At 39.5% G+C, this 288,358-nt stretch overlaps 6 protein-coding genes and 1 long non-coding RNA gene across 13 annotated transcripts; 4 read left to right on the top strand and 3 right to left on the bottom strand.

The window, feature by feature from the left end:
- The first annotated feature begins 49,618 nt into the window (after nt 1–49,618).
- eny2 (ENY2 transcription and export complex 2 subunit) lies at nt 49,619–54,805 on the top strand. 2 transcript variants are annotated; one of them, XM_059339349.1, is made up of 5 exons: nt 49,619–49,900; nt 50,134–50,211; nt 53,105–53,175; nt 53,459–53,533; nt 54,394–54,805. In XM_059339349.1, exons 2-5 carry the CDS (start codon nt 50,144–50,146, stop codon nt 54,465–54,467), a joined length of 288 nt encoding a protein of 95 aa, XP_059195332.1. In that variant the 5' UTR covers nt 49,619–49,900; nt 50,134–50,143; the 3' UTR covers nt 54,468–54,805. The 2 variants fall into 2 exon arrangements, with proteins under 2 accessions (XP_059195332.1, XP_059195331.1); XM_059339348.1 differs by having other exon boundaries at nt 49,619–50,043.
- A 106,026-nt stretch (nt 54,806–160,831) lies between these two features.
- gdf6a (growth differentiation factor 6a) lies at nt 160,832–168,033 on the bottom strand. Of its 2 annotated transcripts, none has more exons than XM_059339503.1 (2): nt 167,392–168,033; nt 160,832–163,189 (listed from the first exon to the last, which is right to left on the bottom strand). In XM_059339503.1, the coding sequence occupies exons 1-2, from the start codon at nt 167,750–167,752 to the stop codon at nt 162,267–162,269; spliced, it is 1,284 nt and encodes a 427-aa protein (XP_059195486.1). In that variant the 5' UTR covers nt 167,753–168,033; the 3' UTR covers nt 160,832–162,266. The 2 variants fall into 2 exon arrangements, with proteins under 2 accessions (XP_059195486.1, XP_059195485.1); XM_059339502.1 differs by having other exon boundaries at nt 160,832–163,252; nt 167,392–168,032.
- A 1,079-nt stretch (nt 168,034–169,112) lies between these two features.
- On the bottom strand, nt 169,113–172,621 carry LOC131976472 (uncharacterized). 2 transcript variants are annotated; one of them, XR_009394801.1, is made up of 4 exons: nt 172,503–172,621; nt 171,222–171,283; nt 170,991–171,079; nt 169,113–170,868 (listed from the first exon to the last, which is right to left on the bottom strand). It is a non-coding gene; the product is annotated as an uncharacterized LOC131976472 (long non-coding RNA). The 2 variants fall into 2 exon arrangements; XR_009394802.1 differs by having other exon boundaries at nt 172,461–172,568.
- Nucleotides 172,622–182,168: 9,547 nt separating this feature from the next.
- On the top strand, nt 182,169–190,480 carry sybu (syntabulin (syntaxin-interacting)). Of its 3 annotated transcripts, none has more exons than XM_059338987.1 (7): nt 182,169–182,275; nt 182,480–182,666; nt 183,503–183,649; nt 185,179–185,278; nt 186,228–186,380; nt 187,721–187,876; nt 188,630–190,480. In XM_059338987.1, the coding sequence occupies exons 1-7, from the start codon at nt 182,252–182,254 to the stop codon at nt 189,822–189,824; spliced, it is 1,962 nt and encodes a 653-aa protein (XP_059194970.1). In that variant the 5' UTR covers nt 182,169–182,251; the 3' UTR covers nt 189,825–190,480. The 3 variants fall into 3 exon arrangements, with proteins under 3 accessions (XP_059194970.1, XP_059194969.1, XP_059194971.1); XM_059338986.1 differs by having other exon boundaries at nt 183,449–183,649; XM_059338988.1 differs by lacking the exons at nt 182,169–182,275; nt 182,480–182,666; nt 183,503–183,649 and adding an exon at nt 183,719–184,338.
- A 3,535-nt stretch (nt 190,481–194,015) lies between these two features.
- ebag9 (estrogen receptor binding site associated antigen 9) lies at nt 194,016–202,926 on the bottom strand. The gene is made up of 7 exons (XM_059338990.1): nt 202,607–202,926; nt 201,993–202,087; nt 201,032–201,113; nt 200,723–200,882; nt 198,756–198,862; nt 195,202–195,293; nt 194,016–194,570 (listed from the first exon to the last, which is right to left on the bottom strand). Exons 2-7 carry the CDS (start codon nt 202,073–202,075, stop codon nt 194,453–194,455), a joined length of 642 nt encoding a protein of 213 aa, XP_059194973.1. The 5' UTR covers nt 202,076–202,087; nt 202,607–202,926; the 3' UTR covers nt 194,016–194,452.
- Nucleotides 202,927–205,383: 2,457 nt separating this feature from the next.
- Nucleotides 205,384–214,301, top strand: ttk (ttk protein kinase). Of its 2 annotated transcripts, none has more exons than XM_059339364.1 (25): nt 205,384–205,480; nt 206,130–206,217; nt 206,317–206,539; nt 206,706–206,812; nt 206,903–207,043; nt 207,200–207,314; nt 207,403–207,484; nt 207,620–207,729; nt 207,966–208,044; nt 208,194–208,287; nt 208,393–208,615; nt 208,942–209,048; nt 209,282–209,425; nt 209,525–209,697; nt 209,960–210,105; nt 210,252–210,378; nt 210,726–210,818; nt 210,928–211,085; nt 211,793–211,944; nt 212,070–212,194; nt 212,520–212,594; nt 212,677–212,853; nt 213,653–213,749; nt 213,840–213,925; nt 214,008–214,301. In XM_059339364.1, exons 1-25 carry the CDS (start codon nt 205,478–205,480, stop codon nt 214,074–214,076), a joined length of 2,994 nt encoding a protein of 997 aa, XP_059195347.1. In that variant the 5' UTR covers nt 205,384–205,477; the 3' UTR covers nt 214,077–214,301. The 2 variants fall into 2 exon arrangements, with proteins under 2 accessions (XP_059195347.1, XP_059195348.1); XM_059339365.1 differs by lacking the exon at nt 205,384–205,480 and adding an exon at nt 205,552–205,664.
- Nucleotides 214,302–216,542: 2,241 nt separating this feature from the next.
- Nucleotides 216,543–270,891, top strand: bckdhb (branched chain keto acid dehydrogenase E1 subunit beta). The gene is made up of 11 exons (XM_059340167.1): nt 216,543–216,754; nt 217,579–217,656; nt 218,325–218,393; nt 222,841–222,974; nt 225,478–225,633; nt 228,437–228,545; nt 233,552–233,649; nt 236,052–236,162; nt 259,805–259,891; nt 268,698–268,848; nt 270,411–270,891. Exons 1-10 carry the CDS (start codon nt 216,565–216,567, stop codon nt 268,836–268,838), a joined length of 1,173 nt encoding a protein of 390 aa, XP_059196150.1. The 5' UTR covers nt 216,543–216,564; the 3' UTR covers nt 268,839–268,848; nt 270,411–270,891.
- Nucleotides 270,892–288,358: the final 17,467 nt, after the last annotated feature.

The raw sequence follows: 288,358 nt of genomic DNA, 5'->3' as shown, positions 1-288,358 counted from the left end.
TATTGACAAACGGTCCATTCTGTTGTTTAGGTTGGAGATCTTGTTGATGAAAATATATAATTATTATTATTATTATTATTTTTTAATTGACAACTCAAGTCATTTGTAAACATATTTATTTTCTCACAGCTTTACCTTTTTCTTCTTGACATAAAATCCTGAGTCCACTTGCGTATAGCTGAGTTGTATGAACAGTGTACCAGTACAATAAATAATGTATCGAGGTACAAAGAAACAAGTCGTGAAGTTCAGTAATAAGTGGCCGACGGTCTGGGAACTTAAATAAAAATAATGTATACTTTGGGTTTATTTCAAACTAATAACTACCTTTTCTTTTATGGTAAGATATTAGTACCAAATGTACACAGTACATTGGGAAGAACTCATTGAAATGAGTTTAGCAGGGCTGGGGAACACCTTTTGTTATTGTAAATTGCTAACTTTTACCAAGCAGCCTGAGCTAGCGGTAAGAGGTGGTGTAAGGTGACCTTTAAACTAGCTGGGCAGATACCCATGATGTTGTTGGTCCGTCAGGTAGAACAGTGAGGGCAGTGCCTGATGAAAGACTTTAATGAGACATGGACTGGTTGGGGTCAGATGTGCAGTCTGCCATGTCTCTGAGCCCAGTGATGGCAGCAATTAAATGCTGTATGATCTCGTGATCTGACACAGTGACTCTTATCTACATCATACACATCTAAAGAAAGATAGTATCCACTAAAAGGTCAGAAACCTTTTTCCATATTTATAGAGTTCAAAGGTGATAAACATTTACATTTTACCGCTGAGTTATGTTGATTCAAATGTCTTTCACACTGTAATTGGTATTACCATCCAAGCACAGCAGATCAAGAGATTTATCCTGAACCTCTTGTGTATGACCTTTAACGATCCATCAGACATGTTTTGTATTGCACTCTGCGTTGAAACATAATTGATCCATCAGAGGAACAGCTGAGCAAGACTTTCCAGTGGGTAGAAATATTATGTGCAAAACTGACACTTATACTTTATTGTGTTTAGTTCAAGGTTGCTGAACTAAGGAAGCAAGAACATTATCATTTGATAAATGGCATGCGGCTATATAAATGTACCAGTTCAGCCATATTCTTTAAATATTAAAGGTGCAATGTATAAAACCTGACCACATGCTCCAAGTATTGTGTGTATTGAATCATGGGATGTTCGGTGTGATCTTTGTTTGTGTCCTGTGTTAAACCATTATTGTTATTTGGAGTCGACTGCATCCAGAAGTTAAAATGTAAGTAGTTTGTAAGCCCAACTCAGTTCTTTTACCCTAATGTTACCCTAATGTTAGTCAAGTGGTGTTAACCTTTCCAGTAAACATGGGAGTTTATTTTGAAAAGGTACTTACTATTGAAACTGACACACTATCCCTGACACGTCCTAAACTAATGATTTAGCCTTTGCAGTCACCAGCTCTAACCCAGAGGTTTTGAACCGACACCACCATCATCAAAAACGAGTCTTTTGGAGAATGGTGTTCCAACAGAGTTCATGTGACTTGTAATAGTAATGTCATGGCAAATTGAAATCTTATAAAGACACTATATGTTGGCTTTTCCCTTTAATTTGCCCGCCATCTTGGTTATCCGCCCACTAGATTTTAACAAATCTGTCTAGTTATACTGTAAAAGGCAGCGGTGCCAATAATGAGTTACCAGCCAAAGAGAGCCACACTCGGGGCTGAAGTGGCCGAGAGGATGAGACATCAGAATAAAGGCCTCAGCAGTGGGCAGCTGCACCAATGAAACAGCCCTGACTCTATGAACCTATTTTATTTGCCTGCCTCTGCCCTCCAGATATGTTACTTGTGAAGTGGGGAAATAATGCTCCTGCCAAAACATTTGCATGAAAAAAGAATACCGCTGTGATGATGAACATTTTCCTCTGGTACCCACCATTTGATCCTTTAGTGAATCATGGCTCTTATCCCTTCTCTATAGCCCATTTGCATGCTTGTCGATTTATTTTGCCATTCTCCTTTCAGTTAATCTAGGATTGAGAAGATAGCATATCAGATGAAGGAGTTTTCATTCTGCAAATATGCAGAAAGCTACGCTGCTGACAAACTGTAGCCTTGAAATTTACAGTAAATCCAACAAGCCTGTTCTCTTCCCATGTAAACCTTGCTGAATGTCAACCAGGTCAGACATTGTATGCATACATATGAGGAGAGCTGAGAAGGCTCAGATCTGATATTTCCTTGAACTTCAGTCTGTCAATATTGCTTTTTTACCAGCAAATCCAAGCCAACTAAGGAAGAAATGGTGCCTTTAAATCATTGTTTTAATATAGCTGCTGAGGCCACCAAGCTCTGTGAGAAACATTCTGCACTTTCACAAACTCCCTTGTTGAGAAAAAGCATTTACGCTTGAATTCACCAAGTCTTGCACCAGCACACAATCATTACTTTAGGATGAGCTATTGAGCCCCTGTATGCAGGTGTAAAAACAAAGGAAACAACATGTTCCCTGTTCATCATCTCACCTTCCATCCTGCGCTCTGTCCCGTAAGGCATGCTTCGTTCTTAGTACACTATGGTTCAGTCACAAGGAACCAGCCTTGCTACATTTGTTATTGTGCTGAGCAGCCTTAACTCAATAAGACAACAAGTGTTCAAGTACAGGAGACTCAATATTGACAATGTAGGGTGAAATATACCAGCCCACTGTTTTATGCTCAATCTTTTTTTTATCTATAACTTATAGAAAGCATGGTATCTGAGGTGGTTGCTTTTTGCTGTCGATATTGCTGAAAAGCAAAACTACTACCCCTAAGAGTCATGGAAAGTCATTATAATGATCCAAAGATATAATTACATTTCTGTACTCACATAATTATTGAGCTGTTTTCTCAGAAACATAAACAAAATCAATTCTAATAACCATAGTGTTTAAATAGTAAATTTTTTTTTTTTAACACACATTGGACATTTTAAAAGACTAGACATATTCTTATTTGTAATATGTAAATTACTTTTCAGCCTCGGAACATGACCTAACTTACCAATTTGCCACGTTGTTCACTCTGTATGTATAAAGATGTGAATTTTAAAAAATCAACAACAACTAAAACTTAATATACCCTAGCAGTGCTAGAATATGCACACCATTTGCTATCTTAACAACATAAACACAGCTATGAAATTCAGTTTATTTGTTTTTACAGGGAAACTATGAACTGTTCATTAGAGCAGCCTGTCTTGAATGTACTGTACCAAGTATTGGTTTATGGCCTCGAAAAGAGATAAAAATGCAGATTCATATTACATGATACATGTGCAGTACTGTATGTGTGCAGACATTAGTTCGATCTACAACAGCTATAACTTACACAGTAGGCAATCACAGAGAGGTAAAGGCTGTGGAACAAATGCTGGTGTTCTCTCCCAAACCAATACACCAGTGTCACCAACCATTAACCTGCTGATTGAATGCAAGGAGCTCATGGGAATATGGGTTGACCCTTTGTCTAACACTTAGTACTTGCTTCACTGTGAGACTGACAGTCATTTGAGTTTTTGCAGTAAACTGCAGCTTAGCTACAGCTAGGTTCCGTCACTGCAATGCATTAATACATTTTCTCTTTCACATTTTGTCCATTTAAACATACAAAATAACTAAAAAGATGATAAGCTTTCATAATGTCCTGTTCAGGCTGCATCAATGACCCATCAACTTCATCAGTGACTCAAACCGTTGAAAAAAAAAAGAAAAGAAAAAAATATATATCATATTCATTTAATTTGTTACTTCTCCTTTTTTTTTTTTAATCTGTTTCGTGTGTGTTTGAGTGTTTTCAAGGCCAATCATATAATAAATCCATCTTATAAAATAAAGTTTCAAACTTTAAAACATTTTTATAACTTCTAAAAATGATCATACTTTTGAAATCATAATGAATACTGGATTTCCACCAAGCATCTTCAGTAAAGTGTGCCTTTACTGGACTGTTTCTGAACATCTTTATGGACACTTTGTTTTAAGTGCAGTTAGATTAAACTTGTGTTTGCAGTTTTCTGATATGAGGCAAGATAGCTATAATGGTGTACGCTCGAAGTAGAGGACACAAGCTTTTAGTCTGAAACATAATACAGCAATAAAATAAAATAAAAAAAGAGACTAGTCTCCTGTGTATGTGTCTGTGCAGTAACAGTTAAGCTCCTGTAGTCCAGTCCTTGTTTGTGGTTAAAAGGCACATCAATCTTGTGCGATCGTCAATGAAGTCAATCTGCAAAACAGCTCGAAGACAAAAGCTAAAAACACAGACGGAGCACCAAGTGAGGCATGAAAAATCCTGAGTGAAGAGGGGAAAATAAAACCATGCAGACTAATGTTTCCATCACTTCAGCCAATCAGACTGCAGTGGAGAGAGAAAGCCCGTGGCATGAAAGAAGCCATGTAATCACAGCTCGTTTCTCATCCGCCCCAGGAAAATTCTCACAGGAGTGTAACCTTTATGAAACATGTCAGTGGTCGATACAGCCGAAGGACATGAGGCTGAAAACAATTTGTGTCAGATGAGCTAGTCACTTATGAGGTAGGCATTGTAGAGGGAAAACTGCAAGAGTTTGATTTATGCAACACTGTTGCAAATTAACAGAGACATACCTACTTTTCCCAACCATTAAGTGCATGATGTGACTATAGTGCACCTGTATCACTTCTCTCTGTAGCTGAAGTCAGCTGTGGAAAATTACAGGCCTACTTCATTTATAGTACTGAGTTCTTAGAAAACTAATGTGAGACTACTTAGAATTGTTGGAGAAGTTTCAACAATAGCATAACCGTAAAGCACTTTGGCTCCTGTCACTTCAGAACAAAACCTTTAACCAATAGCCTCTGCAGATACTTATGGACCCACTTTAGAAGCTTTTACAATACATTCAAACCAGCCAACTATTGAAGGCTGTATAGCTTACAAATGGCATGCGCTTCAACTGGGTATCCAGTGTATTCCTACAATGTATTTTTCAAAACAAATATTTTGTTAAAACCTACTAGGATTAAATGTTAACATAATAAAGAATAGAAGTAAGATAATCTCTATGGTCACTTCCTATCTTTTCATTTAGTTTTGTTTTGAAACAAAATTTTGAACTGAGCCATGTTGGTTTTGAAAAAGCTGACTCTTCAGAATGAAACAGATCATTTGTTTCAAAATTTTGTTTCAAAACAAAACTTCTGGAAAGTGGTTCTTTTAGAGCATCTACACTAAATCAGAGGGTTAACAAGACTTTTTTTTCCTTCAACATATGATCAAGTTTTACCAAAATCAGTGAAATACCTGATCATGTTTTAGTGCTGTAAAGCCTTGTGCACCACTCACAGGAGACAGTACATAGATAGAGTGGGAATGACAGAGGCATTTTACATTCTCTTTATTACTAAAAGTGTAATGATTTTGTAATGAAAATGATTTTGAAGCTTTTATTTTAAGGTAAAATAGTTGCATAATGTTGCTTTAAATATAATGGTCATAGTTTGCAAAACATCACACTAGTGGTTGTGCATGAGGTTGTGCATGAGTTTTTGTAAGATATGCAAAGTCCTCATAATAATATGTTGACTGAGGATGTTTCATTCTGGTCTAGAGTGATGGACTGACCATTTGATAGGACAGCATTTCCATCCAGAGCCGACCAGTAGTGTGCCATAAATATTCAGCAGGTCCCTTCATGTTAGTGAAACAGTAAAATAACTGGGCATCCAGTTTTCAAAAGCTTAAATCATCCACTACCAAGATATTTCAGAGTGCTATAAAAACAACATTAATTAAGACAACTTAAGTTAAAGAGCAGAAACAGCAGACACCTGAATCTGAGTCAGCTGAACTGTTTTGTAACAGTTTTTCTGCAGTGTTTCTTCAGCTGGTGCTCTCGATTCTGTTCCTCACATGTGAAAAGTGTCATATGGATGTGTATTGAGCTTCAGGTCATTTAGCTCCTGTCTGCGAGGATGCTCTTAGGTTTAACATTTCAAACACTACTGACCTGATCCTTATATACAATGATTTGGAGATATTTACTTGTGACTCTGGCTTGCAGTGTGTTTGTTGACACAGTCAGTGATTTGGATAAAACTTTTCCAACCTCTGGTAGGTATAAGGTACGGAAACAACGGCTGATAATGGATGATACAAGCTTTTTATGCAAGCAATACATATTAATGTCATTTGACATTATTACAGGAACTATTATACATGAAGTAGTAGCATAATTACACAGGCACAAGACCATCATTGAGACATTACCATATAATTCAAATATTTGCATATTTGCTGAATAAGTATCTTGCTTCCAAGCAAAACGTAGATAAGAAACACAAACAATAAAACAGCTTGAACAGAAGAGAGCTGTGTACATTTCCTATCGACTTGATGGGAGCAGTGTCAGGTGTGTGTGCACAGCGCAACACATTTCATTTTCAGCTCACATTCCCGTCACTTTGCTGATGGGGTAAGCGGTTAGGTGCCTTGCTGACCTTGGCCCTGCGTTTCTCCTCTTAACAGAAGAAGAAAATGTTGCTGAGCAACAATAAGCTGTTCCTTTCAGTCAGAACATCTAGTTTGTTGAACTTTTTAATTATATCCCTGGGTCTATATTTATGACAGCATTTTTTATTATGGCTTATAACTTTTGATGGATTGAATGCTTTCGTGACCACTTTTTTGCTAATCAATGAAAAGTACCTCCAGTCCATTTTTTAAATGAACTTTCCAATTATTCTAAAGGTTAATCAATCTAATTTTCAAAGCTGTTTCCAGTATTTAGCAGTTAACAGTAAATGACAGATGACCCCTCAGCCCTTTCACAGAAAATGAACAAAGCCAGTCTTGTGTTCTACGAGGTAAAATTTCTGTTTTTGTCAATGGAATCTTGTGGCTTTGGAGAAAACATGGATAACGTCTTCAGTTCTCCGTAGTAAAGGGCTGTCTGACGGCAAGGTATGAGGCTGCTGCCCTTTTCTTTTTCGCCCCATTCCTGAGGCTCAAAGTCACAGAGGAGCAGGCTTCACACAGAGCGCGTAGCTGATGGGGAAAAAAACAACAAAAAACAGGAGAAGGTGACCAGTGGAGAGGCTCTTTCATTTAGTTGGCCAATAATAGCGTTTTGAACATCACCTTGGTCAGACCTCTACACAGTCTCTCTCCATTAGATTCAAGGCCATATTCCAGCTTCACTAAGCCCTTGTGCATGCTGACATAACAATACCCAAGGACTCAAAGAAGAAGCTTGTAATTTGCTGACTCCTGGGCATTATCGAAATGATGAATATACAATAACTTACTTCAGCAAATAAAAACTTTAGGCTTTCAAAGCTTTTGCTTTTTAAAGAAAATAGAAAACATGTCAAACTGCTACTGTACATGCATCAGTGTTTAATTTGAATAAAAGTTTTGCCCAAATGAAAAATGTAGAAGATTCCTGACTGAGATAAGGAAATGGCTTACCAAAGAATAAGAAAATATTCCTCTGGATCTGACAAAGCACTCACTTATTGGCACTTCTTTCATACTTGATACTATAGACATAATACCAACCTATTTCTTCAGCAGTTTAGCCTTGGTGTGAAGTAGGCTTTATATCAGCATTTCAGCAACTATAAACTAAACAATACACCTTAAGAAAAGCAGTTAAACAGTTAATCTAGCATTATATTAAATGTGAAAAATCTGAATAAAGGGGCTTGGAGAATGGGCTGGTAGCCTATTGTTGGTGAGTCATGACCTTAGTATTTCTAAAATCCTGGCTATGGCTCTGCAATTGTAATCTGTGATATATTCCCTGGCATCTTTTTTCCAGGAAGTGTGCCACTTATAATGTGTACAATAGGAAGGTGACTGTGGTGGATGGTGGCCTTAGCATAGGACTTTTACCACAGACCCTTAAGGTTCATATCCAGCATGTGCTTAAATTTAGGCTACAAGAAGGTGTTTACTTTTTAAAATAATATTAAACCAAGACCAGTTCAGTTTCTGTAAGTATGGCCCCCTAACAGTGAACACCCCCTACCACAGGCTGTATACAAGAAGTGAACATAGCCACCATGAAGTCACCCATCAGTTTGTAGACTACGGTTTTGAAGTCTCAAGCTCACTACGTTGATTTTTTGGAGCCAGAGGAATCATATTTGGACAAGAGGCTGTAGCTGAGGAGGAATGCGTCAAGTTATCAGCTCGCGCTAACTCTAAGTAAGCTAGCTTGGTTAGCAACGTGCACTTGTTATTTATGTTACCTGTGATATGAGGATGCTAATTTGGCTAGAAAAAAAAACAGGCTCAAACACAAGGCAATGGAAACACATGACTACACCTCCATCCTGTTTGAGCAACTTGCCAGTCACAAGGTAGCCTCACCCTAAAGCATATCCTGCTTTATCAACTATTTAACTATGAATGGGACCATGATTTACAAAACATCATTCTATGCTGAAGAAGGCTAAAAACTGTCGACTACAACCATAAAATTTATTAGGAAAAGTTTTTACTGAGGTAATAAATATGAGTCATTTTCTCATAGTATGACAATCTGACTTTTTTTTTTTGCAACCAGTGGAATCACCCCGTGCTGACAATTAGAAAGAATGTGGTTTCAAGGCACTTTGAAATCTGCTTAACTTTTCAGGTCCGGATGCCACGACCACTTCCTTCCTACAGTCAGTGATGGTTAATGTTAGGAAATACTATGACCAGCACTGGCATTTAAAATACTAATAATAGCATGGATAACTGTGTGCTCAAACATAAAGCAAAAATAAATTCACTGATTTTCTATCTAAACAGTCAATAAATTACCTTTTCAGTTTTCAAAAGTGTTTATTTTGACCTTTAAGTCCTGTCGAGCTGACCTCCATTTGCTACAAATAGGAATGATTTGTTATATTACAGTATTTTTTCACAAGGCTGTAACATCATCATACCCGTGTACATGACCACAATACCAACACTAATCTGTCAAAATAGCTTTTTCTGCACAAAACAAGACATGTTATCTCAGGTATTTTCTTCGGCCTGCAGGTTAATTTTTTCTCCATAAAGGTCAGAGAGTGGAGCCAGGTTCAGGTCTACACACGCTGAAACCCATCCATCAAAGACTAAACCTGAGAGAATTCCTTGGGATACAATGAATTGGCAGATAATTGGAAAGATGTGTTGGAGGCAGGCGAGTGACATCTCATCCGCAGTAAAACAAATAGTATTGACAGACTTGTTTGTCTGTTTCACCTGAGGGAACTGCTGTACGGCTCTCATAGGTCAGCACTGTTAGTCCATGTTCCTGCACTGTTTGCCAGTGTACTATGTGAAGTATATATGATTACATAAGCCTGACCTAGTTATGTTTTATCACAGTAGTTCTCCCTGTAGGTCACCTGAAGAGAGATAAAGCAGCAGGTAAATACAAGTTAATGTAAAGAAAACACACTCTGAGCTTTGAGTAAGACCAAACTTATTAAACACTTACATGAGATTTCCTTTGACCCTTACTGTAACTAAGGGGTATTCCAGGCCAGGATTTTCAACATACCTGTTGACTCACAATATTTAAATCCTTTATTGCAGTCTGTTCAGAAAATGCCATTTCAGACTTTTTGCCAAAAATCGATAACCTTATAAAACAGAAGATTTGGCACCCTGTAGAGGGATTCCCTATTTTCATGGACTATAATCTTGTCTTCTTGGACTGCAGTGATAGTAAAAGTAAAATGAAATGGTGGATGATTTGTAATCCTGGCTACAGATAACCCATATGCATTGGACAGCAGATTCTGTAATTGCTATGGATAGCAATTTCAGCTTAGTGAAGCACTGGCCTGTCTAACTGGCTTTGGTCATAGATCACAAAGTGTATAGCTTGCTGTTACTGTATAATGTCTGCCTAGGAGCATCAACATAAAGAGTTTAGCTGCTTCTACCCACAATTATTAAGTTTGGATTTGACAGTGTCAAACTACAACGTGCTGTTTAAAGCTGCACTAATCAACTCAAACTCAACTCAACTCAAAAAGATATCACCCTCAGGAACATTTTAGTGTTTTTCATTTCCATGTTTTGGTTTTGGTTGTTAAAAGTTTTAATATAGTTGAGTTATAAACAAAGTGCACAAGTAACAGAAACAGTAGAACCACATTGGCCTAAAGTAAAAATGCCAAGCCTTAACAGTGCTGTAATTGTTATTTATTGATGGGTTGATTTCATTTATCATTTTTTAAAAAAGGCTTATAATACAGGGGAAGTGGCCTATCTATTTACCATATTTGTATCTTTATTTAAAAGCCTGAATGTCCAAAAGCCATACAGTATTATATTCCATTATATCTTTATATCTTGAAAAGTCACCTGGTGCATGAGCTTTGTCTTTTCCTTTACATAAATAAAGACATTTTCATCATAAATTTATGCAGAAATGGCTGTATCTCCCAACACTCCCATCTCCTATTTTTGGAAAAATAGGGTTTGAAGTAATATCTCAATTAGTGTGGAAGGGGATGTGCTCTTCTCCATTGATGATAAAATGTAATAAAATCTTGCATAAAGCAGCTACTTATCAGAAGTAGATTTAAAAGCAACACACATAACATCTAACACAGTTATAGCTATTATGCTGAATCTCATGAAAGAGGCTTTACTGATCATTTGCTTAATAATATCAAAGCATGTTATGTAATTTTTCTTCTTGACATTAAAATAATTGCAGCCAATTCTTTGAATGGCATTCATGTATTCAGGATGGGCTGAATACAGAAGCATGTTTTGCTTTGGCTTATTAAAATGACTGAATATGGCCCTGCCATTTCATTTTCTCGAAATGACCTTTTTTCAATTACATTGCAATAATAATTAGCCAAGGAGGAGCGTGAAGAAAGGGAGGAAAGTTACATGAGTGTGAGACTGGACTTTTTCCTCATCACAATGGTTTTCTGTGAGTTGGCACAAGCAACTTGTGTGTTCACCTTTTCATCATTTTGCTAATTCAAAAGATAATTTATTTAAGGACACTCATCACCACGGCAATGCCTGAGAACAACAGTTAGTCCATCACCACTGAGTATGTTATTGTGAAAAAGACATGTATCAAATCAACTAATCTCTATATATTGTATGTTTGAGTTTCAACCATGATAAAACTCTGCTCATTAAAATCAGTGACCCCTTTTTTGTTATAAGACTGTTCAAAGTATTTTCTCATCTGTGACATTAAAGTTCAATGAAGCTGAATCCCTGTTCCTGTGTCACCCTCTGACTGGACGTCTTAGATGAAAAGACTGGCCTAAGTTTGCTAAAAAGACGAATATACCACCCTTATATCTTCAGTAGTTGAGGTAAATTAATGCTCATCAATCCCATATTTATCAAGACATTTTACAAACCACACATTTCAACCTCATGGTGGCCTTACAGAAAGTCACAGGATCATAAGAATTCTAATATATATGATATATAGAATATATTGTAGGGTTGTCACGATACTACATTACATTACATGTCATTTAGCAGACGCTTTTGTCCAAAGCGACTTACAATAAGTGACTAAAAGTTCAACTCGATACCGATACTAAAATATTCGATACTCGATACCATTTTCGATACCACAAGGATAAAAACAAAGACCCCAAAATTTAACAGAAATATTTTTATGAATAAGAAAAATGCAACATGTAAAAATTAACAGAACCACTGGTTAAATATTTATAATAAAAAAAAATGTTGTGCAAAAAGAAACGATATCAAGATGATAAGATGATAAATATGATAACAAGCTTCAGATACTCGATGCCTTTGAAAATGAGTATTGTATCCGGATACAACATTTTAGTATGGATACTTTGTTGAGTATCGATACTTTTGACAACCCTAATATATTGTCAGGGAACCCATGAATATCTGTAGCAAACTTTGGACAAATGTCCAAATGACCAAAGTGGTGGGCCAACAGACCCAAATTGCCATCTCCTGAGTTATGGGACATGGCTAGAAATTTCTTGTGTTTTTTCAGCTCTTTGACTTAATCTGATATATTCTTTCTTCAGTGTATTTACATTAGTTTTTTCAATCCTGCGTTATCCTGTGCTATGGCAACTATTTCACACTACTTGATTTTGTTTCCCATTTCTCATTTGATGCTGTATAAATGAAGACCCTTCCTCAATGATCCCTGAGGTGAATTAAAGGGTAAGGATGATTAAATCACTTCATGTCCTCATCTTGTCATCTTCCTCAGTTTGTGATTTACCATCTGAGATTTTTATGTTAATATCTTGCCGCAAGACATCGACAGGGGAAAGTTCTCTGTTTGATAAATGAAGCATTCAAGCCTTTTTACCAAACTCCATCGAAAATGATTAAGAGCTTTTCAGACTAGCAAAACGCAATCCTTTCAATTTAAGGATTCAGCCACTGCATCGCTGCTCCTCTCCCTGTTCCAGCTTCCCAGCGGAGTTGCCTGTCAACTCCGCTGCACTGGCACTTTTTAAGCATCAGGGGGGAGTCCTGGGAGGCAACATTGCCTAATTGGCTTTTATGACAAAAAAGTTACTTGATGCCATAGTAATCAGTAAAAAGGGTAAAACCACAGAGCCAAACTGAAGCTGCAATGAATAAGTCTTGGTTTGCTTATTGCTTTATCATCAACTTCACTTGAGGGCACCAGCAACAGAAATGTCTGTTTGCCCTCTGCTGCTTTCTTTAATGGTGTAGTTTCAAGAAGTCAAATTATTTTTCTTTTATGGTATTAGGGACCGAGCACCGAGGTGCGAGGACCCTATTGAAATTGGTCCGTTTATTATTATTCTTTGTCTTCTGGAATTGGAATCGCCTTTTTGGGGTCTTTATCATATTCAAAAACTCCTCATTTTTGGTATATACATAAATCTCCGCTGAAATTTACATATACTAGTGGTCCCAGGAATGTCGTAGAGACACGAAATTTGGTACATACATGTATCATGGGAAGACGCACCAAAAAGTCTCAAGAACCCATACCCTAAAACGTACAGGATGTCGGCCATGTTTTACACCTACCCCGAGCACAGGAGACACGCCATTTGGTACGACGTGGCCTCCCCCGACGGCTCCACTCGGCTCGGTCCCGTTCAGTCCTGTTTATTTTCCTCTTATATTTGTTATTGCAAAAAGCAGCCAAAACACCAACATAAGATAATCCTATGTGAGATTCAAGAAATGTGCCTTGACAGCAAAGTCTGTTCTTACACACCTGAGTATGTTGATGAATCACATTTGATTTTATATTAAGGGCAGCAGGTGTAAGAGCCATGAAAACCACAAACACACAAGCCACTGACATTTTGCAAGTAAATAATCAAAAATGAACACCCTCAAAGAAATAAGAGGCTTTGAAAAAGAAGAAATAAATCACATTCCGTTCCATTTTTTCTGTCTGGAGTAATCATTCATGAATCACCATTCTTCATTCATACACCTGAAGTGTTGTAAAAGTTGCTGTCAGGTTTCAACCCCAAAAAACATCAGCTGTCTTCAGGTGGTGTCAAGTGTGGAGGAGGCACTGTGTGGTGCATTGCAATATTGTGCAAAACACAATAAAAGTGTATAAAACTTTGCCACCTGTCATTGACTTTTCTGTACACTATATCACTCCACCACGGAGCCAGTGCACATCAGTTTTTGGTTCACCTAAATTAAAACTTGGATTCGTTAACTTCATGAGACTGATTTACTATGATTTGCTATCTTCAGTAAAGAGGTGGTGCCCCGACAGTAACTTTAATTTATTTAAAGTATGAATATTAATTTAGTCAATTTCTGATAGCAAAATTGATCTAAATAAGCAGACACCCATTACATCCAGGGTGCCCCCTGCTGGAGGCAATTATCTGCAACCAGATACCCCTACACTGCCACTAGGACCCGTGTGTGTGGGCATATTGGTGTTCTTTCAGCTTCCACTTCATTATCCTGTGTGAACTTTTGAAATTATTAAATTAATTTAAAAAAATGCTGAGCTTTTTTCTTGTGTTCTTTTAAAGTTAATTGCTTTTCCATCATTATTAATAATATTTTACAGCACAAAATGTGTCTGTTTTGGCATATCGGCTTAAATATGGTCCAGCGTATTGATGGATACAACTAAAGTTCTTAAATTACTCACACCCACAGTTTAAGAAAGCTGTGCATACACACTATTCATGCATGAGGCTCAATAAAACAATTTTTGGTATGTAACACATAAAATGTAAGACACCACAACCTAAAACAACAGTTTCACAAGCATCACAGGTAACCTGATTTTGATTTTCACTAATGCATAATTGAATGTAAAATTAAAAAACCCATTTATAAATAAAAAAGGTATGTATTGACAAGTAGTCTTTTGAGTGAACTGTACAATATGTTTTATATATAGTATTTCATGGAAATAAAAGCGGTGCTGTGGTCCTCATAACTGATAGAGTGCTCTTGTACCCGTGCTTTATATGTGCACAAAACAAACGAGTACAAGCTGAGATTCTTTTTATGTTTGTCCCCCGCTACACACTCACGCCTGCTCTTGACATACATTAGTATAATGCACACATGTGCATACACAAACATACATGTGTGTCTAAAAAAGCAATAGAGCTGGGTGTTGAACATTTCACTGAACACAGCACATGTGCTTTAAGAATGAATCGAAACAAATGTACACTCAGTTTAATATTCAGTTTAATGAAACAAATTGATTTAGATGAATTGTTCTTTAATGCTTATCTACAGTATGTATTAATGTGTTAATATCTGGAACATCATCTGAGTCAACATGTCACTTTTTTTTTGGCACACAGGTTTTTCATTTTTCATGCAGATACATCAGATATGAAGGAGACATAACAGTGGTTGGTAGTCAGTGCAGGTAGTGCAGCTTAGCAGCAGGTGGAGATGATTGACAGCTTGGATTTCTTCAGCTGTCTTTTTACTGAAGTTTCATTTTCCATGGTTAGATTGTTATATTGTTTTGTTTTTTGCTTATTAGGCAGGCAGTCCAAACTGATATTGTTCAAATGATAACCATCACTGCAGCAGTGAAAGAGCCTTGATACTACAGGTTGGATAGCCAGAAAATCTATTTTTGAACCTTTGTGCAAAATTTGAGGGTTGATGTCCATTCATAGACACGAGTTATAGCTGCATGGATGGAGGCTGTTGGCTTGTAGATCTGCTATCGTCATACAATGCATCAGCATGAGAGCTTTCAAAAAACACTCACCTAAAAGCTACCTGCGGCTTAATACAGAAACCTCTTAGATTCAACATTTCCTGTTGCGATTGCAGACGTTGTCTTCTCTTGAGAGCCCTGAACAGCTCTGCATTAGAATCAGCAGATAAGTGCAAACTTTGTACTCTAAAAGCACAACAAAGTAGGCTTGGGTCATATACCTTACGGTGTACCAGGGTATAAAAATCCCAGTGGTATGATTATTAACACTTTCAAGAATACAGACGCTGCTCTTTCCATTAAACTGATATGAAGATGCTGTATTAAGGGGGTGTAACTGTTCCAGTGGTGGAACAGTCAGCTGGGCTGAGAAAGATGGCAATGGCAAGAGGTGAAGGTAAGGTTACGGTGTCATGCCGTTGTTTCTTCGTCCCATTGGTCTGACGGCTCAACAATAAATCTTTCTCTAACCAAGTCATAATTGTGGCTAAACCTAACCATTCCTTAAGCAAAGCGACATATAATTGTTTAAAGTCCCAGGGAAAGTAAAATCAGAGATTTGTTTGAAAATATATTTGTTTGCAAAGACTTATCTATGACTGAATTTTGGAGTTAGAGTTTTTTCCCCATTTCTGATTTTTTGGGAGTGTCTAAAATCATGGCTCGATGATGCACTGGAGCTTATAACTTCTCCCCCAACACTATATAAGTGTCTTTACCACCAGTGCATTGCTGATAACTTGGGTCTGCGGTCATAGCGACATAAGATTACAATGTGTGAAGTAATATCCTACATACGCACCAATTCTACAGCATTTTATGAGCATTAAAATAAACTGCTACTGTCTACCGGTGGTTGCGAGGACCAGCGGTTCCAACAGTGGCGCACAGGGACCAGACATAAGGGCAGATCTCACTACACTCATTCACTACTCACTGCAGAACACCAAAAGAGAAACACAAGATAAATTCTCTGTCATTTGTTTGGCATGAACATTTTGAGAGGGACAGAGAGCAAGTGTGACAGCAGCAGAAAGTTGGATGTCAGACATCAGGTGTCAGCGCCTTCATCGGACATGGCACCAATATTTCAGAGCAGAGAGCAATTTTTTCACGATTTTAAAACTATTTTCTGATTAAAATTTTCCCAGGTGATTAATATATTTTTCTGTGGTATGAAAACTCAGATCACAACAAATAAGAAGCAGTCGCTCGGCTCCAGCATTTCATTTTGGACTATTGGACCAAAAAAATCTATCGGATCAATTAGATGTCGGTACAATGAGCAGTACCTTACTGTTACAGAAATAGTAAAGAAGTAAAACGCCTCTGTCTGTATTTGGGATTTTGTCCTGATTATAAAAGTAATCCAAACGACACAAAATAAGCTGTTTTAGGGCATTTTTTTGTCAAATATTTTCCAACTTTAATGAGTGCCCCTGAGGAATGACAGAGAGCCGATGCAGCAGCAGCATGTAGATCCAGCATGTTTTCACATCTCACCTGGTGAATTAGGGATTTATTTTGACCAAACAGAGATGGTGGTTGTAAGAACAGTGGAAAGACTAACCAATACGTATTTGGTGAGTTTTATTTTGTATCTTTCAGATTTAAATGATGCGTTTTCATTGAGTTTTATTTCAGTGAAAGAGAGAAACTTGAATTCAGAATGTGTACAGTTGTAAAAATTAGATTCCGCCTAAGACAACTTCAAACTTAATGCTATATCGCTCTGTGGTTTAGATTGTAAGGTAGCAAGGGTTCTAATGTTGTCAGAATGTGTTAAGTTGTTTCTATGATCTGATGATCTTCTTCTCAGTAGCCAAATTAACAAGAAAATGCAAAATGAATGCTTGTGTTGGTTCATCAACAAAAACATTACACCATTAGAGAGAAAGATGTCGCAACAAGATGATGAAGCACTCCACATGCTTCATGTTATCATTTATCTTCTAAATGTGTTTCACTTTCTTTGCTTTTATTGATAATATCAAGTCTTCCACCTCAGCGGGACTGAAAAAGACTTTTCCCGAAATGTCAGCATTTTTAATGGACAAATTGAAAATGCATGTAACAAGAGGTGGATGTAACACACTTAAAGAGGAAAAAGGAGAGGAAAAAATAAACTCAGGCGGCAATGCCACTCTGTTTTAATCCAGAGACCAGCAAATAAAGGTGTGATCTGGTTTGACAGCCAGGATGGCGGGAAAAAAACCTCTCAGGTTTACTCTCCGCACTCCACCTGAGTCTTAATGCCCAGAGCAGCTCACACTTACCTCACCCATCCATTCCCCTCAGTGGCTCTAGTGGTGCCTGAAGGGTGAGGTGAGTTATTTTGGGTTCATGTGTGCTTCTTTGGGAGAGCTGAGACTGTCTGCTTGCATTGTTCCAAAGGAGGATGTCAAACCTTTCCCATCCTGCAGCCCATAGGCACCTCATAAACCGTATTCCACACTTCATCAGTTCATTGATTACATGTGACACATTATAGATTGTCAATTTGATGAGCCTGTCACTTGTGATTAGTGAAGAGACAAGCCCAAGGTTAAGATCATACTGTTCCATTCTACAGACAGTATGAGCAATCGAGCCAGGAGCCCAGAGAAGGGCTGCATTTATGTTTGTAGATCTGACGAAAATGGACAGCAAAGCTCCGTGTCAAAACCTCTGTCCTTTAAGGCTCATTAAACCCTGCTGGTGCATGGCCACCTACAGGCAGACTGGCCGACAGGAGGGGAGCCAGACATCCAGGCGGGGAGGCTAGCAGGTAGAAAGACGAGTAAGCACGCAAGCAAGCATGAGCGCCATACAGCAGGCTCCTGACAGAGAATATTAACATACCCTTGTTCTTCATGCTGCCTACACGCCTGATTAATGAGGACAGGCCCGCTGGATGGCTGAGTGAGGTGGTGAGCACAGACAGAAGGGGGATAAGTAGCCAAAGAGAGACAGAATAAAAGAGACAGATATTAGGGACAGAGGTAGAGAGAGCGAGAGGACTTTAGAGATAGCAGACAGAAAATCAATTACCAGGCTTAGACAGAGTGATCCGACTTTCAAAGCTCTTCACTTCAGAAGTTTGAATAGGCTCAGCTTTATTCTAGGCAAGTTTCTGTCCGTAATATCACAGATTCATTATAGATTCAGCCTGATGATTCACATGTGGAAAAAAAGCTCCTTCCTTTTCATAATGTTTTCAGCCCCGGCGATGGTGAAACAGAACAGTTCTGTTTTGTATACATGCCAGTCACAGTGATTAGGGGTCCACATAATTACATGTCACCTCGTTACATGATTTAATTATTCACAAAATAATGACTTATTAAAATAAATTACCTACATGTAATTGTATTAAGTTGAAAAAAATAATAAGCCTGCTGAAAAAATCAATGCATTGCCACCCAGGCATCTGTAGAGAGAAGAGACTACATTCATTGCTCTCTATAATTTACATTCTTGATCTCCCTCGAAACAGATTTTAAAGTATGTAAATGTACTCTGCTCTGATTAATATTTAGTTTAACATGGTTTGTTCTGCAAAAGTAAAAAAATAAAATGAATAATTAGTTCCAAGTAAGCAAGCAAATGTATAGCCTGGTAAGATCCTTCCTACCATGTGAGCTCCACATTTCTGTTTTCTCTATGTGATAGTCTGGTTTTCCCACCATTCCAGACGCTTTCATTAGACGAGAGCTGGGCGGGAGTACTTGCCATAACAGACAAACTCCTTCAGCCAATCAGTGCACCAAAACATGTGACGTGATCACTTTGCACTGTTCAGTGGATATATGGGAGTTTTATTCCTAGGTGGCAAAGGCAAAGATGGAGGAGGGTGGCTCATACCTTCACCCACATAGCAATAAAAAATATCACTACACAGGATAAACACCATGGATAAACGTGAGCATTGTAGGACAAACTATGCCAAATCCAGCTGGTAGAACTGTGAAAACATCTCTGCCTCTGACAAACTCTCTGAGTGCAAACTCTCACAGTTTATGACAATTGTTATTGCATCTATTTCAGCAATAACTGCAGTTATGGCTGCTTTTTCTGTACTAACACTTCCATTAGTGCTGGTTACGTTGGGAGTCACCATCGTCTACAACATGGTCCCTGATTGGTCGTTTACTTGTCAACTATGGCGCAGTCTCTGATTGGCCTGGGTACATCTTAATTTCTTGAAATGAGGTTGAATGGGTAAAAGTCCAGACTATCACATTGAGCAAACGCAAATGTGGAGCGCATGACCCCTGGATTCCACTGGATGCGTAACGGCAATGTGTGAGATTCCACCGACTGCAGATCTGCTGTGTAATGAGTTTGACGACGCATGGCCATCCGACAGCCCTCGCAACATTTGCGCAGAGCTTCTATTTTTGTCAAGAGGCTCTTGTTAACAAGCCGGCCGACCTCGTTAGCGCCCGTTAAGACGGAGTCGCTGGATTTGTCTCCGGTCATTAACGAGGAGATGTTGATTATCTTCCAGTTATATCAATTGATTAGGCGTGAATTCGCGAGATCTCGTGCGTCCTCGGGACAACGCTGTCCGCAACAGCTCCGACACTGACGGATCCGGTGGGTGTTGACGGACTGCGGAGATACGCTGCCGTTGCGGACGGACCCCTTTCGGAGTTGTTACGCATCCAGTGGAATCCCGGGGTAAGATAGGATGGTCTTACCAGGCTAACAATTAAATTGAAAATACTTAGATTGTTTTGCAAAATTTTGCCAATTCTAAAAGCTAGTACTACCCTGGCAGCAACCTTCCAGTCTGAGCAGTGAAGCAAACCCAGAGTGCCTTAAGCCTGCATTCTTTTAAAAATCCAACAGGGGTCGCTAAATGCGGTTGCAAAAGAACTCCGGTCCTATCTATCTCAATACAAAATGAGCAGACTTCTCACTTGATTTATTACCTCCGAAAAAATTCTGAGAGAGTACATAATATGCTCTTAATCGCTAGTTTCAAGTCTTCTCGAATACAATATGATGTAAATAATGGTCCCATTTAGAAGAAAATAGAGGATAAAGAAGTTCATGATTTGGCTATGGCTACCTTTCATTTGACAGCAACACAACAAGCTGTCAATCAGGATAGGAGTAAAGTAAAACAAGGCATATCCTCTGCAATGTGTACATCTAAAGAGCTGTGAACCTGTTTGTTGATGTCTGTGTTTTTGTCTCAGATCTTTGACCCTTAAACCATGTGTTTTGAGTTCATGAAAGTTTATTTGAAAATTTTGTTCATTCCAAAATGTCTTGTTCAGATGTACTAAAAGACACTCCAAGGAGGTGGCTGTTCAATTTAGAAGTAACGGACATTTTGTTTTAGCGTTAACATTCTATTTTTAGATATACTCGGCCTTGTGCTTCCCCAGTCCAAGTATGGTCTCTCCCGGTATAAAAAAACAAACATGGGAACAGAAATAAAGCAAGATGTCGACAGCCGTAACGCTGAACTTGATGCTTCAAACGGGCAGTCAACAAACCAATGGGTGATGTCGCGGTGACTACGTCCAATGTACAGTGTATTGTATGACCAAACCTTCTAGAACATAGAAGTGAACACTTTTAAGCATTTTTCCTGCTGTGTGAAACTGTGACTAAGGCTGAATTAAAAAAAAAAAATAAGTAATTCTATAAAGGTTGAAAAGGAAACTAAATAACAGCCCAGTGCAGTGTGTGAAGACTAAACATAGCAGGACATACTTTCACAGCAGTTATTTAATCCGCTATAAAGATGTAACACAGTGCCAGCCCTGCAAGTGAGACTCTCCAGCTGTGGACTATGGTAAGATTCAGTAGGGGGGCGGCTGTCTGTTCAGTCTCAGTTAGGGCCAAACTGGATGGCATGACAAGAAAAAATGTCAGCCACTGCTAAGACCCAGGGAGCTTGGTGTCTTGCTGGTTCCGACAGAAAAATATAGACCTCAACATGCTGGGATGTGGACAGCAGACAATGGTCAAGTGTTCCTGTCCCCAAAGCTCAGAGTAACTTTAAAGTCTCTGGTCAATATGTGAACAGCCATAAAGAAAAGATTTTTTCATAGAAATATCAATATAATAGCTCACTTCAACCACCACGTACAGGGTACTCCAAAGCACAGCCCAGTATGTGAAAGAAGTTTCAAAAGCCTTTCACTGCTATCTGCCATTACTGTAGCATCCATTACGTAGAAAGCCTCCACATCTTCAGGAAATGCTTTCAAAAGAAATTTGACATTTACATTTCACATGACAGGCAGCCCATACGCAGCTACACATAGTTCACCTGTTTGCTCTCTCAGTTTCGCTAATGCGTACACATTAACAGGCGTTTGCCATTTTTGCTGGAAATGAGCTGTCAGCCTCTTTCACCCGAGCGTGAGAAGACGTGGGCTTATCACAATAGTGCATGACAGAATAAAATGTTAATGGAGGGCAGGCCACGCACAGGGAGGCTGCTGTAGCTCTGATCAGCCTCTTGACGCTCCCCTCATCAGCAGGAGCTGTCACCGTTAAGGCAACAGTGTCGACAGAAATGTGCTCGGCGCTGACCTTATCGCTTTTCTGATGGCTTTCGTTAGGATTATAAAAATAAAGAGCTCTGTAATAATAACAACAACATTTCATTGTTTATGTACAAATGGGTGAACCTCAGAGAGTTGTATAGCAGTAGCTGAATGCCAGCAATTTATAGTATGTTGTTCATAGTAGATGAGGTTGGTGTTTAACAGGTAATTCTAATAGGATATTGTGGTTTTATCACTGTGCATAGACTCATTCAAATAATCGTTTTTGAAACTTTTTGTAACCAGCCACACCTTCATAAGGATTTTTAAAAAGACTCCTCTTCATGCCCAATCATATTCATTCACTTTTCGTAAGTAGTAGTAATAATGGCCAGTTTAGGGCGGGCATGAGGGGTGGTGGATGAGCCGACAAACCCCAGACTTTGACTTTGACATCAATGTTTGTGTCCCAAAAAAAATCAATATTGTTATTTTAAGTTAACATGCAAGTTAACTTCTGTGTGCATATGTTCTACATCACAGATGTAACTGCGTCCAGTAGTTATGCACAGCCTAGAAGTAGTCATTCTAACACAAACCATGATCTATACCCTAACCTTAAACAAGTAGTTTTGGTGCCTAAACCAGCAGAATAGTTCAATTTCCCAATGCTAACATTTTTAAAATAACGACACATTCTTAACTTGTTCTGTATGAATAAATCAACTGCGATTTAAAGGTAAGTCCCATAGTTTATGTGCTCACACTGTATGCTCCAATCATCAGCAACAACCTGAGTGTCCTCACTGTGCGTCCGATCGGCCTCTGCAGACTACTAGTGCTACTGACATTTGCAAATAAATTTGAATTTCAACACAAAACTTTATCGACAATTGCCAAGCAACAACGTAAAGAGGTTGGTAGTAAAAGTTTGTTTTCCAGCAGAAGTCACGCTTAAAATGCAGAAAAATGATGTTTTAGAATTAAGATTAATTACTTTATCGTTAATCCCACAATGGGGAAATTCAACCTCTGCATTTAACCCATCTTTTTTTACACACAAGTGAACACACCATGCAAGGAGCAGTGGGCAGCACATTTCGGCGCCCGGGTTATCTATTAGTTATCTGTGCCATTCTGTGTTATAAAACGTCTACAAAGAAACTATATCACAAATCACAAATAGAATGTATCGTATGTTCAAGCCATCAGAAAATGCAGTGGGATTTGAGTGAAGCCACTGAAGGTTTTGGAATGAGTAAACACAAGCAGATGTGTCAAGAATTAATCCAGCATGCTGCTGCTTGAATTTGATACAGGCTGGCAACTGCACTCCTGTATGGAAAGTATGGCATTGTGATTGCCTTGACGAGTCAAGTGCGGTTCAAGAATTGGAAGATACACCTGCTAAAAGGCCCTCATGCATACACCACTGCAATCCACCATCAGTGACAGTAAGGCTACTGACATTTACTTCCCTTTTTTTAAAATCACGGCTGGGAATGTAGAATGAGAGCAGCAGAGGAGGATCAAGAGAGTGTGTTATCAGCAGCAGAGGGAAATGAGTAACAAGAGAGGCGAACGGGGGCGGATCAGCTCAAGTGGTGAAAAGCAGCTGGCCGTGGCGGGCTCCATCCTCCTCTTAGCGTAAACAAGCTGGTTACATCCCAATCCGTGTGACACATGCAACAACCGACAAATCCCACCAGGCGACTTTTGAAAATGTTGGTTTGTGAGTGAAGTTGTAGCGGGCAACTGAACTACGTATGAGAAAGGGATCGTTCTCTCAGCCTGTGTACTCAAGACTGCCAAAGCTTGTATGTGGCTTAAGATCTACATCACGGTTTTGTTTGTGGATGATAATCTTGGCACATGCATGTTATCTTGTAGAATTAACAGAGATATTATTTAATTCCCCTCTCACAAAAGGCATTAGACATGGACAGACAAATGTAAAACCTGTCTGGATCAGGCAGGACCAAGATTGAAAAATCCATGAGGAATGTCACACTGATACATTTTTAAACCTGAGCTTCAAATCTCCAGCAGCTTTAACCTATTAGACTTCATTTCGTTCCACTCCTGGAGTTTAACAGTAGCAGTGACAAATGAGAAACACCAGAGTGCCAAAATACACCTTTTCCATCTACAATTGCTGTGTTGTAAGAGAAGACTTTAACATTAGACAAAAAGAAAGTGAGTGCATATTGCATAGGAGTTTATCTTTATGACAACCATAGGTGGTGTTTCATAAATGGTGTGCCCCATTGTCTCCTAATGCATTATTCATCAGTAAATCAACTATAATACCCCATCATGTGCTGTATGTGTCACCATAAATATGCCTACAGACTAACATTGGATGGCATAATCAAGAATGGGAATCATGTTTTAATGTGCAGGTACCTTGCTGCTCAGACTCAGTTAGCATCATAAATTGATTTGCCACAACTTTGTTGACAGGTTTCCAAATTAATGTGCAAGAAGCAGAGATCGATAGGAGGAGACCTTGGCATTTATTATATTATAATGGGGGATTTGAAATGATTTTGCACAGTACCTACTGGGTTGCATGCATGTCTGCACACACACACACACACACACACACACACACACACACACACACACACACACACACACACAGTGGGTGGAATACTGAACATCTAAACTGAAGTAAAAGTCTGTAAAGCCTGTAAGAAAAAAGTCAAAAATAGTCATCTGACAAACCTACTTACTTACGAAGTATTAAAGTACTTGGTCAGGAATATACTCAAAGTACAAGTCACAAGGTTGTTTTAATATTGTTTACTGTGCGCGAGCCAGAGAGCTTCACAAGTCATTTTATATGAATCCAATTCAAGTCTTGGATCCATAATCTGGGTCTAAAGTCTTTAACAGTCCAAGCCGGCGGTGACAGAATCCAGTGGTCATCTGACTTGAGATTTAACCAGTGTGTAGCCTTCATTCGTTCTGCAGACTAATTATGTTTTTTAATATTTAATTAATGGAAAATGAGAATATTTATGAAATGGCAATGAATGTTGATTTCCAACATGGCCACCAGTGGCAGAGTGCAGTTACTGGATTTGGCTAATCTAACCATTAAATTGAAATGCATCTGACCAGCTCACTAATAGCTGACATGTCTTTTTGTACCACAACAGTCACTGGTTAAAGCTTTCCTGCATAACCGCACTCACACAGCTCTGATGACAGCCCATTTTGGTTAATGTAGCAAAATGCATTATTATAGGCAAATGTACCAAAGTTAAAAGTATATTACTGGCACAAAAATACTCAAGTAAAGAGTAAACGGCAACTTTAAAAAAAATGGATGTGAACCAGTTCCTAAAAAACACTGCTTTTACACTCATTTGTGTTACATTGTAATGTGGTTCTTCCCACATCTGCGTACACATACACAATCTGATGAAGCAGCATCCATCTTGCCAGAACACAGATGCGCCTCGGGCCTCAACACAGACTGCTCCCTTCAACAATTTACCTGATTTACAGCCCCTTATAGCAGCTGCGATTCAGTCTGAATAAACAAGGAGCAGATGGTCACTTGGAGGCACAAGTGTCAATCAGCTGGGAGAGAGCCAACAAGAGATATTGTAGAGCCTCAAAAGGGCTGTTTGAGAACATGCATATGTATGCATGTACATACATGTACACACAAACATTGTCAAGCACACACTAAGGGACAGGGCAACATATCAGGTTTGTATCAGCCTTTTGACTGAAATTGGATATTAGCTATTCAGTTAACTTTGATGTGATGAAGGCTCCTCTCTCTCTATCTGTTGCCCAGTTTAAACTAAAACCACTGTATTCAATAGTAAATTATAGATCTGATCAAGTACATCAAGTTTTCTTGAAAAGAAACCAAAACACATTGGCCCTAATCTACGAAATGAACGTTATTTCTATGCAAGGCTTGGCATTTATCAGTTTGGACGTGAGCAGAGGTTACAATCAAGTCTTTCGTCGTGTCTCAGCTCGTGTCTGTAAGCTTGAGTTGCGGAACAAGTCCACATGTCTGAGTTGGAGAATTGTTATTTGACTATTGCATTGGTATCCATAAGCGATGCCTTTTTAAATAGTGATAAACCAAAAGCATCATACCATCATTTAAACTATCATTTAAACATAAAAAAGAAACCCTGCAACCGTTAAATTAGAGGCTACAAGCTACTAGCCTAGGCTATAATATGCTTTACAATTTCTGTCTCGGACATCAGTGGTGCATCAGTGTCTCCTCTACCACTGGCTATGCCTGAAATGGAAGCATTTCTAAAAAGCGCTGACATACGCTCCTCTGTCTGGGGCAGTGGACAACTTAAGTGTTGCTGTATCCTAAGGGCTGCAACCAGGTGGCCAGTTTTAAGTCTGACCATTGTGTCTTCACCTTGTGTAAAACATTGTGATGTAAGTTATTTATATGTACTAATATTAATATCTCTCCATTATAATGATATTAATAGCATATTATATAGGCTTTTTGGCTATACATATCACAAATGTATACATTAAATATTATAACCTCACTGGGGTTTGATTGTCCACTTCTACACTGCTGTTCCACACTGAATTTTTTAGACTCACTTTAATGCCACTTCTCAGGCTGCCAAACAAAACCAGTTGGTTCTGTTGCACCTGGGATGTCAGCATTTCACTTTCTACCTCTGAGAAATTCCTCTTTTCAGCCTTATTGCGTTTTTCAATGTCATAAACTCTAGGGGCGAGGCCTCTAAACAGTGTATACATTAGGGTGTAATATTTAAATAATGATCGTTTTCAGCCGTCACATTTATCGATGTGTTTGGCGAGATAAGATAGTGAACTGACCTTCCACCATGAATTGACCTCGCGATTGGTCAGGTGGGCACATGGGCAGGACTTCGGTACCACAGCTTACCTGGGTCTGGGTAATGGGGACAGCAGGTTCAGCAAGGTATGCCAGAAGTCCCTCTTCTCAGCAATGTTTTCCAGCTCCTCTAGGGGGACCCCGAGGTGCTCCCAGGCCAGATATAGAAAATATCTATAATCTGTCCAGCATGTTCTGGGTCTACCTTGGGGACTCTTACTGGTTGGACGTGCCCTGAAAACCTCTAATGGGAGGCATCCGGCAGGCGTCCTGATCAGGATCAAGGAGCAGCGACTTTACTCTGAGCTCCCTCTGAATGCTCCTCACCCTCTGCTGAGCCACTCCACTCTATCAAGGTATCTCATTTCAGCCACTTGTATCATTGATCTCATTCTTTCGGTCACTAACCAAAGGTCATGACCATACAGAAGGGTCAGAAAGTAGGTGGACTGGTAAATCGAGAGCTTTGCCGGAAGGCGAAGCTCCCTCTCCACCACATGGTCCGCTCCAATGCCTGCATCATTGCTGATGCCACAGCAAACTGTATATCCACTCCAATATCACTGGATGTAATCAGTTGTGCAGGGCTGTGATTGGTATTCCCAGCACCTTACCCTCGTTGTATGGCTCTCACTGCCCATTTCACTGCATTCTGTTATGGGTGGAGACAGGAAAGTAAACTGATCGTGAAGCCTTGGAATTTGATTAGCATTTTTGAGTTTGTATGTACACTCCATGTACAGGAGAGAAAAGCTGCTTTGATGCTTTTCATGTCCTCCTGCACACATTTAAATGGCTTGCCACGGCCCAGGCTATTCCAAAATTCACAAAGGCCACACAGCTAACTGAATTATTCAAGGAAAACAAGCAATTCATACATCATTGAGATGCATTTGTTGTACTCATTGGTTATTCCTTTTATTAAATATTTTCGCTCTCACTCACAATGCCTTAAAGTACTGGAGGAGACACAAATGAAACAAAATGAATTGTGTACAGAGGGACTGCAGACACTGAAATATAAACTATAAAAATAAGGACAGTCAATTTGATGACAAGTGTTGCTTCCAGCTGCCTGCGGTTCTCCTGTTAAGTCACACATCGGGGAAGACCAAGTGGGTCACTGGGTGGGACTGCTGATGGCAGATCTTCACACAGAAATTTGGTTGTTAATTATGGGCGCAAAAAATAAATTAGAACCCGATTAACCTTCTGAACTGTGAGCCACACAAAGTCACCCTTATTAATTTACAATAACTTTTTCCACATTTTCTCCATAATCAGTCATTAATATTCATGTCTCGCGATGGGAGTTTTTGCTAATTTACTGAGAGTTTTCTTGCTTGAATAAATTATCTCACTGATTGTGAAAAGCCTCAGGGCTTTTATGCAAGTGTCCAGTGACCAACAGTGTAACAAATAAAATCTATTGTAGGTTATCACATTCTCTTGTTAATATCTACGTAATTGCCATCCTCTCGACCGCCTCTGTTACATGAATTAGTCAAATTTTGTGCAGGCATGCATGTTTTCCAGAATCAGAAACGTTTTTATGGCCAAGTTTTCACATACAAGGAATGATTTGGGGCCATCAGCAGGTTGAGTATGAGTTGTACTGGATTCAAATCCCTTTAGCCAAGCAAACAAAACTTTAAACAGCATCAAACCAGTATTCGGCATGTGTACACATTGTTAGAAGGCCATTTTTACAGCTTAGATTCAATTGGGTAACTTCTAATTGTTCTTTCATGTCAGCTCATCTTGACAAGCAGAGCAGAAACAGCTGATCAGTCATGAGTTAAATGTTTGCTACGTCAGAACTTATTCAGAATCCCGTTTAGCACATTGTGCAATATTTTTAGAAAAAAAGACCAAAACCACCTCAAGCATGTGTAAAAACTTGTATGCACATTTTGTAAAGTTTTTTATTTTGGTGTTTTCATCAAGCTAAAATTGTCGATGAAAACACACCTACTGTGACAACATGCTCAGTACCACAATGCTGAAGCTGAAGCAGCTCAGTGGAATTTAGCCATTATGAATTTTATCATTTAAAGGTATTGCAGATGCATTCCAAACAATTGCATTCTTAAACAACTATTTACTGTGTATACTCTGCACTGATAACACCTTCATGAGCCACAGCGCTGTTATCGAAGCATAACAACAACTCTTTGGTTCTGTTTTCAGGACTGTTCGACAGGTCCACAGCTGGGGAATCCTAAGAAAACCTCAGTGAAAGAAAAGAAGAATTCCTGACACAAAGGCAAAACTCATAAGGCCCAGGGGAAACCCATAATCAAGTTTTTCCTTCCATCTGTAAATTTGTCGAGCAGAAAATTAATTGCTATTATTACTGCGTACTGGACTGCTCCCAACACACTCAACACAGATCTACCTTGGTAGAAAGAAAGCCCCACAATATTATAATATTAAATATTATACTTTGTAATGCAATGGAACTGATTTATAGGAAATTCATGCAAATTATTTTTGCAGATTTTCCTTTTAATAGTTTTCATGTATTTTTGGTTGGACAGTCAGATACTGATGCTTTATCATGGCATTCAGTCTGGGTCAGGCTAACCCATAGTGAGCTAAGTTCTCCTTAAAAACACCCTCTAAAACCTAAGCAGTGTTTCAAAACAACTTTCCAAAACCTGAGGCTTTTCTGAAAAACTAAAAAGCTTAAACCCTTAGCTTTAACTGTCGAGAATTGCATTTGTCTAAAAGGAAATCTATATAAACATCATAAAAAATCAGAAAGTAAGGAAATAAGAAGAATTGTCAAATTTCTCAGTCTCTGTTGCACATAAAATATGAAATAAAACCATCTGGACTCTTAAACCCTTGACTTTAACTGTAAATCATCGCATTTGCCCTAAAGTGCATTTTTTCAAAACAACGAAGAAATTATGAAAAATAAATGACATTGTGTGGCACCTGGAGGGCCAGTTGCTGCTTTTGGTTCTGGCCTCTACTCTAGAAACCTGCCCAGCATGGTTGAACCTGCTGGGGGTATAAAACCCTACTGGTATAGCCTTTAGAGTCAAAGAGGCACACAAGCAACCCCACCACGGCAAGGTAGCAGCACAGCGGAGGCATCAACTATATGCACTGTAAAAAAACGAAAAAAAATGATAACAATAAAAAGATCAGACACAGCCATGTTGTTGCGATGCTTTGAGACACAGAGCAGCCAGACTGGAGAGCAAAGCAGGGACTGATGACCAATAAATGTCTTCCTAAAAAGAAAGAAAAGCTGATATTGTTCCACCAATTCCATTTGGTTGGGGTTAATGCCAGGACAATATTTTCCCTTCCGACTTTGAACTGGAAAAGTAAACAGAAGAAGAAATGTTAAAGCACTGATGTGGATTCATAACAGCATAAAACTGGGCCTTTTCACATTTGTTTTAAAATGTTTGTTTGATCTTGTTTGCTCCACAGATATCCGCTGCAGTTAACATTATGCTGATGAGGGAATGCATAACTTCACTATGAGTTACCACATTTTTCATCCAATACAAACAAAAACATGTTTTTTTAATAGAAAGCATCCATAAAGTGCAGTAGCAGCCCATGGTATTGTTTTAGTTTTTAAAGACCTTTTTGTTGTGTGAAAATGGAAATGCTGAAGTAATGACTTTACTTCATCACTTCACTGGTTCTAACTTGCCTTTTACTGTTTGGTTTGTCATTTCTTTTCACATTGTTTTAAATGCTGCACTCAAGGGAAAATGTTAAAAGCAGGTCCATTAGAGTAAAAGAACAATACAGCAGAGCAATAATGATGGGATGTGTTCTGTGTTCTTGAACTGAAGTAGCCTCCCTCCCCTAACATTTCTATTAACTTTGTCTGCATTGTGGCCCAGTTTAGTATTTCATTATTCAGTTTAGAGTCTAATGAAAAATCAAGAAGTATTTTTTGTCAGAAGAACATATTATAAAAATAAATGTCCTTGTATATAGACAGAATAAATGAGAAAGGAGAAATATGTCATATTTAATTGAGATTATCAGGAAATCGGAGCAGCCATTGACAACTGTCTGTGACATTAAAACTCCTTCTTCAAATCTCATGGCTTAATAGGTCACTAAATGAAGATAAAAAGCATGCTGGAGAAAGCAGACGCTTGGGGAGGAGAATTAACAAGGTAGTGCATTAACCTTTTCAGGGATACTAATGACAGATACTCACTGACCCCTTTTCAGGGAGAATACAATGTGTTGTACTATACAACATCCGCCAATGCTCCATTGATGGTTATGCCACCCACTCTGTAGTTACTGTGGCAACCGGACAGAGTGAAGGGTGGTTTCATAATTTTAGAATGAGCCAGTGTTGTTGTAGACGGAGACTAGGGAGGTTCACAGCTAGAAGCGGACGTTCTTGCTGGGTGTTTGTGCGTTATTGAGGGACTCAGATATTAAGCTGTGAGACAAGCAGGAGGAGTGAATTTCGAAAATGCACTGTTGATAACGGCTGCCAGAGTCCCTGCTGTGGTTAAATGTCATTTTTCATGCAGTTAAAAAGCAGTAAGCTCTATTTTTCTTTGTGTTCTGTCAGAGGGGGACTCATTAAGGACATACACACAGGTACATTTTTATCCACTATTGGGAAAAACAAACAAGAAAGGAAGGGGAACTCACTTTAATTTGACAAATGCAATGTCAACAAAGGACCCTGAAACTGAAAAAGCTCAATATAATTCAGCCATTTATAATTTTGTCATTTACAGCTTTGATTTTCGTTGAAATGTCTTCCATTAAAAAAGCCTATAGCAGAGCCCTGAACCTTAAGAAAAGACAGCCAGGATGCTAAGAGAACCTGGCTGCACTTACACTAAGCTATGTAATTATGCAACAGTGGCAACAAGTCCCAAACCTTGCAACCACATACATTGTTCCTCAAATACGACCCACAGGATCGCTTCCAAAATTAGCACGCTTACTGAAGTAACAACCTCAAGTGACTTGAGTTGTGTTGAGTTAAATAACTTCAAAAACCTTTGTTTACTTTTGTTTTTGGACACAAACGCTGATCTACTGGGCAAAAGTCCTCTGTTTGTTTGACCCATCAACACCTGAAGAAAGAAAGCACTGAAGCACATTTTCTTAACATTTCGGGAATTTGACCAGCTCTTAGCTGTCACTTATATACTTCCAGTTCATTTCAATCACTAAGCAAAAAAACAGTTTGACCACAGCAATGGTTTCCTTTTGCTGCAGAAAAAACCACATGAAAACGTTTTTTTTTTTTTTTTTTGCGATTTTATGTAACGTCTTCCACAAGATAGAGAAGCAAGAAACATTTTCTACTGTGAAGCAGTGTTGTCTTGATACCGTAGCAAAATATATCAAATCTTTTTCTAAGGTATTCAAACTTGATGCAAACCTAACATTTAATTTTAGTCTTAAAAATAGGAACCACATCATTTTGGGGCACGACATTTTTTTTTTAATGCAAGTTGTCTTTGTGGGGATTTGCCTTGGGATTTGGCACAGATATCCAGGGCGGCCAGAAGATGTGAACTTACTTTAATCAGACAAATGCTATGTCAACACACCGTGTACACACCGTCGCCACTGTGTACTATATGGGTTGGTTGTATCCAGTCCTTGGTGTCTTTTTGTGACTCTGTTTTGTTAAGGGGGTGTGTTACCCAAGATTAACTTAATTACAGTAAGCGGACACAAAGCCCTGTTCAAACCAATGTCTTCTAAGAGGATTTTACCAACATGGTTACCACCCTTTCAAAAGTATTGAATAATTACAACATAATTACTGCCTGGTATAGCTTCACAGGCATTTTCATTTTCCAAGTGAAAGAACTTTCCTTTTGTACCAAAACAGCTTCCATGTATGGTTTGGTTGAGGCTACAAAAGCGTTGATTAAAGTCCCCCTCCTCTTAAACATTACTTTTTCTAATGTTTTATCCCCTTAAATGTCTAACCTTGACTTTACTGACTGGTATGTCAAAGTTTGGCACTAGAGGTTTGTCCTCCCAATCCTCTACCGAAGGAGGGAGATATCTGTTCACTTTCCTACTATCTATTTTTTGTATGTTTTGGTACCTCTGCTTGCCTTGTTTTTGTCATATTCTACCTTATGCTGGCAATTAAAGACCTTGAACTTTCAAAGAGTTTTAAGCTATGCTTTTGGCTTTATTTCCTCTGCTGAAGCCAGTGAGTGTGATATTGTTATGGTTCAGTTGCTAAAAGCTTATTGCAGTAGAGATCTTCCTGATATGTTCAGTATCAACATGGTTCCAATTATGTTGATAAAAGAAACACATCCTCTCTCTTCTCTGTCTCTCCTCACCGAACAACACCCCAACACCAACGCAGCTCCAATTTTCAGTCTGAATCTCTGCTTACACATGGATGGGCTAATAGCACTGCAAGAAGGGAATAGTGCTGGAACATTTACTGTAGCATGTCACAGTGGTATCCCCGCTGGTCAAACTTTGTCTCTCTGTCGGCCTCTGCTTTCTCATTTTCACTATTTCTGGTACTTCTTGACTAGGTTGTTCTATTATAAAATGATGCATTTTATTATGTTGATTGCTTCCACATATCCTCATGAACAGGTAAATAAGATATCTTACAAAAACAAATGCACAACAGTTAGTATGATGGTACTGTTACTAGAGCTGCTGGGTCAGCCACCACCATGTTTAGAGCCGTGTGCAGGCAATTGATGCTTTGAATTCCGTGTACGGCCACTTATAAATTCTTTCATATGTAACTACTGGACACATTTGCTCAGGTGAAGTGTTTTTACAGGTTAGCTTAAAATACCAACCAACGACCTTTTGAGTTCAAATCTGAGGTTGTTCAACCCTGTTTAACTGGTGAATATCAGTGGAATGCGTCCATTGCTGCTCGTAGTAACTTACATCGGTGGTTGGCATTGATATGAAACACACTATGTGTTTAAAATTTATTTGAAATTTATGTCAAATTGAAGGCTTGTACATGGGCACCTTTGTGTTTTTAACAGCTGCCGCATTGAACTGAGTCACCATTTAACACAGTTGCATGTTAAACCGTAACATCTATCATCATTTTAAAATAAGGGAAGTATGACACTTTTTGACGGGGGAACAAATTTGACAAAACACATGTCGGATGCTGTAAATATCAATGTCCCATAGATACAGAACATGTTTTATTCAACCCTGATTCCCAAAAAGTTGGGGCACCTTGTCAAACCCTGCCATGGTCGGGGATCGAACCACCAACCTTCCGGTTACTGGACAAGCTCTACCAACTTAACCACAGCCACCCAAAGGCCACAAAGATTATAGCAAAAAGGCCACAAGGCCTTAAAAGTAATCAATAAAATGTGTTTTAATCAATCCTAAAACATACTGGGAAGGAGAAAAAAGTATGAAAGATGGTTTCTTTGAATTTGAAGTTCAGTCTCTTCCACATATTAGCTTTTCAGTGTCAGGGTAGATACCACTGAACCTGTGACCCAGGCGCTCAGAGTACACCTTGAACATAGTATTTCACGGGCAAATGATTCTGAGCCCAATTGAAGGACTCACTCAAGTGGAAATTTGACCTATACCAAAAAGAACGGGGAAATTACACAGGCCTGAATGCATTTTTTCCTGTACTGTATTCTACATGGCTGTGATCTTACATAGCTAAATTTCTGTTTATGATGGTGTTTTGCATTAAGTGAAACAAGCATGAATTAAAAACACAATTATCCCTCAAATTTCCCCGCAGCTTTTATAAAAAAAGAAAGAGACATCAAATGGGCTATTTGTGCTCTAATGTAATTAGCTACATAACCAATATGTTTGAAAGCTTATGCAACAAGCAGTGATTGCTACATCAGTGAAAAAATCTAGTTTGGAAAGCAGAGTAGGAGCCTTTGGGTAGATATGATGACTGATGCTGCCGTGTGGGGAAAAAAACGATTAGGTTGAGATTACCCACAGACGTTTGCCACATTAATGACATTTCTGTTGCCAGACTGAATTTTTTATATCCGCTCTGTCTCGCCTCATAGAAGTCATCGATCAATGTCCAGGCGTCCCAGACTCCAGTTTCTGAAATGTGTTTTCGGTTCATATCAGATATATCTCTCTGCTTGGGCTTCTGACAGAATCTCTTAAAGTCATTACCAGCTACTGGACATAGATGGGTAAGTTTAATATCGACACCCTGTTAAAACAATGACCTAAGTCCTTTTTTCAGGTGTTTCTGGTGATTTTCCCAGAGGTGGCCACCTGTGGAGATGATTTAGGCAAATAAAATATAATTTTTTCTCAGCAAATTAGGCCATTATAGGAAGATGACAATATGATACTGTAAAAGGATACACTTTTATAGCAATGGACGTCAATAGTATTTAAGTTGCAGTGTAAATGGTTATAATATGTAACATGTCCATCAGATAAAAACACAACTGTGATGGATCCCATTTTTCACACCAAACAGAGACACACTGAGCATGAGGGCAGGTGTGATTAACATTTAATCAGCACATTTGGCAAAGGAAAAGTGCCAACTCACTCCAAAGTGGAAAAGCAATGTAATTGATCCTTATTTTTCATTCCCACACACATTAGTGGCGGTGAGATATTAGACTCTGGAGCTCATCAATGTGATGATGAATGCAGAGTTGTGACAGCGTATCCAGTCGGTCGCAAACACTTCAGCTCAGCCACTTCATCACTGACACCATGATAACTGCTTCTGTCTCCCTGCAACAGCTATCATGACAAAACTGCTCAGAAAAATCACTGGCTGAATTTGTTTAATAGTGATGAAAAGACCGGTTCATTTAAGTAAGCCAGTTTGTGTCTTTCACTCGAACTTCATAAACCAACTCATGAACAAGTATTTTGGTTTTTTGACTGGTGATGGGAAAGCAACTTTTAAAGAATTGTTTAGTGAGCTACAAGTTACTGAAGTAGTTAGCTACAGCAAAGCTATTGCAAAGAGAAAAAACACTTGAAATTACATTGAAAAAGAAAAAAGATCAAATTGACAGTGTAAAAGTCTGTAGTAAAGCCAACCTTATATATCCATGAGGAAGACCATCTGAATGATTCTGACTAAGCTATTCATGGTATTAGATTGGTTGCAGGCATTTTAGTCTGGATGATTAATCAATAAGAATTATGAAATAATGATCTCTTGCATTGTGCCACAGTGAATGGGTGGTCAAACACAATCGCCCTCATTTATCAAACGAGCGTAGAAACGAGCGCAGATCTGAGCGTATATTTCGTCTTATGACAGGGTTCACGTAGGATTTATCAAACGATCGTATCTCTCCAATCACAGCGTAAGAATGATCGGCTGTTGATAAATGTGGCGGCTTGAAACGAGCGTCATTTAAATGTCACGCCCTGATATATACCCGATTCAGATGGCTCGCCTACAGAGTTTGGCCAAAAGGAGGATTTTTTCCCCCCTAAAGTCAGCTTTATTAGCAAAGTGCACCTTTAACAGGATAACAAATAACAAGAGCGAAATAGACACATTACAGAAATACTTCCGCGACGGAGGTTTATGAAATAAAAGTACTTATAATTATAAACTCAAACAAGTTCACCGAATATTTACATTTGGAGCACGGACTTTTCACAGTTTTCACAGCTTTTTGGTTGAAGGAGGTAAACAATGTTTTGATGTAAGTTTTAATACAAAAAGAAGAGGAATCTCTGAGAGGCAGAAAGTGAAAAGCTGTCTAACAGCTGCAACACAACAAAGTTTGTTGTGTTGTTTGGAAGCATAAAAAGTGAAAAGGAAGGAAATCAGTGGTGCCGTCTGCAGAGTAGCGGACCATTGAACTCCCGGCGAGGTTTGAGTAAATACATCGTGATATATAAAGCCTTATAATCTATATAATATCCAAATATTGTTATCATTATTATGATTATGATGGAGAGATATTATTCACCTCTTTACATTTAGTCATAATTCTGTCTCAGACAGAGGAGCGTGCGGCAGCGTTGATTGGAAATGTTTCTTTGGGCACCACCGGTGGTGAAGGAGACACTGATGCTCCGGTGTCCAGCAAGATAACGGTAAATAGCAGAAGACAACAATATTTAATAGCCTCTGCGCTTATTCTTATTAAAGAATTTCACAGTCGCAGGGTGTATTTATTTTAAATTATGTTTTAATGATAAATTATGTAGTCTAACCCTTAATAGGGCACTCATTGAAATACTTACAAATTCCAAATTTCAACCCTAGAGAATATTGGCGGATATTACATGTATACATACACCAATTTTCCACCACCAGAGGTAGTCACAGAAGCGGAAAATTGGTGGGACTGTTGGAATCATTATGAACAGGTCATCGGGGTGAAGCGGGATATTTGACAATGCGATTGACGTCTGACACATACCTCCCACCTGGTCCGACAGTCATCGAGTCATTGTTCACTGCACCATCGCTAACTGTGCACAGTGTCTGCCGCTTATTGTAAACAAACCAGCATGCTAATCGTACACGTAGTGTCCGCTGCTGATCGTAAACAAACTAACTGTTCACAGAATGTCCGGTGCTTGTTGTAAATAAACGGAGATTGCTAAGTGAACACATACAACTGCAGCACATACACACTGTACGCAGAGCTAACTGTTAGCCTGTTAGCACAGACCTTTACGGCAATATAGCGGAACATTTACGGGACTGCACTATGAAAGGGGCTAATGACTGGGCTTTTAGGCACCCTCGTTACTACTTCTAACATTTACGTACATTTAAACTGTCTTTTATAACGCATTCCAGGAAGTCATTTGACCTAAACCTAGGGCAGTGGTTTTGTAGCCCAAATTCACAGAAACTGCAGCCTTATTTTACAACTGCGATCATTTTTACCCATTGTAAAAAAGGTCCTGGTTAGGCGTTATAAAAGACAGCTTAAAAAGTAAATAAATGGACGTAAATGCCCGAAGTGAAGTAGTTACGAGGGTTACGTGAGTAATTTCGTGGGTTACAGTCTAAAGCTTAAATATGAGTAGTATTTTGCTGCCTGTACAAACAACTTATATTGAAGTTTTTGAGGGGAAACCAGTCTGGTAAGAAAGGGATTATGTCTTTGTCAAACAACCAGGTGACAAGTCACAAAAGGGGGCGTGGTCATGTTAAGGGGATGGGGCAAGGCAGCACCAATGAAATAGAAACTCTCAGAGAGTTCCCACTCCCAACTCAGAGAGTGCAATGATACCTCTGAAAGTGTACGACAAACGGGCGATGACAAGACTGAGGAGTGTCATGATAAGTGTTGCGCTGATTGAGAGTGGTGTTGAACGAGAGCCTAAATATTGGAATCACTCCTGCCTGCAAATTAAATTAACTTCTTCCACTTCAAGAGTTGTTCAAAAAGAAATTGTGGATGAAAAGTTCTTATGATAATTAAAAACCCAATACTGACTCATAACCTTATATCAACTCATAACTTTCTTTCCTTTTCATACAATCATTTTTTGTGGTTGGAGAAGGTCATTTTTTATTCTGAAATATTTGACTTTTGTTGAACAAAACCCTGCAAATCCTCTCCTCCATGTGTCACGCATATTTCAGAGAAGTGCTTATTTCTTTGCCATTACTCAGCTCAGAAAGACCCAGAATTGAATCTGAAATGAACCAATGGATCTGAATGCCTCTGAATAGCCAGTGTGGGCCACAGCTGCTTCTTCACTTCTAAATGATGCTGAGGAGCCTCTTTTGCTATTGGCGAAAAGACAGAAAGTATGGGGGGTTAGCAGAGAGCAGTGTGATCGCTCATGCTTTTCCTGTTTGTCCATGTTGGTGGGAGAGCAGTGCTCTGTGTGCTCTGAGGCTCCCTGACTTCATTAACTAGAAGGGCAGCCGGCCTTGATAAATGGTCCACTTGGTGAGAAATATTTGTCACCTCACTCACAATATAACACACACAGTCATGGGAACACACAGCTATACCATACACACAGACACTCACACCCAACTCACACAAACACATGGCTTCACAGTGTCCAAAGATACAATATTCTCAAACGAATATAGTTGTTCTGAGAGGAATTGCTGATATTATGTGTGAACATTTTTTGGATGTACTGTAAGTGTGTAATAATCAGCAGGCATTTTATAATTGTTTGTGATTTTCTCTGAGTGACTTAGAAATCCTCTTGACTACTTCGAACTTTTCACAAATTTAGGAGCTGTATGTAGCACTAAATGCTCGTGCTTTGTGAAACACTCTTAGACCAAAAATTTAGCAGCCCATTATTTATCGCTAAATCAAGAAGTAAGGAGCTATTTTTAGCCTTTAGATGTTTTGTAAAAACAGCTTCAGAATGGAAAATTTGTCAATGACTCTCAAAATGATATATGTCATGACTGTTTCACGCTTTGTGAATCAGGTTTTCTTTTACTTAACTTACGTGGCTCACGGCACCCTTGTAACTACTTCCAATATTGACGTACATTTATTTACTATTTAAACTGTCTTTAATACCGCATTATTCTACTCAGGAAGTGTTTTGCCCTAAACCTAGGTCAGTGGTTTTGTAGCCTAAATTCACAGAAACTGCAGCCTTTTTAACAACCCCGAACCGTACGTGTATGTATAATGACGTGTGTGCTATTTTTGGAACGCTCCGCTGTACTAAATGCTCTTGTGTTGTTATGGGTGGTACTGACAAACATTCTATTCTGTCATTTAGGTTGGAGATCTTGTTGGGTGGTTATAACTGATAACACCTTCATGACCTTGTTGTTATAGAAGCATAACATCTACTCTCTGGTTCTGTTTTTAGGACTGTTCAACTGGTCCACAGCTGGTGATTCCTAAGAAAACCTTATTGAAAGAAAAGAAGAATTCCTTTTCCCTTCCATCCGTAAATTTGTCGAGCAGAAAATGAATTGCTTTCATTACTGTCTACTGGACTGCTCCAAACGCTCACATGACAAATGATCTGTTCTGTCATTTAGGTTCGAGATCTTGTTGGCTATACTGTCTATTTTACTGTAAATGGGACCACAATTACTAAATGAACATATTGATGTATTGAAGAACTCTACAAACTAGTGATTGAGACAGTAAACTCATTAGGAAAGTGGTATTGTGTTAATAAATCAGGAAAGAATTGATTACAAAGAATGCAGGTTTAAGGTACTTCCGCACTTGTTTCACTTTTCAGACCCAGAAGTTGCAGCCTACTTAACCCACAATGTCTCTTTTCCTATTTCTTAAAAACATCATATGGCAACTTTGACTACAATGACATAGCTGTGATGCCGTCATACCAAAACAGACAAAGAAAGTGAGGAGTACCACCCACATTTCACGCACAAGATAAATAATCCGGTAACGCTTTATAATGAGGTCCTTAATAACCATTAATTAACAAGTAATAAGGCATTGTTCTCACTTTAGATCCGGTAGTTGCAAAAAGTATAGTTAACTTATAATAGATGAGCAATAAAGTACATTTTAATATCAATAAGCAAACAAAATAAGATTAATAAAGGCATGACAAGGACATAATGGGTGGGTCATGGGTGTTTGTAATGCCATTATTAACACTTATATAAGCTTCTAAACACACAATAATGTTAATAAGCATCTTATAAGGACTCACAAGGGCCTTATTACTTGTTAATTAATGGTTATTACAAGGACCTTAATATAAAGCATTACCAAAAATCCTTTTACTCAGCTGCAGAGGACTGGCTCTGCGCTCGTCTCAGTCATGATAATGCAACACACACACACACACACACACACACACTGAGGATCCTCTGGCTTATCAGACTGCCAAAGCATGAGCGATGATGCCATTTACTGCTGCAACTGGCTTACCAGTGTTCGCTGAAAAAGACACAGGTGTGCACCCTTAGGACAGGAAAGAAGACACAATGTATGATGAACACAGTGATTAGCAATATATATTGGTACAATATTTCATTAGAGTCTTTATGAAACATGTACAAGTTATAATGGCAACACCAATTTATACTAACAAGTATGTTGGAGAGTACAATCTGTTCCATGTCTATGGAGAGGAGTAGGGGGGGCACAGAGTGGTGGGAGTGCTGCAAATGGCCGCCCTCTGGAAGCCTCTGCAATCATACTGGTTGTTTTGTTTTGGCAAAGTTAGAAGAGCAGATGGCAAGTGGATATGATCACTCAGAGACTAAACTTGGGTGACTACGGAGGCTCTGCAGTCAGGAAATGGGATGTCTGAAATCTATCTGGCATCATGACCACTTTTGAAATGTATTTTAATGACTTCGGTGTTAATTTATCAGTGGAATTAGTTGAAGAATCATAGATGTTGTATGATGGACAAAAGAGCACTGATTTTCTCTCCCTGCAGTGGTGCTGTTTTCTTCTCATAATGCACTAGTTTATAATGCATGTTAAAAATATACATAATGGGGAAAGAAAATTACTGCCTAGAAATCTTTTTCCCAATGGAAGACAATAGCTTAGATCAGTTGTGCTCTGCTCTTCAACGTGAATATGTCATTGCATTATGAAGAAAATGGTAATTATTATTGTGTGAATGCAGGTGGTTCCCACCCCTACATTTCCTGTTGGATCTTGTAAGACGTCTCCCTGCTAACCATACCAAGTGTGAAGTGCCGTATATCTATTATTAGCACATCAGGCACTGAACTGACTTCTTAGGGTGGGCAGGGCTGTCAGCTAGAAGGCAAAGCCATAAAAAAAACAGCCAATTTAATGTGGACACCCAATTTAGAGTTTTAGGATGGGGTCTCGGGGGCTCGTGACCAAAGGCAGAGCTCACTGAAGTATCATCAGCCTTTTAGTCTGAGGATTATCCTGTCTTTCTCCGTGCTTTTCTCTCCCATCTTTCCAACTTCTTGCAGAGGAAATAATTGCAGCTTCACATGAAACAAAGTGAAGAACCTCGTGCTACGTTCAAGAAAAACACCACCACTGTGCTGCATCTTGTGGTTCACGGTTACCCAATTATGTAAAAAGAAAGCCTTCACATGAGGATCCCTGTGGAGTGTTGCTTTGCTGGGAGTGCAGCATTTCTTGTGGAGCTGTCCAGCTGCCTCAGGCTGCTTCAGCCAAGATAACTGTGGTAATAGGCTGGGACTATGTCAATTGTAGAGGCGGAGAGCGAGCTGATAAGGAGGGTCTGAGAAGCTTGGACTGGAAGAGAAATTCTTCATACACCTTGGTTTCACTGAGGCACTCCCCTTTCACCCTAAAGGCACATCTGCTTGAGCACGTCCACTTGACTAAATAGAGGTATAAACACCTCAAACTGTGTCTGAGCTTTAAAAATGACCACCAGTAGCAATAAAACTACTCTAAACTTTTCACTCTCTAGTCATCTTGTCGGCCAACTGTCAGCAGAGAGGCGGATAATTAACTGAACCTCCACACACAGACAGACAGGTTTTCTCCGTGTCCTGTACTCACATAGACAGCCATTACTCTGCCCAGAGCAGGTAGGGCATCAATCAGACTGTCATGAGGTGATGCAGGGGGAGGCATTTCCCACTTGAACATGAAAGGAAGCCATACTAAAGTCCACTCTTAAGACAGACAAGCCAGACTTCAAAAGGTAAATTCTCCTATTTGGGCATGAAATGTAAAGTCCTGGTCAGCCGTATACATTACAGATCAAATCATCTTGTCACTATTTTCCCCAGACTCAGTGTGCAGCAGGGAGGATCTGTCAGCTGCAGCTAAATGTGAGACCCTACTGGATTTTAGGAAATTTAAGCAATTAAACTCATGCAAGTGACCAGAAGTCATTAATTAAACCGAGCAGCTGAGCAGAACAGGAGTGGTGGTGGTCACAATATTTCATAATAAGGCAAAAAGTCCTTGCCCTTTAAATTTTTAAAAGCTAGTTCTCCAACTCAATAAAGGTCTGACTTATTAATATAAATTCTGTACATCAAGAACTTTTGTTTGATTTGTGCACTGCACTGAAACAGCAAGAAGCTTCATTTGGCATGAATAATTTCTTCTTTTTTTGCATTTACCTTCTAATTTTCAAAAACTTTTAAATTAACATTTAACACCAAGGTTGGGCTTCCTTAATGTATGCTCTTTTATATCTGCTCTCTGGAGCTGCATCTGCAGGCTTTTACATTACCCTCAAAGTTTCAACAGCCTGTCGGCAGGCCTGTAGTGGACTCAGTCTTAACGCTGAGAAGGTATTACATCAAACAAGAAGACCTAAGGAATTTATTCAGTCAAGCCTTGTCTTGATGTCTTATCAGGATAAAAAAAAAGTGGGTTGTTCAGGTACCCACAAGTCTCCCCTTCACAGACATGCCCACTTTATGCTAATCCCATCCAGGTTTGTGGCAGACACCATGAGCCTATTCTATTTAAATATTTCTGCATACTGGGGACCCTAAACAGTGTTGGAATTACATAAATTGGGCATTACTGGAAAAATGATGTGTGTGATGATGTTAGTCATCAGTAGCATGTCTTTGCAATGAGAGCATTTTTCGAAATGACCTCACAGTATTAAATGGCATGTTGTGACCTCTAGGATAATCACAGCCTCATGAAACTCTACAATCACAATTTAGAGACCTAGAGCATTCAGAGCCTTTCCGTATAGTGACAAAAGGGGGTTTCGAAAAACTGTATTCTTGCTGAAATCTTCAACATATCAGAAATCTTTGACGCCAAATCAAGGCATAGATTGTTCTATGTTGTTCCTTGAGATCTTGATGTGATATTTGGGAGGGATTTTTGACCCCTAGTTTCCATTCTAGAATATTAAAAATAACACCTAAGTCTGTGTAAAAAGTGGTATCAGCAAAAAATTGCTGCATCAACTTATGTCACATAATTTGGCATGGAAATTACCTTCATATACTCATATCACAATGTTCTAAACCGTTTTACACTTTCACAGTTTACGTTAATGAATAAATTAACTTGCAAATTTTATTACGGATTTATGACTAAAACAACTGACACACAGTACTGAGCTCACTGGTGGACTCAGGGGAGGGGCAGAAGAGAAATGTTGAAAAATTGCCTCAAAATGGCCCTTCAGGGTGCCATTCTATTAGAGAAATGTGATGAAATGCTCACTAGGTTGGCCCTAAAAATGAAGATGTGATGCAGTGCCATATAGGCTGATACATGGCAGAAAGCTTTCTGTTGGCTGATGTCACACTGCATGCACCTTTTTCTTTTTTCCCCTTGCCTCTCAGACAGCCTGAGTGCACCTCTGGTTGATCTGCATCTAAAATTAATCTTGAGGTTTTCAGCTTTTACATGATATATATCAATTATATGTGGCATCCTCTGTTGACCTGCTATCTCCCAGTAAAGATCCCATGTCCCCCACCCCTACCTCGCGGGAATCAACGGGGGTGGAAGGCTTAGCGGTTAATAAAACTAAAACTATTTGTAGTCTGAGACACTGAGCTCTGCCTAGACAGCAGAGAATATTCTGATAACCTCAAAAAAGAGAGGCAGGACCTGAGAGGATTTGACAAGCAAAGGGTTTTGAGGTCGAAAATATAGAACGGCTAAGAAAAAGGGAGGGATTGCTTGCAAATGATGATGAAAGTTAAATGATAGACATTAATGTGTGATGCTTCGCCCTCTGGCGCGTTATTAAATAAAGATAAAAAGTAGCAGTTGAGTTTTACGATTCACTTAAAAAAGACAGCTGGAAGCTTACATGAAGTAATCATTTATTTAAAAGATGAAAGATAAAGATTTATTTGCTTGACAGTTATAGTGTACTTCAGGATTTCGACATGTTAAATAATACAAAACAAACAACAGAAGGCAAGTTTGAATTATGCATTCAAAGCCAGTGAGTAATAACAGCTTGTCATTTCAAGACAGAAGACAGGTCCGCCTAGACTTTCATTAACCTTGAGTTTGAATTACTAATTTCAAATCCATCGATACAAATGGATCCAAACACTTTGGATATTGTCTCACATAGACACGTTCAATACAAATAAAGAAACTTTTGCTGTTTTATTCTAGGGCTGTGGAATTTACTGAGTTTTATTTTCAAATACAATTTTGGCTTCCAATGAATATGAAAACAAGATAAAACAGTTATTGTATATAATGCTCTTTTTAATACTGACTGGTATATGTTGAATATAGTTAACCGAAATCTTGAATATATGTTTTGTTGTTTTCAGTAGTTTGCAGCACTACATACATATTTAATTTAATTTATTTTGATCTAATTGTTTTGTATTTTTATTTTTATTTTAATAAAGCTGTATATTGAATATGTTTAGTCATTAGTTGACCTTGTTTATTATTACCTAATTTTATTTTAATTCATATTTTTTATATTTTATATACATATGTACAGTTTGCTTATATAATTGCATTTATTATTCTATTTGTTTTTCAGTCGATTTCTAATTAGAGTTTGTTTTTAAATCCTCTGTTAAAAATATATATATTTTTTTAAGTTTTAATGAATGCAATACACTGTAATAAATTATTCTGTGGTCATTTCATTTTACTTAATATTTGATCAAATGTATTAAATATAAATGCATCCTTGATTTTGAGGCAGTTGTTTAAGTAACTTTAATATCAAAATGTTTGAGATAGAATCTACTTATTTTGATCACATTAAATATAATATTTAATATTCTCTAAATCTAAATCAAGAGAATTTTGAATGAATCCTACACAATAGAATTAGTCCGTTTTTAATTGACAGGCACTTCCTGTTAAATTGTTATTAACTCAACTTGTAACCTTGTTAGATTTAATAAATAATATTGCGTGCAATCTGTTGCCTCAATTTTATTGAGTAGCTATTGTTTATCTTTTTTACAGTGTAGTTGACAGAATAATTGTGGTTTTTTTTGGGTGTTTTTTTTTCCAGTTATCAAGCATCAAGCATCAGAGCTCCTCTCACTGGTGACAGACATTGAAATGTCAGCTCCAGGAGGTCACACGGGTCACAGCTGAGCAGCGATGTCGCACTGACAGTTTGTACGTGTGAGTACAAGAAATGAACTCAGCCGATTTGGAGAAAACACAAGTCTATTCAGGACACTGCTGCTCATAAAGCTGCTGTGTTATTGCACTGCTCCTGACTGACCTCAGGTCAGGCTTTATTATATCAAGTAGGTCAGTCTGCTAAATCACAATCTTTCATTAAGTTCAGGATAAAACTCCATAAACACTGTTCAGGACCACTGATATGTGGCTGAATGAACAGGATGTAACATGTGTAACGAACATGTAGCTTAGCATCAGCTGAAGCAGTGGTGGAATGTAACTAAGTACATTACTCAACTACTCTACTTTACTAAACAGTTTAGGTACTTGTACTTCACTGGAGTGTTTCCATTTTAATCTACTTTATCCTTCTACTCCATATTTTGGAGGCAGATATTTACACTACTTTTATCTGACATATTTCATTACTAGTATAAGTATGAGCTTGTATAATAATTATAATATTACAATAATAATAAACAAATAATAATATTATATATTACAATATAACATTACAACTGATTGACAGAAAATTAATACAAATTATTTAGATCTTTAAGTAGTTTATTTGTCATGTAAACACATGCCATGGTTCCATCTTTAAAAAAAATTGATGATTTGCTGCTTTTCCTTTTAATAATTTCCATTTATTTTTAATAAATGTTGAGGTTTGGACTGTCAGTTGGACAAAACATTAATGCTTTTACATTAATTTATAAGCAATAATTATGTAATGATATAATACATACTAGTACAACAGTCACAGGGGATATTCCAGCATTGGATTCTTGCATTTTTAAGTGCTTCTCCCTGATTATAACTTCATACTTTGACATGTGTAGCGTTTTCAGTTGGGTTTTTTTCAGTGTAAGACTTTCATTTTAATAGATTATTTCAACTGTGTGGTATGACTAATTTAAGTAAAGGATCTGAATACTTCCTCCACCACTAAGCTGATGCTAGCATACTATTTCTGACCAAAAAAAGTGTTTGCATGGGACAGAAAGCTGAACAATGTCGGCAGCAGTCTGGAGCTCAAACCGCAGTACTGACCTGGAGACACAAGCTACTTTAATAATCCCCACTGGATGAAAAGGCAAATGCTGATGTATGGTGAGCATCACCCAGGTCCCAGAAGCGTACTCAGCATCTGAACTCTGATTCAACCTCCCCAGAACATTAGCGCTCCTCATTCACCTAAATGTCCTTAGTGAGTAATGTCATCTTAAAACCATTCAGACATTGTTTTCTTATAATCAATTTCCAAGTTTGCTGATATAAGTGAAATGTGCACTTTCTGTGGAGATGAGCCAGAGAGAACTTTACATTTATTTTATACTTGCCCATTGTCATCTATATTTTGGAGGGATATGGAAAACTTCATACTTGATAAGACTGGACAACTCATCATTTTTGAACCTAAAGATATTATCTTAAAATTTGACTCTAATGACAAAACAGTATGCTTTATAACGAATCTTCTGCTTCTGATGGGAAAGTTTCACATCCACAAGGTGAAGTTTTCCAAATCCCTCCCTAACTTTAACGTTTTCACAAGAGAATTAGAATGTTATATCGAAACTTTAGAGTTGATGTCAAATAAAAATGTGAACGCACTCTCATACACTTTAAAAACGTATTTTCAGAAGCCCCAGAATAATATAAAGAGAAGCACCTTATACCCTATGTGCCTTATTATGTTATTTTTTTTTATATATACTGTATTTAATTTACTGTAACTGACATTTTGCTTTGTATATCCTGTTTATATACTGAATGCCTGTATTTCTTTCATTGTTAAATAAAGATCTGAAAAAAAACCCTCATGTTTTCTTATTTAGGATTTTCTCTTTGGTAAGAAGAGAGTCTACACACACTGAAGAGCACACGGTGCACATTTGTCCATAGAAGGCACTTAATCTTGTTTTGTCTACTGGAAGGGCATCCAAGAGGGCACTGCCTCTCGTATGATCCACCATAAGGGCATCAAGTGTGAACTTAAGCCACTTTTTCTAACAAGGGAGCACCAAGGAGAGTGGTCGTTTAAGAACACCTTTATCAATATGTCGTTTGTGACGTTTTCAACCTTTCTTAAGAACACATTTAATTAAGACCCCTAAGAAGATATTGGGGAATGAGGCCCTCTGTTGTTTTCTAGCCATTCCCGTGCAGCATTGTCTTTGTATTGCATTGTTGTTTTGTTGGAAAATAGAATAAAGGTTGTTGTTCTCTTCTGGACTCCAGCAGGTTTATAATGTCACTCTCGTCCTTGAAAAGCCCTCCAGGGTGTGAAGCATCCCCACAGCAGCATGAAGCCTGCCACTACTGACTTCATGGTTGAAATGGTGAATTTTCAAGTGCTGCATGGAATTTAGACAGGAGCTTATACAAATGTTAAAGTAATTATGAAGCGCATAAAGCTTCATTTTGCTTTCATCAGACCTCCTTCTTCTAGTTTATTCCTCTTAAATAATTTACAGCAACAGCTATCACAGATACGTTGTTTTTGTAGTTGTCTCTGCCATAAACCTATGGAACCACACAAGTCCTTCAGAGCCTTCATAGGCTGTTTGGCCCTTACTGGAGCTCTGCTTGCACCAACACAATTTTTAAAAAATGGCACTTTGGTTTGTCAGCTGAAGAAGCAGCTTCTATTTGGAGTTCACTCCACGTATCCTACTGCATCCAATGTCCCTCTCTGTTTACTACAGAAAGCCATTAAATTGCATTTACCATTTCCCCTTTGACACTTTTTTTTTTTTTTTTTTTTTTTTTTAATGTATTGTTTTATATTTTAGTCAGCTTGACATTTCTGCAGCTGTTGTGATCCAGCTGTTGATTATACCTGAAGGGGAAACTACTAATTATTCACCCCTTACATCAATTTGGATCATATGTGTGAATGTGGGCAAATCAAGGACACTTGTCAGCTTCGGCCAGAAGTGCAACAGCCTTTCGTGATTACAGTCAAATAAAAACTTAGCTTTAGATACTTTGAAAACATTTTTTAACAACAAAAAGGCCGCCATAAACTGTTTTTGATTGCTTTTTGTCTAAGATGACCAGAGAGCCAAAATCTTATTGGATGTGAAAATATCTGGTAACTCTGCATCCATGTATATTTTGAATGTACATGTTTAATTTCCTTATTTCTTAAAAAATGAAGGAAAACAGTTGTGCATGGGTTAGGGTTAGGGTTTTGATGAACTGACTGGTGCTTTTCTAATGGTTTCTCCCCCAAATCTGAAATCTATACCCTTTAACTTGATTCTTACTGTTTCCTCTCCAATGTACCTCCTAATCCTCATGAATTTTCCCTTTCGATATAATACTTAGATGTACTCTAGCATCAGCAACATTACAGCATATCAAATCATTTTTTGAAAAAAAGTTACATGGAATGGTTTTAGAAGTAAATGTGTGTGGTGCTATTGTACAATAAGCATAAACTTAGCACCTAAGAATAGCTTCATATAGATAGACATGGACAACACATGCACTAATGGTTAATCCCATTAATATATCATCATTGTTCTAAGATATATTATGTTTGTATATGTCTTATTTTTATTCTTTATTGTGTTTTTATATTTTGTAAACTCTCCTGTCTGTATCTTGAGCTGCTGTAATGACTAAATTTGCCCACTGCATAATAAATAAAGTCTTATCTTATCTCCATGAAGGGATGCTTACAAGCATTAGAGGCTGTTATCCTTTCTTTGGCATCCAATTTGAGCATATTTTCCACCTGCTTTATGAACCAGGCTCCCACAGGCAATTCACGGCATTTGGATGTAAAATGTAAAATTTCACTTATTTCATCAATAAAAAGTACTTACGTCTGTAAGATGCAAAAGAAAATACGAACTGGAAATGATATCCAAAATGTTCAAGTGAAACAGGGACTTTAAAAAACTCATATGATCCTTCAAGGGAAGGCGAGAGGTCAAAGTCTGCCGCATCTGACTCAGGCTCTGATCTGACTTTCATTAATTGACCAACACTGCCGCTTTGTGGTGTTACAGAGTATTGCGCTTAATAAAGCCCTAGGAACCGATGTACAAATAAGTGTTTCTGCTCGGAAGGCAAAATCTGATGGGAAAAGGCTTGAAATCAAAACATCTCTTTTCCTTAGCGACATATTAAATATGACTTTGAAGCAAAAATACCTTGAAACGTAAATGAAACCCATTGTTTAGCTGATAGCGACTGTCGGCCTTTGAGATGTTTCTTCTTATAACATGCCTGCTGTTTTCAGCGCCAATTAACGTGTTGTAATCTGAACTTTTTTCCACCTACGACACAGTCTGGCAAGGTTGTGGTAAAACTGAGACTGACGCCTTTTTAATTTATCCCTCTCTGCTGTGTAAGTAAATACTGATAGACTCTTCACACTTATTCAGAAGCCCAGTTAACTCTTTTACTACTGACTAATAACATAGAAGTTAGCTGATTGGCATGGTAACGTTAAGTTTAACATAACGTGAGCTAGTGCCGCATGAGCAAACGGTACGTAAACGTTACACAGTGTTACACGTTGCGGTAACAGCTCGCCTTTACGTTGCAGACGTTACCTGCTGTTGTTTTTTCTACTTGTAGGTGAAAGACTATGAGTAAAGAGTCCAGAATGAGAGCAACAGTAAACCAGAAGCTGACAGAGATGGGGGAACGAGAGAGGTGAGAGAAAATACCTTGAACACCTTGGTCTAGCAGGTAACCTTCGTTTATATCAGGGATGAGCAACTGGAGGCCCGGGGGCCGCATACGGCCCGCACCCTCACTTGAAGTGGCCCTCAGTACAACTACATGCATTAGAGCATGAAATCTTAAAAGCGCAGTGTAAAAATGCATAAAATTACTTCTTGCAGTTAATGTTGGCCTGCTGTTCTTGCACTGGAAAAAAAAAGAAATCAAGTAAGTGGTTATTTTTTATTTGCTTCAAACCTTTTGTATTCTTATTAGGGCCTCGGGGCAATCGCACCGAGCACTACTGTTATACTGTGGATTTCTTCTTATTCCTCTTGCGGACGCAATTTCGTCCCGCTACTAGTCAAACTACTACAAATTATATATCAAAACGTGCGGTTTGATCGGGATCGGTGTGCTATTACTTTTCTCAATGGAATACGAATTTTTCGCGACGTAAATCGCGAAAAACTGCCCAAAATTTTGCATTGAAATGAATGGGACGGCCGAAAGAAAATGAGCAAAAAAGAACATTAATTGAAGATTTTCAGACGTCTACTTCTCCGGCATAATTTCACCTAGAGACTCCATTTAAACTTTAAACAGTAGACACAAGTCTTGTGTATTGGTGTAATAATTTGCATTTCGATACGTCATATAGTTTTTTATCAATCCCTGTTCAATGACCATGATCATTTTTGGAGAAATTCTGAGATTATAATGGGTGTGTATTGCATGTAATGTTTGTGTCAGAGTGTGTGATGTCATCGCTCAGAGTGTAGAGGGAGAGGTAAAACTGTCAAAAAATACATTTGAAAACTGCACTCCAGGCCGCAAATTCCACTCTACAGAAATAATTTATACATAGAAATGTAGGAAAATTTGTCTTCTCACTCACAATCCTCTGGTAAAGCTGTCAGAGTTATAGTTTGGGCGTACGACGCAAAGATGCGCCACCAAAACCACCAACAGCCTCATTGGGTCCCATATTAAAAACGCAGGAAGATATCGGAAAAAGTGAGATTTAACTGTTTTTTTAGATCGCTCTAACAAAGCTATTTTTTCATTTTTCTTTAAAAAAAACATATGTAGAGGTTCAGGAAGAACTCAGGACGCTCAAAGTGAAGTCGGATCAATGATAGGTATTATGGTTTTGCCAAAAATGCTTTCTGTTCGAGGCCAGAAATTTCACTCTGCCCACCTCTGGCTGCTTTCACTCTGCCAGAAGATTCCACAGCTGTTAATTCCGTTGATTGCTCTGCTCTGATTGGTCGACCCCAACGCTTTGATGTTTTGATGTGATTACAGTTACAGATACACGCACACACACACACACACACACACACACACACACTGGTCATTTAATGTAATAACAGTTAAAGATACACGCACGCACACACACACTGGTCATTTAATGTAATAACAGTTAAAGATACACGCATGCACGCACACACTGCTCATTTAATGTAATATCAGTTAAAGATACACGCACGCACACACACACTGGTCATTTAATGTAATAACAGTTAAAGATACATGCACGCACACACACACTGGTCATTTAATGTACTAACAGTTAAATATACACGCACGCACGCACATATGCGCGCGTAAGCGCGCACACTCCTCCAGATACAAATGTTTCACACACACACACACACACACATTTTGAGGTTAAAGGGCATAGGTTGCTGTATAAATAAATATTTGAAGAGGAATGCTTGTTGTAGGTGTGCTCCTTGTATATTATATAGTATCATAACATTACTAGTATTAATTGTTTGAAATCTCTGAAGAATCTCATCATAGTGTACACACACCGGCAGTAGCCCCCCTGGCCCTTTCAAAATTTCCCCCAGAGGAAATTTTCTAGTTTATACTGTTATACATGCATTTGAGCATGAAATATGTTAAATTACTGCACTGTAAACATATTTCAAATTCCCTCCAGCATTTAAGTTGCCCATTCATGGTTTATATCATTTAATGTTAGCTAAATAACTGTGGAGGTTATAAAGCCGCATTACTGCCCCCTCACACCCTGCGTCAGTCTGTGTCATCATCGTGCAGGGCTCTTGTGGGTGCTGGAAAACCTGGAAACACTTGAATTACTAAAACATTCTAGTCTTTATTTTCAATTTGTTCTGTAGAATGCCGTCCTGAAACATTTTTTGTTGTTTATAGCACCATAATATCTCATTTCTATTACGAAGAAGTAAATATTCAGTACACTGTATTTGTAATTTAACAGCTGTATGCTTGAAAATGCATCTTGAAAGTGCTTGAATTTTACCTTTGAAAAGGTGTGAGAACCCAAATTGTGACTATTCATGCATTTGTTTTTTCTGTATGTTATTATTGGATGTATGTCTTCAGATGGGGAGCACATGTATATCTTAATGTAAAACATGAGGAGTGAACTTGCTATATTGCTTGGATATTGATCATAAACTCCTAACTACAAGGAAGATGTCTGAAAATCATTGTCTTTCACTTATCAATATCTATGTGTCAAGGTACATGCATGGCTTGATATTGTCAACATAGGAGCCTTACAGCCTTGCAGCTGCTGTAAGGCAGTAAAATTTTACATATATCATTAATGCTTAACTGAAGTGGCTCCTCAAGCTTTGAAGAAGATTGCTGCTCTATAAAATACTATAAAATTACATATTGATTTTTCTGGAATACAGAGAGGCATCATTTTGCATGATCTGAAAAATACACAGTAATAATGTAAACATAACAGGGAGAATAGCACATCAGGGTCAAAATTACCAATGTTGTCATCAAAATGAGAGTTTTCAGCTGTTGTTAAAAACTTAATTTATCAGTAACAAACATGCCTGCTCTACATTTGAATGTGTTTGCATGTTATTGACAGACTGAAGGAGTTACTGAGGGTGAAGCTCACTGAGTGTGGATGGAAGGACCAGATGAAAGCTCACTGCAAAGGTAAAAATGGCAGCGTTGTTGTTAGAACACAAGCGTTAATAGGCACTAATTGGCTGCAATTGCCATCGTCTACATAATTGTCACGTATATTAAGACATTAAATAATAACTAATTACACTGTTCTCCCCCGTGTACAAAATTGAAATTGAAATTAATTTGAAATGAAATAATGAATAACATAACAGATATGTATGTTCTCACTTTGTATTGCCATTAAAGCATCTCAGCAGCTCTACAGAAAGAAATGTAGACATTTTTTTTGAACTGTCATATTTTTTTCCAGACGTAATCAAAGAAAAAGGCCTGGAGCATGTCACTGTTGAGGACCTGGTGGTAGAGATCACTCCTAAAGGAAGAGGTATCTTAACTTGATTATTAGGAAGAACTGAGGGCGTAACGATATGATAAAACTGCCTGTGTTTAATTTTTTTTCAGTTGTTGTGGCTGTGCTTTTCCAATTTTTCCTGCATCCCACACAAAACCTATCTTAAAAGACTTCACATCAACCGAGAAGACAGCATTGTAAAATGCATCATAGTTATATACTCTCATTGCATTCTTTAGTCTACGGTTGATTTGAAACAGAAAACTTAGGCTTTAGTGTCATTCCCTCAAAAACAGCAATCATGTTGCATCCATTATAGAGGACACAGAGATTTCAATGACAGTAGCCTCAGTAGGAAAGTGTTGGAGTCACAAGTAGGCTTGCAAAGGAGTGGAAAATGTTCTGTAATTTTCCAGAAACTTTCCCTGGGAAGTTAAGCTTGTGAATTTTGGAAATATTCCAAATCGGAAATTTTCCATGGAAATTGATGGGAATTTATGAGAATTAACTTGAAATTGGGGGTCATTTCAACGAACCGTAATATCCAAACATAAATATAAAACATTTTGTTTTGTCATAAGAAGACATCCATGCAAAATAATACAATTTTAAAAAATGACATTTCAAGTGATTTATTTGTAAGTAGAACTTTTAATTAACGTTTTAATTATTTTATTGAACAATCAGTTCTTTCATTGAACAACAAAAACATGAATGTTGAGTTAAATATTACTCCCATAAATCCCAGTTTAAACTTTGAGAGAATTTTGCAACCCTAGGCAAGAGATGTTATGTTTCAGTAATGGATGTGGGTGTGAGCATAGACTCAAGTTCTACAGCACCACTTTAACTTTGTGAAAGAATAATCGTGGGTGTCTCTCTCTCTCTTGCAGCTTTGGTGCCAGACAGCGTGAAGAAAGAACTTCTCCACAGAATAAGAGCCTTCTTGGCTCAGCATGCCACATAATTTAGTTTTTTAACACTTCCTTAGACCACTTGCCTATATCATCATCATAGATAATATTTTAATGAATTTATTTACTTGAATCTTAAAGGTTTTTTTTTCATTATCTTGAAACATCAGAGACACACACAACCTTGGTTGTTTGGATGTGCGGTTTTACTAATTCTGTGACTACAGTTAAGCAATTGTTAATGCACTTACCTTGCACATTTAGTTATCCTTTATATAAGAAATATGCTATAGAAACAAAGCTTTTGATTCATGAACAATATTAATTTAATATAACATATAAAAAATAAAGATATAACAATAACAAAATAAAATAGAAGCTTTTTTTCCTGTTTGGAGTTCAGTTTCTTAATTATAGGGACTGTTCACCCTAAAATCAAAAATATGTATTTTATTTTACATATTTTATCAATTTAGATGGTTTTAGTGTGAGTGGCAGAGTGTTGGTGATATAGAGACGTCTGCCTTCTCTCCCATATAACGGAACTAGGGCTGTCAATTTATTTAAAATGTTGATTAATCATGATTAATCACATGATTGTCCATATTTAATTGTTCAAAATATACCATATGGTTAGATTTTTAAGTATTTATTATTTATTAGTATAGTATTTCATACTCTTATCAAGATGGGAATCCATAAATATGCTTGTTTTATTTAAATGTATGTAGATTTATTATTGGAAATCACTTAACAACGTAACATAGTAGATCATTTTCTTTTCCTCCACAATGTTAATTGGCGGCAAGCACTGCAAGCTACCTGTTGGTATCTGTGCTAACAAGACTGTCTGCACTGTAAGCAGTGTGTTTGGCTAGCAAGTTGTATTTATGATTAGATGCGAGTGGTACACTGACAGTAACTACAAATCACTTTGTTCTTGTCGACGGAGCCATCTGACTGGACTCTGTAGCTGAGCAGTTGTCATCTGACTTGGGCAAAGTGTTATCATACCTCAACCTATGTTCATGACTCAAATTAATTGGTGGTGTTAAAACAAATGTGTGTTGTCATGTCAACTTTGACAGCTCTTGGTGTGAGCAGTTTTATTTTGATAGAAAGTAAACTTACAGGAAACTGCTCACAGCAAGGTCTGCTGTTTGTCTTGAGTAACCGGGTCATGATTTCTGGAAATAGACATTAATTTTTCTCTATATATTTTTTTCATATTTTTTTAAATATATATATAAGTATATATATAATATATATATATATATATATATATATATATATATATATATATATATATATATATATATATAATATATATATATATATATTTTTTTTTTTTTTTATATTTTCGCATTTTGGGCACCACCAGCCTAATTCCATAGAGTTCCATTACTCTTTTTTGAAATATTTTATTTTCAGTTTTATACATTAATGTGTACAAATATAAGCATATAAACATATACCAACAGTATAGAGACATAACAAAGCCCCCCAATCTAACAAAACAAAACAAAAAAGTCAGTGTTCAAGGTCAATACAAACGATAACATTAAGCACTTGGTGTAAGAGATGTACCGATATGGTCTAAATATGGCTGCCAAATTTTCAGAAAGGTGTTATATCGTTTTCTGAGACAATAGGTGTTTTTTTTCCAGAGGGACAACTATTCATCTCAACAGACCACCTATCAATAAGAAGAGGGGAGTCAGATTTCCATGATGCTGCAATGCACTTCTTAGCCACACATAGAGCAACTTCAATAAATTTGAGCTGTGCATTGTTCAAAGAGCGGCTAATTCTTGTAAAGTTCCCCAATAAACAAAGTTCAGGGTCCACTGGAACATTTATTCCTGTGATCTTGGTTAAAGTGCAACAGATATCATGCCAGAAGGGTCTAACTTTCATACACAGCCAGGTACAGTGCAAAAAGGAACCAACTTCAGCATCACATCTGAAGCACATTTCCGACAGGTTAGATTTGAATGAATGTAATTTTTCTGGGGTAAGGTATAATTGATGTAGAATATTATAGTTAATCAATGAGTTCCATTACTCTTTAGAGAAGGCAGACACTTCTACACCTGATGTCTCCAACACTCTGGACTAGACTAATCTAGACTAATAAATAGCACTACATGTCAGAAGAGAATATGAAATGTAGCTTTTGAGGTGAACTGTCCCTTTGAAACATTTGTAGCAGTTCTTGTTATTAATGAATTTTATTGAATTCTCTAAGTTGATACTGCACAGATATATAGTTGTTGGTTGTGTTTTGTACCATAAAGATGCAACCCATGAAGTAAATGCTTAGAAATAATATTACTCTCTCTCTTTAAAATGTGCATTATGGGACTGTGTTGTCTTCATTTGCTCACAACACACAGGAAACAATATTACAACCCTGAATCCAAAAATGCTGGGATGCTGTCATTGTGAAACAGTCTTTGTTTAATTGAATTCACACTGAATTATCTCTTGTAGAATAAGTATAAGAATGACTTTGCTGTGCATGTGATCAAATGGTCCTTTTCTATTGCCTTGCACATGTAAATGAGGAGCCAGTTTTATGTGTATAGTGTTATTCGAGGTATCAACATAGCATGCAGGCTTACAACAAAAACAACTCATTTGCAGTTGATTTTTATTCTGTAATGTAAATTCAACACGGATCTAGCTCAGTTACTATGGTAACTGTATATGAACTGAATAAGTCAGATACTTATTTGGTGAACTCACTTCATGGAGCATGCTTCTGATTCTTCAAAGATGGCCAAGAAGAAAAATTGCTATTGACCATATTCCCCATGAATCACACACAGCTGGTGCTGGGAGTTAACATTGTCCTTTGATTAAATGGACTTACTGTAAATCCAAAGAACCTGTAATGACAAGCCTGCTGCTGCTTTCACATCCCAGAATAACACAATGTTCCCAGCAGAGGGGGGAGAGGGCGGTGGTAAGAAAGAGATCATGAAAAGATAAACAGGAGCGACCCTGTTCACAGGGAGAGGTGGATGCACCGGGGGACGAACTGCCTTCACCAAATGGTTGTCAGATTGTTTCAAGGTCCTTGGTGCGTTGTGTCTGAAATGAACAAGTGCACTCAAGTGTTGTAGTGAGAGACACTAGGCTGAGAGGGAAAAACACAAGTTCCTCACCCCATGTTGAGGTCGAAAAAGCCAGGCCATGAGCTGTCCAAATGTCCTGATTGTCTGAATTAAACTGTTTTGATGTTGTCGTGCAGCTTCATAACCTCCACATCGAGTCAATAAAAGCAGCACTATTACAGGAATGTTTGGTCCTGAAGCTGGCTTTGTTTCACTTTTTTCCTTCCACATGCTGAACCACATCATTTTGTTTTGTTGAAAGGTCTCTATAGTTACACACGCACAATGCCTAATTGGTTATGGATTACGCTTGGAGAGGCCATGAACCCAAAACAACGCACCCCTCGGCACGAGTAGCACATTAGTGGGTAGTGAGTGAGACTGCGCCGTCACCCACCCAAGACAGAGAGAGTGTTTTCTTAGCCGAAGGACCTGCTGTGACATCAGCCCAGGTGACAACATGCTGATATACAGTGCTGTCGTGGGGGCCAAATGTAACGCACCCCTCCAGTCCAGCACACACGCTCCTTTAATGGCCTACATCAATCCCCATGTTATCAGCAGATCTCCCCGGGCCCCTGCATATAAAGGGGGTTCTGCGCACTACAGCGCACTGTAGAGCGGCACTGGATAGAATTACCAGTGATGCAATTTATTATCATACAGATTTTTATTTACTTTCTCACTCTCCGTTCTCAGCTTTTCTCCATCACTCAGGACCTACGCAGCTCTGCCAAGGAGCTGTACAGTAACCAGATGACTCTGCACATCATAAAAGAAAAAAACTAGAAAAGTTGTCCAAATAAAAGGAAAACATGATTTAAAAAATCCCATTCTCCTATTCATTCACTCAGGCTTGTACATCTTGGATGTAGCCGGTAGAGATTTAATTAAAGGGGACATATTCTGCTCATTTTTAGTTTCTTGTGTTTTGGGTTTTTACTACAACCCCAATTCCAAAGAAGTTGTGAGACTGCCTAAAACATAAATAAAACAGAATGCGATAATTTGCTAATCCTTTTGGACATATTTTTAATTGAAAACTGTTATTTACTCTACAAAAAGATATTTAATCTACAAAATGATAAACTTTTGTTTTTGGTAAATAACCAAAATATTTTATTTTTATTTATTTACATTTTACACAGAATCCGGACTTTTGAATCGAGTTGTTGAACATTATTTTTCTCATGCTGTGTCTGTATATACCTGTATTCTCCCTCTGTCTGAAATGCTCTATTTTAGCACCTGTCTCCTGAAAAAACCCAGTCTGCTCTGATTAATCAGTGTTTCTTCTTCTTCAACAAGGAGGCTAAAAAGAGGTGAAGTCCTGTTCCAAAATGGCATCATTATAATTGGGGTACAACACATATGCAGTAAAATCTGGACTACACTTGCCGAAAGGCTCAATAGATGGTGCACTATCACTGAACATCTTGGTTCTGTCAGGTGAGCACCTAATATAAAATCATCACTTTATTTCTAGCATCATTCACTATAACTGTCCAGTGAAACTAGTTACACCAGGCATGTGTTGTACCCCAATTATATGATATATGTCAGTTGACCCCCTTGATCTGTGCTCTTGCCATTTCTGCCACATTATTATGAATCCCACTCCTTTTCATGGAAAGGCTCGTCTACGTAGCATTTAAGTGAGATTAGCCAGATGTAAATGCTCTCACAAGGTACTGGTACCAGAATTATTCTGGTCCTATCTCTGGCCCAAGAGGCTATCCTTGCTTAGGTTTCTTGAGGGCAATGCCTTACCTTAACCAATCGAGCTGCTACACAGGGTGGGTCTTTTCAATAAAAGGAGTGGGATTCATAATCAGGGGACTCAGCATGGATAGCTGCTTCTTGGTGCATGAAGCCAGAAAAGTGCAACTTCTGTGTATAAAATGACCCAGATATTTTACAGAACTTCCCAGCACTGGGGCCCATAAGACTTCCAGAGACTTCTGTTGACCAAGCTGGCTATTTATGGTTTAGCCCTCTGCTAACTTGAAAGTTATTCAATCGCATAACTTTAATCGAATTTTCAAATGTTCAGACCAAATTGATCTGAAACAAGTGTTTTGCAGGGGTTTTGATGCTAAGCAAAAATTTCCAGATGACTCGTTCACAATGTAAGTCTATGGGGGAAAGTATTTTTACGCCCTGATATGATCATATTGAGAGACACGTTAGTTGTAATTTCATGGTTTGGCCACCCAGACAAATCAGCTTCAAAGCCGAGGTCTGTTCCTGGGCTTTTGGTCTCTGCACTGTCATTGCAGCCAGGAAATGACCGTAATGGCACTGAAGCTGTACTTATAGTTTTGTCATCACAACCTTACAGAAATCCTGGTGGCTCATTTAAAGGCACAGTCTCTGATTATGGGCTGTGTGCATTTCTCAGTAGATTCAGCATTTTGATGCTTTCATAGTTTTTATTCAGCACCTTGACCAGCTTTATAATAAAAAAAGACATGAAAATCTTTTTTTTTTTTTTTATGGGACCTTTAAATGAGACCTGTTGTGATCACAGCAGCAGCTGATAGTAAGGAAGCATACACTTTGCAGCATCCTGTGAGGCAGCCTCTGAATGAACCACCATAAGTCAAGCAACAACAAAGGGTGAGAGCGGCCTTATTCCACCAAAGTCAATATCAAGCTGTGTCTGAGCAGCACTTAATGACATTTAAAAGGAAAAGACAAACATGTGATGTGTGTCTCCATGTGCTTTCTGAGTGCATGTAGGTAAGTGTGCGCAGATATGTTCACCACCCCTGGAATCGGATCATTTCAGCATGATAGCAGCTGTGTCAATAGGCAACGGAGCCAAAAGCGTGGTCCTGTACGCTGAGTCCCAAAGGTGCTCCGCAGTCCTCTCTCTAGTGAAATTGGCAACATCCAAAGACCATAAACACCTCCCTTACTGTACAAACAACTGAAGAAAAGGCAGCACTGGGTGGAAACAGATGGCAGGGACGTGTTCATATTATAAACATGTTGGGAAATGATGATGTTGTAGTGCATTGCCTTATTTGGGATAACAGTGCACCTGCTTCAGGGGGTAATGGTCTACGAAGTGTCCATGAAATATTGTTTCTGCAAGCTCTGGTCATGTCACATGGACAGATAAATCTCTTCATGTTTACAACAGCATATCTGACGTTTCTTATTTATAGGACACTGCTATGGGCTTTTGTGTCTCATATAAATTTTCCTATCTTTTTTCATAATGGAAAGGGCAAAGACATTGCATAAGCAGACAAAGGGTCAAAGAGGGTGTTTCAAAGCAGAAAAAGGGGCCATGTGCTGCTACAAATTCCCAAGACCCGGTGTGCAGTTGGCCCTCTTTACTGTCAACATGTGTGAATGCCATGCTCGATAAATTTCTCTTTGAATTCCCTCACTAGAATTTATGAGACGTGCAACATGGGGTTGCAACTCTTTTGAAGCCTACACACTTGCAGCACTCGATGCCGTTTACATTCTCATTTTAAGGAGGAAAAAAGAAGCAGAAATAGGGAGAAGTTGGCGTTAAGCATCCTGCAGTGTAAAGAGTTTTAAATGTATTTACACTGTGTTGTGTCTCATGGGAACTGTTTTCTACACACTAATGAGGCTGAGGAGCAAGTTTCACTCTGTTATTTCTGGCATCGATGCACCGGTCACAGGCATACCGCTCACACTCTTTTTTTTCCCTCCCTTTCCCTCTCGGTAGCCCAGCGCAAATAATAAATAAGAGGAAATACATCATCCCTTTTTCAAACCAAGAGCCAGGAGCAGGCCTGCCAAAGTTAACACAAAGCAATCTTAGGTAATGATCAGCAAATGTGTATAAAGTTTCATAGAGCATGACTTCACATAATTCTTGTTTAGATCATGTTGGCTGGCTCAGTCTCAACTGTGATGCTGCTGCAGTAGAAACACACGCTCACACACTCTCTCCTGAAGCTTGTTTGTATCACGCTTTAAAGCACTTCTGTTTTGTAAGTGCTTGTAATTGATTTGATACAGTGTAACATTGTGGTAAGGATTAGCTACCAGTCATAAATTGTGGAATTTCAACAGAGGTTTTATTATATTAAACTCTCTTATATGCATTCATTCCGCGAAAAAGTCTCATACTTTCCACTCGTTTTATACACATAGGTGGCACAGATACGAAACATTTCATCATGGCTCAATTGATGAACATGATTCACTGGATATATAATAAATAAAAAAATAAATAAACCCTCATTGAGCTGTTTTAGTGCTCTACCTACAGCACAGCCAGTGTGCAGATGGAGAGCCGGGGGGTCTCTATGCAACAACACAGAGGAAAGAAGCGAAACACAATCCAGACATTGTTTACCCTGTTTCTGATGTAAAGGCCACTTACTGTCGTGTCCAATGCCTAACCCTTAATTTGCTGCCCCAGCCTTTGAAGTGTGTGCATATTTCTGTTTCCTGACACTACCTTTCCCCTCTCTCTCTCTCTCTCCCTCTCTCTCTGTCTTTCTTCCGAGCCCCAGCAGTTGATATTGCAACTGGATAGGCCATGTTTCCATGTAGGGGCTCTTTTTTAGGCCTGCTCTGATGATAGAAAACACAAGTGGGGAAGGGGAAAAGGAGTGCTGGGCGCACAGATCCACAGAGAGGCCCCAGCCCCAGACCCGGCCCAGACAACGCTGCAGGGGATTAGAGCACACCCTGGCAGCAGAATGGTTTCACTTAAGAATTTCAGTAATCACTTTTAGGAGTGTAATATATAGCTGACCTTCGGCAGCGCCACACGACCCCCCGCTCCCCCAGCCATTTGATCAAAGGAAGCGGCAGTGGCTGTGCAAACAGGCGCTATCAGTGGACTCCAATGGATTTACTGCCTGCTTCTTCTCTCTTGTCTCCCCTGAGTCGTGTGCTGATACACACAGAAACCCAGTTTCATCTTACAGAACCTATTTTTCTCCCGGTACTAATTTACGGGCCAGATCATGACTTGAGGGAACTTAAAGGAGGAGGAGGGAGGGAGGGGAAGGAGGAGGGGAGGCTCGTGGGGCCTCAGGGAAGGGGAGAGAGTGGAGGTGGGAGCAGCTCGGGGCCCTTATCCACTGCCTGCTGACTGGGCCGAGCAGAGCGGCTCTCATCATCATGGGAAAAGCCCAGTAGGTGCTCTCTTCTCAGCTGGAGCAGCCAAACACCGTGGCCTGTGCTCCGCAACAATACAATACTGGGACAGAGGGCTGGCCCAGTAGGGTTTATATAGTGGCCTAAATCACAGGAGGCTCTGACAAAGAAGTGGGGAGAGAGGATGTGGGTATCATAGCAACTATTAATAACCCAATACATACTGTTGTGAAAGCAGCCGAGTTGTCTCCAAGTCTCTGTGGATCTGAGTATTTAACATTGGTGAATATTTGCTTTTCTGTTATCTTCCATTTCATACAAGCGACAGGGTGAATAAAACATTTTCTTCCGATGGCGAAGCATATTCACATTGCATTGAATGCAACTTTGGTGAACTCAGTTGATAGCAAAGAAGTGTGTGTGTGTGTGTGTGTGTGTGTGTGGTTGAACCCACTTGGGTGTCAAATGGACAAAGCCAGTACATTGATATTGGTGTGTGACACATTGTGTACTGCTAAATATCAACACAAATATGGCCTCAACAGGTGATAGTGACACTCACCTGCATTCGCATTTGTGTGACTGTGCCATAATACTGTACCTTAATATTAACTCTTAAAGAGGCAGTTCACCACAAAGTCAAAAATACATATTTTATTCTCTTACCTGTAGAGATTGTTTTGTTGTACCAGAAATGTTGATCATAAAGATGTCTGTCTTCTTCAGGAATATAAAGCACTCAGCTTGTGCTCAGAGTGCCATTAAAAAAAAAACATTTTAAGAACTTAACAGCAATGTCTCTTGCTAGGAAATAGTCCGAAATAGTTTAGAATATAAATATTTTTTTTATCTGAATGCATGCAGGTGCACATATTTTAAAATTTACATTTTTGCCCTCTTTATTTTTTTTTGTCACTGCACCATTTGCTGCATTTTTCCTTTTCTGCACTTCTGATACTACTGGATCCAAACACAATTACCGTAATGTATTATAAAACTACTATTGAAAAAAAAAATCATGGTTATTCTCATTAAAGAAGCTCTAAAAATCAGTGAGAGCACTGAAATTTGATTTCAAGAGGTGAGTGCATAGAACGTGTAGTGATACATTTTGATATTAAATTTGAGTCGCTGGGACTCATTACATGGAAGCTACATGTTACTGCTCACAACAAGGTCTGTGGATTATCTTGAGCAACTGGGCCAGGATTTCTGGAAAGAGACATTGCTGTTGAGTTTTGTATTTATTCACCACAAGCTAAGTACCATTTAGTTCCATTTTATACCAGAGCAGACAGACATCTAAGCTAATATCTCCAAACATTTGGCAACTCACACGAAAACAATCTCGATTGATAAACAGCACCACAGGTAAGAGGAAAAATATGTAACTTTTTAATTTGGGGTGAACTCTCCCTTTAATAAACTAGCTGATTTTGCCTAAGTATGGCATTTTAATAGACTATTTTATTGCTTTAAGTAACATAACATAACATTTCCTCCAATTATGAACCCGCAATTACTGTAAACATTCCTCAACGAGAAGCAGACTATCAGAAAACAACAAGTTGACCTTTATGCTTTTATAGGGAAATATCTTTCAGCTGGTTAAATCCCCGGTAATTTGTAATTTGTGACTCACATGTTCTGGTCTAATTTCATGCTCTTGTTAAAATGTTTCTTGTAGTTCCTGTTGTGCTCATGCTAAAATTGTTGTTTATTTGGTCTTTCTTTGATTTAAAATGAAAACACACAAAAAATGATTTATTTGTTGTGCTTCTTTTTCAGTATGAGTGCCAGTAAAAACTGCAGGAAGTTGTGGTTTGCAGAGCAGGAAGTTCTGCTTGTAACCAGTTGAGGGCGTCACAGAACAAATGACAGGGAAATCTACAGTGTGAGGCGATACACTAGGTCATTCAAACTGCTGACTACTTATACCTTATTTAGCAAATTTCCCATATAAAATTGGAAATATGTGTAGGGAGCATGTTGCTTCAAGCATATGTTTTATAACCCTTAAATAATCCAGACTCCTGATATTATCGTCTTCTTCCTTGGCTCTGTACATATGATTTAAATTTTCTTGACAGTTTCTCAGGTGCATAAAAAACATTTAACTCAGAAGGAATTGAAAGCTAATGATAAAATAGGCATAAGTTCTTTAGCTGGCATGTCAGGGAGTGTTTATGTGACTCAGCTGATGACAATGTGTGCCATGTCATTAAATGACCGCAGGAAGTCCTGTGCTTTTATGAGCTTCTAAGACAAGCTTGGGGAGGGGAAGAAAAATGTTTCCTGATTCAAGCACGTGAGAGCACAAAACCACATGTTTTGTCCCAGAAACAGGGAAGGACCCAGAAGAACTACAATGCCAGGGCCCTAAAACACAAAATTTACTCTGCCTTTCACCTGCGAGGGTCACCGCAGGTTAGTCTGGTCCCAAAGATGTCACTAAAGGCTATAAGTTACATGACGAAAATGGGAATCAGCTCCAACTCTGACCTGAATCCAGCGTATTAATTATGTAACCCCTGCATGTAACAAGAAGAGATGAGGAGGAAGTGGAGGTGCGGAGGTGAAATATTTGTGCATTCCCCTCATCAGCTGATAAGGTTCTGTGTTTGCAGAGCAAACAGGAGGAAAAGTACCTGCTGTAAATGCTCTGTAGGCCTTGAACATGTAAGCATTTTATGGTGTGACACCGCTACAGGCGGACTGATAAGTCTGATCCCTGGGTGCTTGCCATGTCATTACCGTAATACAGCTGGTCATTTTGATGCTAATTGGTGTTGAGTCAGTTGCAGTAAGAAATAATAACTTCTGGCTTCGCTGGAAAGAACTCTGCTCATTAATCTGCAATTGCCTTATGGGTTTTAAGTTGAGAGCCAGCTACATTAACTGGTGGTCAACAGTTTCTTTTAGGAAAACACAGAGAACACTGTTGACCTTTGTGATTATCGCTAATTTTGCATAACAGTGCGCAACTTGCTGGGCGGGCGAATAAGCAGGCTTGAAGATGATTAATAACATGTCCATTTTAATTAGGATCAAGCTATTATAACTATTACTGTTGGAGTTCTCTGCTTTATAATAGTTATCATCCAGCACCATCTCTTTCACACACATCCTGTTTTGATCCTCCGATCGTACTGTTGATACGTGCGGGTGGGCAGGTTCGGCTGTGTGTGTGCATGGCATTGGTTGTGTGAATCAGCTGAGGCTCATGTGGCTGGCCTGGCCTTGCTCCCTGCGACCCAGCGGGGCTCAGCCACCAGCTGCCTAGCACCCACTACACATTCCTGCTTTATTCCCAAGCTCGCCTCCCTACAGCTACACCGGTCACGACAAAATGTATACCAGCTGCAACATCATTAAGTAAATGGGATCCTTGCACAGGTTGGTTTTTTTTAAGCATAGTATTGAAAAGTTGGCCAAATCAGTCGTGTGAACAGCATGTGTCTGTGAACACATAGGCATGAATCCAGACATTCAAATACACACACAGTAGGCTACATTTATTGAGCTTGTACAGTAAGCTGCTGCAGAGTTGTGAAGCACTTTCGCTTTAGGATAGTAGTGGTGGTCGTAGTGGTCTGACTATTGTTTGGTCTGTCTCTCCCTGTGGTCCAGACTGCTTTGAATAAATATCAAATGAAATGTCCAGGAATTTTTGTACAGACATTCATGGTTCCGAGAGGATGCATCTTACTGGTCCCCTTTACTCCACAATGGAGTTCACCTTTGTTCTTTTGGTTCAATGTCTCAACAACTATTGGATGCAACTGTCATTAAAATTAAAGTCTTTTCTGATTGCCTGACATTTTATTTAGCATCACCAGCAGGTCAGAGTTTTGACTTTTATCACCCCATTTTTCAACATTCACCAGATGAATTGGCACACATTTTATACAAACATTCATGGTTCCCAGAAGATGGATCCTGACTTTGGTGGGTCCCAGATTTTCCTTTAATATCCCCATTTTTAGTGAGAATAGCTTTGGTGATACCTTCATTTCTCATCTAATGCAATCATCTGGTCACATTTTCAATTGATCAGTACTTAAGCTTATGAAATATATCCCACCTGCTATCTCCCTCGCCCACCATTTTCACAAGTTTACTAAAGGAGTGTTGGTCCCATCCCTTCTGCAATGTAGCAAAACTAATTTTCTTAGCATTACGCACTCAACGTTTTGGCCACTATGAGTTCAACATCATAGTATTCATAGTGCACCGCATTTTGTCATACCTGTCAAACTAACTCAAAATAGCAAGTGTAATAACATAATTATGCAGATTGAGACATAGCAAAAGGTGAAAATCAATGAAAAATATTATATCCACTTGACATTGGCATGTTAGCATTGTTACTGTGAGCATGTTAGCATGCTCATGTTAGCGTTTAGCTCAAAGCACTGTTGTGCCTATAACAGCCTTTAAAGAGGTCAACTCCGGCTACACCCGAACTATAATGAACTGTTTCATTGTGTGAGTGTTGCTGGAGTTTTTTCTCTTTACCTTTGAAGTAGGTGAAGTTGTGCCAGAAATCCTGATTCTGCTCCTCATACTGACTCACAAAGCTACTAGCAAAGCTGGAGAATCTTGTTTCTTTATCATGTGTTGTTCCTCTCCTGTCTGTACAGCTGCATTACATGTCAAATTATTGCTAATAAAGCACATTGAGCTGCATTATAGGTCCACAAGGTGCTGCATAAATCAAATTTATTATTTTTTATCATTGTCACTCACATATGTACCCTAAAGGCTTAAGCTCTAGAGTCTCTCCCTCTCTCTCTCTCTCTCTCACTCACACACACACACACACACACACACACACACACACACACACATATTTGCATACCAAGACACTGCACACCAAAGTGTCCACATCCACTACAAACCGTCAGACAACACACAGCCAGACATACACACCCTTCCCTCTGGACTGCCGTCACAGCACTCCAAGCACAGCTGTCAAAACTCAGGGACTTCCAACACAACAATAGTGAGATGGCTAGGGAGGGCCAGAGTAAGACGGATGTTGGACTGACACTTCTGCAACCCTGTTGCTCCAGACTGAGCCTTTATAGGTCGGATCCACATTCCCTGCATCAGTTATTTTTTCCCCTTTCACTCCTTTCTGTCACTCATGTTATTCACCTCCTTCCGTCCTCCAATGCTCTCTCTTTCCTCCCCTCCTTCTACCTCTCTTTTGCTCCAGGCACGGTTGTCTCACATCAGCTCTCATAACAGCTCCGGGAAGACCTCCCTCAACCTCACGCCTCGCATGTGAGTCCACACGTCCAAGAGGAGTAATAACACTGAAATCCTCCAAATCAGGTCATGTCAAATTAAGGAAGGTATTTCGGGAGCCCACCCAAGTCTCAGAAGGGGTCAATTGAAAGCTTGCTCGAGGCCAGATTTGCATGTCAAAATACACTTGATGATTCAGACTACATCAGAAAGTGGGACTGAAAGTCTCTAAATGTCTCATAGTCTCTCTACGATGATGTAGATTTGGACGCTCGGTTCCCAAAATCCCGAAATCCCATTGGCACGTAGGGATTGGCAAATCAAAACTTTTGCCTTAATTGCAGCAAGCAAGTGCTCCTCGGTTGAACTGACTGCAATAATATTTTTTCACCATTTCCATCCCAAATCCCCGGTAAGAAGAAGAAATATAGCTCCTAGACATTTGCATTTATTTAGATTGCTAATGCCACTTGTTGAACAGTTTATTTAAATACAAAATAATGTCTTCTGATGATGAAATGCATTAGCACACTTACATCTGTTGTCACAGAAATGCAGGTAACAGCTTACAAGCTGCATAACTGCCACCTAAGCAGACCACCGATGCAACTTTTCAGTATTGTATGACTGGAAATATTGTCTATAGCAATCTCCTCTGAGGCTAAAGAGATCACTTTTATCTTAGGTTCATCTCTGATAACATAGAGATGTGTTGAACACTGATAAGGTTTGGACCTTGCTTGGACTTACAAACAATCATTTGGCAACTCGACAAGCATTCCAGGGAAGTTCACACTGCCCGGTGATTTATTGCCAGGATGTGGCTGTATAGCGAGAGTGTGTAGGCCCCAGGTTGAAGTAGCTGGTGGCACGACAGGTCAGCAAGATAGCTGCTCTATGTAGCAGTCTGGGATTCATTCAGGGAAGCTCCCGAGGGGGCTGTTGACTGGAAGGAGGTGGTAAATCCCTATTTTGAGGATCTTGTTTTTGCTGATGTTGTGTAACATCTCCTGAGCTAATCTGACTTCATGCAGTCGGTCATTATTGTCTATTGTGTGAGGTTTGGAAATTGGTTGAAATTACCATCTGTGAAGCACAGACAGAGACATAACGCATACTATTCACTCATTTTTCAAACATCTCACCTCTTTTGTTTTACAGATTAAAATGTAGTGAGGCAGCAATAGAGAGGAATAATATTATTTATTTTCTTATTGTAAACAAATCCCATTAAAAAACCTGAGTTGACATTACAAACCAGTTTGTCTGTGTATCCAAAGTCCAACATAGAGCTCCATTGTTGTCCAAAAACTACTAAAAACATCATTGTTACACTGAGTGACATGCTCCTTCATTATGATGAACATTAGAACAACTCACGAATGCACCAAATGTGTATTAATCCTCAAGTAAAAAAGTGCCCAACACCTGCCCTATTGAATGAAGGGAGCTGTAGAGTTGTGCAACATAGTCGTTCTTTCCATTTTTAACATAAAACAGTTTGTTTATTATAGTTTTACAGCTACAGTTGGTGACTTTTATATGAATATGTTTTAGTTGTATCTGTTGAAATTAAGTTGCATGCAGAAATAGGTTTTCTTTTTAACCATAACCCTGTACTTTTCCACTTTTTTAGCCACTTTTGGTGGCTAAACCTAACAGCATTAACAACATGTTTAAAACAGCAGCCATCATGTTGCGGTCATGTGTCAGCAATGTGTTGAAAACAGCACTCATTACATACCGTATTATTTTACACAAATCACGCTGCAAAAGTTGTCTTAGGAAATCATATGGACCCCTCCATGAGAATATGGTGCAACTGTAGCTTTAAACTGTGGTGTTGGCTTCTCCAGAGTGACAAATCAAAAATTACATCAAAAGCAGTTTCTTGCTGCTGTTGATACAGTAGATGAAAATGTGCCAAAGCTACAGCTGCAACAACCTTCTTATCATCCCCTTTCCCTCCACAGTGAAATAAAACAAACACACATCCTAAACTCATCTGCATGCTCCATCTGAGCTGATGTATACAGGTCCTCAGCAGCAGAATGAGATGCCAAGCACTTCTCAAGTGCAAGGAAATGGTGCGGTTTCACAATTCCTAGATTAGGACTGAAATCTGCAGTTCCCCCCACCACTTTAAGTGGCTGTGGTGCACACACAAACCCACTGAGACCATAGAAACATACACAGTGGTTTAGCGTTGGGCTCTGGCCAAGATAAATGACTGCTTCAGGTGAAAACAAACCGTGGCCCCAGCAGAATCTTTTTTCTTTTTTTTTTCCATTTGCAAGTTTTAGGGCGACTTCTCTTTGTGTGTCAACTGTTCTTACACATATGCTCCACTTTGACTCCTCCACCCTCTAACACTCTTTGGGCTTGTGAATTATCCAGAATGAGGAATTAAAGTTGAAATGTTGCTCTGCAGAAACAAGTGTCTCACATGTGTTGAGGACTCAAGGTGGAGCAGCCATTTGCAAATCCAGATAGTTGTGACATCAAGTTTAGGAAAACAAGGAAGAAAGAAAAGACTATTTCACATATCCCATTCTATCACATCCCCTATGCAATTTCCGCTGTTATTTTTGTTTTATTTTTTATGTGTTTATGAGCCAGCAGTTCATATCATGAGTTATCGTAACTGTGGTGCATGAGTTGAGGGCCCATATACAGTAATCCCTTGACATTTATTACACTAAAACAGCAACACCAACAACAATGCTGGAGGATTTTTTTTACATGTGAATTTTATATATCATAATTATTCAATTACATACTTGGACCTCTGCCAACTTTTTAAGTTTTAAAATGAGTTTAGTTTTGGATTATCTCTAGATATTTTGTTTAAAAGAAAAACAAAAAAACAAAAGTACAATCATGGTTAAAGATAAAAATGTCATTTTTTTCTCAGTATCTGAGATGATCACCTGAGTCCCACCTGAAAGTTCTGGATGATCACCTGAGTCCCACCTGAGGGAAGTGGAAAAAGCTGCAGAAGAGTCATGAATGGCTTCAATTAAGAGAACAATTGCTTTAGTCACACAATTATGAGCTCAGGGTGACTAAATGCAAAAAGCCCTGAAGGAGTGCAGCTAAAGATCTCCAGCATCTCATTCAATGCGGTCCACCCACCCCCCACTGCTTATTACTGGGACCACCAACTGGGAGCAACAGTACTGAAATGAGCAACAACAGCACAGAGCTGCAACTGTACTGAGTGATTCACTTTTAACTGACAAGAAAAGAGACCGGAGAGTTTGAAATGTCAGCAACAAAGGCTACTGAATGATGACAAGATGCAAAAATAGATATTAGTGTCATCATTTAACTGAGCTCCTTAATGAGGAATTGCACTTGAGTCACATGCTCAGATGTTTCTTTAATAATTTACTATGGCATTTACTGTATATAACTTAGTGGTTGAAGAAATAGTCTGATTCTTCACTTAAGTAAAATTATCAATACTACAATATAAAAATACTCACCTAAAGGAAAAAAAACAAGTTAGATAGCTATTATTAGCTTGTAGATGATGTGTTCAGATTTTGGCTTTTGCTGATCTAAAAACCTTAAATATATATATTGTATTGCAAAACCTTATACATTATTTTTCCCACATCTGCAGTTTTCTTCTTTTTTCTGCTCCAGGTGTATAATTTTTCTCAGTGATCTCAGTGGCAGTATCAATTTTACTGTCACCACCACTGCGGGCTGAATCGTTTAGAATTTTCCTCAATTCTTTATTATTTTGTTTAGAGGCAGTATGGTACTGCACACTTCATTTATTTTTAAACACAATTTCAATTTAGTTTATTGACGATATTAGTTTTATCTGATGAAAACTTATATAAAATAAAACACTTGATGAAAAAGTCTTCTTTTCATCAAGTGTTTTATTTTTTCTTTAACTGATCATTATTAAAGCTACCTATCATATGACAGGGTGTAGGCTCTTCTGGCTCCCTCCCAAAGTCCAAAAACATGCAACTTAGGTTTAATTGGTGACTCTAAATTAGGTGTAAATAAGAGCGTGAATGAGTAATTGGGTTAAAAGTACATTTGTAATATTCCTTGTGACTTCTTATGAGGAACTTTTAAATGCAATAATTTGTTTTGACACAATAAATTCCAGGTTATTGGAAGACATCCACCATGCAGACTGCAGACCAGTGCCTCACACAGTACAAGACTGACTTGACTTTAATTCCTGTCTTGTTCATTACCTGTTTAACTTATTATATCTAATGCAAATGCAAAATGTGGATTTTTTTTCTAACTCCATGACAAATGTTCTAAATGTTCAATTTAGATCACACCTATTTATCTATCGATCATTTGCACCCAATGGACATTCCTGCCATTGTTGCAATTATGAAAACTAAGTAGGATGATCAACAATAATACAATCTAACCAATTACCATTATTCTTGGCCTCCCAATGGTTGATGAAGACAATCTGTTCTCACTTCCAACTCGTCAAATTCTCATGCTTCTCATGCAATTTATCTCTAACCATAGTATGAGACAGCAGCTTGGCTCGTTTTCTGCTGGTAACCGACAGTCTAATCTAGGACTGAATAATAGGCAGAACAGCAGGAGAAACTGGACTTTCCAAACTGTCTTGTTTATTGTCACACTCACAGCAGACATGTACACACTGTACCACCTCAGGATCATCAACAATGCTCATCCTGGTAACACTAGTCAGTGCCACTTGGAATGATCATTTGACGTTAACTTACTAATACAATATAAAGAGCGCAAAGGTCCGTTTAGGACAAGTGGGATATTTGGTCATGTCATGTTCTTTCATGTGCATCCGGTATTAGTACGGAAGTAGTTATTTTTAACCCCAACCCTGTCCTTTTCCCCTAAACTTAATCAACTAGTTATGTTGCCTAAACTTAACATATTCCTGTGTATGTAGTTTATTTTGAAAAGCCATGTAACAAGCGGACACTGTCCCTGACACATCCAAAACTTACACTATAGGATACCTGAGCTTTCTTATCTAACGACGAAGGATACTGACCAAGTGTCTGTATCTGATAAGACCTTTGCGAGGGAGAATGGGTTAATTAACACTAGTACAGTTAGGCACTTCTTACAGATGCATAGCAATATATATCCACTGCCCCACTTTAAATGACAGATTCAGGTGAAGCAAGTGAACCATCTCTAAATCCCTGGGAAGAATGATAAAAACATGTCTGCAGTGAGAGAAGTTCTTCAATGCTATACTGAGCTCATGGAAAAGCCCAGATGAATGGACTAATAATCTTTTAAGATATTGGTATGTATACAGTTTGTGGAGAGATTAGCTGTTGAATCAATCATTTGATGTACTCATGTTTGTGAAATCCCTTTCACATGCCAGAGGGTTTCAGGGCCGACTCGCTCTGACATTCCATAGGCCTCTCCTCCTCCTTCCCTCGCCTGTTAGCTGAGTGCAACGCTGAGCGCCGTCAATGTACACAAACATTGATTTCAAACATATGCCTTCACAAGTCAACAGGTTCTTAATGGTTTGATAAAATCGGCAGCCATTTTGGGTGCACTATTAGGATTTTTGGGGCTCTGCAGAGCTGCACACTTCCACTCAGCTCAGGCTTTGCTTTGGCAACAGGATTTCTCCTTGGAGAGGAATGAATGTGCAAATGTGTTACAGGTGGGATTCATTAAACTGAGTCCTGGCACATTGGTACTCGCTCTGCACAATTACAATGTTACAAAACCAGGGAGCAGAGGAATGCTAACATACAGCTATACTGTAGATGAGCATATGCTTCATGCACACACAAAAAATGGGAAAAATGTATGAACATAATATGCATTTAAAAGCATGCACATTCTGCATCCACATCTGAGATTTAAAAGGTTGGTTTCACTGCTCTCAGATGAGCTCTTCAAAACAAAATGAGCTATTGATGGAGCAGTTTATGCTTGTGTTATTTCACAGAGGATGAGGAAAGAAAAAGTTCAAATTTCACGAGATCTTTTTATCCCCATTCAGCCTCCAACTCCCTTAACCCTCTGATAAAGCTTGAAGCTGTCAATACTTCATAGTTAATGCACAAATACCAGTCCTTTAACATGTGTTCCTTACTCTTCCAGCTTATTCTCATCATCTGCAGTGGTGTTAATTTCTATGCATAATGTATCTTATGTGATGTTTCAGTTCACAGAGCTGTGGTCACACCACAGAGCATTCTCACAGATTATAACTTCCTCCACCCTCCTCCTTCATGATGCACAGAGACCATTAAATAACTAAAGGCATTTATTGTGCAGTGATACTGAATATGGAAGAGTTTAGTGGAAACTGAAGGTGTTCAACAGATCCTAATTATCACTGACTACTACAATGCATGGAATTTCTTTGCAGTGTTGGAAGCAATAAAGTCTTGGGTCTTATTGCACTAATGGGAGCTGGCTTGCATAGATGTGTGCTTTTTGATTTGATTTAAAGCGTATTTGAAATTTCTCTTGTAAACTCTTGGACTGGCAGCTGTTTTTTGTCTCTACTACTGCTGCACATTTGTGCGTTCTCTGTCATGCGTGTAAGTGCAATCAGAAACTTTAGGATGCACATTTGGCCACCTGTGTAACATCTAAGTAAGACTTTTAAGAGAAATTAATAGATTCCTCTCAAAAACTCTCCAAAAAATGTTTCCTTAATCAATATACTATAACCAGTAGCTTAGCTGAATAATGTTAACTGGTGTTAGCAAACTTTAACAGACATTTAGATGATTGTGCTAACATTAGCATTCTCCTGTATTGTCACATGTGTCCATAGTGGCAGCTGGGGTGACCAGGTGTCCTACTTTATGTGGGACTGTACATCAATCGTACCCCTTATCCCAGATATTAAGATGATGTCCCACAAATATGAAACCACTTAATTAGGTGAAGCCGGTGGAAGGTGATTCTCAGGTTTTTTGCAAAATGATTTGCCAATCTATGGATGCATTCCTACTGAAACCCAAAGATTGCCAGACCGATAAGGTAACAGCAGCTGAAATAACTACATGCAGCGTTTACTACGCTGTGCAGTGCAGGTTAGTGTTTCCCCTTGCTTCTTCTCCTGTTTTTGTCCTAGTGCACTACCAGTTTTCCCTGCTCTCAGTCTATGTAAACCACGCTAACAGTTTGCCCCTGCTTCCAGTCTTTGTGCTTAGCTGCACTAACAATGTTCTCTGCTTTCAGACATTGTAATAAGCTACACTTACGGTTTATTACTGCTTCCAAATCTTTGTGTTAAGCTAAGCTAACAGTTTCCCCTGTACTCCCAATCTCAGAGATCAGCAGAATGTGGTAGTAAGCTAGCACTGGTCATTTTTCCAGACTCAAATATTGCAAAAAAAAAATAATAATAATAATGTTGAAGTGGAAACCACTCAGCTTGGCCAAGAAATATATTTGATATGTATCTCCCAGCAAAGAAGAACTTCCATCAACACATTACAGGTTTGCTATAAATGGCCTAATATATGATAAAACTGTTTTTTTATGGTATTTATTGGTTTATTTTGATGAATGTCTCTTTAGATGTGCAGCAGGTGTGGTTTAGACAGGAAGTAGGAGGCAGTGTCAGACTGACATCACACTTGGGAGAGGTGGCGGTGGCATCGACTTGTTAACCGATATCAGTAGCACCTGTGTGGAGAGGAATTTGGGTTTTGAGGTGGAACAGACATGGCATGAAGAAGCCAGAGACAAGAGATTTCTGAGACAAAAAAGGTTTCTTCCTTGACACTGCTTTTTCCGATGTTTCTTTATCGATGTCCATTGAAGGGAGAAGTTCCATTTCTCGCTAATAAAGAAATAAAAATAACTCAGAAGAATTCAAATACTGATTTGGAAGTTTATCTCGACAGTTGAAGCTTCAAAGCATATGATACATAATTTCCTCATGTTCTTGAGTGTTGATGTTTCTAATTTATACCCAGTAAATCAAAAAAGTTATATAGAAATATTACAAGTGTATGCAAACATACATTTATGCAAACACACACTCCAACACACACATTTCATAGTAGGAATGCAGGTTTCTCTCCCACTGGACAGCTGTGCGTCAGTCTCAACCATCCACCCTTCACACCTGGTGATCAGGGCAGGGTGCGTTCAAGTGACCTGCTTCCCAGAGTCCACAGCCAGATAATTATTTCCAGTTGCAATTAGAATAGCCGCAAGTTTTTTTTTTCCTCTGTGAGCAAAGGGGATCAGCAAATATCCTTTCCCCTAGTTTTTGCTTGTCTGACACGCTTGTGTAAATACCCTCCACCTGGTCATGGGAGTGTCTTTAGGGGAGCTATCAAAGCATTCATAAAAATCAAGATGTATGTGACATCCAGTGGATTTCCCCCCACGCTGCACACGGCAGGCCAACTCAGGAGGGCCAGAGCTGGGGTAAAGTTTCCCCTCTTTTCCTCCCGACTAGCGGCTGACGCCTGATTGACTGTGATGGGCTTTTTTACGCCCTGCACGTGTTGTTCGGCTGCACAGGCCTCGCTTCATCATCTGTCTTCTCAGCGAAGAGTTTCTCTAGCCTCTGCTGCTGCAATTTGAGTTTGTCAATCCAACCCTGACCTGAAAACATTCGCCTGCTCATGTACTTTGTTCTTAAATAACTCTCACCGCAGCAATCCCTTTCCTCCCACACTTCGTTTACAGATTAGAGCCTGCGTTGGTGTATGTAAAAATACAAGCAGAGGCAATCGGATATTAGGAACATGACTGTGAATGAATACATCTGCATGTGTAGAGAGGCTCCATTGCTGAGCGGCTTGGCTTGCGTGTGAAACATTTATAAAGTTGGGACTGATGACACGCACACTCATATCTGGTGATCAGAAACTCTGGGAAGGCGGCCATGATGGAGGGCTGCCTGACTTCTGTGTGTTCGACCCTGTGAAGGCTGATTGTTCTGTCTGAAAACAGTTAGAGCAAACTGGGAATGCTAGAAGAAACGGAAACAGATTTGTAGGAGGGACAGTGCAAAGCAGGGACTCAGATCTGTTTGTTGAGGAAACACGGGTTTGCAATTTTGTTAGATACATGATTAAACAAGTGGTCTAGTGAGAGAATGGAATTATGAGGCACGCAGGTGTGTAGCTTTGTTACATTTGAGCTCAATTTTACATTTTTGAATTTTTTTTTTTCCAGCTCATCAAAGTTTCATGTTCATTTCTTTCAACTCAGTGTTGCAGAGACAGTCTATAACCTGTAGGGGGCAGTGTTTGTTTTACTCAACTGGGTTTGACTCCGGCCATAACTGGGCATATATGGTGCAGGTGAGAGCAAAGACTGCTGGGCCAGCAGAGATGGTTACATACTTTCCATTCTTTAATGAAGCCCTTCAATGACTCCTGCGCTACAGCACTTAAAACACACACTCACACACACACATACACACTTTCCACTGGTGCACAGCCCCTGATAATAGACTCTACATAGGAAGCCTGTGAAGTATTTTCGAAATGCCAAACGGCTGCGAGGGTGCAGATGTTTGAAGGACACTAATGTAGGAGCTGAGGCCTAATATAAACAGCATTATTCACATGAAAGCCCATCTGCGGCCATTAGGGGCTTTTCGGAGAGGTGGCACTTCTCCACCGGCACCCTAATGGCACTTCTCGTTTAAACATGCAGATCTGTGTACACGCTGATTCCTTTGTAATCTGTCTTTCCCAAAACAATCAACTGCTAAATGATTTGTCACTCTTTATTTTACACGAACCATTCGCCAATCTCTGGGATCTCAACAAATCATAGCACAAGTCTTCATCCAAACCTTCAGGGGCTTTTTGTGTGTGTTCAAAGCGTGTCCTTTCTGTATGCTACAACTTGCCTGTTATCCCATAATAACAATCAATATTCTGCTGAGAAGCAACTCTAACAGCTGTTCAAATACATGCTCTGTTCTATTGTGAAACCCACAATAGCACTTTTTTTTTCATTTTGAAGCCTGTAACTTACAACCACCTGGAGAATAAAGCTGGCCAGTGGATCAGTCTCTCACGAAATTATTAATCCTACAGAAACGTCGGCCTGCAATTTAACTGGAAGGAGTTGTTGAACTTCTTGTGCGGCGCACACACCAGACCTGACCACTGTCAGCAGCAGTATAACGTGGCTATCCCACCGGCAGCAGATTGTAACATGAAGCAGAACAAAACATCCTTGTAATCTTTGAGGAAGGTCCAATCGGAAGAAGCGGGGAGGAACATACAGTAAAGGGGAGGCGATGAGGATGAATAACACATTTCTTTTTTGGCTGCGGCTACAATAGCCCACTTTATAGGAAATTAAACAAATGAAAGCATTTTCTAAGTCAGAGACGACAAAGATTAATTAGATTTGAATCGTTCTCGCCAGCCAGAAGAAGTAAGCCATCTCGCCTTTTAACAGCATGGTTTTGATCAGTGAGAGATGGGACGGCCAAGTTGGTTGTTGCTCGGCTGTTTTTGGCCTCTCCGCTCTACATTCATCTTGTCAACACATTAACCAACTTCCCCTTTCACCGATAGTGACTGTGGAGTTTTACACTATGCAATTATTGTGAGTTTAAAATTGACAGAGAGGAAACAAATGATTTGTGGTGTTTTTATTCACTGATGCCTTTTTATTTAACGCATTGCACAGAAAAGAAGAATGGCAGAAAACTACAGTATGTGTGTAGCACTGATGCTTAGTCATACCCACATTACTGCAACTCTGCACAGGTCTCAGTCTAAATGACCCCTTCAATGAATGCATTCCTTCAGCTACAGCAAAGCACGTGCCATTGCTTATAATCACGTTTGGGGGGGTAACCAGTTACAAGTAACAGGATTATGTATTTAAAATACAAAATATGGGTAACTATCCCATTACAGTTTAAAATTTGTGGTATTCTGAATACAGCTACAGTTCCTTTTGTTGTTTGTCAGCATGAATATAGAAAAACTACTGGCCCAATTTCCCTAAAACTTGGTTTGAAGGGTGTAGCATGGGCCAAGGAAGAACCCATTAAAATTTGGAGTGGATTCAAACAAATGATCCAGAAAAATGCTCAGCAAAACAATTTTGAAGTATTCCTAAAGTAAGCTAAAGTATTTAGAATATTATACTTAATTTGAGTCATCTAATGGAATATGTTACAAATTACATTTTTGGGCAGGTACTCAGAATATTGAAGATAAATACATTTCAAAAGTAACCCTTCCAATACTGCTTATACTGTAACCACATATATTTGCATATAATTGCATATATTCAAATTTCATTAGCTCATACCCAAGTTTGTGTCTCTTTTTGGACTATAAAGGTAAATGTAAAAAGTGTCAACATACTATCAAAATGCGAACAGAAAAGGGATCTCGAAGTAGGCATTTGTGAGTGAGTGACACGGTTTTCGATGGGATTTATAGGAACCATTGAATCGTTTTGGGTTAAATCCTGCAGTACCACTCTGTGACCCCTCCACAGGCCAGGCCCATCCAAGATTAAAGGTGAACACAGGGGCAAATCAGTTATCAAGTCAGAAACACTCATCGTCAACTTCCCACTGTGCCATTACTGCACAGGCGCACATACACACAAACGGTCAACCCTCATCCTTCCTGCAATGGAGGTCATGACCCCATGTACCAGTACCAAGAAAGGAATGAGGTTGAGGATGCATGACCCTTTAAAGCCAAGCTTTTCAGTTCTGTGTGCATAAAAGGCCAGAGATGATGTTTCTGAAGGTTCAAATATATAAAACATTTTTAACCTATAATAAGCAGTATTAATGTACTGAATATAATTGAAAAAGTGGAAAATGTGTTGATGGAAGTTCATCTTTGCTGGGAGATACATATAAAATATTCCTTGGCCAAGCTGAGTGATTTCCTGGAGTTTCCATTGGTTGCCTGCCACCAGACTCCAGAAGTCACTGTGCTCGGTCAAGGTGCTGGTAGATGTATTGTGTGTTGCCTCTGGACAGAGCCAGGCTAGCTGTCCCCCCTGTTTCCAGTCTTTATGCAATGCTAGGCTAACCAACTGCGAGCTGCAAGCTTCATATTCACAGATATAAAAGGAGTATTGAGTGTCACATCGAACCGAAAAAAAAGAAGAAGAAAAAAAAGAGCTAATTTCCTAAAAATTTCAACTCTTCCATAAAAGGCTTTTTAATCACCTTTTTACACTCAATATGAGTGGGAAAAAACATTTTGCTTACATACTGTTTTTTGAATATGTTTAGGCTCAGTTGTGGTTGGGTCAAAGTCTTTCAACACTCCAAACACTGAAGAAATCTGAAGAAATGAGGCCCACTGAAACTATAGGAGGCTAAACATAGCTAGTTCATAATGGGAGCCTGACGAGTGACAATATGTATAAGTCTACGTTAGTCAGAGAGTAAGAAAGAAAGACAAAAACAGAAAGGAAAGTCTGTGTATGTGTATGTGTGTGTGTGTGTGTGTGACCTGTTGAGGTTAGATGCGGATGATTGACTGTAAAAGCTGATCTGCTTTCAAAACAGTGACCGTTTTACATTTGGTCTCAAAATCACATTAAGAAACTGCTACATATGCTGATGTTACTAAGAGACTGTTGTATTTGTTTTGTTTTTGTTGAAGTGCTAAGTCTGAAATGTCATTTATTGTATATTCCACCTGATGGACTGGAAGTTACAGTTCTCCTGATGCTCGTTTTCACAGCAGTTGAAATGACAGATTGCTTTTCCATTTTACAGTTCATTTTAAATTGCCTGTGAAAGCATTTGGCACTCTTGCTGAATATTTGTTTCAAGTGTTCTTGTTGCCTGATAAGGTACAGTAAGTCATGTCATTTTACAGCATTAGATTGTTTTGCATATTGATTTTTTTTTTTTTTTTTTGGTCTCAGTTCAAGAAGAAAACTACAGAAGTTTGCAAAGCAGAACTTCTGGACCCGACGTGTAGACAAAGAAAGTTTGCAAAGATGTGTCATTATCATGTGTGTGTGCAGGTGAAAGGGTTAACTGGAGCAGTGTTTCTCAAAGTAGGTCTAAGGCACTCTCCCAGGGGGACTGTGAATGTTTTTCAGCTGAAATGCATGAATGTTAAGTTTTTTATAGCCTACATTTATTTTATGATAAGAACTTTGTCGATCATCAAGGGCTAACCAAATTATGGTATCTATAGTTTTTTTCACTAGAATTTTTTTTTAATTGTAAACCCAGCATTTCATTAGGCCAGTGTATACACTACGGCTGAAAATAATAACCGTGTGTGTATGTTCTGATATGCACTTCAAATTAGAAGTGTAGTAAAATGGGCTACGTCAAATAATTTCAAGAAAGATGCATGAGATGAGACTGTGAACCTCTGGACTAGACTACTCCTTAGAATGTATTTTAGCCAACCAACCAAAGAAAGATATTTCCAAAACTGCTGGAATGTTCCAGTTAACTTTGATGAAGTGAAAACACACTGTGAAAAGGTAAAAGTTCTAAGAGGAAAACACACATTGTACTGTGGTAGTGGCCTGTCATCACAAGTATCCCTGCCCAAAAGCATATCCTTCTTTATTATATATTTTACTTATTAATAAAAATAATAATAATAATAATTAATCAAGTGAGAAGAGGAGTCATTTTCATATTGACTTTCATTCAAATTAACCTCTTCTTGCTTTCAATGGAGTCGCCCCCTGCTGGCCATTAGAGAGAATACAGGTTACATACAGGTACTTATGCAGTGGCTTCTTCTAGCTGCAATATAAATACTATGGAAATATCAAAATACTCAATCCACAGAGAAATGTGCACAGCCCGTTGTTAAATGGGCTATCAGGAAATAGCTACCTACTATGATATATGTAGGTAGAAAGTGCTGCACCAGTGCTGTTACAGCAATTCCCCTGCTTCAATGATGGTGCAGGGACAGCAAAAGCACCTGGGAACACTGACCAATCAGAGCAGACTGGGTCTTTCTGTGAGGGGAGCTTAAAGAGACAGATACTAAAATGGAGTGTTCAGTCAGACAATGAATACAGGTATATACTGACAGACAGTATGAGAAAAATAATATGTTTTTATAAAATTACAGCACGTAAACATTCTCTAGAAACCCAAAATAAAAGGACATAGGCATGTTACCTGAAAATGAGCATAGCATCTACCCTTTAAATAGAACAATAATAAAACACATTTCCCCTTTTGCTTTCCACTATTTAGTGTCACAAATATAACCATTTTAAACCACCTGAATCAGTGCAGCAATTACTATGTACAAAGAAGTTTAATGGTTCAGACTTCATCTTGTTCACTCCTGAAGTCATGAAGGGCTTAGTGGATCTTAGCAGTGAGTAAGTGGCTCCTCAACTGGAAAAACATTGGCTTATAGTTGTAAAGACCTAATGAAGCATTAGCTCACACTGCTTCTACCCCCATTACGCTCCCCTAGCCTCTCCCAGATGGAGGGACTTTGAGTGAGAAAGAACACAGGAGTTGGACTGACAGTCTGGCCATCTAATCCGTTATCTCTCCTGCAACCTGTTGCTCCTCAGCGGCTCTGCCCGGCCCCCGCAGCTTCCTCTGGGCAGAGGTTTCACGTACGCTCCGCTGACAGCTATCTCCCAGAGCAATTGTTGGTAAACACGATTGAACTGCTTACCCCAACAACAGGTTTCCTCTAACCCCTAATCCAGGGCAAAGCGAAGACCCCCCTCTTACCCTTTTGACCCTTCACTCAGTCCAAACCCCCTCCACTCCTCCTCCTCCTCCGTGGTGGTGGCGGTCGATGAGCCGGTGAGATAAGCCTGGGTGGAATTCCCGTCTGGGTGTTCTTGGGAGTGACCTGGGTGGCAGAGGAGCGTCAATGAAAATCACTCAGCACTCCACTCAATAAGGAACCAGTCTGAGCCACGGCTGCATTTTGCATCACTCTAATTTTATTTTGTCTGGCTCCTTTGCTTCCCTTTTGGTTTCAGGTAATACAGTAGCAAGGAGAAATGCTGATTTAGTTGGGAGCCTGTGTGAACTTTTGACAACCTCTAACCCTGGGTAAGCCAGACTTAAAAAGTCTTGTTGTGCATGAATCGAGGAATGAGCTTAGTGCTGGAAAAGAACTTGAAAATGGCACCAAGAATGTGATCTAATGCCAATCCGATTTTCTTAGAATTATGACCCATATTTGGGTCAGATTTACTGTATTGTCAGACAAAGTGCTATTTTGTTACAAAAGATTGTACAAGGCAATGATGAACAGCTCAAATTTTACGACCAGTGCCATTCATTCCTGTCAGTGTTTTGCAAGCATTGTAGACTTCTCCAAGTAAACAAACTCCTCAGATGAGATGTACAACTTGTCGGCAATATTTAACCATGTGTCCAGCACTTCCTTAGAGACTGTGGGTCCATGGTGGAGGAGCCAGTTGTCTGGGAAAGAATGCTAGGGGTCTAGAGTGGCCTGGGTTAGGCAACGGCCTGGCCATTGTGCCCCAGGAGAAGGTAATTAGGAAGTGAAACCTTGACCAGTTGACAGCAGGCTTTGTTCAGGGGCGAGTGGGCCAAGAGAAATGCTTTTGAAAGCTTTTTCACTTTCTTTGCTGAGGCAACCTCAACCCCTTCCTCCAGAAACACGCTGGGGGAGATCATATAAGTTCCTGAAGAAAAATGCATGGGAGGGGGGTTAAGTGGTATTTATTGAAAGAGAAGAAATCTATAGGCAGTGCGTTGTTTGACAGGAGTACCAAACCAAATAAACACTGTACAGTATCTGTTTACTGAAAATGTCATTTCTAATCCATGTTGAACTACAGTTCCAGTAAAACATATATATATATATATATATATATATATCTCCTCACGTATGGTACCACACATATGTATAATTCTACAAATTTTGGAAATCATTCTAATAATACCCACACCCTGGGTAGAAATCAACAGCCTGTCCAGTTCCCAGTCAAGTACAGCCACCTCTTCTTATGTTCTGCAGCTGCAACCCATAATCAGCTCTGCCGTCTACTTTTCCTGTACTGTACGTTTGCTCTCCAGCATTTGGATGAGCCAAAGAACCAGCATCACTGCGGTGAGGGCATCCAACACCAGGAGCCCACGCCTGTCCTGTCCCTGTCGACCCCGGCGCTCTGCTCTCAGCTCCTAATGTGGCAGGAAAAGTGCGAACATGGCTTTGGCAGACTGCAGTTCAGTTCACCATCATCACCACGGGCCAGTAAGGGGAAACATACACACTCGTTGGACAGCTGGTCTACAAGCTCCTGCAAAGGATTAACTCCTTGTACTTCTGAATCCAGCCAGAGGTTTTTAAGTAATAATCCCTGACATATTTTACCTCATAAAATCTGCTTTGTTCTATATATATATATAGATGAAGTTCCATGCTTAATTTTAATGAGGAAGCTTTAATATATATATATATATATATATATATATATATATATATATATATATATTAAAGCTTCCTCATTAAAATTAAGCATGGAACTTCATTCTTTTTATACTGCTTTTAGAACAGTATATGTAACCAAATAATGTAAGATCAAAGGCCCATTAAATAGCTTAGGTAAGTGTACTTTATATCATTTTGTTATATACTTTATTAAAGGATGTTTTTTTACCTTTGATGTGGAATTGAACAAAATATAATAGAACTATGTGTAATGTGATTCCTGGGATGTACAGTGCAGAATCACAATGGCAATGAATTGATACAATAAAAGATGTCACCATCATCAAAATGACAACAGTTTAAACAGACCTGGGGTCAGTCTTACAGATTAAAGGTGCCCTGTGGAGTTTATTTTTTACAAACACACAAAAGATATGTTTACATTCAGCGTGTCTTACCCAACAAGTCCTCATACCTAAACATCAGAATAGGTTGTTTGTCAGTAACTCCCTAAATTACATATATGAAATTGTTGCAGTTTTAAATTAATGGTTGTGAGATTGAACTAGGTTTAGATAAAGATCATGGTTTGTATTAAAATAAGTCTGTTTTTTACCTTGCATATGTACACCCAACCCTCTTCTCTATGTGGACTTTATACCATGTCACCTGAATTCCTCCTTTGATACCGTCATAATCATAGAAAATTACAGAAAATATATTGTACAGAAGATTAACTTTAGTGAGTACATTGACCATTGAGGTAATTATTTTGATATCATTAAAGGTTGTACATTTGCTGTGTGCATGTGACTAAATGGAGATGACTTTTAAATATAATATAAAATTCATAGTAGACTTGCAGGTTGACATGTCAAAGAAAACATTGGCAAAACTTCCCCAAAACAGTTCCTCTCATCAGCATGCCTTGTACCTGAATGGAGGTGTCCTTCACTGCAACTCTCTGAAATCTCTATTATTTTTTATTTAAACATAACAAATCTGCAGAACGCACAAAAATTAAACAGAAGCACAATAGGAAAAACCAACAGAACAATGAATAGCAATCATGTCTTAAACCTGAAAAGCCCATGACCACAACAAACAGATTCCTCCATGCTTTGGTTTGAGCATTAGCCTTGCAGCTAGTCTATAAAACACCAGAAAGAAGGAGAGAAGAATCTACGTGTCCTTTGTTTTCCTCTTTGTTCTCAGCCTTATTATGGGAAGCCATTTGGCAGCAACCCTTGGTAGACAGCGGTTTCATCCAACTCTGTCTCAAGAACTTCTTTGGTTTCCTTCCACATTGGCTTACTCTGAGCAAATTATATGTGTAGATGTTTTCTGAGTGAGTAAACTAACATTAATGAATATAAGGCAATCAAAACAGATCCTTGAGTTGCATGCTATGATGTTGTGATCCCTTGGGATCCTGAGAGCTCAGGGAGCCAAAGGCAGGAATTAATTAAAATAGGTTTGAAAAAAAATACCTGGTACTTATTGTTAGAAAATGTGTCAACAGCACAATTTACACAATATAAAGACCCAAAACATCCGGTCTGCACTTAAAATGAATAATAAAGGCAGGATAAATGTGGCCTTTGGAATTAACGGATCAACTGTACTAAACATCAGACATGTGACTCTCAAGCAAGTCCCAAACCAAGTCACATCATAAAACTTGATTTTTTAAACTCAAAATGGGAATTTAATGCAGTGTTTAATGATGCATGACAACTTTAAAATCAGATCAACATTGAAATGTAATTTAATTAACATTCAACATATCTAACGTGACATTACAATGCCAAAGTTGTTCTGGTGCTTGGTTAAATTAGTGATATCAGAGTTATCAGGCTAGCCTTAGTTAGCTGCAGAGCTGTAAACGATTGTATCTGGCAAACGTTAGCTTGACATTATGTTAAAAATAGTTAGGGCAGGGTAACTAATCTTAGTATCCAATCATGATAATGCCATTCCCAATGTGCATAATATAATCCATACACATACATGTAATTCCCAATTCATTTATTTTCTGTCAAGTCAAGTTGCAAGTCATCACGACTGTGACTCGAGTAGACTGGGGTCCAAGTCCCAATGACTCAAGTCCACATCTGACAAACACTGGTGTGGAACAAATCTCACCGTTGTGTTTTGGAAAAAAATACATCACCTACTTGAGATGGTTATTCTTAACATCACTCAGGTTTTATGAACTTGTTAGGGAAAATCTGCGGCTTTATGGGTGGTTTTGCACTGCTTTTGTACATTTACAGTGCTTACGTCTCTTAGCGCAGGTGTCACATACTGGCTTTTCCAAGTAAATGAAGTCAACTGATTGCTCTTGACTTTCTCCTGGAGACTGTGGTGCTGGGACAGGGATCAGTCCTCTGTGACTGTGGTGATTAAAGTTTTTATGTAGTTGACAGAGGAGTTAGAAAATGCCAAGGGACATTTAGATTAATGATGGCATCCTTGAGGCCAGTATTATGTCACTCTGAATGAGGACTGAAGAGACAGAGGGATGACATTTTTACAGGCCTGGTACTTATAAACACATTTGTGTGTATTTGCAAGGCAATCAGTGCCAAATAGAACCAGACACACACACTGTACACATGCATACACTTCTCAAGCACCTCGCCATAACACACTCTGTGGCTGCTGTTGTATTCTCTAAGTGTGTGTATATGTGTGTGCTGAGTGCCATAGTTGGCTGGTGGGCCAGTGTTTGATGATGAAGTCATCAGTTTAAGTAAACTCCAGATGGCCAGGCAGAAAGTAAAACAAGTGCCATCTGCTTAGATTCAACTGCTGCTCAACTTCTCCCCTCTCCGTCTCCCTGTTTCCCCTCCTCTCTCAGTTGGCACAGCTAAGAACCAGAGTACTCAGAACATTAATGCCATTAGTGAAATGTTTCAGAAGAGGCAGCCAAGCACAATGCATTACACTAGCACTACATTACCACCAAGGGCTACGCTCACTGCTGGCTTATTCAGTCACAAGGTAAAACACAACCTGGTAATCAACTGAGGTATCGACTGAGTTGATGGTAAAAGCATGTGTATTACCCCATGCCGACTATTTATAGTCCCTTTCAATAATCATATTAAACTCTAATTTCCTGTCTGTAACTTTTATGTGTATTATATAGATTTATTACATTCTGTCTAAATCCTCACTGTTAGACATTGATCCTAATAGGTTAAACTATCTAAGACTGATCTTTCTCAAAAAGAACACCATTGTTCAATGGTGGTTTGACCATTATGTGTCAATACGAAATAACAGTTATTGTCTAAAATGCAAATTATGATACAATTAGAACGCTGGTGATTGGCTCTTGAAAAGGCTAAACTGAAAGGGTTCAGCTGCAGGGGAGCATGAATGTGCTCATAAAACTTTATGACAACCGGTCTGTAAGATTTTGAGATATTTTTCATGCAACCTTGAAATTTTGGCCTGAGGGAGGCAAAAAAGCAAATCTCAAATAATGCCCATAATGTGACAGGTTCATCCTCTGGGGCGCATGACTGTACCTAATAAATGTCATGGCTGTCCTTCAGATTTTGAAGCTGTGCTTCTAGAGTAAAAGTGGAGGTGTTGTTTCTGATTGTGTTGATAGAGGGCGGATCAAGAGTCACCGAAAACATTAGGAATCTTCCTCTGTGGACTATGAATATCCACATTGCTGAAATTGATGCTGTGGTGTCATCTAAACTGTGGTCTTTACTTGGAGTCTCCAAAGGAAAGTCACATGAATTGATGTTGTAGGTAAAAGTGTTGGATGCGTTGTTGCGCGAAGCCTCAGTGACAGGAAAACACACCCTCTCTGCTGCTGAGAGTTTAATAAGTGCACTCATTAGTATGGCTTTAACACATTTTTATTTAAAAAAAAAAATTACATACAAAATCCTATTAATTTCACACTGTTTGGACCTGCTTATCCTCTTCCCGTTTACATGAGACAAAAGTTGCTACTTTGGCTGAGATGTTAACCTTTTTTTGGTGGTATTAGTGACATTATAAATACCTGAATCACTGCATGTATTCTTATTACACATACATTTTTAATTTCACATGCTTCAATGGGCCCATAGACATTTATGGAATTAGCTCATTGCTCAACATACAACCTAACTACCTGTATAGAAGTGTGTACAAATAGCAACATTGTATGTGTAAGCATTTCCCTATATTGTAAGTCTGGCTAAGTAGACGATCACACAAAAAGGTGGGAAAATGATGGTGGATTTACTTTCATGGTTATGGATGACTGTATGTTATTGCTCCATGTGATGAAAAAGCTAAGGCAGGTCTTGTTTCCCTCCTCCCACTGATGCAGAACCTTCAGCGATGCCCTTCATCTGGCTTAAAAACATTGGACTCTACACATCGGTTAAGCTGTGTGTCCCAGAAGAAAAACAGGACCAATCTCCTTCACCACTGTATGTTGTAATTAAGCCCACAGCTGGCAGTTCCCATTACGCCATCAGGGGCGAGCAGGCAGACCTGGTCTGTGGCACTACAGGCCCTCCTCCTCACCTCTCCGCCCACCGCCTTTTTCCTCTCCTCAGCACCTGTACATTGTAAAGAAGCCCAAACAGCCCTGCAGCTAACAGTCTGATGGCTGTGAGAGTGTTTGTTGTGAAACACTTTGGTGTAACACATCATCTCCCCCCACCTCAGTGTACATTTTCACATTCCACCCCGCCGACTGTTTTTAGCCCGGGCCAGGTGGGGAATATGTACACACGTGGTTTTAGGTTCAGTAAAATTCACACCAGCCTTTTATATCTGACAGGAAACTACATGGAAATGTGGTATAATGGAGAACAGGCAAGTGGTGCGACAATTGCTGTGGGGGCGACAAAGCTGAGGGGCTACGGGTTTCATCACATCTGCCCCACCTCCCCTCCTCTCTCCTTTCTCTCACTCACTCATTCCCCTCCCTCTCACTTCACAGGACAAAAACGTTATGTTCGAGCAAGAATTTTAATGTTGTGCCGCTCTGAGTTTGCCCACACCACACCAAACGCGGGCCTGTCCCTGTAGGCTAGCTCTCTCCTGGCCAAGATCAGCTGTCTGACCGCAGAGCAGCCTGCTGTAAACACTAGCCAGATTACCACACAGACAACACACACACACAGCTCCGCAACAATGATCTCGCTGACAAACTTACAAGCAACCATTGTCAACAAAACAATTTGCTTCCAGCTGCATACCATATTGATTTAGATGGAGGCAGTTAGAAAGATTACAACTGGATCAAATAAAAACAGAACATTAGCATCCAAATCAATTTCAGACTGTGGGAAGTCTTATGCAACATTTAGGAGAAAAAAAATAAAACGCAACTCCGGTAATGATGTGCACATGATTGGCAATAGCTGACTATTAAATTTCCCTTCCCCACCTCCCCCCCTAAAACCACTGCAGGTGCTACAAAAGCACAATTAGAGGTAAAAATGAAAACTATAACCAACCAAAACATACCACACCAGGGTCACAGTTGTTATTGTTTCAAGTGGCGCTGTCAAAAATAAAAATGACCATGAATTTTGTTGGTGTGTCTCCCTTTGTGGATGTGTGTTTATGTAAGAGTTTCTGTCAAAACATAGAAAAAAAGATAAATGTGGCTAATTAGAAGAACATTTATTTGGTAGTTGGTGTAATAGATACCTCATTGTGGGGTCCAGGAGCAAAGCTCCCCTTTATCCAATAACAACGGCTGCTCACATTGAATTTCACTCTTACGAAAGTTCTTTAAATCCTGTATCTTGATGACCACTGCTACATGGAAAGAGGTAAAAAGTATTTTATTCCAACATTATAGTTAGCCTACCCGTCCAGGTTTTAAAAATTCACCAACAAATTGTTCCAGTTTTCATGACTTAAGCAGGGCCAAAGAACAACAACAACAATACTATAATGATGACAAAGCATAGCTTACCGCTAATGCTAGCCTTTAGCACTTTAGTAACTAAGTGGAGTCAGAGATGACAGAGAAACAACGGAACTAATAAACTGTCCTGTTTCCCTGAAAGTACTGATGTGGACTATTTTGCATGCTTGTAAGTTTATGTAAACACAGAATGGCAACAAGTGTGGGTACCAATAGGGACTTCATGGTGCATTTTGTCTCCTCAACTACAAAAATCTCTAAACGCACATTAAAGCGCAAATCTAGATAATATTTTTACAACATTTTAATTCTGATAGGTTAGTTGAAATCATCTTTATATCTTCTTTACATATCTTCTTTCTTTACATCTTTTTATACAGAGGAAAAAACAAACGTCAATCATCTGTCCATCTGCCACACACAGGCACATGTCAGATTGAGTTTCACACTCTGAAATAAAAAGCTGAACTGATGGAAGGACTGAGTCTCTGCGACTCATGGCTCTGAAATGACCTAGACCAAGACACTACTACACACTGCAGCATGAGCACACCTGTTGCACCTTCACAGAACTGCCCACAGAATGTCCTATGCATGTGCGTGTGTGTGTGTGACTCCTGCTCTGCGTGTCAAAATGCAACATGTTCCAGCTGACTGCAATTAAACGGTAAACTGGAAATACTTACCATTGATTTAGTTGTACATAAATTGGTCGAAATGTGTTCCAGGGAGGAGCTGGTTACCTCACCGTTCACCACCCAGAGCGGTAACACATTTATCTAACTGGGGGGGTTATCAATTAAGCCCCCCTCCCCTCCTCCTCTCACCTGCTTTTCGTGTGTGTTCAATGCAACACAAAGATCATCTGGAAAAAACAGCGTGCACAAATGGTAAGCTTCGCCATCAATCAGCTGAGCTGTGAGGTGCTGGACTCAAATGAACACAAGCAAAGAGAGTTTCAGAAAAAAGAGGACAATTTCATAAGTTGTTTTTTTTTCACTCTTCTTTATTATTTGACTCCGTTAAACATAATAAATCCTCTGGATGTGAGATAGACTGCAGAGTCTCAGTGAGAGATTTATATCCCTTGCCTTTTTCTAATCCAATATCCCCTCCTCTACAGCCATTCCCAAAATGGTTTGGCTGTGAGGACTCTGTGGAGGCTCTGCTGAGGGGAAGCACACACACACACACACACACACACACGCGCGTGCACGCACATGCACACACACATACACATGTTCACACACCCTGAGTGACCAGAGCAACAAGAGGAATGTAGCGAGTTGCGCCACATCCCAGCTGGACTGACAGTGTGCGCTAGCGGTGTCCTCCTTTCCACCGAGGAGGATGAAAGGACATCAACTCGTCTAAGACACAGAAGGAACGCCTGGAATTAAGAAAAGGGGAAGCTCTCCAACAGGGGCTTGCCTGGGAGACGACCTCGGTTCACTGCTAAAGCAAAGAAGAAGAAGATGGAAAAAAAAAAAGAAAGAGAGAAGAGAACTTCAAAAACGCTCCCCACGCCACACCTGTGATCAATTATGATCTGCAAAATTAGAGAGTTACTAACAAAACCCCGGCCTGTAATAATTCATAATTATCAAAAGAGCAGTGAGGAGGGAGCTTGCAGGGTTCACGCAGACTTTGGAACAAGTTTGGAGGGAGGGAGGAGGGGTGTATGTGCGATGTCCTCAGTGTGGTGTCCCACCTTAGGCTGAGGCCTGGCTCAACCAGAGAGTCAAATGAATCTAATTGTGGTTTAATCATACACTCATGTCCATTGTCAATGAAAATATTTGCCTTGAGTAACGGCTGTGTGATGAGAGCTGTGTTATTATGGAACATCGATGTTCCTCGGCTTCTCCAAAAACCTCTTTCCAACTTCTAAAACAAAACTGCATTGTAAAATAAATAGTGCAGCAATAAACACCTACTCCACCAGTGCTTTCCCAGTTGTTTGCATAGCTGCTAGCGATTGCTCTCTAATATCACATTTGTAGGTTAATGACATCCATTATGCATTGATCTGAAACAAATCAACACAAGATATTTTCGGCCAACATTTTCCTACGCACGTCCCTGCATGAACCAAGGACTTTTTTGCTTGGAGAACTCAAAGAAATACAACATTTTTTGCAAAGAACACAACAATGAGGATGACTCACTAAGGTGGAAATCTCACTACAAATTGTGCTTTTATCTTTATCACCAGTCTTTATGGTTGTAGAAACAGCTCTTATCTTAACAAGGGATTAAGAGTGATAAATGTTCACAGCCCTACAATGGTCATCCTTGCTGTTTTTAGCACAATCATAAAGACAAAACTGTTGCAATGTCTGAAATATAAGTGTCTAGATATTGTGCACAGAGCATTTATTCAGGGAGAGATACTATCAGTGTGAACTGCAAAGCTCTGATGATAAAACTATCTTTGCTTTTTGCCGCTTCTGCTAAACCCGTCAGAGAATCACAGCAGAAATAATCAGACATGGTCTCACACCAGTGGACACTTCTTGGACTGGGAGGAGGAGGTGGGGGGGCGCAAAATTAAACTCCTTTCCAAACAATCCCTGTGCCAGAGAATATCCCAGAGAATACACTCTCCCCAAAAGAAAATAAATGGAATCTCCTGTTTGGGTTAGATCGCTGAGAAAAAATAAAGACAATTTGCAGAAACTGCTCAATATGTAGTGTGTTAGCACCAGAGTTAATTGGAGGAAAAATGTGAAATGTGAGCCAAAATGGACAAGGATAATTGCTGTTCACTTTGAGATGGTAGTTCACAGCACAATTGTAAAATAAGGTCCCCTGAATTCAACAAAGGATCACTGTTTACATGCGATTTCATATCAGCATGATCAAGATGAAGGAGTCATGTCTATGATCCCCAGAGCAGATTGTGTTGTATTACATGATGTTAAGTCAGAAATTCCGACATAAAAAATTATGAATAAAGTAATAAAACGGCCCATGTCAAGCTTCTGGGAAATAGCCACAAGATTCTCATTTATTTCAATTCACCACTAAGTTTTCTCAGCTGCAAGTACCCGCAGTTATCTCTCATGTTACACTGACATTATACACTATAATATATCATACTTTAATGTTGAAGTTTGATTTTCTGTATTGCATAAGTCTACGAAAACACTGTGCAGGCTAATACATGGATAAACATTTACATTAGAAATAAGGCTGTGCTTCTCAGCTCTTACTGCTTTATGATGAAATGATAGCTAACATTCCTAAATATAACTGTTGTAGTGGCTTTTGCATGAGGTTATATAAGCAGCAACCTCCGGGGTCTAACAATTGAAGGCAAATGATGCCTTAACCCTGCATTCTTTTTAATGTCCACCAGGGGGTGACTCCTTGGTTGCAAAAATAAATCTGATTGTAAAGAAGTCTATAAGAAAATGACTACTTCCTACTTAGGGGTTTATTACCTCAATAAACTTTTAATAGTAATTTTGTTGTGTTAATCTCTAATTTCATGCCCTCTTCAGTACAGCATGATGTTCATTTTTCAAATTATGGGCCCATTTAATGTAAAATACATGATAAAGCAGATTATGTTTTGAGGCATAATACCTTGTAATTGACAAGTTGCTAAAAACACTGTTGTCCAGATTTGACCCGTTTTTCATATTAGAACTTTCAACAGTGTGTTTTCAATCATGAAAGTTGTTTAAAATTTTGCTCACCTAATAAGGTCTTGTTCGTGTTAATTTGTACTAAAAACATTGTAAGAGATCAATTGCTGTCTGTTGTTTTGAATTACGGATGTACCTAAGCAAGGTAGTTAGCCAGTTAGCTATAGCGTTAGCTGGTAACATAGCTGGTAGCGTCCTCCTCCCCAGGGTCACGCTCTTGTCCAAGTCACTTCTAGCTAAAAAAAAAAGATTCAACAGCTGAAATGCAAAACTCAAAGCTTTCAAAGAAGACTTCACAAACCAATGTGTGGCTTCACGGTCACTTAGCCACTTCTTTTATACATACATATGTATTTATTTCAACCAAATCAGCTTGGACTTTCCCATTTCTGACTTTTACTACAAGGCAGCTTTAGTGCCCCAGAACTTAGTTCCAGGATAGTATTTTGTACTGTTTAATCAGTTCAGAGAAGTATTAAATTAAATTAGGCTATTTCATGTGGCTTAGGGCCACATTAAGGCCTCCTGTATGGCTCCCAAGACTCCAATTTAACAACCACTACTATGAAAATAAGCACCATTTTTCTCATATTCTGATCAACCTTAATCAGCCTTATTATTACACATTTCTTTACTGAACCTGTATGATCTGTCTGTGTTTTTCCCTGTGATGATTTGGCTGCTAACTGAGAGAGTTAAATTATGCAAAGAGGGTCAGGTTGCTCAAACAGTTCGCCTGCAGGGCTGCCAGGGTGAGGTCCGACCGCAGTGGACCCAGTTAGCAGGAGGCCCAATCTGTCTCCCAAATACCTTCAGTGCCTAGCATGCATCTCATTAAGTTAACAGCTTGCCGTCAGCACGGAGACAGGGAAGTCAGACTGTGGTGTCATGATGAATGCTCTCGTAAGCACCGCATGTCATGGATGGAGGTTAAACTGAGGTATTCAAAGGGGAGTGGAGATTGGGGGGTATTGTGTTGTTGAAATATCTAAATTATAACCTCTTCTTTTTTACACACCTGTACAATTGATACAGTTACATGTAAAATACCTAAAGGCATCATTGATATTTTCCATCTGTTTTATTGTGGAAAAGCATTTTGATAAACAAGCCTGTAACTCCTGAATGTCAGACATCTCAATTGCATTAACTGGCTTTGCTGTATTTACTTGTGGTTTTCTAATTTCCTTGTGGCTTTGTACAATATTATCCTCAAGCATAAAGTTGATGAATTTATGTGACAGTTTTAAAGGGTGAGGAAGTTTGTATACACAGATTATTCTGGCTCATCACTGTGTCACAGTTGCAGTGAACTGTTCTTCTGATTAGGCACAGTGCATCAAAACAATTGTGAAACATTCTTTCTCAAAACAAGATAGCTGGAAAAAGAGTTCTGCAAACAGTATGACATAGCATGGAGTTATGCCTGATTTATAAACGAGAGACTCTGTAATTATTTTACAGCCAAAAAGCAGATTTGCGATTGGCTTACCCAACACTAAGTGGCCTGGAAGTCTTTACTCCATAGCAGCAGTGTTTTATTGAGGGTTGAGACAGAAACTGCTTGCCTGTCATACTGTTACATGTCGTATTGCACTAATTTGCAAACAATACCCCAAGCACTTCATATATAACCATTTTCTGGGATAATTTGATTGCTCAGATGCTTGTCTGGGTCCCCTGTGTCAAAGGGTTTTGCCCCAGTGTGCAATGTACACTATTTCAGCAAAGAAAATAAACCCCATAAAAACTGGGGTCTTTGCCAACAAGTACCCAGATGGTTCATTTAAGACCCATGAAAACAACATTATATGTTTCTTATAGTACATGTTTCATTAAACGGCTAAGGTTACCCCCTAATTCTCCCCATGCGTTTGCACTTAGATACATACACACATTAAAGCCCCCACGCACGTATATTTCATCTTCGTATTTGGCCATATTATGTGTTTGTACATACTTTACATCGGAAATATGATGTTTGTCCTCATTAAAATTCATGCAGTAATCTTGCACATGGTCGGATCATGTAAGAGGAAAACTATCCGACAGACCAGATGTGAATCAAACAGAACAACTCTTTTCTAATTCAGGCTGTTCAAGTATGTGTGTGCTTAGGTGCTTTGTTACTTCACATCTGTACACAAGAAGTTAGCAATATATCATATCTATCTTTGAAGTTAAGGGCAAACACCTGCATAAGGATAAGTTAAATTAAAGATCATAAGAAAATTAAATGTGATAACTTAATTCGCTTATATATACATTTAAAATATATATATATATATAAGATTTGTAATAATTAATATACATATATGTTGTTTTTTAAATTAAGGATACAGTATATCATTTGCAAAGGAATGTGAAGGAGAATTGCTCTCCAAAAAGAGGTTTGAAAAGTGGCATTCTGTAGTAGCAAGAAATACCTACAGCAATATAATATACACAATACAATGTATCTATCATTATTTATTCGACCTATTAGCATAATGTTTGAAAACAATGAATCCTATAAATACCCAATTGTTACACAAGTATGCTAAATGAATCAAAAGTCTTAATAATAATTATTGGCACACTAATGCACACTCTTTAAAAGTATTCATTCATACATGCAAGTGTACAGAAGTATACACAAACACTATCATTACCGGGCTGAAAACATTAACTTGTGAAGTGATGTCAAGGTTTCATGAGAGACAAGAAAGACAAAGGAGAGAATAAGCACAATTAATTCGAAATATTCTATATTTTGGATCTTTGGTACAGTATACTAAACTAAGATTGGGACATACAGGATTGAGGGGGTAGTATGAAATTGTTTGATTATATGCAAATATGTCATGAAAAGGAGGGTAAGGGTTCTCTTTAAAGAGCTATCAGCAAATAGATGGATCACAAGCTGATAAGCTGCTCCAATTTCTAAATGGGACAATAACTTAGTAAATGAACATCATGCTGTAATGAAGAAGGCTTGAAACTGGTGATTTAGAGCATAAACACATTAGGCACATGTTTATTGAAGAAATAAATAAACTCCTAAACTTGTATACAGTCTGACTTTTTTGGCAGCCAGTGGAGCCGCCACCTGCTGGTTATCAAAAATAATGCAGGTTTAAGCGACTTGGCATTGACTTCATTTTCAGACCCGAAGGTTGCCACTTGGTCGGGCCATATTGGTAAAAATGGTCTATTCATCCAACCACATTCTTTCCAGGTGGTGGCGATAATTTACCATGTTTGCCATTTAACTTAAACATGGAAAAGAAGAAGAAAACTTTAAACAGCTTGTTTGTTTTAGTATTTTAGTGTGGACTATGAGTTGTTTGAAAGAGCAGATTAGACATATTGGCCCTGTAGCCATTATTCTGGTTATGGTTGAGGCAGGATGTCTGCACCTTACTGTATGCTGCAGATAACTCTCCCAGATTTTTTTTTACCTTCTGCCCAATGTCACCTGTTTTTTTATTGGATAAACAATATCAAAATATGTTTTATTATTTATTTTACACAGTCAGTCTCTAATGGAGAAAGGCAGTCATCCTAATAAATTCCACGATGACAGAACACTCCCAAAAGACAACCCCTCCCTCTTTCACCATCCCAAACCAAACCAACCCCCAGCTTTGCTCCTCTGGCATCATTCCCGACCCCTGCCAGTCTCTGGGAAACTCCCAGCGTGCTCTCTGTTCCACCAGGAACCGCAGGAAATGAGTCTCGGAGAGCGCTGAAGTTTAATAAAAAATAAATGAATGGGGTGTCCCAGGGACAGAGTGAATGAAGAGTGGGAAAGAGAGGGAGAGAGAAGTTGGAGTTGGTGCCCTGAAGTGGAGGACAGGCAAGAGAGGAGACGGGAAGGAAAAACAAGGTATAAAATTTGAACCCATTACTGTGTGTTTCTGTACACTGATGAATCAGGAAAACCAAAACCAGCTGCAACAAGGGGTTCTCGTGAACAAGAATGGCAACGCGGATAAACTAGCGGATCATTTAAAACCGTCTAACCCTCTCTTTACCCTTTCTTACAACAACCAGTGGGCATGGGGCCTACAAACACAGCACAAACACACACTCAAACACATTTGCTCATGTGTGTGCGTGGGTGTGCACAGAGATAGCCACATAGATCCCTTTCTTCCCTCTCCTGACACAATAACTCTCATGCTCTGAATGGAGGGACAAACATTCCAGACATGCCACATGTCGGGGCTGCTGGCGAATCATTAAACTGTGGAAGAGAAACTGCAGGATACCCTCTTTTTCTCCCATGTCTTCTCTAATTACCCTTATACCTTTAATTGATGTTAAACATGAAGCAGGTATTAACTTAAAGGGAAGGAGGAAAATGGAAATCTGCAGAGCATTTGGAAGTAAGTGGATGCACTTTATGCTCCGACGAGGATATGTGATAACTCTATAAATTAGGGAGGGTATTATCTTCCTTCGGCAGCCGACTGCTCCCAGGATTACAGCTCACCTCTGGGCCTCTTAGCCAAAAAGAAGAAAAAAACTTCCAGGAAAAGACATGACAAGGGAGTGCAGTATAAAAACACAAGCTAGAATAATAAAGGTTTACTCAACAAATCCAACTCTGAGCCAGTCTCAGAGAGAAAAAGGGGGTGATTCGCTAATGCTGGTTGTTGGATATCTGCTCAAAGCTCGCATACCCTCAGGGCCCCGGCCCCCCTTTGAAAGCGTGGCCGTCTAAGTGCCTGAAGTGTAACACCAAGCAGTCTATTGAGAGGCAGGTGATGTGCAGAACAAAGGGAGGATTCAGCACCTCAGTGACACAGTGGGAAAGAGATGAGTGATTATTAGCCCCACCGAGGGCCTTGACAGACCATTTAAAGGCAGCTTCCTTTGATTGTGACAGTGTAATTGTTTCACAGATACAATCACGTTGAGCACTTACCTGGGGCAGGGGAAACTGGACTTTCATTAAAGTGCGGGATTGTCTCCAGGCTGCTCTGTAATTGTGCCTGTTGTCTTGTTGTGTGATGTTGTCGAGCTCTGTCCCCCTTCTGCTCTGAGGTAATCCGGAGGTGTGTGTGAATGTGTGTGAATGCGTGGGGATTTGACTGTAGGCCATTTAGAACCCGAAGAAGCCTCAGATGCCACACATAGTGTGGGAGACAAAGTAAAAGTGTTAAACAATTCTGTTTTCACAGATTATCATTAACAGAGGAAGCATTAACCCTCTGGGGCCCAGTGTTGTAAAATTGTGTAGAATTCCCTATTCCTGACTGAATGAAGACAAAACTGCATATCCCACACCCCAACTCTAAACTTTATCATTATCTACTTGCATAATGTAGTGTGACGTGTATCCATTTTACAAACCACACGACAGATAACTCTTGTTCCAATAAGTACTACTTCCTGTCAACTCTATGGTAACGTTACCTTTGACCTTTGAAATACATACATGTCAATAATCACTAGTTGGAAACGAAGGTAATTTTACTTTCAAGTTGACAGGGTTAGGGTTAGTATATAGTATAGTATATAACAGACGTGTAGTTCATAAAATGGATATAAGTCACACTACATTGTGCAAGTGATTTTTGTTAAACATGATGGATTTTTTTTCAGTGTTGCAAAAACCCATCACTGGGCTTTAATGGATGGCATCCAACAATTGAAATAACTTAAAAAATACCAATGTAAAGGTCAATTTAAGTTTTAATAACAAATCATTTATTTGCTTAAAGTTTTTTATTGTGCAGAATTTCCTAATAACATGTATTATGATAATAATTTAAATATTGCATTTACTATTTATTGTGTTGTATCAAACAGTTTAATGTCAATAACATTTTTAAGATAGATATTTTGAATTTATTGAATTAGCAATGCCTAATAATGCATGGATTTTTGTTCAAATTAAAATGTTGATATTTGTAAGTGCTAAGACCACTTTTGCAATTGTTTAATGTTTTCACAAAAACTTCAATAACAAAAATATTTAAAAAAAAAAAAGTTGACCAGCAGCTTCTTAGAAAAACATCAATAAAGTCAATGCCTGGGTTTCAGAGCATTAATCACAATTAAAAATCCCTCATTTAGGTTGTCCCAGTTGTCCGTAGAGCGCATACCATTAAGACTTAGCAACGCAGTGGGCCCGGGTTAGATTCTGGCTGGGAGCATGTCTTCCCCTCTGTCTCCTCATTTCACTCGGTACCTCTACCACTATCAAATAAAGCGGAAAAAGGACAAAAAAAATCCCTCATAAGTTAAGTAGATAACTTGACTTGCCCTGAACTGACAAGCCGCAAGAATAAATCACACTCAAGGAGCGTAAATGAAGCTAAATAAACGGCGCAGGAGGGTGGGAAGTCTTCTCCTTTAATCCTGGTCTCCTCAAAAACACAAAACTAGCCCCCATGTTTGTTTTTGATTCAGCGGGCTGAGATGACACAGTCTGTTGGGTACTCTATTGGCCATGTGGTCTGGGTCCACTGAGCGTGGCTGTGTATCCAAGGGCCGAGCTGATTAGATAATAAACCGCAGAGGGGAAGAGAAAGGACAGGACAGTCTAGAAGGCCTCTTGGCTAAAGATTGTTTTTATTTTTGAGCTTTTTCTGCTGCATCACCCTGTCAAAATGCTAAAGAGCCCTATGCCTGATAAAAAACAGCACTGTATAAACATTTTAAAGACCTTGAAAGTGTTGACATCCAGCTTGTGTAGCCAAATACTCATCTACAACTAAATATGTTTTTATCAAGAAAGGAATGAACTACTTTAAGAGATTTATCTGTTTCATAAACACAGGATGTTTACCCATTTGCTTAAAGAATTACACAAGTTGAGCACCAGTCACAGATTGCAGATTTTGCAACTTGATAAGTAAAACATACAAATCATCGGCTCTTTGATATTTCTGTGGATGTTTGATTTGAGAAGATTAGTTCCGGGGTAACAACAGAACCCCAGCATGCTGCCAGCCATGATTTGGCAAGAAGAAATACACAAACACACAGCTGAGACACAAGAGCTCCCCCTCGGTTGTTTATTCCCCCATGTCGAAATGCAGTGTGAAGTATTTTTCATTAAAGAAAAATAATTGAGCGTTATTATTGTTTGAATCAGTCATGCTTCTCCCAGTGCATGTAACATAATCCCATTCGCCTTCCTTTTGGTTTTGTGTTCACTGCTCAATTAAAGTGATGTATTTTTGTTGTCAAATGACAAATGTACGCTAACTAGGAGCTTGTGCCTCTGTGTGTGTCACTGCCACTGACCCTTGTCATCCATGTTCATGCTCAAACTCTATACCCACAGCTCATTTGAAACCTGTTGATAGGTATGGTGCAGATCAAGTGCAGTCTGGGGGCAACACAAGAAGTCAATGAGTGGAGGTGAAAAGATGTAGATTCGCTCTGGGTGGTACAAAGTGAAACAAAGACGAGTCTACTCAAGTTGAAAACGTTTTTTCTTAAGAAGAACAATTTTGTGATTGTCTCTACTTTATGAAAGAAGAAAGCCTAAAGGAAAAACATTCAGAAAATGTGCTTATTCTTGCCGAGAGTTAGATTAGAAGATTGATACCACTCACATTTTCACGTTAAAGGTTCAGTGTGTAAGGTTTAGTAGATTTAATGATGAATAACCGCAAAACCTTTTCTGCCGACCCCTTCCTTTTCAAGCTTATTGTTCTACGGTGGCCTTCAGGTGGCATAAAACATCTATGTCCCTCTCTAGTGTCAGTGTTTGATTTGCCTGTTCTGGGCTTCTGTAGAGGCATGGCAGTTGATATGAAGAGCTCATTCCAAGTGAATGAACACACATCTACTTTTAGTTTCAGGTGATTATAGAATATACACACTGGACCTTTAAATATGAAACTAAAACAAGTAGCTGGTTAGCTTAGCATAAAGCTAAGCTAGCCATAAAGTAGCAAGCATTTCAGACGTGAATCGCACTCATCTGACGGAACATCTACACTTCTGTTTTAACCAACCCAGCTGTCTACACAGGCCACATAATGGCTTACATTTAACATGCACGTAATGCAACACACTTTGTGCTTAAGTGTACAGTGATTGTGTTCTGGGCTTTGAATGCTGTCAGAATGTAGGTGATCAACACTCAGTACTTCGCTTGTAGACACACGGAGCACTGAAGTTACTGCTCTGCTAACGTGCTGCTCATGCAACACCTCCTGTGCAGAACACATTACATATCAAGTGTGGACAGTAAACACAGCTGCAAAACACTGAAGTAGTCATTTTCATGTAAAATAAAGTAAAAGGATATTGTTTTTTAGAGACAGATGTCTGGATTCTTTAATCATTGAAAAACAATACTGACTCTGGCCTTTCTACATCTTTTTTCTGACTATTGCTATAGTAACTTTCATCCAGCCACAGGTCTGTTCACCTGTAGACCCAGATGTACACACACTCACTTAATGTTTAAAAGGTGCATATTGTGGCTATTCTGCTGGTGCATGAGGAGGCGAAGTGACAGCCGACACCAATATGCATCCCTTAGTGGTTTGGCGTGTGTCCATGAGTCCCTGTGCTATGCGTTCTACACAAGAGGCTCGCTCTTCAAGCCAAATCTCATTCCAAAAGGCCTCGGGGAGCGGAGCTAACGGGGCCCCCAGGAGCAGAACCATAATGCGGATCCAGATAGGCCCCGATCTCTGTGGAAAGATCAGTTCCCCTGTTTAATGAGGCTTCGGGCCCCTCCACACCGTCGACCTACCTCTCCTCGCCGATTCTCACGTCCGCCGGATCAGATTCACTTCCCTCTCACCGTAAATCTGGAGAGCAGCGGCCCTGATCGACGTTAATTACCTGCACTCCTCCTCGAGGAAGTTCACTCACTCGTCAGTGACTGGATGGGCCGCCAAGCTTGTGCGCATGTGTGTGTGTGTGTGTGTGTGTGTGTGTGTGTGTGTGTGTGTGGAAAGAGGAAATTGAGTTACGATAACAGGAGATGAGCAAATTGAATTCTCACACCATAGATCCACGCAGTGGGACAACCCATAGCTCACTCCCTCCTCACAAGCCACCCCCACCCCCTAGCCCCCTCCCCACTGCAGAGTCCCCTGCTCTCTGTTTATAATTGCCTGAGCCCCCAGAATTTAAAATAATAAGATCAGGTTTCCAGGCAGGTAAGTGCATCCAGACTTGTTATCTGTGATATCACCGGTGCTTTAGCTCTCTTCCTCCCGCTCCCTCGTTCTCTCCCTTATCCCCTCTCTCTCTCCATCTCTCTCTCTTTCTAGGGTATCCCCTGTTTTTCTAAAACTGTACAGTGAAACACAATACTTTGCATTATATACTTTGTGAAAAGCGGTTTCTGCAGCATCTTGTCATCGTTTGGGTGACCGGCTGCTGTTTGAAGTGCTCTCAGGTTCAGGGCTTGGCGTATAACAGTGACGGCTCGGCTGCACAACAGCGTATTATTTACCCAGATGGGGTTAATTGCTGAATAAAAGAATGGTTCTTTTCAGTTGACCATTGTAAAGCTTCGCCCACCCCTCTACCACCCTCCACACACACACACAAACTGCACTGCCGCAGAAATATGAGCATGCATACGAACAGCACACACACAGAGGCATATACATTCACATACACACTTGCATCCACACTAACATATGTGCACAACCTTAGAAATATTACAAGAATGTAAGCAGCATAAGACTAGCACAAAGACAGCACAAATAATTGCACACAAGTATAAGTAAATGCACACACACAAACACTTGTAGTTCTGAACCAAAACGGAAAACGCACGACACAATATCCACCAGTCTCATGACGCGGTTCTGTCTTCCGTGTCCTGATCCAGTGGTCACCTTTGTTATTGTTTACATCCCACCATCAGTTGCCGCAGTCTTAGTGACACCACCCTCACCATCATTGCTAAACTATGATGCTTTTAAGTTTTCTGCTGGGATTGAGAATGTGTCACTCATTCTACAGAGAGGAAAGAATGTACAAGCATTCCCTTGGTCTGGGACAATGTGACACATTTTATTATTAGGGCCACGGGGCAATCGCACAGAGCACTGGCCCCTACAGCAATAGCTGTACCAGTGTAGAGGGAGAGAAAAAATTGTCAAAAAATAAATTTGAAAACTGCACTCCAGGTCACAGATTCCACTCTACAGAAGCCACCAACACGCACCAACAGCCTCATTGACAGCCATATTAAAAACGCAGGAAGATTTCTGTAGAAAAGCATATTTAACAGTTTTTCAGATCGCTCTTACGAAGCTATTTCTTAATTTTTCTTCACAAAAAACATATGTAGCTGTTCAGGAAGAACTCAGGACGCTCAAAGTAAAGTCGGATCAATGATAGGTATTATGGTTTTGCTAAAATTGCTTTCTATTCGAAGCCAGAAATTCCAGTCTGTCCACCTCTGGCTGCTGTCACTGTTCCGGTACATTCAGGTGGCAGTTAATTCTGTTGATTGCTCTGCTCTGATTGCCCTTTATCTTTGCTCTGATTGCCTTTGATCCTTTGATGTGATTACAGTTACAGATAAATGCATGCACACACACATGCACACATGTTTCACACACACATACACACACACACACACACACACACACACACAAATTTTGAGGTTAAAGGGCATAGGTTGCTGTATAAATAAATACTTGAAAATGAATGCTTGTTGTTGGTGGGCTCCTTGTATATAATATAGTATCATAACATTACTAATATTAATTGTTTGAAATCACTGAAGATACCAAAGATTTTTGGAATTTACATTTTTTGGACAATTTTTGTTCAACTTGCAAGTTTACAAATTGACATGGTTAATTGTGCCGAGGTCCTCTTATTTTTATGTTAATTAATCTACTTGAGTGTTCTTTCGTTTTTTCTTTATTTAACAAACCCAGGTTTTTTCTCCCCATTTTTTCATGTTCACCCACCACTACCATCAAAAAAAGGCATGAACCGAACGAAAATCTAAATCAAAATCTGGGGAATTTGGGGGAATCGTACACTCTTAAAAATCTCATGACAATAAAGGAAAGCTCTTCTGTGTGTGTGGTTGAAGTAAAAGGGGGTGGTGTTGGTGGTGATGGGAGGGGGTGGGGTGATAATCCACTGGCTTTCCCCATCAGATCAGTACTAAAGGAGGTGGCATCATTCCACAAAAATGCAAGCCTCTGATCACACACAGTACAGTTATCTAAATCAAACTCACATTGCCTGAGTAATCACATATGATGGCATGCAGTAAGTATGAGAGGAAGAATTCATAACGCGTGAGAGGGAAGAAAGGGAGAAGAGAAAAAAAGAGTTAATGCATAGAAGGGGAGAGAGAGAGAGAGAGAGAGAGAGAGAGAGAGAATGTGAGAAAGAAAGAGGAGGAGAGGTTAAATAGCTCCCACACTTCAGGGCAGGATGGCAGGTTGGACAGGGCTTGACAAGTCCCAGAACAGTAGCCTCTCCTGATCCCCATTAGCAGCAGCCTGACAGTATTTCTCCTTTGAAGAACAGAAAGTCAACACTCCATTTGTGGAGATAAGGTGCAGGTGAAGGAGTGAGCATGGGGCCAGAAAAATGGTTTGGGCTATGCTAGCAATGGGAAAAAAAAAGGTTAAATCATTTGAACTGCTGCACTGTTTCATTGAAACAATGTGTATGTTACTGCAGCTTCCATGTTTCTTCTAAAACTCCTTATCAGAGCCTTTAACTTTTTACGTTCCACACAGGTTAGCTGCCGTTGACCCATTTCTATAAACATTACTTGGACGAACATGCAGATGCAGTGACGTCACACACCTGAGCTTGGGAGTGGAGGCCATCTGAGTTCCCACTCTCCATCTTAGTGACCTGCATGTCTCTTAAAAAGCCCATGCTCTCAAACCCCCCTTTTAGAAACCCTGGTGTCCCATCTTAGCCCTGCTCTTCAAACAGCCCTGCATTGATTAACTCGGGGGGGCTTTCTCTGCTATCCACCTATTAATTATATGGCCTTCATTAACACTGGGCTGATGAATGGCCTCTGCTTGAAAGGCGAGTTAAGAGGAGGTGTTAACACAGCACCTGCCTGCACTCATGTGGCCACTTATTAACCAACAATGACCTTCCACATCATAAACCCACTGGCCGGCTATTTGCTGTCTAATAAACGGAGCCCCTCACCCTCGCAGCCCCTACCCCTTCCCCACTTGGTCCCCTTTACTTGAGCCCCTCACAGTTTATTGTTCTGGAGGAAAAAAAATAGATGCCTGTAAACTTCGGACACCTGGAATCAACTAAAATACAGATCCATGGGACCAAAAGGGAGTTAAGTAGCGTAGGTGGTTAATGGATTGATGAAGAGCCTCTCCACAAGCCCTCTGAAGAGATGGTAGAAGCAGCTATAGGTAGGTGTCAAAGCTTTTCTCTCTTGACATTGTAGCTAATGATAGCGACAGTACTCCAATGCTAATCTGTCATAAGAGCAGGTCAATAAACACTATGGGTACAATGGTTAGATATAGCCCCTGGACTATATAACATTACTATCTTCATCCCACTAATGGCTTTTTTCTCTGTTCATTTTTTAAGGTATCTTCTGAATAAATGTTTGTTGTGGCATTTATTTAGCATATTCTGTTCTCTCACAGCTTGGATGCAAGTATTGAAACAGAAGCTAAGTGATGTACTGCTGAGGAGGGGAACAGCATTCCTAAAAAAAGCATTCCTAAAAAAAGGCCCACCTAAAATAAATCGATTTCAGCTTAAGTGTATGCTTTATTTAGAATATTTTTTAAACAATCCATTCCTTTGGCACTACATTTTTTCAACATAGAACTTCCATATTCCTACACATAAGCGCAACAATTTGCTGTATTTCCTAGCAGATTGGCTGTTTGGGTCAGATTGTGTGCAGTTCAATACAAGAAAATGAGGGCTTGTGACAGCAATGTTGAAATGTTGTTGTCTTTGGAGACAACAGCATATACAGTAGAAGAACTTTAGAAACTAAAGGCCAAGAGAGGGCAACTTCTACATGATTGGGTAGCAGTACTCACTGCCATTACGGTATCAAGTAAAATAACCCAGTACAAAGTCATATCAAAACATCTCCAACCAAACTATTCCATTTGTTTTGCAGCTAAATCTTGAAAAAAATGTCAGTGGTTTTGCTTGCAGCGAATCACGTTTAGATTGGCCCATTACAACCAACCTGTTATTGCATTTTCTTCACTGGAAGGGCCACCTTGTTCTGTCCATTGTAGGCGCACCAAATGGGCACTTTTGCTGCATTTTTTTCTATCATAGGATAACGAAGTGGGGCAGGGACCCCCCTTGTCACTTTCTTGTAAAAGCAACTTAGACACATATTAAGACATGATGTGTAACAGTGCAATCACATTCATGTCACAAGGTGCCATAGTTTACAAGACATGATGAATAACTCGAATAATATTTTTGCAAGTTTATAATGGTGAACTGATGAATAAATGAAGGAATAAGTTTGAAATAAATTGAGACATCAGTAAAACAAAACAAAAATGACTTGAATTGTTGCAGGGATATATTTCTGTCAATGTCAGAATGAGTAGTTTCGGCCATTTGCTCAGCAGTTAAAGTGCTCCATAGTGACTGTGTAGATGGAGACCTCTCAACAGTGGGCTATAGTTTGGTTGATCTCAGACAGACATAATGGTCTGGGGCCGAGCCACCGCTCAGTCCCTCCGCGGACCAGGGGGAGAAATGGGAGAGAGAGGCCTGGTAATGGGCCCTAATGTGAGGACGTATTTATTTCATCCACTGGCCCAAGTAATTGGCTGTCTTTCAGTGTGGCCGGGGTTAAAACGCAGAGTGATGGATGGCAGTTTTGACAGAGGTTAGCTGGCTTCCGCTTTCACTGCTATTCTTCTCTCTGAGAGATGGATCCTGTCACTGGCTTTGGTAGAGTGATCCACTTTGAACCCCTTCATCGTAGACCAAAACCTCAAGGCCAATTTTAGCAAAATTACTAACTGAACATTAAATAAAACACGCATTAAGGACAACAATAGAGCTATTAGCAATGAGCAGAACCCACATATTTACCCTGGACTGGAACATAATTCTCCCAGTTTGGGTTAGAATGTCACATTGAAATTCCTTCATGCGGTACCAGAGTCACTATGGGAGTATGGAATAAATGGGCATGTCAAACCTTTTAGCGACTAATCTTAATGAATGTAACGATGAGGGATGAATTTAGAAGGGAAAGCACAAACTGAACCAATTATAAAAGCCACTGCTATGCTGGCATGAGAGTATTTTCCTGTCTATTAGTATAAATGTATTGTACAATAAACTCAACTAATTCCCTAGTCAATGGATCTGAGGGAAAATGGTGGTCTGGGGGTTCTGCTCAAGTTTCGTTTGTTTATAGCCATCATGGTTGAGACCTCATTTGCTCATTTAAGTCAAAAGTAGAACCACGTTGACTGCAGACCGGAATCATTTTGGATTTGGTTGCGATACCATCTGATGAAATGTTTTTAATTGAACATTTCATCCGTTCTGAGCGCCGCCAAACCCACGAAGAGCTAAATGTGCCGATTCAAACCTAAACACTGAGCCAACAGAGTTACATTTGAGATTGAAGAAAGTTTCCTTTGGCTGGAAGACAAAACTGTACAAGTGATTCCGAGAGCCATATAAAACACATTCATGAAAAAGAATATGTAATACCAAGAAAAATGAATGGGAGATTATGACGAGCAGGTATCCTCCCCAACCCCCACCTCTAACTATTCTTAGGCCTTGGCTCGCTGTCTGACTTGGCAGGTGGATCCAACAATCACCATAGAAGGGGTGGAGCTGGCACGTTAAATAACAACTAGGGAGACGAGTTCTTACACAGCTGCCAGGCCACCTAACCCTTCCAGCTAAAAGAAACCTGTTTAATGCATTCCATAAATCTAATCAAACAAGCCCCTCTCTCTCATTACTACGTCTAATTCCACGGTGCTCCCTCATGCCACGCACAGCGCGCCATGCCAGGACAGCTGAAAAATCAGGACCTGAAATCCAAAAACAATGAAGAGGACTTTTTTAGAACCAGACGTGGACACGGTGCATGTTTTGCTTTTTTGCCCAGAGGAGACGTGAAGAATTATGTTCTCTGTTATCCTTCAGTTGATCCCTTGATTATAGTCATACAGGTTATGCTGAAATTCTTAAGCAAGCTGGGAAAGGGGCTTTGAGCATGCAAAACATACTGCTTTATGGGAATGAATCAACCATGTGACAGCTTTTAAATTCCTCAGAGTCTCCCAAACAAATGTTACTCCTGATGGTCGGAGAGGAAGTCTTTGCCGCATCCAAAAGTAAATCAAATGCAAATTTATGTCTCTATTTTGTGTGTCTCGCACTTTTTTTCTCCCATCCCCCCCACCCCCCAACACCCCCCACCCCCTTCCCTTTCCCTCTGTGAAGCACAGCCGAGATGGAGAACTTTCCCTGCTTCAACGGACTAGGCCGTAGGGATATTAGTCGAGACAGGCAATAGTGTTGATTACTCATTGGCCATTAGATTGCTTTCACTGCAGTGGCTAAGCCTCCTGCATCATGAGATCGCTTGGCTGAGTGCAAGATTAGAGAGCGTGCTTTGCTCAAATCCCCCTCGCTCACCCCCACCCACTGACCCGCCACCCCTTCGCCCCTCCGAGCCACCCTTCCCTTCCCTTTCCCCACCTCAAAAAAAAAAAAAGTTCATCTGGCTCCCCTCAGGTCAGCGAGGCAGTGCAGCAGCAAGACAGGTTGACTAGCTGTGCAGTCCTTATTACCTCATTTCCTGTGACCACAGTTTTACCCCCTTTTCTTTTTCTAGTGCAGGAACATGTTTTATGATGGTAATACATAGTTAATGGTCCTTATGACTTAATTGTTTTTAGGGTCAATTTGTAGTGACAAATTCAACTGAACCCAATTGTTTTGTTGGCTCCTTGGAACACGTTTGGCAAGCGAGGAGCGAGCGGGTTCTGTTTATGATTTCAGCAAGGTGCTGTCATACACACCGTCACACACATACAAACCTCCCCACATGCATAAAACACATGGATAAACATACTGCCACACATACTTGTACTTACGACACCCATGCGGACAGAATGAAGGATGGTAAGAACTCAATGTTAAATAAAAGTCCTGTAACCTGTTTCAACTTGAGTTTTATCCCTCTGTTTCTAATATTGGCCTCTTTAGCTCTGACGGGATTCAGAAAAAACAACACAAGATTTCCTTCTTAAAACAGAACAAGAGGGAAAGAAATCACGCTTCACGTCCAAACGTTCTCTCAGAGCTGCTTGGCAAAGTGAACCCAAAACTTACTATAAGGGTTTATAGCTCTGAGCCTCCTCTTCAAAATAAGCTTGGACTTGAAAGGTGGTGAAGCAAAGGCAGGGAGAGGCATAGCAGTGCAGCTTAAAGCTCATTACCCTCTCTCCCCGGCACCTCGCTGAGTTGAAAAGGCTTGGCTGCCTCTCGTAGACACATCCACCGGCTCCTAATCAGGTCAACAGCGGAATTAACCAATCTTTTAGATTTGGTCACTGATGCTTGCAGGTTGTAAAAATACTTGCTTTTGAGTGTCATTGTGGTTTACTGTGATATAGTTCTTGTCTGTCATTTAGAACAAAGAGGGATACTTTGAGAGAGTTAAAAGACAAGGCTGAACTTCAGGGAGGACAAGGGCACATGAATGCTGAAGTTATGAAACTCATTTACTCAAGCACTGTACATCAGCACCGTTTTAATGCACTACTGAGTATTTTCATTTGAAACTTTATTCAACTTTGACTACACTGCATTTTGGAGGAAAGTATTAGACTTTTTATCCACTACAAATTTTTGATGTATGAAGTTAGTTACTTTGCAAAATCTATTTTACATGAAGATCGTCGATCATCTTATATATATGTGTGTGTGTGTGTGTGTGTGTGTGTGTGTGTGTATAAGAAATATGCAGATGTGTGTACACGTCCCTTTAGGTGGAAAAAGCATGATTCAATGGCAGTAAAATTTGCTATTTCAAAATTGTGAAAAACTGTCTACACTGCAAAAAAAAAAACCCTTAAAAATTAAGACCTATCAAAAAACATTTCAAAATAGAGTTTTAACAACAAATGCAATAGAACCTATGTCAATATCGGAAAAGTGAGGTGGAGAGAAAATGTTGCTAAAAGTTGAGCCTTCTGCTACATGTACCCAAAGCCTTACAACTGCGGCAAATTCAAGTTCATGTTTTTGTAGCTTGCTAGAGACTAGCAAGCTACAAAGCAAGCTACTCTAGCTCTCTAGCTACTAGCAAGCTACAGCTAGAGGCTAGAGATTAATACAGTAAGAGCTTTGCAGGCAAACAGGCTCACACAGAAAAATGGATGCTACTTCTCAGAATTGCAGCTATATAACAGCATTGAGATCACAATCTTGTGTGGGCTATATTATGCCTTTTCCAGAAAACTCCTTACCCCAGCTTTAAATAAAAGTGGAAACACCAATGTGTAAAAACATCATAATTAATTCAAAATTCTTGATTGAAAGTACAAAGATGTGAGCTTCAGAATATACTTAAATTACCACAATTAACTGCAAAGATTCAGATATTTCCCTCAGGAGTTGTTGAGAGTTAATATTGGACTTAAATTCATTAGGTGGCCGGTAACAAGACACCAAATGGATGCCAATGTTTCTCTGTGGCTGCTGGTTATGTTATGCTGGTATTAGGCAACTTTTTCGCTAACATACTCAAACACAACAACATTTTAAAGTGGATGGTTTACAGCTTTTTGTCCTTCCGCCAAGTGGTTAAAAAAATCAATTGAGCTTTCAGTAGAACACTTTTATATGCTTATAGCAGAAGGTGACATAATATCAGTAAAATAAGTAAGTAAGTAGTAACCTTACTCAGTCATGTACAGTAGATAGATTTCACATTTGTGTCAGTACCTACTGCACTGTGTGAGACACACACAGGTTCAGCTGGTGTGCACTAGCCAGCCTCCCTGACACAGACGGTCATACAGCACATTGTCCTTCTGAGAGGTACATCAATCTCTCTCATGCAGCACGGAGCTAAAGTCGGCCCATAAAACTGCTTAAACACAGAGTGGCATGTGTGTTTTCCCTAGAGGAATTTTTACTGAGCTTTCCTTCTGAAAGACCACATCCCTGCCTTCAGCTTCTTTTACTTACCACCTCCTTAACACACACTTCTCAGTTCAACACACACACCTACAGACACACGTCACCTGTCAGAATATAATGTGCTGAGTACCACTGGAGGTTTTATCAAATCTTTTTGCAATGTGACAAAATGGCACCAGAAAGTATTGAGTTTGAAATATGAGGTCACAGAGCTCTGACAGTTTCCACATAAAAGGTTATTGATCTCTCTTAAGGGACAGATGTAAATCTGAATGCGGCAAACCTCCGCAGCCCCCCACACCCTAACCCCCGGTGCTGGTTCTCCCCTGCAGTCATGCGGCCTCAGGGAGCGAAGGGGAGAGATCATGGAGGAGGTAGGGGGTGTTGTAGCAGTGGCAGCGACTGGGGTGAGCGCTGCTAGACTGTGGGAACGTGTGATATGCTCCCTGACATCTCTGTGTGGATTACAGCTTCTGAACCATTCCATCATCACCCTACATCACCCTCCACCTGGACCTATGGGGGAGCAGGTTTGGCCCAGCTTTGATTGGTCTGGGCCTTCAATACCACTATAGCAACCAGGGAAAGGGGCGAAGAGTTAGATAGAAGGCTCTGGAAAGAGAACAAGGACCTATGTGGGCATGCTAAGTCCAGAAAGATGAGGTGGTAGAGAAGGCACACAAGGGGCTGCAAAGGATAAGCGAGAGCAGTCTAATGGAAAACAGGATAATCTCACCAAGATTTATGAACCCCTTACTAAAGCTGAGGGGGTCAAAAAATAAAAATCATGAATGCAGAAATACTTTATCTGCCCTTTAAACCTATTAAACTCATGCTTTTGATTCTGTGATCAAAATAGAGATCAGATGTGTTTTAGTTTTTAGTTTTAGTTTTTTTATTTTGCACAATAATAAGACAAAAAGAAAAGGATAAAGAAATAACAACAAAAGGAAGGTGCAAGATAGCAGCAAGAAACCCAAAAGGACTTATACACGGCCTCTACCTATATTAAAATTCACAAAAGTGTGAAATGTGTGTGTGTGTGTGTGTGTGTGTGAGCTCAATCAGAGCAGCCACTAAACTGCTCTGGTTTGTGTTCAGAGAGGAAAACTGTAATGAACTATTAAATTGATCATTCCAGAGTACTGTACCTCCGTATTTTAAGGAAAATTGACCAACGGTAGTATGATAGTGAGTAGGGGGAAACCTTGTCAATTGTCTAGTATTGTACTTATGTAATTGTGGGGTGACATGGAAATATTCAATGAAAGTTTAGGAATGCAATTTGGAATATACATAAACATATTGATCTGAAAAAAATTCATTATCTTGAGTTTTTGGAACAGGGGAGCAGAAGGATCTAGTCGTTTTGAAAATGTGGCAGTTCTAACAAATCTTTTCTGAACAAGATAAATACTATGGAGGTTAGAGGCATATGTATATGTGTAAAAATGGAAACAAGACTGCTGGGGGATATTTACTAAGCCTGTTGCAAAATTACTGTTTCTGCAAACTTGAAAAATATCTTCGCTGTATTTTTCAGTGTAGCAGTGGGTTATTTGCACTGAAAGGTGTGAATAACTGTTCATCTGGTTTGCATAAAGCACACCCAAAAAGAATCAATGTTGGAGGTAAACTTACATTTCTTTGCAACATTATTTCTGTTATCAGATAAAAACAGTCATGTTATCTGGTTTTAATCACAGTACATCAGGCTGAGGCTGTTGTAAATTGCTTTTCTTGGGATTTGTTGTTTGAAATTTCCCTTTCTTTTCATAATTTCCATTCAATTTCTTCTGAACACAAACCTCAACATACATATCGCATGAGACCCAAAATGCAATTTTTCTAATTTTCTTATTCCTCCCATTTTACTACACAAAACATTGTTGCAGTCCTTCACTGTAGTAGTAGCGTCCTACTAAGAGTCTCCAGCCATGTTAGCAGTTCAGTGAAGCTGTACCTTGGATGTATAAAGAGAACTGGGTACAGTGTTGGAGGAAGAGCCGCATTTATTCCTATAAATGTTTCTCAGTGGCGCATGAAGCAACAAAAAAAGTGACTTCTATTAGTAAAATACATTTAAGTATTTTAAGTGTTTGTACTGGGGTGTTACTAAAAAAAATGATCTATTGATTTACAGCTGTCTTTTTCACAATGAAAATCTGTGCGTACAAGTCTTTTTGGGCTCATGACATCACATGACAGGCCTGAAGGTTGTAATTCCATCATTTGGCCACTTTGGCTGTATGTCAGTATGCTAACATGTTAGTATGCTGATGGTTAGCAGGTGTGTTTGGTGTGTTCATTGACTTTTTAGCCGCTTAAATTTGCTAATTAGCACTACAAAGTACAAAGGTTTGAGCTGATAATTGGCCTGATCAAAAGACAGGGGATCACCAAAGTTAATACAATTCATCCTGAGGAAAATGTCAGTGACTATTTTTCAGCTACAATTATTTCCCCCAGCTGAAGTGTCTGGATGAGCTGTACCAGACACTGGATTACACATATACATTCTCTGAGGGGACAAACAGGACATTACAGGTGAGTATAAAGCCTTTGTGTGTGAAGCACAGCCATTATATGACGTACGATGCATCATCCACTAACTCCACTCAGTTTGAAGCCATTAATGAAAGACAGTCTGGGCTCTGACATCATGACTCACTCCATTTTTGTCTGTTTAATATAGGGGGCATAAAGACACAGAGATAGAGGGGTAAAACAAGTCAGAAATGGAGATCATGTGTGGAACATTTATTTCTTACAAAAACAGAGCGAAAGAGAGATATCAAAGCTCCGAGGTAAAAAGGTTTTGCTCTCGAGAATAGCCTTCACCCAGTGAGCTCATTCCTCAAATTCCAGTCAGAAGCAGGAGCGAGTCTCACCAGTGGCTCATTTGGCATGATTGACATTATTTGCTACCATTAGCCACTAGTATGCAGTTGCCCTCTGACCCTCCAGCAACCATGTTGTTTGAAACAACTTTAAGCAGTACGGTTTAATCTGCATGGGAAAAAAGCTTGTGGAACTCGCCTGTCCAGGGCCACTTAGATCAATCAACGATTAGAGGTTAGATAATGGTGGCCGTATCTCCAGGGTCAATGATCGTACACTCTCCTGCCAGACCAGCCTGGTTTAGCCAAGTCGGGTAACACTTTACAATAACCATCATTTATAAATGGTAAACAGATAGTTTATTAATGTTTAATCATCATTTATAAACCGCATATAGGCAATTTAGAATGGTAAATACATAATTTATTAATGCTTAACTAACTAAATCATTTATATATTAATGTACGTTTATAGTTACTTTACCTTTAACAAACAATTAAATATAATTAATAGCTTATTAATAGTTTTAGTTGCACTCATTTAAACATTTTTAACACCATATTAAGTATGTTAATGATTTTTTAAATGATTCATATACCTTTAAGAAATTGGTTGAAAACATTTAAAGATTAAATATGTATAGCACTTTGTAAATGTTAATAATTGGTTCATAAACCATCTATAAACATTATTTAGTTGGTTATTGTAAAGTGTTACCCCAAGTCCTTGTGCTCCATCACCACTGCCATAACAACAATCATGAAGAATATATATATATATTTTTATTTTTTTCAACCACAGTGGTTGGACATTGAGAAAACAATCGGGAAGCTCCCAAATGATGAGTCTTACATACCCAACTATTATACTACCTGAATAGATAATACACTATTGCTTATAAAGTTGGAAGAAAATATGTTTTCCTCTTTCCATGAAATTATTGTGACAATGTGATTCATTCTTGACAGACAAAGTGTATATCTTCTCAAAACATTATTAATCAATCCCTTGATTGTTATTACTGATGCATTTAAATAGGAATAAACAGAAGATTGTCAGAAAACAAAAAAAAATACAAATTTATGGGCAACAGTTTATTAAGCTAAAATAAGGGCGGTATATGATAAAGAAGACTGTCAATTTAAATGACTTTTATTCAATTGTCAATTACTTTACATCACTTCAGTTTTTTTACTAATTTAATCTAAAATGTTCCCATGTCATCACTCATGTAGGCTACAATTCATGCTTCTAGTCCTTAAAAAATGTCCTGTTCGTTATTTTTATGTGTTTTATCTTGTATATTGCACCGATTAGGCTATCATGGATAGTTGATGTTATTCAACCTGTGTTAAACGATCTAAGATAGAAAATATCTAAAAGTAAATGTTTTAAATGAAGACTTTTAAAATTACCGTAACATACAACTGTAACAGCCAGGACACTGTGCACCTTCCTCCAACTCCATTCTCATGTGGTCACCCTAAGAAATGTTCTCTTTTCCTCTGAGCGAGAGACGATTCAGCCAAGATGTTGGTGCCTTTGCCTCATCAGACTGACGTAAGTGTGAATCAAGCCGCGCGTATGAGCTACACGCACAGGAGCGTTTTGATTGACAATTTGATCCTGGAGTTGAAAGCTTGTTTACCATCTACTGTGCACGGTCCGTGGCAGCGCTGAGACATTTATGCTCAATAAAAGAAGTTACAGTAAGGTAGTGGTATTACAGTCAAATGAAGGATACCCCAATGACTGTGACGGATTTACTGTGCCACACAGTTGGAGAGTTTTATTTCAGAAATGACTTATTTTGAAACTTTTGTAAGAGGAATAAAATGCATGATATGGGTTTTGACTAACTGTGCACATTACTTCCAACAATAATTCCCTGTTTTGAGTGACCCCGTCTGTGTTCCGCCTCCCTGCAGTAACAAAATGCCGTTACAGAAACATGGTCACAGTACGGCCAGTGTATGTCCAAGTTAAAGGGGGCGAGTGGTGTAGAAATGAAGAACACCTGAGGTATATTAAGTTTGCAACAGGCTGAACTGTGACCTTCCCGTATTGAGCAGCTGGTGTGAAACAAGGGTTAACAACATCTACACCCCCCAAAAAAGCCCCATCTTCACCCCCCTCCCCAAAAAAGGGGAGACTGCGGAGGTGGTGAGGAGCTGCGGCCCACATGAGGCGAGGAAAGGGGAACTGAGAGGGGGGCAAAGAGGACCAGGGGAGGTCCCTGGTTAAAAGCTAACATTATGTTCTGTGCTACAATGTAATCAGTGTAAATGTAATTAGAGGCGACTTCATCTCTCGCAGTGTTTTAACTCGGGCAGAAACCATCCAGGTGAATGCTTTTTACGAAGACTTTCACTGACATGTGATATCGATTTGCTCTTGTCTGTCAGTAAAGTGAGTCATTGTTTAACTTCCTCTCCAACACCCAAAGCCGTCTCTCCACGGGATGAGGAATGTTTGGATGTTGAAGGATGAGAGTTCTACTGTTGGTAATAATCCTCCTCGCTGTTGAGCTGCACAAACACAATGGATTTATACACGATGACAGCTCAAAGCCACACTCATAGTAAACATATGACGGTACTGTTTTAGACAAAAATTCTAACTATTTTCTAGTATTTTCTGAATGTCTGGAGCAGCTATAGCTATGGTGGAACTCCACATAAAAAATAAAGTTATGCGATACTGGGCTTTACAGTACTCGAGTATTACTGTTATATGCTACTAAATAATTTAACTTCACTACATTTTTAAGGGGAATACTGTACTTTGTACAGCTTTAGTTAGGAGTGATGATTAATGATTTAAATAACAGTATACAAAGTAGTTAAAAATTAACTCCACTTTGACCAACTGTAATGGTAGAATTTCACACATTAATGATCTAGAAATATAATAGTCACTGTGACCCTTTTTATATTGATACTTACATACCATAATACATCTGTTTGTTTTGTTTTACTGTAAGTACAATTTTGAATGAAGAATTTTTACCTTTAATGGACTACTTTGTGATAAATTGAGTGATTGATAGAAGTACTTCTTCGACTATTGAAGTACAGGATTTTGTGGTGATAAACTATATTGTCCATATTGCTAATGTGGAATGCTAATAATATGTCTGTAGTGACAAAGCCTGGGAGCATCAGATCTCTAGCTTACACAGAGCATTAAACAAGGTAATGATTAACCTAACTGTAGTGGCCCAGTTAGCCAATCAGTAACAAAAAGGGAATCTTTGTCTCTGTCTTGGGTCACTTTTAAAAATTCTGAAATATACTTTTAACATGAATGAGATACAAAAATGATGTTTTGTTGAAATATGATCAGCATGAGAGCTCACATGTGATTATGGACATAGCCTCCGGGTCTGAACAGTGCAGAAGTCCCATTAACCTGTATTCTTTCTAATGTCCATCAGGGGATGACTGCCCTGGTTGCAAAAAGTAGTCTGATTGTATGGAAGTCAATGAGAAAATGAGCCTACTGCCCACCTCATTTATTAACTCAGTAAGCATTTTCCTTATGAGTTTTTAAGTCTCAATCTCAAAATGCAAGTCTTCTTCAATACAGCATGATGTTCATTTTGTAAAGTCTGGTCCCATTTAGAGTAAAATAGACAGTAAAGCTAGTTCTTTTGGAGAACTTAAAGTGCTTAAAAGAACGTATGGAAGCTTTATGTTACATTTCTGTGGTGCTACGTTTGTCTTTTTATTTATAGGTCTGTTACAAAATTACAATTTTATGTATAGTTTTAATCAGAGGAAAATAAAAAAGTTTGATAGTTTAAAGTCAGTATTTAAAGTAGAGTAGTGGAGATAGAAATGGTAAATATGTGGTATTTGGACCTTTGATTGCACACGCACATATTTAATGCTAGCCCTGCCTAAGTCAGGGCCCCACTTGCCACCCCAGTCAAAAACATCTGGACACGCCACTGGAACTTTGTCCCTGTGTTTTATCAGTTCATGAAAGTTAATTATAGCATTTTGGTCACCTACAAATAAGCAAAAGGCATTAAGGATTTCAATGTTCACATTTTCCAGTAAGTACTTTTTTAAGCCTCTTTAATCAAAATTAGCATCCCAGTAAATGGGAATTACGAATGCACCTTGCTAGTTAAGCTAACGCGCTAGCAGATAACTTGGCTCCACCCCTTCTCTATATAAACTAATTGTTGACTACATTCACTTCTATATGGTCTTTGCATGTAACGACCAAATCAACAAGCTCACAAGACAGACAGTTCTCACCTTGATTTCATCAAATAACACCCGCTTCAATGAGTAACTACTTTCCATTCACACTCCACCATAAGAAAAGTCAAAGAGAAGCCCGAGGCTGTTGTTTATGTCATGCTCAACATGTTCCTTCCTTTGGGAGTCTACACATTTTCTTAGGGCAGTTTAAGCACTGCAATTTAGGATGCGTCTTTATGCACCATGGGCTTACGGTAGCCTGATAATTGTTTAAATGTGTTTTTTTCTCCAGAGAGCCCTTTGCCTTCTAGTGTGTGTGGGTGTTTCTGTGTACAATAAGGAGGTTAATAAAACAGCATTTCCTTACTTCAGGGAACATTCTCTGTCTAGGGAAGTGTTAATAAGTGCACTTAAAACCTGTAGAGCCTTTCCCAAATGATACCAGGCAATTGCTCAGCACTGGGAGACCTTGCATAACAATATAATCCTCTGTTGTTCCTTTATGTTTAATGCTTAAGAATCTCTGACATACAAAAAAATATGAGTAAAGCATCACTCTGACACAGAACAGTTATAGGTCTTACAGCTGACATGAGGACTTGTATACAGTAGTGGGTAGTTGCTGTGAACACACGTGTCCTGCTTCAGACCTGTTTGTCTCCTCTCTCTGCGGTGCCAGATGCTGCGCTGATGTGTTCTTCCATATGGAACCACTCGGCTAAGCAAACAGAGAGGAGGCTGGATCACCACAGTGGGAAGGGAACCGTCCCTCTGAGTAATAACACTGAAAAGTAGGCTAACCATACGTCAACTATCCCACATTTACAACAGTCTCTATCTTTCAACCCCCTCCCTCCTTACCAACTTCTCTCTCAACTACTTACCTGCCATAATCCATAACAGGTTCACAACAAGTGCACTCATCCACTAGCAATGCAGTGGTGTGGGTATTTTGAAGGATTGTGACAATATTTGTGTCTGATTGCTGTTATTTTATACCATTATTGAAAAATTAATGAATATTTGTGATGTTATTCATTTGATATCATATTTTCTATCAGATAGTTTTCTAGCTAAGTTTTACAAATGAAAATAAAAGGTCAATAAATAAAATTAATGTCACATTTAGTATTAACCAGTTAAATATTGACCCATATATCACAGAATGAATGTATTTAAACAATTTGCAGAGATGGACAATACTATCATGCACTCTACTGCACTATAGGCAAAGCAAGACAGGTTAATATGTCTAGCAATTTACAAACAACAAGGCAATTCATAGTGCTTTACAGGTGCCAAAAGACATTAAGAAAAGATAGACACATGTCCTACGTCCTATGATAGGACAATATCAAGAGACAGATATACATAGGAAGGAGTAAAACAAACACATAGAAGATTAAAAAGTAAGTTAAAATAAAGCAAGGTAAATTTTAACAGAAGAGGCTTGCGCCCCGAACTGAGAGTTGTGGAAAATCTCAAGTTTTCTGGGAGTTTGTTCCAGATACGTCATACAAGCTGGATGCTTGCTTTGCTGTTTAATGCCTCTGGGGACAGTAAGGAGACCTGTCTTAGACCATCTGAGAGGTCTGGATGGTTCAAATCCAAGCAATAAATCAGAAATGTGTTAAGGCTCTAAACCAGTTAATGTTTATATAAACCAACAGTAGGTTTTTTTTTAAATTAGTTCTTTGATAAATGGAAATCGAGAGTAAATATCTGAAAGCTGACTGTCCTGGTCTCAGTGACGACTATAGCAGCAGTATTGTGAATCAGCTTTAGATAGGCCTTGAAAATGTAAGATAACATGGACATTACCCATGAGCTGTTGGTGGGACCAATCCAATGACTGAACCATCCAGTGGGTTGTAGTACGGCTGGTGTTTACCAAGGGGAGGGACTTAATCAACATCATCATCAAGATTATGATCTATGCTCAGGGGTTATTTTTTTCCCACCCTTTGTACCAAATCCTGCTTTAATGTGCTGTAACTGGCAATCTACATTGGGTGGACCTGGTCACTGGCCAATTAGTGCTACATCACAGGTTGATCACATGTTGAAAACCCATTTGATTGAATCCCCTAGTCAAAAAAATAACTGAGACTAATTCCGGACTAATACATGTGATTTGTTCTGGTGATGTCAGGTTATCATACCACTAGCATGAAAAATAACAGCATTGACTGGTATGCCAGTTGTCAGAGTCAAAAACTGTCTACATTAAATCATACAACCCAACCTCCAAGCTTCAAGTGTTTGTGGTGGTGTATAAACCTCTCTTTAGTAGGACCTTCATTATTTATGTTGTTTTAACCTTTATGAACAGGATGATGTTGATGGGACAGTCTCTTTTTTGTCCATTGTGATTTTTCTTTTTTACAGTATCTCATAAGCTTAAATGTCCTGGACTTTCTCTCCTATCACAGAGGAAGATGTAATCATTCAACTGGTGTTAAATTCCCACAATAACAACTTTGATATTTTCACACTGCAACAGCAATACACATGCCAGTGCATATGCAGAACACACACACTCAACACACACACACACACACACACACACACACACACTGGCTGTTTAATAATGTCTGGAATGTCTACCTAGCAAATGATGATACAGTAAAACAAACTCAATTCCCTGCGGCACCAACTCTTTGATCAGAGGATTGGCTTATTTCAGCCCTTGATGACAAATAACTCTGTGTGTGTGTGTGTGTGGTGTGTGTGTGTGTGTGTGAGTTTCTGTCTGCCCTGGAGTCCCCTGGGGTGAGAATGAGACGGCTTCATATCAAGACAGATACACCACTGCACTCCTCACCAATGATCCTCCCATCCGCCTATATTACAAAATATGATTTATAGCCCCTAAATACAGGCATGAGGTGCTTTAATAAGACAGGGAGCTTATAAAGAGGGACATGTGATTAAGAGCAGATCCCTGATCCTCTTGGGTCAATGAGGAGCATATAATATTGTTTTGGGGGCGGGGGTTGGGGTGACTGGGACAGATGTACAGAGGTTTGAAGGTAAGGCCATGAGATCTTATGGGCTGTCGGACACAATCCAGCCAGCGCTCTGGCTCTCTGAGCTCTGCAGGGAGAAGATATTACAAAACAGAAAGAGAATCCTCCTTTTTTGTCTCTGTTAAACAATTAGAGTGGTGGTATTTATCTGGTGGTGTAATGAACAGAGACGTGGAATAATGTGCAGGGTCAAGGATTTCAACTAGACCACTGAGAAATAACTGAAGCTTTTCTGTATGGCCCCTGCTGACTGAGCTCTTTACAAACTAAGGTTGTTTTACTCTTAAACAATTACACACGCACCATGTGATGTGATCCAGGCTTCACTTGGACTAATTGTGGCATTTTAGGGTGTGGTCTCTGGGATCCTCTGTGAAGCTAGAACACGCACACGTATGCGTCTATCCCTCCCTCTGCTCTGTACCTACAGGGAAACAGGGTCGAGCTCTGGCTTCAGTCACAGAGCTGGACCAAAACTAAGGACAGTGTCCAACCTGTGGTGCCTCTGTTGTATCAGTGCAAAGATCTGAGTTCTTAAACATTGATAGAGAGAGAGGGCATGCAGCAGACTGGAATTGGATCTGTTATACCTGCAACATTTTTGCAAGAACTAGCTCTTTAAAACCACACATCTCGAAACAAACTTATTTTCAGCTACAGCATATGGTGGGAATTGCTGCATTGTGGTCATTCGTTATATCGATGACTATTAATGATGACTGTCAATAAAGATTTGTTTAACACCCCCAAAATTAAAACCCACATACTGTTAGTCCTCCATGGTAGATGGGTAAATGAAGGCCCAATCCAAACTCCATTCTAAGACCTAAAACCTGAACTCTCACAGACTTAAGCGTGGTAAGAATTTGAGATCGAGAGGCTGCAAGGGCTTGAAATAGTATAGACAAAAAACAAAACCTGGCATAAATATATTGCATTACCGTGACGCCAAAACATTTCATATTAACTAGCATACTTAACATTTTTTTACTTTCTTTACAACCACATGACACTTAAGGGATCAACTGTTTGATTTGAACATCTTTTAGGCTCTCACCTTACAAAGTGGATGAGAGGTCATTGTAAAATAATAATCAATATACTTGTTTTTGTCCAAACAGCATCATTATGCAAAATTAAAATAAATGTTTGAAGAATAAGATAGGTGTGAAATATATGCTGGCATTTCTCTAATTTGAAGACCATAAACTCATTATGAGAATGTTTACTTAGGTTATAAATCAACTTAGAATTAGGGTCATTTTCAAATAAACTTCTATTTGCAACCACTGGAGTCGCCCCCTGCTGGCCATTAGAAAGAATGCAGGTTTAATGTGCTTCTGCATTGGTTTTACTTTTCATGTCCACTTGCTTATAAATTAAAAGTAGTGAAAAGGAAAACTAGAATTTTGTAAAAATTGAAACATTATTCCCATGGGGCAAAAATCTGAAACACTTTAATTTCACTGTTCTTTTATCCTGGATGCTCTGTCCTAGATCGGCTGAGACTCAGACTGTCCCTAAAGCTCAGCTGTGGAGCTGGGGAAGCCATTAGCATTAGAGAGACTATAACAGAGACGTCCCTGCAGCTCAGAGGGCCGCTGCAGTCCAGGCTCTGGTTTGGAATCGACTGAGGCGTGTGGCAAGCAGGCAAGGTCTCATCATCACCACCACTCCCTCTCTCTCACTCACGGCTTCTCTCTCTCTCTCTCTCACTGTGTGGTCCAAAGTGTTGACCATATGGGAGAGATGGAAGAGGAGGACAGGGTCCCAATCCAACTAACTCTGTCAGCGAAGCAATGCATTTTCCCGCCGTCTGTCTGTGCGAAAGACAGAGAATGGAAGAGAGAGAGGTGAGATAGAGAGAAAGAGGGAGCCTGTCCTCGCTCCGACTAGTGTCTGCTCACTGCTAACCTCCCCAGGTCCTGCATTGCCTCATCCTATATGAGCTCAAAATGGGCTGGGACCCATGTGTCAGGGGTCGCACTGTGGGGACTAGGCTTGGCCCGAAAGCCTGGGAAACGTGTAGATATTTGGCCATATACATTATAGCTGCCAAGAGCAAATACTACATGCATGCATGCTTGTGCACAAACACGGAAATAGACCTACACTACATTTAAAACACATGGCTAAGTAAGTGGGTGTAAAACTGTGAAAAAAGGGAGGAGGGACCTGCTGTAGGTAAACAGGTTGGGAGCATTGTGGTGTTGCAGAGGAGAAAAATCCCCCTGCAGGATCCCATCCCCCTGTTGTCTATCCACCACACACACCTCACAAATCATAGCAGCTTCTCACCAAAGTCGACATTCCTCAAGATTCAACTTCATGAGAAACATATGGCTGACGTGAATCACATTATTCCTGATTAAGTGAGTATTGGGGAAAAGCATCCATAATAAACATTTTGGGTATTCGACATGAATTCATTTGATTGTTATGGTGCATTGAAAATAATGTCTTGCCACAGGTAATGTACTCGGTTCGGGTTTTACATTTCCTGGCATGGGATCAATACAATCTTCCAAAGATGGTGAGATAAAAGCAAACATAACTCTAACGAGATATTCTTTTTTTTTCAGTTAATACTTTTCAAAGTTGCAACATCAAAGAGTAGAAGAAACAGAGCTTCTGTCACTTCCAATAAACAAAAAGCTTTTATACAAAAATACAAATGAAACTAATTATAAACCTAAGGAGAACATATTTACAGGGTCTGAACTCAACACTGGGCAAGATGATGTAAAACCAAAAAAAAGAGAGGTTCACTACAGTCTACAACAAAGCAAAGCAAAGGAAAGTTTCATTGGAATGTACATTCAACCAAGATACCAGTACTGCTCATGCAGGTAAGCACTGAAAAACATACAATCCTAAATTAACGATAAAAAATGTTTTACCTTTATCAAATACAATAAGGACTATGTGTGCATCACTATTAGCAGCACTGCGGTGGTTCTGAATTAAAATGTAGAATAAAGGCAAAATCAGGAAAAGCATGTGCCTGGATAATGACTGTCTGTTGTAGATTTTCTTAGGTACAGCACATATACAGCAGATTTTTAGAAACATATACTGACATGACCAAATTTACGTCATGTCTGAAGTTAGAATTCATTAAACTAAAAGAGATATAGTTTCTTGCATAGTCAAAACTCAACATGCAACTTTGTTTAAAGACACTGTCGAAGGTATTTCATAGAGTAGATCACAATATGATGTGAAATTTGCCTTGATAACACTACCAGTGGCTGGTTTAGAAATTACATGCAAACCAGATTTAAATGTGTTGCAGCTGTGATTTTTTTTTATATATGTAAAGGTTTCAATAGTTCCTGACCTTGTCACAATCTAAACCTATAACCCTGGACTGTTTAACAGCAATTGTTCATTCCATTTGTATGCAGATGACACTATTATATTTATGAATGCAGACATAACTTTGTATAACTGTATAAAAACATTATATACCAATTTGAGACAGTATGGCAGTGTTCCATCCTTTGCGTTCACTATGTTTCATGCACTCGTGTTCTTCCTACAATATATCTAAATACACAATGATAATCACATAATCAGAGCATCAGTATTTTCATCATCTCAGGTTCCATCTTCCAAAGGTCGTACCAAAAAGTAGCAGGTATCAGATGCTGTCCCCAACTTTTGCTGATGCTACAATCGACCCAAGCACTGTTCAGTAGTTCTATATTATACAAGATCTAATATTCATTTACTAAAAGAAAGATTATTTTTTTAATGGCATTACTAACCAAAAACCTGCACTCACTGTCACAGTCATAATTGAAGATGTCTCATTTATTTGCTGCTCAATGGTTTTGACAACACTGATGTCTAATTAAAATTAGTAAAAGTCACCTTTTTTAAATATTTTTATTTGAGTGTAAGAGCTAAGTGAACAAGAGGGAAACCAATGAACTTATTAAATTAGCAACGATATTTTTTATTACTGATTCAAAAAACTGTGTAAGACATTACCAAACACATTCCTACTCACTGCGTTAAGAGGTTAGTACTTTTGCTTTGACTCGTCAGAAATGAATCACAGAGATTAAATACTGTCGGAGATGAGGGCACAGCCAGTCTGTTTTGCCTGAGGGCACGGTGCTGAAGGCTTGAAGAGTCATTACACGAAGAAGAGAGTGGCGTGTAAGTGATGGCATGTCATTTGGTCATTGAACGTACTCTACCCTCCAATTCACACCATCCCAGAATCAGCTGAGAACCCAGATGAAAGGGATGAGACAGTGACAACACAGCAGAGAGAGAAAAAAATGTATAGAAAGAAAACATAGACAGGAAAAAAAAACAGCCGCAGCAAACACTGGCGGAGGATAATTAGAGGGCAGGATCTTGTCATGCCATGCGATTACTCAATTCCTGTGATATCCCTGAGAAGCTCTAGCCAGCCTGCTCTATAATCTAAAGCTCGGCCAGAGGACACTGCAGAGGAAGAAAAAGGAAACAGACAGATGCAGGGAGAGTTCACAATGTCATCAATAAATCATGAGCATAAGAAGATTTAAGTGCCTATCTATAGAAAATAGAGTAAAAGACGTTTAGCATGTGAAAAAAATAATACTTATCACCGTCATCTTCAAGAGAGTAGAATTTAATTCAGCCAACATATAACAGAATGATACAAACCAAAAATGGGTTCAGTACATGAGTCATATTGCCAAAGGGAGTATGAAACTTTATTAAGAGCCCTGTAAACCCGGAGCACCTAAATTACACCTTTGATTATTAATTACCCAAAAAGAAGCCATCTATTACTGAAACCACGTCATCCTGCTGTTGGCGGAGCACCCAGCCAGTGATTCAGGATGGTGAAGCACAGGAAACTACTCTGGCAAATTACACAGAGGGCAGGAAGAGTGTGAAGCATGTATGGAGGAAAGCACTGAACAGCCTGCAGTCATTCATCCTGGGTGAGGTGGGGACATACAGTACTATAATGTTCAATGTAACAGAATATGTCTCAAAATGATTGGAAATGAAGTGTTTATCCCACAATATTATCCATATTAACATTTGTTACAACCACAGCTATATTACAAATCTACTATCACTATACTGTCACTTCAAACGTCATATTTAATGTGGTAGCCAATATGAAGATGTTGATGAGTATTTTATGATTGGGAAATGCACTGTGTGCTGCAAGTACTTATAAGACACCATAAATAAAATTATATATCCAGTTTATTAAAATGTGGGTCTTATTTTCATAGTTTTAGACTGTATTTCAGTCAGTTATTATAATATTTTAAGTACTACTAGTAATGCAGAGACCTTGGAACACAGCATCAAGTGCAAAACGTCACCAGTGAGAAGTGTTCAGATGATCCAAACCATTGTAGTATCTGGGCAGTGGTGGAAAAAGTATTCTGATTCCTTACTTAAGTAAAAGTATTATTACCACACTGTGAAATTGCTCCACTACAAGTAAAAGTCCTGCATTAAAAACTTACTTAGGTAAAAAAAAAAGTATCAGCATCAAAATTGACTTATAGTATCAAAAGTACTTGTTATGCAGAATGGACCCACTCAGATTGTTAGTTGTAATGTTAATCTAAAAACATAAATATATTTTTATTATTGATGCATTGATGTCATTTAATTTAATAAAGGTAGGGCTTATTTAAACTACTCCACACACTGTTATGAGGTTTCATTAAAAAAAATGTTGAAACACTTTTAATGTATCATTTTTTATGTTAAATCTCGACCTGAAAACTTACTAAAGCTGTCGGCTAAATGTAATGGAGTAAAAATTACAATATTTGCTTGAAAACGTAGTGGAGTAGAAGTAAAAAAGTTACATAAAATGGAAGTACAGGTACCTCAAAATTGTACTTATGTATAATACTAACTACAAAATTGACTTAGTTACATTCTACTAATGTATATGTGGTACACATTTCCCTTGCATTATCTGCATATTTGCACTGAAGCACATGCAACATTTAAAAGTTCAGTTTGCCCTAAATTGGGACTTATGTACATTTTTTTCTGTTTTTATTTTTTATATATAAAACATTTTACACGTCTATAGGAAAAATAAAACCTTTGAATCGTTTATATTGTATTATACAGTACATGCACATGAAGACTGTGTGAGGCAAAATCTGAGGGTTTGTTGTGTAAACACATCTGCGAAACAAACTGTTTACATTCATGACAAGAACAATTTTTTTTACCTTGTGGCGAGCTGACTTTAGGTAATACACTAACTATGGATAAGTACCTCTTACAAGCTAACTTCTGTAAATCCAAATTATCCCTTTAAAGTCACTGAAATCGAACAACCAGAAAATGTCATGGTTTGTCAGGTTATTACATGAAAAAAATGCTGTACTGTACTTTTTTGTCTTCAAACTGATTTATAGATCAGTTGAGACCTGGTAGAAAAAATACAACAAACACTAAGCATCAAGCGCCTCTGTTAGTTTACCCATGACTGCCTCTTATATAAATCTGCTGGTTTGATCCCAAACTTTTCGACCTCAGTCGATTAATTAGCACTTTCCCAGAGTAGCTGCATCCGCTCCCTCTGCCTGGAGATTTATGTCTGAAACAGGGAAAGACAGCGAGGGAAAGCACTCTCTGATTTCAGACTCTCTTTTTTCTTTTTCCCAATCCCACCTCCTCTTCCCTCCTACTGCCACCCATAACAGTGCTGATCTATGAAAACATACAAACATGACACTGAGCCTATGATAAACACCAGGGCTGTATTTGGGGAGGAGAGGAAATCAACTCCAGTTCAGGATGTGACCACTACCTCTGCCCAGATCAATCATACTCCAGCAGACCTGCATGTGGGGGGCAACCATATCAGTACAGGGGGGTTGGTAGGTGTACACACACACACACACACACACACACACACACATGCATATAGACACACACATACAAACAAAAGCTCTGGAAGTCTCTGCAGTGCAATGCATACATGGGCACAGCACACACAAAGTTAAGAAGTCTCCCAAGCAGGCAGGTAAAGAATGAACCCGCTGCAACTGGATTCCAGGGCCGCGGTGCTGGGTTTACACTTTCAACTCCCCCTTCCTTATCTCCCAGATTAGCTCGATAAGAGAATTATGAAGCCAGACGGACATCTAAAGCTTCCTGGGGGGTCAACGGTGTGATGAGAGACAGCCCGGGAGGGGAGACTGCCGCCTCTGAAACGCTTAACCCTCCCACAACATACATGCACACACACATGTGCACTTATATGCACAGACCCCCACCCCAGGGCTCAACTTATTCATTGCTCCATCATCCCTTCTCCCCTTTATCAGAAAGAGAAGGAGCGGGAAACAAAGGAGGAGGGAAGTGAAGGAAGGTTGAGTACAGATAGCCTTGCTTCTGTGACTTCCTTCCTGTGCATTCCAGGTTTTGTGACCCTCTTTCAAGGACAAAGAGCTGAAACTCACTTCCCTCCTACTTCTCAAAATTCAGGGGGAAAAAATGAAAGTTTCTCTCCAAGTAGCAGGAAGTAAAGGACGATAAATTATGGAGGTCAGGAAGTCACCTGGTCACAGGAGCGACTCAGCACTGTGCAGGTACAAACATCTGGGTATGGAATGTCCATGAAAGGATTGCAACAGTGGGAGTTAAACATTCTCGTTCTTTTTTTTCATATTTTATTGTTCAATATATTTTTCTGCCAAAGAGCAAATTCACATTATCCTTTTCACAACATCTGTTTTTTTCTGACAAGATTCCTCATAATTGCAACGGTTCATTCTTTCAAAATTTGAATTCCAGCACCCTTGAAGCACCACCAAAGACACTCAATATAAAACACCACATGCAAAATAAATACAGAATTACAACAGTATAGCTTTTGAACTGAAGAAAAAACCATTACACTTTACAACAGTGGTACCCAACACTCTTGCCTAATGATGTGTTCTCACAACCCCCATCACATATTGCAACATCTCTCTTCTCTGGAACTACTCGTAAGTCATTGACAAGTTAAGAGTAGTTCCAGAGAAGAGTGATGTTTTTCTGCCCATATTTTTCTCATTTGAATAACTTTTAGAGCCCTGAAGCGGTAAAAGTATCTAGTTTTTACAAGAAATATGCAATGTTTAAATAAATGTCAGAAAAAATCAACTATTATATGTTGCAAACAATGGTGCAATTTCCTCTGAGAACAAAATGACATATCCACATTACTTTTACACTTGGATGATTTTCTTACTTAAGTCCCTCATAAACAGTGTTCTTACTGTCCAACCCTGATAGACCAGTTAGGAGAGAGGAAATGGTTCGTACACACTTCTTAGTCACCTTCAGTTATTATCCTACACTCAAATTAAGGTGATTAATGAGCAGCAGTCAGTCTTTTGCAAAATTTCTTCTCCCTGGGCGAGTTAAGGTTGTATGCAACAATACTTAAGGCTGAACAAAAGGTACTGCCAACTTCGTTTACAGTTAATATTCTTATTTATAATTAATATTCTTCTTAGAAATTAAACATTAGTCAAAGACAAGATTGTCCAGCACAGTGCTATTTGTAGTAAAGATGCAAATAATGTCATTAAATCCTATCAAGTATCTGGTTTATGTAGAAATTATAAATAATTTAGGGGAGTAGAGCAATTTGTGTGCACTACTACCATAATAATGGAAGTACCATAATTAAGTTGACCTACTTTATTTGCTAATTACTTTAAGGTACATAAGCAGTTGCCCATGAAGTTGGAATAATTTTGATTTCAGACACAAACATCCAGTAATTGTGGTTTCATTTTCATGGGATGTGTTTGGAAGAGATTGATTTATAAAGCTTTGAGAAGATATACACTTTATCTGTCAAAAATAAATCACATTGTCACAATCCTTTCATGGAAAGCTGTACAAAAGTTTTATTCCAACTTTATCAGCGACCGTGTATAAAAATACAAAAATCTACATGACTACTTAATTTACTAAATGTAGGCTACATAACCAAATTCACGCTATTTTATCCCTTCACCAGTTTTAATTTACAACATTAACCATGTTTCTAACTGCAACCACACTGGAGTGTCATAGGGCAGCCTAGTGTGTTGAAAAGTGATCACAAGAGATGCGACCAAGCCTCCATATGAGAAGAGTTGGGAATGAAAACAGCATAAGTTTAATGTTTTTCCTTCCACACAGCACTGCAGAGTTTACTGTTGGCAGAAAGGAACCTGTGCCCTCACCCATCACACATGCAAACACCTACGAGATGCCAGAGTCTAAGAGTTTTAAGGAGGCTTTAAAGGAACAACAAGCACTACCCCACCCTTACCCCAACCCTTCCCACGTTTCCCCTGCATCTCAAAACCGGCAAGTCTCGGCGTCCATCCATCCCATGATTCATCCTCCAGCTCTGTCATCTGTGACTGGTGACGCACCCAGCTGCCCAGGGCATAATGAAACCTCTTACAGAGATTGCAGCTGCACTGACAGCTTCACCATCTGATCCCTTGCTCTGGTATCATCTTCACCTATCAACCCTGCAAAAGTGCCCCCTCTGGACCCCTTAATACCAACCTTGTTCATACTTGTGCCCTCACCCTTGGCTCAGAGCAGCCAACCTCTCATGCCATGCTAATTTAATCCAAAAACACTTCCTATAGCAGCCTGTTAATGTCAGTGTAGATTTCCTCTGCGTTCTCCGTAACCCAGAAAAGAGCACCACCCTGCCACTTTGCCAGGAACCTTCCTCGGTTTAGTGTTTCCCAACAAACGGCGAATATGCTTCAAAACCAATAAACCTACCCCTGATATTTATTAGGCTGTTATTCAAGTATTCCCTCCCTACTCGGCCAAATGGAGACACACACGTATGTATGCATGCAAGTGTATGCACACACACATGCAGCCGGTTACACACCTTTCGTCAGCCGCAGACATATTAGTAATTCTAATGAGGAGCAGAAGATTAAAGAGCTGCGTTGTCTTGGGTGTTACAGTACACGTCTAGCTTTACCATGAGGACCAGAGGTCAAGAAGAGGAACACGGAGGGAGGAAATTGAGAACATTTCTTGATTAAAGGCCTCTGGAACATCTAACCTTTGACTGCACACAGACTCGTCAGTGCTCTGACTGCATATGCTGCCTGGCCCGGGTCGTTTTTCTGTGCTAGGGAACTCCAATAGCACCTGGAAGGAAAAAAGGATAAAGGAGGATATTCAGGGACTCACATCGCTTGCCCAGACATCTGGGGACAAACTGGTAAAATCAGCAGCCAGCTTGGCAGCCGTGGTTATTATTTGGCTCATGTAACTGTGTAGAATGACATCGGCATGTAAAGACTGTTCTGTTTTTGTATGGAAATAACAGGCATGCGGTGAACATTACATTTTCTTCTTCATATTCCTGTTGATGTTTTTGGAATTGGTCATATTTTGTTTGTGGATGAAAAAAAATTAAAATGTATAGAATATTTCGATGAGAACATGGTCATTGCACTTACATCAAACATATATTGAAGAGGAAAAACACTCTAGATTTAATCTTTTAACATCTGATTGTCAACAGCACTAACATAAATACCACTCGGAAACACTAGGGGGGAAAAGTCAAAAAGTTTCCACTTTAAAAGCTGACTGCATTATTTTTTCCCACCAGGTTTTCAAAATGGAAATACCAACTGAGCCTGAGCAAATAGCAGTGAGGTTATCAAAGTTAGCTGGGAACACCACTACTAGCTGAGTCAGTATTAGCTGTGCTAATTTTTCGAAAAAGTCACATAATGGTGTTTTTGTTAATAGAGTCTTGTGGGTTTTAAGAAAGCATAGATAACAGCTCCAGTTCCCATCGTAAAGAACTGTCTGACGGCAAGGTAAAGCAGTGGAAATATTACAAATATAGCTTAATTACACTTAAATGTATTATATTATTGCATTGTTTTTTTTTAGGGGGTTACTGTGTCCACAGAAGTACATATCGGTCGCTACAAGCCACCACACTCCATTGACAAAAACATTTTACCTCACAGAACACATTTAATGGTCTTTGATGTGTTAATATGTTAATTTGTTCATATTATATTGAGCCTTTTGGTTTCGATCCAAACTAATTTGTCATCGACTGGTGTACATTGCTTAGCTTCTGTGATAACTTTCAAACTCGTTCTCCAAACTAGGGATGTTCCCGCCCTAGATGTTAAGTTGCTTTTAGCTGACAGAGATGTTATAAACAAACAACTTCCATGCTGAAAACAACTTTATGGGGCACATCTCCACCTTTTCCTCTCATTCACTCGAGCCACTGTTTCCTTATGTCCCCTGACCCCACAATTCCCTCACCCCCACTCAGTAGTTTGCTTATCAATCGTCCCTCAGCTCCATCATCAATCTCCCAGTGAAAATCTCCTTGTTTCTGCCAGTTGTTTCCTCGACTGCCAGTGTGTTTGCTAAGACCCTGCAAAAGCTCCCCCTTTCCTGCCGGGTTAGTCGACTGCTAATAAAACTGTCTTGGTCAGTCATAAGACACCCTGAGAGAGAGGGTGGGGTTGGTGAGGGGGTGGGTAGCAGGGTCACAGCTCAGAACAGGCTCAGTAGGACCTTACTGGCTCAGCCAAGGGGAGGGTCTTGCTTTTCGGACCTCCAAACCTAGAGGATGATAAATGGCATTTAAAGGAGACAGTAAAACACAACTATTGCATAAAGTCATCAGTTAAAGTTAATTACAAAATATATGGGGGTTTGATTGAATGGGTCTCCAGGGAGTGATCATGGAGAGAAGCTGCAGGCGAGCCGTAGACAGTCGTCCGATGAGCGGCAGTGACTCACACACATTCCTTGAAGTGGGACCTGGTCTGTGTAAAGGACTTCAGTGAGCAGGAATGATTCATCCCCGGCCGCCATAAAAGCCATGAGCGAATGTTGGTCACTACCATACTCCATCCTTAATGAGGAACCTGGAAACATCCAAGCAATCCATTTAAAGTCATGTAGTTTTACATTAAAAGCTGCAAGTTTTTTTTTCAATAACAATATTCTTTACCCGCTTAACCAACACAACCGCAATCAAGAGGAAACTGATGTTCAAAAACAATGAGGGTCAGTTATATAAAAATTCACAGCTTTCATGAACAGGAAAACTAGACGCCATCATTTTTGGATCAGGCTTTAAACATGTTATTTCTGCTGTAGGTGGGCATTTTGACCCTGAAAGACAGAGACAGCCATCTGCAGCTAAAAATAGCTCTCATTCTAAAATGTTCAATAACATCTAAACTATCTATATGCTTTAAAAAAACATGTTAAAGTGGCATCACATTCATCTCATTTGGCCATCATAATCAGCGGCATTGATTTGGCAAGAAAACCTATGTAGTTTCTTCCTCTAAGCCAATTGGCATTGGTTGTGGAGGTAAAGTCCCGCCCCCTGTACCTCTATTGGTTTTAAAATGTAAATGCATGGCATCTACTCCGCCAATCAATGTTATTTTTAAAAATCTGAATAGACTGGGTAGACACATGCAAAACAAGACAGAGTATTTGCTTGTATAAAACAACACAAAACAACAAAAAAACACGTCTGTTAGAGCCATTTTGTACATTGTAGAGAAGCTGATAAATAATTCAGATTTGTATTTCATAAGTTTATAGTTCTTTATTGGGGTTGTAGGAATGCCTATTGGTTCGTAGGAATTGCACTCTTCTTATTGGCTGAGATGTGTGTAACGTCATAATTGCTTACTTTGTTGTAATTAGGATTAGGGAGACGAGGAGAGCACACTAGTTTTTGACCGTGCTTATAATTATTATTATTTTTGGATTGCTGCAGTTTATTGTTTGTAATGCTCAAACGAAAGGTTTTCAATAAACCATAAGAAAGAAACTGTGGGATTTTTTCGGCTTAAGACACGCGTCGACTACATCCTCACGCTCCATAATTGAAGTGTGTGTTTTAAGTAAAACTAGACGGAGCCACACTAACATTAGTCAAAAACTATGCTCGTTGAGAAAACGGCGTATACGGACGGATACCTCTAAAGAAAGAAAGACGATGGAACCAGCCAGGCGCACCTTTTGGATGTGGATAAGCCACCACGACGTGCGTAATGGAGATCGTTACAGCGCCGAACGGGAGCCGGAGTCCTGTCGAGCCTGAAGCCGTCACACAGTAAAGTTGCAGTGGCCATTTCTTAGAGCGCACTTTAAGTTAAAACTCTTGGAACTTTCCACGGAAATATTTTAGAAGAGTGAGAAGCTGTCATTGTGAGTCAAGAGGACAGTTTGTGTGCGTTAAAGCCTATTAAGAGTGCAACCGTAAATAATGGATGTTGCGGCGGACGGCCACAGGAGGACGCCAAAGCCCACAGCTAAGGCTGTAGAGGAAAAAATCAACAGGCTTAAGAATGAGAGAAAAGGCAAGTTATCTCAGATTACTCGAAAAAGGAATGATATTGAAAGCCTAAAGAAAGACAGAGCTAATGTGGATATCATTAAAGAAGAAGCACTGTTTGTCCTTGGCAAGTTTTTTGGACAATTTAAAGAGATTCATGAAGAGATATTGCCTCTTCTTGAGGATGAAGATATAAAGGAGGACCAGGACTGGTTTATGCATAAACGTCTGGAAATTGAGAATTTCATTCAAGAAACAGAGGACTGGATGGATAGGATAATGAGTTATCCTGAAGAAGAAAACAATGATGAAAAGGAGGGCGACGATGATATACAACCAAGTGACAGCATCTCAGATGTTATCAGTCGCACATTCAAATGGGGAAAAACTGGCTCAATGGCAAGTTGCACATCACAGGTTTCCAACACAAGTTCTGCTCGCTTAAAGCTGGAGGCAGAACGCAAAGAGCTGCTAGCACAAGCTGCCTTTTTAAATGAAAAACAAGAAATTGAGATCGAGGAGGCACGCTTAAAGGCACGTAAGGAACAGTTGGATCTACAAGCCAAGATTGCTGCAAAAGATGCCAAGATAAAGGTTTATGCAGATTATGAAGATGGTCAGGATGGAATGAATGAATATTATGAATCACAGCGCACGCGCAAAACAGGCCGAAAGGTCACCTGTGAAGTTAAAGAAAAGGATGAGGAGACACATACACAGGTGAGTTTCACAGCACCTATGGGCATGCTTCAGCCACCTCAGCCTGATAGTGTTCATTCCAGGGCCTCAACACGTACACCTGTAGGCTCACAGCAACCAGCTCAGACTGCTACTGTTCGTATCAGGGCTTCAACTCAAGGAGCGGCCAGTTCAGCAGCACCTGTAAATCCCTTGCAGCAAGCAGTCACATCTGATGGCCTTTGTAAAATAATGCAGCGGCAAAATGATATAACAGAGATGCTGGTGCAGCATCAGCGCGTGGCACAACTACCAAGGAGAGATGTTCCAATATTCTACGGAGACCCAATTAGCTACCACTCATTCATAAGAGCATTTGAACAGACGGTTGAGAGTAAGACTGCTAGTCCACAGGACAGGTTGCTTTACCTGCAGCAGTTTACAAGTGGAGAACCTCGTGACCTTGTTCTTAGCTGTGAACACATGAGACCGGATGACGGTTACAAAGAGGCAAGGAGGCTCCTCCATCAGCACTACGGTGACGAGCTAAGAATAGCCACAGCTTTCATGAAGAAAGCTCTTGGATGGCCCCAGATAAAAACAGAAGACAGGAAAGCTTTACATGCATATGCTTTATTTCTAATAGGGTGTAGAAACACAATGAGTGATGTGGAGTTCATGGTTGAGATGGACAATCCCAGTAATATGAAGACTGTCATCTCAAAGCTACCCTTTAAGCTTAAAGAGCGATGGAGAAATGAAGCATACGAGATCCAAACAAGATCAGGAAGAAGAGCCAGGTTTTCTGATGTAGTGGATTTTATCAACTGGCAAGCAGAGGTTGTCAATGACCCACTGTTTGGAGATATCTTGGACCTCAGTATTGAAGAAAAAGGGAAGCCCAAGATAAACATTAAGAGAAGTAACACCAAGAGTAGCTTTGCTACAACTGTCTCTCCATCAGGTGGACAGAGTGGTGCTCAACAGTCACCACAGAAAGAGCATGGTCCAGACAAACCAGCTGATGCTTTTCAAGCTCCTTGCATGTACTGCAAAAAGAGCCATGCATTAGAGGTCTGTGAGAAGATAAAAGAGCAGACTCCCAAAGACAGAATCAGATTCCTGACCACAAAGGGACTCTGCTTTGGCTGCCTCACACAAGGTCATCTGAGTAAGAGTTGCCGTAAAAGGATGCAATGCAAGGAGTGTTCAGGAAAACACCCAAGTATTTTGCATATCACAAGGGATGCTCCAGCTCTGCAAGAAAGAGATGCACATAGAAACACAGAAGTTGCTGGTGAGGTGACTAGTGCCTTTGTAGAAGCAGAGTATGAAAGTAGAGGACCTACTGGGGCAGGTAATAAGGAAACTATTCTTCCCATAGTACCAGTGAAGATAAAGTCCAAAAGAAGTGACAAAGTAATGCAGGTCTATGCATTTTTAGACCAAGGAAGCACGGCAACCTTCTGCACTGACAAAGTTATGCACCAGCTGAATCTCCGAGGAAAGAAAACAGAGCTTTTACTCACTACTATGGGATCTGAGAAGAAGGTTATCACCCATGTCCTGTCAGATCTGGAAGTGTGTGGCTTGGAAGATGAGAATTACATAGACCTTCCACAGGTATTCACTCAACCAAGTATACCAGTAAAACAAGACAACATACCTCTGCAGAGAGATGTGGAGCCATGGCCTTATCTGCATGAAGTTCGCATTTTGCACATTGAAGCAGAAGTTGGACTGCTTATTGGCACTGATGTCTATAAAGCCATGGAGCCTCGACAGATAATAAACAGTAGAGGTGAAGGGCCCTATGCAGTTAGGACAAGCCTTGGATGGGTTATCAATGGCCCACTCAGATGCACTGCCGTGGCTAACCAAGACATTGTGAGCCACTCAGTTAATCGCATTTCCGTGTCCAATGTGGAAAGTCTACTGACTCAGCTGTACAATGCAGACTTCCCAGAGAGAGGATATGACGACAAGTCTGAGATGTCACAGGAAGACCATCAGTTCCTTGACTCAGTCAAAGGATCCACACAGCTAGTTGATGGTCACTATTGTGTTGGATTACCACTGAAAGACAAAGAAATAAAAATGCCTGACAACAGATCCCTAGCCGAGCAGCGCCTCACAAGCCTCAAAAGGAAGTTTCACAGAAATCCTGACTTCCACAATGAATACGACAGGTTCATGAGAGAGTTGGTAAACAAAGAATACGCTACTAAGGTCCCAGAAGAGGAACTGCACCGTGATGATGGGAGACTGTGGTTTATTCCTCATCACGGAGTTTACCATCCGAAAAAGAGGAAATTAAGAGTTGTTTTTGATTGTACTGCGTCATATCAGGGAGTATCACTAAACAACGAACTCCTTCAAGGCCCTGACCTCACGAACACCCTTGTCGGAGTTCTGACAAGGTTCAGGAAGGATACGGTGAGCATGATGGCAGACATCGACTCTATGTTTTATCAGGTGAAGGTGCCAAAAGAGGATTCAGATTTGCTGCGTTTCTTATGGTGGCCGGATGGCGATCTGAGCTTGGAGCCAGCAGATTACAGAATGGGTGTGCACCTGTTCGGAGCAACGTCTTCCCCCAGCTGTGCCTCATATGCACTAAGAAGAACAGCTGAAGATGGAAAGGAGTGGGCTGCCCCCGAAGCAGTTGAGACAGTCTTAAACAATTTTTATGTGGACGATTGTCTAAGCTCAGTGTCATCAGATGAGTGTGCTGTTGCTCTCGCTAAAGATCTGAGGACATTATGCCACAGTGGAGGATTTCACTTGAGCAAGTGGACCAGCAACTCCAGAGCCCTGCTAATGTCGATTCCAGAGGAAGACAGGGCTTCAGGAATCAAAGATCTCGATCTGGATAATGATCAGTTACCCACAGAGAGGGCGCTAGGTGTCCAATGGTGCACAAACTCTGACATGTTCAAGCTCAAGATTGAAGTACAGCAAAAGCCATGTACTAGAAGAGGAATCTTGTCAGTTGTAAGCTCAGCTTTCGACCCTTTGGGATTTCTGTCACCTTTCATTCTGCCCGCCAAGCTGCTCCTGAGGGAACTCTGCAAGGAGAAAAAAGCATGGGATGATGAAGTGTCAGAAGAACAAGCAAAAAAATGGAAAAAGTGGCTGTCAGACTTACAAAGGTTGTCATCTTTTTGTGTTAGCAGGTGCATCAAGCCTGCAGGATTCGGTGTCATCAAAACAGCACAATTGCACCACTTTTCTGACGCCAGCAACGACGGCTATGGCACAGTATCTTATCTCCTGCTAACTAACGAAAAGAACCAGAAGTTCACCTCATTCATGATCGGGAAGTCAAGAGTGGCGCCGCTCAAGCTGGTCACTATTCCCAGGATGGAGTTGACAGCGGCTATGGTAGCTGTGAAAATGGATAAGATGCTTCGGTATGAGCTGCAGCTAAAGCTGGATGAGTCAAGATTCTGGACAGACAGTGTGACAGTACTCAAGTATATTGAAAATGATGCTGCACGCTATAAAACATTTGTTGCCAACAGAGTCTCATTCATTAAAGAAGCTACAACGCCATCTCAGTGGAAATACGTGAGTACAGCAGACAACCCAGCAGATCAGGCGTCGAGAGGGTTAAGCGCTGAGGGTCTGCTGCAGAGTAAGAACTGGATACAGGGGCCAGAGTTCCTGCTAAGACCTGAGAGTGAATGGCCTGAACGCCCCGACCAGTCCATTCACTTCGAGGAAGAGGACGCAGAGGTCAAAAGGTCAGCCCAAGTGTCTCTTATACAAACAGACAAAGCATTGGATACTATGACTCGGTTTGTACGTCACTTCTCAAACTGGTACAAGCTCAAAAAAGCGACAGCTTGGCTGATGCGCCTAAAAGAGATCCTTCTTAACATGAGGCAGAAAAGAAAAGAGCTTCAAGAAACAATACAGAAATGTGACAACAACTCATCTAAAGCAGAGTCTTTGCTACAGCAAGAAATGCTCAAGTACAAGCAAAGTTTTGAAAAACAAGTGCTCACCACTGAAGATCTTGCCACGGCGGAGACAGAGTTAATTCGTATATGTCAGAAAGGAAAATATGCAGAGGAGCTTAAAGCCCTGCTGGACGGCAAGGGTCATGTACGGAAAGATAGTCATATCTTTAAGTTGGATCCATATTTGAAGGATGGAGTAATAAGAGTAGGAGGACGGCTAGGCAGATCAGCGATGCCGTTGGATGCCAGACACCCGGCCATCCTGCACAAAGATGATTGGATTGCCAAGCTCATCCTTCGTCACATACATGAACAAACAGGGCACTCAGGGAGAAATTACATTCTTGCAAGACTGAGACAGAAGTTCTGGATACCAAAGGCCTGCTCAGCGATTCAAAGAATGGTTTCAGAGTGTAGCACATGCAGAAGACTACATGCTAAGGCAGGTGAACAAAAAATGGCAAATCTGCCAGAAGATCGGTTATTGCCAGATAAACCACCCTTCACAAACACCGGCGTGGATTTCTTCGGCCCATTTGAAGTCAGCAGAGGTCGCAGCAAAGTGAAGAGATATGGTGTGCTTTTCACGTGTTTAACCAGTAGAGCAGTTCACATAGAGGTAGCACACTCCCTCGACACTAGCTCATGTATTAATGCACTACGTCGATTTCTAAGCAGAAGAGGACAAGTGTCTGTTCTCCGGTCCGACAACGGCACTAATTTTGTCGGTGCTGAGAGAGAGTTGAAGGAGTCTGTAAAAGACCTGGACCAGCCCAAGATCGGAGAGTCGATGCTGAGAAGAGGAGTTAAATGGATATTTAACACTCCTGCCGCGTCCCACCACGGAGGTGTCTGGGAACGCCAAATAAGAACAGTTAGGAAAGTCCTAAGTTCCTTGTTGAAACAGCAGATATTGGATGATGAAGGTCTCCAGACACTTTTATGTGAAGTGGAAAGTATCATCAATGACAGACCCATAACAACAACTTCGAATGACCCCAATGATCTGGAGGCTTTGACCCCAAATCATCTGCTGGTGATGAGAACACAGCCAAATATTCCCCCAGGTGTTTTCTCCAAGGAAGATCTCTATGCGCGTCGCCGCTGGAAACAAATCCAATACATGGCGGACTTATTCTGGCGCAGGTGGACACAAGAGTACCTACCTCTATTACAAGAGAGACAAAAATGGAGCACAACAAAGAGGAATTTCAACCTGGGAGATGTTGTCCTAATTGTGGACTCCTCCGCACCACGAAATTCCTGGCTGATAGGAAGAATTGTCAAGATAATGCCAGACTCAAAGGGGACAGTCCGCAGCGTCTGTGTTCAGACGAAGTCAAGCACGTTGGAGAGACCCATTACCAAGATATGTCTCTTGGAGGAGGCATCATAAGGACTAAATGAGACTGAATAAGATAAAGACATTTATTTGTTGTGAATCATACAAATGTAAACCAAAAGAAAAGATTTCTATTGTCTAGACATGGCTCTATGTGTTTGTGTTTGGTAATTGATATGTTGTTAACCTAACAATTAGGGGCAGGTTATGTTAGAGCCATTTTGTACATTGTAGAGAAGCTGATAAATAATTCAGATTTGTATTTCATAAGTTTATAGTTCTTTATTGGGGTTGTAGGAATGCCTATTGGTTCGTAGGAATTGCACTCTTCTTATTGGCTGAGATGTGTGTAACGTCATAATTGCTTACTTTGTTGTAATTAGGATTAGGGAGACGAGGAGAGCACACTAGTTTTTGACCGTGCTTATAATTATTATTATTTTTGGATTGCTGCAGTTTATTGTTTGTAATGCTCAAACGAAAGGTTTTCAATAAACCATAAGAAAGAAACTGTGGGATTTTTTCGGCTTAAGACACGCGTCGACTACATCCTCACGCTCCATAATTGAAGTGTGTGTTTTAAGTAAAACTAGACGGAGCCACACTAACAACGTCTCAAAGCCGAGGAATCGTTAGAACTTATTATTTCGAAGGAGTCGTTAGGTGACAGAGCAGCAGAGTCATCGAAATCTGACACCAATACCAATCTCCCTGAGGTTCCTTTTGAGTTCACAGTAAAAAAAAAAAAAATTAAAAGAGGAAGTGTTGACAGATAAGTCTTGATATTAGATATTTCTGTAAAACCTGAGATAAATGTAAAAAGGGTTTTGGCTTATTGCAGGTGACCAAAAGCCTTTCCATGCAGTGCAAAAAGAGCCATGATAAGGATATTATTATTATAATTCAACTGATTCTTTGATAAGAATGCCCATGGTGAACCAGAGGGAATGAGAGATTGATAACAGAAAGTCTTACAACAGATAGAAAACATAGCCACAGTGCTGTAGAGGTTAGTATGCATGCTTTGTGTAAGTGGTCACGTCTGTGTTTGTGTGTAGGTGTGTGTGTTTAGGGGGATCTGTTACATTTCAGACAGAGGGCTTTGTTACTGCTTTTGAGTGTTGGGGTGCAGCCGTGCATGCAATCAGTCTGTGTTTCTTTATCATTTTTTCAATCATTTTTTGGCTTCCTATACCTCAGCACCAACTCACCAACACAATCACACATTTCCAGACACACAAACATAAATAGATACAAAAAAAAGAACAAACAAACTCTCACTCAAAAAAACGTCCATACTCCTTTCCAAGCCAAATGATTTAAGCCAGTTCCTCATTCAACCAGCAGACGCCATGTGTTTCTCATGTTGCCCTGACAGTCCCTTTTCATGAGATCTTCATGTTTTATTTCAGAGCAACACCGACAGAAAGTCTAATCTCTGTGTATCATGTACATAAAGTACAAATCACATTGAGGGAAAATGGTAGAAAAGAGAAGAATGAAAGCTATGAAGAGCAGGGTTGGTGGTGGTGGTGATGGTGGTGTATAAATCTTCATGGGGTTTGCAGGGAAGGAAACTCTTATGCTGAGGAACAAGAAGCACATGTAGCGAGCAAGCTACCAGGAAATTGGTATAGTCTTGTATGATTTTATAGGGATCTTGGGCATGCCCTTCACATTAATTAGGATGTGGAGTGCTGAGGTATTTTTTACAGGAAACTAAGTATGGAACCCCTGCTGTCTGCCTCGGGGCTCCTTAGGCAAAAAACCTAGAGGACTCTGAAACCAAAGTAAAGCAGGATAATGCAGGTCATATGCACACAAACACGATGACACACACCAACAGGCACGGACACACACATACACAGGAACATACTGTACACACGAATGAGGCAAACATTATTTGTGGAGAACAAATGAATGAGAAAATTAGCTTTTGGACATTTAAGTGCAGGTACATTTAAATATGGAATTTTTTTTATTTTATACTTTAGAGTGATGGTGTTAAAAGTGCGCTACTAACAAACTTTGCTACCACTGTGACAAAACACTTTAATTTAATTTACTTAGTGTGTACTTTTTTTGTTTTATTGACATTGTGGGGACTTTGGTATAGTAGTGACGTTATGAGGACTCGTCTCCTTTAATGGACATAAACATGATTGCTACAATCTATCTACAATCGTCACATCTACATTCCCCTTCTTTTCCCCTTCTCCTCTTTAAACCAGCGTGTGTGTAAGTGTGTGAGAGTTGACTGCCCATTTGCAAACTCCTCTCCTCTCCGCCCACCCAGGTAGTACTTCAAAAGTACACAGTGGTAACTTCATCCTCTGTCTACTTAAATATGGCACTGCTGAAATGCCTGCGTTCTCTCGCCAACCTTAATGGAGACCAAAGGGAACTCAAAGCGTGTTGTCAAATTGCATTTAACATCTTAACCTAGCATGTGTATTTATAGTTTAATAATCTTTTAATCTAATCTAAACCTAAAGATTTTCATGACACAAGACTAATTCCTTTATGCTATTTATGGTCAATAGCCATTCAATATATTTATATTTCACTTTCTATAATTTAGTATTCATTGACAGTGGTGGAGTCCACCAATCCTGCATTTGATGTTCCTACCTACACACAAGGGATTCCTAGGAAATGATGCAATAGGAAGCATATAAACTTCTGATTTATTGCATTGATATCTGCTATTGATAGTACTGTTAACTTTTTTATTTCTTCAAGGCTAAAACTATTGAAATGCAACAAAGAAAATTACTTTTTACTTAAAATGGTCACACATATACATTCATGGAAAAAATTATTAGACCACCCTTGTTTTCTTCAATTTCTTGTTCATTTTAATGCCTGGTACAACTAAAGGTACATTTGTTTGGACAAATATAACGATAACAAAAATAATAGCTCATAAGAGTTTAATTTAAGAGCTGATATCTAGACATTTTCCATGGTTTTCTTGATAATTACCAAAATCGTTATCAACTGCTACAGCTACTGTTGCTATATTAACTGTACAAAAGTAAATAAATGGTGTGATAAGTTCTCATTTGACAAAAAAAATCATCCTATACATACATCTATTGGTGTTATTCCCGACCATCTACACTCAGACAAACCAGAGGTTAGATCTGCAGTTGCAGAAGAGGAAGCACCAGTGGAGTGTGTAGCACAGTGTCAGGACAAGCTGTGTCTAAACGTCTCGATGTATGTTTACACAATCTAATGCACAAGTTCAAAGGTGAAGGGGAAAAGGCCTTTTAATGTTTCCGGGTTTATTTATTCAGCCTAGTGTCTGGCTAAGAACTAACTCCCACCCACCCTCACATCAGGCCCTCCTACAACGGGTTCCCACCTCAGATGACATCGCGTAGCCTGCGATATGATTGGTGAAGAGCACAATGTGGTCTGTGTGAGAGAGGAAAAAAAAGAAAGGAGCCGTAACTTCTATCCACATGTTTTCCAAGGCAAGTTAAGTACACACAGTAGTATATAAGGGCAATAAATCAGCAAAGAGGCGACCACAACAGTCCCGCTCATTTCTGCAGAGGGGTGGTGGGGCTCTGTTATCGATTTCAAATAGCTCATGTAATTTTCTTTACAAGCGCGTATCCAGAGGTTTAATGATCCTTTGATTCATTTTTAGAAGAGAAGTAAAATCTGAATTATGTGTATGCTTCTGTAATGCGTGTGTATAAAATAATATGTGTTGCTCTCATTCTGAGCAGATGTTCAAACTAGTATTAAATGGGCACACACACACATACACTCTCTCTCTCTCTCTCTCTCTCTCTCATACACACACACACACACTATAAAAGTTGCTTTAGGTAGGCAGACGCAGTATGCCAAACTTTAACTGTTGTTCCTGTGAGCAGTCAATCATAAACAGTTGAGCCATTTTATTTGGCCAACTCGCTGTTAGTGGAAAGTGTTGGCACTCCGGCCAGAGGCTCATAAAATTGACATGTCTGTAAATTCATGCATTTATTGACACAAATTAATAGATGCAATGCCTTTCTCCGCTATTTCATTCTGCACTTTTCTCTACATTCTCCACCAGTTGGACAGTTTTTGGATGAGATTTCCAGTCTAGGGGAAGTGCTTTCTTCTTCTTCTTTTTTTCTAAAAAGGCAAGTTTCAAAATCTTTTAGTAGAATGTCGTGGCCAGACTAAACAGAAAACAGAAAAGTTTACTGTGCACAGATGCACTCAAGTTCAGTTCGAGTCCAGGAACTCAAGCCAAAGAGTCATGGCTGACTGTATATTATGACTATCAGGGGGCTCTCTTCTTCAGACAAGGACAAACCATTACATTATGCAGTGGAGAGAATGTTTTTTGTGGGGACAGTTTAAAAACTCAGTGCTGGTGCTTTCTGTGGAGTCTGCATGTGTTGTCTGTCTGTGTGTGTGTTTCCTGCAGGTGATCCAGTTTGTTCCCACAGTCCAGAGACTTGCAGGTGAACTCAAAATCCAGTGTTTCAGTCAGTGTAAGGTTTTTTCTCTGTATTTTGCTCAATGAATCTCATCTTTCGGTGACGATTAACAAGAACTTGATAGATAACACAGATAGAAACAGAGTCATAGCACAACTGTCTCCTAAAAATGATGTGTCTGTATAATCATACTGCATTCTCACTAACATTTCAAGATAAATGTATTCACCACGGTTCTTCTCGGTTGCATGTGGTTGATGTGTGAATTGAAATAAAACTACTTGGTTAGGTTTAGGAAAAGACCGTGGTTTGGGTTAAAATAAGTTGTTTTTGCATAACTACAGCGACATACTTAAGTATGTTACATATGTAATATAAGCTACATGCTGTATTTCAGTTAAAACACTGGACACAGTGAGCAGTCTGCTGGGTGAATCCCATCCATCCTACCTGACCTCACTTTGTGGACTTTCATTAGAAACCTATTTGTCAAGAAGAGATGTAATTCAGGTGTAAATATATGTAATTCACATGAAATATATGCATTTGTTATGAATACATTACTTGTGATCAAAAACTGCTATCAAAAACTGCTGAACCTTATTTCCTTATTTGGTGTACTCTATGGTAATTTCTGTATTTTGTCCACTTTTCAAATGTGCAAACTCAGTTTGTGGCAGGAGAAAATTTGAGCACCACATATATCTTACAGGGAAAAAATGCAATTCTTACTTTTGTTTTTACAAATACAGCAGTTGGGTCTGTGTGACCCCAAACAACAAGGAAATGAAGCCAAAGTCAACAACACACAAGGGTTTCAAAAACAGTTATTTCAGTAGTAAGTATTTCTGTTTGGTTTATTCAGCTGTGCAGTACCAGAAGAACTGGACGGAGACCTTGTTCAGAATCTAGTTTCTGATCCGCTGGTGATCCCACCCAGTGACAGGAAGCACTGTACGTTATGGGTTAAACGTGCCATGAATTATGGGTTAAGCTTTTACCCCGGAAGACGGTCCTTTCATGTGAAGCAAGGAATGGCTCTCACATGGTTTTTGTTGCTGAGTTATGGTTATTTAGTCGTTTTACTTGGTTAGATGTACACTGTAAACAATTGTCTTGTAAATTAACAGTAAAATACTGGCAGCAGGGTTGCCAGAATTCTACTGTTAATTTTACAGTTTCCTTACTGTTATCTACTTTACAGTATGGTACTGTGATAAAACCACATACTGAATTACAGTAAAATCCTGCATTTCATTGTTGCAGTATACAATGCAGTCATTTTTGGTAAATAGAGCATATTACTGTCTGAAAGCCAATTACTACGAATTAAGCGCTGTCCTCACTGTAACCTCAGTAATTTTTAATATACCAATAACTTGAATTAGTTACTTAGATAAAATACAGCCATTAAAAAACTATATCATATCTATAAATATATGATATATTTTTATGGGAAAAGGCAAGCTACCTACAAATATTGCCCAGAATGCATTGTTTTCTACAGTATAATGCCTTTTTAATGGAAAACAGTATGTTACTGTCACAATTTGGCTGTTTTCTTACAGCAATCTGTTACAGTGTAACGAAATGATGCATTTATCCAAATCCCCCTCTCCCTGATTTAAACCAAAGCAAACAGGCTGCAGGCTTGGGAACAAACCAGCTCTGCTTTCTCAATCTCATTTTCTCAATTTCACCCTCGCTTGTCCCCCCCTCCCCTCACTAACGAGATGTGCCAGTCACAGGACACCCTGCTGGCTGCAGAGAGCATTGCCTCTGTGGGACAGGTGAGGAGCAGGCTTTTTTGCCGATCAGCCTGGCTGGAAATCAGGAATGCCCTCCTCCTCCTCCACCTCCTCCTTCCCTTCCTAATGGCTCATACCAAACTCACCAGGAGATCTGTGACCGCACCATCCTCAGACCATGAGAAGACTGCCACCAACTTCCCCAGAGGTGGAGGATTATGAGCGCAAATGCTTTGCATCTGTGTGCTCTCTATCTGTGCATGCCAGAGTGCTGTTTCTACATAAGCTAAATGTAATGCAAGGCGGAGGCATGTCCCCGGAGGTAAAAGTTTCATGAGAGCGCCGATGTTTCCGATTTGCAAACACAAAATGACAAGATACTTGTAGATGTTGTTCATATTTCATATTACTTCTGGAGTTTCCATTCATATAGCCTGTAGGGAGGTGCAATTTAAATGCAGTCATAGACAAGTGAATGGCACTCTGTCATGAAACTGTATCCGTCAATGCACACGCTTGTTAAAAGGTTTTATTAAAAAATGCTGAAAAGATGTTTCACTACTGTTCTGGTATTTTTATTATTTTATTTTTATGAGAACATATTTTTCCCTCCCTTTCCGTTGAGTTTCTTTGCCTGAGTTTACATTCTCTTTACTGCCTCTTCTCCGGGGTTCAGCTGGAAGTGCTCTGTTTTCTCCACAAGAATTTTATGACTCTCGAACATAGTGTTGAGACACAAAACACTTAAGCAGCACTGGAAAAGACAGCGGGACGGGACTGACAAACAGGGACACAAAGCCTTGGAGGAATGAGGAGGAGAAGGATGGAGACAGACAGGAAGAGGGAATGTGTGTATGTGTGTGCGGCCAACATATTTCAGCGTGATGACCAAGCATTTCTACTTGTTATTTCATGTCATTTTCAAATCTTACAGGAAGTGCGTATCTGGCTTCCAGAGGGAAATGTGATGTTAAATGTACCTGCTCTGCCCAGTTGTATTGGGATTTGACGTTGATGAGCAACATCTCACATGCTTAATGGTTCACAGCAGCCCTGCAGCATCTGTTCAATGTCTGTCTGAGGGTGGATATGCATTTTTAGGGCCAATAAGTGCACAAGAAGTGACAGGGGTGGATGGAATAGTTCACCCCTAGATTAATCAGATTCCACACAATAACCCTGCAATCCTAGAAGTCTGAAGAGAAACTCCGGATCTTAATTCAGACTTGCATTTCGAACCCCTCTGAAGTCGACAAAGAGGTAATTTGCAAAAGCATCTGGATCCGGTGGCAAAGCAGAGCCTGAGCACTGGAGTACGTTCCCATCCCCGAAACCCCCTCCACCCAACCCCCTTTCCCCCTCCAACCACCACCCTCGTCTGTTTATCATAGGATCTCCAACACACAATCAAACATGAAAGGATGAGTGCTCGCAAGAGCCTTTTTAGATTTTGTGGAAATGTGACATCTCTGGAAACATTTAGCCTGTCATAGCTGCTGCTGCTCTTCAAAGGGTGCAGAGAGGAATAGATTAATGTCGCTTCTGTAACAAACCTTCTTCCTGTCTGTTCTTTCCTACAAAACACGCTGGCTCCCTATATCTACTGTAACCATACACAGATTACAGACTGTATAGTAATAAGGCAGCAAATCATTTTAAGATGTGTGTATGTGTGTGTGTATCCACAATGTAGTGGCCATGAATTCAAACTGATAAGGCATTTGTGCTTAATATCACAAAATATTTGCTTCTGTATTCCATTATGAAATATAGATATAAAGTAATCTATCCGTCTTTGAGTGATGTCCACTAGATAGGAGAGGCATGTGAACACATGCTGTACATTTATATGTCATAATACCAAAAGGAGGTACTTACATATTATACTGTAAGTTTTTGGCATCAGCACAGGTCAGTGGGAGCTGACTCCCTGAACATATAAACTACTGGCCACACACGTAACTTAAAGGGGACATATTGGGCTTATTTTCAGGTTTATACTTGTATTTTGGGTTTCTACTAGAAGATGTTTTAATGTTCAAAAAACACATTATTTTTCTCATACTGCCTGTCTGAATATACTTACCCTCTTTCTGAAACACTCTGTTTTAGTGTCTGTGTCATTGCAGCCAAGGAATGACTGTAACAGCACTGTAGCAGCACTTTTGACCAATAAGTACTATAGCTGAGATATCACAACCTTGCCTGCTTGTTTAAAGGCACAGTTTCTGAATAAAGGCTGGGTGCAAATTTTCCATAGAGTGAGCATTTTGGGGGCTTTCACAGTATACTGCACAAATATAAACCTGCTTTATTATCATACATAGAGATAGAAATATCCCATTGTACATTATGGGATCTTTGAATCCAAACCCCTTCATGTCAGTGTACTGGACACAGACTGGAGAGACCTTTTAAATGCTGTGGCAGGGTTTTCCAAACTTCTATCTACAAAGTAGACTACTGACAAGAGGGGAAATGAGGCAGACTGGAGAGAAAAGAAATGAACTGGAGTTTCTGATGAATCTCTGAGTTTAGTCAGAGGCTGAGCTGCCAACCACACAGTCAGTGTGTATGTTGCCAGCAAATGTATAGCTAACATCTGTGCATTCGCTGTTTGGGAAAAATAAACATAGTGCTTTGCTTCCGTTGACAAGTAAACTGATTTGCTGGTCTGTCTAGCTTTCCCTGACCTTTGACAAGGTTAAATTCAGAGACTTTATATTCTTTATTGTGATCAATTAAATTAAATATCACATTATTATTATGACACTTTGTATTTTTTATGCCATTTTTGACAAGCACAGTATAGGGGTTTGAATTGAGTATTAAACACTTTTGTCTCTGGTGTTACAATGTTGATTAAATGCATGAATCACATCATGGACTACATCTTGTTGCTATTCAACGCATTTTAGGCCCACCTCATCAAACACTTTGTCTTGGCCCTCAGTGTCTGATACCACCCACAAGTCATCCTTTTTCGACAGTTTTGAACATGTCAGGATGGTGTGTCGGTTTCCTCTAGTTAACACCATAATATTGGCATTATCTTGATTGGAAACCTTTCCCGCCTACTAACAATATGCCCAACAAGGTCTCGAGCCACACCAATTCAGGTTTTGCAGCAAGAAGCCAGTCCTCCCATTCATTTGGATGTTGGTAGCGCGTTTAGGCTGTAGTGATGAGAACCACAGGGAATGCAAGAAAAAAATAATGTAGTGGCCTGCAGCAAAACGTAGGAAACAGAATCAGCTTTTGGAGAAACACACCCTGATGTCACACTGTAGTGACTGATTACATAATCGGCAATCAGACCGGACATAACACAACACAATGGAGTGTAGTCACTCAATTTGGCCTTGTGAACCAGTTTAAAACCCAACGATTTGGTGGTTAGTCATTGAAAGTAAATCTGTCAATGCAAAAAGTTGATCACTCCATGGTGCTATTGTTGTTTAAAGCTAGCATCATGGACTGATATCACCATGGACCATATTGTTCGATGCCAGCATTGCTGCAACACCTGATTAGGTGTAAATGCAGCCTTACCAGCCAACAAATGATACAAAGGGCCACAGAATTTATATAAACTGACTTTTCAACTTCAAAGGAATACATATAAACTTCTTTTGAGGAGCAACAACAATAAGTATTTGCTAGCAATATTATTTCTGTTTGAAAAATCGCCTTTATAACATAATATGCCAATAAAAAGTGATTTATGTGTATTCATTTAATTAAATGTCCATAACTTGGTTACACAATTGTTAATGTTTAATAAGGAGGCTTATGGTCAGTCAGAGGTCAGATGAAGAGTTAAAAAACAGGCAGCAGATCCAAACTGGGAGGTAAAGTGCTTTTGCTAATATAGACAGACTATAAGAAAGACGAGAAAGAGAGACAAAAATAGGAGGCAGAGAGGGTCAGACAGAGAGAAAGGAATGCTGTTTACTCATTGCACTCATCCATAAGAGGGCTCCATCTCAACAGTCAGTCAGCCGGACGTTGTCTTGAGTTCAGCACCACATCCAGGCAGCTAGCACCCCCCTTCTCTTCCCCCCAACCCTAAACCGCCACCACTTTACCAACACAAAAAGATGCAGCACGGCACTTTCCTTTTCACCCTAGCATGCAACTCCCCCCACCCAACCCAACCCAACACACACACACACACACACACACACCCTGGCCTCCCCCTTTCCCACCTTTGTATCAGTTGAAAGGCATATGGTTACTGCCATCCGATTCCCCTCGGCTGAAAGTGCCTTTCACTTTACCGCAGTTCACAAAGGGGTCAGACTACGGCAAACAGAAATATTGTGTGAGAGCTCACTTTTTTGTGCCTGTGCTAAGAGATGAGAGAGACACAAGAGTAGCAGGGAAGAGAGAGTCCCTGATAAAGTTACATCTGGTCAAACAAACCTCACTCCATTCCTCATGCCAGACCCGGAGAATTTATGTTGTAGTGAATAAAGAGTGGTATTTGAGAGAATTGACAGAAGCTAACCTCGGACATGGTCAGCCATACATCATTCATTCAACTCCACGTCCATGCACAGAGATTTCCAGCCCAGGTCGGATTTCCTGTTGTAGCTCATACATCTGCAGTGGAAATGTGCTGTTTGGATTTTTCTGTAAAGTCAAAAGATGAGACAAGGAGCATCACAATGAGAAAATCAATCATGGCTGGGCAGGTAGGGCTGATAGGAGCGAGGTGTCAGAAATATCACAGTGGCCGATGTGTAACATGATGAGGCAGTGTTTCAGTCACAAACCCCTGGGTCCTCTGGGCTATCTAGTCCCTCCAGCTCTCTTTGTGCTACTCTGGTAAATCATTAATAATGAGTGTTCCTCTCCTGACCTTGTTTGTTAAAAGACTTGTACCTGACAACTTTCCACAGTTTGGTGCACGAAAGGAAAACTATTTCTGACACATACGAAAACCTACTCCTATTTCAGAACCCTGTGCCGGTTACACGACTCGTAGAATAAGTTTAGCTCTTTGAAGCTTTGCGATCTCTACCCCAGTGTCCCTATTGTTAACCTTAATAATTGTAGCCATGAGTTGAGGTTAAATTTTCAGTCCGCAGCCCTGTAATTAGACTGCCTATTCAGGCACCAATTTATGGCCGATATTTTTCTTGGCATAAAAGCTACTGAGCTAAAGATTTGATTTCCAAACGGGAACTCTGGGGAACCACGCCAAAACAGCCTCTGGAAAGAAACCGCACAGCCAAAGAGTCTTCAGCACTTCAAACACTTTACTGCCAGCTAAAAGAGATTAATTCTGAAAAGCTAACTGGTGTTTACTTTGCCCTTTATGATGGTTCCTTTTAGTAGGATAACATTTGGTGAGAAAGTGTCAGACTTGGTTTTACTTGAGGTCCGTTTCTTCCCCACAGACTAGGGACTCTTTGAGTATGAGGTTATTTTAGTGTCTTTATTATGCAATTAAACAGAATAGGTTTGAGAACAAAACTTTCTGCTCTGCAATTAAAAAAATTCAACTGAGAACAAAACTATTAACACTCCAATCAAAAAATGTTTTATTGCCTGTAAAATAAATGTGTGATTAAAAATGTGTCGTTGCGATCAAAAACTTTTATTTGCAAATCTAAAAGATTTGTTTACAAATCCACAAGTTTTGTTTGCAAATCCAAAAATATTGTTTGTTAATCCAAACGTTTTGTTTACACATCCTAAAGATTTGCTTTAAAAGCCAAAAGTTTTGTTTATAAAAACAAAAGTTTTGTTTGCAAATACAAAAGTTTTGTTTATAAATACAAAGGTTTTGTTTATAAATACAAAGGTTTTGTTTACACATCCCACATTTCTGATTTTCTATCCACACATTTTGTTTACAAATACAAAGTTTTGTTCATTAATCTAAACTTTTGCTTTTGAATCCCCAAATTTTACTTGCCTATCAAGATGTTTGGTTTGAAAATCCAAAAGTTTTGTTTGCTGTTGAGCTGAACCTCAAAGACACTCAAACATGCAAGGCACGTCTCTATTGGCCAGTTTCGTTAGTGATGATTTTGCAACTTCCCTCTCCTTGTAAACAGGGAGGTTGGCGCGGGATCAATGTTGTCACGCTGTCTCTCCGATCAAGACTAGCTCATAGATACACGTTTGATTTGAATAAAATAAAACCTTTAAATTCACATTACTACATTTTTAATCACACATTTATTTTACCTGGGATAAAATAAAAAATAAAAAGTGTTGTAGTGTGGAAAGTTTTCCTTACAAATATATTCTTTTTGGTTTCATAATAAAGACACTAAAGTAACCCCAGATTCAAAGAGATCTTACCCCAGCAGCCTCCCTTCCCGCCCCCTCTTTGGCTAACAGACTGACGACCGGCCTGGAAGTGTGCCTTGTTCCACGGGGCCATCAAACATTTATTCATCTCATAAGCTGCTGCCAACAGCTTCACTCACAGCTGTGGGCACTGCAGTGAGCTGGGCGAAGAGAGGGCAGGTCCGGCTCACAGTTATGACTCTCATATAAAAGATAATGCAGTGAATTTATATGCATTTCGCTTTCAGTGTGTGTAAACACAAGCGTGTGTTTGTGTATTAGGGAATGTGGTGGTGAGGGGTTTACAGCCCTGAATGGAAGACTGCCTTGCACCATAAATCTGTCCCTCATTGGGGAGACAAAATGAAAATGGCCCTGTCATAAAACATCTGTAATGGCTCCATCCACCACCAACACATAATGGGGCAATTACCAAGAAGGGGGCTGGGACAGCATGAAGCCTTTAGCTCTCTTTGGTACACCACACAATGCTTTGGTATATGTGTCTCTTATGCTTATGTCTGTGTGTTTGCATGTGTCTGTGCTTCATTCCAGCTTAGGACGTGAAGATATTAAAGGAGGCACAGAGAATCATATTGCCTGTTCATTGGACCCTGTTACCCCAAGAAACCACTCTGTCCATTCTGCATAGTGACAGACAGGCACATCTAATCTGAAATTGCATTATTGATGCCTGATCTTTTGCGCGCTGCAGCCCAGGCCCTGCGTCTTCCACACCTCGTAATCAAGCATAATTGAGGTTAACTGTACGGCACGGCTGAAACGCTAGACAGGTAAGCCGCAGCCTCTCATGATTAATGTAGTGTGTTAGTGTTCTGGGCTCTGACCTTTTGAGATAGGCCAGGCACCATTTTTAAGTGAAAGCTCTGCCTCTGCCGAGTTGTGGAGTTGTCCATCAAGTCCTCCTGCACCCCGCAGACCCTACACCCTCCCCACCCCCCCTCTTCCAAAGTCAGATCCTTGTCTTGCTGCCTCATTGCCCCTGACCCATGTTTGTTTGCCTACATGTCTCGTTTTACAATGCAGAACCAAAACCTCCTTTTACCACCCAGGTCCCTATTTGAATTTGAGTATGTTTTGTGTTTTAGAGAGAAAAAGTTAATGGGTATTGATTGGAGCGAAAGAGGCAGCTTTTACTTTTTTGCTTTTTTAAAATTCCTGTCCTTTTCTTTGACATTGCAAGTCAAAGCATGCATTTTAGGCCTAATTTGTCCTCCCGTGGACCGAGTCCCTCATGCCATTGTCCGGCCCCCGTTGGTCAACGACCCTCCCCTCTCCTCCCCACAAGCCTCCACGGATGTGAATTGGCAGCGAGGTCATGTCCTTGCCTTGCTCCCAAACATGAGCATTGTCAGAGTTAACTGAGTAAATTTACTTTTGACTCGAGCTCATTCAGACCCTCACACAACACACAGAGACACTCAACAACAAAAAAAGAAAGAAAAAAAAGATGAACTGAAGACAGGCTTCCTTTCTGCCGAGATTTGCAGGAGAATCAGAAGGTGTACTTGTTAATCAGGGATGGTGAGGACCCGGGTCACCATCTGTAACATAGACCAGGGGCAGTAAATGGATGAGGAGGGGTGAAAGGGCACCCTCAGACATTCCTTTGGAAAATAAACAGAACAAAAGCAGGTATTCCAAGCAGATCTATCAAGTTGACTAAGTTTAAAAATGCATTTAATGTTAAGATTTTCCCCAGATTCCAAATGCGCATTACAGCAAAGCTTCTACCTGAGTTGAAATTAGCAACATTTGCAATGCTCACATTACAAGCAGTTGGGAGTGCGTTTAATGCAATTAGCAGGTTATCTGTGGTGAAGTGGAGGTGTCTGCTGTCTTCCTGTCACCGTATGGTCTGACAGGAGGGAGGGATGGCTTTCTGTAGGACCACAGAGGAAGAGACGGGCAGATGCCCCCTTAGAGGAAACACCCTGATCTTTTGTTACATTGTGGCTGCTGTGTTTGGGGTTTATTATCTGTCTCTGCTTAAACAGCAGCTGCCAAGTGCAACCAACCACTCATCTATTATACTCTTACAGTTTTAGTTCTACTACGCCGGGAACATTTTTTTAGAAATTGACGAAAAATATCTTAAAATATCTTTTAAAAATTAATCGCAAGAAGAAAAAAAAGTAGTGACCTCTGGCATTAAGGCACAAGCAAGTGTATTTAATGTTTGGGGCTGCCCCTGCCTTTGTGTTAGAGCCAGTGGTTCAATGAAAGGCGGCAGTAGGGGTCACTTCAGGCATCTGCTGCTCTCCTGCACCACTCAGCTGTCCATCTGTGTACGCTGCTGCCCTTCTGTCCACTCACAGACGCACAAATACATACAGAAACATATACTCTGTAGTGTTGCGTGTGAATGCACATACACTGTAGACACGTATGTCTGTCAGGGTGTTTTTATTCTGCATCTGTTTAGTGCAGAGAAGCAACACCTTGCATTGGCCCGTGTTCTTGGCTGGAGAAAGGTGTCAAGCTTTATTATAGAGGGAACTGCAGTATCTGCAAACCATGATGGTGGGAACTGGAAGAAATCAGAGAAGGAGGGACCCCTCAAGAGGCAAAAATAAATCTGAAAAATAAATACATATACCATTCAGAAAAAGTTGGGACGCTGCCTGAAACCCAAAAAACAGAGTGCAATCATTTTTGTTCTGTACGACAATATATTTAATGTACAAAATGACATATTTAATTGTAAATATGCACTCATTCTGAATTTGATGCTCTAAAACCTGTATGTACCTGTCTTCATATATATGTTCAAGTTACCCATGCTGCTGGTAACAACCTGCATGGTCCTTTTCCTTTGTGTCAGTCCATCTTAGCTGAGCTTGGGCCCAGAGAAGTTGGCAGCGTTTCTGGATGTTGTGGATGTATGGCTTTCAATTTGCATGGTAGAGTTTTAACTTGCATTTGTAGATGCAGTGACACACTGTGTTTATAGACAGAGCCCAGAGCCCATGTAGTAATGTCCTTTATACTGTTATGTCATTTTTTAATTCAGTGCTGCCTGAGGGATCAAAGATCATGTCCATCCAATGTTGGTTAGATGGCGAAATCCCTAAATTTCTTGCAACTGTGTGTTGAGAAAAATTGTACTTAAAGTGTTGGGGGTTTTTTTTGCATGTGCAGTTTTTCACATGGCTGAACCTCAACCCATCCTTGCTTGTGAACAAACCAGTCTTTTGAGGATGCCCCTTTCAAACACAATAATGAAGCTGTTTACCTGTGGGATGTTCCAAACTGAGAAAGATATGGAACACCTGTTCCATATCTTTCCCAGTCTTTAGTTGCCCTGTCCCAACTTTTCTGAAATGTGCCCTGCTTGCATCCAGAATCTGGTCAATCACACTCCTGCCCATCCTCTCCACTCTGCATCAGCCAGATCTACTCACCTCAAAACCACTTCCAGACTTTTCTCTGTCCTGGCACCCAAATGGTGGAACGAGCTCCCCACAGACATCAGGACCTCAGACAGCCTGTACATCTTCCGCCACAGGCTGAAGACCTACATTTTCCAACAATACCTCGGTTAAGTCATGGTCGCTAATAATAAATAAAATAAAAAATCCTCTTCTTGCTTTGCTCTTCTTCTTTAACACATTGCGCTACACTCATATCGCACTCCTGTAGCGGTTACAGTTGGCTCTTAAAAGTTATGCACCTACTTGGTTCCTGTGGTCTAAGGCTTGTATCATCAAGGTTGAATGCACTTATTGTTAGTTGCTTTGGACAAAAGCATCAGCTAAATGACATGTAATGTAATGTAATGTGTTGATTGTAATATATATATTCTTCGTACAGCTTTGAGTTGAATATGTGTCAAAAAAAAGATTAGCATGTGTTTGAATTCTGTTTATTTACCTTTTACACCGTATCCTAAATTTTTTAAGAATCTCACAACATTTTGGGAGGTTGTGGATTTTATCAGGAGCAGTCAGGCCTTAGCAGTGCCAAAGCTCCTCTTTTCTCTTCCTTTCTCTACATTTAAATTGTATCCATTCAACAAATCAAAGCACAAGATCTAAGTCCTTGCGATAAATTCTCTAATGCTCCTTAATGCCAGTTAAACAAATTTCTGCTTGCTTAAAGGTCCTCACCGTCTGAAAGATCAGCCTGATTTATGCCTTTCCTGTCGCTGATGAGGACATCACTGATAACGGGGAGGTTAAGTATGAGGAACATTTATGCCTCCAAACCAGCCAAGACCTTCTTTTAAATCTTGGAGAGGCTCCCGGGCCTTTCACTCGGAGCAACACCTAGTAGATCTTCACTTATGCAGCCTCACAGATCTCTAAAGAGGAGCCTCCATGCACAGATGTGGGGTGTCAAGACTATTTGTGTTTCTGATGAAAAGGACCTGTCTCTTTGCCAACTTTGGTTTGCTTAGACTAATATATAAGAACTGAGTTTCAAATAAACACAACTCTGTGTTTTTGCTCTCTCTGCCTCGGCGTGTAGCAGAGGGACAATAAGGCGGTTGTGATGAAGAACTTTATAGGAACATTTAACTTGAGAGTGAGGGATTGAAGCGGGTAAACAAAGCATTCCTTTCCCTTTCATCACCATTTAACTGTTCCCTTAACATTCAGTCTCACCTCCAGGCCAGTGCCCACCAGACCGGGGAACTTGTCAAATAAATATAAATCAAAAAGGCAAGGTTTATCCCACAAGTTACATGAAGTCGCTCAGAAATTTAGACTTGTGCAATAATCCAGAATCAGCTGCAAAGACTCATGCACAGTATCTCCCATGGTGCACTTGTGAGCAGCAGGGATAGCAGAGCAGCACCCCGGCGATGCTGTTCCAGACACATAGCCTGGAGGGCCATTTGGTTATACTCAGGGGAATGGTTGTTGTGTCAGTCATTTGCAGCGACCGCTAAAGAGTGCACTTAGCATCCTCTGTTTCCCCCTAGCAAACATGTGGGGGAGTGACATGATACTGTACAAGAGCCTGGACAACATATAACATTTCAAAGCAATTTCCTAATTGTTTCCAGGCCAAGGTCGATAGCCTATATGGAAGCAATCCCTTCTTTCAAACTTTTTTTTTTCATCCACAGATTGGGAAACATTAAAGTGTTAAGTAAACTTGACCCAGGCAGGCTAATTCATTGGGAAATAGCTGTGGTTCGTACATTCACTGCCATATCAATGACAGTCAGTCAGTGGATTTCCTTTTGCTTGGATGGTCACCATATGTTTATCGTGCAATCCTGAGCCAGCCACTCACTGAATGATGACATTTGTTGTCTATGATGAGAGACTGTTTATAAAGGGTTAGCACAGATTAGCTAGCATACCTGAAGGCAAAGGTATATGTGCTCCATATGCACCGTATACATCTTACTGTGGGATTCTGCTGTAGATTTTGATAAAACCTTGGAAATACGCCCATTTTCATGCCTGTAGTGTAAGTCAGTCCAAGAATATTAGTAAGCATGATCAACTCTCTCTAAAGACTTCAAACACTAGAGTGCTAAAACGCAAATCTGTGATATCATCAAGCATAAAGTTTGGAACTGGTCCATAGACAATGAAGAGGAATTACATGATAAATCTATTTACTGGAAATAGAGGTAAGTGACTACATAACAGGGTTGGATCCATACAAAATGAAGAAAAGCTCATTTTCACACAACTTGAGCGGTTTGCCTGGTGTGGTGGTGATCCTCATTACTAATGACCTCATCCTTCAGATCTCAGATTAAAGTGTACAAGAGTCTGGAGGATTATGACAATTTTTGGATTCACAACCATGCAACCAGGGTTTTATTGAACTGAGTAAATGTGCTCAACTATTACTTTTATATAGCTATTTAACTCAAATCTACATGGATGCACCACAGGCATCAGCATGCTAGCTACTAGCTTACCTTAAGATATTTTTTTCTACCAAAGTTGCTCCCAGAGGTCAGGTGCAAGACTGTTAAAAAGCTCCTCCAGACTTAACTCTGTGGTTTTTGATCCACGTCAGCCACCATTCCCCTGCATTTTTTCATCTCTCCCCTTCATGAGCTACTATTTTACAGAACTCCGAAAGAAGCCCTTGTTTCCTAATGGAATGAAAAAGCTATAAACATTGTCATTAATAGGCATTTATGCAGTGTTGGTAGTCCTCTCAGAACCTGTGTCATGATAGGCAAAGAGGCTACTGGAGAAGATGTTGTAGATGACACTTCTTGCACCTGGGGGAGAGTTCAGGGTATATGGGTACAATTTGTGTTTCAGGACTGAGAAAACTACAATAACATAAAGCTTATTTGAGTATAAAACAGAAAACAAACCTTGCCATTCATTGTCTATGAAGCAGCTCCAAACTTTTTACCTTCTGACATCACAAACTAAGAGTTTTCTGGCTCATGTTCACAGATATTTAGTTAACTTTCCATGGTAATAACATACCAGAATTCTTCATTTAGGTGGTACTCCCCTTTAAACCCCTCATACACACTTTTTTCGGTCATATCTCAGGTGTTTATTCTTTTATTCTTTATCCTTGTTTTCTTTCTTTTCTAAACAATATACAAATGCAAAGCTGTAACTTTCCTAAAATAGTAATACATTGTTGTTTTCCCCAGATGGTATTAACTACATAACTAACAATCTTACTGTCGTTTAGGGACCCAGTATCTTAAATATCAATATGGTGGTATGATCTTAGAAAGTATCTATAACTATGTCATCTGAAATTGCCACAATATTGTATTTTTCCATTTAAAGAAAATTCAGTGTGCTGTTGAAGCATATGTTTTCTGAGATGTGTTTGTAATTTAAGCATATCAAATCATCCAGGAAGAAAGAAATATATGTTTTTGTCAAGCATGCATGGTTAAAGGCTTCATAATTTGACTATAGAAAGTAATTCAGGCCTGTATATATATATATATTTTTTTTTTTAAACATTTAATTAAGACACTAATAAAAGGACAACTTCTCTGCCTCTAATTCCCTCATAAAGAAACGTTTTTATTGTTTTTAGGGAGGTCAGACTCTTTTAAAAACACTTAAAAATAAATGAAATCAATGCATTAATCATCAGAAGTACCAGACTGTTGGACTTTGTTTTGAATTTTATTTGTACAGTAATGGTGTGGAATATTATCCAGTAATATATGTATATAAATGATCTTATATATCATTGTAAAAGCTCTTTACACTCTAACTGAATGCACCTCAAAACTCAGATCCTATATGCAATTATGAGGTAGACATTAATAATGGTATTTTCCACCCTCTGCAGGAACAATATCGAATACACCTTAAATTACTCTTATCAATGTAAGAAATATATGATTATCATGAAACTCTGTACATCACAAATAATAAAATAATTATAGAATAGAAATTATACCGATTTGAGTGCATTTTGTATATTTACAAAGAAATGACGTTTTCTCATTTCTTCATTCGTTGCACTTTGTAAAGTTTTCCACTGTACAAATATTTACAGCTCAAGAAAATAATAATGAACAGCAGTGCATTCAAAGCTAATGTGCATTTAAATATCGTCTCGTTTGCGAGTCTTTTTTTCTTTTTCTTATATTTTCGTCATCAGAGAAGACAAACTCTGTCGCTGACTGCGTGTCCTTGGCGCAGTCAGTTGCGGAAGTGCATTTCGTAAAGATGCAGACTTTTGAGCAAAAAGTTCGCCTCAGTAATGTGTGCTTTCTTTCATTCTTTCTTTCTTTCTTTCTTTCTTTTTTACAACAGGGCCCCGGTCAGGCACAAGTCTGGATTTGTGTCCTTTCTGTCCACGACGCCTCTCCTTCTAAACTGGTCTCCAATAAGGCAAAAATCTCTTGAAGGCATTACCACCATCTTATCTCCTCTCCTCAGACCATTCTGTGTATGTGTGTTTGGTAGATTAGACATTCACCCCCTTTTATTTGGAAAACAGGCACTTTGCTCGGGCCTGTAATGACTCCAGCTGGACGGTGGCAATTACGGCCTGGATGCACATACCCAAAAGAGTCCGGCCTGGGCTGGCAGGATCACACGGCACAGCTCGCAACAATAAAGCGCTGACAGGCACTGTCCTCTGGCCTCGGCACGAACAGGTGCACAGTCTGACTCAGTAATAGGCTCCCAACTCGCCGCGTACCCATTTCCTTGTGCCATATGGACACGTCTCCATCTCTGGGAAACAAAAGCCTGTTTGATGACTTGTTGCGTGGATGGGAATAAAAGGCGTTAAGGCAGAGAGTGTGAATTATCGTGAGTCTGAATAAATAGCAGGAACCGCCTTTTGTGTGCATCCCTTTTGAATCGGCGCGTCATGCGTAAAAGCATTCCAGACCTGTGAGGACTTTCAAAAACCTGGGACCCATCATCTTTGATCTGTCTTTTAAAGTTTATTATAATGAGCGCTACCTGCACCCACACTGCTCCACCACCATGTCCTCGTACTGTTTGTACACCACGTTGTTGCCTGAGTCTATGTACAGGATGCTGATGGGGCTGAGTTTGGTGGGGACGCAGCAGCTGGGCGGGGTGCTGTTGGGGTCCATGGAGTTCATGAGCGTCTGTATGATGGCGTGGTTGGTCGGCTCGAGGTGCGACCTCAGGGGGAAGTCGCACACCCCCTCGCAGTGGTACGCCTCGTAATCCAGAGGCGCGATGATCCAGTCGTCCCAGCCCAGCTCTTTGAAGTTCACATGTAGCGCCTTTTTGCTGCACCTGGATTTGGATTTCTTCCCGTGCCTCTTCCCGTGCCGGTTGCTGAGCGCGGTCCTCCTCCGCCGCCGCGGCCCCTCGCCTCTCACCCCCCTCAGTGACACCCCCTCCTCCCCCTCCGCCGCCTTCCCCACCACCACCACCGCCTCCTCCTTCTCCCCCACCGACCTCCGCGACTTGATCTTCTCCTCCATCTCGTTGAACAGGTTCTCCCTCTTCTTGGAGCGCGTGTAGGCCACCAGGATGGCCTTCTCCTGCTGGGACCGGGTGCTCCTGTCCAGCCCCAGCTGCCTCAGGTCCACCTCGGTGTTGGTTTTGCGCAGAGTGACGCGGAGCTGGAAGCAAAGCTGGTTCCCCTGCTGATAGTGATGGTGATAGTGGTGATGGGGGTGATGATAGTGATGCTGGTGTGCTTTAAACATTTCCCATGCGTCCAAAACTTCCCAGCCGGCCTTGGTGGAGTCCAGAGGGTCCAGGGACCTGGAGTCCAGGAGTCTGTCAGAGCGGCAGGGGTAGAGCTGGATGTCGTAGAGGCCCGTCGTCTGCAGGGAAGTCTGCAAATCCCCGGGCGCTCTCCTAAATATCCTTAATTCCGCCCCGACCAGCTCCTCTTTGTCTGAAAGGGTTGAGACATCAAACAGATACTTTTGTCTTCGCAGAGGAGAGTGCAAAAGATCGTCTGCAAGGATAAAAGAAGAAAATAATTGCAGTCAGATTCACTTAGGGTGTACAGTGTTCAGAGGGATGGAGGGGGGAGGAGGGGGCTCACATTCTTCCACAGAGGCCTTCTCTCTCTCTCTCTCTCTCTCTCTCTCTCTCTCTCTCTCTCTCTTGTTTTTCAAATGTCCACCCTGAACCTGCATTAAACAAACTGCAGCTGACAAGTCTTGATGTTGAATGAGAATGAAAAAACTCACAGTTAACACCACGTTTATTATTGGTGATATTTTTATATATATTATTATATATATTTACTATAACCATTATTTTCCCTCTTATTTACTTTGATTTGATTACATTCCAACAGAATTATCTTGATAAAATATTTGATAGTTGAAACTGCTTTAAGGTTTCTTCTATAATATTGCATATATATATATATATATATATATATGCATTTCATGCAAATTTATTGCACATGAGCAATTTTTAATCATGTGTTCTTGTCATATAAAGAATGAAGCTTATCTCACATGTTCAAATATATATATGTATATATAATAATTATATATAATATATGCATCCAATAACCACAGTTCGTTTTTGATGTTACAGTGACAATAATCCTATAAATTCTGGCGAAATTTAAATGCCACGCCACTTTTAATCAAAGTCAGCATGTTTTAATGAAAATAGTTCTGCTTTCATTAAACTTGATGACAGCTTGATTAATAATTTCCAGCTCTTTGACAGAGTGGAAGTAAACTTTCCATCCTTTACAGTCTTAAATCTAAGCAGCAGTCAGAACATCACAAATGTGGTTAGTTTTTTTTCTTTCCTTTTTTTCAGAACTCTTGCAGAGTTGTAAGGCAAAGAAAGAAAAAAAAAACAAGGGGCCTAGTGATGTGAAGGCCCCTGGGTGCTGCCAGACACAACGGACCAAAGGCGACATACTGTACACTCAACTGAACAATACACAATTAATGCATTATTCCCTGCTGGAGACCCAGGAGGCCTGCAAATATTCCACCAAGGCGAAGCGGAGAAACTGTATGTAACACTGTGGAACAATGCATGTAAACGCGTTTTAAAACACATTAAATACCTGCATTTAACTAATAAAGATTCGAGTATTTTCTGTGTTTTTAAGGAATATATTTAGGATTAGAATGATTAATGCATGTTATCATGCATGTCAAGCTGCAGCTTATTAAAGTATGGAAGCAGACATTTTCTTGGTTTTTAAATATTTCCCCCGACATTTTGATGGACTAAATGCAGAATGAGGGGCAGAATTTGTCCAGAATTAACGTGATTGAATTCAAGAAAATTCTTAAAATATGCTTTTTTACGTTTGTAATTATGATATATTGTCATATGATTTATTTCAAATGTTATAATATTAAAACACGAAGTTTTAAAAGTAAATGCGGGACTAAGAGAGGAATAATCTGTGATTATTTTTTTTCTTTCTTATAAAATAAAAACCAGTTGCCTCGAATGATTGTCTCTATTTGAATCTAAATGTTGTTTTTTTTAAATAAAATAAAATGACGTGCCTGTATGAAAACACCTCTGTGATATCATTTGTAAAAGTAGTTCTGAGGAGATATGTGAATGTAGTTGTCAGTTTCCCTCCGTGAACCCTGCCGAGTCAAACAGTAAAAGCAGATTGGAACCTTGTGCTCGTTTCAGTGACTTTGCGCGTATGGTCTGAATTAAGATCCTTTTTTTTTTTATAAGACCTCAAACAAATCGAATACAAGTTCACCAAATAATTAACAGTTCTGAATTCCCAACTTCCTCATTAAAGCACTTCCCCTCTTATATTTCATCTCATCCTGCCAACGACAACATTCCGCTTTAAACGCGCCTGCACGGAGTGACTGCTGGAATAATTGAGAGATATTCGTGTTGACAGTTAAAAAAAAATTAGAGCGTTTTCTTAATTTCATTATTATGTAAAAAGCCAATTTTTTCCATTACGCGTAAGATGACTGACGGTGGATAATTGGGGGAGAATGCGGTGGACTTTATTACTCGGTTAAAACTGCATCCTGTGCACTTTAGTTTGACCTTGTTGCTTGTATCCGAACAAATGCAAAACATGTTTTTGTCATCTATCCCTCTGTTTAGAGAGAGAGAGAGAGAGAGAGAGAGAGAGAGAGAGAGAGAGAGAGAGAGAGAGAGAGAGAGAGAGAGAGAGAGAGAGAGAGAGAGACCGGGCTGCACCATCTGCGCTTTAATGAGTTACCCCAAGTGCCAAAACTAATTTTCAGATTCGGGTTATTCTTTTCTGATCTTGCCTTTTCTGACCTGCAGGGAAACACCCTGTCTGGTTTTATAACCAAATTTCATTTTATCTACAAAAGTGTGAAAGCCAAAGAAGCCGTAGATCATGGGTGCACTCAGTAAAAAACCCTGTCCCTGCATGGATGAATAATGCGTAAAAGACGTAAAAACCTGTTACTTTACGCGTCAAAAGCTGGCCCCCCGTGTGTATTTCTCTCCTGATGGAGGGCGATTTAAATAACGAAAAAACTCCCAGCTGAGGTTCATTCTGCAGGTTAATGCAATGCAACACTTTGGGGATGCTGGGATGAAATCCCAAAAGAAACCAAAAGCGCTTGAGCTGAAAGAACGGGGAAGAAAAATAATTTTCCGTAATTAAAGTGGCGGTCTCAAAGGGAGGTTCCGCAGTAAAAAAAAAAAAAAAATACGAACCACTTCACAGAGGAGGAAGTGCTCTTTCATTTTTCCCCCCTCGTCGTTTTTTGGTGATGTGCCCATCGTGGCCGAGCTGGGTCATTATGGGAGAATAGACAGTGTTTGATATGTTATGACATGAACACTCAATTAGATCACCGAGTTCAAATACTCCAATCAGCCGTTCGATGCCAAGCAGCTCTCAGAGGGTCCAGCTCGGGGTCAGAGCCAGTGACACATCACATCAAAATCACAGGAGAAAGTGAGGCGTTTTTCCTATCAAATCAGTTCACACTGCAAGAAGTGGCCGCACGGATGAGCCTTTTAGCTTCATATCCATTCTTAAAACTTCCTGTTTTATCTGAAAATGAGCATTTGTGTGAGAAAACACCACCTATTTTCAATTCAGTTCGTTTTTTAAACAAACAAGTATACAATATTATAATAAAATACATTTCACTGAACATAAGTCTTGAACAAAAGTTTGTTTGCATTGGAAATAAGTTCAGTTGAAGATAATATGATTTAAGCAGCAGACTGGTCTAAATGAGCCGTAATGATGGATATTTTTTGCAGTGCGCAGTCTCAGACCAGAGGGACCGCAAACAAAGATAGCTTTTATTTCTCCTGCAAAGATTAACTTGGCTTATGTCCCCTTGTGTGTGCTGGATGTGTTTGTGTATATCAGATTGTGTTTGTCCTCGCAGGCCAGTCCAATCACTTGGTTACACATGTTAACTGACCCAAACACCTGCTTCTCACACCGACCCGCTCTGCCGCGGCCCCCAGCTCTCTTTGTCAGCACAAGTTGGCCAAACTGGGCACCCTAATGGCTACAGATTTGACTTTTTAATATGAGTTTAAACCTCAGATTTAATTCGAAATGTCCGGGCTTATTTCACAGAGAATAATTTAATTAATTGGAAATAAAACAACCACCTCAAATAAGTAGGGAAAAAAGTTTCCTGTTTTCACGTGGGAGCAGAGTAGTTTTTGCTGCAGCCTGCACTGACAGTGATTTACAGCCTTCATTTAGAGAGCGCCTTAATTAGTGTTTTACTGTCGTGTTACCCAGAGGTTAATTTAAGTGTAATATAAGTTAATACTCGGAAAAAGTTACATGTTTCGGCAGCTGTGCGGCAAATAAACCTGAATACAACCACAACTGCTCACGAATAACATATAACCCTGCAGCTTTCTAGTATTTATTTTTGTTTAATACTTGTTTTTATGATTTATTACCATTTTCTGCGCATAAAAGTGCAATCGTGCACTATTTTTGCCTGAGCTAAAACGTGCGTAAAAGTTATTGTTTTTAATGCATAACTCTAGTTTAAGCCACATTTTTAAGTAGTACAAGAGGGGAATATTTAAGCAGTCAGTTGAGGACAAACTGTGCCACAGAATTATGCAAGAATGAGCTGATGGAGCTGGCAGCGGGCTCAAACCAACCTGTTCCTCTGTCCACAAAACTTGTTATGGTGTTGGCAGATTTAGAGGAGCGGAAAAAGCTTGCGTTTAGTCCGAGCTTCTCTGCAGCCGAGTATGTCCTGTATATAGAGAGCATGTATTCATGCGGCACAATAGCGTCCTTTAGGTCTTCTTTGTGATGGCCCGCGATGGGGTGCGTGGACGCGAAGATGTCTTTTAGGATTTTGGATGACCTTTGTCCGTCCCGATGCGAGATCCGGGCTCCTCTGTTTCTCCTCGGCGCAGAGGGAGAGATGATAGCAGCAGACTGGAAACACGGTATATTCCCAAGGAAAGCAAGCAGCAGGCCCAGATATAGCGTTACGAGTCGAGATGCGTCCATGGCTGGAAGAGTCACCGGGAGATGTTAAGGAAATTATTTTTTCCCGCTCAGTGGAGTTGGATTCGAGGGGGCCGCCGGAGACGGAGATGGTGTGCGCGTCAGGGTCGGAGAACTGCTACTTTTGCGCACTCCGGTCGCACCAGAAGAAGTGCGTTTTGCGCTCTGGACTCCACACAAGAGCGGAGACTGTTGGGCCGAGAGAAACACGCCCACATGGTCGCTCAGTGCAGGGCTTCCCAAACAATTTCATGTCACAGACCTCCAAAGAGACGCGCACTAGAGCCAACGGACCGCCACAAGATACACACACGATGTGAGGAAGTTTAACAGACAGCTGCTCAACTTAACTGCACTGTCCACAGAGACACTTTGTTTTGGATGACAGGACCAGGACCTTAAATTATGACAATAATCAAGCTACGATCAAATTAAACTCATTTTGCTCCTTCCACAAATACTTATTTTAGACACAGATCAAACTTAACGTAGCCTACACATGTCTGAGAGCTACTTCCGTTAATATTGAGGTTATAAAGTTGACCAAAGCAGATAGGGGTCCACACAGCCTTCAGAAAAACTAAAACAGATTTATAGTGCTTCTTATCACAACGTCTTTAAGAGTCTAAAGCTTTCAAGGACACGTCAGATCAGATTAGATTTTACGCACAGATAAGCAGAAACAACGTGTGCATGCGGTGATCATCAATTTTGCAGCTTCACACGTTGTGCGTAGTGGGAGATTTTCCTCAATTCTATCGAATTAATAATATAACACGCAGGAAACATTTTTAAGCTTTTCGTTTAGTGTTGGGTTATTCGTAGAGGAGATAAAAACAAAAATGGTTCAATAAATTGAAGGCAGAGGTCTCGTGCATTTAAATGTAACCAATAAACCCAAAACATTTGCTGTTCAGTCATTGAAACGCATCTAACTTGTTTTAAATAACACTAGTGACCTCTAGTGGACGTTGTCAATTATTACAACCCGATGTCCCATTTATAAAGAAACGAGGACAAATGCTGCATTCATGTCCTGTGGGAAAATCCGGGTAGTCTAAATCCCCACACTCAACAAAATAATTAAGCCAAAAACGTGGACTTTATTTAATTTAATTACATGTAAATTTTGTTACATAAGTTGAATGTAAAAGGTCAAATTAAGTGCAATGTTTTTCTTTCATTTAAAAGTAATATAAAAAAATTAAATAACATTCATGAAAATTTCTACATAAACTTAATGTGTAAATTTACTTTAGTTTATGTATAATTTTACATAAACCTTATAAGATTATTGAGTATCACATATAAAGGTAAATTTTACATAAACCTTATGTGTTTATTCAAGCATCTCATACGCAAGTAGTTAAGAAAAAGTTTCTTTATTAATATTAAGCACCAAATTGGGGCCACAGAATACAGTTTAAAATTAGACATTAAAACATCTTTAGACATTCACACTATATAACATAGTAACATAACATAATATACATGAATGTCACTTACATTGAAGTCTACAGTTCCCAAACTTGACAAATTAGTTGACACAATCCTGATTAAGCCCATCAACTCCACATAACTGTATGTCCCAGTATAGCAGTGTTTGGAATCTTGTGTCGTCCGTTGACATCAGCGCATTGGCCCACATCAGGAAGTGATTTGTTTTACCTCAAGACTGAAATAAAAAGACAGAAAACGAGAAACAAATCGCTTCCTGTGCACCAATGTCAACGGATGACATGAGCTTCATAACACTTCTATACTGGGACATAGTTACGTGGAGCTGATGGGCTTAATCAGGATTGCGTTAACTCATTTGTCAATGGCTTGAATATGACTGGCATTCATTTATGTGTAACATTGATGGGTAATATGTAAAAACAAAAAAGTACAATTAAGCAAGAGGCTACTGGTGTGTATCTGTACCTCCCACGTGTCTGCACATAGGACATGACAGAGGAGTTCATCCTAAAACTGCCACCTGTTTAATAATATATTAACAATTCAGACACCAATTGTCAAACTGATAGGGAATGGGAACAAGCATGCATGTACACCATTTCTGACCATCTGAAGACAATAATGCGAAAAGACTCATGCCAAAAATATTATAGATCTCAGCAAGACTGAACAGCCACTCAGTGTAACAGCAACTTCAGCCAGAGGTACAAAAAATAAATCTGTGCCGTAGTACTGAATTAATGCAATGAAATGTAATCAAGTACCAATAACAGCCACAATTAGGCCTAGTCACATCTGTAAATAACAAGATGAAGAATTGAGGCTATAATTTCTGAATAACTTGCTGACCTGAGATAATTTGTTGAAGCCTATATCCCATCTGCAGAGAAGTATTTATATTTTTTTGTTTGACTGGGAGATTTTTCAACTCTGCCCAAACAAAACAATTCAAAAAGTCAAATGTAGAAAATAAATAAATTAAACACCTTAAAACTTTTAAGAACATTACATTTGTAAACATCGTTAAGTTTCCAAACTGACCGTAGTTAAGAAACTTGAGCCAGCACTTGGTAGCATTTAAAGATGACAGAATGAAAGACACCATTAACCTGATTACACCTAAATGTAACAATATCATTCAGCTATTTTATAATAAAAACATTTCCAAACTGACAGTAATGTACTATTGGAAGGAAAGCAACAATAAGAAACCTAACTTTTTGACTTTGAGTGTGTAAATCAGGCTAGTATGGCATACCCCAAGGGAGATGTTCTTCAGGTTGCTAAGCAGTCCACTTCCTTGTCCTTGTGAGTCCTTACTGGAGCATCTTAATCTTGAGTGTTGGGACCTTTGGAGACAGTTTGTTGCCATCCAGGGACATCAGGACTTTTTGGAAGAACTCAAATGTATATTTGATAAAAACATTTGAGCCAACCCAAATGTATATTTGAGTTCTTGGAGATAACTCTGGTTGAGTGTGTAAGTTAGGCCAAAAAGTATGGCATACCCAAGGGAGATGCTCTTCAGGTTGCTAAGCAGTTCCACATCCTCAATGAACACTCCAACATCCTCTGACTCATCCTCTTCTTCAGCACCTTCTGGGCGAATTACAGAAATCCCCATGGTGGTCTGTGCAGTCACCCTCTTAGCTTCTTCACTGTTCCAATGGTGGAAAAAATATGAAATGAAATATGAAATAAACCATAAAATAAAGAAAACAATGCAAGATAAATACTGAACGTTAACAGTACAATGTTACAGTAAAATGTTATCACTTACCAAGTATTCCTTGACTATTTTGTTGCTGTCCTCATTGAAGTAGACACAGAGCTTTAATGATAGTCTCTCTTCAGCTCAATGTTGTCCCTCTGCAAAAGAAGGAATATTAAATATCTCCAATTAAAGACATCTCCGCACTGTTTATAACTATCTCAGTATTTCCTTGTATTCATTCAGCAGCGGGGCAGCGCTGCTATGTTAAGAATAGTTAAGGTTACTACATATACTCACCCAAACAGAGGTTGCCCTTTCAAAATGTTAGCTTCTGTTGATATAGCCCTGTAATGTTGTATCTGAAAGTAACGGAAAACAACAATGTTAGTTTCAACCCAGCTGCAGAGGTGTGTGTGTGTGTGTGTGTGTGTGCGCGCACTCCAAAAAATGTTTTGGCCAGAATTAAGGAAATTTCCATCCCTTTCAGTTACATAGGTCTAATGTAAATAAACTAATAAAATGAATGTGAAGCAGGTAATAAGACTTATGTAATAATACTAATAAACTCAATGTGCTTCCACTATACAGTAGTGTATAGTTTATGCATTCAATTTAAAGTCAATTTTTTTTGCCCAAACCCAACAGTGAAAATTAATGCAGTCATTTTGAGTTTATTCGTACCATTTCATCAATCTTACTACTTGCTTCACATCAAGTTTGTTAGTTTATTTATATTAAAACTATGTCATTCAAATGGATGGAAATTTTGTGGCCAAAGTTTTTTTTTTGAGTGTGGGTGGGTGTATAAAGCCTTAGCTTTACGGCAAAAGTACATACGGTAATGTACAAAAAATAATGCAGGACCAAATGCAATATCAATATGTAAATTAAAGAAATAGCTATTTCAATCATGATTTTAGTTTTTTAATGTTTAATTTCTTAATAGGTAATTGTGGCATTAAAAGAAAATACCTAAAATCAATCATACATATTCTTCCAAATTCTAAATGTTTTAATCATAGACAAGGTATTATTAAAGAATAAATATATTATTTTTATGATTGTTTTTATTCATAAAAACAATTAACATTCATTTAAAAAAATAAAAGTTATTGTTTTATTAATACAAATTAAAGAAAGTCATTACAATGATGAATAATAAGAATAAAACCAGTCATCTGACAAGTGAATGAATATTCATACAGGTAGCAGATGCTAATCGATGACGCCATAATGTGGAGATCAGCCCGAGCGGCAGTAAATTAAAGCAGTGTCCAATGTATTTTCCTTCCTCTCCTCAGATATATTTCCACAACAACCATGACTACTGGCTGTAGCTGCCATAGCTGCTAGCTCGCGGTTAACACCATAGCTGCTACTTAGCTAGCATTAGCGTTCGCTAGCAGGACACGAGGCAGCTAGCGCATATATGTGCTAACCTAAATTCACCAACACCTTATACAACAAAACCATCATATTCGCTTAAGTAAATTATCAAACGCGTTTTAATTCGATGTACATATCAAATAACATCACCGTAGTGTCACACAACGGATGGAAAATGGTTGAAAAACGTACCAAAATGCTGTTACTTGATAGTGTAGCAGTCCCGCTCGTTGACTAGGTTCATGTCCATGTTCCTTCCTGCGTACACGGCCGACATGTATACGGCCGTTAGGTGGCGGGGTTTCCCCTATCAAATCCCAGGGGTAACGTCGGTCTTTCTCTACCCCTTCCTGCACTACCGCCACCTACTGTGCAGGAGTGTGATGCACATAGCTGCCTTACGTGATCAGTCATAAAGTTTATTCAATTTGTTTACATTCAGTTTATACTAAGTACATTCACATTATGTTTATTTATTTTTGTTTATTTAAATTTAGATTTTGTATATTTCAGTTACATTTTACTTAAAAACATTGTTTCATGTTTATTAGGATTTTTTTGAGTGCAGTTCAAATTTGTTTAACCTTATTAATTAGTCTAAACAGCTTTCACTTACGTACTCAAACGTTAGATTTTTTTTATAGCAATAGAAACACGTCAGTTTAATATACAAATAGAAGCTCTAATAAAGAGTTGATTTATTGTCATCTCAAAGGGTTTAAAAGAAAAGAAAACTAAAGAAAAGAGGAAAAAAAAGACATTTATTTTATAGATCTACAAACTTTTTGTCACAGGTATTTTATCCTATCATTAAAATGTCATGACTTTATCAATCAGTTTGTTTCCAATAACCTCATACTATTGTATTCTGTTTATTATTTAATTAGTGCTTTTTTAAAAAAAAGAATACCATCGTACAGGAACCCAGTGAAAATCAACCAATTTAACCATTGCAGTTTCAATAGATAAAATAGTTAGATAGTTTAAAGTTTGCCCTGGGTCTGAATTTAAAGTATCCTTCACACTTTCTTTCCACTACAGGAAGATTGCAGTCTTACTGCAATACATTTAGCTGACAGCTACAGTTACAAGTTACTTTGCAAATGAAGATTTGCACACAGAAAACATTTGATTATTGACAGAAAATGAATAGAAACCGTTTTGCTCATTTACATAACGTTTCCTGTAAAAACATGTCATGTTTTGAGCTTCACAAATGTTACAAAGATTTGCTGCTTCTTTCATTAATTGTAATAATAATTTGTAAAAATGTTGAGGTTTTGGACTTTTGGACTCAGGTCAAAACACTTTTGCGCCTGTGGCTCAGTTGGTAGAGCGGGTCATCTTCTGATTGGAAGGTTAGTGGTTCGATCCCCGACCATGGCAGCCTACATGTCGAAGTATCCTTGAGCAAGAAACTGAACCCCAAATTGTTCCCAATGCTGCGTTCATCGATGTGTGAATGAATTCCCAAGTGTGTAGTATAAAGCACTTTGGATAAAAGCGCTACATAAGTGCACCCAATTTAACATTTACCACTTTACTTCACTTTGTTACTTTGGGCTCTGAATAATTGTGACAACATTTCTCACTATTTTCACAAACCAGACAATCAGTTGGTGATCCCCTTACCAGCCCGACAGAGAAGATATTGGTATCACATGAAACTAAAAGATATATACTGTACAGCCATTTTGGTCCCTTGACCTCTGACCTCAAGATGTCTGAATTAAAATGGGTTCTACAAGTCTCCTCTTTGCAGACATGCCCACTTTATGCTGATTAAAATGTGTTATTGTCACTTATTTTATCTGAATATTTCTGTATACTGGGGTCCCAAAACAGTCTTGGAATTCTATGAATTGGGTATCACTGGAAAGCTCAGCCTCTTGTGGATTAAATAAGCCTAAATGTATTAGTTGTGATGATGTTAATCCCCATAGTAGCTTTTAATTGCAGTGAGAGAATTTCTTGAAACTTGACCTCACTGCCAAAAAATGACCTGCTGTGACCCCTAGGACAATCACAGCCTCATGAAACTTTACAACCACAAACAAGAGACCTAGAGCATTCAGAAGTTGTATGGCTCTCCAGCAGTTTGCAGAACAAAAGAGCTTGTCATCCAATCTATCTATAAAAGCAAGAAGTGTCTGTGTGTGTGTATGTGTGTGCCTAGGGCATATCCCGCTGACCGTTAGTCAGACTGACCTAAGATTTCATATGTGGCTTGCGCATGGCATGAAGGTGTGCATGAAGATTTTTGAATTAATTTTTCAAAATATCAATATTTATGTAGGACATTGCACTGTTTCCGATCGGATGTCTTTTAGGGGAGCTCCACCCCATTGTGTGATAGGCCTACACCTGGTCAGTAACACAATTCACTCTGGATTTCCACACCTAACTCATCTCATCTGTAAGTCTATTTAGCCTACCTATCTTTTGGAGTTTTAAAGTGCGCTACAAGGTTCGATTGTCCTATAATATTTTAATAGTTTCCAGCGAATATCAATGTTTCTAAAGTATTTGAAACCAAGTCATAGCATGGATTTTTCTATGGTGTCCGGTGTATTTATGTATCATTCTGGAGGGATTAGTGACCATTTTTGATCAATTCTCATTAAAAAAAGATCACAAAAATTGCTGCACCAATTTATGACACATAATGGGAATATACTTCATATCATAATGTTCTAAACCCTTATACACTTTAATCATTTTAATTAATTTATCAATCAATTCATCTGTAATACAGAACCATAACTAGAACAAGTTTATACAGTGCTGAGCTGCAGCTTTTTTAGATGGTACAGTACACCACTTCGATGTGGCGTCTACTGTTGACCTGCTATTTCCCCCTAAAAATCCACTAGTATCAGTGTACCATAACTGTATTATAGTATAACAGTCGCAGGGGACACTTGACTGCACAATCACTCAAAGTACATTTGCTTAAGTGACATTTTCAATGCAGAACCTTTACTTGTAGGTAAAGGTATGACTTTTACTTAAGTAAATAATCTGAATAAATCCTTCGCCACTGGTAATGTGGATCTTTATATGAATCCATAAAGTTGTGTTAACCTGTAGCCCAACTGTCAGCCAGCTGACTTTATCTTGCTCCAGCAGAGGGCCTCAGTGATAAGAAGACAGTGCTGATCAGAAGTCACATGCTAACATTTGATCCAGTACCACCCAGTGTCCAGTGCTTCTTCAGAGCCCAGTCTGACCCACTTGTAATGACAAACACACAACCTATAGGTTATGTTATAGAGATACGTGACATCATTTTATTCCTGGCACCATATGACTGTCAGTCGGGTACTAATTTCTCTACTTGAGTCAATGACGCAGTTGCTCAGACTAACATGCTGTCTTGACATTACAGAATGTGTTGGTGCTGCTGCCAGCCAATGCGATAAACTGATATTTAAAGCGCTGAAAATGGATCTAAATTGGGACAGGAGCAGCGCCCACCTCCATGATTATTTCAGCACCATGGAGAGCAAACTCACTGTTACACCGAGAGGACGTCAACACACTGCACATATCTGCACACACACCTTCTGTGAACACGCATGTGTTCAGTCTTTGCCAGGCCTATATTTCATGCTGTGCATTCAGCTGGCATCCTTATAATGTGACTCGCCCTAATTGCCAGGAAATTATAGCCTATTTTACAAATCCATGTAAGAACTGAAAATATCAGCTCATATTCATATATTAGAATACGCATTGATGAATAATGTATCGAGGCGTGTGTGACGTATTTAGATGTGCATGATACATTGACAGACATGTAAATAGTCTGTCGATCATATGACAGATTTTTAATGTAAACATGTCAGCAAAGCCTTCAGCTCTATATGATGGAGGGGACTAAGTGGTTAAGTAATGGTTCGCGCGTTATGTAACACACTTGGGATGGTCGTCATATTGTGCATGCACTGTCAGTGGTCTCGTTTCTTGTCCAATCGCGTGTGTCCTCAGTGTGCACGCAGCTCTCCTCCAGCAGACATCCAAACATCAGAGCGGAGGCTGCCACCGCCGGAGCACCAGCAGCGCCACGGAACGACCCTTTGTGCTTCACCGACTGACGCGCATCCTTCTGAGAGGATCCAACATCACGCATCCAGGCAAGCATGTTATTTATTGTCTTTTTACCATCACTCATTTCTGTCAAATCATTATTAGGTTAAAAATGAAAGTGTTCGGATGATGGGAGCAGGTGGGCTGAGGAGGAGCTGTTTACAAGTTCAGAAACGAGTATTTTTGTCGAATCATCCATGCATAGCCTGTTATTCATGTTTCTGGTGGTTCTGTGTGAAATGTGGACACATGAGGTCTGAAGTTGGATGTAAACATCCCCACTGCTTACATCATATGTGGTTTATTCAAGAGGCAGCTCCCTATGAAAAAACATTTCCCAGCAACTGTGGGGGCGCCACATGAAACAAAACAAAATCGCTGAAAACAACATGATCAAATATGAAGCAAAGCTTTAGAAGACAGTGTGAGAGGAGATATTGTCATTGTTAGGGGATATCAGGACAGGAAAATAGCATAAGCCTGTAGAGATAATGAAAATGGCTGTGAAGTGAGATGTGGAAAACAAAGGGAGGCATGTAAACACATGGGAGGGTCTTTGCAAGGGTTCCTTAGTGCAGTGGTCCTGTGTGATATTCTTAAAATATGTTACATTTAGTTTATTATGAGAGTTAAATGTGTTATTTCTAAATTTTTGCCCCATAAAGGTCTTATGTGGAGCCATGTTAGAGCCAATACTGATTTTAGGGGGAAAATATTCCCATATCAATATACCAGCTGATATTGTTGTATACAGTCATGGAAAAAATATTAGACCACCCTTGTTTTCTTCATTGCATTTGTTAATTTTAATGCCTGGTACAACTAAAGGTACATTTGTTTGGACAAATATAATGATAACAACAAAAATAGCTCATAAGAGTTTAATTTAAGAGCAGACATCTAGCCATTTTCCATGCCTTTCTGGATAATGATTTTGGTTATTATCAAGAAAACCATGGAAAATGCCTAGATATCAGCTCTTAAATTCAACTTTTATGGGCTATTTTTGTTGTTATCATTATATTTGTCCAATCAAATGAATGAACAAGAAATTGAAGTAAACAAGGGTGGTCTAATATTTTTTTATGGCTGTATATAAATGTGACATTATATGTGACATTATTGTTATGTTATAGCATTCAGGCAGAATGGGCTAAGTAGTTTGCTAAGTTTTATATAGTCCACATTGCAAAATTATATTTTTTCCTGCATTGTATTTCTTTAAAACAAGATTTTATAAAGCCACATATCAGACAATTACTGCCGGTACTGCACATTAGTTGGACTCTAAACCATATGATGCTACAATACAGAGAATCATTGTCGAGGGTTTATAGGAAAGGATTACTGAAAGTGAAAGTGATTACTCAGTCATGACATCATGTAGTGATGATGCAGTTGGTTTCAGGGTTGATGAGCTCAGACCAAGTGATGCAAATGATATGCTGCTAAAAAAAGAATGAAATCGCTCCATTTTACAACTGTTTCATGCATTTGAACATAGATGCTCAGTTAAGCCTCCACCTTTTAAAACTGTACAACAGTCCATCAGAGTGCATCAAATGTTGTCATCAGTGAAATTAAAAACCTTGTTAAAAGTCACATTAACAGAAGAAATGCACTAAGTGCATCATGGGGTTAATATTACATTGGAATAAACAACTTCACATTAGTCCATGTGTATGATTAACATTAGAAAGCACATAGGCTGGGATGGATTAAGGGAATTTATTATTCACGCCCACTCCATGCTGTTTTAAAAGTAGACCATCTGGATAAGGGGAATAGCTTCACTGGGGGCTTATGGACTTGTTTACTAGTCACATACATATTATCTCAGCAGCATTCCATTCCCAGTACAGCTACTCCCCTAAAAAGAGCACTCTTACGTTTGAATGAGCAGTTGATTGTGCATCGCTTGTGCAGGTAGTTTGGAGCAGTTTGTCATGCTTAAGGGAGCTGAAAATCCTGTGTTTGCAACTAAGATAATGCTTAGCCTGTTGCTCAGTGGGCAGCCAGTCAACATTGTCTGGAGTCAAGCAGAGGATCGGGTGCAGGAACAAATGCATAATCCTGCTTTACAGTGGCTAGTTTAGGACAAGTGCAAACAAGATAGGAACAGGCAAAATGTCACAACAGCCAGGATGAAAAAATCAAATTATGGTAACTAAAGGCAGGCAGTAGAGCATGCATGCATCTCACAAGGTTTCAGGTTACAAGCTGACACTATTGAGTGACTATCAGCATATTATTTTAGTCAGGCACTGGAACAAATAATATGAGATGTTTCCTTTTTTTTTTTAATGATTTGGCTTTAACAGTGGTTGGGTCAGGCTGTTTGAGGGGCAGGGGCAAAAAAACAAAACAAAAGGGCACTAGGTGCATGTGCAGGGGCACCAGTGTGCAGAACGTTTTCTCGTATGTATCAGCCTATATGGCACAGCATTGTGTCTTCTTAATTATAAGGCCAACCTAGAGGGCACTAAAGGGCATCACATTTTCTCTAGGGCACTCTGTGGTGTTTTCCCCATTTAACGGCATCCTGGTGGGCACTTTATCATATTTTCCCCATTTAAAGGCACCCCAGAGGGCACATTTTCTCTACTAAAAAGGCAACCTAGGGGTCCCTTGATTGCATTTGCTCCATTTACCAGCATCCTAAAGGGAACTTCATCATGTTTTGCAGGCAACCTGGTTGGCACTATGACATGTTATCTTCATTTACAGGGCCCTAAAAGGGCAATTTATTAGGTTTTCTCAACTGGAAAGGCAACCTTAAGGGCAAGTTGTTATGTTTTCTTTACCACTCAGGCAGCCAAGACTCTTGACTCTTTATTCTTTAGGTTCTGATGTCACTGCCCTGCTAGTCCTAGTTAGGTAGTTGCAGGAATTTATAAAAGTCCTTCTGTGAGCTATTCATCTTTATAGCATGCACTCTCTGCTCTCAACCACACCCTGTTCATTGAATTATTTCTGCTCTTGTGCTTTCACTTCTGATCTTATCTCTTTGCTAGCACTTTAATAGTGTACATAATCATGCAGGCTCATTGGAAGAACAAGATTTCTTTCAACACTAATTGTCATGGCTTTATAATCATGTTATCTCTGACATTACCTCCTTCTCTTTGTTGAATATAGTTATTGCACTCCTCATAGTAAAATCTCTTTTATGAAAGCAAAATATATCATATTCATATGCTACACGCAGCTGAAATATAAGTCAGTAGTACTTGAATAAGTATATACAGAAGCTCCCTAAGCTCACACACGCCAGCTCAAGGACACAGTGTTCATTCAGTCTGAGAAAAACACTGTACAGCTGAATGGTGAACACCCCCACACCACCTCGGCACACTCTAGATATTCTCTCAGTGAAGGACAGCGTCTCAGGATGAGCAGCAGAAGCCTACACTCTGTGCAGATATACACATAATTGGTCCCATCTAGCTGGAGTCCTCTCGTGCAGCGTTTTCCCTTGGTTGCTAAGACGGTTGCTAGGGCACGGCTCTGAATGCTCTGCCCTGCTTGGTGCCTATAATCTGATTCTGCTGTGCCAGTGTGCCAGGCATCTGTGCAATGCTAGAGTGTGATGATATCGAAAATGAAAGTGAAACTGGAGGTAAGGTGGTGCAGGCCACCCAGAATGCAAATCTATTTTTGAGTCTGATAAAAGGAGTTTGATTCCCACGAGTCTGTGCTCTATTATAGCAATCCACTTTGGGCCTCAGTGGTTTGAAGAAAGAGTCTGCTCATACTGGAAACATGGCTTATATTAGGTCAGGTGGTGGTATCATTCTGTCATTGTTGGGGGATTGTTTGGGAAAGCCTGACGATCAAGGCAAAATGTAAAAGAATGTACCATCTGGACAAAGTGAGGGAAGACGGGTTCACTGATGCGACAGCAGCACACAGGCCTTGGGGTCATTACATCATTCCCAATGTAAAAAAAAAAAAAAGAAAACACGTATGCACTTACGTAACTAACCCCCTTAGGCACCGAAATCAACAGGCGAGAGGAAGTGAAGTGATTGTATAAAGTGTATTCAAGCGTGAGCGAAATTCTGCATTATTTAGCTTTAAAGCATCAATAAGATATACTTCTTCCTTGTTTAAATGTGCATGTGCATAACGAAAAGTTTTGACGAGAGTTTTTTTCGTCTTACTTGTGACCATTCTTTACAAAGAGGATATAATATCGCCCCATCATCTGTTATATCTCAGTTCTAAAAGCACTTTGTAGCTTTTGGCAGGCAGCCCCACAGTTTTGGCACAGATGGCTGATAAGAAGAGTTACTGTAGTTTGCAGAGTATACAGATATACTGAAGTTGGACACCTTTCATCTCTTACTGTGCTTTATCTGATCATCCTAATGAGAGATGACTTTGACGAAAACCAAGAAAAGGAAAGAAGTAATACCAGTCTTTCTTTATAGCTGAATCTGTGTTGCCTCTGAACTTTCCACTCTTTTGAAACCAAATGGAAATTAGTTCATACAAATTATTTTGTTTCATAAATTTGCCTTTGTCTCATCTCTTATACCTTTTTTTTAGCCAGGCTAGCATTGCTCTTTGGAAATGTCAGTCTTTGGTTATTGCACCACTTTGGTCCAGACTGAAAAATCTTGACAGATGTATTGGCATGAAAGTTTGTAAAAATATTCAATGTCCCCAAAGGATGGATCCAAAAGACTTGGGTGATCCCAAAACATTTCCCCTAATGCCACCAATTCAACAAATATTGGATGGATTGTTTGAAATTTCGTGCAGATATTTAAGTTTTGTACTAATATGCCTGGTCTCTAGACAATGTGTTCTCGTGAGTTTGGGAGGCCCCTGACTTTTCTCCTATTGCCACCTTGAGGTTGATATTTTGCAATTCTGATTGAAATAGCTTGTCAACTACTGAACGGATTGTCTTGACATTTTAAACAGACAGTAGACAAGATTTTGGTATCGGAAGCATTCTGGTTTCGGTTTGTAGTCCGAGTTGTTTTGACCCCATGGATTTACAGGATACAGTGGAAACCCAAGAAACACCGGTCGTTGCCACTAGAGGCTTAATCTACTTCTTTGAATGACTTGACCTCGACTTGATGCCATTAAAAAACTCTACAAACATTCATGTTCCTCAGACAATGTATCCTCATGATTTTGGAGATCCCCTTTCCACTTGTGCCACCATGACATTGATGTTTTTTGTTCTAGGGTCATATTCAGGTCAAATTTTCTACTATCATACTTTGGTTTATGACCAAATATGTTCAAAACTAATGACCTTCCCACCCGCCTCAACTGTTGTTGCGAATCACAAATATTAGCATGTTAACCCCCTAAACTAAAATGTTAAACGTAAACCTGCTAAATGTCAGCATGAGAGCATTATTACTGCGAGGATGTAAGTATGTAGACATCAGCGTTTAGTTCAAAGCACTACTCTCTAATCTAATTTTTATTTATTTTACAAATTTTTTTGTTTTACTGTGAAATGTGTTTCATTTGACCCTTTGACTTGACTTTAACACTTGTGATTTAAATGGGTATCAGTCTGTTTTTTAGGGTTGACATGGAAAATTTGTTTCATAAGATCATAAATTCAGTGTGTGTTGGTCACAGCTGGCTCTGGGCTTCTTGTGCCAGTTGTACCAGGCAGGAGGTGTGCGTTTGTGTTTGTATGCGTGTGTGGTGGGTGGGATTTAGTGGCGTAACAGAGTTCAGACAGAGCTCTCTTGTTTGTGAAGGGTTTGAGCGCCACGTCGAAATGCTGCCACACAGTCAGAACACAGAAAAAAAATCACTTTTCTGATTTCTTTCTTCTTTTTCATTTAACAGAGGAAAACGGTACGTGAAGCACAATGGGACCGTTCCAAGAATATGAGGTGAGTCTTAACATCATTTCTGGTTACTAGTGATAGATTTTTGTGTAAGTCTTCTCTAAATATAAGTGCCATTTCAACCAATATGAACAAAAATTCAGTCTTATATGAATTTCAAAATATTGTCATCCTTAAAGAGAAGATGGACTAAGTGAAGGTGGGGGTCTCAGCCTTGCCTGCATCACTGACAGAAGTTCCCTCTTACAGGAAAAAAAGTCACCGGAGAAAGGAAGCCCCCGCAGCCGCATCCCACGTCTGGTCCTCCATCCCTTCCGACCAAAGGACAAAGGTTCGCCTCTGTCTGATTCACCTTTTTCAGAGGAGGAGGGGAAGGAGTGCGACATCAGCTCGGACCACTCCAAAAGGACCATCAGCACCAACAGCTTCTGCTCTGGTAAGAAGTTCAGCTCCAGTCTGATGACAGGCTGTCAGGTATAAGACTGTATTGCAGTGCTTTTGGTTGGTTGAGTTAACATCAACTCTTTACTGTATGTAGGATGGCAGAGGTATTCAAATATCAATTCCATAGTGTAAAAGTACTCCAGTACAAGTAAAATTCATACAATAAAATTCCTACTTTAGTAAATGTACAGAATTATTGTCAAAATGAAATGAAAGTATCAAAAATGAAGGTAAAAATGTGCAAAATATTAATCTGCAAAGTAATTCAAGCAATCAGATAAATAATATTAGTATTAGTATTATATTTCCATCTGAAATGTGAGTTTAAGTATAGAACACCTGAAAAGGGAAATACTACCTCAGATTTGTAGCTAAAAGGCTACAGTGCTTGAGGCGATGTAGTTAGTCTTTTTTTTTCTCCACTGGAGGAAAGCAGTTATTGATCCAGACAGTATTTTACCTTCTTTTTTAGAACAGCATGCTGGATTAAACAACCACAAACCATAAAAATGTAGTTGTGTATATTTTATGTCCACCTAAGGAGCCTCAAGAACAAACAAAGAAAAGAAATGCATGTGTGTTTGTACACTAATTGTCCGTGTGTGTGTACACTGTTAACAAGCACTTGACAACTACTTTGTGATAGTGAGTAGTCGTTATAAAAGCAGATAAGAGCCAGGCTGAACCTTGAGCTCTGATTGACTCCCTGTGTTCACTGCCTGCTCCGCGTTGCCTGTACTCGGCTATTACTGTCTGTGTGCCTGTCTACAATAGATGACACTGGCTGCCCCACTAGTCAGTCTGTGTCCCCCTCCAAAACCCCGTCAGGCTCCGAGCAGAGTGCCCACGGCTCGCCAGTACTCCCCGAGCGCAAGACCAAAGTCAAGAGGGTGAGGGTGATGGCCGAGTGGAGCGGTGAACCACGGAGCACCCCGAGGCACAAGAGGGAGATGAGGTCGGCCATGAAAGCCAGAGGTAAAGAGGAATACACGGATAAAGATTAAAAATGTGAAAAAGTTGTTGTTTTTCCAGAAAAGCAAAGGAGGATCAGAAACATTTGAAAAATTCACCTTTGACCTACACTTTTATGATCTGATCTTTTAAAATCTTATAGATGTTGATTTTACATCTTTATTTTTTACATGCACAGACTTATACACAGTACGCATATGTGTATACTTCTACATACCAGTGTTTCCCAAGAGACCAAAGTACATTAACTGCATATTTGTCACATGTCAGCAGCTAGCAGATTCCCTGGTATGTTGACTTGAACAAACACTGACCAGAAAGCAGCTGCCGGCCTAAAAGAGAATAATAACCAGAGTGAATTGTCATCTATGTATCTGTGCTCTCTTAACATATTTTTTCAATTCAGTATACTCCAGTCTTCATCCCAATATCTCCCCACTTTTAATCTGAGGAGGGAGGAAAAAACCCCATCTTGAGTCAAAATGAGGAGAGAAGCTGATTGGTTGAGGAAAGGGTTTGGGAGCTTAGCCAATTAGTCTGATTAGCAGGAGGTTACTACACTGACTGAATGTGCACAGACCCTCAGTTGACTCACAGAGTGGTGAAAGATCACAGTTTGGAATTATATTGTTTATCACAGTCATCACTGGACACTAATATGGTTTTATGTGATGGTAGAAGCTGCTGCTCAGGTATGAATTTAATCTTTAATAATTCTCATGGCATCTCATATAATTTTAATAATATGAGCTGTCCTGTAATGTTCAGTGTTGAGGCCTTTTGTATGCTTGTCTTGTTACATTTGAGTGGATTGTTTTACTCATAAGTGCATGTTATGTGGTTATGTGGTTCGTGCTCTGCTCTTCAAACTCCCATTAGTTGAACAAATGGTGAAGATAATGGGGAGTAGCCCATCTAGAAGCTGTAGTATGGGAATATATGTTTAGGGCTGTGTTCTAGGCTTCTGTGATGTAGCTGGTTCCTTCATCAGGGAGACTTATTAGAAGTCCTGCTAACAGAAACTGTAAGCAGGACTGACAATGCTGCTTATGTGTTAGACGATAGAGACTATAGAGTTTTTTTGCTGAACAGAAACTGTGTGAGCGGAATGAGACCTCAACCAAACTTTATTTTAACATGTACAAGCATTGTCTGTTATATGAAATGGCCACCTGAAAAAAGGCTCTTAAATTTGATTGCCAAAAGGTGCCTTGGACCATTCTTCTTTTTCTCAACAAATATGTTTCTTGGTGATGTACAATGTGTTATAGATTTTAAGTCAGTTTGCTGATGTTTTAAAAAATATCTTTTTACTATATTAAACGAACAAAAGGTTCACAAATTTACTCCAAATGAAAACCAATTAGTAAATATTTGCTTTCGAGCCACCACTATCAGACCTAGTGAGGCTGCAGCAGCTTTTATTTCTTATAAATTCAGCTATTCATATGAAGAGAGATTGTATTATATCAACATTCAAAATGATATAATCTTATTATATAGTCTCATGTCATTGATGCTTCTCCCTGCAGGTAGTGAAGCAGACTTCAGCTCCTCCAGCAGCACAGGCAGCCTCAAGACCAGGGAGAGCCTCGCCTCCATTTCAGCTGCAAAGAGAGTTCCTTCACGCAGGTATGACGTTTACACACTTGTATCATCTTTGTGGTCTGATGGGGTCACGACTTCACTAAGGCTGGGGTAACACTGATAAATGCCGCTACAGATTTGATGGTAAACATCATTATAGTCACCATAATGATTCATCTTTCTGCTCACACAAGTCGTGCATGGTTTTGCTGTTTAGTATTCATATAATGGGGGGAACATGAATTATATAATTCACTGTAATTAAATACTAATATTATTAGCCTTAGGTCTGTATTTATCTACTGGTATCAAAACAGGAAAGAAGGGGTAAAGTAGTAAATCCCACCTCTTGCTTAATGTGATTGGCTAGCCGAGCCAAGTGACTCTGCACCTTAGGGGGCGATCAATCCCAAAGTGCCACAAATAAAAAAATTTTTAAAATCACAGTAAAAGGTGCTTTTTGAAAACATGTTTGCGAAGTGTAAATTTGGGCACCTTGGGCTTGCCATACAAATAGCCCAGACATGCAAAATGGTGTCTGTGTTGCAGGGTTGCTCTCTCAATCTGTTTATTGGCAGGAAACAGCATTTTATACTCGCATGATGCTCATGCACTCACCGATTTTATATTTGAATAATGGGCCTTAAATTATATAGGTTATCGTCATATCAGGCTTTTGTAGCTGCATTTATCTCAACATCAAAACATGACATTGCATAGCCTGCTTGATTTTGATTGATTACCTGGGCTGTCAAGTGTGAAATTGATCATTTTAAAAAGATAAACTTTTATGTGCCTCAAAATAACACTAGGAAATGTGAATCCCAGCACCAGAGAGGAGCACACCCCACAGTTTTACTGGCAATGTGTCTGTGTGATCCTGGCTCCAGGCAGTTCTAGCTTCATTAATATGGGATTGTTCATCATCCATTTCTCTTTCTGCTTTTGGAATTAAGCCAATGATTGTTTTTTTCCAATGCTTTCTTTTATCAAGTCGTGGCACCCACATCAGACCGCTCCCAGTGTTCAAACCAGCTGGGAGCCCTACATCTAACCGCGATGCAGAGCTCTATGCTCCCTACAGGACGCCTCCCAGACCTGCCTCCTCAACCAACAGCAGCAGCTGCAACTCCAGCCCCACCACCAGGTATGGCTTCCGTACTGTGCATTATTAATAATCACAGAGCAAAGATTGGGGTTTTAAAGTTAAGGGGGGGTTGTTGGGCTCCTGGTCATGTTTTCCACTTGGATTCATTACAAATCCAACCTTCCCTGCTTCAGGGAGAAACAAGTAGATTTTGTAGACTCGAGAGATTTGGACTTCGGCTCAGGATCATGTGCAGCATAACGATGAGCGAGCGAGTGGGTGGCTGGATTAAGCTCAGACTGTTTTATCATTTCCTCTCTTGCAGCCGTCTGGGATTATATCGGCCATGATTTGGCTGTGGTTTGGATTAATGAGGATTTAATACAGCAAATGTCTGAATATGGTACCCAGACAGTGACCCTGCAGGCTGCATCCGATTTGTAACAGGATTAGAGTGAATGCACCTTGGTTTGGAGGAGAGAACAGGGGTCATACATATTTAAGAAAGGCAGAATAGTTATGTGAACTGAATTGCCTGAAGCTCAAAAGTGTTTGGGACCGCCATGAATTTCTGACATGTTCCTCCAGGCTATGTATTACTTGGAAGGTTTACTTCTTTTGGCAGCTCAGCCCTACATACGGTTTAAATCCTCTCTGCAGTATATAACACTCAACTCGCAGCCTTTTCATGAGTTTTTACACAGGAGCAGAATCTGCCCTCTTTATCTTGTGTTTACAGCTTCTATAAATGCAATATAACCCTCCACTCTTGTCACTTTAGGACACCTTGCTGTCAGCTTTCCAAAGAGTCATGTGACATGCCTTCTCCTGGGCTGTTTCTATTTCTGGCAGGGAGGCAGAGCATCAAAGCCTCAAGTATCCCAGGTTGCTAGGATATAGTGGAAAAGAGGGGCTTATGTGCTGCTATGCATATTGTCCAAATCCACCCACTCATCCTCTCCCAAAAAAACCATGAAACCTTTTTATTAGTTGTCTTTGAGCATAATAAAACACTGATCATAGGACATTCAAAGGGCATTTGAATGCTAATGCAATTAGCTTCCAGATTAGGTTTTTTTTCAGTAAGGTGATTGCTTTCTTACCGACTGTGCTTGTGTTTAGATAAACCAGCATTTTCTGTGTTTTTTTTGCCTTGACTCTACATGCCAGTAATCCTGTGTCAGACAGTAATTCCAGGCTTCAGAGAGCATCTGCCCTGACAGCACTCTCTCCGCCAGACAAATTACCGTCTACAGGGAGCGATTTTACTCTTTAAGCGTCAAATTGGTTTGTTTTCTGCTGTTGCTTCAAAACGTCAGGTTGGGAACTGATGGCTAATGTTGGTTCTAAAGTGGTAAACCTGGCCTCTTAACCAACGTAACTGTCTCTCTAACCACCAGAAGAGCGAACCGAGGACGCTACCATTCCTGTGGAGACAACCATGGCATCAAGCCCCCGAACCCAGAGCAGTATCTCACCCCACTACAGCAGAAGGAAGTCTCCATCAGACACCTGAAGACCAAACTGATGGAGTCTGAGAACAGAGTCCGTGACAGGTTAGTTTAGATTCTGTAGCACAAAAGCTCCTGTGAGTTTTATCTGTAACTTTTTATGGTTTTAAGGAAAGATGATAGTGGTATCAGGGAGGAAAGTTAAACTGTGTTTTTGATGTAATTCCTGCATCACTGGTCAACTGTTTCTCTAAACTCCCTGGGAAATAACTATTATATAAGATCTAAAAACAGTTTAAGACGCTATAGGAAAGATCCAGGTAATTTTATACATGGAAGTCAAACTTTTTTTGGCTTCATGCATCACAGAGCAACACTATATCCAGTTGTCTTTATACAACCATGGTCCCTCCTCTGTTGGTTGTGTTATTATGCTAAGCTAATTGGCAGTGCCTTCCAATTTTTCCATATAGATATGACAGTGGCATCAAATCTCCAATCTAACTGTTGGAACGAAAGGAAAAAGCAATTTTTTTTCGCAAATGTCAAACTAGGGCGGTCACAATATCAGATTTTCACTACACCTTTATCGTGGCCAAAATAATTTTAATGGCATTATTGCAATATCCGCTTAAAATTTGAGTAAACATACTATCAGTCAAAGTCATCTTTAAATCTGTTTATTGTGCAAAATGCACTGCTAGGGATGGATAGTCTGTAACCATGAAAGTGTTAAAAAGAACAATTGCACTTAATTTGATAGTGAAAAGGCAACTAAATTAACTCTAAAAAAAATATTTTCTATTATTAGAACTATTCCTTAAGTAACTCTGGACATTTTCTTCCCTGTTTTATTAGAGAGACGGAGGTTGAGGAGCTGAAGGCCCAGCTCAGCAGAATGAGGGAGGACTGGATTGAAGAGGAGTGTCACCGGGTGGAGGCTCAGCTGTCCCTCAAAGAGGCTCGCAAAGAGATCAAGCAGCTGCGTCAGGTGGTGGAGACGATGAAGAGCAGCCTGATGGAGAAGGATAAAGGAATACAGAAGTATTTCATAGACATCAACATCCAAAACAGGAAGTTGGAGTCCCTGCTGCAAAGCATGGAGCTTGCCCAGAGCGGCGCCAACCTCCAAGATGAAAACACCTTGGACTTTATCTGCGACAGCCCCGAGGACGGTGGGAAGAAGATGGTGGGGGAGGAAGAGGGTGGGATGGCGCTTGGGACCCAAGGGGCGGAGGCGATGGCAGACAGCGGGCTGCTGGTTAACGATGAGATGGCCAATAGAGCAGACATTTTGGAGCAGGTCTTCATGTCCACTGCTATGGATTTTAGTCAGGACTGTAGCGGCAAGCAGGGTGCAGGGACAGAATCTGGGCCTGAGGTGTCCGCATTGTTAGAAGAGGGGCAGTCGATTGACGAATCTACTCTACCCCCACCAGCAAACACAGTTTCCACCACCATCACTATTCCCTCAATCACACCTTCCCAGCAGAACACAGAAGAGAAAGAAATCCAGACTGACACCATGCCCATGTCTCCAGACCTGCAGGCTCTGCTCCTCCAGCTGCTCAAGTTCCACGGGGCAACATCGGGGGACACAGCTCTGTCCGCCTCCAGCAGTCTTCTGGATTTCCCAAACCCACCCTGCTCCACCTCCACTACTGCCAGTCTCCTTGACCCAACACCTCCCCCACCCAGCATGCCCAGTCCTGCTCCCCCAGAGAGCCCAGACACCTCCACCGATTCCGGCATGTGCTGTTCAGAACCCGCAGAGAGCCGACGGTTCATGGAGGAGCTGGATTTTAGCGTCGGCGCGGAGGAACCTTGTCTGTCGCCTGGACTGGATGCGGTCGGCAAGCGTTACTGGAGCAACAGCTTCCTGGTGGATCTGGTGGCAGTGGCGGCCCCCGTGCTACCCACGGTGGCCTGGCTGTACTCGCGGCATGGTGTGGACGGAAGCGCTCCGGTGTACAACATTGCTGCTCTGATCAGGGGCTGTTGCATCATGGGACTGCACTCTCTTCGTCATGTCGCTCACAGGCCTGATGCGTAAAAAGGCTTCCACCCCGCATGCACACGCCTAACCTTGAACTAAAAGCACTTAAGCATCTTTTCAAGAGTATTTGTGAGATTTGTTGCATTTTTTTGTTGAACACTTAATATCAATGCAGTCTTTTGGGTTCTAACACTGTTATTTTGCACTGTATAGTTACCATGATTTGAAGCAAAATGGTGACATGAAAGGGGTTATTTATAAAGGGGGTTGTTTATGTATTTATTTATTTATCATTTACATGTATCAGCTGATCTGGGTAGATGGTTATATGTTATCATCATCCTGTGGTGTCCCTAGTTGTCTTTTGTGTTTTAAAAAGAAAAAGTTCTTTATGTAAGGATGAGATTTTTAGGAGGTGAAAGATTGAATGTTCTTTTTGATGGGTTCAAAAATTCAACAGTTCTTGCGTTATTGTTCGAAAAAGAAACCTTCAGCCAAAGCTTAAATGTGAGTTAACTGTTCTTGTTTTGTGAAAAAGTATATTTTTTTTCCCTGGGAGTAGAGCTTTATTCGGTACAGCCTGTGTATTGTTCATAGAAATAAGTTGATGCTTCAAAGCAACTATCACTTGTTATGTGCCTGAGCTATGTGCAATACTGGTGGTTTACATCAAATGTCCTTGTATCTTTATTATTAAAGCATGATAAATTCCGCCCATGTGTTCTGACTTTCTTCTGTGTTTGAAATGGGGGAGGAAAACAGGGACAATTGTTAAAGTTTGGCTTATGTAAGACTTATGTAAAATTGTTAGGGAAGACTGGGAGAGCCCAAGTTTCTTCATTTGCACAAGATGTTCACATAAATTAATAACAAGGGGAAAATATCAAGTCTGAAGCCAAGTGCAACCAAGCGGTGTTCTCGTGACTGCTCTTCTTACGTAAAAGCTTTCGCGGCTTATATTTTCAGACGTCCCTTGGGTCGAGGAGCTCACAATGTGAAGTGCATTAGATCCACTTTACTGGGGTCTCTCAGTAGCTGTAGAATGTCGTCTGTGCCCGGTGCTTGCAAAAACTGGGTCAGTGCCAGAGCAAATGTTCACTGCAAAATGCTTTCTTTAGTCATTACATAACACCTACCCATATTCAGTGAAAATGAAAGAAAAAGCTGATTAAATGTTCTAACACTTGACGTCTTTGCCACGATTACTGCATTTCTCACTCTGCCATATGGTGATGTATCTTAAATTGCATAAGCATGACCTCTCACTTATTAAGGCATCAGACTAGTGAGTCATCAGATGCTGTAATCCCTGCGCTAGTGTATGGTTGCTGAATTAAAGTGAGTGGGAAGCATTGGTCAAACCAGCTGAAAACACACCCATCTTGTATTATTATGATTCTTGAGCATTTTAGGATAATTGTACACCCATTTAGCTTGTTCCCTTTTTGAAGACTGATGACGTGCATTTCCCTTTTTGAAAGTGGGTCAGTCTCTGAGAGGTTTTGGCAGGCAGTGTCCCCTGACAGATGGAAGTGACATCATTATAATGGAGGTCAGATGAGTGATGACAGCAGTCCGTCAATCCAGGTTAAAGGCCACCTTAGTGCCTGACGTTATAATAACATTATAGTGATATTAACAAGACTAAATCTAAGCTTGCAGCTCTGTGAGGCTGTACACAGACAGGGGACAAATTAAAGGAAAAACTTGAATATGAGGGGACAAACGTCACAAGTGCAGTTGCTTTGGTGCACCAGGGCGCAGGCAGGCTTCAGGTCTGTCTGTGATTGTCTCTGATGCTCTACTAGGGCTGTGCTCAAAAAAATCGATAGGGCAATATATTGTGATGTACTCCTAGCTGATGCACGTATCAATACAGCAGCAAATGCTGTGATGGCAGCTTGGAAAAAGAAACACCACTAAGTGCACTATAGAGACAATTGGTGGCAGCAAAGGCAAATCCATATTACACAAACAATCCATGTCTTATATCTTTTTTGTATCTAGAAGTAATTTATTATTTACTTTTTAAGTGTTTTAAGGTCACCATTATATAAAAAACTGCAGTAAGTTTTGTGTAGGACATGGTCATTATTAAAAAACAATAGTTTATTCGGATCCTTTACTTAAGTAAAAGTACTACTACCACATTGTGAAATTACCCCACTACAAGTGCAGCATTCAAAACTTATCACTTAAACTATCAAAATTAAAGAATGTGCAGAATGAACCCACTCAGATTGTTTTATATAATCCAAATATATTATTGGATTATTATCATTGATGCATTGGGTAGGGCTGATTTTACTTAATATACCGTTATGAGGTTTAATGAAAACAATGTCTAATCACTTTAAATGTATCATGTATTTCATTAAATCTTGATCTGAAAAGTAACTAAAGCTGGCAGCTAAATAGTAGAATAGAATAAAAAATGTGTAAAATGGAAATATTCGTGTGGAAGTACCTTAAAAATGTACTTAAGTACAGTTCTTGAGTAAATGTACTTCATTACATTACACCACTGAAAATCAATGTGTATTACAACACATATGGTATTGTGAGATTGTAGGAAATAGCCTGCCTAATGCTATATGTCTATTTGTTATGTCCAGCTGTTTGTTTAGCTTTACATCTGCTCTACTCTGGTCTCTTTGGCAGAAGAGATCTTGATCCCAACAAGATACCTGATTAAATAAAAGCTGTATAAGTTAATGAGGAAGTATCTTTTGGAAGAATGGTATTCATCACTCCAATAGAGCCCCATTGTTTGACCAGCCCTGCCCCTTCTCAGGTATATTCCAGGATGTTTATTAACAAATGTTCAGAGACCGGTGAACTGAGTAATTCTGCTTGCTGCAAACTTTGCTGGCATGTAACTTTCTTTTGTATCATGTTGTTATAGTTTCCTATTTTTTAGTTAACCAAACTAGATTTCTCCCATGGGTAGCTTTAATGTAGAAACCAAGTAACTGCTTTCAGAGTAGCTTACCAAATGACACTTGAGGCAGCAGACTTGTGGTCAAAGTTTATCACCTCGAGAGGTATGAATCAAATAATTTTCTTAAAAACCTGTGTAGGACTGATAGAGCAGGTAAACAATCTGCCAAACCTTCTGGATTGATTGATCTTACGGTGGTTGTTGTGCTCATCCATGACAGTTGTTATCACACAAAGTCTTACACATGAATGAGAAAACTGGGTGAGAAAAAGTGGTTCTCTGTGATTCATTATTGGAAAACCAAAATGTGCAAAATGACAAAACAGAAGAACATGCAGCTTTTCTCAATGAAAAAACAAAGTTTGGGAAAAGAGCAGTTTTAAAGAAAACACAAATGCATACAGATAGGTTGCTGAATTCCCTTGAAATAAACACCTGCTTTCATTTGAACCTGATCATGCACTAATCATTTTATCATTAAATCACTGCTTGATTACATGAACCCAGTATTTCATTGGAAGCATCAAATAGCTTGCAAAGCTTTTCTAACTGTAACATTCAGTACAGAAATCCTCACCTCACCTGCCTTTTATCAGACATCAGAGACCAGACACATACTGTATCATGTCTGCACATTTACATTTATAAAGAGCCTTTCTTCACCCTCCAATGTTTCCATGACAACAGCTTGCCTATCAGCCCTGGTGCCAACACTGACTGGTAATCCATTATAATGATGCAAAACAGGATGCTCACTCAAAACCATTAACTTAGCCTTACATTTTCAGATGACAAAAGCAGCAAGAATTTATTTTTCTTACTGCTCAGGGTAACCGCTCTGACATACACTGTGATGGTGAACCATATTTTAGAAAGACAGCATCTGTGCAGTGAGTGTATTAACTATTAAAGAGCAAAGAAACATTCCCAGACTCAGGAGGGAAAAAAAGAATAAATCTATCAGATCAGTAGCCATGAGATTACCATAGGAACCCACAGCTAGCAGTTGGGCTAGATTCTAGTCTATGGTCATTTATCCTTCCGCGTATTGAAAATCTTCAGCCTTCACTTTAATGCTGATTTCCAGTGTACTTAGGGCCGCACAGCACAGGGAGATAATGGGAAATATCAAGCAACATTCATTAGAAAAACAAAAAAGCAATTTTTAGACAAAGACATAAATATAAAAACACAGTAATCAAGCAAACCAAGGGATGTCACTGGTATACAGTGATGCTTAAAATTAATTACACTCCTTTGCCCTTTGAGGTTATAAATAAGACAAAGAAAGGGAATTGTACTCCCTCTTTGAGTTCCAAAAGGTAGTACAGGTACCTGTTTATTTACAAATATTCCTGGGAAAAAACAAATTGAACATTTTTCTAATTTTTCTAATAAACTGACAGATTTAATCTAAATGGAATCCTCTAATGCTGCATCTAACCTAAGATGACTGGATGGTATAAATACAGCTTTCCCTTGAAGACCAAAATGACCTTGCCACATGAACAGGGAGTACACCAGGTGTGTTATCTGCCCTCCAGAATGATGAATTTTACACTGCTGCAGCTGGAAAACAGACTAAAATGGCTGCTGGTGGAAACGGGGTGGAGTTTGCTAACAGATAAGTAGTGTAGGGTGGTAATCCTGGTCAGTTTAATGACTTTAAAGACAGAGTGACGATTGATTCAGTGTCTTTGCCCCTCCAATCCCTTTGGCTCAAAATTGAGCATTTCTAAAAATGTTACGAGAGCTTGACGGCAATCTTCTGCTCCTTCTTCATCATCCTCTGGGCGTCTTTCTCCATCTTCTTCCTTTGCTGCTCCATGGACCGCTTTTCTCTCTCAGCCATCTTCTGTTGTCTGGTATATAAAAGAAAGGCAAACATATGATTTAAGCTATGCCATGACAGTGCACATCAACACAAGCTAGGTCAACTGAGTGGTGAAAACAAGATGCTGCTTGTGTGTTGTGATTACAGCATAGACTGCCATCTGGTGGCCAATGTGAGATTCTACAGCCCTCCAATAGAAGGCCTATTTTATTTTTATTTTTTTAATCTTCCAACAACAAAAGCAGATCAGGAGAAAGGAGAATAGCAGATCAAATCCTTAGTGTTACAGTTATTGTACAATGATACTAATACTGTTTGTTTGCAGACTGCTTTATGTGAAAATCCTGTGCAGATAAAAGGCATTCTAATGCTTAATACAGATAGCTTTCCTGCTTTGTCTTACACATAAAATGCACAACTCATACACTTGTATGTACTGTAACGGTTTTATTACTTGCTGGTGCATTATTCATGCTTAATAATGATTCCTGTGGTCCATGTCTAGTACCTTCAGGTTGAATGCACTTATTGTAAGTCGCTTTGGACAAAAGCGTCTGCTAAATGACATGTAATGTAATGTAATGTAATCTCGGTTATATCAAAAAATCCTGACAAACTGGTATTAGTGCAGGTCTGTGTAAGCAATCCTGAAATGTTACCTGAGCACCTCCTCTGCCTCCCAGGCAGCATCAGACTCGTCCTCCCAGGCATTTGCGTCCTCCTGCCAGTTGTCCATTTCTCCCAGTTCAGCCTGAACAAAAGGATAGTTTACTATTGTGTCCGCAATTTCTATTGCAAGAGCTATGATTTGTTTTTTAGATCACTTATTTCCTTATAACTAGACACTTAATTTGGTGTCTCATCTAGGTTTACCAGAAATTATTAATATTTTATTGTTATATTTCTAATAGTTTCCTATTCAGTTTCCTAGTTTAATTAAATACCCCCAAACTGCAATGGCTGCGATAAATTGACATTGATAATAACACCCCTGTCCATCCCTCCCCTCAGGTCAAAAGTCTGGGCATCATCCTGGACAGCACCCTCTCCTTCACTGCCCATATCAATAACATCACCCGGTCTGCATACTTTCATCTTCGCAATATCAATCGCCTTCGCCCATCTCTCTCCCATAATAGCACCTCCATACTGGTCAACGCCCTTGTCACATCCCGACTCGATTTCTGTAATGCTCTTCTACATGGTCTACTACAGAAATCCCTCCATAAACTGCAGTTAGTCCAAAATTCGGTCTCATGCGTCATTTCCAGAAGTCCATCCACACAGCACATCACTCCCCTCCTCAAACACCTTCATTGGCTCCCGATCCACCTCTGTATTGACTTCAAGATCCTGCTCCTCACATTCAAAGACCTCCACAACCTTCACCCTCATACAGTTGAAACCAGAAGTTTACATACACTATATAAAAAGACACAGATGCTTTTTTTCTCACTGTCTGACATGAAATCAGACAATCACTTTTCCTGTTTTAGGTCCGTTAGGATTACCAAAATGATTTCTATTTACTAAATGCCAGAATAATGAGAGAAGGATTTTTTTAGACAATTTTTTATTACTTTCTTCAAAGTCAGAAGTTTACATACACTAACATTATTATGCCTTGAAACAATTTGGGAAAGCCCAGATGGTGTTGTCATGTCTTTGGAAGCTTCCGATAGGTTTATTGACAACATTAGAGTTAATTCGAGACACATCTGTGGATGTATTTTATGGCACACCTGAAACACACTGCTTCTTTGTGTGACATCATGGGAAAGTCAAAAGAAATCAACCAAAATATCAAGAGAATTGTGGACTTGCACAAGTCTGGTTCATCCTTGGGTGCAATTTCCAGATGCCTGAAGGTGCCACATTCAACTGAAGGTGCCACAACCAGAGTTGTGCAAGTCCACAATTCTCTTCCTGATATCTTGGTTGATTTCTTTTGACTTTCCCATGATGTTACACAAAGAAGCAGTGTGTTTCAGGTGTGCCATAAAATACATCCACAGGTGTGTCTCCAATTAACTCTAATGTTGTCAATAAACCTATCAGAAGCTTCCAAAGACATGACAACATCATCTGGGCTTTCCCAAATTGTTTCAAGGCACAATAATGTTAGTGTATGTAAACTTCTGACTTTGAAGAAAGTAATAAAAAGTTGTCTAAAAAAATCCTTCTCTCATTATTTTGGCATTTAGCAAATAGAAATAATTTTGGTAATCCTAACGGACCTAAAACAGGAAAAGTGATTGTCTGATTTCATGTCAGACAGTGAGAAAAAAAGCATATGTGTCTTTTTATATAGTGTATGTAAACTTCTGGTTTCAACTGTACCTCACTGAGCTCCTTCAAACCTACACACCCTGCCGTACACTCAGGACCTCCTCTGCTTCACTTCTCTTCACCCCTTCCACCCATTTAGCCACAATGGGACTAAGATCTTTTAGCTGCTCTGCCCCTCGACTCTGGAACAAACTCCCTCAGTACTGCTCTCTACCAACACTGTCGACCTTCAAGTCGCATCTCAAAACGCACCTGTTTAGTCTAGCCTACCCCTAATATATTCATAATTTTTAATTTACATTTTTTCTCTGTACTGTTTTAGTGTTATTCATTAGTTTCGTTGTTGTTTTTATTATTGTTCTTATTTGTAATTGTTTTATTGTTGTTTATTATTACTGCCATTGCTGCTTTATTATTATTGTTTTGTTTTTAATTGTTTATTGTAAGGTGACCTTGAGAGTCCTGAAAGGCGCCTATAAATAAAATGCATTATTTTATGACAAATCTGTTGCTAGTTTGTCATAAAAAAAATAAATGTTTATACATGTGTATAAGTGTGTATATTGAATTTCAAACAAAAATTATCAGATTTGTCATTCACTATGGCCATGGACAAATTTCGCCAAACAACCAATAGCATGAATGAAAAGTGATATGATTTTCTTTGCTGAAGGCTCACTTTGTCAAGTTTAGTAAGTTTTACTTTCCTTTCTACCATCTTAACAACTCTCTTACATATTAATATTTCAACAACATCTGATAAATATGTATTTCAGAGTTTCCCAAACAGATTTATTTGTGGCAGTCTGCCACAATCTCTACACTGATGGACAAATATTGATTAGATTATTTTTTACTATTTGAAATTGGTAAAAGCTTATGCTTTTAGGTTTTATGTGTACACATAATCAAACATAGTGATGATATAGTGTACAGTGGAATATAAAATGTAGGGAAATATATTTTGTCTTACTAAAGAAACTGACTTAAACTGATCGAATTAATTGATTGTTCCTTTTTGATGATTTTCTAAATGTACTGACATTTTGTTTGTAGTTCTATTGTGGTATGGACAGAATGTTTTAATTAATTGATTATTGGTCCCCTGCATTTATTATATTCAGAATTAAGTGAAATCATTGACTCACGCCCAGGGACTGCAGATGCAAATTAGCTTATTAAATCTATTCCTGTAAGAATATAACGACATGCATTGAGCATTGTCACTGTCAAATAAACAATAAATTATAAAAACAAAGGAATGATTCTGGAGTAGAGATAGACTGATATATCGGCCAGACGATATATATTGGCCGATATTTGCGTTTTTTTACTTGTATCGGCATCGGCCGATACAAGTTAGCCGATCAATTAGCCCATTTCACTGAGCCAACACCAGGCGAGGCTCGGTGCAACATCTGCCATTCGCTGGTGAGCTGCTGCTGATACCGGAAAAAAGAAAACCATCAAACATGCGGACTCATCTGAGGCGCCACCACCTCGAGGCCTACAACAACATACACATTGTTTGCTATCCAACTGTTAGTATGTTTTGTTTGTTTTGTTAATAAATGTTCCTTTTTTTGTTTAAATTGAGGCTTGTGTAACATTTGTTATCACTGTGTCATTTTCATCATGTAAATGGAGGGAGAAAAGGCAATATCGCCTTCAAGAATCGGCCCAAAAAAATCGGCCCAAAAAAATCGGCAGCACATATCTGGGATCGGTTAAGACTGATGTCAAAATAATCGGTATCTGCATTAAAAAACCCATAATGGTCGACCACTAATCTGGAATTCTACACACATTTGTCCAAAACGGAGGCATTCAAGATAACTCTGATAACTTAGTTATCTTTGTTCTTAGCACAACGCTGCCAATCTCAGAGACCTTTTTGAATTAAATGTATGAAAGCGTAACTTACTGAAGGTGGACTGAAGGACATCATATCCTGAGAGGCTGCCAGTCTGCTGGAGAAACCTGCTGAGCCATCAGGCACCAGGTAGTTCAAAGGCTCTCTCTTCTTCAACACTATCTGCAACATGGCAACCAGAGAGACAGGGGCTTAAACTTCAACTAAAGCACTCTGTGATGCATTACAATCCCACTACAGGCTGAAATAGGTTTTTTTTTTTAGATAAAAAAAACAAAAACAAAATTACAATATCATTGCATACGTTTGTGCACTTTGTCACATGCTTTGGCATTTACATAATATCTATATAACGTGCATACATTATAAGCATCTCAAGAAAATTATTATCAGGAAAAACAAGTAAGGGATGAGTGAAGACAGTAGCATTCATATCACTAAGCTTACACTGGAGATTTGTTGAGTAACCTGTTCACTGGTCTAACAAGATGTTTCAATAATGAAAAAAAGGAAGTTGAATACATAATGGTCACACCCATATTATAATTATCTATTACGGCAGCATTATGATTGTTCACTTTTACTTGTTTCTTGACATTTTTAAAGAGCAATGATCAAATTCATTATTGCTGATATTTGTTATGTCCAATCAGGAGGTATGTGTGTGGGTGGGGATTTATTTAATCTTTGTGTGTCCACGACACAGACAGATCAGAGGTGTACTTTGTCTAGTTTAGCACAAATATTAAAAGCTGAAGGACAAGGTAAATCAAAGTCTGTCAAAGACGCCTCATATCAATGCAAAAGATCTCATATTTACACACTGTTTTATTTACTGTGACAAAAAGCAACACTGTGGTTTAACAAGCTGTAAGCTTATGCATTGCAGCTCTTCCTGACCAGTATCTCAGAGGTTCTGCAGTTGTGTTTAAACTTCCAGCTTTTAACACTTTCTTACTTATAAGCCTGTCAAAATAATTATCAACATAATGGAGCCCAACAAAAGCAACTGGGGTAAAGTCCTTATAATGTATGACATTGCCTGTTGTGTTCACATTTCTTTTCATAAGAATGTCATCAATACTTCAGCCAACACGATGCTTTTAGAACAGCAGGTTTTTCACGACTATTATAAGACTCAACAATTTATTTTACAGTGTCTAAGCCAATGAATGGAAAAAACTATGCTTGGACTCTTTTTTTGTCATTTCGTTTTTTTTCTTATTACAATCATTTAAAAATGTTTATTGTAACAGGTCTGCCTAAATCTTCAGAAAACCTGTCTGACTCTTGGATATGCTGGTACTATTGGAAGCTAACAAGATACAATGAGTATATTGGGGCTGCAGTGTTTTATAAATGAGGCCTGGAACCAAGACCAACTCCACCAACAACATAATAATGTATGTACTTTTACGAACTAAAACATTACCCTTCAGGAAGAAGGACCATACGCACCATTTCAAACAGCAAATGATACAAATTAGAGTTTTAATCACAAGATGACGTGTCACGTTCTAGGTAGTCTCCCGTAGCCAGACCTGTCTCCACAGTGCTGTGTCAGCACTGGAGAAAGGTCTAGCTGCACACATTATCATTCTGGGATAAGCTTGTTTGCATTTCTTTAAACCAATCACAATCGCCCGGGGCAGGGCTTAGCCAAGGATGTAGCGATGGTGCCCCAGTAAAATAGATCGCGGAGATAGTGGAGAATGCTGTTTGAAATAGGCGCCCAATAGAAAGGCTTATAGTAACAGTCTACATCCAGTGAGTCAGACTACACTCTGAAGTGTACACTCTGACTAAATCAACTCTTGGGAGAAGCCCTGCATTGCTAGAAAGCTTACTCTTTATCCAAACAGACAGCGTACAAATACATTCTCCATTATTTTAGAGCTCACTATAATTAAATATCTATTTTAAGATGCAAATCAATGCCAATGACATGTAACAAATGTCACCCATGTCATTCAGTATATCATTCATTTTGCATCGGATCAGCTGCACTGTCTGTAGACCTGCCTTCTGTGTTTTCCTGATGGTGGGCGCCATGTCTTTGAAGTAGTCGGGCTCGTCGTCCATCTCGTTTGGTTGTGGGGAAACGTTTCCATTTCCACCTTCAATCTTGATGCTTGTAGGAGCGTCTTCATCCCAAGAGCTCCATTCTTCAATCTCTGGCTGTGCAGACAAGATAATAAAACCCTATTTGAAAACACTATTTATAAGCAAATACATGCGAATTCAGAATTTTAGTCCACTTGTATCTGAATTGAACCCTAGGCTGTGAACTTCTCAGGGAAGGTGCTGCTGATCGACACAATACTGACCTGTTTTGGTACTGATGATGAAAAATCCACTGTAGTCGGGAGAGTTATTTGATCGCCACTGAGCTTGCGGCCCCTTCCACTCCTGCAGAGTTAACACAATGGAAATGGCAGCTACTGAAAGAACATAGTTACTGAACACTACGGTCAGATCTCTTTAGTGAAACGAGATTGATCCACTGACAAGGATTTAAACTCTGCCTTTCTTCAAACCTTACACATACACTTGTCTTATAGTATGTTTACCAAAAACACAAAGCAGACATTTAACATGGTGTGGTATTAAAACATAAAGCCAATGCATATTCGCACTGGGTAATACAAATGAAACAAACACGTGAAAGTTGAAAATTTTAACTCAAGCGAGAAATTTGCGTGATGCTGTGCATGAAAAGCCTATCAGTATTATTCTCCTGCATATCATAGCCCTGATCGATCCAAACTCCATTCAGGAAATAAGCATTTTAGAAGTTGTTTGATTGTTATTTTGCAGACAATCTGAGTAAATGCAAGACTTTGTACAAATCTGCATCATGTTGTAATTATTTGAGCATTGATTTGAGCTGTTCATTGCAACTATATTACAGCTAAAAAAAACAAAACACCGGTACTGTGAACACAGCATTAGAACATGAATTGAGACACTTCCTGAATTGCTACATTTCAGTGGTATAACAGCATTCATGTGACCCACCAAGCAATGATCAGGTTTGTCTTCAACCAAAATATACCACAGTGGGCGGTAGTGAGTATGATGAACAAGGAGTACATATTCAGATTGCTTTAAATAAACAGCTATTTATTTGTGGCTCAGATGTGAGATCAGAATATCCTATCAATTTCTCAATGGCATCAGATCCCCCCCCCCCCCCCCCCCCCCCCATTTTGTGTTCACCACACAGCAAACTAGTGTTTAATTGACCACATCTTCATGAAACATAATTGTATAAGTAGTTGTGCTCACCTGCATATCAATCTTTTAAAGAATGAAAGTAAGCTGGCTAGACATGTGCAGATCTTGAAAAGACGGAACTGAGTGATGGCCATGATGAAACTGAGCTGGAAGGAAAGGAAAGAGAAAACATTAGCATTTGGATTTACAATGATGGGCATGATTTGTTTTGTTGAAAAGCACCAGGATGTGTAGTAAAGCAAGTCTCCAGTAGACCAGTAAACAGGCATTGTAGAATGAAACAGAGAATAGTTGGCTAGGAATCAGTCCTTAAAAAGAAACGTGTTGGCGTAAATTACGTATGACAACCAGTCACACTATCCATAATCCGGAGAAGCGTGACACTAGCCTGCAATTAAAATGCCACCCTGCTTGTGGGTAAACGGCTACAGTTAGCAGGTGCATTACAAGATGCAATAGCTATAATTAAACGCCAATGAATGCATTTAAACTGACAGATATATACTTCTCTTTGATAAGAAATTGTGACCCTCGAACAAAAAGATGGAGCGAATGTTAGCGTCAGATGTAATACAACTTCGACCAATATTTGTGCTAAATTAACGCAACAGAATTATGTTTCTCAATAGATTTGTGCACGTCTTAGCTATCTTATAAATGCTCACCTTACAAGATGTCAATACACCGTATGCAGAGCAGCGGCGTTCTTGTTGTATTGCAGAAGAGACAAGTTCATTTATTTGCTAACCGTTGCTTGCTAGCTTAGCCCACAGGAAAACATGATATTTCTGAATCTTTTAATTGTCTTCGAAAGACGACACATTGGCAATGGCAAATTATATCGCTGTCATGTTAAAACGTTGCATGTAGCAGCCAGATAACCCAATGCGGTGTCATGACAAAACTCCTAAATTCGTGTCGTAGCTCATCTCTGTCCCATGGCTGCCATCTTTGAGCTGGGAGGAGCAGGAACAGGGAAGTGCAGCGTGTTCCTGCTGTATTCAGGTCCTGTAGGAAACATAGGAAACTACACCACTCGTTTTCAGTAGGCTTACCTGGTTTTCATAGCAGATAAGTCAACCGATGACATTACCGATCATTTCAAATATCGTCACACTGTTAAAATAATCGCCTGAGTCATTTTTTGTGTGCCTAAATCATCTCCTCATGACTGCCGGCCACCTATGGTAAAATCGCCTACATCCTCAGAACATGTGATTTTACCCCTTTAAGATCATCACTTCTTCGACAATTTGCCACATTCATAGGCATCAGATAAGAACCCAGCAAAGAGAAGCTAGAGGGAGATTGTTTAGTTATCTGTTTAGTTTATCAGTGTTTTATTGTTGACAATAATATTGGTAATACTTTACTCTAAGGCAGGGATGGGCAACTTAAATGCTGCAGGGGGCCACAATTTTTCATCGACACGACCACAGGGCCACATATATAGGACCGTGAACTTAACCAGATATGATGAAACTGCAATTTTAACTATACTTACAGCGCAGTAACTTAACATATTTCATTCTCAAATGCATGTTTAGGTGGAAATGGCCACAAAAAACAACAAAACAAAAAACAAGAAGAACTAGGACTGCAAGCAATTTAAGAGAAGAATTTTATTTTTTTATTTTTTATTTATTTTTTCTGCGTTTCTGGCCTTTCCGGCTTCTGCGCATGCGCGGCCTTGCTGTGCTGCTTTTTCGCTTCTGCGCATGCGTGTCTTTTTTATCGCTTCTGCGGCTTTTTTCCTTTCTGCGCATGCGCGGTCTTTCTGGACAATGCGCATGCGCAGAAAAGCCGCGCATGCGTAGAAGCGCTGAAAGGCCGCGCATGCGCAGAAGCCGAAAATAAAAGATAAATTACAAATGGTAAAAAAAGTTTTTTAAAAAAAGACAGTAGTGGAAGAAGTGTTCAGATCCTTTACTTCAGTAACAATACTAATACCACACTGTGAAATGACTCCACTCCGCTCATTTTAACTACCTTATAAACTTTTAAGTGGTTTAATTTATAAAAATGGGCAATCATTTTAAATCTTAACCTGAAAAGTAACTAAAGCTGTCAGCTAAATGTAGAGGAATAAAAAGTACAATTTATGTCTCAAAATGTAGTGGAGTAGAAGTATAAAGTTACATAAAATGTACATAAAAGTACCTCAAAATTTTACTTTAAGTCCAGTACTTGAGTAAATGTACATACTACTTTTCACCATTGCTACCTGCCTCTTCTAACTTATACATATCAGTTAAGAGTCCTCCTTCAGACACTGTATGAGGATTAAAGGGATAGTTTGTGCATTATTATACAAAACTTGGTACAATTATTGTCAATGCCCTCCTGAGGATAACCCTTTAAGGTTTTATTGATTGGCTCCTAGGTGGCACTGTGGTGGCAGTCTAATTTCATATTTGGTACCATGGCCACACTATAACACTTAAGGCAATGAAATTCATAAGGGTGGTATAGACTGGCCCCTATAACGCACACACCCCGACGGCAACCTCTCATTGAAAAATAAAAACTCTGTCAACCAAATAGTAAAGTGGTCTAGCAGACTGATTGGTGAGCCACAGCCCAACGTGGAGACCTTGTACACAAAACAATTACAGCGCATTACTGGTTCAATTCCATTGCACACAGAGTCTAGCTCCTCCCCTCTGGGCGTAGGTTTACAATCCCTAAGTGTAGAACAAAAAGACACAAAAACAGTTTTGTCCCTGCTATGCTTTGCACAGGTGTTTATTTATTTTTGCTTTTATGTATGTTTTTACTATTTCTACATTTTAACCTTTATCTAAGTTTTTACAGCCAAAACAAGTTTTATTTTATTTTGCTGTTTTATTTTGTTTATTTTTCTGTCTTCTTTTTTCTTTTGCTATTCGTATTTTAGTTCACATCAATATCTAAGTATAGTCTGGACCTCTAAGAACTTTTAATAATTTTTAATTTAAATTTTTTTTTTATTTATTTAACTTGCCATTTCTTATTTCCCACTGTCTTAGGTTGAATGATGTGTGATATGTGCCTCTTTTGGGTGTGTGTATGAGGACTCTATTTGTAACCAGAGGTAGATTTTGTTTGCAGTATGAAGTAAATAACATAGATTATACATACGAAAATACAATAGGGACCTCGCAGGTTGTTGCCTGCCCGGGCCCTAAAAATCATCATAGGTGGTCTCCATAGACTGTTTAGGTTTTGGTTTTCTCAGACAACCTTTGATGGTTAAACTTTTTTTTTTTCAATTAATTGTATTGATTGAAATATAAACCCTGGATAATAAAAAGAAACCTTGAATATTTAACATGCATGCTCAACTGTTAATAATTTATTACGCGTTTTCATGACTGTATAATCACAGTTTTCGTGCCCTCTGGCAAGTTTGTGAACCCAACCAACGCTGTCGTCATCGCAGAACTATCCAATCAACACCGGCCTGGGACGGAAGTGGCATATTTGAAAACTGGCAGTTGAAGGCGAGCCTTTTTTTAATGCTCCGTAAGTGAAACGGGATTTTTGACAGCGCAAACATGGTGAGACTCTTTTGAGTGGTTCTGTGTATTATACTTGTGGAGATACGTTTAACCGTTTTAACTGCTTCCCAGTTAGCGAGTTTCCATGGGGGAATAAAGTCGCTAACCTAGTTATTCTTAACAACATGTTAGCTAGCTTGCTAGCTCACTGAGCTAACGCTAACTCAGATTGTAAACACGAAGAGTAAGTTATTAAGAACGGTTTCCAGAAATAAGTCTTGAATATAACAATGGAGTATTTCTTATTTTGCAGTAAGTATGCATAACTACCTGGTATTATCAAGAAAGAAGGCTTTTTAATGGCTGAATACACAGCAGAACGTCATTGTGACAACGTGACGTTATCGTTACAATTACAAATTGAGGAGTTGACTTATATCTATGGTCTTAAAGTTCCCCTGTTCCCCACATCCTTGTTGCTAAGTTAAATGTCACCTATACGTTACCAGTCTGGTAGAGTGTCTTGTAGGATCAATAGAGTGAAAGGGAACTGAATCCGTGTAGCAGTAACTCTCAATTTCATACAAACAAAGAAGTCATTGATTATCATTCTTTTAGTCGGGTTTTGTCGTTGCTGGTGTACATCTAAATTCGAGAGCATGTATAACCTTCTTTGGGATAATGTTATGTATTTACTCTTCAATTCCAGATGGAAGAAGATGAGCATACAGACAGAAAGCAGCAGCTTGCAATGCTTTATCAAAAGCTCAACAAAATTAAAAAGTATCTCAATGAAGGTAATGTCTTAATATTTTTGTCACTAAATATTCCATATACACTGGTTTCCATCCATCCATGCTGCATGAAGTCATAATAACACCTTGCACTTGTTACAGATGACACAGACAATATTAACCAGGTTATTGGCTCAAACTCACCTGAATCATGCCTCTCATATTTGACGGACCTGGAGAAGAAAGGAGACCCTCAACTGGATCGTAACCACCTCACCAGACTTATTGACTTTTATACCAGAGTATTCTCCAATATGCCACTGGGAAGACACTGTCAGAATGAGAGCTATGCTAAGATGTTGGTCAGATTTGCAGAGCTAAAAGCGTGAGTAACCAAGGTTGATACTTCAAATGCCTTTTGTCCACTTTCTAGTTTTAATTCTGTGTTTATCAGTAGCTGGAGTAAGCCTTATTAAATGAGTGATTTTGTAATGATTTTCAAAAAACATTATGCATGTGAATTTAGTCTGTATTTCCTGTTGTTTTGTTAGAATTCAAGATGTCAATGAGGCAGAAGCCAACTTCAATGTGGCAAGATCTCACAGCCAGAACTTTGCATTTGTTCACATCGCACATGCACAGTTTGAACATTCTCAAGGTAGGTTTGTTTGATGTTCTTGTACATTTTAGCACATTCTCATGACATGTTATCTGGGGTATTTCAGTGTCTGCTATATCATCTTACCAGGCAACACAAAGAGAGGCATTTACATATTGCAGAATGCCTTTGAACTGGGTGCTAAACCAAAGGAACTGCTAGAGGCAGCCTTGCAAAGTATGCAGACGGGGAAAACACAAGTTTTCTTCGAGAATAAGGAAAATGTACAACGTAAGTATTTATTCATATTTACCCCATGGGGTTACATGGTTGGAGTAACTGACTGACGTGCAATTCAGCAAACTCTTACAATTCAATATTATCATACGTTATGCTAACTTTTTCATTGTCTGATTTTAACATGCTGCTGTGTTTTCTTTCTGCCAGTATTGTCGAACAGTAACGTGCACAGTTCTGTCAAAAAAGCCTCCGCATTCCAAAAAGTATGCAGAACATCAGACGGCACAGGCGACTTGCAGCTCTCCAGTATATTTGGTTCAGGGTATGAATAAAACGACAACTTCCAACATTTAATCAGGTCTCTGTTCAATTTAGGGAACATTAAACTTATGTTTATCAATGGCCTGCAGGACAGAACACCTCGGTGCCTCATCAGATGACCAGATACCAGGCTGGAAAATGGGATCTCAGCGCAAGAGAGTAGTTGGCATGGTGAGAATTATGTTTCATCCGACTTGCGTTTTCACAAATCCCTTACAAGTTGTTGTTTTTTTTTTTTCAAAGATTGTGTGAAATTAATTTCCATTTAGTAGATTTGAAGTGGTGTTTGGACCTTTTGTGTTGCAGCCCTTGAGAGTTCCTGTAGTACCTTTCTCTATCCCAGAAAAAGATGACGATGACTACAACAATAAACAATTAAAGAGAAATGATTCATCAAGCCACACCAGTTTTTCCAGGTAATTCTTTATAACAACATTTATTTTATTTATTTAAGGTGTTTAATTTAATTGTGTTCTGTATAAACACAGTTTTGTTGCTGAATTAAATATGATTCTACACAGTATTGAAAATGGCTTCCTATGCTAATGGAATGTTAAACTAACTTCTGCTGTTATCCTGGTTGGCTAGATGGTTAGCTGTAGGTAGATGGATAAATAGATGCATGAATAAACAACGTTTAATTTTGTCTCAGGCAAACATCTGGCTCAAACATGAACCCACCATTTGGGCCATCATCCTCCAGGAAAAATCCTGTTGATGGAGATGTTCAAGTGAGTATAAATGAGCTGCATTAGTTTGGGTATTTCAATGTCAGAATCAACATTTGGGTTTCATTTTCAGTGCTTTTCTAAGCAAATAATTTCAGCTCTAGGTAAAGAACAAAGTGTAATGTCTTTGTCTAATATTGCTGCGTTCTCAGCCAGCAGCTGTCAGCCCAGAGCATTCCTCTTGGGACGACCAGGCAGCTGTGGACTCCACCACCACCACCACCACACTCCTTCACTCAATGGAAGGTAGTATGACCTTTATTCAGTTGTCATAATACTTTTCGAGCTCTGTGAACAATGTGCATGTAGTGTTTTGGCTGCAGTGATGACATCTAGGTTTTTCTGCGACAGATGTAACATACAACTTCGACCAGGTCGTCAATACAAAGTCTCCAGAGTCGTGTTGGACATATCTGAAGAACCTGGAGAAAAGAGGCAACCCTCACACAGACATCCACCTCCTCAATAAGCTCAAGGACTGTTATTCTAAAATCTTCTCCAGGCTGCCAATAAGACAATTCAGCAAAAACACCAGCTATGCCAGAATACTGGTCAGATATGCAGAACTCAAGGGGTGAGTGCAGATGAAAATACTATGTCTCTATCTGAATTTGCATGGTGTGTATTTGGCTGTTGCGAGGGAATTTTTAAAAAAAGAGATTCATAATTTTCTCAGCATTATGTTAATCAACGTATAATTGCTTTTAATGAAACATGGAACTGCTTCAGTATATTAATTAAATGTTATTATAAATCTTGTCATACATCATCATGTCTCATGTATACATATCTGCCTACAGCCATTTAAGTGCTCAAAAACACTATTGTTGCCAGAATGTTGTATTTTGACTATTTTATTTTTTATTTCACTTTCAACTGTCTTTTTATTTCTATTCGAAGGTTTGAAGACCCAGATGAAGCCCAGGACCACTTCATAGTTGCAAGATCTAACTGCAAAGGATTTGCTTTTGTCCACATAGCTCATGCCCAGTTTGAGGTTTCTCAAGGTAGAATAGTTTTGTATTTATTTTAGTTTTCAGAAATCTGATATTTGCATTAGACAGACACACATCCAGTGCACACATTTACACAGCCATAAATACACACTCCATTGAAAACAAACATGTGTACTTTTAGCAGTTATACTTTTACAACATCTGGCTTTATTGTATAGACAGGTTGGAGAGAGGATGGACTAAATATAGTGAAATTACAATTTTCTTCTTTCTTTCCCTTTAAGGTAATGTGATGAAAGCGACTTCAATTCTGCACAAAGCCCTGGCTTTAAATGCGCGGCCAGCAGAGCTGCTGGACATGGCCATACGTAACCTGAAAGCTGGAGAGAAACAGCTTGTGCCCAACACGGAGGAGGAAAATCCCACAGGTTCATTCATACAGAGATTTAATGATGGGCATAGTTAAAGTTGAAGAGTTGGACATGGTTTGTTACTGAAATGTTATACATTCTTCACTTTTCTTTTAGATTTGCAAACCCGAGTTCCAGTCAGTGTGTCTGCTTCAGGGGGAAACCAGGAATTTCAGCTTCCTGCTCGAGTCCCTGTGAACCGATCAGTGGAACAACCTAAACCTGCCAACAAGGAGTCCTTACCAGAATGGAAGATGCCATCTCTACTCAACCGGCATGTTTCTCCAGAGGTCTGATGGCATTCTTTAACTACTACTATTTTTCTGTGCAATGCATTTAGACAACATGTTTAAACTGTTTCATAAAGAGTCTTAAATTTGCATCTTGGTAAGCTGTAAGATGGTTTGGTGACTCAATTCGTCTGCTTCATTCTGAAATAGGCTATTATTGGTTCTGTTTCTTTGAGTACTTCAGATGATTTATTATTCTGTTTTAGTCTCAAAAACCTTACCCTAGTGCACATCAAATCTTGACAAATGATTTTCTTTCCAGGATAAACGCACAACACCTCCTGACCCCAGACCTGTTCATCGTGTACTTGAGTCCGTCCCCACTCCATCCATCCAGATTCCGTCAAGACTGAACCCACAAACAGTCTGTCAGACTCCAAACAGCAACAGAAACCCCTGTGCTGACAGGTATTTGTTTGACTTGGGTGTCTGCTTGTCTGGTACATAATCAGTCAAACTAAATTTGCTTTATATGAACTCTCTTGCTTCTTTATGTGCCTCATTGTGCCATTATAAAATTTCCCAAGACACACCTCCATCTTTCTCCCCCTCAGCTTCATTACTCCTGATCTAAAGAGATACCCTGAAGTGTCTTCCTCTGCCGTGGCAGCACACAGAGCTGGACCCGTTCAGCAGCCATTCACACCACTAAGCCAGGCGACATGTTTCCAAACTCCACAGGTACAGCAAGTTCATGCCCACATTTACTGTTTTACTTTTTATCTTTGCAATTGGAAAGCTGTTACTGACATGAAAGTGCCACCAACAATATGAAATAATCAGCTTCTATTACATTAGAGGTACTGACATTACTTTTACAGCTACAATAGGCTTCCACTCAGTCAAGTAATAAAAAGATGTCTGATATGAATAATATATTCAAGCAGAGAGAGCAGAGATGAAATGCATTATATACCTGCACAGTTGTAATATGCAGAATGGGCCTTTTTTTGTTTTGAAATGACCTGCACGAGGAATCATTTTAAATCGTATTGACATGATATTCTTTTGTTTAAATTAAATTTTAGGCTTCCCTCACTGCGTTTTCAAATGAATCCATTACTATAAAGGGCAAGCAGTTCTTCATCCTCAAGATGATTGGACGTGGTGGATCGAGCAAGGTAAAACATAAATGGGGAAATAATATTGTGTTTCAGCATTCATACACTTTTGCTTTGTTGTTTGCATCAATTGTATAATCAACTACCTGTTGTTTTCTTTTTGTTTCAGGTCTATCAGGTCCTTGATCAGAAAAAGCAGCTGTTTGCCGTGAAATACGTTGACCTTGAGGAGGCTGATGCTCAGACAATAGAAAGCTACAAAAATGAGATTCAGCATCTGAACCACTTGCAGCAATACAGCGATCAAATTATCAAGCTCTATGACTAGTAAGTACATAGCTGCCCAAAAGCATTGTATTATGGTTTTGTAGACGTTTTGTTTTGTTTTTTAATCCAGCTTGATGATAGGCCAACCACTGGACTGGACTGGTATAGAGACTTTTACCACAAGGTGTTGCTCTGCAGCTGCTTCAGTGTGGAACATAAGAAGACTGAAAGAGGCCATAAATGAGAAAGTAGCAACTATGGTCCATTTGGTGACGGCAATGCATTTCTTAGTGAAGAAGAGGAGAGTACTCTGTCATGTGTCATCACCACATATAACTTGTGAAGTTTCTAGTAACAATCACAACGTTTGCTAAAGAGCTTCTTCCCTTCCACCTCTACTGATCTTTTCAACTTTATTGGTTCGGCTGTAATTGTAGCCTGTTAGATTCTTGTGGCTGTATTAGTCCGTTAGTAAACAGACATAATATGATGTGAATCACGTTATCATATTGCACCATGTACACATCTTCCAACTCAAAGCTGTCAAAGTGATCCATGAAAGGGTCAGTGTGGCTGCTGGTTTTTTTGACACCACTCTAATGCAATGCATAGAATTCATCTTGAAATAGTTTAGTCTTCCTTAAGCTGAAAGATTTTTCACCATTTTTTTTCTTTTCTTTTTAAAGTTTGGGTGTTACAGCATAATTGTATACAAAAGAGAAATATAATGGGTCAACTAACCATGGCAGTCATACCTGTCTTTGCAGTGAAATAACCAACAGCTACATCTACATGCGGATGGAGTGTGGAAACTTGGATCTGAACACTTGGTTGCGAAACCGTAAAACTGTTAATCCGCTGGAGAGGAAGTTCTACTGGAAGAACATGCTGGAGGCGGTCCACACCATCCACAAACATGGTTCTCTTTCTCTATAGCTCCCACTACCGTTTCCTAATTGATTCCTAATTGTTTACTAAACAGCAGACTAAAATGTTGATTTCTAACCATTCCAAATCTATGTGTCCCACTTGTCGTCTATGTAGGAATCATCCACAGTGACTTGAAACCAGCAAATTTTGTTATTGTGAATGCTTCGCTGAAGTTGATTGACTTTGGCATTGCAAACAGAATTCAACCAGACGTGACGAGCATAATGAAGGATTCACAGGTAAGATTCATGTCATACACTTAAATTACACACTGAGCCTCTGAAATGTGGGGTTGAAGTGCATAAGTAAATGCACTTGAAATAAGTTGATAACCCGATCATCCTCAAAAACACCAATTGCTCATTGTTATAACTCAATACTCTACAACCACAGTGTAGGAGAAGAACGCATATAATCTCATCCATGCACAACAACCAAAATAGATGTTTTAAATATATGAAAGTCTGCGAAAAGAGTGCTTTTTTAAAATAAACATAAATCAGATGTATCACATCTACACACCAGGCTCTACCCATGTAACACACGGCTGTTTGTCGTACACAGGTTGGAACCTTGAACTATATGCCCCCTGAGGCCATCAAAGACACTTCCTCCCAGGCAGGAAAAGCCCGCTCAAAGGTACCAAGTCAGTTAAACATCGTAAGAAATAATTTCTAATTGCAGACCAGTGGTGAAAACATTTTTCTTGTTTTCTCCAAAGATCAGTGCCAAAGGAGATGTGTGGTCCCTTGGATGTATCCTGTACTGCATGACTTATGGGAAAACTCCATTCCAAAGCATCACCAATCAGATCGCCAAGCTGCACGCCATCATTGATCCTTCCCACAGGATTGAGTTTCCTGACATCTCAGAGAAGGATTTGCTCAATGTGTTGAAGGTGAGAGACCAGGACTTTAACTCAAAATCAGTGTGATGTAAATACAAAAGATACAAGTGAAGGTTTGTGTCCATACACGTATGTACAGTATATACAGGGCCAATAAATTGTATGGGCACTGTAAGCATACAGCAAATTGGATGTTTTTGTTTTTATTTTTTTCTCTTACAAGTTTCCCATCAGAGTGAAAGTGTTTCTCTATTGATTGATGTCTTAAAAAATCCCAATTAGATCATCTGTGTTTCAGTTTTGTAGAACTATTTAAAAAACGGCAAGGGAGAGAAAATACTTTTTATAGAGACTTTGTGCACTGAAATACACACTTAAAAACGTACTGTGCCAAAAGATTAACAAGAGAGAAGCTGAAGCAGATTTAATGGATTAAGAAACATACTTTTACTTTTACAAAGTTTAGACTGCTCTCATGTAAATAAGGGTTAAAGTTGCACAGAGACCATATTCTGCACTAAAGACCTCTGCATGTTTCAAGTTTAACTAAAATATTAATTCATATTTAGCTACTCTCTGTAACGGTTCCACCTTGTCATCGGTCCAAGCATAGAATTCTCTGTTAATTTTGCCATCATTTTTCATCCTCCTTAGTATTGTCTGTATTTTCAACCACAGAGTAACATTATACAATTCACTTACTGATGGCACTAGCATCTATACACCCAGTGTTATTGTTTGGACAGAGATCATTTTTGTTTTAAAATGAAAATGTATTTGTGTGGATGTAGCCTTAGAACTGAAGTCAAGTTTATAATACAAATAAGCTGTTATACCTTGTTTGATGCAGAGCTGCTTGGTACGAAACCCCAAGGAGAGAATCTCTATTGCAGAGCTGCTGGATCATCCATACCTGCAGCTGAAGCCACAAGCAACACCTGAGCCAGGTACACACGCACACACACACATACACACATGTCTGTACTTGGAAGCTAACTTTGTTGTTTACTGACCAGTACACATTTCACCTGTTTCAGAGTGTCCCAGTAACAAGGATCTGCAGAAAATCCTAACAGACCTTGCTGCCCTTCAGTCTCCAAACAGCATCATCCGAGCTGCTAATGTAAGACCTGCTGGGTAGAACTTTAGACATCGTCTCCCTTCATGCGATTTTCAAATATTAACTCTCGTTCTGCTTTTCACAGAATCTGGCCAAAATGTGCAATACGGGCAGGAAGTTGGATGTTGCAGAGTGCGCAAAATCATCAACCTAAATATCATGGGATCTGTGATGTCAATATAGTTGTTGTTTTTTTAAACCCCTCTTAACCACTTCAGTATAGTAATAGTATTTTTCTGCAGGATGTAGAACTAACAAACCTATATTTGTATGTTTGTGGCTTTGAAACAAAATCATTATATTGCTTCATTTTTACTCTTTTCCTATAATAATTAATGTAAGCATATCACATAGTCAAATAAAAATTCTATATCCTTAAGAGATGGTGTTTTATTTGTCTCAGCTGATAGACACGACAGGTAACTGACAAGATGTGCTATTTTAACAAATATCTTTGTGAGAGAAGGGCTTGACATTGAAATGATTAAAAACTGTTGCTGTTATTTATGTTTCCCCTTTTTTCAATAAGTCTTTATCTTTTTAAATGTTCAACTTTTTTTGAAAATACATGTGTTTTTTGGACTTATTTGGGCTGGAGGGTCTTCAGGACATAACTCTGCAAGCCAGTGATTTGATTGGTCAATTTTTTTTACATATACTCCACAGTGTGAAGCTCTTGCTTAAAAGTCAGGTCATTAACATTTACAAAACAAATTTTAGAGTCGAAGAGGTCTTTAAATGAAATCATCTTATTTGGAACCATAACACTGCTGTCTTTTGTACTGAGTAATCTTTCAATGCTGACATTGCTAAAAAGCTCGACCACCTGGTAGAAGATGACAGGGCAAATTTTCGGCATATAAGCAGCACATTTACAACTCCACTAACTGAACAATACCTTCGTTAAAACATTGTACTGTAACGTTAAATTTTCCTGACTAGAGACATAATGACAATAGAAGTTGCCAAACAAGTTTGTCAAGGAGGTTTTCATTTAATGACATCAAAGTATGGTGCATCTGTCTGGTGTAGCATGACAGCACTAATTAACTTTAGGTGACTTATCACACAAGGTTGGTGTTCGATTATAGTCTGAGACAGTACCCAGCGAGATATCCTCTCATTGTTGGTCCTACAGTTCATTTGACCTAGATGTGATCACTCAAACATTGCTATCGTGTTTTACTGATTACAGAAAACCTGTTGTGAGACTGCTTGTCATATTTGTTCATTTTCTTAAAGAAGTGTGTATGTATGTGTTTTGATTGAAGGCTGTGAATCTATGCCAATTTCCTCAGTGTGTTTTTTCCTCTGCAATAGCTGGTATGGCCACTTAACAGTGTATTGTTTGGCAAATCCAATTGCAAAACAATGCATTATTTTGAAAATGCATGTGTTTTTTGGACATTTTTGGGTTTGATGGTCTTCAGGACATAATTCTGCAAGCCAGTGATTTGATAGATCTTTTGTTAGAGGTAAATCGTGCAATCATGCATACTGAAGTAGCAGTGATACTAACTATTGCTTCAATGCGATACATGGTAATAACATAATACTAAAAACTGAGAGCACATTTAGTATGAATCTAATGGAATCCACATCTACATTGAGATCAGTGTGTTGGGTAACAATGTCTTCTGAGGTGACTTTCCATGTACAGTGAGCCTGACTGTTACTTCAGATTTGAGATGGTCAAGCAGAAATACATGGTACTTCTCAGCAAAAATATTATGGAAATGGGTTATCTGATTTAGAGACTTCTATGGTGATGTCACATATGCAACAAGAATTGTTGATATACGTTGTGTGCTATATATTTTTTACTTGGTATATCAAATGTGAAAAATATTTGCTGAAATACAAGTCTTCGTCCTTTTTGACCCCTTCGAGCAGCGGTGCCGTACTTGCGTGAATAGACACGCATTAAAATTCAAACGGCGGCTGGCTTAATCGGATTTTCTGACCACAGAACTCCGGCACTTATGCAAAAGATGTGGTTTTGGGATGTATACTTCTCAACGCCAACTCATGCCTAAATTTGCTGCTTGACAATGGCAATATTTCGGCCACTTCCGTAAGTGTGCGCATTGACCGTAGCCATACGCCCTCTTTTTTGACCAATCACAAGCTTTATTTACTCATGGACGCTGGCATCGGGGAGAAAGAAGAGGTCTCACTCTGCCTCACATTTAGCTTTCTGTTCTTTATCTTGCCTTATGTTTTACTTTTCAACGGTCTTTTGACAAGATTATAGGGGTTCTCTCATCACAGTCTAAGCAACATAGGCATTTTACTGTAATAGTAAATGGGAGTATTAGGTATCTCCTGTAATAGCTATTACAGATTGAACATATTCCTAAAATGTATTTTATGTTTGAATGCAAACAAATGTATTGATTGATCTTGGGTCGATGGTGGCCAACAGTAATTATGTTGATAATTAATTATTAATGAGTAGGTTTTGTTTTTTTAAGTATCATTTCATGAGTCAGATTAAAGAATGCCCATTAATATCCAGAAATGAGGAGGGATATAGGCTGTGTAATCCAGTTCCCTCCACTGAGTGATGATATCTTCGCTTGAATAGACGATCTTCGCACTTGATTCATCTTGCCCTTCCTGTTCAGTCATAACAAACAGTGATGGCGGCTGCTGCACGGTTCTTCATTCGAGGTGCAAACTCGAAACTTTCCGGTGTTTGCACCGGGACCCACAGCTCTTTTGGAGTCACTCTGCTGAAATTGTCGCCGAGCTCCAGCTCCCGTACAAAAACACAACGGAGACATGTCGCGCACTTTACCTTCCAGCCTGACCCCGTGCAGACACAATATGGTGAGTGGCTGGCTAGCCGGCTATCGTTAGCAACATGAAACAATCGTGTAGCTCAGGACGTTTCCACAGTTTAGATGTGGAAAAAGTCAAGTGACGTACCTGCATTTGAACAGTTGGTATATGTTGTTTTTGTGAATGTGAAAATAGCCTTCTATGGTCAAACTATTTACATGTACTCCACAGTGTGAAGCTCTTGCATAAAAGCCAGGTCATTAACATTTACAAAACACATTTTTGAGGTCGAAGAGGTCTTTAAAATTAAGTAATCTTATTTGTAAACATAACACTGCTGTCCTTTGTACTGCGTAATCTTTCAATGCTGACATTGCTAAAAAGCTCGACCACCTGGTCGAAGATGACAGGGCGAATGTTCGGCATATAAGCAGCACATTTACAACTCCACTAACTGAACAATACCTTCGTTAAAACATTGTACTGTCACGTTAATTTTTTTTCTGTCTAGAGACATAATGACAATAGAAGTTGCCAAACAAGTTTGTCAAGGAGGTTTTCATTTAATGACATCAAAGTATGGTGCATCTGTCTGGTGTAGCATGACAGCACTAAAGAACTTTTGGTGACTTATCAGGTTTTAGAAAACCTGTTGAGAAACTGCTTGTCATATTTGTTCATTATTTTAAACAAAGAAGTGTTTGTCTTTTTGACTGAAGGCAGTGTATCTGTGCCAATTTCCTCAATGTTTCTTCCTCTGCAATAACTGGTATGGCCACTTAACAGTGTATTGTTTGGCAAATCCAATTGCAAAACAATGAATTGTTGCTTGGGTTTTATTTTCTATTTACTTTTATTTTAAAACCTTTTAGGACCCACCCAGAAGATGAACATGTTCCAGTCAGTTACAAGTGCCTTGGACAACACTCTTGCCAGTGATCCCACAGCAGGTAGGATATGCCTAATCAGCAAGTGAATTTTGAAGCCGTTAAAAGATGTAAATATGAGAAAAGTCTACCCCTTTACTCCTTTTATCATCATGCAGTTTTGGCTTTTAAATAGTTTTAATAACCTTGTAAGACTAGACACGTCATGCAAAATAGGATACATTTTTTACCGGTTAGATATATCTTGCAACTTCCAAAATATTTGATTGTCTTGCCTGTAAATAACCTGATGTGTCACAAATGGCTAACTGTGTTCAGGAGCATCATTATGTAAAAAGGTTCCTTGTTTGCGCACTGCTTTTTAACAGGTCTTTAATAAGATATATGCAAGATTGTAAAAAATATACTTCAGTAGAACTTGATATATGAAGTTGTGGGGTCATGTTGCTAAAAAAATGTTAAGATATTTAGTTGCATCCACATATTTTTGAGTCATTGGTGTTATTTTTATTTCATGGTATTTTATACAGTCTATTGGCTACTACAAGCAATGTGTTATGAGTTACTCTTCAAGGGCAGAAAAGTTGGTCAAACAGCTCTCCTAACCCTGAACATATCTCAGAGCTGTAGGATGGGATAGTGGTGTGTTAAAAATAATTGTATTCTATTTCTCTGCTCTCATTTTTTTTTTAAATTCATTGTATCACTGATTGTGTTGTGTTTATCTGCAGTCATCTTTGGGGAAGATGTTGCCTTCGGTGGAGTATTCCGATGCACAGTAGGACTGCGAGACAAATATGGTAAGATGCTGTTTTCCCCGTTGATTGTTCCTATTCATACGTCTCTAATATGTGAGTGTGCTCTAAAAAATAAATGTCAGCGAGTTGTTCTTCCATGTATTTAATGATTTTGCCACTAGATGGCAGCAGAGGACTGAAGAAGCTCTCCACTTCCTCTCTGGCAAGGTCATATTACTGCTCAATGTTCACCCAGAGGACCAGAAGGATCTGTTTGCACTAGTTCGTCCTTTGTAGCACGGTAGCTTTACAAACTTGATATAGTAAGCTGATATAGCATGTCAGTGCTCATTGCTGTGAGTTTGTTTTGAAATCTACTGTTTTTATGTTGGCGCTCGAATCAAGACAAGAGTCAAGTTCTTATTCTTCATATGCAAATCAATTACAGAAAAAGCAGTCATTGCCAAAAAAAACCCCCTGAGAACTTATGCTCCAATAATGCTCAATAAACATCTATTTAAAAAAACATGCAAGTAAAGCAAACTCTCAATCTAAGGCATAAGATGCAAATTTATAAGGATAAAATACAAATGTAAAGCCATATAAATGTGTGTAGACAGTATTGCATATGAATAAAGTGACTTGTGTATCATGTAAAGAGGTGGCATAATGACAGTTGCAAGTAATGAACTCAGGGGCTTAAGAGTTGCAAACTCTTATCGCCTGTGGGAAGAAGTCCCTAAGCTTGATGGTGCAGGTATATTATAAATATAAATGGTATATTGAAAAATGTTCAGGTTGACAGTGTAGCTACAGTAACACCAGGTGGACAGACATTTTGACATGTCACAGCAAGAAAAGCCTGTGTTATTAATGTTGTTTTTTTAAAATCACTTCTTGCTCCATAGAATTTGTCAAAACGTTATTTAAGGCCCAATAAATTATTTTCCATTGTCTTGTTAGGTACTCCTTTAATATGACCAAAATGTGTGGAGTCGAATAAAGGTAAATCGGCTCTGAATTACGTACAGCAGAGACTGATGCGCACCTGCTCTCTATTGATTGATTATTTCCAGCAAGTAGCAATTGTGACAGATGTCAGTTTGTTACAGGTAAATCAGAATTGCCAAGTGACAAAGAGCAAGAAATTGCAGTGCATGAATGCAAAATATATGCATGAGATTATTTCTCTGATGGGTCTTTTTCACAGCAGACATTGTGACTTGTTATAGTAGGAAAAACACAGGTGTTACCGATAAAGGTTACAATGGCCACGTTCTATTCAAATGTGTCAGTGAGCCAAGAGAGTGACAGTGAAACTGAAGCCGCTAAATGGAATTCAGCCACCAGTCCTTTTATCACTTAAAACCTGTGATTTTCCTACTGTTACATGTCAAAATGTTTTTTTGTGAAAAGGCTTAGAGGGATGTAGCTTCCACTGCCAAGAGCTTTGAAGTTTGACCCACAGAGAGCTCTGCATCTGCACTTCATTACATTATTAAAATAAATTATGTGTCTTCCTGGTATTAGTCAGTTAGGATTTTTCCTTCAGAAGAAACTGACAGTTCAATTTTGATTTTGTAGTTGACTTTCAGAACATTAACATAAATCCCTATTGGGACTGAAATGACCAAAGACATGGCATATGAGTAATGTCCATAATGAATAGTGAGTAGAGGAAAAGTTGGTGGTTGCGACCAATTTCCTGTAGATTAAAATCTGTGAAGAACCAATTTGAAATCGCAAGCTTTGTTTTTTCCCTCTAAATAGCATTAAGCAGTGCCATGTCTTCAGCTACATTCAGATCCCCTCAAACTGTTTGACTAAACAGTGTACAGAAGCTGTGCAGTGACAGTACTTAATAGGGGTTTAACAGCACACAGAAGTCACGATTCAGTTCATGCGGTTTAGGACTCATGGTTCAGAACAGACAGAAGTGTAGTTGTCAAAGACGGACAAAATCGTCTCGGTTGGGATGGAGGTAGCATTTTACCCACTGTACCGTAAACCATTTTCATTATAAAAATAACTAATTTTGCAAGTACTTTTATATTACACTCTATAAACACTGTCCAAAGAGTCAACAGTTCACAATAAGCTATAAAACTGAAAAGCATTTCTTATGCTGTGGAATTGAAAATACCAAAATGCAAAAAATAATTTAATAAAATAGCATTAGAATTTAATTCAAAGCACCTAAATATGCATCATCCCAGTGATGGGGTGTAGGGTTTTAAAATACAGTGGCATTTTTTTTGTAAACCTCTTCTTAATTTTAACTCTGATGTTCATAAGCTGCTTACAGTTTCTCTAAATATAAAACACTTAACAATCAAATGACTTTATTGACTGTTTTCTAGACAAGAGAGAGGCTATATTTGATTCTAAATACAATCTACCCTTTTGTTAATGTCTGAATGACAGCATTTAATGTTAGTCTTAGTTCGAGCAGCATGTTTTTATGGGTAGTCACATGGAACTTATATTTGTATGTGACAGGTCGGCATGAATACACAACCCTTAACAGACATACTTAATAGTTTTTGTTCCTTGTTATGGTTTTAACGTGGTCTAAAAATAATTAGATGTCAATAGCTTGCCAGGTTTTTTTTTTCACTAGCAAGGAGTGTCAAATCCTCCCCACAGTAGCCGGCTTTGCCTTTTTGTTTTCACTGACGTCAGAAGTGTTGACCTTTGGAGAGGGATCATTATTTTCCATCTCATCCTTGTGTACAGTGACGAGCGCAAAGCTGTTTTTATCCCCCTCACTACTGAAAGGGATGGTGCACACCTCTGCCACCCATAGCCATTATACAGAACAGAGGTTAATGCATGGCAGACACTACATGAATGGCTTTTTACGAGGCAGATGCATTCACCTTGGTGATGCAGATCTCCCGCCGCTGGCTACTGGCTACCTCTGAGAGCTGTTTCCCTGAAAACCACAGCACACATTGACCCCCATGCTCCGACTCGCTCTCCCTCTCATTGATGTGTGTGTGTTTTGTATAGCCTTTTTTTTTTTTACTGAATGCAGTGCTGGTTCCAGACAGCACAGGCTATAAAAGTTACCCAAACATGTCTATTTAAATATGCATTCTAGACTGAGGCACAAATGTTAACGCATCAATGCATTTGACGGTCGCACATTGTGTTATTGTTCCATCTCTTGGTTGTATTTTTCTCGTCATTAAATGACTTATTACTCATTGCTTTGATGATACACAGAAGCACACATACACACACATGTTACTTACTGTCACTTTCACATGAAGCTGCATATTTGAGGTTGGCTTCAGTCTGAGTTGCAAGGCACAAAATGTTGATCGCTTAATTGTTCATTCCTCTAAGGGTTTGTGGTGCTGTGGTTGCTAATTGAACTTTCTGAGCACAGGCAGTGCACATAAGGGCAGAGTTTCAATGCTGAGAAACGCACTCCCCAGCAAAACAAAAAAATACTGGACTGGCAAATACACAAAGATGAGAGCAAAAATAACACACAACCCAAATTTAGAGTCCCACTCCTGCGGCTCCTTTTCAGATTATAGGGTGGAGAATGGAATTTTATTTTATTTTTTTCTGATGTTGTGTGTGTGCATCACAGGCTTGGTTAGCTACAGCTGAGTGGGAGTCATCAGTTTGTCACTTCATTTATTTTAGGACTGCATGGCATTTTAAGGGCACATGTTCTTTGCAACCTCATCACTCAAGTGTGCTGCCTGGGCCTTGTTCTGTTTTCAGAAAAAAACCCTGCTGATCCTTGGACACCCTCTGTAATTGTGCTTAGTGGTCCCAAATGAATAATTACAACTACTTTGTAAAACAAAACTTAAAACATAAATAAAATAGTGTGTTCATTTGCTAAACAATTTTTCACATATTTATTGATAACTGTTCAAATCGACAAATGTATTGTAAATATACACTCCTTTTTTAATTTGATGCCTGCAGTATATACCAAAAAATCAAGACGGGTGTATTTTTATCACTGTATTATCATCTTTTCTTTAAAGACACTTTGTTAGCATTTAGGAAACAAGGACACTAAGTGTTGAAGTTTTAAAGAATATATATGTTCAGTTGCCCAACATTTCAAGGTCTACATTGTCATATTTTGCACTTCATAATGCGTCCCACATTTTTAATGGGACAACTGGTCAATCTATTACCTGAACTCTTTTCCTTCGAAGCCATGCTATTGTAACACATACAGAATATGACTTTGCATTGTCCTACTGAAATAAGCAGAGACATCCCAACTTTTTTGAATTTTTTTCTTTTGTTTATGTTTTACACAGCATCCATATTTCGGGGGGGAATAAGGGTTGTACAGTTGTGGTCTGCGGTACCAAATAAATAATTCAATACAATGGGCTGTTCAGTGATCTCAGACTTAAACCTTAAACATGTGTTTGAACTTTTCTCTCCGGGAAACTTGATACATCAGTTAGCTCAGTTTGCCTTCAGCTACTTAATCTTTTTCTCCTCCACTCTGCTGTTGTCTCCCCAGGTAAAGACCGAGTCTTCAACACCCCCCTTTGTGAGCAGGGGATTGTGGGATTTGGTATTGGAGTAGCTGTTGCTGGTGCAACAGCTATTGCGGAGATCCAGTTTGCTGACTACATCTATCCTGCTTTTGACCAGGTAAGTAATGCAGCAACTTGATTAATTAATTAATTGATTGATTGTTGCAGCTCTACAGGTTAGGTCAGTAACACATTACCGCAGACTAACACAGTGCAAGACAAGACACTAACAATGCTCTAGAGATAAGAAGTCCCTAGACATTTTTACACTTTGCAAATAAAACATGATTATCAAAATGTAATTTATAGCTATCTTATACTTGTTTTAATGTTGATGTGGTGCAGGAGAAACCTCTCTTAGCAAAGGATCACATTCACTGGCAGTTTGTAGGTGTTTGGTTAAAGGGACAGGTTAGAAGGAGGGAAAGTAAGCTGACGCAACTGCTAAAACCTGCCTTTTGCATCAAAAATCCTTCTCAGAGTCATAACTGGACACCAAGACATCATACAGTTATTAGGGGAATCCGCACACTCCTTCCAGTGTGTTTTTTTTCTTGATACCTCTTTCATAGATATAGCTTCTAATAACTTCAGATTATACCTAAAAAAAATTCATCAAATTGAATTTATTTTTTAATGTCTTTTTTTTTTGAGTGAAATGACCCTGGCTACCTCGCTGACTCCATGGCAACATTGTACATCCTGTTTGTATCACCAAAAGCATGATGAGAAATGTACTGGCAGAAATAAAAAGATATTCGTCACAAATTAGATTAGAAGGAGAGGGAAAACATGGGTGGAAAAAACACCACAAATACATTTTATGTCTGTACTAAAGCTAAGAATATCCCATCTACATTGTTGTTTTTTAGAAATACCACCACTCACTTAATGATGGCCTAACTATTCATATAAAATAACAGTATCTGTCAAGACATTTAGTAACATTGGTATAGGCCAGAGTAATTGCCGATTTTATACAAAGAACCTTTAACTAGACGCCACACTTTTTTTCTGATGTGTGACCATGGTAACTATAGTGTGAAATCCCTATGCGACTTATTTCTATGCTGCAGGAATGTAGAGCTTTGAGTTAGGTTGTACTCTTTATACTTGCCTGGTGTACCAGCACACACATTCGCAGGGCTCTGGATCAGAGTGCATACCACCATTGTTGCACCAAAACAAACAGTGCAATCACTCAACCTGAACGTCATGGCCCAAGCCAGCAAAAATGATGAATCGGTAGAGAATATGGTTATGTAATGTATCTTTGTTTTGCATCCATGGGCCTCTCCTAGTATTATAAATGTGATAACCATCTGTGCATTTGCAGTTTATTTACATTGGAGTGATGAGGCCTTCCAGCAAAAGATACAAACATCAGTATATTTATATAAACAAATGTTCGATTTTCAACATAATCTGGTGCTGTATCTATCTACACAATCACTCATGTAGACCAAAAATCTTTTAATATTTAAAATAAAAACCATTCCATATGTGATTGTTTCCTGTTGCCTCACAGCAGATGAGATAGGCTTGAGATGAGACTTGTTGCTATATTGGTCTTCTGTTTATCCCTTACTTTCAAAGTTAATATAAACCGTGGCTAAAATATGCATTGATTAGTGTAGATTTAGGTGATATGATAAAAGGTGTCTTAAAAGTGGTTTAACAAATGGAAAAAAAAAATATTTATTCTTCTGACTTGTTTGTATATCTTATTCCTTGTTGCATGCAGGTGTTTGATAAACAGACTTCAAATCTTCTATTGTATTATATTCTACAATCTAACTTGAAAAAATGTGTTAAACAAAAGGTCTTTCCCGGGTCTTTTTACAGTGAGAAAGATTAATATGGCTGAGAAGGACAGTGGGCAGCCCTGCTGTTTTAGCATTCATACATGCTGACACTAGTGTCCTTCTGTGTATTCTCACCCTCCACAAGATAAATGAGTCTCTGTTATGTCAAGGCAAAACAAAACGTGTGATAATGGAACCAGTTTCTATAAGGGGCTCCTGCTGTGAGCAATAGTAGATCAAATCTGGTGTCAGGCCGTGAGTGGGCTCCTTTTCTCTCCTTCTGGGCTCTCGCTTAAAACGGCTCAGTCCAAACTGACCTCCGAGAGGCATAAAGGCTGAATTAACAGCCCACCTGAGCTTCAGGGAAGAAAACTTGGGACACTTTTTTGGAGGAAGCCCAGTATCAGAAACTGTAGAAGTAGGTAAAAGGAACCAGACACTTTAGGTAATTTTGCTCGTTAAAAATAAAATAACGTTTTTAAAAGCTTTAAGGGGAATAGCAGAGAGAATGGCTCTGCACATGAAGCTTCAGTCCACTGTCCACTAGTGTGGTCTGACTTCATAAAAAAACAAAAGAAAGCACTCCATTTACTACGGTGCTTTTTGATAAATAGATCTGCAGTTGATTAAACCAGCAAACACTAAATAGACCCCATAAACCCACAACATGTTGTTGTTATAGTCTTTTTACTGACTGGAATTTGCTGCGTTTGCTGTTGTAGCAACCCAGGTGTCCCATTCGGATCAGTAAAGTTTAATCACGTCAACTATTAATGTGTGGTTGTATTAACCTTAATTGTATTGGTCTCTTTCCAGATAGTCAATGAAGCAGCCAAGTACCGCTACCGCTCTGGCAACTTGTTTGACTGCGGCAACCTCACCATCCGTGCTCCGTGGGGGTGTGTCGGCCACGGCTCACTTTACCACTCTCAAAGCCCGGAGGCCTTCTTCGCCCACTGCCCTGGCATCAAGGTCAATCATGTGGTTTATTACAGATTCTGACTTGTATTTTTTTCCATTGATAGCTTTTTTTTTCTGTCAGTGCAATTTTGAAATGTCACATCTTGCCCCAAAACACATTCAGAAGTATTCTGGCAGAACGGCAAGGTGTGTTAAGTGGTCTGATTACATCGGGGAAACAGTCCAAATCTTTGTCATCAGCTATAGTTATGCAATACTGACAGTTACTCTAGAGAGAAATACAAAATGGGAGAAATAAGTACACTACAATGCATACAAATCATTTTTTTGAAGCTGAACAAATACCTGGTTTCTCATTTCTCACAGTATCACATGAATATTGTCCCTTTTATAAAGGGGAACGTTGATAAATATTGTGAAAAAGTAGCAGAAGGACTATTTCAACCGAATTGTAATGATTTGATTACATGACGACTAAGACTGACCCCTAAACTTGATGAATTGTATTTGTTACGATTTGTTTTAAATCGTTTTTTTTATTCCCCTGCATCATTATCAGCATAACAGTTCAGGAAAAAAAGGCATTTCAGTTTTATTGTTTCTAGAATGAACTCAACAACAGTAAAAGTAAGGGCACTTTAATCATCTTAATTAAAACCAGCTCCAACCATAATCTAGAGGGATGGGTTATATTGCAACAATATAAAAAACATTTTTACAGTAATGTAATGCAAAAAACAATGCTCGATTTGATTTAGAAATGGCATTGGGTATTTATTGTATTTTATTTTTCTTCGATCCTGAACCAAAAATGCTGATGTTTTTTAAGGTATTTATTAATGTTTTATTTCTTATTTATTTGCTTAAGAAAGCAGCCTTCTGAAAACCTGTGCATGCACTATTAATCCTAATTTTATCTAAATCGCAATATGGACTTAGTGGTATATCGGCAAATAATGTATTGAAGTATCAATTAATTTTTGTGGTGTTCCAAGATTTCCCAGCCTGCAGATAATGTTCTCTGCAATAATCACACCATGATCATTTTAATGCATTTTTCCATGATAATTAGAATAATAACCCAAAAAATGATATTTTCTTCCAAAATTATGAATCACATTACAATTGCAATATCAAAAAACTTGCAATTAGACATCTTTTTCTGTGCAGCCCTACTTTTTAGTGATTTTGTTGCAAAATTGGTGCATAATCCACATTTCACTATAATAATTTCACCTCAAAAATTCAGCATATTGTAAACTGTAAATATTTCCCCTCTTAAATCAGTATCCGTCTTTAAAATCCCATATTGGTTGTGCTCGACATCTTGGCAACACCCACTGCAACTCAAGTAGCCTAGCGACTAAAGTTCAACTTAATGGACATTTTCTGTCCTGCGTGGGAGGAAACTATTGTCTTGCTTTAATCCCATCTACAAACAGAAGCTGTTTTATACTGAAACTGAACTATGTAAAAGTACAGTTGCAGTATAATATAACTTCAGCAAGCTACAGGGACTCGAATAGGAAGAACTAGGTTTAGAAACGGACCACTCAGGAATTACTTGGTCGTGCATAATTGTAGTGGCAGGACAATAACTGTCCAGTCATATACATTAAGTGATATATAAACTTCATTCACAACTCTAAACACACCTGCAAGCCTCAGGCCTGTTAAAAGGCAAGAGGGAGCCTGCTACTCTGAGTCTGTATGTGTGAAAAAGGCCAAAGGAGGACTGATTTAATGGAAGATAAGGAATGAATAGCATGTGCTCAAAGTAAACAAGTTAAAATGTCAGATATAACATCCCTCCCTGCTTTTTTTCCAGCATGAGCATACACATCATCAAAGGATCACATACACCACAGAATGGGAATGACTGTATGATTTACAGCTACAGTTCATCCACTGTGCGTAACCATCAATGCAGGCAATAAACAGGTTGTCTCCCAGCAAAGGTCAGGCTGATAAATGTTAATCTCTGTGCATACTGCCGGCACTGTTGGCTCCGTCTGAAAGTCAGTCCCAACACACAGGCTGACAGGCTGGATTCAGCTTTGGACCAGTGTTGTCCTGATACCCCAATTCTGACCTAAATACCATTAAGAGATTTATTATCTAACACAATTACAGTGTCAGAGAGACAACAATTGTTAAGAAGAGTTGAAAATAATTTTTGTGGGGTTTGTCTCAGTCTTAACCCAACCTGTATGAAGGCCTGAATGATATGTTATTTTGAGACCCATACTGATTGTAGAGGGGAAATATTCACTGATTACCAATATGATGGCAGATATGGTAAATATGACATTTTCTATGTGGATTGAGCACCAATATAACTATGCAATGTTAGTTAAAAGGCTGCTTTCTTAAACATAACTTTATTATACGTATTTTACATTATATAGTTATCTATATAATAAACTAAATCTTAAAATTAATGCTTAAAAAAAGGAAGAAATGCAAATAAATTACTAAATTAAAAACATCAGTTCTACATGTCCAATATCAGTTGACTACTGACCAGTTTTCATATCGATGCATATTGTACAACATATGCCGATACTGATATGTCTGTGATAGGCCAATATCTGCCAATAATATCTTTACTCTGTACATAAAACAGTTCTTTATTAAAGTCTTAATAAACTGGAGGTGGAGTGGCACATTGGCCCGTTTCTACTTTCGTCCTCTGGAGCCACTCTCCATTACACACTATGAATTAGATGTGAACACAAGTTAAAATATGAAATATAAAGTTTTTCAAAATGAGATGTTTTCAGATAAATTATTGAAAGTCGAATTATCTTAACATCATGACTGGGTCTAATAAAGTGTGTCATGTGTTCCTCAGGTTGTAATACCTCGTAGTCCAGTGCAGGCCAAGGGGCTGCTCCTCTCCTGCATCGCTGACCAAAACCCCTGCATATTCTTCGAGCCCAAGATCCTGTACAGAGCGGCAGGTAAGAGTGATTGCGTGTGAATATAAATCTGAAGCCGACATGTACCCTGTAATATTAAGCCTGGAGCAGCCTAACTAGATGTCAGCTGACCTGTAAGAGCCTGTAGCAGGGCTCCATTTTAAAGCCAAATCATGTATAGAAATAAAAGATTTTGATGCATCAAGACCATTTACAATTATTTTAAAACTACATTTTAGCTCACTGAGTTGTAATCTAATTGGATCATGAGGTGCCTTGAGATTCACAGCCTAAGTAACTCAGCACGTTTTAGTGTTCAGCATCATGCCCCGGCAGCCCTCGATCTGTTTGCCTGGGCACCATATCGAAAGCAAATGTTCTCCCTTTAAGAGGCGCGAGTCAAGAAAACAAACAATATGCCTGACTGCAAGCAATGCGAGTTAGATCAGCAGGACCACAAGTGTTAAGCAGACCGTCTAAATGGGCTGTGAAGCGTTGACAGTGCCCAGCAGACTCCTCTCTCCCTCCTCCCTATGTGGAGAGAACATTAGTGTTGAGCCCAGCATGGCTGTTGCTGCCGTGCAAGAAGGTGTCCAGTAAAGTCGTAATAAACTCTTTACAATTGTTGGCAGCAGTTGCAAGTGCAGTGCAGCCTTGGCTACATTATGGTAATTTGAAATTCATGATTAAAACGGCGTCAGAGGCTCGAAGATGATGTTTGAGCTCATTATAGTAATGGAAGGCAGAGCCAGAACAGATTGATACTACCAACCTCGCAGCGAAACTTCTTGATTTTCACAAGTTTTGTTAGTTTCCCGCTTTGATATGAGCCAGATGAGATTGTTAGAGATGACTGCTGAGATTGTTTCAATTATGGCATGAAGTTAGTGATCGTCGTCCAAAGCATTTGTCATGTTACAGTGCAGTCTGATATTAAAACCACTCCTTGGCACCAAGTAAGTTATGTTGCAATCAATTGCACTCAGAACTTGGTAAGAAACGACCTTTAACAAGTTAAAAAAAAAGTGCAATGGAACAGTCATTCGCAAGTCGCAATTTAAATTCTGAAACTCTGGTTAAATCCACAGAGCCTGAGTTCACCGATAAACACACCTGACATCAAAGCAACATGGCGGTGCACACAGTAAACCGCCTTTATAGAAATTTTAACTTCATGTAATGTTTATTTAGTGTTTGTGTTAGTGGTCGACCGATACAGGTTTTTTAATGCAGATGCTGATACCGATTATTTTGACATCAGCCGATTTTTTTTGGGCCGATATTGCCTTTTCTCCCTCCATTTACATGATAAAAATGACACAATGACAACAATTGTTACACAAGTCTCAATTTAAACAAAAAAAGAAACATTTATTAACAAAACAAACAAAACATACTAACAGTTGGATAGAAAACAATGTGTATGTTGTTACGCCTCAGATGAGTCCACATATTTGATGTGTTTCTTTTTTCCGGTATCAGAAGCAGCTCACCAGCAAATGGCAGATGTTGCACCAAGCCTTGCCTGGTGTTAGCTCAGTGAAATGTGCTAATTGATCGGCAAATGCACGCACGTATCGGCCAATGCCGATACCAGTAAAAAAAAATGCAAATATCGGCTGCCCGATGTATCGGTCCATCTCTAGTTTGTGTTGTGAAACGTGCTTTAAAAACATTGAAGATGCCCCTTCCATGTCCATTTAGTTGATTTGTGCTTGATAAAAGTCTTTGCAAGCATGCGGTACTACCCCTTGTCTCTTTTAACAGGGAAGCAAACATACATTTTTACACCAATTTTCTTTGCTATGACGCTGTGATCATCCATGTTGGTCTTCCGTAGATGTTTGTGAGGCTCATAGACTTACCATACAACTGCCAGTTTGCCCTTTAAAATCATATTAAATTGTTATTGTAAAAAATAATAATAATAATAAAAAGAGCACAAACATAAATCTTTTCAATAGGGTTTTATGAATAAGGCTACAGTCATGGAAAAAATTATTAGACCACCCTTGTTTTCTTTGATTTCTATCAAATTTCTTGTTAATTTTAATGCCTGGTACAACTAAAGCTACATGTGTTTGGACAAATATAATGATAACAACAAAAATAGTTCATGAGAGTTTAATTTAAGAGCTGATATCTAGCCATTTCTATGGTTTTCTTGATAATGATTTTGGTTATTATCAAGAAAACCATGGAAAATGGCTAGATATCAGCTCTTAAATTAAACTCTTATGAGCTATTTTTGTTATTATATTTGTCCAAAAATTAGTTATACCAGGCATTAAAATGAACAAGAAATTGAAGAAAACAATGGTCCAATATTTTTTTCCATTACTGTATACTTTTTCACAATAGGTTAAACAAAGTTATGGCAAACAGATCTGTTGTCTGTCAGCAGCAGCTCATGGGGAACTGAGGTGACAGCGACTGACTAACCTGCCTTCACCAGCCTGACTGACAGCAGAAATGTACTGAACTAAAATAGTTTTTATGTCTGCTCCATGGAAAGAAATCTATAGTGTTTGTATGTATTTATTTATTTCTTCATTTTATTTCCCTGCCCACCATAGCAAGTGGGCGTAATCTGTCTGAAACGGGAAGCTCACAGACTGGGAGCTTTGATCAGTCAATGTAGATAAGGTTAATAAGATGAATAAGAACACATATACAGGGGGAAATGTGTGTGATTTTTTTAAAACATCTGTCAATGCAGACATTTTACTTGATGTCACAAAAATAGGCTTCAGAGTCAAAAAAATGTAGAATTTCTCTGCGAGATGAGCTTTAGAGTCAGTCTGGACACATTTAATAACATGACTGCCTTCAAAGAACGTATATAGGGGGGCTGTGATATAGGAGGGCCGTGAAGGAATGCCTGGTAGATGATGCCTCTCAATATTATATCGCTAAATTTGAGCAACCACATTGCAACCCCTTCGCCATCCGATGTGCCGTGACGTACTGTGAGTTGGCTCGTTCAGCTGCTCTCCACATTGTTTTTACATTCATGTCTCGAGCCCTGCAAAAAAAATGCTAAGGCTCTACAATGGCAGGCAAATCCCTAAAATGTCCTGTTTTTTTCTACTATTATGTAACACAAAATGTAGCCATAGAATTTAGAAAACTTAAGGCAGATACTTGACACAAGCATGTGAATGATGTCTTTAATACCCCCCAGCTGTGGTGAACTAATAATCTGTCATAGCTGTGTAGGATTCAGTGGCTTTAAAAGAATTGACTCATCAAATTATGATCATGTGTGTTGGAAAATGTATAGCACTGTGTCAGAGTAAGTTATTGGAAATGGTTATATAATAGAAGAATGATGTGTCAAATCAATGCAGTTCAACAGAGCAGCTGAGAGCAGGTGTCTGAGTTCACTGTGTGTTTGTTTGCATTGTTGCTCCGTTGATATGGATCTTGGTTTATTAGCCGTTTGGGAAGTGATGAGATACATCTGTAATATGGTGTATGTAAGAGAGGTTGCCATGTGGACTGATCCCAAATATAGTAGATACTACTTTACTAGCCAGTCACACAATATGTTTTGTCAATCAAGCCAACGTAAGTGTTGAGACATGTTTGTAAGAGGATGTGCTCACTGACCAGCTGCCGCAGGCTGAACTGAACACTTTATTGTTCCACCCACATTAACATGTGGTCCCCTTGCCTCGAGTAAGGGTTAGGGTTAGCTGTAGGATGAATCACTCATCCGTCTTTTAGAAATGGTAGCGTTTCACGAGTTATTTTCCTATAGGGGCTGAGCGAGCCAGCTCTCGTGCCAGGTCAACATGCTTCTAATGATCTATGCCTGGATTATGAAGTCATGGTTTTAATTGCAGCGGCCTCTCTTTTCTTGTGCAGAACAGTATAAAAACCACACATTTGTCTCATCAAGGCCATACTGTTTTGTAGGGAGATTCCACTTATTAAACCATAACCTAGTTTTCATAATTCAGTTTTAACCTTCTGCGCAAGGGCCTATTTTCTGTCTCGTCTGGGAGCCTAAATCAGGAGTTGTGTATGATTCACTCAAACCCTTTATGTTGTTTTAATATAGTGAGTCGTCGGGATGGGCAATTTTTCTTTCCTTTCTAACTTCTCAAAGGCTTGAAAGGATCGTGGAAGTCATTCAAGGTTTCCAGAAAGGTCTCTAACCCAGCGTCTCCCTAGAGTATAATTACTCTGCCTAATTGTAAATTTGACTTCATGCGTTGCCATGTAGGAATGCTTTCAGCAGTTTGGTTCAAAGTCCACTCACACTTTAAGATCCAATGCTCTGTGCATTTTGCAGCCAAAGCCTTAATGGTGAAGGAGATTCAAAGATAATTAAAATAGTGCATTTAGTGATAATATGTTGTGTCTGGGCAGTATAAATATTGGTAATAAGCCGCATGTTTGAAAGTGATGGCAGTTTGAGTTTATGATAAGTTTTTGCACTGTAATGATTTCCATGACCAAGCATGCGTATTCCAAGACATTATTAACTCTTATTCAAACCATGTACTTACATGCACTTTGTCTTGGACTTTGGTTCAAAGAGAGGCTGGCTGCAAGGCCCCTTTTTTGGGCTGATGCCCCGTTTATGTGGCCCCTTCTCTGATTGATATCCCATCCCACCAATGTTTTGTTGTCAGAATTGATCAGTATTATGGGCTTGTAGCTGGCGAAAGATATCATTAGGTCATGCATCAGATTATGCTGATAAAAGCACACTCTGTCTCTGGTGAGACATGAGGTTCTGGAAAAAAGCACGAAAAAGCATTTTAAATGGGCCAGAGTAAATGTTGTAGAGTACGAACTGTGTTCTTTAACTGTCTGTCATTTCACCAGTTTGTCATCTGGTCTATTATTAAGGGTCCGGTCAGTTTGGGATCTGAATGTTTTACACGAAAACCAGAGGGAGCATAGTGAAGTGATTAATGAATGTGTTCAGAATTGACCCTTGTTTATCTTGTGTGTGAGCTTGCATGTAATGTGTTCACATGTAAGTGCTGATGGAATATTAATGTCCTTGAATTTGTGTGTGTGTGTTTTCTCAGTGGAGCAGGTTCCCGTGGAGTCCTACACCATCCCACTCTCGCAGGCCGAGGTCCTCCAGGAAGGAAGTGATGTCACTCTGGTTGCCTGGGGAACGCAGGTAGGCGTTCCTGTGCATCATTGATGGGACTCAGTGGGTGACCTGAGCTGTTTTAAGTTGTCATCTATCTTTGGATCATTTTCCATGGCCACAGGAAAAAAGGGAGTCCAGCCTCATCTCCACTAAATGACGTTTAAAGCCACAGAGGCAAGCAGTGGATTAACTTTAAGTCTATCACAAGCCCCTCTGTCCCAGCGGGGCTTCTCAGCCGGCAGTCTGCAGCTCTATCTACCCAGACATCTCCACATCATTAAGGCTCTCCACTGCATGTCTGCCACACACTTTCCATTGTTGCCTTTCTTTTCATCCGTTAGATTTTATTTCCTGCGGCTCTGTATCAAGGTGCCTGTAACGCACCAGGAGTCATCCCCGACTTTGATTGTACCCGGCCACTTTAACAGGCTTATCCAGGCCGTAATGTACCTGCAGCACGGGCAGGGGGTCGGAGGCCATTGAAGGAAAACTCCTCCATCTAAGCCAGTATTATTGTTGAAGGGTGGACAGAGAAGAACGGGGATAAAGTAGTGAAGTAGTGGAAAGCATGGCACTCCTTTTTATAATGCCACTCTTCTTTCCCACCTCATTACTCCTTTAGTCTGTCAGGCCTGTGCAGATGAGAGTAAAGAAAACAACTTTCACAGAGTGGAGTGAAAGGATGAGTGCCCAGTCCTCAGTTTCTGATCACCCAAACAGAAGACGTTTTTCCCCCTCATCTTAAAAGTCTCTTTCTGTTAATGATTTCTCCCGCTTTATCTGCTTGAAATAATATAATGGCACCATCACTCCATAATAATATTTGTTAGCTTTAGACCAGAGCCTGTGTCGTTCTCAAACTGGCTTGACTTTTGCCAACTTTGTAGTTGCGATGGTTCAGATTGATCACAGGCTTTCTTATTTTGAAACAGCCAATAATGCCTGCCAGTAAACACGGACTCAGTGAACTTGAGTACTTTATCAACAAATTATGATTTAATGGGAGTAACATGTTTTGAGATCTAAATGGCTGTTTTTCAACTTTCTGTTTATTAGGCACTGATCTGCAAGAGGCAGCAGGTACAATAAAAACAAAGCTTAAGAAAAAAGTTGGGATGCTTCTTGAAACAGAATGTGACAATTTGCTGATCCATTTGATCATATATTCATTTTAAATGTATACAAAGACAATACATTCAATTTTCTACGTTATCAACTTAATGATTATGCATATGTTTAAAAAGTAAAGTATACTTTTTCTACACATTTCCAAAAAGTGAGCGTAAAGTGAGCAACTAATAAAGTTGTTGTTTTTTCGTATTCTTCATCATCATCATTTCCACCGAGTGGAAATTCCTCTTTGGTTTCACCATAGACATGTCTCAAAACAACAGAACAAATAGTGACACAATAAAGAAAACATTTCAAGGATAGATATAAAATATAAAATAGCATACAGCAATAACTGTACTTCATACATCACCCATTCAAGTACATAATTTCATTAAAGCACACCACAGTACAGCTCAAGTTTACAATTGTAGGTTTAAGACCTGCCTTATTCAGAGAACATGCAGTGCAGGGAAACCGTCAGCAAAGGAAATAAAAACGGGAGTAAACATGGTAAATAGCTACCGCATTCTGGTCTTATTTATTGCGTTGACAGCTTCTGGGACAAAGGACTTTTTGTACAGGTTCTTCCTTGCCATCAGTAGCCTGTACGGCTTCCCCAAAGGCAAAAGCTCAAATTCGCTGTACATGGGATGAGAGGAGTCATTAATTAATTTCTGTGGCTTCCCTAAAATCTTAGATGCCATGTTCACTATTTTCTGCAGTTTGTTTCTCCCTTTGATATTCAGGTTTACCTACCTCATGATCATATTAAATAATAAAATACTTTCCACCAGGCTCTTATACACCGTTTTTAAAATACTTTGACTCACTCCAAAACCGTTAAGCTTGCGTAGCAAGTGGAGGCGTTGTGAACATTTTTTAATAACATGATCCGTACTGACTTGAAAGGTAAGACTACTGTCGATGTATGTGCCCAAATATTTGGTTTGGATTGGTAATGAAAGGGGCATCCTCAAAAGTCTCAGTTGTTCACAAGCAAGGATGGATGTTTAGAGCAATTTTGCATAATTTCTGCATGTCATTGATGCATTAACATGATTCAATAGACTAGAAACTAGAAAATTGCCTGTTTTCGGGTCATTTTGCAAAAGCTCTTTTAATTTGAACTAAGCTGCATAAGTTCTTATAAATATTGCAGCATCTAGAAGTCAAGAGAATTAATGTTTATTGCCAATCACCATAGATTTTTGTATGTAGGACACAGTTATGTTGTAGTAGATGTGATGTCTTGGCCAACTGTAAACTGAAGTAGCTCATTTAATTTAAAGGCATTCTTCCTCTTCTTTCCCTTTTAGATCCACGTGATGAGGGAGGTGGCCAATATGGCTCAAGAGAAACTGGGAGTGTCCTGTGAGCTCATCGATCTACAGACCATCCTGCCGTGGGATGTTGAAACTGTTTGTAAGGTAAAAGAAACACACATACAATAAAAAAAAAATTGCAACAGAACAAAGAAATGCATGAGCAAACGTGTATCTCTGCATCTTGAAGTGATTTCACGACAGTAGATTACTTAAATTGCCATTTGGCATGAATAATGTTGCCCTTGAAGAGCTGCTGTTCATTGGAATCATCCTCGTACTGTAGATGTGTTTATTGTGGTGCAGAGGCAATGTTCCTCTGGACTGTGGGTCTCTTTGGTGCTTGATAAACAGGATTCCTTCCACAGCTGGTAAGACTTGACTTACTAGTTTATGTAGCCTCAGCTTTATGCAGGCTATGGTCACACCAAAACAAAATATTTTATTTGGGAGGGCTTTGAGATGCTTTCCAGTGGGTATTCCATCTGTATTTATTTACAGAGTACAACATAAGACAGTTTGGGCAGGAGTGGCATCTTTCCTGGTCACCATTGGCAAACTGAACCGGCAGGACAGAGTCTGATATTTTGAGATACTTTTTGGCTATAAAAATAATGTTTCGTGTGTTAAGGCAGACCTCAAGGAGCTTCACTCTGATATACATCCTCTCCTCTCTCAGGACACTGCTTTTCCAATGGCCCTTAAATACATCACATGCTATCCTCCTGTGTCAACACGGCGGTTTTATTTTTGCGTATTTATCATGCAATTTTCATGCTTCTCTGGTGAAACCTACAACCTTGTCAGTGAGCACCATCCTGTTCCTGCTTCCAAGCAAATCTTATAACCAACAGTTAAAGCACAGGATGACATTGCGGTAGGAGGGTAGTAATTTAACAGGGAGTCAATTGGAACTGATGGCAGAGACTGTAGTATTGAGAGTTGCGACTCAAAGTGAGCAGTAGTCAGTTACAGATTGTTTGCTCAAAGAGGGGACTTCTCAAGTGAGTGTGGTGATTTTTTTTTCTTTTTGGAAGTGGTTCCCCATTAAAACCATGGCCATGAAATTGAATAGAGTGTTTATGTGCTGCTTAGTGGGCCTAATGCCAGGCCTGCCACCTCGGGCTTGTCATCAACATCTCTCCTTGTCATTTCCTCCAACCAAATGCCCTCTTGAATGTCTGACAATGTCAAGCCTATAAACCAATTTCCCCACAATCCTGCAACACACACACACACACACACACACTTGCACACACACACACTTGCACACACTTGCACACATGCAAACACACAAACAAAGATCCTCTTCCCGCTTTCATATTTGGCAGTTAAGTCACTGTTGCATTACACTGGTATCCCTAGACTTCAGTGAGACCCTTTTTCCTGGCATGTTCTGCAAGCTGAGCACAGAAAGAGGTTATTATCAAATCTGTGAAGGCACATAATTAATTCCAGGCTAAATCATGATTCTTATCATCGGGACTAATGCATAGGAATACACATTAGGGGACCTTTTTATCTTTTAATTAATCTGAAGCTCACAGGCAAATATCCAGATGTACATTAGTCCAAATGAAAACAAATGTGAATGCTCTGGAGCTGCCAAGCTCACTACATAAAACTTGTCAACATAAATTAAAGGTGGTGGAATGAACACTGGTTTGATGCACAGAGCATCAGTTACACATATTGCCCTGTTCCTTGGTGCATAAAAAGTGCTGAAGGGCAGGGTTTTCATTAGAAAAAACAGTCACAATCAGAGCAGTATCCTAAAAATACTTTAATTTCCTGGACATATGGGGCAATGTTCTGACTAATATTATTGGTGCTTACTGAGCTTAAAACATGTGTGAATGAAATAAGTATTATCATCAGTATTATTAGGCATGTAAGTCTATTGACAATGTGAAATAAATAAATAATGTGCTATGTTGAGACAATGTCATGACCAGTAAAAGAGCTGGGTTTGTGTTTCAAGATGGGTCAGGTGGGTTGCCGACATAAGCGACATGAAGCACAGGGAGCAGAGCCCCAAGCCCCCAGACAAAGACCAGCAAATATTGGATGACGCAACAATGCTGAGATAACCTCTGGCTTCCGAAGGTAGACAGGTCTGCCATTGTTCATTTGTAGAGTTTGGTGTGAACTCTACCTAGGCAACAGAAGTTCATAGCCTGTAGTTTATGCCCACCTGAGGGTGAGAAAGGCTGAGCTGTAGTAAGCAAAGAAGGATGCTTTAGGATTCCACAGCTTTTATAGGCTTTGACATGATCTGTCAAATCAAACATGTCAACGTCTTAAATACTCAATACCCTCAGTCACCACCGTCCCCTACTGTATCAGAGTGTGTAGATGCTCCGCTTGTTGAGTCAATGAAAGCAATTTGGCTTTGTATTATCAACTGATAATTTACTGACCATAATTTCACTATCATTATAAAACATAATAATGTGAATTAAATTTACCCTTATAAACTGATCATTTCTGTATCAATGTATCAAATAAATATCAAAACATCCTAGATAAATAAAACAAACAGATAAACTACAATCAAAACATTAAAATAGACTCTCTGGCTCTGTTAACCGAAATTGCACTGAGATAAATATTCTATTATTATAAATAATTTATAAACGGCTGTTTCAGAGATTTTTTGGCAACTCCTACTGCCTGGCAAACATTTGCAGCATCACTAAAAAAAAACAGTCGTTATAATGCATCCACTATAAGAGTGGCGTGGCTCCTTTAAGAGGCAGGGCAGCCTAACAGTGAGCTCTGTAGCAATACAGTGTGTATGTGCTGCAGCAACATGTGTTCACTTGGCAACCTCTGTTTGTTTACAAAAAGGACCGGACACTTTGTGTACAGTTAGCGATACCGGTTAATTAACGATCAGCGGTGGACATTTTGTGTACAGTTAGCATGCCGGTTGTTTACAATAAGCTACGGCCGCTGTGCAGTTAGCGACGGCGGTTGTTGTGTAGCTGCTGAGCTGAACAGTGATAATCGAAATGTTCCCACACCACACTGGCTTTGGCACCAATTCCTTTTATTTCACCAAACTTTCTGGAGTTGTGCAGCCGTAAGGAAACTTAACTTCGAGTAACACACTCATTGTGCTTCAGCTGGCTAGAGTCCGCACTGTGTGTGTGAGCCACGCCTCCCACAGAGAGCTGGTTGAGCGACAGGAGAGAGACCGAAGCAGCGCGAATGGCGAAAATGTTGATGGCTTATGTAAACAACAATTATTGAGTCCACACAAACTGTCGTGTCCATTTTTATCTATTGAACGATTAGTCAATATAGTAATTATCATGACAGGCCTACATGTATCCCTTCTTATAGATGTTTTTTGACTTACACAAAAGGTTTGTTTGTGGTCTCTTTGTGTTTACAGTTGGTCTATTTAGTATATGAAGGACTTAGTGAGATCTGTGCCAATATGTCCACTAATTGTCAGTAACATAAGCAAGAAATATAACCACAAACCGTGTTGATAATAGATTTATTGTATAAACTTTTTTTCATGCAAAAAGAAAAGCTTCCAGCTTGGCTGATATTTCTCTGTGGTATAATGCATAAAATGAGAAACACAGCCCTTTGTGTCCTCAATAATTTTGCACAGTGGTGCCCAACCTACTGGGTGCTGTACAGCTGCCCTGGGCTGGCATGACATCTAGACGGTTCTGTGGCTGCAACTCTGCTGATGCTCAGACCAGCAGAACTGGTTTATGAATCATTTGTTTAGTCAAAAATAACATCTGAAAATAGTGGATAAAGTTGCATCACAAGTTCAAACAGTCAAAGGTAAAGTTTTCATTTTCAATCATTTCAACTTCTTTTAGCTTGCCAGCAGATCAAAACCCAGATATATTCAATTAACAATTACATAACAAATCATTACAGAAACGGGGAGAATCAACCTCCGTAACATACTTTTTCCTGATAAGACTCTATGAGACATAAAGTTAAAACATGTAATGCTCTTAAAGCAAAGCCAACATTAGTGTAGCTTATATAAGTGTATCAGTTAGCATTTTCATTTTTGAGCTCTTTATCTTGTTTGACTGTGGTAACATTAATTCTCTGTTATTTGGTCTTCTGTTGTTTCAGAGTTAAGACGTTGGGAGACGATTTTGACTCATTTTCACATTTATTTTTTTTAGGGGCTGACTAACTTTTACAGACACTTGGCATTAAGGCTACAGACAACTCTTACCTACCTCTTCTTCATAACTGATGATAGCAGACCATAATACCAAAATATTGTCAGATGCCCACAGTAGATTATAGCTTGATCACTGCAAAACATTTTATTTGTAGTCCTTAAGCATGATGTGCTGGGGGAAAAAAACTCACAATAGTGTTTTTTGGCTTAGAAAATAAAATGTTTAAGAGTTAATGGAGCCTTTTGTAAAGGTTGTTATCCTCTGAAAAATATATTTTGGGACCAGTGCTTTTCTTAGCTGTAGAGAGGGAGTAGCCAAGACATTGTGTCAACTTCTTAATTCAAAAGATTGTACACCTGGTGTCAAGCTTTTCCGGCATGCACACATCTCTGTAAAGCTGGCCTTTTGTACCGCTTATTAACTGGCCGTCAGATGCGGTGAGTGTGCAGACAGTGAGATAGGCCGCAGACACACATCCGGCTGCTGGCAGCCAATTAAAATTTCCTGTGAGTCACATTTACCTTGCGTATCTTTTAAGTCAAGGCTGTGTGCACATGTGTATGTGTTTTGTGTGGAGCTGATTTATATGTAGCCAGTGTGTTGTTTTTGAGCGTGGATGTACAAAATAAATGAAGAATGATGTGTCTTTCAGCATGAGAGATCATTAAGGCGACGCTCTGGAGGAACATGCCATCTTTCTGTTTCCTGAGGGATCCATTCTGGCAGCCATCAGCTATACTTGGATCTAAATATATTCAACCCTCTCGTTGACAAAGGGAATCATGGGCAGAAATTGCTGTAAACGTAGAGAAAAAGTGAGTGTATTTTATTTTGACCGGCAGTCTAGTGCGGTCCAGAAAATGTAATAGTTGTTCTTTATGGGATGAACAAAATGGCTGGTTTACCTCTGCCAGACCAATGGCTCGGATGATATGTTGCGGAAAGTCTTCCTGTCGTGCTGGAAGTGCGTGTGGAGATGTAGAAGATGCTCAAAGGAGCACATGCTGAGCACTTTGAGTGGTCTGCTTCACTCCCAGTTGTCGTTTAATGACTTTTATTGTTGTTCAAATGAGCAGTTAGCTAACATTTTCGTCTGTTCTTACATGTATCCATGTTGTGTTGGACTTGGCTCTAAATTGGCCAGTCAGCAGTTAAAAAAAACCTCTGCTCTCATTATTGTATTAGTCCATCAATGCTGATTCAGCCTCATTCTCAGGTTTTCCAAATTCCAGATCCGGCCAGCGAAGTATTAGTCGCCCGCCAGGGCTTGTCCGTTATACAGTCATCGATTTTCTAACCATGATTGGAGACGGCACTTCCCACAGCACCACACGCCGGTCCTGTTGGGCAGCAGCTCCCTGGACATCAACAAAAAGCCTCTTATTTTCCCTTCCATGATCCTCCACTTACTGTAACTACTCGACTGCTCTGTCCACCATCAAGCACATCTGTCCTTCTTAGCAGGCCTGTCCAAGACAAACCCACTGGCATCAGTTGTCTGATGTGGCCAATATGAAGTGGCATTGCTTGGGGAAATCCCCACAGAAGCGCACCAAAGTCCTTGCTTGTCATCATCACAAGTAAATTATGCTGTGTTCTGCATTTTTAATTTAGCAGAGGCTTGTGGAAGAATTGGATTGTTTCCTCCCTTTATTCCTCATAGGGTCGTCAACACGTAATTTGTTCAAATTAATTTTAACACAACCAAAATAGTGTAATGCTTTTTACGAGGTTCTTAAGGATGAGACCCAGCATGCCACAAGGACAAGGAAATACGCATCCACACATCCAGCGGAATATTCCTTGTCCTGGCACACTCCAGAGACAGTTACGTTTACCACGAGTCAACTACGATGGCATGGACTTTACAGTGTGATCTGATGCCAAGGGTAAAGCTCGTACTTCTTTACTTCACTGACAGAGACACACTAATACATTTTATGAAGGTTAGTTTACAATGAGTAAAAAAAAAAAAAGATTGGACAAGCACTCAACGATTGGCATTTTTGATATACTCGAAGGGTTTAGTTAACATCCCTAATACTGTAACTAAAGAGCAACAGCACAAGGTACATTGGGCCAAGAGCCTGTCACTGCAAGGAGTGGTGATATCTTGTGGGAAAATGCTGTTTTTATAGCCTCTGTTGTGTTGATATCTCTTAGATACTGGCTGAGCAGACGGCTTGGTCTGTAATTTTTCCCTTCTCCCCATTATCTCTGCTTTTCTCACTCTCTTAGTATTATTGGACTCATCCCACAGATTTTTGTTCATTTCAAGCACAGGGAGTAAGTTAGTCGGGGCATGTCCTCTAAGCAAGTCTGTGCTAGCCTGTGAGTTTGCAAGTCCCATCTGCTCCCATAAAATACTTGGAAGTCATAATCCATCCAAAGTCTGTCTTTTGAGTATCAAACACTCATCCCCTGCAGGCTCGAGAGGTGGATGATAAATGTTGTAGTTTGTATCCCTACACCACAGCACAGCAATCAACATGTGGGCTGCAAATACAAGCGTAAATTTTAAGTTTGATCAAGACAGTAACTTTTTAAATACTATACATATTCAACTATTAATATTTTTACAAAGTATACTCACAATCTCTCTTGTACTGTTCAGTCTGCTCTGTGTAAACGGCCTGCAGTTCAGTTGAAGTTTCACTGAATTTTTGTCATGTGGCTGTTTGTCTCAGTGGAGTCGTTCATGGCTTCTCAGTTGCATTGAGGAACTCAGAATTTAACAGGCATTCTTTTTAATGTATAGAATAGGATTAATGGTTAGGGGAAATTTTGAATTGAGACATGTAAAATATAGTGATTTTGATAAAATCTCACTATTTATGCTTTGATTTGGTGACTTGACTTGACATCACACATGATTCAGGGCTGCCAGAAAGGAAATCTGAAAATAAGCCGTCTTTTTTTTCTTTTTACTTTTATACAGTTTCTCACTATGATAAATTGTGTTATTATGGTGATTAAAAAGTTATATATACTTATTGCATTTTTGTTTAAGAAAAAAACATGCTTTTATGCAGTTTTGCCAGTTTAGAGGGTTAAACAATAGCAATTATAGTTTAAACCTGTCACAAAAATAACATGTCAAGGCAGTTTTTGATCTCATCAAACAAGTTGTGTAAAACAATTTCAAGAAATTAGGACATCTTGATTTGCTGAACCAACGAAGGTTGGTTGAAGTGCCAATTTTTTCATCTATTCTAATAGGACTTGAGCTGGCCTGTAGGTCCCTGGTGAGCCTGTTAACAGTTTTCTCCAGCTCATTGTCTTCTCTTAAATGTGTGTTAACTTTCTCCTTCAATAGATGTGTCTCTTGGCCTATGTTCCAGCTGAAGTCTCTGTGGCTGCAGCTCTGCCTGGATCTCAGCCCTCGTAGTGATGCAACCAATTTGGCTGAACCTGTTCAACCCTCAAACACATGCAGGAGGAGTTAATTAAGGACTTGCAGCGCACAAGTGCACCAATATGTCAAGTCTTACAGTATATAAAACATATCTATCAGAGTCACCAACAAAGGCAAAATGTAATGGATTGTTGAAAGAGGAGGAAGAAGTGTAGGGGGGGTGCAGCAGCATCTGATCTGACTGGAAATGATGCAGGTTGCAATGCCTGCATGTTCTGAGTGTTCTGGAGTAAGTTGACTTACTGTACAAATAAGACCTCCTTATCAAGGCCCTGCTTACCCTGCTCACTATCTCTTAATGGTTTCAAGCTTTAATGTGTGCCAAAGACGGCTGGTAAATACAGTGTATGGAAGCAGGCAGGAGTCAGACAGGACACTCGGATATGGTTGTTTGTCATGTGCTGAGGTGGAAAAAGACATGAAAGCAAATGGACTCGGGGAGCAGCAGTGTTTTCTGCTCAGTGTCAGGTTAAACTTGTTGTTCTAGTCTTGACGGCCATGGTTGTTATTGTTTTAATACCATCTACCATAATTATATGGGGTGAATAATCTGTCATATTAAAGAGATTTTATCAGAGCACTGATGGAAAATATTCCGAAATTTCCACCACACATTAATATGGAACACAATTGGTAAAAAAGATGGTGCTTTAAACCTATTTGATTGCCTGTATTTATGCAAAACTGGCCCTGGCTTCCTCAGATGGAAACAGTCTTTTCATAATAAATAAAAACAGACTTTCTTTGCTTTAAACATCTACACCATAATTTAAATATTTATGACCAATAAAGTTGTCTGGCTGTTGCTTTCAGTGGGAAAATCAAACAAGCAATATCAATCTGTTTTTACCCCCCAACCTCAGTCTTTTCAGCCGCTTCTGAACATGTTTTGGAAAATTTGATGTAATATCAAAATGTTGGAGTGTCCGAATTATTGTGGTTATTATAAGTGAGCTTTCAATTGATGATCAGTTTTCATTACGGAAAGAATACGCCAGAGATGTTTCTGTTTCCCCAATTCGCGCATGAGATTGTTCTGCCACATCTGGCAGAAACACTTCTTATAATGCCATAGTAAACATCAAGAGAGTCTGAGCTCAGTTACACAGTAAAGATGGTGATGTCAGCTTATTACGGATTCCACAACTTGAAGCATTTATTTTTTGTCAAGTGGTCAAGTGGAAAAATATATACATATTTTTATTTTACTGTTTAAAATTTGATTATTAAGAAGCCAGAGAAATGTGATAAATTTACAGTTTCCCCTATTTCCCTTCTTAAGAAGTCTGCTTTGACATCTTCTACTCATAGCTGCTTCATTATCCTTGTGTTTAAGCTACAATCATTTAAAAAAAAGTGTGTCACTCCTCTAATGAAACCAGGTTTCTGAACGGCCACATGGCAAATGCTGGTTCATGTTGCATGTGAACATGGCACAGCAGGTTTTATTTAAGTTTTAACCAGACTGATGATGCTGAAACCCAACTTTTCAAACTTGTTCACTGATTGTACTCCCCCAGCAGAGATCCATCTCCTCATCAGCTAGTATATGGCTGTGTCCCGTGACATGATCTGAACCTGGCGACATCACTTCTCGTCCTCGTTCCAGCCGCAGCTTCCTATGACCTTTTCATTTCCATGAAAGCGAGCTGAAAGACCGTACAGTAGAAATGATGGCCAATCCTCTTTGCTTAATTTCCCAATAAGAAAGGTGAACCTTGAGCTTGTCCATTATGGTAATGATTTAGAACAGCAAATCATGGCTACCAACAGGTGGCCTCCAGATGATGGCCCAGGACCTGCCTGTTTCTGCTGTGAAAAAAGAAGAAGGGCTTGTTTCCAGTCAATTGAAGAGGAGTTTCATTTAATTAAGAGCAAGGCTACAGGAAAAATTAGCTTCAAAACTCTTTCGACGGTAGAAATGGCAGGTTATATGAGGTAAATGTCACTGAAATTGTAACCATACGAGTTTGTTACTCATTTTATTTACACTTGATGGGTTTTTAGTCTTCCAATATTACTAAGTATGATTAAATAATAGACAATCTCTACCAAGATCAGCACAAATGAGTAACATTAAAGCAATAAAAACGTACAAATAACAATAATAAATAATTCCTTTAATGTGAATCAATTAAAGGGAAAAAAATGTATCTCCTCCAGATTTTAAGATAGGGAGGGTCATGTGTTCGTTCACGTGCATGTGTGTACATCTGTCTCGCAAACCTCTAATACTACTGGACCAACCAGGTGACTATTTTTTTGGCCATGATCCATGTGCACTGTGGAACATCTTGTTTTTCATGAGTTTAGCATATTACCAAGTGTAAACAATGCCAACATTACTCTGTCATCGACCGTGGCCCAGAATACTGCTTTGTACCTGTTGTGAAAGTCTCAGATACCAAACACTATCAGGCCTGGAATAGTAATCTCATCCAGAGGTGCACACAGCTCAGTGAATTTCATGTCCTTCTTTAGGAACTGCAATGATTACGTCTCTACTACAGTGGTATGACCCAAAAATAAAATGATTTTGCTGTGACAATAAATGAATCTAAGATCAATCAGGGCTATACTGTGCAGGAGATTCTCAATACCTGACAGAGATCTGCATTCTACTGAATACACTTTTCTAGTAAACGTTCTGTAATGGTTGAAGAAATAAATGGGCTATTAAAACTCGACTACCTTGGTTCTGTAATAGTTGCTCTGAAATTACAGAAATGATTGATAGGATAATTTCCAACAAGGCGTACTTGCACTTCTGAAGTTGCCAGGGGGAATGTAGAACGACTGTGGTGTCTTCCAGCTAATTTGAAAAGAAAAATACTAATTTTATGGTCTCAATGAGCAATAAACTACCAGCTACGACAGGCTGACTGTACAGAACATGCCCCTCAACAACCTGTTGCAACAACGTAACAGCTCTTGCTGTGACAGACCATATTGAATCAGACAAGGACTCCTTTTGCACTGAGTTACTTCATTCTTTGGAGGATGGCTTGTTTTCTTAATACCACCATGGTCCGTCTCCTTTGTCCTTGTGATAAGGGAGACTACATTTAGACTAAAATTATACTGAAATCAGCTGTTTTCTGCAACCAGGAAATGATGGCTTCAACGTTTTCTACACATACAGTCAACAGTACAGTACAGTATAGCATTGAGGTTCTGAGGTTACCTGATCTGTTCAACCAATGAATAATCTGTGTTGCTGTAAGAACGACTAATAAGAGACAGAGAAGGGATGGAAAACAATGAGTAAAGTAGTGCCATAAAGTTAAGAACTAACCGACCGCAAATACGCCCATGTTCGTGTCTAGGATCTAATGAGACCCATTGGTGATTGGCCATGATGTCTTAGCATCTGACAACTTCTCACAGTTTCTCAAAGTTAACATTTAACATGTCGAAATATTCGCTAAATAAACAAATTAATTCCACATAGAGAACTTTATTGGTCTGTAGGCTGTTGGAAATGTGCAGGAATTTTTTGAAATGATGGAACCCCTGCTTGTTCCCAGGTTGACGTGCCAGACAAACAGTATTTAGAACAGCAGATGTCAAACCTAGCTGTGCATTAAATTGGTTGTGTTTTGGTGGAATCCATAAAGGAAATTTATTGAAATAAAAATGTGTGGGAATATTATTATGAGCCTACATATCCTTTAGATTCCCCTGCCTTGTTGAAGCCAGATTTGACACCCAGCACAGTGGTGAGCGGACTCTGCCTTTATCTGAGTCTGTGGTCTGGAGCCGGGCCAGGGATGGGGACCGGCAGCCTGCTAGCGATTAGTAGATGGACCGGGCTCATGCCTGTGTTTCCCTTTCAGTTGTGGGGTCCCAGCCAGTATCTGCTCACTGGCCCACCACAACACTCCTAATATCTTTGGCCCACTGTCACACACACACACTGGAAACAATCAAAGTAGAAGAAAATGGCACAGGAAGAAAGTGGCCAGAGGTTTTGGGCCCCGCTCCCTGCATTCTTATTATTGTAGCCCACGTCTGTAATTACAATGTTAACACTGAGCTCTGTGGACCGAACCAGTGGGACTTTGTTGAGAGAAAGAGAGGAAAACCTGGGGCGAGAGAGAGCCGGATAAAAATTGGAGTCAGGAAGGGGGGATTTTTGAGGCGAAGGGGGCTATACGTGCCTGTTGGCCGGTTTGTGTGTGTGTAATAACTCTGTCATGTGTCGTGCCGCAGCAGTGTTTCGGTGGTTATATCAGTGGAAAATTACTCATGGTTGTTTTTCTGTGATGGGTCCAGCTCCTCTTTCGCTCTCTCCTGGTGCTGCTGGTGAAAAGCATGGCGTAATGCAAAGCTGTGAAAAAAATAAAACCTTGACCAGCACTTCTGTTTCCACCATTGGGGTAATTTATCTAGTATAAATGTGTACATCACAAAATGTGTGGTTTTTTGAAGGCCATTTGTGGTGTACCAAAGATTTTTAAGGTAGAGTAATCTCCCCTCTGTGTCTGGTCCAATCCCCCCACCCCCCGCTTGACTGTCTGCTACTGACTTCTTTTCCAGTCTTCCTCCTGGCAGTAGTGAGTGCTGACATTCCACAGCTAGGCACTGGAGATTTCTCAAATTCTTCCCAGTGTCACTCACTGGAGAAATATGGCCAAATCCACACTTCGAAGCATTGAAAAGTCATATAGGCCCATAGCTCTCAGACACTGAGATGAAGTGGGACGCATTATGAATAATGGCAATGGTTGTTCTGTTGTTTTTGTAAGAGACAGACCAGCCGTCGATAACCACAGATCAGCATACTGTGTCACTCACCCTAGGATGTTTCCCATGCTGATTAAACAGATGAGATTAATTACCAGACACTGTTGAAAATGGGCACCTTTTTCTCTTCCATTTCCCACATGTAGTGATTGTTGGCGACACACAATTTGGCTACACACGATTTGGCTACAACATGATAATGATAATGATTATGGCAGTGACAATTATTTGTTATGAAGCTAGCCCTCTAAAAGCAAAAGGCACTTTAGATTGGACTGGTTGTTGCTTTTTAGAGCCAAGTCGTCGTTTTCCACTGGAGAGGACGGTTTAGTTAAGGAGCCTTGGCCAGCGGTGTGGGCAGATTGAGATCATCGAGGTCAGCCTGTCGGCCGATAGCAGGACTGAGTGGAAAAGTCAGAGTGACTGAAGTCACATGGACACGGAGACATCCAAGAGGTCCTCTCAGATACAACACACACTAACGGATAGTCTGTGCCCAGGGAGTCATAAATCATGAAATCTCTTACGTAATCTGAAACTAAACCAAAAAAGTCATAAAGATTTTCACCAATCTTTAACAGAGGTTTTTATGTTTTTCTTTTCACAGCAGCTCTTGCGATTAATAGAAAACACATTTACTAATGTATTATTGTTTTTTTTTTTCTTGCAATATTTTGATACCCATGTTCAAACTAAATAATTGAGAATTATTAACAATTATTTTTAACTTTCAATTACTTCCAAGTTTTTGTTGGACTGTTAATTTAATGTTTCTGAACTTTCATTGGCTGTTGGTTAGGGTTAGAGTTTTTACACTTCACACAATTTGGCCAGGGTTATTTTAGTTAAAAAAAGATGTTTTCCCATTTTCCAAAAGAAAAATGGGTGGTGGCATAGCACTGGAGCATGCAAGTTACCTACATAGCCTACAAGCATGTATACAAGACATTTTACCCCCCTTTTCAAGCAACCCAAATAGTGCCATGCAGCCTGTTATTCATCACGTTTGATACATGAGTTTGTCATTTGATGATGACAAATGTAACCTGAGCATGGAAACATTCTAGTATCTATACTCAAAACATATTCATCCCCCTTGTTTTTTTACCTACTGTCTATGCACAATGGCAATTGATAAAGAACTGGTATAACTCCAAAAATGTCATGGCAAATTATCTTTATTGTTGTGTGACTGTCACAGCAAAGTAACTTAATCACTGTTTATGAAAAGAAACTAATCGATTGGGGACATGGAAGATTTTTTCCAAACCTCCTTTGACACAGTATTGATGGGAGCCAGATGCCTGGATGCTCCTGTAGGAATGTCACGGGTACTGGAACACATTAAAAAAGCTTCCCGTTGTGGAGGTTATTGAAGTGCTGTAGCAGGGGGTTTGTGTTTGTCCTCATAGCTTCCACATATTGTTTTGTATGTTGTCGTGACTTTTAAGGTGGTTTCGTGAAATTGTGGTGTTGTCTTGTGATGCTTTTGCCACCATAAAGCAGCACTTTTGCTGAGTATTTGCTTTTGATTATTGTCTTTTTTTCCCCCATAAAAATTCACCACAATGGAATGAACCCCCTTTTTTCATTATTCAGCACTTTGTTGTGTTGTACATGGCTTGGAAAGTTTTTTCTCCCTTGTCTTAGTTACTTAGAAGGTTTGACTCTTACATTTAAATCACAATACGTTATTTTTTCCAAATAGACAGCCCTAGGGTTGGGCCACAAACAATATTTTCATTATTGATCGAATGGCTCATTATTTTCTCTGTCTGTAAAATTTCAGAAAATATTTTTTTAAATGTCCATGAGTTTTGTGTGAGCAACAGTACAAAATCCAAAAATATTCAATTTACACAGATATAAAAACTTAGGGAAGCAGCAAAGAGATGATTTGGTTTTTTTTTTTTAAATGTGGAATCAACAGACTTTTGGCATATTTGCTTTAAAAATGACAGTGACTTTTCATTCTCAACTGGTTTTATTGTATGGCTCTTGCAATGGATTGTGTCATATGCAGTGATGTAGGTTTTATTTAAAAGAATGGTAAGGTGGGGTAAAGAGAAAATGTAATGTGATTGAAAGATTTAAATGAAAGAAAATCATTAGTCTGCAAAATTAAGTCCATTACAAACACTTTGCAGCCACAAAGCCCTGATGTCCAAACCCAAAATATTGAATTCTCCACCCAGTTCCACCAGTTGTTTAAGCATTATGGGTGTGTTTTGATTCGGGTCACTTAGTGTGCTCTCACCAGTTGTAATTGGTCATAATTATTTTGTATATTTATGGTTTACCTATGCCATTGTGCAATAATGCTAACTTTAACATAACCTATAATGGCGGCATCCTTCATTTTATCTATTTGTTGTACAAAATGCTACGTTCGTTTCAGACAACGTGGGAAAGATGCATGTTCTACTTATCAGTTCACAGACAGAGTGTCACCTATGTGGAGCTCTGTCCCTGCAGCTGCAGACCACCAGAAGCTTCTTCTCTGCTGCACTCTCTGATTTGATACTTACAGGTTATCATAATTTTTTTCTTAAGTCTGTGCTTTCACATTTATTCACTTTGTGTTGAACATGGTTTCTCTCTGAAGTGCTACGGTTACTTCATATTCTATATAATTTCACTTCATACAGGTTATCCTGCTGAGTAAAACTCCTCCTCACAGGGAATAGCTGGAATGTTACAGCCACAGAAACCGCCCTTTGTTATGATTTATGATATAAACCATCTAATAAGGCTTTTGAAAGTCAGTGATTGATTTTTCCTACCTTACGGTCTGCTCATACATGCGGCAGGCGTTACGACGCTCACTATGAGCTGTCACCGTGTGTGTGTGTGTGTGTGTGTGTGTGTGTGTGTGTGTGTGTGTGTGTGTGTGTGTGTGTGTGTGTGTGTGTGTGTGTGTGTGTGTGTGTGTGTGTGTGTGTGTGTGTGTGTGTGTGTGTGTGTGTGTGTGTGTGTGTGTGTGTGTGTGTGTGTGTGTGTGTGTGTGTGTGTGTGTGTGTGTGTGTGTGTGTGTGTGTGTGTGTGTGTGTGTGTGTGTGTGTGTGTGTGTGTGTGTGTGTGTGTGTGTGTGTGTGTGTGTGTGTGTAATTGAGATGAATTGGTTTTAATGAGACTTTATGGGATGTTTGGAGTTATTTCTGTCTGAGGTCTCCTCTGGCGTCCTGGCTCCTCTGGAGGATGGCTTGGCCCTCCGCCCAGCGCTGAGGCTGTTCTACACTCTCTCCTCTGCTCTTTGATTCGTGTGCTCTCTCACCCTCTCTCTTACTGGTTCTCACTTTCCCTCTGTCTGTCGTGAGAGAGAGCGAGTGATTGTATGGCACTGACTGACTGACTGAGTGTTTGTGTTTCCTCCTGCCCTGCTTTCCTCCCAGCGCTGTGATTTAACAGGGCCTCCGGTTCGCCGAGCAGTCACCCCTCTCCGCTAATCGCAGAGTGCCACTTTAAAGGCCCCAGCAAGTAGTCAAACCTCCTCCCGACTCTCATTTGTCATGGGGATCACATGGTGGCGCATGAGTTAGGACCCTGTGGTGACCGCACAATTACAGGGTCGGCGGAAGGGAGCGTAGCCAGCGGATCCAGCGGCAAAGACGACTCCTCGGTGGCGGCACAGAACTTAACTTTCTCTTCCTGACGCATTTTGATGGACGGCCTAAGGGAAGAGGAGGCATACTATGGGAAAGGGGGGTGTCACTTACAGTCTAGTGTGTGTGTGTGTGTGTGTGTGTGTGTGTGTGCGTGTGTGTGCGTGTGTGTGCGTGTGTGTGCGCGCGCGCATCACTGCTATTTTTAAATTATTCTCAGCCAATTTAGTGGCGTAAAAATACAGATCCAACAAATAAGTATTGGCAACTTCTCCTGGAAAGTCTCTCGCATGTGTTTTGAAAACTTTGAAAGCACATTATGTGATTCTGCACCAATCAAACCGCAGCCGAGTTTAGCTCCAAGTATGGACTGTTTTTATTCACTTCTCATCCCCATAGTCTGTACGCTGCAACATGAATTAGTGCTCTGTAAAGTATATACTGTATAAATATGCCACTGTTTTTTCTTTTTTGCACGATATGAATGTGCCTTCTGTTTGCTAAGATGACACCCTAATGCCAAAATACCATGAAAAAGCATCGGCAGCAGGAGGACTGATGTGAAAGTAACTCACTGTAACTATCAGAAAATATAAATCAGTCAATCCTGAATAAGCAATGTATGAAAAGCAGTGTGTGACTGCATGTACTTGAACACACTATAAACACGTGCATATGTGGCTGTGTGATCTGTGTGCACATGCCTTTGTGGGGCCCCCATCTTCTTATGTGTGTGCGGGTATATATGCCATGGGAGAGTGACAGCTCTGACTTTAGCCTCTGAGGTTACGCCAGGTCATTGGCCGCCAGCCTCTAAGTGGTGAGGACACACAGTGGGGAGCTCTGGGACTGAGAGCTTAGGCTTCATGAGAGCAGATTAGGCTAAATGGATGGTTTGAGGGATGGGTGGAGGGTGGAGCAAAGAGAGAAACTAAAGACAATCATGAGAGGAACCACAGCATGGAGCAGCGATAGTGTCAGGAGGAACAGGACGGAAGGAGTCTGATGGTGGAAGAGACGGATTGAAGTAGCCAGGATGGGATGAATGCAGGAGGACAAGCTTTATGTCGCTCATTAGGTTTGGGTGTGTATGGGAATGGCAGTAAACATGACATTTCCCCTGCAGCCAGCGGAACGACTCCGGCATCTAATGACAGCCCTGCAGCACAATGAGTAGTAAAGCTGCAGCCACCGCCACCAGCCAGGAGCCCTCGTTTTGACTCTGAGCCCGGGTCGGGGCAGGGAGGAGGATGTATCAAGCCAGAAACTTTCAGAACCATACATACAGAGCCGTGATTGACCTCAAGTATTTCCTTGACTAGGAAATGGATAACATTAGTGTGAATGCTAAGCAACTGCTTAAGTATGGTCTTAAAATACCATACTTAAAAATACTGCATTTTCTTACTAAAAATGAATCTCTACCCAAGTAGCAAATGCAGGTCCATTCTGGGTTTTTTTTGGTCAGATGCTACATGAAGCAATTACAAGTTCATCTACTCAGGTTTACATTGGCAAGTGTCCTATCCTCCACTGAAATGAAACTGGTGTCACTGAGGTGATGCCATAGTGTCCTAGCTGGCACTTAAATCAAGCACGGCTCCGGGTGTGCATCCTTGTTTTGTCATGTAATTATCGTCTGGGAGAAAGTTTAGTAGTAAATGACAAGTTGACTAATTTATAGCCTGACTTCCTTGGAGATTGGTGGCTTTTCTCAGAGACTAGACAGTGTTAGGAAACATTCAAAATTGATACTTGACTGGGGTTGCAAAATTCCTGGTATATTCGAGGTGGAAACTTTACATGGGAATTAACTGGAACTGGATTCATTCTTCTTTTAACACTGGAGAATTAACTTAAATATAACAATTTAAACTTGTCAATCCCACATAACTGCTAGCTAAAAACTTAAATATCATTAAATATTTGAAACATGTCAACTCTAGTATTGTGAACAATAAAAGATACCTGAGAGCAGGTCATGCATTGACTCAGACGGTGCAGCATTGGTGTTGGCACTAATGATGGCTGCACATGTGATGAGTTTTGCACTGAGCAGCCAAATGAGCCATAAAATGTATGATTTTTATTGTGAAATTGTCAAAAAAGTCCCCCAAACTTTTGACTTTTCCCAGAAATTAACCTGCAATTTTCCAAGCCTTTGCAACACAATGCCTGACTCAGTCTAATAGTTTGCAGTACTGCTGATTAGTCAAATCTTAATAAAAATGTGAAAAAAGTAGAATTTAACAACCTAATTAATTCTCCAACAGAATTATTACATTGTAACAACACAGTTTCGTATTCCAGTGTATTTTTATGCCTATCCATTTGTTATCCCTAAAGAGCTCTACCTTGTTTTAAACATGAACCAACATTTAGCTTCAAACTCAAGCCCCCTTTCTATACATCTGCTGGCTTGGCTTGACTTGCTTTGACTTGGCATGTCAGCCCAGCACAGCAGGGATCTGCGTCTCCATTACAACTGGGCTTCCTCCTTGCAAAGTAGTGGCTGTAAAATGGTGGATAAACACATTTCATTTTCTATAAATCCTTAACAGTTAATATCTCCTGTTTTCTGCAGCTCTTCAGCTAACATCTTACTGTAGCTTTTTCTGCTCGTAGACTTGCTTTCACTGAAGAATAGCCACTAACAAAGCTCAGCCACTTCTGTGATTGACACTTAAATTCCTACAATCTCTAATATTAAAAATCACCTGCAAAATTTTGTTATTTACAACCCTGATTTCAAAGAAGCTAGGATTTTGCAAATATGCACTCTTTGAATTTGTTACATAATGTTGACAAGTTTGTCATTTTTGACAAAAACTTGTTAAAATCCATGTGTCTGAGTAGGTTTAGGGGTATGGGAAGGGTTATGATTAGACCGAAAGAAATTTTAAGTCAAAACAACGTCTTTGCTCCCTATTCTGAGTCCCAATTATTGACTTAAATGTAGCTTTCATCAGCAAATACTAGATGATGAAGAAAGGGTCAAACTACACAATGAGAGTGCAATGGGTTCATTTTCTGAAAACCCATCCAGCAACCGGAAGCAACTGGGTTAGAGGTAAAAGCCACAATTACGGTGTCGAAGTTAGTCAGCTGTCAGGGATGCAAAAACTACTTGTGTGTGTGTGTGTGTGTGTGTGTGTGTTTTCTTTGTCTCTTGAAACTGTGTAATTGAACCTCAGGCAGTAAGGTATGCTAAATGAATTGGACAGTTGAGGTGCAAGGCTGGCTAGAGTTGGATGCAAACAGTTGCCATTACATTTGCCCTTTTGTATAGACTATGACATTATAGTTGGACAGACAAATGTGTTCCCAAAAAATATTTATAGAGAAAAATATCAAGCCTCGATCTATGGTGCCCATAGAATAAATTCTCACAATTTTGGTGGTCCCCTGAATTTAGCTCTAGTGCCACCATGAGGGAGACAGATGTGGATGTTCTGGGTTTTGAAATCTCTTGGTTGGATTGTAGAGTTGAGTGAATTTCTGGTTTGCCTGTCCAGTCCGGTGTGCAAGCCTAAACTGGTTTGATTTTATACAAACCAGCATTTGTTATCATAAGACATTATAACATTCTAACAACAAACTAATTCAAACTTGTATGGACTGTTTCAAACACATAGAGCCCACTCAGGTTTACTAATAGCCACCAAAGTATATTTGGCAGCCGATTTTAGCATTACTTTTATTTTATTTAATCCATCCTCTGTCTGGGACAGAATTCTTACTAAAGAATTGCAATAAACTTTTAAGAACATAAATATAAAAACTTAAGTCTGTACTCGAAATTCAAAATATTCACTGAACTTGTTTGTGTATATAAGTAAATATAAAAACTATAAAAACAAAAAACTGTATGTTGTTTGTTAATGTGCACTTTACTAATAAAGGTTAAAAAAAAGGAAATTAAATCCACTTCTTGGCCGTATTGCATCATTTGATTTTGTAAACTCTCTGGGCAAGGCCTCTAAATATATAGAGTATATAGAATGTATAATGTAATTTATAATCTAACAATTGAATATATAATACATAATATACACAGCTTATATTAGGGCGTGATATTTAAATGACACTTGTTTTCAGCCACCACATCTATTAATGCCCGATCATTCTTTAGCTGTGATTGGAGAGATACGAACGTTTCATAAATCACACATGAACCCTGTCGTAAGATGATTTCTGCGCTCAGATCTGCATTGGTGTCCCAGACGTCACATATTATGGACTGGTGTGCAGCACTACTAGAATAGCCTACTGGACTAGTGCCAGCCAGTGGGCACTTTGCCAGAGACTGTCACTTTTGTTTAAGCAGCAGGGTTTTAGGTCAAATCTATTAACTGGGTCACAGGTTTTCCCCAGGCCCCAGAGTCTGATATTCTATCCCACGATATTGTAAAAACAGTGGCAGTCTCCTTTGTGTCAAAAGCATCTGAAGAATGCACTCCTGATGCAGCGAGTACTATGATGGGTCTCCCCCCACTTACATGACCAACTGGGATGTCAGGGTGATTCTGGTGTCACAGTGTAAATTGGAAGTTATATTAACTTTTATGCGTAGAGTGTGTGTGTGTAAGATGATGACTGAGTTCACCATCGGGGCGGGTTAGACGATTGGACAGCACCGCACCTGTATGAGTCATTGCGCTAAGGCGAACCTAACGGCAACATGTCATATCAAGACATCGCCCTACTCTCAACCCCTCGCTTGATTCCTCCTCGCTGTGCAGGTTGCCAACTGTTGTTATTGTCTTCCAGTGTTGTTATTAACTTCCACATTCCAGAAGATAGTGTCATATAATCAGTGATATTTTTGTTGTACACTGAACTCATTCACCTCAACTTTGTCAAACATTGCTAAATATGTAGCCTCTGTAAACTGACATGAGCATTACATTTAGCTTTTTCTATATTAATGTTAAATAAAACTCTTAAGAATCTTTGCATTCCAGCTTCTAAATACAAGGGCTTCCAATATGCCCTACCAGAGAGAGACATGTTGGCTTTGCATCAAGTATTAGTGCCCTAGAGTGACACAGTGCTGACTCATGTAGCCCCCAATACCAGTGTGTGATAGTGGTACAGTTTGCCGCAGGCATTTAGTGCTTCACAGCCAAACCCAGGACCTCAGCAATGTAAACATTTGCCTGTTTAGCATCAGCAGGAAGCCCCAGAATGCCCCAGTGTTTGAAACTATGTGGTCCTGCTCAAGGGAAAAATGTCAGGCTTAATTTGCAGTGCCATATGGACATGTGATCCCTATTTTCAGTGGGTTATTTAGTTTCTATAGTTGTTTGTCTTGTTTGTGGCTTTGAGAGAAGGGAGAGGTATCAGATATTTACCCAGCTGTGTTCAAATGAGGAGCTCATTGTTTAGTCCAGTTATTTCAGTTTAGAATAAACACATACTCCTAAACATGGACCAGGAATTCCACTCCACAAATATTAGTTTCTACACATTTATTTTAAATCCCACCAAAATTCTCAAAAGAATGTAGAAAACATCATGCACATCACTATTGGTTAATGATTCTCAGTGTCAGAGGTGTTTGCTAGGGCTGTAGTCAACCAAAGAAAATCTTGGTTGACTAAAATAATACCCACTCTGGTTGATGGGGGTAAAAATATCTGCACATTCTCTCTACATTATTTACGTCTGAGATAATGATGGCACTCAGCGCACTCTATATTTTCACTCTTTTACAAATGGTGACAAGGTGCTGAGCAGCAGCAGATGTTTTGTTTTTTTCTGGTCACCTAGGTTTGAAAAAATGTTCAACTCTGTAAAGGTGCATGCCTATTTGCGTGACCAGACTGGCGACAAAATTTGCTCCCATTTATTGAATATTGAAAGCGACTAGTTTGCTGCACAAACCATGCTGGGATACATGGCAACGGGCACCAAGCTAACCAAGGCGAGCATAAGTGACACACTCCCAGATTGGCATATTCAGAAGAGTACTTTGTGTTTTCAGCTGGGAAAAATTATTTGGGGGACACAAAGCAAAGCAAGTCAATCCACCAAGCAGGAGGTGTCAGACCTAGTGTTTCCCCAATTTTCTGCTGGAAACGAATAGAAATACACCAAATGGGTAGAGGAGAGGAAAGGTTTGCTGAAGTTGCATAGAACAGACATAGCTTTGGTCTGGACCAGTGGCAAGTGGATGAGATTATAGTATAGTATTGGTTTTATGCTGTGGTAGATAACGGGTGGAGCAGAGGCATCCTTCTGCAGTAATGTCAGGTTGCAGAAAACCCAAATGCAAATGCCTGGGAGGCTGAGACCTCTAATGTCCATGATTGTCCCGTTGGCCCTGTATACCAGCCTAAATCAGCACTCCAGCTCATACTCTTGTGTCATGTCCATTTTATACATGCACACACACAGTGAGACAGCCAGACACACATGCAGCCTGAGGGTAACAAACCGATATAGCATACCACAGCAGGCAGTAGGAGCCACTTTTACTTGGTAACACATGCAGCCTCAACATGGTACCTCCTGTGGTTAAGCTCTCACCTCTGCAGTGTATCTAACACAGTGTGTGTGCTCCATAATCACACCAACTCACACAGAACTTTGTGTCCAAGTGTACACATAGGAGAAAGCATTGATTGAAGCATTGAAGTGAAACCCCGCATATTGCTTAATATATGCTTAATATTGCTTAACTTTATTTATTCCGTTTTTCACTCGAGTGTTTTCTTTAACACACACACACCTGGCCACAAATATACACACGCACATGCAAGACCTATATACAGTCATCGAAAAAGTTTTCGACCACCCTTGTTTTCTTCAATTTATTGTTCATTTTAATGCCTGGTTCAACTAAAGGTACATTTGTTTGGAAAAATCTAATGATAAAAACAAAAATAGCTCATGAGTGTTCCCTCATGAGGGCCTCGTCACTGGGGGGGTGCTGGGTCTGCATGTGGGGATGTGGTCTTGGAGATTCCCTGGGCCTGGGGGACTGGGCGGCTCTGCACCATGGTCTCTATGGCTGTGGGCTCTGCTGCCTCTCAGTGTGGATGCTCCCACAGGTTGCTTTTTCCTCATCTGGATCCTCTGTGCCTTGCCATGTCTCTACACTGTCAATCAATATATGCTGTGTGTGAGTCTTAGTGTTTGTGTGTGTGCGTGTGTGTGCCTGTTTGTGTACTCGTACATACAGATGTGTATGTGGGGATTTGAGGGGTGGGTTTTGTCATTTTTATTGTCTTTATTCTTATTTTTTGTAAAGCACTTTGTGTTGCATTTATATGGATGAAAAGCGCTATATAAATAAAGTTTGATTGATTGACTGATAAGGGTTCAATTGAAGAGCTGATATCTAGCCATTTTCCTGAAAATGATTTTGGTTATTATCAAGAAAACTATGGAAAATGGGTAGATATCAGCTCTCTAATTAATCTCTTATGGACTATTTTTGTTGTTATCATTATATTTGTCCAAACAAATGTAGCTTTAGTTGTACCAGGCATTAAAATGAACAAAAGAATGAAGAAAACAAGAGTGGTCTAATAATGTTGTGCAGACTGTGCAACCGGTAGTGGGTACCTGTGTGATTATTCTAAACAAAGTTGACCTAATTTGAGTGATATTTAGTTCTGTTCACCTGTTAACATTGTTTATAGGGTCTGCACTGCTAAACTTAAGTCTGAACTCCAATGTACGTGAATTGCATTTTAATTTTGCATATAATGCCAACCACACCATTCGGAGACTGTGCTGCTTTGAAACGAGTAAGAAGGGGAAATCTGAACCTTCTGTAATCATGTATATGTCTTTGTTTTTCAGTCGGTGGTGAAAACAGGACGTTTGCTCATCAGTCATGAGGCGCCGATAACCGGAGGCTTTGCTGCTGAAATCAGCTCTGCAGTACAGGTGAGTGTTTGTCTGCGCACTTCACTGGAATTGTTCCTTGTAATCGAGTGAGGTGAAAGGGACAGGTGAATGCTGGTGTTCAAAAAACAGGGAGTTAGATACTGTAATTTGGCGGCTCACCAACATAATCAACAGTCGAAGCAGCAGCTGTGGCTGTGACACACAGTTCATGAACGCTATTATGATACTATAAAATCTTAGCACCAGATTGCCTCAATTTGCATCAAAAATTGTACTCCTCAGAGTCATAACTCTGAATCTGAACACAGAGATGTGATACACTTAGAGACAGTGTGACTAACACTTCCTTTCTCATATCTAATGTTCATCGCTAAAAAAGCTTCAGAACCTAAACAATTTTAGGTTGCATGCAAGCATTTTTTTTTCATAAAACCATGCACAATACCACTGACGTGCAAACTAATGGCAATTTTGAGTTGCCCAACTTATTTTGAAAAGTCTCTTATCAAAAGAGAGAAAAAAAACCCTAAGCAAAAGCACTAATGATTCAAAAGATAAAGGAATCCTAGTGGAGGAGCAGGTCTATTAGCAACAGTTGTCTTCTGACCTGCACACAGGCTGTTTTGTATGTTTATACTTTTCTGAGATTGTTGATACAGTGGGTCTAACTGTCCATATAAGGTTTTCCAAATATTGCTTGTTGCTGGCAATACAAAAGGCCTGGACACTGTAACCATGACATGCCAGAGACAGCCGATGACGGATTCTGAACTAGGTGTGATGCGTGACTAAATGAAAAGTCCTCCCTTTCCCATCATCCTAATTATATCTTTTAATGTTTGGTGAAATAATTATCTGTAGTATGTGGGGTGCCTTCTGTGCGTGAGACTCTTACCACTGAGTACCACTCTAAAACTCTCCCCCTTTATACCCCCCTCCTCACAAGTCATCAGTCTAATTATGTGTACAACACTGCATGTGCTACTTGGAGCATGGTCTTGTTAATGTGCATAAAGACAGAAAAGAAGCAGGAAAATCAATTGATTCTCTCCTCATTTATTGCCTGTCAGATGTTGCTTTCTCCCCTGTCAGTAAGGCCTTAAATGGCCAGTGACTCATCCCCCTCATTTCCATGTTTCCATGTTTTCACATTGTGTACGGGTGATGTAAGTTGTTGGTGTGTTCACTGATTGCCTTGATCTGCCGTTTTCACATGGCCTCAGGCATTTTGGATAGATTTGCTGGAAAGGAAACCTTAGACTGGTTGATGGTTTTGTTAAAAAAAAATATTCAGTATGAACTAAAGGCCTCAATCACCCTGGTAAATCCTACATTATATTACAGATCTTCCTTCATAAAGAAAGATTGTTTTGGCTTTCCCATGAATTAAAGGTATGATGGCTCAACTAGCCAAAAAATATTCAGTAAGTAATTTCTCTTAAGGGGAATGTGTTTAGTGCCATTAATGCTTTATAGATTACAGCCAGTTACCAGCATATGGAACTATAGCATGTTTTATTAATAACCCATCTCCCTTGCCCAGTAGTCGATATCAAGCTTTGTTTTGTGCCAATACTGAACAGATGATATTTTGGTTAAAAAAAAATACAAATGTTTGGCAAGAACAGTTTTGTTTTTTTCTTCACCATTGAAAGCTTTTGTTACCACTGTGAGTCCAACCTGATGACAGCCACCACAGTCTACAAAGGCCCCGATAAATTAAGCATTTACAAAACGAGGGTATTAGAGGAGATAAGAGTCTGGGTGGAGCCTAGTTTTAACTCTTTCCAACTCTTTTAAACTCTTTTTTGCTCACCTTAAAATAACTGAAATATCTGTGTAGGCTACACTTTTTGCATTAAGAATCTCACTCAGGAGAAAAATGTGTTTCTCTCACAATTCTTAAAAGTACTGTGTGTAGCAATTCACATGTATGGATTATAACAGAATTTTAAAAAAAAGATATTCCCTGACTCTCTGGGTTGCCTATCACAGCCTGAGGACGGATTTCTATAATGTACTCAGGACAGTTTTTCTGAGAAAAGCAAAAGGATATGAAGTTAATGCGCTGTCCCCAGTTCCATGCCACTTGCTTACATTAGCTTAGAAACACAGTCAACTAACATTAACAAATGGCCGGCACACACCACAACACAGAGTTCAATGGACAAAAAGTTTGATGAATGAATAAATCGACCAACACCACAAGCCTAGCCGGTTGCCAGAAATGCCTTCTACTATGTAACTGAAGCAGTTTTTGGACCACTTGTCACCCCTATCAGCCAAATTAGTGAGGAGTCAGCAGTGATTGATGAAATAATAGTCAAGAAAATGTACAACACCACAATGAATTTGCGAGCAGACAGTGATGGATATCCATCTTCCAAAAGCAGTCAATCCGGCCCATTCTTGCACAATATCTCATGATTGCCTAGAGGGAATTTCCTCAACTTTGGCAAAAACATCCACTTTGACTTAAAGATTAACTGATTAGATTTTGGAGGTCAAAGCTCAAGGTCACTGTGAACCCACAATATACATTTTTTAGCCAGAACTCAAGGATCCATAACTAATTACGACAAAATTTCACCCACACATTGAATAGGATAAAATGGCGAAGTAATGACATTTTATATTCAAAAGGTCATACACCAACTTCACTGTGAAGCATCCATGTTATAGAATTTGGTGCTTCTTTGCATCAACATCCATATTTTAAGCCTTGTCTACCGTTAAAATGAGTCAGGGCAGACATTGATGTCAACTGCATCTTGACTGGTTTGCTGAGGCATACAACCTTCAGGTGGCAATTATTTTTTTCCTTTGTTTTTAAAATGTGTTTTTGCTTAAACGCACAATATAAAAACAACAACGTAAATTGTGCAGCACCATCGCCACATCAAAAGGCACCCACTGGTGTGATGCAGAGGAACTGCTGCCTTCTCATTGTTGATGCAGCTTAAGGTAAAGTCATGAGTGCTTGATGTGATGAGTTCGCTTAGCCAGCTTAATGCCTGTCAATGTGTAGCAGAAATGGCATGCATGGATGAGATTTGCTTTTTGGCATAAAACAAAATTGCAGTTTTGATTTTATAATGCAGTTCTACTCAGCTTGGAATGGGCAGTTAAAGAGTAAGTAAGTAAAAGTACAGATTCTGAGACAAAGTCAGATCAACAGCAGTATGTATGTATGTATGTTAAAAGTTCTAACTAGTATGGCCTTGTAGCTGGCTAAGAATCAAAACAAAGAGAAAATGGTTGTCAGTAAAGCCTGTGTAGTCTTGCTATTTTGTCTGGGAGTGCTTTAGTCTATTACCTCCTGAGACAGTGGCTGTAGCTGCTACATATCCACCTCAGATCCTTTCTTAATGATCCGTTTACGGATGCTTGTCTTATGAATAAAGAATAGTGCGAGTTTAGTAAGGCTTGGCAAGTTTCCTTTATCAAGCTTTGGCTTCAGCTCTAGTGACTTAATAATGTGTCATTGGCTGGCCCTTTCCGGAGTGTTTGGCTGATGATAGGACAAAGTAGGGCAGAATAATATGTGGCTGAAGACAATACTTTCATGGACCTCAGGGATGCACAGAGAGAAACGGTGAATCACCCTCTTCCTCTTAACTACAAACAAAGGCATGCTTGACAATGGATAATTCAGATTACAAAAAGTACACACTTTGGATCATTTGGTCATTTGGATTTAGTAACAAGAGTAATAATCTTTCCATTGTCAGAGAATAATCATGTTGCATTGTCACTCAGGGATTCTCAGATTTCTCTACAGGGTCCTTGGATTGCCTGGCTTTAGGTTCACTCGTAGATATTTCCAACGGAGTCCAACTCCAACCCAGCACACCCTACCGAGTCATGGTACTGTTTTGGGATGTGGTTCAAAGACTACTGACTCCACTCTGGCCCAGTTGGTGTAAGCTGAAGATGCAGATGTACATATTTCTGCCATAAATGCCTTCTGAATCTGAATCAGATTACTAGTTGCCTGTCAGTCTTGTCTGAATGAGAAGCTGTGTAGCCACAAGGCTTGGGGCGTCCAACTGTAAAAGTCATGTCTTTCCATGCCCCCATGTCTTTCCCCACCAGGAGACACACTAAACTGCCTTCAAAGGAGTGAGTTTATGCAAGGGGGGCTCTTTTAAAAGATTTGAATTGGATAGAGTTACCACCATGTTGGGTAAGGAGGTTATATAATGGTGGTGGGCTGCTGCTCAATCACATCAGTTGCCCAGTAGCCTAAAGCCTGTTTCTGTGTTATCTGTTGACTCAATGTCAATTTATTTTTTTTTAGAAGTTTTCTGACATATTTAATGTCTGGCATTTATTTCAGCATTTGCCATCAAATAATGGCCACTGCCACTATTAAAGAATAAACGGTGTATAAAGCTACAGAAATGTAGATTATCTAATTATACTGTGTGAAACAGCATATTTTGTTTATCGCTGCTGTTTTGTCATTGACTCATTTGTTTGTACAGACGGCAAACCTGGCTATTCTGCCCCTGGCTGAGACCTTGTTTTATGGTATCCTCTGCAGATTTCAGTAGATTTGCACACTTTGCTTGTTAGCAACATTCGTACCGAGCCTCAGCCCTTCACAAATAAACAGTAGACCGTACAACACCTTACCATTTAACATGTTGGTTTAGGTTTTATAAAAATAAAAAGTGATAAATTAGCTGACCATTCCCATAGGCTATACAAAACATGTATGAGTGAGTGAGAAGTGTTTCATTTAGAGAGGTTGAGAAACATGTTCTCAAATAAAATTCAGCTGTTTGTGACTGGCATTGTCTAACTTGGCTGATATGGCAAGGGACATTGGCACTTCCCTACCCCTGTCTGACTGCAACCACCAATCTGTGGGTGTTTCTGACAAACCCTGATTTTTGTGCGACAGGAGACACAATATTGACGCTGAAATCTTGAAAGCCCCTGCTGTGAAGTATATTTAAATCCTGCACCACTACAGGATGTAAGCCCTTTGGCTCTGCCAGGTTGAAATATTTTTATTCTGCCATTTAAGTATATTACATATAATGATGTACTTCCCAAAAGATAAACACTGATTTGAATGAAATCTGAGTTGTGTGGCCATTCTCTGTCCAGCTGTGGTGGCAGTCAGTCTGACTACTGTACTTTTCACCCACTTCCAGCAAATGTATTTAGAGGAGATTACGGATGTGATCCAGACAAAAGAGTAAACTCCCCTGTACTGTCTGACTGGATGTCTGTAGTTGGGCAGAGACTAGATCTTGAGGTTGTTATCTCAATGGGCAAGGATCATAACATTGTCACTTTCAACAGTACGCTGAGATGTTGTTACTGTAGGTCAGTGGTCGAAAATATTTTCTTCAGTGACCATTGGAAGTGTTCACCATTCCATGAATACAATTGACAAAAGCTCCTGTATTGTATGTGAAGCTGTCAAATGAATACTGTAAAAACAGAAGAAGACGAAAAGCTTTTCAGTTAAGCCTGAAGAAGAGCAAAATATGGAAATGCTTTAATCATGTGTTATAATGAATCACAGGGCGGGTCTTGCCAAGAAAACTTGTGGGATTCATAATCAGGCATGACTTTGTGTTGAAAAGGAAAAAAAACCTTATAAATTTGTTGTGTGGACCTTCCATCTGCCTGTCAATAATTGAAAGAAGATGCCATCCACATCCAGCTTTGCTCCAGACCAAGTCTATTTAAGTGCCTTCCTCATGAACTTAAACATTCCAAGCTTGTATGTTTCCATTAGGTGAGACTGAACTTTGCCCAAGATATCAGCGGTTAACTTTGTTAGCTTGGTGCCAGTCATGGCATGCATTAAGGATGTTTAAATTTTCTTTGGAACAAAGACCGAACTGTTTCAGTGAGCTGGTTCTCTCACTCTTTTAAATTCATTTCATATCCACTTCTGATCATGACCCAAAGACATCTATGACATAGACCTGGGGTAACCTGCTGGAGGCAATGTGAGGAGAAGGGCAAAGCATCTCGAGCATAACTCAGCTTCATTCTTCAGTGAAAGCCTCACATTTTCAAAGAATCCTTTCGTAATCCAGAGCCACTGGCCTTTTTTTTCGACATGAATACACTTTTAATTCACAACTGACTTTTACTGCGCTTCCTGGATCCCAAGGCCATGGATATTTGCCAGCACATAAAAGCAGTGCACTAAAGGAGAAAATCATGAAAAATGCAAAAAGTTTGCTTTCATGTCACAGTTGGTACAGTGGCTGTTGTTGGGATCTGCCACAGCCTTTTGGAGAGAATCAGTCTTTTGTTCCAAGGTCGCATGGAAGAAGAAAACAGAGCAGTGAAGAGCTGTTGTTGAAGTAGCTGTCTTTATTCAATGTACATTTATTAAAGCTGATCACAGAAAATTAGCCGGGTGGAGCACACCAAGGAATAGGGTGCAGGAGTCCAGCTGCCAGGCAGAATGGAGCCCTGCACTGCAGATCAGATGGAACTCCCCCTGGTTTGGGGGTTTCATTCTTACTGGAATCAAAAAGGAGAGACAACTGGGCTAGCCTCAGTGATTTTATCACAGCAGTGACTAGTTAGTCCATATAAATCACCAATGTCTGTAACTCCTCAGGTGTTCCCGGATGTTTTGAGTCATCTTTTCATGATACCCCGGAGGATGAATCCATATGACTTTCTCTCTCCACTAACTTTTCATCTGGCTCGAATAGAAGGTCCCATTTTTCCTTTTTTATTCAAGTTGAGGGTGGTTTACATGGCTAAAAGGTTCAAGCAGTAATCGTAAGGTTCCTGCTTTGATCCTCAGCTCCTCCAGAGTGAGTCCTTTAGCAAGACACTGAACCCAGGAGTCTTATATAGGTAATGTGATTGACATGAAAACTGGCCACACTTGAACCTCAAACAACATAATCTAGACATATAAGATTGTTTTCTGTTTTATATCAACTGTTGAGGAGGATTTCTACGCCAAAAATGTGGATGTAAAATTAATAGAAGTTGTTTCACCAAGCCCTGCATTCCTCTTGAGCTAAGCCCCCTGGAGTAGTGGAAGTCCAGTGGGCACCAGTTCAAGAAACTGAGCTTTCTGGCTAAGCAGCTCCTGGTGATTCCTGCCAGCTCTGTGCCAGCAGAGAAGGTGTTTTCCACAGTGGGACTGATCTTTTACCATTTGCACACTCAACTTCCTCAGGTGAGAGGTGAGGAGCAGAAGTTTTGGCTAGTTAATTCTGTGTGGTAGTAGATGCCGTTTTTGTAGGCCTGTTTTATGCTTTTATCAACCATGAATACATTATTTAATTTAAATGGTAACTGTGATTGTTTTGACTTGGAAAAAGCATTACACGTTAGATATTTTGCCAACTAATTACAAGTTTGGTCATTCAGACTGATTTTCAGCCACTGTGGGCCTGGCCAATCACAGCTCACAAAAACGATTAAAATGATCTAGGCAGCACTTATCAAATATGAATCAACTGTGTTGCCTATTTCTCATTTAATATTTTCAGAAACACATGCTGTGTACTTTTACCCTATAATTTGAGATAAGTTTATGACTAGCCGGCATGTTTTCTCAGTTTGAAAACAGACCAAGTGCCTCTCCAACTTGCACGTGTCACTCAGTGCTACATCAGATGCTTAGTTGATCTGATTGGTTGGGGGAAATTAAAAATGAACTGAGAGGTTCCAGGTTAAAATGTAAGCACACAAAACTAAATACAGCCACACAGAGCTGCTAACGTGGCTGTCTTGTTCTTGTTTCATTGTTGCTTCCTGCATCCAAGCTTGATGTTTCAGGATTTGTCTTCCTTTGAAGCAGTGTTACAGCCCAAAACCTGTCATCCAGGCAGGAAAGCTGTCACTGTACCGTGTCAGCTCTACAGGCACACAGGACAGCAGACTTCTGCTGCAGTCCCTTTTTTTCTCTTGTTGCTTTATATTTTTACAGGCTGTAAAAGTACAGAAGGACAAAAGGCTCCTCATCAAGACTGACATTTCCTTGGACTCTGCCAGAGGTTTTATAAGAAATGAAAAACATTGTGTGAAACATACAAGTCCTGCCCTGCCAAATGCCAAACTGCTCAATGGCGAGCAATTGTTGGGTAATGTGGGATTACATGGATGGCTGAGTTTGTGATGCTAACAGTGGCACTAACGGGTCAAAATCTGTTGTGTACCAATAGGCTATACTCAGAGACGGTGCTGTGCAGCTTCCTCCAAGTCAAATTGTTTGCTTTTGTTTTGATTGCTTGAGTTGTTTGCAGGTCAATTTCATCTGACAGAGGGTACTTCAGGTCTGTTTCTGCAAATCTGTGCACACGTTCAAGTGTGTTCATTAAACTCATCAGGGGGTTTGTCCCATTTTGAGTGTTTTGGCCAACTTCTTTCTGCTTTTCTCCATGGGAAGAGGTCAGAAGCTAATGTAGAGACACGAGTCATGGCTTGTTTTGCACTATGGCCAAATTTCCTGAGCACTGGCCTGCTCCAAGGAGCCTGAATGAACCATTTTGACTTGTAGCATTTAAGTCAGATACAGTAATCAAAATGAAAATAAGTGTTTTGATCAGTTTGGAAGGGTCCATTTGATTGTTACCTTTTCCAGTCATATCATTCATCTGTTCTTGATAGTGTTGGAAACTGTGAATGGTAAGCATTGGGAAGAGTTAAACTAGACCATACTTGTAACATGCAGGAGCCTACATAAGGTCCCTTCTTTCTCTCAGACGATGTCAAACACTTAAGGATTACAGCTACGGTCTGAACATGTTAGCTTGGTTTCCCTGCTTGAATAAATTAGATTTGGGCACTGACGGCCAATAATAACAGTATTTGTCATCACCTCTGTTTTTTTTTCTTGCAGGAGGAGTGCTTTCTTAACCTGGAGGCGCCCATCAGTAGGGTCTGCGGTTATGACACCCCCTTCCCTCACATCTTTGAACCCTTCTACATCCCAGACAAGTGGAAGTGCTTTGAAGCAATTAAGAAGATGATCAACTATTGAACCCCGTCAGGTAGGACAGATCTGACTGTTTCATTTGAAGGAAAGTGAAAATTACAGATTGTCTCAAACACTTAATCTGTATCAAGGCATGTCAGCCATTGCCCTATAATCTTCATTATATATTCCAGTAATGTACTTATAAAGACATGAAAACTCACCATGACCTACCTTCAGTAACAATCATCATTAGAGAGAAAATTTAATTGCATTTTTGTTTCTTTCCTACACGCCCTTTTACTTAGCTGTTTCAAGGCATATGTAGTTTATTCTTATCCAGACATCAGAGGGTAATAAACATTCCAGAGCCCTATTCAGACAACATGGATCACGTACATCTGAAATGCAGCTGCAGTCACATTGCTGCAGTCCTATTGCATCCATTTTGCATTTTCTACAATTCTACAATGTCATTTAGCAGACACTTTTATCCAAAGCTACGTACATTTGAGAGTTCATACACCACAAGCAAAGATGAAGAAAAAGAAAACATAAGTGCCATTGGTTTGTATGGATACTGCATGCAACAGTCCATACTTTGTAATGGCCACTGCAGTACGAAATTAAGGTAGAAAGAAAAAGTATGTGATTTGAGCTTCAGTCTCATTATGTTCCATTTGCGAACAGCTGCTAAGTCAAGTGCAGCACCCAGTGGTAAGATGTGGTATAGCAGTCCGATCCAGTGCTTTGCTTAATATCAAACTGTTTTAAAATACTTTCAGCAGCCCAACCCTAGTTGCAATCTTAAGTCAGTTCTCCTCAGTAAGGAAGATTTAAGTTTAAGGTGAAGCAAAAAGTATAAATAAAACACCAGATAGGTACAACATAAAATGAGTAAAGACCAAATAATACTTCCTTTGGAAATTATTAGTCCTTGTGTTTAAAGATTCAAGAGAGGCAATGTCTGTCATTCATTTTAACCATTCATTAAAAACAGGCCATGTCTGGCTCCTCCAGAAGAGAACAATCCTTAAAGTGCCAATAAAGCCTGCCAATGCAGGTCCAAATTTTTGTTTGGATATACCTGGTGGAGGGAGAGAACTGCCTCCTAATAAGCACAACTGGGGACATTCTGGCACCCAATGTGAAGCTTGAGTGTTTTGAGGATACAGAAGCATCTGTTTTGGGTGTATTCACACCTGTATTTAGAGCTGCCGACTTGTAATCAGACCACCCAAGACTGATTTTAGTGCCAAGTTTTAACAGGACCTACATGTCATGGATATGCCCAATTTACTTGTGTAACCTGAAGGAGCGCGCTAATACTGTAGGTATGTTATTGTCTTTCATTGGTTGCAGTCATGTTGAATAATCCTTTGAGATAGGAGTCACTCTGCCAGACTTTTCGTAATCCTTTTATAATCAGTGGCAGTGTCATCTTGACTTATAGCCATTAAAACGTTGGCTTTTAATAATAAAGAGACATAAATAAAACGTTTAATTGAATCCAACACATCACCTCTCATCCTCACTGCTCTCCATCTTGATCCAGCTCTACTTTTCCTCCTCATCTGCCATCCACTGTGGACAGCCAAGTTATTCCCTTTAACTTATTGAACCTCTCTCCTGTTGCAGAGCCAACTTCTGGTAGCCCTGAACTCCACGCTCTCTCCTTTTCCTCTTCAGTCATCCAATCAGTGGAGAGCAGCCAGGAAAAGACACTTTGTTGACCATCCAATCAGGAAGCAGTATCCAGATGGGTTCCATGTCCCTTTGTGTCTTCCAGCTAATAGACTGTTACAGAACCTCTGCTTTAGGGAATCTCATTCTGTTGCAAGGGAAACTATGACTCGATCGACTCTATATGGTAAAACTCTGCTCTGCCGTTGACATAATGCACATAATTAGATTCCTCTTTAATAAAAGTTGGATACTGTGGGTAAACCTGTATTTAATTGAATTTGTGACCATCTGCCTCTCTGTGCTGTTACCTTTGATTGAATGTGTCCAGCTCTACACTAATCTTTATTTAGTTTGACATGAACTGAACCTTATTGTACTAATATAGTGGGTCTGTGGTTTTTAAAAGAAAATAAAGTAATCCAAGTTTGTGAAACATTTGGTTTGGTGATTTGCATTGCTTTGAATTTGTTGGGATTTTACAGTCATTTTGGCAATAAGAATACACATTACCTGTCCCACGGGATTGCAACTGTTAATGGGACCAGGAAAAATATTTACCACAATGGCAGTCAAGTTTATCATATCCAATAAATCTTCCGATGAAGACTGGGGGAATCCACAAAGCCATGACATATTTGACCGCTTGTTGAACAGATTTATTACATTAGATTTAGATTCCCAGGCAAAACTGGAGAACTAAAATTTCAGTTACAGAAGCACTTTAATTTAAACATGTAAAGTGTAAAAATATGGAAAGTCATAAAATGTTACGGCATGGCCACTGTGCAAACTCTTATGCAGCTGTAAAGTTTCAGGACTTTTCCATTTTTCTCAGTGCTTCCATGACAAAATAGTCTTTTCTTGTTAAACTTGTCCATCCACAACCATCTAAAAGTTTGATATGGAATCTATCAGGGCCATTGTTGGAACCCTGTGTCCTTCTACTGTTCATTTTAGAAATCATGAGTCATTGGTAAACTATTGCCTAAACAACAATGAAAACTGCCCATCAGAAGTTGGAATACTGCCCATCCCTGCATTAGGAGATGCTGGCAAGAAAAGCTGGAGTCCTCAACTGCTCTGCCACTCAGACAGCTCTTGTGTGCTGAGAAAAACACAAGAGTGAGATCATGTGAAAAACGTGCTGACCTCTAAAAGCTGCATTTATCAAATTCTGTCCCAATGTGGTGGAGCGCCTCAATGCAGTTATGGTATTCTTACAGGAGGAGTAAAATTGTAATTTTTTTACCTCAGAACATATTTGGAGCGCAGAATCCAAAAAGATTTAAGAGATTCTTGGCAAGAATGTAAGATCAGACAGTTCCTTGTCTACAAGCGGAAGTTTTGGTTGAAGGGTGGTCTAAAATTCAATTGGGGTTCATCCTTTTTTGATCATGATTATTCACAGCAAAATTTGAGCCATTAAAAACAAACAAACATACATAAACAACTTACCTGGTATACATGTTTAGAGTTTGGGCTGATCACAAACCAGACAGTGCTCATCTGTCCCAGAAGGAGAGATCTTAAGTGAAACTCATTTGTAATCTCCCAAATATATTTCGGGTCTCCTGCACTTTTTCAACCTCACACTGGCCCTCATTTATCAAACGAGCGTACGTCAGAAAGTGTGCGTAAAGTGGGCGTAAGATGATTTCTACGCAAGCCTCGGCATTTATCAATTTGGACGTGAGAGGACGGTACGATCAGATCTCACGTCTGCTCTCAGCTCGTGTACGCAAATTTGAGTCAGCGTGAAGTCCACACGTCTGAGTCGGAGAATTGATCTTAGACTATTGTATCGATGCCTGGAGCTGATAAAACTCTGTGGTGTTTTGATTTTTAATAGTGACAAAGCAAAACATGTTTAGACTACATAATTTATCACTAAAACATAATCCAAAAATAAATACACCCTGCGATCGTGAAATTCTTTAAACAGAATACCAGCCGAGGATATTAAATGTTGTTGTCTTCTGCTGTTTACTGTTATCCAGCTCCGACAACTGAGCGTCAGCGACTCTTTTACCACCGGCGCTGCCCGAATAGAAACATTTCCAATCAGCGCTGTCACACGCTCCTCTGACTAGGACATCATTATTAGTTAATGTAAAGAGGTGAATAATATATCTCCATCATAATAATAGCAATATTCGGATATTATATAGATTATTAGGCTTTCACGATGTAATTACTCAAACCTCGCCGGGAGTTAAATAGTCCGCTACTCTGCTGACAGCAGCACTGATTTCCTCCCTTTTCACTTTTTATGCTGCCAAACAAAACTAGTTTGTTGTGTTGCAGCTGTTGGACGTCAGCGTTTCACTTTCTGACTGAGAAATTCCTCTTCTTCTTGAATTAAAACTTACTTTAAAACATTGTTTACCTCCTTCAACCAAAAAGCTGAAAACTTCTAAGTCCGTGCTCCAAATGTAAAATATTCAGTGAACTTGTTTGAGTTTGTAACTACGTCGCTGCGTATTTCTTTAATATGTCTATATTGCCCCTATTGTTAATTGTAACGGTGCACTTTGCTTATAAAGCTGATTTAGAGGGTGAAAAAAATCCTCTTTTTGGCCATATTGCGCCCTTCGGTGTCGTAAACTCTGAAGGCGAGTCTTCTGAATCGGGTATATATTAGGGCGTGGTATTTAAATTACGCATGTTTCGAGCCGCCACATTTATCAACAGCCGATCATTCTTACGCTGTGATTGGCGAGATACGATCGTTTGATAAATCACACGTGGACCCTGTCGTAAGACAAAATGTACACTCAGATCTGCGCTCGTTTCTACAGTCGCTTGATAAATGAGGGCCACTGATTGTAAACCAGAAAACATAAACATTTGAAAACTGCTTTTTTTTTTAAATGTTAGTCTGGAATCATTTATTTATTCTTTACTGTGGTTTTGCACATTTTACAAGCCAATCTTTTTACCCGGGCTTTCTAGTTGCTGTTGATGTAGGTTTAGTACAGTATTACTGCCTTATGGTCATCGATACCATCAGCAGTTTAAAGCCTGCAGGAAAAGAATAATCAGCGTGCAAATGAAACATTTACAGTGGAGGCACAAGACGGACCAGATGGCCCCATACCTCAAGGTCTTTGCTTTTAATTTGCTTCTCAAGTGCTGAACTGAACCATCAATGGAGTTTAGGAGAAAGGTGAAAACGACTTCAAAGCGCTACTAATGAATTAACAGGACCATGTTTTCCCTATGGCACAGACAGGGCTTTTGAAGAGTGGAGGAGTCATGACAGGATGGCTTCAATTCAAATCTGGACACTAGCGAGAGTCCTCCAGTTTGTTCCCATGTAACACAGCCATCTGGAAAATCTTCTGATAAAATCATGAACATTACTCAGTTTGAACTTTTGGCTATTTTTGTGTGTTATTTGGAAATATTTTAGCATATAGAGATCAAGATGTCTGCTGCAGTGCGCTCAACTTTTTTTTGAGAGCAACTGCTTCCAATATGTCACATTGTAAACAAATTGTGAAAGTGACGGGAGCGGCTTTGTGTGCAGTAGAAGAAAACTGCATCACTGATGTTTTGTTGGTTTTCCAAGTAATACACACTGCTGCTAAATAAAAAACCAGTTGGCAGCATGTATTTTAAATTGTGGCTTGTAAAAATAAATACATCTGGAATGGTTGTGATAGAACTGAGCTGTTGTATTTCACAGTAACAATGACCAGACCTTTTCTGCAGTGCATACATAGGTTGTCACCATCTGAACTTTCAAAGGGAGACATTTGTAAATGTCTTCTTGGATTGGCTCAAAGCTGGAATGTATACGAATGAATGCCTCTGCGCCAAATGCTCTCTCCCTGTTTCTCATAAACTGAAATATGTTGGACTCCCTCTAACCTTGCCAGTGTGACATCAATTAAAACCTTTGGTCAGTTTGCAGTACTCTAAATCAGCAGTCACAAGTGAAAGAGAGCTAAGATTCAGTTGGTTTACCCAATGAAAAAAAAAATTGAAACAATTCCACTAATCAGTGCGTATCTGCTAAATCCCTGTAAAATTTCAGATAGGATTCTCAGCACTCTCCACCACAAACCCTGGTCAAAATGTAAAGATAAAATCATGTCTGTCATTTTGGTCTTGGTGAAAGCAGGGCCTTTAACCACGGTGGTGAGGCGGCCCCCCTTTTGGGCGGGGTGGCAAAGATGACCTCTGCTTGGTAGGAAGGCCATAATAGCATCTGTGCTCTGACAGTGTGTCATTACACACTATATTTACATGAAACGCAAAAACCAGGGGTGGCAGGTCACGACGTGAAGCTACGGGGGGTTGAAGATGATCTGGTGCATGGCGAACTGTACAACCAGAGATTACTGAAGATTATAGAACCGCTTAGCCTGTAATGTGGCCTGTTGTGCATTTTAATAGTTGTCTAGGCACTTTTTACAGCATCATTACACATTCTAAGCATTGCATTTATTCAACATCCGCTGGAAGTTTTGTTTTGACAGTTAATTATATTAGGTAGAGCCTGGGATAGTTTGTCCTGTGGTTAAAGTGGAAAATTATGATAAAATAAATTACATGTGGTAAGCAAAAAAAAATGCTAGTTCATTTCAGTTCAGCATCAGTGAGGGTTGTTTGCCCTTTTCTTACGTTGTTGCAATAATTGAATTAGGAACTCATTGCTGAAAAACATGTCCCTTTTCAATGATAAGGAAAGCACTAGTGGGTTTATTGAAAGTACCAAATGAGCAGTACACTGTATCACACCTCCAGCTTTTGACAGTTCAGATTTACATTGCCATATTTGTGTTCAACATACCCACACTAATGATTGGCACTGCCTTTGTCAGTCATTTCAAATGAAAAGTCATCTTGCATTAGTCTTGCAGAGGAACCCCCTGAATAATTCAAAAATAGCTACCTGCACTAGCCCTTCATTATGTTACAAATTATTAGTAAATTATCACATGCTATTTGTTTTCGACAACATCACAACTTTTCCCCTTTCTCGTAGTCATATGTCATCTTTGTCCAATGTTAATCACAAAAAGTACAACAAATATTTTTAAAATAGATGTGCAGAGCTTACATTTGCATAAAATGTGCATAAATTCAGCAGAACTGGCGGAAAGGCGACTGGATAGGTCTTTGCCTTCTAGAATAATTTTGATAATGGATTTAGGAATCAGTGGTGCAGCCGTACAGTGACCACACATAACCTTTCTTGTCATCATAAATATGCAATAACTCTGTTCTCAAACTTCAACCCTCTCAGAGAGACTTGTGGCCACCATGTCTGGATTCCCATCTTTCACATTCCAGTTCGGTCTGAACAGGATCACTGAATGAGGTTTATGGAACTCAGAGTAAGGACACGCTAATGCTAAACAGGATGTATGCTTTATTACTTCCATTCTGATGGGGAGATATGATGCTAAGCCTTTGTTGGACTTTGACAAAAGGCAATGAAGTACAGTTCCTTGTACTGTGTTCAATTCTCCACATTGTGTTTAATATAAGAGAAGATTATGATGTGTTAGTGATACAAATCCTACCCTCCAGGGCTGGATTGAAACCTCTCCAAACCTCCAAACATTATATCATGTTGAATGTTCAGGCATATATTCAAGTTATAAACTACTGCTCTTACATGATATTTGCCTTTCAAAAGCACAGTCTCCAGTGTTTGTCGACTGGAATCACAAGGGACGGATGGAGAACACCGGCTGTTTTTTGTTCCATTTACCCAAAGCTCCATTACCCTGTCAAACATTTACCTGCAAGGACCGTGCTTTCACAAGTTCACACACACATATGCACACGTAAAGTATGCACTGTGCATTAGTTCACTGATGCCATAAGATTGAATGAGTTCACTGCACAACATATACTGTTTGGGTTTCCAAGCTGTGGTCCACTGCCTCTTTAAGCCCAAACAGAGAACTGAAAACAGTGTTAAAACACAAAACACATGTACATCTGCCTGTCTGACTATCAGACCTTTCCCTCCCACACAAATGAGCTGGATATTATGAGTTTCTCTTCCTTTATAATCAGCATCCGTTACTTTACAAAAAAAGAAAAAATCAGGAGACGGTTGGTTTTAATTCTGACTGTTGGGGCCGACAGATGGTTACTAAGGGCAGAGGGTGCAGGAGGAGACAAAACACTCTTGGTCCAACGGAGGTAATTTTGCCTGGCTGTCGGTTTGACAGGGTGTTTGTGTACCGATGACATCCTGCTCGACATAGAGGGTAGTTCAGTCTCATCTGACGTAAATGGTGCTAATTTGTGTGGCAACAAAATAATTTCCAGCCCCTAATTGAAGGAGTGTTGCATGTGAGGCTTGCACGCTTTCACCCTCCATGGCAAACAGGGAAGTCTGTTTCTAAATCAGGGATGATACTTTGTTCCCCACTAAACAAGGGCAGCAATTCCATCGTGCAGCTTGGTGAGAGCAACACGTTATTGTCTGTGAAAGTTGATATGACACAAATGCGTACCATCTGTCCAAGTCTCACTGTGAAAGCAGCATGGTGTTTGTAAAGCTCCAGCTTGCAGTTGACTTTTGTAGACCCAAAAGGCTTTAGGTGAAGGAAACATCATAGTTTTTGGTGAGATTATGTCATCATTCGTTGCAAATGAAACAGATTTGGTTCTATTTTTGAAATGGGTTATTTGGGAGAGATAATTAAGGCGCTGATAGATGAGTTGCCAGAATACTACTTGTGTACTGTACCTATAAAAGAAAACATGCAGAGCCTCTGGCTGTTTTCTTGTTGAAAGCATGCTTTTCAAGCAAAGCTTTTCAGAGTTAGTTTCATTTCCTCTCCCCAGTATTTTTACTTTATTTATTTTTTAAATGCAATCCTTAGAGAATGTAGAAAATGGATACTAAAGCCTAAGTCTAGCCAGAACTCCAGACTTTGTGTGGAGAAAAAGTCATACAATGTTAAAAATAAAAAGTTAAACAACTTAAAATCACTAAATCAGGATTGATACTTCAAACTTAAAAGTTGGCTTTCAGTCAATGAGTCTTTACACACAGAACAGAGTTGCTGTGGTATTTTCCACTTGACACAGCACAGCTTTTGACAGCCTGGGGCAGTTGGCATGATGTCTAAAATATGACAATAATGACATCTAAAATATCACAAACTCTAAAGATCACAAATCTTTGGTGTGTAACAGAGCTGCAATGTTCAACTGGTTGGGAACAAGTACGAATGGGTTTCAAAAGCCAATTCCACTTTGCAATCCAGTTGTTGGTTGGCAAAATAGCCAGATTTGCTTTGTGCCAATGCTAACTAATCTCTAAATCTTGAAACATTTTTTTCTCCTTTTATCTACAGATTTAGCAAATCAGCGAATGTGGAACTTGATGTGCAACAGACCCTGGGGGTGAAGTCCCTAGTTGGATGATCATTTTGTTCTGTAAAAAACAAACAAATGAGACGAACAACATGTAATGTGCTTCTTTAAGACTTATTTATACATGTGTATTTGTAGAGACCCTGCCCTACTGCCTGTATTTTCTCTTTCGTTGCCCTGGAGTTTCTTTGCCCCTCGCTCTGCCTCCAGCTGTCACGCCTCGGCCTCCACTCTCCATGGACTTGGTTCTGTCCTGGCTGACACTGTCACCAGTGTCATGTGAGTTGAAAGCTAGGGAAGATCTGCTCAGTTCTCCTGTCTGGACACAAACACTATCCCTATTAGCTAGCTAATAGCTAATGCAGGCCACATGCTGTAGGGAATCCATGCCCCCTTGAATTTACACAAAAATTTTTTTAAAATTGACTCTTACAATATACATATTAAAATTTTAACCACACTTTGCTAGGCATTAGAACTTCACAGGTTTCCAGGGCAATGTATTTCCACCATGCTACCTGTAAAACTTGAATCATGCTGATTGTAGCATCTTTCAAGAAAGATTTGTTGGTAGAAATATTAGTAAATTGTATGTGTTAGGCCTGTTCACCTCATATCCTCCACCACTGGGTGAAGCCAGAGATGGAATTTTTCAAATTCTACACATAGTGGCTTTAAATCTAATACGATCAAAATCTGTTTTCCTTTTACTGTCCTTCCTTCAGGCCACCTCAAACTATTTTATCAGACACACAATTGTTCTACCAGAACATACAGTGCAGACATTTCAGCGTTGCGTGATTGATGAACTGAAATTATTGAAATGAAAAAGTGGGTCGGTTCCCATCCTTTTGGGAGGAAGCTTTTAAAGATAGTTTATGCGTCAGTCTGGAGTTACAATAGGGGGATATGAGCTAAGGAATTAATGTAATGTCTTTGAATAAATTGTGCCAGGTTTTGATGTATTATCTCTTATGTGTGTATACGGTCCCATTCAGTATCTGCGGTGTGTGGTCAGCTGGTGCAGACTCTGCTCAGCAGCTGGTCGGAGGGAAGTTCAAGATAGGTAGAAGAGCGTGGATGTGCTCCATCAACTGATCCACTGTGCTTCATCTCCATCCAACACTTTGATGTCCATCTGTGGGAAGGCTCCTACTGAGAACTACAAGTGTAAACAACTCATATCACTCTTCGCAAAATGCTGTTTTGATTGCGATTGCATGTCAAAGATTTATAGTCACACATAGAGCGCCCTTGGAAAAACAGACTCATATTTTAATGTGAAATGAATCAGTTCAGACATTATTGTCGAAAGGGGAAAAGGCAGAGTGAGAAAGTTCAAGTGAAGGGATAGTTTGGAGTTACTGCTGCTTATCTTATTTTTTAGGTTGTAGCTACGTTGTGAAAATTAATCATGTTATCCTTAAAAAATACAAACCAAACCAAATACATTACAATATTTTTCTGGTTGCGGCTTTTATTTGGTCATAGTTCCTTGTTCACCACTTTACCTTGCAATCAAACATCCATCTTTAAGTTAATGTGGGAAGAACTGAAGCTGCGTCAAAGCCACCAAACTCCATTGAAAAACCCGTAATTTTAGCTTGCTAAACATGGGAGTTGCTGGTCTACCACTGCTTCAATTTTTTTGTTTCTTTGTGTTATTGAGTAACTTGGGTGAATCAGAACGAACACTTTAAAACACCAAAGTCACACAGTGACACAAACAAACAAAATGAGTGAGCCGGTAGTAGACAAGCAACTCCCGTGTTCTGTGAGGTTAAATAACTTTTTTTTTGTCAATGAAGTTTGGTAGCTTTGAAAAAGCATCGAGAATGGGTTAAGTTCTCCTGACATCAGATGAACAGAGTTCATGTTCTTGTCTTAGCTTTCATTTTGAACATTAAATGTATTGTCTGTGTACTGTATTCAATTAAATGCAGGTCAAAAAGGGTTTGCAAATCATTCCATTCTGGGTTTTTTCTTTAAATCTGAACTATCACTTTAACATTAGGATTCAGACCATCAGCCGCAGTAGCTCCAGATAACAGTGCTATCGCAATGTACATTTTTATGAGGTTTTTTAGCAATGCCCAGTACTCAATTTATTATAGCAACAGTTAGTTATAATATTAACCAATCATTTGCAATGACAGCTTTACGAAATAATTATCACAGCGTTATATCAACACATGACTCTTGGTTAGCTTTTGAGTCAAACTTATAAAAATGCTGTTATGTTTGAAATTGTTGCTGGTCACATATTTCCATAGTTTGAACATGCCAGTCTGGGCTTGTGGCATGGCTTCCATTCTTCAGCCCTTGACGCACTCTCATTTTTCAGAAACACTTGTAGACACAGAGCACTTAATCCACTCTTGGTTCCCAGATGTGTCAGACGTGCCGTTGAGCGGCGGTGCTGAAGGATCTCAAGGAACGCTATTTTGCAGGGAGGGAAGAGAGGAGTCATTTGAGTTCAGCGAGGGGGAAATGTGTGAACAGTAAAACATTTCACCTTCCTGGAGGCTGAGTCAGAGCACTTCTTTCTGAGCTGGGAGTGAAGGGGGCTGGTGAATTGACTGTTAGAGTGATGGCAATCAACTCAGTGGCACGGGTGAGATCGCACAGGAGGAGTAAAAAACATTATTACCCTTCTGGCGCAACTCACAGGCAAAAATGTGAACCTGATTCTTTAGGAGGAAACCTGGAGACTAACATGCCTTTACTGTGTGAGATCGCAGGGTTATGGCAGGATACGAGGTGTGTTGGAGAACTGTCGTTTGGGTGAGAAGATGTTTGCAAAAATATTTTAGTCTTTAGTTATTTAGATTAGAATTTGAAGCATCCCCAAGGTTTACAGCTTCATTTGTTACTTCGAAAATTCTGTTTAGTTTAACAACATTTTAGAGCCCAGACACACTTTACTATGCTCCTTCTAAGAACTGCTGTATCATACAACGCCAACTTTCCAATTTGAATCTGGCGCTGGTTTGCAGGGATAGAATTGCAATTTCACAGACACAATATGGCTAAATTCTTCATAATGAACTGCTGTGAAATCTCATAATTTATAACAACATATGATTTTTTTTTCTTTTTTGTAAGGTAATTTGTCCCTTTCAGTAATATTAATGCACTGCAAAAAATATGGATTTTAAAAGAATACTTTAGCAGCACCATTTCATTTAGTTAGTTTTGAATAAAGCTGCATTGATCAATGGATCAAATGACAACATGTTATGTGAACTCGCAGATGAATATTATCCAAATCTGTACTTCAGCTTTATGAATCGTGTGGTGCCTTCGGCTGATTGTTTTGGTTTTGTGGACGTGCAATTTAAAGCAACTATAAGAAACTTTTACTTGGTTATTAATCACCATTGATTCCTCTATATGAATACATAAGCAATTGAGTGAGAATATTGCCTTTTTCTATATAATTTTTCTTAATGCCTGCCACAGTGCCATCGGTTTGGATTCAGATTGAATAAGATGAAATCATGCAGGTTTTCCAAACCAGGGAGACCCAGATGTGGTGTTGGCCTGCAGTCAGAGCCCCAGTGCAAGGCGACAGCTCCCTTCAGGCAGTAAAAATGGTAGGGACCAAAAAATAGATAAAAGAGGGCCAAAAACTGCACTCAATTAGACTCGAAATTCATCAGATAGCCGGAAAGACTATTCCAAATGACTCAGTGTCTGGTGGGGTGGATGGGGTGTCAGAATACTCTAAATCCATGATTCCATTGCACTTTCAGTTTTAAGGCCATAATTTGATTCAGTATTCAATATAAACTTGTTTTTCAGCAAGATTTATACAAATCAACAGATCATAGGTTTTGTCATTTACATTTTCAAATTATTCTGTAAAAACATTATGAGGCAACAAAGTATCACATGGGTTATGCCTGCCATATTTTTCTGGAATGTGCCATATTAAGCCACATGGTCAAATTTTCTAATGTTTCCCATCCTCCTTTTCATTTTAGTAATTGAAATTAAATGTAATTTCGACCTAGTAAATCGAAGACATTAGGTCTAGTAACAGATATTTTTTCATTGTTCTATTAACAGCTTGATCAGCTATCCCCAAGTGTCAGAAAAATGCATACTGCTTTAAAATGGAATTAACTTAAAAATTAACAGACAGCATGTCTTGTACTTGTTTCCACTGAAAATGTACTTCATCAGTTCAATCAAGCAACATGAGAGGTTAACACGTGAAGTGGAGCCCGGTCACATTGTTGCAGCACGGCTAAAATCTATAATCATCTAAATTGAGCCATTGTAAAACAAGAGGAATGACTGTGTCTTGGGTCTAATTTCTTTAAGCTGTTCCTTCAACTTCATTGGCAGTGTGACCTTTCCCACCTTTTAAAAGTGCTCCCGCTCCACCGTCACATTCTCAAAGCTTGTGACCCAAACCTCCGATTCATGTCACTACACACACACAAAAAGTCACTTTTCCAGTTATATTTGCACTTTTTTCCATGACTTTCTGTCTAAATGTTTATAATTTTCCATTTGGAAGCTTTGTTTTTGTTTTGGTATATTTAGCCATTCCTCGTCCTGGGCTCAGTGCCCGCTTGACAGACAGTCTCTAATTAGCACAGCAGAAATACATATTTAGAGACGTGTGGCTTTGGAGACTCTCTTTATTTAAGTCACCAGGGAGAACAATGGAGGAAACAATGGCTGCCTGCAGCAGGCATGGTCTTCACATCACTGACTCAGTGCAGATCTTTTCAGTGTGACAGTCCAGTTCAAATTGAGATACTGTAAAACAACCCACTCAATGCAGAAGCTAAAAAAATTGTTTATTTTCTTCAGTGACAGGGTGTTGATTGTTGTGCTGCAGCGTTTTACACACAATATGAATCGCTGTGGTGGCAGGTCTGGTAAGGATTTACTTTAAGCAAATGTTTTTTGGCACATTGGTTACATAAATAATAATGAATCATAGCTTAAATGATGAATATTGTGACTGCTTGTAATTAAGACAAGTGCTTGTTCCCCCTAATCATGGGTAACACGGGTGATTTAAGGCGTAATAATAGACATTTTGGAAACAAACTGTTTTAATCTCCCTGCGGCGGTGTTGATAAGAGGAAGCTGTGTCTTAATACCAATTGCTGTTTTGGGTTTGTGTCCTCCATGGAGGCAGACTTGTGCAGGAAGTGTGGGTGCGGCCGGCAGACAGTTCCCTCGGCTTCCTGCGGAGGCTCCTTTAAAAGTGAAACTTTGATCAAAGCTTCTCCACAGTCACTTGTCTGTGGTTCACAAATGAGTAAATGAGTAAGCAGTAAGGGACTCTCCACTTCTACTGCACTATAATTTGGGGAATTAATTCACATCAATTTTAAATTTGAGAACACTGTATGGCAGTTGTGCAGTAAATTGATACCCCAAATAAGAGCTTAGATTTCATAAAAGGGTCAAAAGGTGACTACATCACAGCACAATTCTTTATTGAGTTCACTTTCACACAAGTTTAATTGAGTCCCAACAAACGACTCAATTAAGAAAAGTGTTAGCTGGTTCTAAAAAGATAGCTTGCTCTCTGTTCTCAGCTAAATGCTGTTTTTTGAAAATGTGTTTAAGTTTGTCAAAATTAAATCTCTTTGTTCATAACATCCAGTGAAAATAATGTTGGAAAGTGTTAGAAGTAAAATGATATCAGCCAGCAATATATTATGGTTGTTTTTCATTGGTTTTCAAGAGTATTTATTCTTTTTTTTATCTGACAAAAGCAAACTGAAACTATTTGATTTCAGGTCGGCAGCAGCACAGCATGGGGGTATGAGCCCCCCACAGTTATATAATGAACCAAAAATATTTTTACTCTTCTCAATGGATGGGGTCCACTTAGTCTGCTCAGGGTATTTGACTATTTTGGGTCACGCTGGTGGCTCGTGGCTCTTTCGTGCACTTTACAGCACCCCTTGCGGACTACGGTGTGTCATGGGTTTGCGACAGTGTCAGAGACCGACCCGTCTTGAAACACGGCCCCTGTTGTTTTCCATGGAAACAAACAAACCACTCGTCTGAGCAGGGACGAGCCAAGACCAATCTCTCCAGGGAATCCTGGCCCACTTGTTTTGGCCTACATCTGAGCGATTACGGTCTTCACATACGCCAAATGAACCTGAAGGTGAACAGCTGGTCCAAAGAAGCAAGGTTTGAATCCCATCTAGGGACTATGAATATCTGTCCAAAATGTCTTGCTGAAACATCAACTTCAGTAGACACATTTCAGTCTGGATGCATTGCCATTGCTGTTAACATGGCGAATAAGCCCTGTCAAGCCTGATCTGAGTAGACCTGATCCAAAATGTGATCAATCCCAACTGAGACAAATAGAGAGAGTCCCAGGTGAGTTTTATCTCTAATATGCGTTAGGTGTGTGTGTGCATGAAGAAATTACTGATGGCTAACCCAGCCCCACCAAGGAAGAAAAGGTTGTGTGTGCATCTGAATCAGCAATTTTAAATCTAAATCAAAGAAGGGGTTCATATTCTCACTTTGGAATTTCCTCCATTCCTATGAACGCTGAAGTCTGTCCATGACTGACAGATTTCCATCATTGGTGAGGAGGGTTGACTTGGCTTTTGCTCTTTCAAAATGAGCACATCCATAGAAGTGGAAAAGGATAGAAAGGTTTAAAGAGGTCTAGCATCAAAAGAGCTGATGATTGACCAGCTGCTCAAGCCAGACGCAGTGATTCTGTTACAGACAGGAGTGCAGTCTCAGTAGAGTGACCCTGTTTGAAGCCAGACTGATTTGGATCATACAGGTTGTTCCCTGCTCAAACCCCAGGACCATTGGCCAGTCTCTAGTACTTCTTTGGTCCACTTAGGCAGTTTAAAGTCCTTCCCAGGAGGGATGAAATAGGGGCCTCAATCTGTGGCACACAGCAAACAAAAATATTACTCAAACTGTCCAGAGTGTCTGTCCACTGTCCAAAAGAGTTTGCACTGCAATTCACACTTTTAAAAAAAAGGGGAGTCATAGGTGGCCTGTGGATTATTCACCCCAGCTATAAACAGGACTTTGAGACCTAGCCCAATCATATATGTGTGGCAGCCAATAAATATAAAACGCGCTATGGACTGAGACAACAGTTGAATCAAATACTAAAGACTATAGTCAGTAAAAATGGCGCATTAAAAGGACTATTGTGTGCTCGCAGGTAAATAAAGGAGGGCCAGTCGGGGAGCGGTACTTATCTCAGAGAGGGGGTGATCGCAACCACAGCCCTCTGCCATCAGCTGTCGCCTTCCCCCTTCCTGGTCACAGCAGTAGCGTCTTGACCAGGCATCGTCACTCGTCCACGTTGCAGGTCCCCTCGGAATAAGCCAAGGCTAAGGTCGTCATGCTAACAGTGGTTCCTCAACCGTTTTGGTTGCTACTGCGCACTGCTTCAGCCCTCTTGGTGTCCAAAAGCTGCTCTCTGTCCCTCCACGGCTGCCTGCTCCTCGTGAGCAGTCTTCCAACACTCCTTTATTTTTTTCACAGGTGTCCCTCCATGCCAATCAACCCCAGGTGTCTCTCCTTTGCTTGATGAGCTCTGCTTCTGTCCAGTCCCTCCCACCTCTGGGTTTCAGAGGCCGCGTTCAGACTGCAGGCGAATCTGATTCAAATCAGATTCCTACTCAAATCTGATTTTTAGGGCTGACTGTCCACACTGTTAGCAAGTGTCCAAATCGGATATGGCTCTGTTCAGACTGACGTCGTCACAGCGTCAGGCATCATATAATTGGGACAGCGACAAGAACAACAACAACAAACATGAGGGAGGCAGGTCACCTCAGTATATTGGCCTTATCACTGTCTAGTAGAGGTGCAGAACATCTCAGACGCACCAGGGGAGAAACCGGGCAGATGGACGCCCCCGGCGGGCCCGCATGAGTCGGGCGCGGCTGCCGTCGGACACTTCGTCTCCGTGCTGCCGGCGCTACGCGGGCCGCGTAGAGTGTCGTCACGGACAGTCAAAACCGAGTGTTTGGAGCGGTTCAGACTGAGACGCATCTGTCCAAATGCAATCTGAAACTACCTCCCGAAGGTGGTTTCGATCCGGTTCGCAAAAATCGGATTTCATGTGATTTGTGACTGTTCAGACTTCAAAAGAGCCATCCAGCTCCAATCTGGATGGGCTAAAAATCGGATTTTGGCTGGCAGTCTGAACGCGGCCAGAGTGACAGTCTGTTTCATGGGAGGGCCCAGGGAGACATACAGAGGAAAAAAACAACAACAAAGCAACACAAAAAAACACACTAAAAACTGATCCCGTCACATGTAAGGCTGTTCGTATTTACATTTTAATTACTTCTAATTTCAATGGGCACAACAGTCAACTGATAATGCTTCAGCAATTGCAGTTCTATAAGCTGATCCGACTCATCAACACACGATATAACTGCAATATTGTTATTACGTTATTGTTATTAATTGAAACAGTATGTTATTCCAAGAAATGCATCTTTAAATAACTGCACTACCCACCAATTTGATTGGCTATCACTAAACCTTATAGTCTACCAGTGTTTTAATCCTGACTCAGTGAAACTGACCCCATTATATTCTTCCATGTTCCCCGTCACTCAGCAGATGGTGGCGCAGCCCAGATGTGTAGGTGTAAACATGCTCGTAATTAGGCCAGAACTTTCTCTGATCTGCTTTCAAAGACACTGACTAGCTACAGACACCCTCTCTCTCCACAACCCCAACACCAAGCCACTGACCAGCCCTACACCCAAGGCAAATATTTGGGGAAACAGCAATGAACCCTGTGTTATAAACACACACACACACACACACACACACACACACACACACACGTGTGCTTGTATGACTACACTTGTCAGAACCTTCTACTCAGTCCATTGCAGACTCTAATGTTATTCTAACTCTTGACCACCCAAGATCCCTTAAATTGTAATATGCAAGATCTTCAGTTATATGATTCATTAATAGAGTATTAATATTAAGTGTAAGACTTTAATTCATTCATACTATTTTAATTAAATAACTTTACTTTTAAAGTAATTATAGATATAATTATATATACCAGAGTTTATTGTTAAACCTTATAAGCTCAGTCACATAATGGTGTTGCTCTAGCTATAGAAATGTTGGTCTGTTTACCTGATGTTTAGTCAGACTGATAATGATTTTGGTGATTACCTGACTTTTCAAGCATGTATGAGCAAACATGTGCTCATGGTTACAATAAGCTCAAAACAAAGCTGAGGAAGAAGAGCAGATTTACAGTAAATTACAGTGGGTAACAGGAGGAACATGGTTTAAGACTCTGTGTTTTTGTTCTTTGCATCATTGTATTATCAGTGATATTAAGTTCATCAGTTTGCAATATTTTTCCACTAACAGGTCAAAAATGCCATTTCATAAACAGTAAAAATACATCACACCTAATGAGCAAGTTCAACTCTGCTTCAGCTTTATTTTTAGCTTCATGCTAACATGCTGTACATCTTAAGATACTGTTCATTTTAAGGTTTGGTAATCAGCATCTCAACATGTTAATCACATCGTCTTTTCTCTGGCAAACATCCAAAACGCCTTTGTTTTTTGTCTTGTGTGAGTGTTACGCTACTGATAGAGTATTTTATCAGACCCAAAGCGTGTCACACAATGGCTGTTGATGTACAAATATTTCAACAAGGAACATCAGAAGTCAAAGTAATCCTGTACCAGTTTACTGTTTAAAATCAGTAGACTTTTCACATAGTTGAACTAAATTTACTTACTGTCTTCATAACAGTCTATCAAATATTATTTGGACCACACTAAAATGGCATTAATAGAAAACATGAGATAATAGGCTCAGATGACCCAGACAGATGCAGTCGCAGACCTGCACAATTTCATAAGCTATTTCAAATATGCATCACTCTGACGGATTCTTTATTTGTGATGCATTTGCAAAGAAACATTACAAAGCCAGCCTGCAGGAAATGAAAGCTTGCTTAGCTACTTTTTCATAGTCTAACCTATTAGATAAGCTTGACCTCTGATTGCTTACAACATTTCCTCAGATTGTACGTTTTTGAATGCAGCTTTCGTTGCACAATCTAAGTAAGTACAACCCTATTTCCACAAAAATGGTACACTAAAAAATTTAATAAAAACAGAATGCAATGACCTGCAAATCCTTTGTGACCTACATTCAGCTGATACAGTACAAAGACAAGATATCTAATGCTCAGACTGAGAAACTTTTGTTTTTGGTAAATATATACTCATATAAACTTATTCCAGATTTTACCAGATCCTTATTCTGGTTTTTATTCACATTAAGATCAGGATTGTGAACTAAATCTTTAAAATTACAAACTAGTTGTGTTCATTCACTTTTAGTGCTTAATGTCACTCTAATTACAACCTACTACATTCATTGTATCACCTAATAGACCAACTTCTGTCACAGTGGACGGAATTTCAGGATGAACTCATGGATGTACTAGACACAACGTTGGATGCAGAGTCTCATTCATTTTGCTCAGCACTCCATGAAGCCAACTCATTTATAAAGT

Source organism: Centropristis striata, chromosome 8 (genome assembly GCF_030273125.1).
Source record: "Centropristis striata isolate RG_2023a ecotype Rhode Island chromosome 8, C.striata_1.0, whole genome shotgun sequence".
NCBI lineage: Eukaryota > Metazoa > Chordata > Actinopteri > Perciformes > Serranidae > Centropristis > Centropristis striata.
The sequence above is the reverse complement of the archived record's forward strand: the minus strand, read 5'-3'. Positions and strand labels throughout refer to the sequence as shown.

Excerpts from the sequence above, each read along its gene's own strand:
- gdf6a (XM_059339502.1), bottom strand. The coding sequence starts at position 167,752 with ATGGACGCATCTCGACTCGTAACGCTATATCTGGGCCTGCTGCTTGCT. Across the intron at positions 163,253-167,391 it reads TTTTGTGGACAGAGGAACAG|ACGATCTTTTGCACTCTCCT; the intron begins GTTGGTTTGAGC and ends TTATCCTTGCAG.
- eny2 (XM_059339349.1), top strand. The coding sequence starts at position 50,144 with ATGAGTAAAGAGTCCAGAATGAGAGCAACAGTAAACCAGAAGCTGACA. Across the intron at positions 50,212-53,104 it reads GAGATGGGGGAACGAGAGAG|ACTGAAGGAGTTACTGAGGG; the intron begins GTGAGAGAAAAT and ends TGTTATTGACAG. Across the intron at positions 53,534-54,393 it reads GATCACTCCTAAAGGAAGAG|CTTTGGTGCCAGACAGCGTG; the intron begins GTATCTTAACTT and ends TCTCTCTTGCAG.
- ttk (XM_059339364.1), top strand. Across the intron at positions 207,044-207,199 it reads GAATAAGGAAAATGTACAAC|TATTGTCGAACAGTAACGTG; the intron begins GTAAGTATTTAT and ends TCTTTCTGCCAG. Across the intron at positions 210,106-210,251 it reads AGAAACCCCTGTGCTGACAG|CTTCATTACTCCTGATCTAA; the intron begins GTATTTGTTTGA and ends TCTCCCCCTCAG.
- bckdhb (XM_059340167.1), top strand. The coding sequence starts at position 216,565 with ATGGCGGCTGCTGCACGGTTCTTCATTCGAGGTGCAAACTCGAAACTT. Across the intron at positions 218,394-222,840 it reads AGGACTGCGAGACAAATATG|GTAAAGACCGAGTCTTCAAC; the intron begins GTAAGATGCTGT and ends TTGTCTCCCCAG. Across the intron at positions 259,892-268,697 it reads AAATCAGCTCTGCAGTACAG|GAGGAGTGCTTTCTTAACCT; the intron begins GTGAGTGTTTGT and ends TTTTTCTTGCAG.
- sybu (XM_059338986.1), top strand. The coding sequence starts at position 182,252 with ATGGGACCGTTCCAAGAATATGAG. Across the intron at positions 182,276-182,479 it reads GACCGTTCCAAGAATATGAG|GAAAAAAAGTCACCGGAGAA; the intron begins GTGAGTCTTAAC and ends TCCCTCTTACAG. Across the intron at positions 182,667-183,448 it reads CACCAACAGCTTCTGCTCTG|ATGACACTGGCTGCCCCACT; the intron begins GTAAGAAGTTCA and ends TGTCTACAATAG.
- ebag9 (XM_059338990.1), bottom strand. The coding sequence starts at position 202,075 with ATGGCCATCACTCAGTTCCGTCTTTTCAAGATCTGCACATGTCTAGCC. Across the intron at positions 200,883-201,031 it reads CATCATCAGTACCAAAACAG|CCAGAGATTGAAGAATGGAG; the intron begins GTCAGTATTGTG and ends TTGTCTGCACAG. Across the intron at positions 194,571-195,201 it reads GAGGCAGAGGAGGTGCTCAG|ACAACAGAAGATGGCTGAGA; the intron begins GTAACATTTCAG and ends TTTATATACCAG.